The 222,226-nt window shown below is 40.2% G+C and overlaps 4 protein-coding genes and 1 non-coding gene across 5 annotated transcripts; 4 read left to right on the forward strand and 1 right to left on the reverse strand.

The window, feature by feature from the left end:
• The first annotated feature begins 27,994 nt into the window (after positions 1-27,994).
• Positions 27,995-28,525, forward strand: LOC128049888 (male-enhanced antigen 1-like). The gene has a single exon (XM_052642207.1). The coding sequence runs from the start codon at positions 28,001-28,003 to the stop codon at positions 28,523-28,525; it is 525 nt and encodes a 174-aa protein (XP_052498167.1). The 5' UTR covers positions 27,995-28,000.
• Positions 28,526-30,512: 1,987 nt separating this feature from the next.
• On the forward strand, positions 30,513-69,193 carry LOC128049681 (all-trans-retinol dehydrogenase [NAD(+)] ADH4-like). Its single transcript, XM_052641990.1, has 9 exons — positions 30,513-30,530; positions 33,090-33,191; positions 34,148-34,289; positions 36,105-36,192; positions 52,056-52,287; positions 58,668-58,928; positions 63,523-63,658; positions 64,145-64,283; positions 69,169-69,193. The coding sequence occupies exons 1-9, from the start codon at positions 30,513-30,515 to the stop codon at positions 69,191-69,193; spliced, it is 1,143 nt and encodes a 380-aa protein (XP_052497950.1).
• TRNAG-UCC (transfer RNA glycine (anticodon UCC)) lies at positions 30,680-30,751 on the forward strand. Its single transcript has one exon. It is a non-coding gene; the product is annotated as a tRNA-Gly (tRNA).
• Positions 69,194-98,471: 29,278 nt separating the features above from the next.
• On the forward strand, positions 98,472-114,444 carry LOC128049594 (alcohol dehydrogenase class-3). Its single transcript, XM_052641843.1, has 9 exons — positions 98,472-98,555; positions 101,140-101,241; positions 102,805-102,946; positions 103,458-103,545; positions 110,456-110,675; positions 110,826-111,086; positions 111,839-111,974; positions 113,886-114,024; positions 114,162-114,444. The coding sequence occupies exons 1-9, from the start codon at positions 98,544-98,546 to the stop codon at positions 114,184-114,186; spliced, it is 1,125 nt and encodes a 374-aa protein (XP_052497803.1). The 5' UTR covers positions 98,472-98,543; the 3' UTR covers positions 114,187-114,444.
• Positions 114,445-121,196: 6,752 nt separating this feature from the next.
• On the reverse strand, positions 121,197-177,886 carry METAP1 (methionyl aminopeptidase 1). The gene is made up of 11 exons (XM_052641897.1): positions 177,750-177,886; positions 154,685-154,736; positions 148,641-148,753; positions 147,632-147,692; positions 142,437-142,528; positions 141,623-141,706; positions 138,391-138,529; positions 136,757-136,888; positions 133,780-133,923; positions 128,680-128,745; positions 121,197-125,948 (listed from the first exon to the last, which is right to left on the reverse strand). The coding sequence occupies exons 1-11, from the start codon at positions 177,861-177,863 to the stop codon at positions 125,785-125,787; spliced, it is 1,161 nt and encodes a 386-aa protein (XP_052497857.1). The 5' UTR covers positions 177,864-177,886; the 3' UTR covers positions 121,197-125,784.
• Positions 177,887-222,226: the final 44,340 nt, after the last annotated feature.

Here is a 222,226-nt window from a genome sequence, read left to right on the forward strand (position 1 = left end):
GTTTCTTGAGGTAAGCCGGTATTGCTATGAACCCTCCTCTTAGCACTGCTTTTACAGTGTCCCACAGGTTTTGGGTTGTTGTGTTTTCATTTTCATTCGTTTCTATGCATATTTTAATTTCTTGTTTGATTTCTTCTGTGATTTGTTGGTTATTCAGCAGCGTATTGTTCAGCCTCCATATACTGGAATTTTTAATAGTTTTTCTCCTGTAATTGACATCTAATCTTACTGCATTGTGGTCAGAAAAGATGCTTGGAATGATTTAAATTTTTTTGAATTTCCAAGGCTAGATTTATGGCCCAGGATGTGATCTATCATGGAGAAGGTTCTGTGTGCACTTGAGAAAAAGGTGAAATTCATTGTTTTGGAATGAAATGTCCTATAGATATCAATTAGGTCTAACTGGTCTATTGTGTCATTTAAAGTTTGTGTTTCCTTGTTAATTTTCTATTTAGTTAATCTATCCATAGGTGTGAGTGGGCTATTAAAGTCTCCCACTATTATTGTTAATTTCCCCTTTCATACTTGTTAGCATTTGTCTTACATATTGCGGTGCTCCTATGTTGCTGCTGCTGCTAAGTCACTTCAGTCGTGTCCGACTCTGTGCGACCCCATAGACAGCAGCCCACCAGGCTCCCCTGTCCCTGGGACTCTCCAGGCAAGAACACTGGAGTGGGTTGCCATTTCCTTCTCCAATGCATGAAAGTGAAAAGTGAAAGTGAAGTTGCTCAGTCATGTACGACTCTTTGTGACCCCATGGACTGCAGCCTTCCAGGCTCCTCCGTCCATAGGATTTTCCAGGCAAGAGTACTAGAGTGGGGTGCCATTGCCTTCTCCGGCTCCTATGTTGGGTGTATATATATTTATAATTGTTATATCTTCTTCTGGGATTGATCCTTTGATCATTATGTAGTGTCCTTCTTTGTCTCTTTTCACAGCCTTTGTTTTAAAGTATATTTTATCTGATATGAGTATTGCTACTCCTGCTTTCTTTTGGTCTCTATTTGCATGGAATATCTTTTTCCAGCCCTTCACTTTCAGTCTGTATGTGTCACTTGTTTCGAGGTGGGTCTCTTGTAGATGACATATATAGGGGTCTTGTTTTTGTATCCATTCAGCCAGTCTTTGCCTTTTGGTTGGGGCACTCAACCCATTTACATTTAAGGTAATTATTGCTAAGTATGATCCCATTGCCATTTACTTTATTGTTTTGGGTTCGATTTTATACACCCTTTCTGTGTTTCCTGTCTAGAGAAGATCCTTTAGCATTTGTCAGAAAGCTGGTTTGGTGGTGCTGAATTCTCTCAGCTTTTGCTTGTCTGTAAAGCTTTTGATTTCTTCTTCATATTTGAATAAGATCCTTGCTGGGTACAGTAATCTGGGCTGTAGGTTATTTTCTTTCATCACTTTAAGTATATCCTGCCATTCCCTTCTGGCCTGAAGAGTTTCTATTGAAAGATCAGCTATTATCCTTATGGGAATCCCCTTGTGTGTTATTTGTTGTTTTTCCCTTGCTGCTTTTAATATTTGTTCTTTGTGTTTGATCTTTGTTAATTTGATTAATATGTGTCTTTGGGTGTTTTGCCTTGGGTTGATCCTGTTTGGGACTCTCTGGGTTTCTTGGACTTGGGTGATTATTTCCTTCCCCATTTTAAGGAAGTTTTCAACTATTATCTCCTCAGGTATTTTCTCATGTTCTTTCTTTTTGTCTTCTCCTTCTGGGACTCCTATGATTTGAATGTTGGGGCATTTAACATTGTCCCAGAGGTCTCTGAGATTGTCTTCATTTCTTTTAATTCGTTTTTCTTTTTCCCTCTGTTTCATTTATTTCTACCATTCTATCTTCTACCTCACTGGTATCCTATCTTCTGCCTCCATTATTCTACTGTTGGTTCCCTCCAGAGTGTTTCTGATCTCATTTATTGCATTATTCATTATATATTGACTCTTTTGTATTTCTTCTAGGTTCTTGTTAAACTTTTCTTGCATCTTCTCAGTCCTTGTCTCCAGGCTATTTATCTATAACTCCAATTTGTTTTCAAGGTTTTGGATCATTTTCACTATCATTATTTGGAATTCTTTATCAGGTAGATCCCCTATCCCTTCCTCTTTTGTTTGGTTTGATGGGCATTTATCCTGTTCTTTTACTTGCTAGGTATTTCTCTGCCTTTTCATCTTGTTTATATTGCTGTGTTTGGAGTGGCCTTTCTGTATTCTGGCAGTTTGTGGTTCCTTTTTATTGTGAAGGTTCCTCACTGTGGGTGGTGTTGGACAGATGGCTTGTCAAGGTTTCCTGGTTAGGGAATCTTGTGTCGATGTTCTGGTGGGTAGAGCTGGATTTCTTCTCTGGAGTGCAATGAGGTGTCCAGTAATGAGTTTTGAGATGTCAGTGGGTTTGGTGTGACTTCGGGCAGTCTGTATATTGAAGCTCAGGGCTATGTTCCTGTGTTGCTGGAGAATTTGAGTGGTATGTCTTGCTCTGGATCTTGTTGGCCCTTGGGTGGTGCTTGGTTTCAGTGTAGGTATGGAGGTGTTTGATGAGCTCCTATCGATTAACGTTCCCTGGATTCAGGAGTTCTCTGGTGTTGTCAGAATTTGGACTTAAGCCTCCTGCCTCTGGTTTTCAGTCTTATTCTTACAGTGGCTTCAAGACTTCTCCATCTATACAGCACCGATGATAAAACATCTAGGTTAATGATGAAAAGTTTCTCCACAGTGAGGGACACCTGGAGAGGTATACAGTTACATGGAGAAGAGAAGAGGGAGGAGGGAGATAAAGGTGACCAGGAGGAGAAGAGTGTGAATCAAAAGGGGAGAGAGCAAGCTAGCCAGTGATCACTTCCCTATATGCTCTCCACGGTCTGGATCCCTCAGAGATGGTCACGGAGTTACACAGAGAAGAGAAGAGGGAGGAAGGAGACAGAGGTGGCCAGGAGGATGAAAGGGGGAATCAAAAGGAGAGAGACAGATCCAGCCAGTAATCAGTTCCCTAAGTGTTCTCCACAGCCTGGAACACACAAAGAGATTCACAGAGTCGGGGAGAGAAGAAATAGGGGAGGGGGGAGATAGAGGCAACCTGGTGGAGAAAAAGGAGAGTCAAAGGGGGATAGGGCAATCAGGCCAGTGATCTCACTCCCAAGTAAAAATGGGTACTGAAGATTGGGTTCTTAAAGGTACAAAGTTGATAACAAATACCAAAAAGCAAAGATTAAAACTCCAGAGTAAAGATTAGATTCTCAAAAATACAATATTAAAAAAAAGCAAAGTTACAAAAATTATAAAATATATATATATATAGGAAGTTTGCTTTAAAAGTAGGGTCTTTTTTTTTGCAAGGTAATAGGAGGTTATAAAAATGAAAACTAAAGGAGTAATAGGGGACTTAAAAATAACTATTTTTAATTTAAAAAATAATAATAGTAAAAATATATCTAGGACTTTCTCTGGAGCTTTTGTGGACAGTGTGGGGCCAGTTCATTTTCAGATAGTTCCTTGGTCTGGCTTGTACTTCTCAAGGTCTATAGGCCCCTTCCTATGTAGTCGGTGCTAACTACAGGGTTTTAATCTATTGCTCCTGTCACTTCCAAAGCAGTTCCCTCTGTTTATTTTAGCTTCTTCTGTTTGCTGGTCTCTTCAGTGTCTAGTTTCCACCCTGACACAAGAGGAGCGGTGGTGCTCACTTTTTTAAGGCTCATTTGTTCAGTCGTGCTGTGGGGAGGGAGGAACACTCCAAAGAAACATCACTGGCATGTGCTCACAGTGATTCAGCCACACTGGGTTTGCCCCCAACTCACAGCGTATGTGCTTTCCCAGTCTACACTGCTCAGGTTCTAGGTTGCTCTGCCAGGAACTGTCTGATGTGGGCCCTGGGTTGGATGCACTCCCCACATCTAAACCACTCAGGTTCAGGTTCTCAGGTACTCCACAAAGGCGCAGACTTGGTTGGGCCTGCATTTTGTGCCCGTCCCAGGTCCGAGCAGCTCAGGTGACCAGGTGCTTAGTGAGCACCGCCGCCCCCAGTTGAAGGCTGTGACTTATTGCCTCCCCCTTCCCAGCTGCTCAGTTTTCTGGGTGTACAAAGGGTGCACCTTCTTAGGTGTGCCATGTATCTCTTCTGGGGAGCTGATCTCTGGCTGTGACCCTCCCAGCAAATGTCGACTGTCCAGAATCCCAAGAAGTCTTGGTTAGCAACGAAATCATCTTGCAGTTTGGTATAGGATGCTTCTCTGGGTCTGCGATTGCCCCCTTCCAGCTCTGGCTGTCCTTGCCTGCTTGTCTCTGGAGGGGGATGGGCCAGTCTGCAGCTGGCTAGCTCTGCTCAGTCCTTTGTTCTGTGAGCTGGCCTGGCAGTGCCTTGAGTGAGTGAGTGAGTGAGTGAGTGAAGTTGCTCAGTCGTGTCCGACTCTTTGCAACCCCATGGACTGTAGCCTATCAGGCTCCTCTGTTCATGGGATTTTTCCAGGCAAGAGTGCTGGAGTGGATTGCCATTTCCTTCTCCAGGGGATCTTCCCAACCCAGGAATCGAACCCGGGTCTCCCACACTGGGGGCAGACGCTTTACCTTCTGAGCCACCAGGGCAGTGTCTTAGGTTAGGGCTTTTCATGGGTTAGCTATCCCAGTCTGGGTTGCTATCTCAAGCTAGTTTCCTCAGATTGCCCTTGGGGCATTCAGGCCTGGTCCTTACCCTAAGCAATGCAGCCCGCGCCTCCCTGTCCAGCCCCCACTTGCTAGTGGGGGATGCAAGGATCTGGGCTGCTGCTCCACTGGGAGTTGCTGTTAGGCACGTAATCTGTGGGTTTTAACTATTTATTTATTTTTCCTCCCAGTTATTTTGCCCTCTGAGATTCCAAGGCTCGCCACAGATCCACCGGAGAAGAGTGTTTGCTGGTGTTTGGAAACCTCTCTTTTTTAAGACTCCCTTCCTGGGACGGATCTCCATCCCTACCTCTTTTGTCTCTCTTTTTATCATTTATATTTTCCCTACCTCCTTTCAAAGACAATGGGCTGCCTTTCTGGGTGCCTGATGTCCTCCGCCAGCATTCAGAAGTTGTTTTGTGGAATTTGCTCAGCATTCAAATGTTCTTTCGATGAATTTGTGGGGGAGAAAGTGGTCTCCCCATCCTATTCCTCCACTATCTCGAAATTTCTGATTTATAGTGACCCTTACTGATTAAACCAGATCTTGCACAGGTGGTCCCTATTAGATGCAATCCCCATTCTGAGATTTCTAAGTTGATTATTTAGGACTGGTTTATGATCTCCATGCAGGCTTGGGGCTCAGAAACCAGTCCTAAGAAATCAATTTACATGCTACAGCTAAGACACAAATGAAACTAACTCCATAATAGACAACAATGGAGAAAACACAAGGAGAATAAAAATAAGATTTCTAATTAGGGACACTAGTAGTATACATTTAGGGATTTCAAAATAAAATTATAAAATGAATGAAATATAAATATCAAAAATATGCCAAGAGCAGAAAAATTAAAATGAAAAAACCTCCGTAGTTGGATATGTTAACTATATTCAGTTCAGTTCAGTCGCTCAGTTGTGTCCGACTCTTTGCGACCCCATGAATCACAGCACGCCAGGCCTCCCTGTCCATCACCAACTCCCGGAGTTCACTCAGACTCATGTCCATCGAGTAGGTGATGCCATCCAGCCATCTCATCCTCTGTCGTCCCCTTCTCCTACTGCCCACAATCCCTCCCAGCATCAGAGACTTTTCCAATGAGTCAACTCTTTGCATGAGGTGGCCAAAGTATTAGAGTTTCAGCTTCAGCATTAGTCCTTCCAACGAACACCCAGGACTGATCTCCTTTAGAATGGACTGGTTGGATCTCCCTGCAGTCCAAGGGACTCTCAAGAGTCTTCTCCAACACCACAGTTCAAAAGCATCAATTCTTCAGTGCTCAGCTTTCTCAACAGTTAACTATATTAGAATATGCAAATGTTCTTTGCAGCTTCAAATGGTTGAGATAACAAAAGATCAGAAAGTAAGGATTCTTGTAGTATCAACCCAAGAATTTGGGATTTCACTTTGTTGGTCCTACCAAATAAAACATTCCTTCTTCCAACATAGTTTCTTAGAACTGGAAGGAATTTATAAAAGACAAGATCTAGTTCAAGTCTTTCACTTTTAAGATGATGAAATCTAGGCACATGGATAACCATTCACTCTCAAGTTTAAATGGCTGAGTCTGCTCTTGCTCCAAGGTCTCCTGTTTCTTAGTCCAGTCCTTACCCCTACATAGAAAAAGTCATTGGTTTTATGATGGATAGGGAGATCCTATCCACATGTAACTATATGAGTGACAATTTCCTAAGCAATTTACCACAGATGAATGTAAAAGATTGAAAACCTATAAGGTAATCTATCTAGCTCATCTCTTCATAGATTCTGCCTCTTCCTTAAATTTATGAGAAGCTAGGAGTCATCTTTGTTTTTTTTGTTTGTTTGTTTTTTAGGAGTCATCTTTGTTGATGGGACCAGGTATGGTCATTAAACTCCCTGGAAATTTAGAATCTAGACCAAATAAAGTGTGTTGATTCAGCCTCTTCCTAAGAGTCTGGCTTAGGAATATGTGACCTGGGGAAATAGTCATCATAATTTCAACCAAACGAACAGAGATCAAAAGAAGGCCCATCTGCAGCAAGAGGAATGAAGATGCACAGAAAGAAGAGAAATGGAGACGTTCCCATGGAGGCCTACTGCCTAGTTCCAGTTCCTGCCTGAGGCTGATTTGACTCTGCTTTGGGATTCCATGATACATCCCCATATATTAATAAATAAATCTCTGGCCAAAAGCCAGGTCAAGTGAGATGCTGCAACCAAACAATCCCAAGTAATTCTATAACCTTTGCAATACAAAATAAAGTACATTTCAACCAGTCCTTTATTTGTGTAAGGTGATATTCACCAAAATGGACACATCTTTTTTTTTTATTAGCCATAATATATTTATACTGATCCATTAATACTTGCTCATGCAATCCTCTTTGTAATCCTTCAACACAAACATTAGCAATTTAACAATTTGATCTAAAATCCTGGAACAGAGAAAATCTAACTCATAAGAGTTGAACCAATGACACTGACATAGCACACTTAACCTATTGGCTGACAGAGAGAAGCATGAGGTGACTGATACATATGTGAAACACACACAAATGGAACAGGGAAATCATAAAAATAGGTGTCAATATTTTTCCATGTCTCTTCATGGCAGGTATTGTTTTGACTTTGAGCCATTAATTTTCTTTAAGTAAACATATATCTAGAGTAGAGAGTAAAGAGCATTTATCCAGGTTTATTGTGATACTGTTTGATTCCCCAATATTATTCTTCTCCCAGATGATGAAATTAAGCCAAACAGCACTTTTAAATATATTCCCGTGCAATTATTATTTGCCTAGAGATGAGCATGTGATTTGAGTTGGCCTAATTACTTTACAATCTCCCATGAGTTTAACTGGGTTATACCTGGCTTTATTTCTTTGTTTTCCAGAACCCCTCATCCTGGGTGATATAACTTTTTCCCTTTTTTTAAAGATACTTTTTCATGTGGACCATTTTTAAAGTTTTTATTGAATTTCTTATAATATTGCTTCTGTTTTATGTTTTGTTTTTTTGGGGGGGACCTTGAAGCACATGGGATCTTAGCTCCTTGGCCAGGGATCAAACCTTCACCCCCTGCACAGGCAGGTGAAGTCTCAACCACTGGATCTCCAGGGAAGTCCTTGATGTTTTTGTTTTTTGTTTTTGTTTTTCTTTTCTGGAACTATAAATCTAGTCATCAAATTCAAACCAGTTTCTTCGCTCTCCTTCTGTCTTCCCTCTCCCCATCTTTCAATTTCACACAACAAGGAAGCATGTAGTACCAATCAAGGACTGTAATCAAAAAGAAAAAGAGCCTTTGATGAATTCCACAGTGACAGTAAAGCAGAGAAAAAAATAAAGTCAGGGTTCTTATTGACATCACCGAACCACTAAATCAACCAACTCCAGAGCCAGTCCTGCCCCTGGAAATCTAATTAAAGTCATAATGATCTTAGGAAGCTAGCTTGAGTCAGAGATTTCAATCATTTTTTTGCACAAAATATCTTGAATAATTTAAGCCCTCCTTACTCTAAACAAAATAACCCAACTTTCTTTAGATTTCCCAAAAGCCAGCTGACTTGTCTGAACTGTGAATTCTAATTTGAGTTTCATAAATGTATGTACTGATCAGCAAGGATATGGCCTTTGCCGAGATCAGCAATGCATTTCTGACAGGCCCTGTATATCTCCGATTATAAATTAGGACTAACTGGCATCACAGTGTGCAGTCACCTATGAGGTTTTTGTGGGTTTTCTTGGCTGCACTCTGCAGCATTCAGGATCTTAGTTCCCTGACTGTGCCCTCTATATTGGGAGTACAGAGACTTAACCACTGGACTACCAGAGAAGCCCCATCTATGAGTTTAATTTTATGCCCCTTTTCTCAGAACTACCTTATCCCTAGATGAAAAAACATCCTGTTTTTTTAGGACTTTAAAATTAGTAAGATAATCATGGGCCAGATGTTTACTTCATGCAATATGAGTATATTAATCTGTATTCAAAAATATACTTTAAAAAGATGAATCACATAAACTTATTTAAAGTGTAAGAGTAATCATCTCCAAAAATACATAAATAGCTAATTTTCTCTGTAATTTTTACTGACTTCCATTTATTCCATCCCACCACCGCCCTTCCCCTCAATCAAGAAAAAAATGCAAGTTAATATGCATTTTAAAAATACCTCCAAAAGTAACTGTTCTGTCTTAGTCCAAACCATCTCAGATTGGAAATATCTTCCTTTTTATTAAACAGCCTCGACTGTAAGATTACGAGAAAAACTGCAGCAGCGCAGAGCAACAGTGGTCTGGGGCTGGGAGAGTGCTGCCACTCCTGCTGAGGAGTGTCCCAATCTCCTCTTGGGAAAAGAATCAGAGACAAACAGCCACACACCTGCATCTTGCTAGCCAGATTTACTGCCCAAAGACAAAATCACCATTTCACTCAAAACTGCTTTCACCACCAGCAAATGCTCTGTCATTTGGTTATTACTACTTTAGTATCTTCTCACTGGCATAAATTAATCTTTATAAAATCATGACCCATTACCTCAGGCCTGTTTGCTCTATAAAACCCTTATAGGAAAACAAAAATCTCTTAACAACATGAGTCATTGAACTTCTAAGAAACGTAACACATGACGTTAGGAACACAGGTGAAAATAATTAAAATCAACAAACAAGATGTTTGTTAAACCTGAAACTTAAGTTACTAGGTTTGCTGAACAAACTACACCTTTTTTTCTACTGTGCTCCAGCTCTCCCAAATAATACTGTCCTTTATAGTTTCGAGTTAACGTCCAGGAATCTGTCTTATTTCATTCACCACTTTTCCAATTCATCAGCATGATTCCTCCCCTTCAAGCCAGGTTTAAAGTTATTATATTTATGGATACATATTTCTGTAGGTTTCATATGTCAGTCCTATTTCTCTGATTAGATTGAAGACAGGGTGTTTCTCTTTTACTTAATAAATAAGCCAAGTATACAGTATTACAACCAAAAGTGAGGTCTGGTTGCTTGCTGCTCCAAAGCCAACAAACAGGCAAGGTTAGTGGAAAGGAAAGTTTGCTTTATTTTGGATGCTGACAACTGGTGGTGGGGTGGAGAGGGGTGGAAACTCCTCTCCAAAGGCCAACTCCTCCCACCCCAGGCCACTGACAATCAGTTGGCAAGAGCTTTTATAGATGAAGGGAGGGGGCTATATGCAGAAACAGCACTGTCAGCTCTGACATTCATCTTTTCTTTTAATATATGAAAGACTTTTATTTAATATCGGTTTGTAAAATGCCATTAAAGGAAGGATTGAAAATTTTTACGGCATAAAAGTACAAAATAAAATTTTCTTAAAGTGATTTTGAGATTTAGCCATAGGTCATACTTGTGGGTCTAGATCTCCAACAATCATCTTGAAATTGGTCAGAAGTGGTCTGACCAGTGTCATCTTAGTTGTCTTAAATAGAGCTAATCTTCAGTTCCAGGTTGGTTTGTTCCCATTTCCTTAAGGCCAGTTCCTGGAATTGTGACAGTTTATGTCATGGCCACAGTCTGTCAACAGTAGTTAACTTCTACCTGATGGGGATTTCAGTATCTGTAAGACAGCTCACAGGATATGGCTCAGAATATTATCTGTAGCCCTTGAAGAGGGACTAAAGGTCCTTGAAAGTGAAAGTGAAGTAGCTCAGTTGTGTCCAACTCTTTGCGACCCCATGGCTCCTCCATCCATGGGATTTTCTAGGCAAGAGTACTGGAGTGGATTGCCATTTCCTTCTCCAGGGAATCTTCCCGACCCAGAGATCGAACCCAGGTCTCCTGCATTGTAGACAGAAGCTTTACCATCTGAGCCACCAGGTAATTACATCTATTATCATTTAGCCTCCCCCCTCCCTTTTTTTTTTTTTTTCATTTCTTTATTAACTTTTTAAAAATTAATTTATTTTTTATTGAAAGATAATTCTTTACAGAATTTTGTTGTTTTTTGTCAAACCTCAACATGAATCAGCCATAGGTAAACATATATCCCCTCCCTTTTGAACCTCCCTTCCATCTCCCTCCCTATCCCAACCCTCTAGGTTGATACAGAGCCTCTGTTTGAGTTTCCTGGGCCATACAGCAAATTCCCATTGGCTATCAATTTTACATATGGTAATGTAAGTTTCCATGTTACTCTTTCCATACATCTCACCCTCTCTTCCCCTCTCCCTATGTCCATAAGTCTATTCTCTATTTCTCCATTGTTGCCTTGTAAATAAATTCTTCAGTACCACTTTTCTAGATTCTGTACATACGTGTTAGAATACATATTTATCTTTCTCTTTCTGACTCACTTCACTCTGTATAATAGGTTCTAGATTCATCCACCTCATTAGAACTGACTCAAATGTGTTCCTTTTTATGGCTGAGTAATATTCCATTGTGTGTATGTACCATAACTTCTTTATCTATTTATCTGTTGATGGACATCTAGGTTGCTTCCATGTTTTAGCTATTGTAAATAGTGCTGCAATGAACAATGGGATATATGTGCCTTTTTCAATTTTGGTTACCTCAAGGTATATGCCTAGGGAGTGGGATAGCTGGGTCATATGGTGATTTTATTCCTAGTTTTTTAAAGAATCTCGATACCATCTTTCATAGTGGCTGTACCAATTTACATTCCCATCAAAAGTGTAAGAGTGTTCCCTTTTCTCAATACCCTCTCCAGTATTTACTATTTACAGACTTTGATGATGGCCATTCTGACCAGTATGAGGTGATATCATATTGTGGTTTTCATTTGCATTTCTCTAATAATGAGCAATGTTGAGCACCTTTTAACGTGTTTGTTAGCTATCCATATGTCTTTTTTGGAGAAATGTCTGCTTAGGTCTTTTCCCCACTCTTTGATTGGGTTGTTTGTTTATCTGGTATTGAGTTGTATGACATGCTTGTATCTTTTGGAAATTAATCCTTTGTCAGTAGATTCATTTGCTATTATCTTCTCCCATTCTGAGGGTTTTCTTTTCCCTTGCATATAGTTCCCTTTGCTGTGCAAAAGCTTTTAAGTTTAATCAGGTCCCACTTGTTTACTTTTGTTTTTATTTCTATTACTCTAGGAGGTGGGTCTGAGGTTACTGATATTTCTCCTGGCAATCTTGACTCCAGCTTGTGCTTCATCCAGCCCACCATTTCTCATGATGTACTCTGCATATTAGTTAAATAAGCAGGGTGACAATATACAGCCTTGACGCACTCCTTTTCCTATTTGGAACCAGTCTGTTGTTCCATGTCCAGTTCTAACTGTTGCTTCCTGACTTGCGTATAGGTTTCTCAAGAGGTAGGTCAGGTGGTCTGGTATTCCCATCTCTCTCAGAATTTTCCACAGTTTATTGGGATCCACACTGTCAAAGCCTTTGGCATAGTCAATAAAGCAGAAATAGATGTTTTTCTGGAACTCTCTTGCTTTTTCCATGATCCAGTGGATGTTGGCAATTTGATCTCTGGTTCCTCTGACTTTTCTAAAACCAGCTTGAACATCTGGAAGTTCACGGTTCATGTATTGCTGAAGCCTGGCCTGGAGAATTTTGAGCATTACTTTACTAGTGTGTGAGACGAGTGCAATTGTGTGGTAGTTTGGGCATTCTTTGGCATTGCCTTTCCTTAAGATTGCCAGGGAAAATATCAATAACCTCAGATATCCAGATGATACCACCATTATGGCAGAAAGTGAAGAGGAACTAAAAAGCCTCTTGATGAAAGTGAAAGAGGAGAGTGAAAAAGTGGGCTTAAAGCTCAACATTCAGAGGGGCGGTCCTAAGATGATGGAGGAATAGGAAATGGAGACCACTTTCTCCCCCACAAATTCATCAAAAGAACATTTCAACGCTGAGCAAATTCTACAAAACAACTTCTGAATTTGTATGGAAATACAAAAAACCTCGAATAGCCAAAGCAATCTTGAGAAAGAAGAATGGAACTGGAGGAATCAACCTGCCTGACTTCAGGCTTTACTACAAAGCCACAGTCATCAATACAGTATGGTACTGGCACAAAGACAGAAATACAGATCAATGAAAAGCTCAGAGATAAATCCACACACCTATGGACACCGTATCTTCGACAAAGGAGGCAAGAATATACAATGGATTAAAGACAATCTCTTTAACAAGGGAAAACTGGTCAACCACTTGTAAAAGAATGAAACTAGATCACTTTCTAACACCATACACAAAAATAAACTCAAAATGGATTAAAGATCTAAACATAAGACCAGAAACTATAAAACTCCTAGAGGAGAATATAGGCAAAACACTCTCCGACATAAATCACAGCAGGATCCTCTATGATCCACCTCCCAGAGAAATGGAAATAAAAGCAAAAATAAACAAATGGGATCTAATTAAAATTAAAAGCTTCTGCACAACAAAGGAAACTATAAGCAAGGTGAAAAGACAGCCTTCTGAATGGGAGAAAATAATAGCAAATGAAGCAACTGACAAACAACTAATCTCAAAAATATACAAGCAACTTATGCAGCTCAATTCCAGAAAAATAAATGACCCAATCAAAAAATGGGCCAAAGAACTAAATAGACATTTCTCCAAAGAAGACATACAGATGGCTAACAAACACATGAAAAGATGCTCAACATCACTCATTATCAGCGAAATGCAAATCAAAACCACAATGAGGTACCATTTCACATCAGTCAGAATGGCAGCGATCCAAAAGTCTACAAGCAATAAATGCTGGAGTGGGTGTGGAGAAAAGGGAACCCTCTTACACTGTTGGTGGGAATGCAAACTAGTACAGCCACTATGGAGAACAGTGTGGAGATTCCTTAAAAAATTGCAAATAGAACTGCCTTATGACCCAGCAATCCCACTGCTGGGCATATACACCGAGGAATCCAGAATTGAAAGAGACACATGTACCCCAATGTTCATCGCAGCACTGTTTATAATAGCCAGGACATGGAAACAACCTAGATGTCCATCAGCAGATGAATGGATAAGAAAGCTGTGGTACATATACACAATGGAGTATTATTCAGCCATTAAAAAGAATACATTTGAATCAGTTCTAATGAGGTGGATGAAACTGGAGCCTATTATACAGAGTGAAGTAAGCCAGAAAGAAAAACACCAATACAGTATACTAACACATATGTATGGAATTTAGAAAGATGGTAATGATAACCCTGTATGCGAGACAGCAAAAGAGACAGACATGTTTAGAACGGACTTTTGGACTCTGTGGGAGAGGGAAAGGGTGGGATGATTTGGGAGAATGGCATTGAAACATGTATACTATCACGTAAGAAACGAATCGCCAGTCTATGTTCGATGCAGGATACAGGATGCTTGGGGCTGGTGCACAGGGATGATCCAGAGAGATGATATGGGGTGGGAGGTGGGAGGGGGGTTCAGGATTGGGAACTCATGTACACCCGTGGCTGATTCATGTCAATGTATGGCAAAACCAATACAGTATTTTAAAGCAAAATAAAGTAAAAATAAAAATTATGAAAAAAAGAAAAAAGAAAAAGCTCAACATTCAGAAAACTAAGATCATGGCATCTGGTCCCATCACTTCATGGCAAATAGATGGGGAAACAGTGGAAACAGTGTCAGACTTTATTTTGGGGGGCTCCAGAGTCACTGCAAATGGTGATTGCAGCCATGAAATTAAAAGACGCTTACTCCTTGGAAGAAAAGTTATGACCAACCTAAATAGTACATTGAAAAGCAGAGATATTACTTTACCAACAAAGGTCCATCTAGTCAAGGCTATGGTTTTTCCAGTGGTCATGTATGGATGTGAGAGTTGGACTGTGAAGAGAGCTGAGCACTGAAGAATTGATGCTTTTGAACTGTGGTGTTGGAGAAGACTCTTGAGAGTCCCTTGGACGGCAAGGAGATCCAACCAGTCCATCCTAAAGGAGATCAGCCCTGGGATTTCTTTGGAAGGAATGATGCTAAAGCTGAAACTCCAATTCTTTGGCCACCTCATGCGGAGAGTTGACTCATTGGAAAAGACTCTGATGCTGGGAAGGATTGGGGGCAGGAGGAGAAGGGGACGACAGAGGAAGAGATGGCTAGATGGCTTCACTGACTCGATGGACATGAGTTTGAGTGAATTCCAGGAGTTGGTGATGGACAGGGAGGCCTGGCATGCTAGATTCATGGGGTCACAAAGAGTCAGACACAACTGAACTGAACCGAACTGAGGAGTGGGTCATAGAGGATCTAGCTTTGATTTATGTCATTGAGTGTTCCCCCTATGTTTTCCTCCAAGAGTTTTATAGTTTCTGGTCTTACAAGTATGTCTTTAATCCATTTTGAGTTTATCTCTGTGTATGGTGTTTAGGAAGTGTTCTAATTTCATTCTTGTACATGTAGCTGTCCAGTTTTCCCAGCACCATTTATTGAGGAGGCTGTCTTTGCCCCATTGTATATTCTTTCCTCCTTTGTCAAAAATAAGGTACACATAGGTGCATGGGTTTATTTCTGGGCTTTCTATCTTGTTCCATTGGTCTGTATTTCTGTTTTTGTGCCAGTACCATACTGTCTTGATGACTGTAGCTTTGTAGTATAATTGAAGTCAGGATGGTTGATTTCTCCACCTCCATCTTCTTTCTCAGGACTGCTTTGGCTATTCAGGGTCTTTGTGTTTTCATGTGAATTTTTTTGTTCTAGTTCTGTGAAAAATGCCATTGGTAATTTGAGAAGGATCACATTGAATCTGTAGACTGTGTTTGGTAGTATAGACATTTTCACAATATTGATTCTTCCTGCCTGGAAACATAGAATCTCTCTCCATCTGTTTATGTCACCTTTGATTTCTTTCCTTAGTGTCCTATAATTTTCCAGGTACAGTTCTTTTGTCTCCTTAGGTAAGTTCATTCCTAGATATTTAATTCTTTTTGTTGCAGTGGTGAAGGGGATTGATTCCTTACTTTTTCTTTCTGATTTTTCATTGTTAGTATATAGAAATCCAAGTGATTTCTGTGTATTGATTTTGTATCCTGTAACTTTGCTAAATTCACTGATTAGCTCTGGTAATTTTCTGGTACTATCTTTAGGGTTTTCTGTGTAAGGTATCATGTCATCTGCAAACAGTGAGAGCTTTACTTCTTCTTTTCTGATCTTTTATTTCTTTTTCTTCTCTGAATGCTGTAGCTAGGACATCCAGAACTATTTTGAATAAGAGTGGTGAAAGTGGACACCCTTGTCTTGTTCCTGATCTTAGGGGGAATGCTTTCAGTTTTTCACAATTGAGAATAATGTTTGCCATTGGCTATCATATATGGCCTTCACTATGTTGAGATAAGTTCCTTCTATGCCCATTTTTGAAGAGTTTTAATCATAAATGGGTGCTGAATTTTGTCAAAGACTTTTTCTGCATCTATTGAGAGTATCACATGATTTCTATCTTTCAGTTTGTTAATATGGTGTATCACATTGATTGATTTGTGTATATTGGAGAATCCTTGCATCCTTGGAATAAACCTAACTTGATCATGGTGTATGAGCTTTTTGGTGTGTTGCTGAATTCTGTTTGCTAAAATTTTGTTGAGAATTTTTGCATCTATGTTCATCAGTGATATCAGCCTGTAGTTTTCTTTTTGTGTGTTGTCTTTGTCTAGTTTTGATATCAGGGTGATGGTGGCCTCGTAGAATGATTTTGGAAGTGTTCCTTCCTCTGCAATTTTTTGAAAGTTTTAGAAGGATAGGAATTAGCTCTTCTCTAAATGATAGAATTCTCCTATGAAGCCATCTGGTCCTGGGCTTTTGTTTTCTGGGAAATTTTTTATCACAGCTTCAATTTCAGTGCTTGTAATTGGGTTTTTCATAATTTATATTTCTTCCTGGTTCAGTCTTGGAAGGTTGAACTTTTCTAAGAATCTGCACATTTCTTCCAGGTTATCTATTTTATTGCCATATAGTTTTTCATAATAGTCTCTTATAATCCTTTGTATTTCTCCATTGTCTGTTGTGACCTCTCCTTTTTCATTTCCAATATTGTTGATTTGATTCTTCTCTCTTTTTTATTGATGAGTCTGGCTAAAGGTTTGTCGATTTTGTTTATCTTCTCAAAGAAACAGCTTTTAGTTTTATTAATCTTTACTACTGTCTCTTTCATTTCTTTTTCATTTATTTCTGCTCAGATCTTCATGATTTCTTTCCTTATACTAATTTTGGGGTTTTTCTGTTCTTCTTTTTCCAGTTGTTTTTAGTGTAAAGCTAGGTTATCTATTCGATGGTTTTCTGATTTCTCGAGGTACGATTGTATTGCTACAATCTTCACTCTTAGAACTGCTTTTGCTGCATCCCATAGGTTTTGAGTTGTCGTGTTTTCATTGTCATTTGTTTCTAGGAAATTTTTTATTTTCCTTTTGATTTCTTCAGTAACCTGTTGGTTATTCAGAAATGTGTTGTTTAATCTCCATGTGCCTGTGTTTCTTAGTTTTCTTCTTCTTGTAATTGATATCTAGTCTCATAGCACTGTGGTCAGAGGAGATGCTTGATTCAATTTCAATTTTCTTAAATTTACTGAGGTTTGATTTGTGACCCAAGATGTGGTCTATCTGGAGAATATTCCATGTACACGTGAGAAGAAGGTATATTCTTCTGCATTTGGATGGAATGTCCTGAAGATATCAATGAGATCCATCTCATCTAATGTATCATTTAAGACTTGTGTTGCCTTATTAATTTTCTGCTGGGAGCTGCCATGGGAGATCCCCCCCCCCCCCCAAACCCCATGACAAGGTCATGTGGAAAAGAACTGTTAAGCAAGGCTTCAGAACTCAAGGTGCTCCCTAGGCTTTCTCGAGCATCTACCCCAAAACCAGAATCTGTCTGTTTTACTGTTTCATGGCTTTCCCCAACTCCTCTGACATTAACAGGGAGCTAACCCTGTCCACCTTTCTCTGGAGAAAATTAACTTAGGGCTATAGCTAATAAGTCTCCTGGACATGAGAGGAATATTTCAAATCAAACCCCCTCTATTAGCATTCTAGCTTGCTTGGCAGGTTATCCAGACTCCTGCAGCTATGCATACAATTATTTACAGCCTCCCAACTGTGCGAAGCATGGAAAGCCTAAAACATAGAGCCTTTGAAAGAGTTAAAAGTTATTAGAGTAGTGCTAGTGCTGATGTAGGATTTCATTATTGGGCCAATGCTTGTTGCTAAGTTCCCATATCTCTTATCCACTGCGCACCTAGGAATGCATTAGTTAACATAGTGAGAATGCAAGAAAAACAAGTGTAGCCTTGAATTTAACCATACCAGACTTTTGAGCTAATTGGTTCTTTCTTGTAACTCACTGCACCTTTGCTCTGTGAAAAATGTAACTCTGTTTGGCATTTTCCGAGGCTGACATAGATTAGAAATATGAAGAAAAAACACTTTGAGGGAAAATAAGTTTTCTGGTTGAGCAGCCTTTATCAAAAGAGGGTCATAAAATGTTCACAGGGCTCCAAGGCCAGAAGATACTGTACACAACATCTTTTGTGGAAAAGGTATGCAGGAAAATCATGGTTTCAATAAGGACAATACTGCTGGAATGTTGGGCTGACTCTGTATGACCTTGCATCTTTCATTTCCCTCTATGTACAAAAAAGGTATATAAGTATCGTTTAAAAATAAAGCTATGGATCTCGCTCATCAAAGCAGCTTGATCTCCTCGTGTCAATCATTTTCCTCCTCTTGCTCTCTCTTTCAGGCTAGTTCCCATCTGGAGTACAGAAATCCACCGTGTCTACTTATTTGCCTGGGTTTCTAAGACCTGAACGGGAAGGCGCCTTCACTCCCTCAGAAGACCAGGAGGGCACCTGTGGCCTCATGTAGATGGTGCAATCTCTTGTCTTGAGACTTTATTGATTTTCTGTATAAACCAAGGAACACCAGCCTCTTTTCTTCTCTCCTCTATTTTCTTATCTACAACATTCTTAACTATCTCTCTCTCTCTAAATCAATCGCAATTGCCGTCGCCGTTTCTCCTTTGGGTTTCCCTAGATCCTGCGGGGCTTGGACCCCGGCAATTTTCTGTTTTGATGATCTGTCCATTGGTGTGAGTGAGGTGTTAAAATCTCCTACTACTACTGTATTACTGTCAGCTTCTCCTTTTATGTCTGTTAGTGTTTGTCTTATTTATTGAGGTGCTCCTCTGTTGGGTGCATAGATATTTACAATTGTTATGTCTTCCTCTTGGATTAATCCCTTGATCATTATGTAGTGTCCTTCCTTATCTCTTGTAATCTTCTTTATTTTAAGGTCTATTTTGTCTGATATGGAGATTGCTACTCCTGCTTTCTTTTGCTTCCCATTTGCATGGAATATATTTTTCCATCCTCTCACTTTCAGTCTATATGCATCTTTAGGTCTGAAGTGGGTTTCTTGTAGACAGCATGTATATGGGTCTTGTTTTTGTATCTATTCAGCCAGTCTGTGTCTTTTGGTTGGAGCATTTAATCCATTTACATTTAAAGCAATTATTGATATATATGTTCCTATTGCCATTTTATTAATTGTTTGGGGTTGATTTTATAGATCTTTTTTCTTCTCTTGTATTTCTTGACTATATAAGTCCCTTTAACATTTGTTGTAAAGCTGGTTTTGTGGTACTGAATTCTTTTAACTTTTGCTTGTCTGAAAATCTTTTGATTTCTCCATCAATTTTGAATGAGATCCTTGCCAGGTATGGTAATCGTGGTTATAGATTTTTCCTTTTCAGTACTTTAAGTATATCCTGCCATTCCCTTCTGGGCTATAGAGTTTCTGCTGAAAGATCAGCTGTTAAGCATGTGGGATTTCCCTTGTATGTTACTTGTTGCTTCTCCCTGGCTGTGTTTAATATTTTCATTGTGTTTAGTCTTTGTTAGTTTGATTACTGTGCATCTTGGCATGTTTCTCCTTGGATTTATCCTGTATGTGACTCTTGGACTTGATTGACTATTTCCTTTTCCATCTTGGGGAAATTTTCAACTATAACCTCTTCAAAAATTTTCTCATACCCTTTCTTTTTCTCTTCTTCTGGGACACCTATAATTAGAATGTTGGTGTGTTTTATATTGTCCAGAGGTCTCTGAGACTATCCTCCATTCTTTTCATTCTTTTTACTTTATTCTGCTCCTCAGAAGTTATTTCCACCATTTTATCTTCCAGCTCACTGATTTGGTCTTCTGCTTCAGATATTCTGCTATTGACTCCTTCTAGAGTATTTTTTATTTCAGTAATTGTGTTGCTTGTCTCTGTATGTTTATTCTTTAATTCTTCTGTGTTAACTGAGTCTTACATTTTCTCCATTTTATTTTCCAGGTTTTTTATCATCTTTACTATCATTATTCTGAATTATTTTTCAGGTAGTTTGCCTATTTCCTTTTCATTTACTTGGACTTCTGTGTTTCTAGTTTATTCCTTCATTTGTGTAGTATTTCTCTGCCTTTTCATTATTTTTTTTAACTTATTGTGTATAAGGTCTCCTTTTCCCAGGCTTCAAGGAAAGTTCAATTCTTTCCTTGAAGGTTGAATTCTTTCTTTCTTTTGGTTTCTGCCCTCCACTTTGGCCACCTCATGTGAAGAGCTGACTCATTGGAAAAGACTTTGATGCTGGGAGGGATTAGGGGCAGGAGAAGAAGGGGACGACAGAGGATGAGATGGCTGGATGGCATCACTGACTCGATGGATGTGAGTCTGAGTGAACTCAGGGAGTTGGTGATGGACAGGGAGGCCTGGCGTGCTGCGATTCATGGGGTCGCAAAGAGTCGGACATGACTGAACGACTGAACTGAACTGAACTGAAGGTTGGTCTGGTGGTGTGTGTAAGCTTCATATAGGGTGAGATTTGTGCTGAGTTTTTGTTTGTTTGTTTGTTTTGCCTCTGATGGGCAAGGCTGAATGAGGTGGTACTCCTGTCTACTGATGATTGGGTTTGTATTTTTGTTTTGTTTGTTGTGTAGATGAGACTTCCTATACAGGGTGCTACTGGCGGTTGGGTAATATTGGGTCTTGTATTCAAGAAGTTTCCTTTGTGTGAGTTCTCACTATTTGATACACCCTAGGGTTAGTTCTCTGCAGCAGCAGCAGCAGCAGGGTTAGTTCTCTGGTAGTCTAGGGTCTTTGAGTCAGTGCTCCTACTCCAAAGACTCAGGGCTTGATCTCTGGTCAGGAACAAAGATTCCACAAGTGGTTTGTTATGGCATTAAGTGAGATTTAACTAAATATCCAAAAATGAAAAACCAAAGATGAACCCCAGACAAGTGGCAGTTACAAAATAATGAAATAATAATTAAAATAATGGAATATACATATATATATATATACATCCATGAGCAAAGTAAAAACAGTCCAACAAAAATAAAGTACAGTAGACTGACACAATGAACAAAGGAAATTAAAAATTATATTCACCAATTAAGAAAAAAAACTCACTAAAGTACAAACTAGAAAACAAAACTAAAGCAAGGTGCCAAGGGGGAGTAAAGCAATGAAAACAAAACTAACAAATATGTTGAGAGGAAAGGAAAGAAAGAAAGAATAGACAAGCAAAGTTAAACAGAGGTAGATGAAGATTAACTACAAGATTAACTGCAAGGGGAAAAGAGCAGTAGGAGAGGCAAACAAAGAAATAAATGTAGAAAAAAATATAGCAGGTTTAAAAGAATTAAAAATTAAAATTATAAAAAAGAGAAAAGAAAAAAATGGAAGAAGGAAAAAAAAAGAAAACTTCACAGAAGTGCAAAAGCCCCATGTAGAGGCAGAGGTTTATAACAACAAAAAAAGTGTGAGTGAATATACACACATATATATATATATATACCCCCATAAGCAAAATCAAAACAGTCCAAACAAAAATAAAGTACAATAGATTGACCCAGAAGGAAACCAAAAATTATATCTACCAGAACAAAATTAACTAAAGCATAAACTAGAAAACAAAATTAAACCAAGGTGCCAATTGGGGAATAAAGTAATGAAAATAAAACTAACAAATATATTTAGAGGAAAGGAGAGAAAGAAAAGAAGGACAGAATAGATATGAAAAGTTAAATAGAGGTAGATAAAGAATATTTATATACATTAAATATTAACTGCAAGGGAAAAGAACAGTAGGAAAAGAAAACAAAGGAATAAATGTAGAAAAAATAATAATAGATTTTTTTTTAATTAAAATCTAAAAAAGAGAAAAACTCCACAGAACTGCAGAAGCCCAAAACAGAGGCAGAGGTTTATAACAACCATAAAAAATGTGACTGAGGGGGAAAAAAGCTCAAAAGCTTAATTGGATTTCATAGAGCCAATAAAATCGACAACTACAATAGAGGAGAGGGGAAAAAGGAAAAGAAAAAAGAAAAAAAAATCCAAAAGAATCCGCAGAACAAGCCAAAACATAATAATAAGTGCTTTTCTTGAGTCACTGCTGTCAGAGTCCTTTCCCTCGCTGGGAGTCACAGGACACCTTACCTCCCTAGGAGGCCCTCCAACACTGTGCTGAGCTCTGGACCTACTGTGGGGGCAGCTCAGATTCTAATCTGGTCCTACTCCTGTGTATTCTTGCCTCCAATGTCCACAGCTATCAGAACTAGTGCGTTTTCTTCTGTGGGAGTTCTCAATGACCTTTTATATATTCCATAGACACAGAGTCTGCCTAGTTGATCATGTGGATTTAATCTGCAGCTTGTACAGCTGGTGGGAAGGTTTTGGGTCTTCTTCCTTAGCCATACTGCCCCTGGGTTTCAATTGTGGTTTTATTTTCACCTCTACATGTGGGTCATCCACTGGTGTTTGCTCCTGAGGCTGCCCTGGAGGACTTGGGTTTGCCCCTGTGAGGGCCAGGCTTGGAGGTGGTGCAGCTGCTTGGGTCTCAGGGCTACTCAGGGGAGTTGACAGCTAGGGCAACAGGAAATGTAGTGCTCTAGAAGGGTACGGCAACAAGTATTGGCCAGTACGCTCCAGCATTCTTACCTGGAGATACCCTCTCTCTGATAGAGAAGTCTGCCAGGCCACACAGTCTACCAGGTCACAAAGAGTCCAACATGACTGGAGCGACCCTGCACACATCGATGCAAGAATTTTTTTGCCTGTGGCAGCTCTGCCCCAGTGAGAATTGAGCGTGAGGGTGGCACAGCTGCGTGGCTTGTGGGGACCCTGGCGGCGCCTAGTGTGCAGGGACACGGACTGCCTCAGGTGCAGGAGTTATGGCCCTATCAGAGTCTTTTTTTGAGCCTCTTATAGCTGACAAACAGAAGGCCTCTTTGGCCAGTCTTTCTCCATAGCTCTGCCCATTCAGGTACTTAGAGGGCTCCCTTGCCTGGGGTCCTTCTCTATTGATCGGTGCATCAGGCACTTAAAGGGGCACCCTGGGTGGGGTCCTACTCTGTAGTTCAGTGCATCACATGTTTGATGGGCCAGCCTCTCTACCTGCCAATGCTGGTGAGTGGAGAGAGAGAGGCTATGGTGATGGCTCCACCCTCTGCGTGTGACTTAGCAGTACTGCCTTGCTTCCATGGCTGCCTGGCATTCCTCCACCAGCATTTCCGACCATGATCTCCTCCCTCACATCCCCTCAATCTGTCTCTCTGCAGCTGACAGCAGCCCTCACTCTGGGATTGCTCCACAATCCCTAAACTCCAGCTCCCAGCCACTGCACCTTCCAGGGAACCAGGATTCCTGTCCGGGGTATGTATGGCTGTGGCAAGGACTGTCTGATTCTCATCCCACTTAGGCTGCCACAGGTCAGCTGTTTCACTCTCAGCCTTAAATGTTTCCCCTCTGACTCAGACAATTGTCTCAATGTGGGGATTGAACCCCTGCTTCAATTCTCCCACCAGCTGATGGCAGGTCCAGTCATACCAACACTCCTGTTTTTCCCTCTAGTTCCTTGGCCCTACTGAGTTTTGCATGGTTCTATACATTCTTTTCCACTGGTCAGGTACTCCTGTCCACTCTCAGCTGGTGTCCTGCAAGCATTTGTGTGTCTGAAGGTGTATGTATTCTTGATGTGTCCATGGAGAGCGATGTACTCCATGTCCACCTACTCATCTGCCATCTTGTTCCCCCCTACTCTTTTTTTAAAATTAAGATTATTAGTTGGCATTTCAGTATCAAACTCTCAAAAATTAATACAATGAATACACAGAAAAGTAGAAGGATAGTGTATACCTGAAAAGCACCATGAACCAATACAACATAATTTAAGATTTATACAATTTTCACACAACAGCAGGGTACAAATTCTATCCAAGTTCCCATAGACTATAAACCAAGAGACACTGGACAGTATCCAAGGACATAAAACAAGGTGCAAAATTTTCATGATTAGTCTTATCCGACTGTTTTTCTTTGCTTTTGCTTTTTCTCACTTCTGATTAAATTTATCCTTTGGCTAAAGTTTTTCCACAGACAAAAGGCTGGCAGAGGACATGAGGAAGAAGGAGCATAGGGTCCTGCTCCATTTCAGTACCACACAGTACTCTGTACCTCAAAAAGTTCATCTGATATCTGTTAAACCATTGAACAATTTCAAATTAGTTGATCATTGTTCAATATTTTATATGTGTAAGGCACTGCAGGGACACAAGGTGAGTAAGTCTTTGTACTAAGGAGGAAGGTCAAGGAAAGAACTCAGCGTTTCAGATTATAAGGCAGAATAAGATAGATGATGTAAAAAATATACCAATTACTCTGGATGTTCAAAAGAAGGGAAAGAATGGAAGGATCAGAAGAGGCTTCATTTGAAAAATGATTTCTAAGATAAGCCTTGAAGGAAAAGTAATAATTTCACCTACAGAAGTGGAGGTACAAGAAACAAAATTAACAAAGTCAGGTAAAAGGACAGTATTAAGAGATAATCAGGTGACAGCTGAACTTTTCAGCTTTGTTGAAAACTAATGCATTAGCAACCAAAGTGTAGCTCCATACATATTAGTAGATTAAAAATCCTTGAGTTACAGGATAGCAAATTCATATCTAATTTGATAGATCTATTATGCAACCATTTAGATTTTTGAATAGGAAATTAAATGATTTTAATGTCCCTTTGGAAATCTATTCTGAAGAAGTAAGAGACCAGGCGGTCAATGAAGAAGTTGTAAGAGAAATACCACTTAAGAAACAGTGAGGAATACTATTTCACACCTGCTAGGATGGCTACAATGAAAGAGAAAAAAAATAGCAAGTGCTGATGAAGAGTAGAGAAACTGGAAGCCTCACACATTGCTAGTGGAAAAGTTAATGGTGCAACCATGACAAAAACTTTGGCAGTTGCTCAAAAGTTACACACGGAGTTAACTTAGCAATTTCATTTCTAGCTATACACTCAAAAGAATTGAAAAGATAGGTTTTCTACATGAAAAAACTTGTACATGAATATTTTAGCCGAATATTTATTTATAACAGCCAATAAGTGAAAAGTATGTTCATCAGCTGAAAAAATATAAATAAATAGTGGTATATCCATGCAATAAAATATTACTTGGCAATAAAAAAGAAGGACATACTGAGGACATACATGTTACAATATGAATGAAACTTGAAAACATTATGATAAGTGAAAATGCAAAAGGCCATACACTGTAAGATTTCATTTAAATAAAGTTTCCAGGACAGGCAAATTTATAAAGACAGAAAGTGGATTAGTGGTTGCCATAAGGATAGGCAAAGGGATAAATAAACTACTAAGTATGGGGTTTCTTTTCAGGGTGATGAAAATATTCTGGAATTAGTATTCATGATGGCTGCATAATCTTGTAAATATATTTAACAATCACTAAACTGCATACTTTAAAATGGTCAAATGGTGAGTTTTATGCTAAATTTATCCCATTTTTTAAAAACAAAGAAGAAATACTGAAGAAATAAACTACAATGGTAGTCATGTGACTAGAAGGACAAATGAGGGAAATGTTAAGAAATTACAGTCTAGATTTTTTTTTTTAATGTTAGGCTTTCTTTGTTAAAAGTCAGGAGTTTATATTAAGCACAGCCAATAATTTTGAAATTAATATGTTAACAGGAAAGCTGCCATGAAGCACAACATGAATTTCATAATTTGAACTCTACTGAGATATAGAAGCATTATTTTTTTACAGACATTTTCAACTACACAGTCAGTTTAATAATGAAAGGCAAGCTTATATCCCATCTGTCATGCACATTTTGTTACAGTGTATGATATTGGTGATTTCTGAAAAAATTAGTTGTTGGATTAGAAGCAAATTTTTTACTAATTAATTTTTATTGAAGTATACTTGTTTCACAATCTTAGTTTCTGCTGTACAGCAAAGTGAATCAGATATACATGTATACATATGGGAAACAGATGAGGAAATAGTGGAAACAGTGGCTGATTTTATTTCTGGGGGCTCCAAAATCACTGCAGATGGTGATTGCAGCCATGAAATTAAAAGATGCTTACTCCTTAGAAGGAAAGTTTTGACCAACATAGACAGCATATTAAAAAACAGAGACATTACATTGCCAACAAAGGCTATGGTTTTTCCAGGAGTCATATATGGATGTGAGAGTTGGACTATAAAGAAAGCTGAGTACCAAAGAACTGATGCTTTTGAACTGTGGTGTTAGAGAAGACTCTTTTCTTGGACTGCAAGGAGATCCAACCAGTCCATCTTAAAGGAGATCAGTCCTGGATGTTCATTGGTAGGACTGATGCTAAAGCTGAAACTCCAATACTTCGGCCATCTGATGTGAAGAGCTGACTCACTGGAAAAGACCCTGATGCTGGGAAAGATTGAAGGTGGGAGGAGAAGGGGATGACAGAGGTTGAGATGGTTGGATGGCATCACCAACTCAATGGACATGAGTTTGGGTATACTCCGAGAGTTGGTGATGGACAGGGAGGCCTGGCATGCTGCAATCCATGGGGTCACAAAGAGTCAGACATGACTGAGGAACTAAACTCAACTAATATGAGAGATTTTAACTTGTAAAAAAAAAAAAAAGCTAAAATCAAAGAAGCATAATTAGATATAGGAAATAGAGAAAACGTGTATTAAAAAGCAAGAGCTAGTTTGTGTAGAAACACAACAAATTCAGTTTGAACCATCATGGATTCCAAATATGTTGTTTGGGTATTTATACTGAGATTAATGAATTACTATTACAATACTGTATATACTAATTCAATGGGTGAGAGATTATACTTTTAAACATATATGACATTGGAAATTTTGAGAACTACAAGTCTGAAAATCAACTGTTAGAAAAGGTAAAGCCATCCTCATGGAAAGAATCTACAATATTAACTTTAGAATTGGAAGACACCTTCACATTCAAAATCTCAGGGTTCTGCCATTTCAATTTCTCTTATCAAGTTTCCACTCAAAACACTTCTTAGCAGGTTTTTTATGAAAGAATATAAAAGTCCTCATCTTCAAAGAAGTTCATCAAAGTGCAGCACAAAAAGAAAGGCAGAAAGAAGGTAAATACCCAACATTCAGAAAATATGTTAAAACATATTGGGTTTCCAGGGTAAATACTCAATTTGCCCAGCATTTATTAAGTACCTAGTATCTTTCAGGACTCTGAAGTACTCTCTGAAGGGTGTAAAATGTAAGTAAATACAATCATTATAGTTAAGGACACTGGAGATGGAGACGGAGTAGTTTTTCTTCATGTAGCTATCTATTTGTGAGCAATAAGGGGATGGAAACACAATGAATGCTGTAGGGATTCAAAGAGGGAAAAGATCATCCTGAATTTCTAGCTCTATTCAGAGCTAGAAATGGCAAGATAGGTATCAGAAAAGGAACCTTAAGAATATGTTCTTAAGGTCCTGAACAAGTTCAGGGCTTCCCTGGTGGTCCAGAGGTTAAAAATCCACCTACAAATGCAGGGGACACTGGTTCAATGATTCTTGATCTGGAAAGGGATCATGCCCCACTTGCCCCACATGCTGCGGGGCAACTAAGGGCGTGTGCCAGAACTACTGAGCTCAGGTGCCCTAGAGCACATGCTTCACAAGAGAAGTCACCACAATGAGAAGCACACAACTGCAACTAAAGCATAGCTCCCCCACTCCACCACAACTAGAGAAAGCTGGCACACAGCAAGGAAGACCCAGTGCAAGCAAAAATAAATAAATCTTTTAAAAAAAGAATATGTTGGTTTAGGAGGCAGAACTGGCAGCAGTAGGTTGGTTCTAATCAGGGGAACCAGTTTAGATAAAATCATGGAGGCAGGAAGGCAGGCACACAGTACATTGGAGGAAGGCTGGAAGATAAGTTTTGAAACACAGCCTTGGTTGTAGATAAATGGTCTTGAATGCCAGAATGAGAATTCAGTAGGGATTAGAGAGTTCTTGATGGTGTTAGACCAACAGAATGATATAACAAAAATTGTTGAAAATACTCATCTAGGGTTGGGTCATGGGCTCTGAGCGGCCCCTGCCCAATGGCAGCAGTAGTTCTAGGGGGAGACACCGTGGGTCCTGAATGTATCTTCCCCAATCAGACTGAGGAACTGGGGCCACATTGGGGCCCCATGGAAGGCACTGGGGATTGGAGCAGTGAGGAACCAGAGGAAGAACAAGAGGAAAGAGGAGCAGGACCAGCTGGCTACTCCTACCAGCCTCTGAACCAAGATCCTGAACAAGAGAAGGTGGAACTGGTACCAGTGAGGGATGGAGAAGATGTAATTGCTGATATTCAAGATCAGACCCAGGCCCTGGGGCTTCATTTGCCAGACCCACCACTAGAAAATGAGGACGAAGATAAGCAGGGAGCTACAGCATTCAACAACCACAGCTCTATTCCCATGGACCCAGAACATGTAGAGCTGGTGAAAAGGACAATGGCTGGCATAAACCTGCCTGTGCCAGGGGTTCCTGCCTGGGCTCATGAGATATCAGATGCCCAGTGGGAAGATGTGGTACAGAAGGCCCTCCAAGCCCGGCAGGCCACCCCTGCCTGGAAGTGACCACCCTGAGAGCTGCCATAACTCCCTACATTCCAGGCCAGAACCAGCACAGGACTGAACACATCCTGGTTGTCACATCCATCTCCATCCTCCCCAGCTCCCCTCCACATCAAGGCAAATCAGACTTCTTCTCAGACACCCACCTTATTCAGTTCTGTACATATGGGGATATCGGCCCAAGTCCCACCCACCTTAGCATGTGTCACTCTGTGGAGAATAAAGAACCCTATGTACACAGCCAAAAAAAAAAAAAAAAAAAAGACAGAATACCCAACTAACAACATTTTGAAACACATACTGGCAGAGGGAGCTCTGCAGAGGAAAATCAGTTTTTAAAATAAGGCTATTGTGATGACATAAGCAATAAGTAAGATTACTCTTATCTATCTTATCTACATGTGATAATAAAAACAGAAAGAAGGAAATGAAAGGCACGCGAGAGGTAAAATACACAAAGCTTGTAAACAATGCAGAAAGCAAGGTCAAGCGGGGTTTCAGAAGAATGGAGATGCTAGTGCCAAAACAGGCAAGCTAGAGAAAGGTGCGTGGAGTCAAGAGAGAAGATGAAATTATTCTGTGAACACTATTAAAATAGAAACATCTAAAGAAACAGAAACATCTAGGAGCAAACAGAAACTCCTGGCAAAAGTTTGGATTAAAGAGAAAGAAGTCATAAAAATAAAATAAGAAATGCTAGAAAAATCAAACACTAGAAAGAAATTTTTAAATGTCACTTTTTAAAAAATGAGGCCACTGACAATTTTCCAAATGATATGGGGTGGGAGGTGGGAGGGGGGTTCAGGATTGGGAACTCTTGTACACCCGTGGCTGATTCATGTCAATGTATGGCAAAACCAATACAGTATTGTAAAGCAGAATAAAGTAAAAATAAAAATTAAAAAAAAGAAAAGAAAAAAAAATAGAGAGAGACAGAAACCAGACAAGTAGAGAAGTGAAAACATGAGTAGTGAGAAAGTAGAAATGAAGAGTATAAATCATACTTTTAAACATTGTAATAGAAAAACTTAGTCAATAATAAAATATTGGTTAAAGTTTTAACTAATATAAAGATATTTAACTAATGTAAAGATAGTTCTACTATCTCTCTGGAGAAGATAGTAGAATACTATGGCTTTTTACCAACAGGATGAAAAGTATTTCAATATTTTAACAGTTGGCTTTGCCTTAATAGGGTATGTTGGTTGCATAAAAGCCCTGAACTTTCCCTAAGGAAACTCAAGCACAAACACAACAAGAATACATGAAAGGAATTTTTAAGCAATCCTGATTCACTATAAAACAGAAAATCGATGAAAAAAGTTGTGGTCAATTCATATAATGGAATACTCTACAATAATTAAAATAAAGTATAGCTACAGGCAATGTGGATAAAATCTCACAAAAATAGGTGAGAGGGAAAAAAGCCATGAAAGAACACATGCCCTATGACTCTATCCATATAACTTCTAATCTGTTAAACTAAACTATATTGTATAGAGAAGCATAAATCATAAAAGAAATGCAAGAAAATTATTACTAGCATTGTGAAAGAGAAGGATGGATATAGAAGGGATTCTGAGGCACTGGAGATGTTTTTTAATTTCATAATTATTTGATAACTTATCTAATAGGTTTAATGACCTTTATAATTAACTGTTGACTTAACCAATAAGTTTAATGACCTTTTCTATGTTATCTTATATTTTGCAATAAAGGAAAAAAAAACAAGTAAACAAAAATCTCCCAATAACATTTGGAAGAAATGAGGGTTTGCAGCTGAAACAAGACAGCACAAATGATGACGTGAAGAGATGGGCAAAGTTTCAGATTACAGCAAACAAAAAGAAGAGAAAATGATTGGAGAACACAAGAGCCAAAATGGTATTTATTCAAAGTCAATTCATTACAGGACATAGAGCACCCTGGATAGAAGTAGAAGAGCTTCTTAAATCAGAGAGAAACTTCCGAGGCAAATTTCCCAAAGAAAATGGGCACCAAGGGAAAAGTAAGCAAATACACCATTTCTTTGATCAATTCTTTTGGGATTTTGTGTGTGTGCATGTCTCTTTGTACATCTGCTAAAAGAAGTTTCCTTGGGTATTGCTCTCAGAAAGCAGCAATTTAAAGCTGATCAAAAGCTAAGTCCCAGGGAATTCCCTGGAGGTCCAGTGGTTAGGACTCTGCACTTCCACTGCAGAGGCACGGGTTCGATTCCTGGTCAAGGAATTAAGATTCTGCATGCCACATGGCCAGCCAGAAAAAGAAGCTAAGTCCCCATCAAGAGATGTATGGATAAAGAAGATGTGGTATACACACACACACACACACACACATATACATATACACACACACACATACACACACACACACACACACACACACACACACAATGAACGTTCAGTTCAGTTCTGTCGCCCAGTCGTGTCCGACTATTTGTGACCCCATGGACCGCAGCATGCCAGGCTTCCCTGTCCATCACCAGCTCCCAGAGCTTACTCAAACTCATGTCCATTGAGTCGGTGATGCCATCCAACCATCTCAACCTCTGTCATCCCCTTCTCTTCCCACCTTCAATCTTTCCCAGCATCAGGGTCTTTTCCAGTGAGTCAGTTCTGCACATCAGGTGGCCAAAATATTGGAGTTTCAGCTTCAGCATCATTCCTTCCAATGATTTTAAAACTCAACATTCAGAAAACTAAGATCATGGCATCCGATCCCATCATTTCATGCAAATAGATGGGCAAACAATGGAAACAGTGAGAGACTTTATTTTCTTAGGCTCCAAAATTACTGCAGATGGTGACTGCAGCCAAGAAATTAAAAGATGCTTGCTCCTTGGAAGAAAAGCTATGACCAATCTAGACATAATATTTAAAAAGCAGAGACCAATTATACTTCAAAACCAAATAGAAAAAGAGGTCGGGTTTGTGGTTACCAGAAGCAGGGCGGGGGTGAGGGGCATGGGGGTTGAGGGGGGTGTGGAGAGGAAGAATTGCATGAAGTTAGTCAAAAGGTACAAACTTCCAAACCTCCAGTTATAAGACAAATAAGTAGTAGAGATATAATGTACAACATGGTAAATATAATCAACACTGCTATATGTTATACTTAAAAGTTGTTAAGGTAAATCCTAAGAGTTATCACAGGAAAAATTTTATTTCTTCCTTTAATTTTATGTCATATGAGATGATGGAGGTTCACTAACCCCACTGTAGTAATCATTTCATCATGTATGTATGTCAGATCATTATCCTATATACCCCTTGAACTTATACAGGGCTGTATATCAATCATATTTTAACAAATCTGAAGAAAAAAAATAAAGATGATCAAAAGGATATGAGTGACCTCCATGCTAGGAATTTACTCTAGAAAATAATTGAACTTGCCAAAATGCTAACTACAAGGGTGTTCAATCAAATACTATTTATAGTGGCCCAAAAAAGAGAGATTTCAGTACCTGTGCCATAATCATAAAATTTGTATTTGTTAACATTTTAGAAAAGAATATGGAAAATATTCAATGTATATTAATAAGTAGAAAAGAGATTTTAAAAATTACATACAATTTTGTCCCAAGTGAAAAAGCTCAAAGGATCTACCTCAAAATCATAAAGTAGAAGACAAAATTACAGATGGGTTTTGTGGGTTTTTTTTCTTATTTGCATTTCTATGTTTCACTTATAATAAGACTAATGATATTTAAAATACAATTCAAATTGCATAACAAGTATCAAAAATATGTGTTCATGTGAACAAAGACTAGGAATATCATACCAAAAGTAAATATAGTAGCATTAGAATGAAGTATAGGTTTATTTCTTTCTACTTTCCTTCAATACTACCTATATTTAAAATTAAAAATAAAATGTTATGGGGCTAAAATTATAGATTATGGAATCTTTAATGCTTCATTTCTTTTCATATATTTGTATCCAGATTTCAAAGGGACAAATCTTTAATGTACATTTCACTGATAAATTTAATAATTATGTAAGCCTCATTTCTTAAACTTTTTTGTGCATATGAATCACATGGGGATCTTGTTCAAAAGCAGGTTTTGATTCAGTGGATTTTGGACAGGGCTTATAGCTCTAGCAAGTTCCCAGGTGATGTTGCTGGTGTCAAGGAGGTTCACATTTTGAGCAAGTTGTAAAACACATCTGCTCTAGCAATAAGGATTCAGGTAATGCAGAGCTGATAAATCAATCGCTCAATCATAAAATACATATTGGTCATCTACTCTCTCCAAATCCTATAAATTTATCCTCTGTTCTGGAGAGGGAGAAAAATCAAGGCCTTACATTAAGGTAAATTTTAATATACCTGTTCTTTTCAAAAATTAAAAGTGCAATGACTATAATGTAGACTTTAACTTCCTATTGTCAAGTAAGATCCCTTGTCTTTACAATAACTATGTATAACATCCAGCCACAAACCCCAAAACTCTCTTTCATGAAATAATGGTATCAACATGTCCTTTCACTTTTTTCCACGATATTTTTCTTTCTCTTTCTTCCTCCCTTTTGTCCTTTCCCCCTGCCCCTTTCCTCCTTTCTCTCAGATTATTAAATGCAAAGCAGCTATCGCCTGGGAAGCAAACAAGCCCCTCAGCATTGAAGAGGTTGAAGTAGGTCCCCCCAAGGATCATGAAGTTCGAATTCAGGTAAGTATGGGCTTTCCCAGGGCAGGATAAACAAGACACCAAATGCTGACTTGGCTTGGGTCAGGTCAGACCTATGTGGTTTGACTGAGAGTCTCAGGAGTTTCCCACTGTGGGGGATTATGTTTTTAGGTTCACATCAAAAACAGGTATTTATTCCCAGGAAGGATAAATTATAAGAATCAGACACAGGAATTTACATTAGATTAGAATTAGGTAGGTTTTCTTTTTGTTTTCCAGTTGCCAGTTATTGACAGATGTTTTAAAAGGAAGATTGAGAGTTTGGTTCAAAATAAGAAAAGATCTGAAGTGCTAAGGGTCTTGGGTGCTCACAGGAGGGAACAGAAGCGAGAGGGCAGGAAGAAGAGACGGTACTGAGCAGAGAGGCATCATAGATGACAAGGTGGGTCAATTTCTCTATTTTCCCTACAGTTGACCTGGCTTATATTTTTCCTCGGGATCACCCAGTAAGAGTTTTTGCCTGAGAATGAATGAGATATCCTCATGAACAGAATCTTGAAGAATAAAGCAGGGATACTTTCTAATTAATTAAGATAATCCTTTATTTGATATAGCCCTTTTAACTATAAAAGTTTATTACCTCAATTGTATTTCATTTAGTATCAATAAAATCTGAACAAGCCCTGGAAGCCTGTGTTCCCTGCACTCCCTCTAATAGACTTTTATTACCTTTGATTTCTCCTGTCCTAGAGACAGTGACTGCCAATCCTCTGTGTGATTTTTCAGGGACAGTGAAAGGAAGAAAACAAAGATGCATTAAGAGGAAAGAATATATGCTAATATATTTTTAACTGTTCCTTTTATTTTTCAAAATGCAGTTCTTTTATTGACCTCAGTGAGTGTTGTTAAGTTTCAAGGTGTCATTGGCCTAAAATTATCCTAACCACCCTAATGATATAATTACAGAAACAGGACTCAAGTCTGTGATTGCTTTGCAGATAATTGCCACCGCCCTGTGCCATTCTGATGCCCATATCCTCCATCCTCAATTTGAGGGGGGGTTTTTTCCAGTGATCCTTGGCCATGAGGCTGCAGGAATTGTGGAAAGTGTTGGGCCAGGAGTGACCAACTTCAAACCAGGTATTTTAATTTCTGGTTCCAACTAAACAGAAACATCAGGGTATTTCAGGGATAATTTCTGCTACAGTCTTGCCTTTGCATGCTATAATCGATCTCTACTTACATAAGGGGACCATCTTTTCCAAAGCAAAACTAAGACACACAATCTATCACAATCTAGCAATGAGGCAGAATATCTGCAGTCAGAACTGTCTAATGAAATCTGGAAAACACATTCACTTTATTTACATCCAGCACTGAGAAGTTGTCCTACGAAGCAAAGCTACAAAGTGAGCTTACACTGAAGCCTCCATGGGGGCACAGATGACAATTTACAGCAACCTTCTCTAAATAAAACAGAACTATTTTAATATATAAAGACTGAAGACTCTTAGGTAGCTTAAGTGGGAAATATTATGCATATGTCCATGTTAGCTGAAACGTGTTCTTGGGAACTTGTAAGATAAATATATATAAAGCATGCCAATAGCCGAAATTATTTACTTTACATGTTGTAACAGATCCACCAAATACTAGAATATGAGCTAGGCAATTGTCACTTATCTAGGATGAACCATATCCTTCTTTCCTCCTTTAATGATGATGTTCCAAATTGAGAGGTATATTAGTATCTTTCTGTTAGGTAGTTAGAATAGGAAACAGGAGTCCAGAATGGCGGTGGCTAAAAGACAAGGAAAGGGACAAGCCCGCGAAAATAGAAGAAAGGAAGTGCCGAGGACCACAGTGAGGACCTCAGGTAGAACAAACAGCACTCCTGGCTAGCCCAATTTACATAGGGCAGGCCCAGGGGGAGGAAAAAACATGTAAAAAGAGGAGCCAAAGGGCTGGGGTCTCTCTCTCTCCCGCGCACTGGGGTACTCTTCTCTTCGCGTCTTTGGGTCGGCATGCCCTCATGCCTAGAGGATGGATTTTCCTCCTATTTTCGAAATAAAATAGAGCTGTAACACTGATTTGTCTAAGAGCTATAACACAGTCTGTCCAAGACCCAAGAGCTGTGACACGCCGAGGGCTTTAATGTCTCATGACATTTCTATTCCAAACAAGATTATAGAAGCAAATCGCTCTTAATTTGAAATCTATAAAGAAGTCCAGCCAATTAAGGCACAGCTCTGCCACTCACTGGCTGTGTAACCTTAGTCAGCTAAGTCACTTTTCTGTGACTCAATTTAGATTTCCATTTTCTAAAATGGGGATAATAATAGTACCCATCTCAAAGAGTTGTTCTGAGAATTAAAGAGATAATATATGCAAGCAGTTAGAATGGTGACTGACACATACTAAAGGTTGAACAAATGTCAATTATCATTATTAGACTTTAGTCATCAGAGGCTAGACGTCTTTGTTAAATTCAAATTGAATAAAAAGTAGAAAAATGTAGAATTTGAGTGAACTATGGGTGAAACATGGAGATGATATATAACTTACTCTTCATATCAAGCCTATTGCCCACATCTCCTATAATTAAGGTGTTTACAAATGTAATAAATAATAGGCATGATATAGTAAATATTAGTCATGATGCAGAGTGTTGCAAGGACAACAGAGTGTCAGACAGGATTCTGCACCTGATGGTATCAATACAGATGTGTTGCTTGACTGTCCAGCCCAGAAAAAAAGAAAAAAAAAAAGATAACATATGCAGTACTTGGGAGAATCAGCAATCTTGTAGGTTAACAAAGTATTGTAGCTACCTATACTTCCTATCGAATATAAGATATATACGATAAAGAATAGTGTTTTCCACCAATTCACCTGGTGAAAACTATTTATAAGTAACAACCACGCATCATCCAACACATGGCCTTTTTTTTCTAGGTGACAAAGTAATTCCACTCTACGCACCTCAATGTGGAAAATGCAAGTTCTGTCTGAGTCCACGGACAAATTTTTGTGGAAAACTCAAGTAAGCTCTATAAGCTATTAGTAAGATAGCTGGTACAAATATTTTGAGCAGTATATTGGCATACCTAAATGGAGTTGAAAATGTTCATATTCTGTACCCACCAATTCTTGGTGTGTATAAGAAGCCATTGCAAAATCACACAAAAGGACATGTACTAGTGTGATCACTGCCACATTGTAATAACAAGAAATTGAAAATAGGGCAAATGTCTATCAATAGGAGAACATATTAACAATCATTGTGTAGTAACACAATGGAATTACCATATAAAAGTGAGAATGGCTAAACTTGCTCTGAATGTTTCAACCCAGAATAATCTCACACATATAATGGTAAGGGAAAGAAGTGAGTTTATGACATATATTTAGCCATATACAATAACAATACCATATACTGTATTGTTTATGGTTTATCTGAATATAGTAAAGAAAATGATAAGTACCAAATTGAGAATAATAGCTACTCAGGGTTGTTGCTGAGCCATGAAAGACTGGGATTCTTGGCCTCCAGAGGAGAGGAATTCAGTCTGGGGCCAGTGACAAGGCTTGATTACTCAGAGCTTTTATGTAATAAAGTTTTATTAAAGTATAAAAGAGAGAAAGCTTCTGACATAGATATCAGAAGAGGGCAGACAGAATGCCTCCCCCACCACCGCCCACTAGTCTTTAGTGGGATATTATATAGTTTCTAGCAGGCTGCTAATTAGAGTAAGGAAATGTCTCAAAACTCAGAGTGGTACCAGGCCTCTCACCCACAACAAGCATTTTGAGATAACATTGGCACAAGTGAGTCATCCCGGGCCATAAAACTATTGCCATGAATCTTGAAGAAAGGCAGGTTTCCAAGCAAATATATGGTTTCATTAACATAGATTAGGAGAACAATTGTATGAGTAAAATATATTGGGTTCTGAGTCTTAGGTGGAAGCTACTTGAAGACAGACTCTAGGGTAAATACATAGTTCATTAACGTAGCTTAAGAGAAATATTTTCATAAGAAAAATGCATTGGTTTGCTCAAGGTTTGAGAAAAGTCAGGTTCAGGTGGAGCCTGGTGTTGTTGTGTCAACACAGAATTTTAAGAGAAACCTCCTTTTAAGTTTGTATAGAGAAAGGGGGAAAAAATCTGACACTTGTAGTTGTTTCCTTCTGCCACTTAACACAGAGATAAAAAAACGTATGACACTTGCACCCCATTTCCTCCGTTTGGAGACCCCTAGCCTTCCTGCCTTTTACCCTCTCATTCCCGCCTTTTCTTTTAGGAGAATTATGTTGTCTAGGGAAAGGGGAGTCATTCTCATTCTGTAACTGCTTCCAAGCTGATAACGGGCATTGTCCCTAAATTGGTGAGGCAACCTATTCTCCTAACCTTCATATTGAGGGTCTCTGATCCAGGGGCCCCAAGTAGTAGTTGGAGGAAGCTGCGGCAGTCAACAGGAGTTTGAGAAACCATTTGTAACTTAAAAACCTCCATGCAACTAGAAAGAAATCCAGCTACACAGTTACAGATGCAGAGAGCAAACAGCAAAAACAGAACAATAAGCAAAAAGTCACATTATGTCCATAGTTAAGGTACAAAGTGTTGCACCTGTCGATTTTAGGATTGTTAGATGTCATCAGATTAATGAGGTATCACATATGATTATTGTTATCGAAGGTAGTCACAGATTTGGAGAAAGTCCTTTCCCTGAAGTGGAAGGACTCCCACCACGGGAAGCCATCCACTGATGAAGAGGGGGGCACTCCACAGACCCAGTAGTTACATAGATTGTGGAATGCAGTGTGGGAGTGAGCCCAGGACAGGAAGGCATAATCTTCAGGATCAAACAGCAGACTCAGGAATTTTGGAGTCAGCAGAAGCAGGCTCACATAAATTATCAGGCCCATCTGAAAAGTACAGAATAAGAGCATAGAAGGTAAAGGCATAAAATGACATCACTTAGTTCTGGTCAGGGTGCCACTTCTTAACTCAAGTGTGGTGCTCCCATGAATCAATTCCTGGCACTTTGACAGCTGTGGGAGAAGAAAGAATAACCTGGTAAGGGCCTTCCCAGAGGGGCTTGAGGGATTGGCCCCCAGATCCCAATGCTTTTGTCAGGACCTCTGTTCTTGGCTCAAACAGAAGCTTTTTGACTCAGAGGCTGGGTCAGGAGTTACCTCCCAGAGTTCCTTTAACGTCTGTTGAAAAGCTGAGAGCTGAGTTACATAATTGGTTAATTCCCAGGCTTTAGGAAAACTTTTCCATTGAGCATTTTCAGGAATTACTGATCGTCCATCCTCAGACTGTAACCATCCTTTATCAGTAAACTTTGCTCCTCTTTTCTCATGTCTTTCTAATTCTTCCTCAGTGTTTTGTGGTTTTCCTTATCCACAGGACCTCTCCAGATCAAAGTCCTCTGCAGTGAAGGGGTTTCCTTAAGTGCCACCTTTCTGACTTGACAGCCAGCTGATTACCCTTGGCTCCTTTACTCCTGTCCCTGCTGTGCTCTTTGCAATGCATAACAGCTACTTCTTTAGGACAATATATAGCAGTTAAAAGTCTCTCAATCTCTCTGAAATGTTTTTAGTAGGTTCTCCTGTTGCTATTTTAAATGGTCTTTCTTTCCAATTTGCAGCATGAGCATGAAAAGTCAAATAAGCCTACTTAGAATCAGTGTAGATATTTACTCACTGCCCTTTGCTTAACTCAAGAGCCAGAATCACAATCTCCACTAGCTGAGCACTTGTTCCCTGGGAGAGATTTTGCTTCTAAAACCTGTTTAGCCATTACCATGGCATAACCTGCTTTATGCTTCTATCCCGAACAAAAGAACTGCCATCTGTAAATATTTCCATGTTAGGATTGTCTAATGGGGTATCCATCAGATCTTCCCAAGCTGCATAAAGTTAGAAATTGGGAACAATCATGATCAGGTGTCTCATTTTCCTTTTCAGGAAGGAAAGTGGCAGGATTTAAGTTTCCACAAACTTTAAGATTAGTTATTTGTCCTTCTAACAACAATGACTGATATTTAAGAAGCCAACTGTCTGTCATCCAAATATTAACCTTAGAGTTTAAGAATACACTCCTGTAGGCTGCTGGTGAGGCCTTCGAGGTTGTGTCAAAAATCCCAAGGCCATACCTTTTCTTTCAGTGACAAACAAGTTAATTTCTGACCCTGTGGGCAAGCTCAAAGCTAGAGCTTGCAGAAGAACAGTCTGAAGAGCCTTAAAAGCCTTTGAGTATATGGAGACCAAAGCAGTTTGTCAGTTTGGGCTTGTTGAGTTTCAGTTATAAGCTTATACAAAGGCCGGGCAAGTTCCCCATAACTGGGAATCCAAATGCAGCAGTACCCTATGATTCCAAAAAATCCTCTCAATTGTCTTAAAGTCATAGGTAGAGGATGATTTAATATAGGTTTAACTCAGAAAGCAAACTTCAAATAAATGACTGAAAAATATTTGATTCATTCAGGAATTTCAGACAATAGAGTATAAGGATTAGGCACCGTGGGGTGTAAAGGAACTACAGCCTCATTTATTGTTTGTAAATCTTGAACTAGTCTCCATTTATCATTTGACTTCTTTATACCCAGAATAGGAATGTTGCATGGATTGTTACAGGGAATTAATAGCCCCAGCTCCTTTAAATTCTCAATAATAGGTTTTAACTCTCCCTTAACCTCAGGTTTCAGTGGATACTGCTTTTTATGTGAAAATAAGTGTGGGTATTCGAGCTTGACAACTACAGGAATAGCGTTTTGTGCTTGACCCACAGACTTTCCATCAGCCAACACTCTCGGATTTACATTTTGTCCAATTAAAGGGAGAGAAAGGTAGGTCTCTATATTCACAAAAACAGGCATGGACCTTACTCACTATATCCCTCCCCAAAATGGGTAATGGAGACTCTGGTATGATCAGAAACTCGTATGAAAATAGCAGAGTTTGAAACTCGTATGAAAATGCATACTGAAATGATAACATTTGGCTCGTCCAGACAGTCCCATTACAGAAGCAGATCTGGGAGAAAGTGGGCCAGGGGCTTCTGTAAGCACAGAATAAGTTGCCCCAGTGTCCAAAAGGAAATCGACGGATTGGCACCCCTACAGTTATTAATACTCAGAGTTCCTCAGATTTACATTAGGACGGGAGCTTGTGTGGGGACCCCTGGGCACCTTCAATCCTGATTGTCTTGGGAGTCTGACCCCTGAAACCTATGCCTCTGGGGGCAGTCTCTCCTCCAGTGTGGTCCCTTGCAGATCGAACATGGAGCCAAGCGACTTAGATGCCTGAGGGCAATCCTGTTTGAGGTGCCCCTCCTTTCCACAGGAATAGCAAGCCTATCCCTTTTCACCTGGGTCCCTCTGGCAATTTTTCTCGGGCTGTTTAAGAATGGTTCAGACAGCCATTACAAGGGGTTCCGCCTGTTCTTTTGTCATTCTCTGCCTTTCTTTCCTCATATTCCCTGCCAGAATAGACTGTCTGAGCCTGTGGCAACAGATTATCTAGACTGATTTGGCCCATATGCCTGTTTTAATAGCTTACAGCAGATATCTGGAGCCGATTGAGTGAAAAATCTATCTTTTAAGATCACTCTTCCCTCTTCATTTTCGGGATCAGTCTACCTAGGAATTCACCAGGAGCTTCCTTCTCTTCCTGTTCTGTTTTCTGTTTGCCAGTTTGGCATAGTTTAAAGACTTATTTTAAAGTCACGTGTTTGCCTGAGTCCTTTAAAAACACATCTGACAAAATGACTCTGATCCCATCTTTCTTTAGCTGTGTTACAGTCCCAATCTCATTCTGTAGTTGGGACCTCCTGATTCTTAGTGGGAAGGGTGGCTATCTTGTCCTCTATCTTCCCTACTGATTCGTTACCAAGCCATTCATCTCCATAAGCAACCGCTTTCCCCAAAACTCGAGTTTTTGAGGAAGGAGTTAGTGTTTGTCCCAAGACATACATCACACTCTTCCAAGTAAGGTCATAAAGCAGAGTAACACCCTTAAAAGCACTAATATATTTTTCTGGGTGCTCTAAACAGTCTCCTAGATCCTCCTTGATTCTTTGTATTTCTCGATAAGAAAAGGGCTTATTAACTCTCATAGACTAATTATTTCTCCCAGTGGGTGCTTCATGAAGATGCAACAGCTTGTGTGACTGTTCCTCAGCTCCTCTGGCTGCTCTGCGCATATGATCCCAGGGATAGACTGGAGAAACCTACTTTTCTTTATCTCTTTGTCTCCTGTCTTCCATCTCATCCTATATGTTACCCTTAGCTTTTGCTGTTGATAGGGCCCACATTGTATTGGAGAAGGAAATGGCAACCCACTCCAGTGTTCTTGCCTGAGGAATCCCAGGGATGGGGGAGCCTGGTGGGCTGCTGTCTATGGGGTCGCACAGAGTCAAACATGACTGAAGTGACTTAGCAGCAGCAGCAGGTCCCACATTGTAAGGCGAGTACAGAGAAAAAGAGAGCAAGCCGGGCAGTCAGGCAAGAAAAAGGAAATTTATTAGAGGGAAAAGAGAGGGTAACTGACTCTTAAAGAGAACGAGTGTTCTCCCTTTCTGACGGAGTCCTTCTTATACCCCATCAACGAAAAGTTCTCTGAAGGGATGGTCACACACCCGGATGTCTAGAATGTGGTGGTCTCGCAGCTTTGAGAAGTTAGGTGCCAGTGAGATAACCAAATGCCATTTGGGCAATTTGGTCAATCTCACAGATCACTGTGATTTATTCTTTGTTTGCGAGGTCGACATAAGAAGCCATCTTATCAATGAGACCCCACGTGGGCCCTAACACACATGGGGCCTCATTGTCAGAAAACCTGGGAGGGAAGATCCACTGCAACTAGGTGGGCTCCTCTCAAAAGCCCACCTCCGGTGGTCCCATCCATTGGACCTTGCCAAGAAACTGAGATGAGCTCCAGGATGGGACTCTCCACTTGCCTTGCTGGAGTGACATCCATACACCAGCCCACATTTCATCCATCAGTTTCGAGAGTGAGAGAAATCCCATTCCCTCAGACTCTCTCTCTCTCTCCTCTATTCCAAGTCCTAGCGCTAGGCAGGAGGATCCCCACAGCCCTCGGGCCCTGGGCCTCACGCCCCATCTGATTTTGAAATAGGGGACTCCCATTACAAAGCAGACTATTATTACTCCCTGAGAAAGTCCTGAGAATGGGGATGCCTTTTCTCTCAGACTTATCTCCTCGCTCTTACCCTTGTCTAACCTCCTTATTCAGCCACAATGGGAAATTCTCAATCCTAGCCGTCAAAATCTACTCCTCTAAGATGCCTAATAGAGTTTTGCCAAGAAAATGCACTGGTCATAGCAAACACCCTCTCCCAACAACACAAGAGAAGATTCTACACATGGACATCACCAGATGGTCAACACCGGAATCAGATTGACTCTATTCTTTGCAGCCAAACATGGAGAAGCTCTATAAAGTCAGCAAAAACAAGACCGGGAGCTGACTGTGGCTCAGATCATGAACTCCTTATTACCAAATTCAGACTTAAATTGAAGAAAGTAGAGAAAACCGCTAGACCATTTAGGTATGACCTAAATCAAATCCCTTATTATTATACAGTGGAAGTGAGAAATAGATTTAAGGGCCTAGATCTGATTGATAGAGTGCCTGATGAACTATGGAATGAGGTTCATGACATTGTACAGGAGACAGGGATCAAGACCATCCCCATGGAAAAGAAATGCAAAAAAGCTAAATGGCTGTCTGGGGAGGCCTTACAAAACCTGTGAAAAGAAGAGAGGTGAAAAGCAAAGGAGAAAAGGAAAGATATAAGCATCTGAATACAGAGTTCCAAGAATAGCAAGAAGAGATAAGAAAGCCTTCTTCAGAGATCAATGCGAAGAAATAGAGGAAAACAACAGAATGGGAAAGACTAGAGATCTCCTCAAGAAAATTAGAAACACCAAGGGAACATTTCATGCAAAGATGGGCTTGATAAAGGACAGAAGTGGTATGGACCTAACAGAAGCAGAAGATATTAAGAAGAGGTGGCACAAATACACAGAAGAACTGTACAAAAAAGATCTTCATGACCCAGATAATCATGACGATGTGATCACTCATCTAGAGTCAGAAATCCTGGAATGTGAAGTCAAGTGGGCCTTAGGAAGCATCACTACGAACAAAGCTAGTGGAGGTGATGGAATTCCAGTGGAGCTATTTCAAATCCTGAAAGATGATGCTGTGAAAGTGCTGCACTCAATATGCCAGCAAATTTGGAAAACTCAGCAGTGGCCACAGGACTGGAAAAGGTCAGTTTTCATTCCAATCCCAAAGAAAGGCAATGCCAAAGAATGCTCAAACGACTGCACAGTTGCACTCATCTCACACACTAGTAAAGTAATGCTCAAAATTCTCCAAGCCAGGCTTCAGCAATACGTGAACCGTGAACTCCCTGATGTTCAAGCTGGTTTTAGAAAAGGCAGAGGAACCAGAGGTCAAATTGCCAACATCTGCTGGATCATGGAAAAAGCAAGAGAGTTCCTGAAAAACATCTATTTCTGCTTTATTGACTATGCCAAAGCCTTTGACTGTGTAGATCACAATAAACTGTGGAAAATTCGGAGAGAGATGGGAATACCAGACCACCTGACCTGCCTCTGGAGAAACCTATATGCAGGTCAGGAAGCAACAGTTAGAACTGGACATGGAACAACAGACTGGTTCCAAATAGGAAAAGGAGTATGTCAAGGCTGTATATTGTCGCCCTGCTTATTTAACTTATATGCAGAGTACATCATAAGAAATATCAATAACCTCAGATATGCAGATGACACCACCCTTATGGCAGAAAGTGAAGAGGAACTAAAAAGCCTCTTGATGAAAGTGAAAGAGGAGAGTGAAAAAGTGGGCTTAAAGCTCAACATTCAGAAAACGAAGATCATGGCATCTGGTCCCATCACTTCATGGGAAATAGACGGGGAAACAGTGGATACAGTGTCAGACTTTATTTTGGGGGGCTCCAAAATCACTGCAGATGGTGACTAGAGCCATGAAATTAAAAGACATTTACTCCTTGAAGAAAAGTTATGACCAACCTAGATAGCATATTCAAAAGCAGAGACATTACTTTGCCGACTAAGGTCCGTCTAGTCAAGGCTATGGTTTTTCCAGTGGTCATGTATGGATGTGAGAGTTGGACTGTGAAGAAGGCTGAGCGCTGAAGAATTGATGTTTTTGAACTGTGGTGTTGGAGAAGACTCTTGAGAGTCCCTTGGACTGCAAGGAGATCCAACCAGTCCATTCTGAAGGAGATCAGCCCTGGGATTTCTTTGGAAGGAATGATGCTAACGCTGAAACTCCAGTACTTTGGCCACCTCATGCGAAGAGTTGACTCATTGGAAAAGACGCTGATGCTGGGAGGGATTGGGGGCAGGAGGAGAAGGGGGCGACCGAGGATGAGATGGCTGGATGGCATCACGGACTCGATGGATGTGAGTCTGAGTGAACTCCGGGAGATGGTGATGGACTGGGAGGCCTGGCGTGCTGCGATTCATGGGGTCGCAAATAGTCGGACAAGACTGAGCGACTGAACTGAACTGAAGATGCCTTCTCCAAAACCTAAAAGCCTTGGGCTTCCAAGGGGAGATAAGACCAAAAAGGCTTATTTACAATACTAACACTGGCTGGCACAATACAGACTTGATAACAGGCTCCAATGGCCAGAAAACTGAACTCAATTATAATACTCTATGGAACCTTGATCACTGAAGAAGGTTTTCTTATCTTTTCTTGCTATTCTTTGGAACTCTGCATTCAAATGCTGTATCTTTCCATTTCTCCTTTGCTTTTCACCTCTCTTCTTTTCACAGCTATTTGTAAGGACTCCCCAGACAGCCATTTTGCTTTTTTGCATTTCTTTTCCATGGGGATGGTCTTGATCCCTGTCTCCTGTATAATGTCACAAACCTCATTCCATAGTTCATCAGGCACTCTATCTATCAGATCTAGGCCCTTAAATCTATTTCTCACTTCCACTGTATAATAATAAGGGATTTGATTTAGGTCATACCTAAATGGTCTAGCGGTTTTCTCTACTTTCTTCAATTTAAGTCTGAATTTGGTAATAAGGAGTTCATGATCTGAGCCACAGTCAGCTCCCAGTCTTGTTTTTGCTGACTGTATAGAGCTTCCCCATCTTTGGCTGCAAAGAATATAATCAATCTGATTTCAGTGTTGACCATCTGGTGATGTCCATGTGTAGAATCTTCTCTTGTGTTGTTGGGAGAGGGTGTTTGCTATGACCAGTGCAATTTCTTGGCAAAACTCTATTAGTCTTTGCCCTGCTTCATTCCGCATTCCAAGGCCAAATTTGCCTGTTCTCCAGGTGTTTCTTGACTTCCTACTTTTCCATTCCTGTCCCCTATAATGAAAAGGACATCTTTTTTGTGTGTTAGTTCTACAAGGTCTTGTAGGTCTTCATAGAACCGTTCACCTTCAGCTTCTTCAGCATTACTGGTTGGGGCATAGACTTGGATTACGGTGATATTGAATGGTTTGCCTTGGAAATGAACAGTGATAATTCTGTCATTTTTGAGATTGCATTCAAGTACTGCATTTCAGACTCTTTTGCTGACCATAATGACTACTCCATTTCTTCTGAGGGATTCCTGCCCACAGTAGTAGATATAATGGTCATGTGAGTTAAATTCACCCATTCCAGTCCATTTTAGTTCGCTGATTCCTAGTATGTTGACATTCACTCTTGCCATCTCTTGTTTGACCACTTCCAATTTACCTTGATTCATGGACCTGACATTCCAGGTTCCTATGCAATATTGCTCTTTACAGCATCAGACTTTGTTTCTATCACCAGTCACATCCACAGCTGGGTATTGTTTTTGCTTTGGCTCCATCCCTTCTTTCTTTCTGGAGTTATTTCTCTACTGATCTCCAGTAGCATATTGGGCACCTACTGACCTGGGGAATTCCTCATTCAGTATCCTACTATTATGCCTTCTCATACTATTCATGGGGTTCTCAAGGCAAGAATACTGAAGTGTTTTGCCATTCCCTTCTCCAGTGGACCACCTCTCCACCATGACCCGCTCGTCTTGGGTTGCCCTGCGGGCATGGCTTGGTTTCATTGAGTTAGACAAGGCTGTGGTCCTAGTGTGATTAGATTGACTAGTTTTCTGTGAGTATGGTTTCAGTGTGTCTGCCTTCTGATGCCCTCTTGCAACACCTACCATCTTACTTGGGTTTCTCTTACCTTGGGCGTGGGGTATCTCTTCACAGCTGCTCCAGCAAAGCACATCCGCTGCTCCTTACCTTGGACGAAGGGTATCTCCTCACCGCCACCCTTCCTGACCTTCAAAATGGAAGAGCTCCTCTATGGACCTAACAGAAGAAGAAGATATTAAGAAGAGGTGGCAAGAATACACAGAAGAACTATACAAAAAAGATCTTCACAACCTGGATAATCACGATGGTGTAATCACTCATTTAGAGCCAGACAACCTGGAATGTGAAGTCAAGTAGGCCTTAGAAAGCATCACTACAAACAAAGCTAGTGGAGGTGATGGAATTCCAGTGGGGCTATTTCAAATCCTGAAAGATGATGCTGTGAAAGTGCTGCACTCAATATGCCAGCAAATTTGGAAAACTCAGCAGTGGCCACAGGACTGGAAAAGGTCAGTTTTCATTCCCATCCCAAAGAAAGGCAATGCCAAAGAATGCTCAAACTACCACACAATTGCACTCATCTCACACACTAGTAAAGTAATGCTCAAAATTCTCCAAGCCAGGCTTCAGCAATACGTGAACCATGAAATTCCTGATGTTCAACCTGGTTTTAGGAAAGACAGAGGAACCAGAGATCAAATTGCCAACATCCGCTGGATCATGGAAAAAGCAAGAGAGTTCCTGAAAAACATCTATTTCTGCTTTATTGACTATGCCAAAGCCTTTGACTGTGTGGATCACAATAAACTGTGGAAAATTCTGAAAGAGATGGGAATACCAGACCACCTGACCTGCCTCTTGAGAAATCTGTATGCAGGTCAGGAAGCAACAGTTAGAAGTGGACATGAAACAACAGACTGGTTCCAAATAGGAAAAGGAGTATGTCAAGTCTGTATATTATCACCCTGCTTATTTAACTTATATGCAGAGTACATCATGAGAAACCCTGGACTGGAAGAAGCACAAGCTGGAATCAAGATTGTCGGGAGAAATATCAATAACCTCAGATATACAGATACCACCCTTATGGCAGAAAGTGAAGAGGAACTAAAAAGCCTCTTAATGAAAGTGAAAGAGGAGAGTGAAAAAGTGGGCTTAAAGCTCAACATTCAGAAAACAAAGATCATGGCATCTGGTCCCATCACTTCATGGGAAATAGATGGGGAAACAGTGGATACAGTGTCAGACTTTATTTTGAGGGGCTCCAAAATCACTGCAGGTGGTGATTGAAGCCATGAAATTAAAAGACGCTTACTCCTTGGAAGAAAAGTTATGACCAACCTAGATAGCATATTCAAAAGCAGAGACATTACTTTGCCTACTAAGGTCCGTCTAGTCAAGGCTATGGTTTTTCCTGTGGTCATGTATGGATTTGAGAGTTGGACTGTGAAAAAGGCTGAGCACCGAAGAATTGATGCTTTTGAACTGTGGTGTTGGAGAAGACTCTTGAGAGTCCCTTGGACTACAAGGAGATCCAACCAGTCCATTCTGAAGGAGATCAGCCCTGGGATTTCTTTGGAAGGAATGATGCTAAAGCTGAAACTCCAGTACTTTGGCCACCTCATGTGAAGAGTTGACTCACTGGAAAAGACTCTGATGCTGGGAGGTATTGGGGGCAGGAGGAGAAGGGGATGACAGAGGATGAGGTGGCTGGATGGCATCACTGATTCAATGGACGTGAGTCTGCGAGAACTCCAGGAGTTGGTGATGGACAGGGAGGCCTGGCGTCCTGCAATTCATGGGGTTGCAAAGAGTTGGACACAACTGAGCCACTGAACTGATGGGACCTTGATAACATCTGCTGCCACAATGGCAAGTGGTTAGAAATCCCTTATGTTCAGGCTTTCTTTCTCCGCTCTCAACCCTTTCTCTGTGAATCCTGTTCTACTTCTCAAATAATTCTAGCCTTCTCTGGGCCACATCCTCCTAATACAATGTCTCTCGATTCCTGTTCAGACTTTTCTTCTTCTTCCTTGACCCTTCCAACCACAGACTACCCCCTATCACTCCCAATCCCCTTGCAGTCGCTCCAGACCCAGTTCCACAGCCTCCACCTTACATCCCCTCTTCTCTCCCTCTTTCTGAAGGCAGCTCCCAACTCCCCTCCCCAGGCTTTGCCTGTAATAAGCTCTGTTCTCAGCCCCACCCTCTACCCTGAGGGTCCCAAGGCTTTACCCAGACCTCCCTAGATCTCCTCCCCACAGCCAGTCCTGAACAACTTTAAAACGGGAAACTTCACTGCAGGACCCCACTCCTTCCCCTGCTCCAGTCCTCCCTTCAGGGGAAGTAGCTGGAGCAGAAGGCATTGTTAGGGTTCATGTCCCATTCTCCCTCACGATCTGTCTCAGACTGAAAAGCATCTTGGCTCCTTCTCCTCATACCTGGATAATTATCTAAAAGAATTCAAGTGTCTTACCCAGTCTTATGACTTAACCTGGCATGATATTTACATCATACTTTCCTCCACTCTTCTCCCAGAAGAGAAAGAATGAGTATGGCAAGCCTTTCAAGTGCATGCTGATGAGATACATAGGACAGATGACCCTAAGCCCGCAGGGGCAACAGCTGTCACCCAAGAAGATCCCAACTGGGATTATCAGGCAGGGAGACCTGGATGAGTAGCCTGTAATCACATGGTTGCTTGTCTCACTGTGGGCCTTCAAAAGGCAGGGCATTAAAAAAAAAAAAAAAGGGCAGGGCATAGAGCCGTCAACTTTGATAAGCTCTGGGAAATAACTCAAGGGCTAGATGAAAACCCAGTACAATTTCTAGCCAGGTTAACAAAAATATACAAAATTAGACCCCACTTCAGCAGAGGGCACCATTGTCCTTAACACCAATTTTATCTCCCAGTTGTCCCCAGATATCCAAAAGAAACTAAAAAAGGCAGAAGGCCCTCAAACCCCTCAATGAGACCTTTTAAATTTAGCCTTTAAGAGTTTCAATAACCAGGAAGAATAGTCAAAGCTAGAGAAGGCCCAAAGAGATCAGGCGAAATACCACCTTTTAGCCCTTGCCTTACGTGGCTCCAAGCCACCATCAACCAACAAAGAAAGGAAGCCACCTGGACCCTGCTTCAAATGCGGCAAAGAAGGCCACTGGACCCGCTCCTGGCTAAAGCCAAGGCCCCCTCCAGGTTCATGTCCCAGCTGTGGCATAACGGGACATTGGAAGGTCAACTGCCCAAGTCCACCTCCAGGGATCCGGACATTCCCCTCCTGGTTCCGAGCAGGAGTCCTCCGACCAGCTCTGCCCAGCTCCCACAGACTTGCCACTGAAGACTGAAGGTGCCCAGGGCCCCAGGCCCCGACTCTCATTACCTCTATGGAGACCAGGGTAACTCTTACAGTGGCAAGACTGCTTACAAGCCTTCACCAACTGAACTATCCATCAGCTACTTCTAACTCACTCAGATTATCAAACACTTTGACCCCACACAAATCCCCTTGACCCACATTCCAGCCTTTTCTTATCTAACCCCTACAATGTCTTATCTTACCCCCATGATGCCCCTGTCCTGCAGGAAGTAGTTACAGAAGATTGACCTTTGGCCCTTATCCTAAATCAAAAAGGCTGGAATGATAGGACCCACATGGGGTCTCATTGATAAGATGGCTCATTATGTCGACCTTGCAAATGAAGAATAAAATCACAGTGATCTGTGAGACTGACCAAATTGCCCAAATGGCATCCTGTTATCTCACTGGCACTTATCTTCTCAAAGCTGCAAGACCACCAGATTCCAGACCTCTGGCTATGTGACCATCTCTTCACAAAATTTTTCATTGGTGGGGTATAAGAAGGACTCCATCAGAGAGAACACTGGTTCTCCTTAAGAGCCAGTCACTCTCTCTTTTCCCTCTAATAAATTTCCTTTTTCTTGCCTGACTGCCCAGCTCACTGTTTTTTCCACTCACCTTACAGCTGTCTGAGCTTCTCTTACTTCAACTGTCTGAATTTCTTTGAAACCAGCATAGTCTGAGGTCATAACAAGACAGGGGTTGTTTGGACCTCTACTTGGGCAGTTTGAATCTCAGTTTGGGTTTTTACTGAGGCAACCCTTCTGGGCGGGGGCCGGGGAGGGGGCCTGACTTTCAGTTTGGAGCCCTGGGTACAGGGGCAAAGTAGGAGGACAGGAGGGAGCTGAGGGTTTCATAGCCAAATCTATACCCTTAGGACATTAGTCTGGCATGTCTTGCAGAGAAAAAGGTCAACACATATGCTACTTCTACCCATTTCCCTTGTTTTCTACAGAACTGGTCTAATTGTAAAATAGTATTATAATTAAGAGACCCTCCAACTGGCCACCGTTTGCCTTCCTCCAATGGATACTGTGGCCATGCAGTATCACATAGGATGATCAGGCATACCATCTTTAAGCTCTAAGGATCAAATCTATCCCAGTTTTTCAGGATACAGTTCAAAGGAGTGAGGCTGGAATTGTTACCTCCCGTCTGTAAGAGAGGAAAAAGTGACCAGTGCCATCTTTCTACCGGAGGCATCCCTCCCTGCTCTAGATGGGGATGTAGACAGACTTTCCACCGAAGCTTTCCTTCCCTGGTCTGACTTAGTCTGTCCCTTACTGACTCAGGCACCATACTCATACCTCCCGGTTCTACCACCGAGGCGGGGCGGAGATGCATCAGGGGTATACCTGATGGCATCCCAGACTGATTTTCAGTTCCTTATCTGCCTGTTACCCTCTCACTTCTCCAGAGGATGAGAGAGAAATGCAATGCATCACAGTAATTTATTCCAAGGCCACCCAGATTGGAGCTAGATTTTGAACCTAGGCAGTCTGGATCCGGAGTCAAAAATCTTAATTGCCTTATTTTTTACTTAGACAATAGAAACGAAATATTTATCTTTAATGCTAACTGAAACTAGTTATTTCAGAAGCTAAAATTTTACTACTCATATCTATGCATGCATGCGTGCTCAGTGGCTACAGCCATGTTGGACTCTTTGCGACTCAATGGACCATAGCCCTCCAGGCTCTTCTGCCCATACTGTGCCTCAAGTTACTCATCTATAAAAAGGAGACAATAATAATACCTACTTCACAGGGTTGTTGCAGATATTCAAAACATGAATAGACCCTTTTGCAAACCTCTAATGAAATAACAGATTTTGACAATGACCATCAGTTCTTTCCAGCATCACAAAGAGATAAGCTATTACATGCCTCCAGGTGAAAATACACTACACTGTTTTAGCAATATTCCTACAAAAACATAAAATTCAAATCAGATCAAACATTTAAATCAAAAATACTAGTTTAGGGGAAATACAGCAATGGAGAAATATGTTAAACCAGATTATAGGAACATAATCAGAAAAATCTAGATTGAAGAAAATTATGTAGGACAAATAACTATTTATTCAACAAAAAAAACTGCAGGGGAACAAACAAGGGATAGGGTGAGAACCTATAAATCAAAAGACATAAGAGACATACCAACCAAATGAAACCTGTAGAATTAAAAGCATCTTTTAGAGACACATACTGAAATACTTACAGATGAAACAGTGATGTCTGAGATTTACTTGAAAATAGCCCAAAGTGGGGAGGGTAGGTGCTTGCATCAGGGAGCAGGTAGGTACTTTTTTTCAGGAAAGTTATCAGTTGTCCATCAATTTTCCCTTTTTTGTATCTTTTTTTCCCTAGGAATTTTAAAAATCCTATTGGTGATCAAAAATTAATGGAAGATGGAACTAGCAGGTTTACCTGCAAAGGAAAACCAATTTACCATTTCATGGGGACCAGTACCTTCAGTCAATACACTGTGGTCTCAGAGGTCAACCTTGCCAAACTAGAGGACGATGCCAATTTAGAGAGAGTTTGTCTGCTTGGATGTGCATTTTCAACTGGCTATGGAGCTGTCATCAACAACGCCAAGGTAAAATGGTTAATCACCGGGCTGTGTAAGATAGATGTCACTGGGAGGCAGCATGATAAAGCAGCCAGATTTATCTTCAAAAACTGGCCCTGTCATTTATTACCTTGGTGACTCTAGCCAAGATATTGTCCCTCTCCACTCCTCTCTCTACTGTAATATCTACCACAAATAGTTGTGGGGATAATTAAATCATATTACATATGCAAGGCATCTGGCCCAGAGGCCAGCATATAGCTGGCACCCAGTTCACGTTCATTTCCTTTCCTTTACTACTATGTGAGATTATTGGCTATCCCTGATTTAAGTACAGTCTGCTTAAACATGTCCCCTAAATATGTCCCTTGTCCTGGGACAGCAGATCCAGTCAAGAGACAACAGAAACTACACCCATATAGCCACCAAGTTTCTCCTTGATGTGGCAGATTAGAAAGCGAAAGTGAAAGAAAGTGAAGTCGCTCAGTCCTGTCCAACCCCGTGGACTGTAGCCAGGCTCCTCTGTCCATGGGATTCTCCAGGCAAGAATACTGGAGTGGGTTGCCATTTCATCTCTCTCAAGTGTAGTAATTCATCTCTATGTCTCACTTTACCCCTTTGTGGCTTCAAGGGAGGGTCTCAGATGGCAGTCCTGATGGTGGAAAGATGCGTCCCTGAAATTCCATGTTAGAATTTAGAAGCTTTTAAAAGCTCTTCAACTGACAGACTAGAGAGATCTCACTATCACTTGGATGCTTCAAACGACCTCCCTTTTTTTTTTTTTTTTTAAATTTGTACTGCCTGCCTGCAAGCAAAGGCTCCCCTTCCATCCACTCCCACTTCCTCCTCCCTCTGGTGCCACCTGAGAAGCTCATCCCCAGGCTGCCCTCACTGTCCCCATGCAGCACCCCGGATAGGTGAACCCACACCCTTGCCTCCAAGCGCACCCCCACGGGCAGATCTGAGCACACTATCCATCTTTCTTGTCATCCTCTCCTTAGTTACCCTTTCTCCTTCTCTCCATCCGTCCACTAGCGCTCGCTCTCTGCCTATTTCAAGGGCCTCATTCTGAGCTTCAGGAGGCTGAGAGAAAGCACAGAGCTGCCAGGGTCAGGCACATGTAGGTTCAAACCCCACTCTACCACTTCTGCAGGATTTTGCATGCTCAGTTGCTAAGTTGTGTCCAACTGTTTGCAACCCCATGGATTGTAGCCCACAGGCTCCTCTGTCCGTGCGATTTCCCAGGCAAGAATACTGGTGACCTCCTTATTTGAACTTCCTTGACATCAATCGTTATCCCTTAACTCTAAACTGCAAAATGCAACCAGAGTGGTCTTCCTAAACAACAAAATCTGGAGATTTCATTCCCCTTTAAGTAGTCCCCTTTTCCTTCAATATGCTAGTCATCCTTTCTATTTCCTTTCATGACTCCCTGTTCCCCTGGGCCTGACCCGCAGGCTCTGGGTTCTAAATGTGGCCTCTAGACTTTTCACACCTGGCTCCCACCAACACTGCCTGGAAAGCTCCCCCACTTCTTCTGTCTGACTCCAGTTATTTGTCACTTCCCATTGGAAACCTACTCCATCCTCCCAGGCATGCATTGGGCATCCCTCACAGTTTCCCCTAAAGTATCTGTATTTATCCCTTTCTTCCTTCTTATCACATTATGGAGATATTTCCCACTTATTTCTCCTTCATATTAGATGATTTGCTCCACAAGGACAAGAATTCTCTCTTGTTCATTGTGATGGCTCTGGAGCCTAGCCTTGTGCCTGGCACATAGTATGGGCTTGGAAAGTTTTCAGCAAGTGAATGAATAAAGCCAGGTTCATATGTAATCCCTAAAACATCTTGGTGAGGCTTGGTCCTCAGCTTTGCAATCCAACTGTTCTATTTTATAAGATTACATAGAGTTGTTCAGTGTCAAGAAAATGAAGTCAGCCTAACCAAAATAAAAGGCTGATCTAGTAGCCAAAATATCAAGATACAACTTTTTGTTGAGAGTTGTATCAGTCAAGCAGATAGGGATGCTATTCTTGGCTCTCAGTATATTATCTCTTTCTAAAAATTGATTCACTCATTTACTCATTAGCAAAAATTTAAGACTATATGGGAAGTCAAACTATAATCTGAAGGCTCCTATAGGAAGGGCATTGTTAGCTGGGAGGAGTTAAAAGCTGATGTGACCCTGGCAGTCCAGGCATATTTTCCTCTAGATAACACTGGAGACATGGGAAAGAATTACTGTTCTTTGCTACACTCACCAGCACCACCAACACCACAGTCACCTTTTCACCCTGCTCTTTTCTGGACTCCATGTCGACTATCACCTTCTACCACTGGAGTCTTTCTTCAGGGATATTAAGCCTTGCAATTCAGCCATAATTTTCTTTTAAATTTAGTCAAAGCTTACCAAAATTCCCAGAATCTATTCTTCCTGATGCTGAAGAACAGCTAATCCACCTCATGACATACTCAAAAAAGAGAAATAAATTTGATAGGAGCAAGTAAAAAGAAGTGAATTGTCAGTAATCAAGAAAAAGGCAAGAGCTTTAGTAATTTTTAATTTACCTCTGAGAAGAATAGTGATGCAATAACTATGATTAATTATTAAGGACCATTCCTCCAGCATCACCAGAACTCCTTGTTCTTTTCAATCTGTTTGCATCTTTTATTGCCAAATTAATTACATTTCATAGAGATCTCTGAAAGCATAAAAATGTCCTAAGAGTGTTGTCTGTAGATAGATAAACATACACTATTTAAAGCTCTGTTTTTAACTGGGATTAAAAAGATCAAATTGCCAACATCCGCTGGATCATGGCAAAAGCAAGAGAGTTCCTGAAAAACATCTATTTCTGCTTTATTGACTATGCCAAAGCCTTTGACTGTGTGGATCACAATAAACTGTGGAAAATTCTGAAAGAGATGGGAATAACAGGCCACCTGACCTGCTTCTTGAGAAATCTGTATGCAGGTCAGGAAGCAACAGTCAGAACTGGATATGGAACAACAGACTGGTTCCAAATAGGAAAAGGAGTACGTCAAGGCTGTATATTGTCATCCTGCTTATTTAACTTACATGCAGAGTACACCATGAGAAACCCTGGACTGGAAGAAGCACAAGCTGGAATCAGGATTGTCGGGAGAAATATCAATAACCTCAGATATACAGATACCACCCTTATGGCAGAAAGTGAAGAGGAACTAAAAAGCCTCTTGATGAAAGTAAAAGAGGAGAGTGAAAAAGTGGGCTTAAAGCTCAACATTCAGAAAACGAAGGTCATAGCATCCGGTCCCATCACTTCATGGCAAATAGATGAGAAAACAGTGGAAACAGTGTCAGACTTTATTTTGGGGGGCTCCAAAATCACTGCAGATGGTGACTGCAGCCATGAAATTAAAAGACGCTCACTCCTTGGAAGAAAAGTTATGACCAACCTAGATAGCATATTCAAAAGCAGAGACATTACTTTGCCGACTAAGGTCTGTCTAGTCAAGGCTATGGTTTTTCCAGTAGTCATGTATGGATGTGAGAGTTGGACTGTGAAGAAAGCTGAGCGCCGAAGAATTGATGCTTTTGAACTGTGGTGTTGGAGAAGACTCTTGAGAGTCCCTTGGACTCCAAGGAGATCCAACCAGTCCATTCTGAAGGAGATCAGCCCTGGGATTTCTTTGGAAGGAATGATGCTAAAGCTGAAACTCCAGTACTTTGGCCACCTCACGCAAAGAGTTGACTCACTGGAAAAGACTCTGATCCTGGGAGGGATTGGGGCCAGGAGGAGAAGGGGACGACAGAGGATTAGGTGCCTGGATGGCATCACGGACTCAATGGACGTGAGTCTGAGTGAACTCCGGGAGTTGGTGATGGACAGGGAGGCCTGGCGTGCTGCGATTCATGGGGTCGCAAAGAGTCGGACACAACTGATTGACTGAACTGACGGACTGATTGACTGATACCTGATAACCTTCCCTTGTAGCTCAGATGGTAAAGAGTTCACCTGCAATGCAGGAGACTGGGCTTCAATCCCTGGGTCAGGAAGATCTCTGGGAGAAGGGCATGGCAATCCACTCCAGTATTCTTGCCTGGAGAATCCCATGGATAGAGAAGCCTGGTGGGCTACAGTTGATGGGGTTGTATAGAGTCAGACACGACTAAGCAACTAACACAAACAAAAAAACAAACAATACTTAATAATGACCCCCCCACCCCAAACTGCAATTAAAGACACTTTTACACTCAAGTGTCCAGTTGTATAACACAATTGGTACAGTGTATTCAGTTTATGCACTGTTGTAAGCTACGCACAACAACTGTGTACAACATTGCTTCAATGAGAAAAATGCATGTCTACTTCCAGTTAGACTTACTGGTGAAATTTATAACAGTCTCTGGAGAAATATATTTGGAAATATACTAAACTCATGCCACAGTATCATAGTAAAGATTACATAGTATGTATAGAACAGTGTTCTGAATATTCGCAAAATATATATATTCTTTTTCCCTGAGTGGCAAACGCCAGTGTATGCATGTCTGCTGCTGCTGCTGTGGCTGCTAAGTCGCTTCAGTCGTGTCCTGCTCTGTGTGACCCCATAGACAGCAGCCCACCAGGCTCCCCCATTCCTGGGATCCTCAAGGCAAGAACACTGGAGTGGGTTCCCATTTCCTTCTCCAATGCATGAAAGTGAAAAGCGAAAGTGAAGTCACTCAGTCGTGTCCAACTCTTAGTGACCCCATGGACTGCAGCCTACCAGGCTCCTCCATCCAGGGATTTTCCAGGCAAGAGTACTGGAGTGGGGTGCCATTGCCTTCTCCAGAGTATGACACATAAACTAAAGTAAAAAAGTCTCTCTTTCCTTAACGGTTTTGTTTTCAAATTAGAATATATCAAGGATTTTCCTGGACACGTTTTCTCTTTCTCTTGTGTTTATGCTTTTAATTCTAACAGGTTCTTATCACCACTGGAAAATATTAATTGAACACATCTCTGTATAGTATTTTTCCCACTATACCACTCTACAAAATAGCATATTCCAGTTACAGCAGCTTTCCTTGTCATCTCACATATTATGTTTCTGTTGAATTCAATGTAACAAACATTTACTAAAGACAAAACATACAGAAGACTCCTTGATATCAATATTAAAGATTATATGCCCTCAAAGACTTTAGTCCATGTGCACACACACAAAATCATTCAAAACTAATTTCGAATTAAATGATATAGAAAATGCAAAAAGATGGGTACTAATTTCTAATTGTAGAATCAAGAAACATTTCAAGGGATTAGAGTGTGATTTAAGTTAGGTCTAGACATACAGGTTATATTTTGACTAAAGGAAATAAGGTGAAAAGCACATCAAGCTGAGGGAACAGCATGAACTAAAACATGGGGAAAGAAAACTGCAGCATTTGGCTGTAGTTGTAATACTGGGATTATTATGGAGAAGTTGAACGATATAGGACCAAGATAATAAAAATCTTTCAATACCATGCAAAAACATACCTTCTTTGTTCCATTTGAATGAAGTGATGATTTGGGATGATAACATTAATTCATATTTAGAGGCATATTATTGGTCATTCAAAACCAATCACAACATTAATACCAAAAAAACAAAAAAGACCTATTAGAAATACAGATGTCAAATTACTTGACTTTTTTTGATCTATATCTTATTTAAATTTAATTTTTTATTTTATAATGCAATATAGTTGATTTACAATGTTGTTAGTTTCAGGTGTACAGTGAAATGATTCAGTTATACATATACGTATATTCATATGTAAATAGTCCTGCAATGAACACTGGGGCTTGTGATCTATTTAAAGTGAAGTTGCTCAGTCATGTCCAACTCTTTGCAACCCCACGGGCTGTAGCCTACCAGGCTCCTCCGTCCATGGGATTTTCCAGGCAAGAATACTGGAATAGGTTGCCATTTCCTTCTCCAGGAGATATTCCTGACCCAGGGATTGAACCCAGGTCTCCTGCATTGTAGGCAGACGCTTTACCGTCTGAGCCACCAGGGAAGATCTATTTAAAAAAGAAACCAATAAGCCCTTTAAAATGTCTGGGCTTCAGTTTTTGTTCTCATAACACTAAAGGGAAAAGGAAGATAAGAGAATGATTTTTACTTGGGTTTGTAGAATTATGAGCTGATAATTCTCATTCTAATAGCCTTCAAATGTTTCTTCAAATTTAGCCAGTGATTCATACATTTTCACATTGGCAAATTTCCTCCATTTAGCTATATCATTTAGCTTTACAACAGACAGGCTTTTATATATCTGTTCCTGCCCCCACTTAACTCTGTCCCTTTTTTTTCTCCCACTTCACTCTGTCCTTTTTTCAAAAATGGGACCAGCTGCCTGAAAAGTTAATTTATAATGTTCTTGCCTGCAGGTCACACCTGGTTCTACCTGTGCCATCTTTGGCCTAGGAGGTGTTGGTCTCTCTGCTGTAATGGGTTGTAAAGCATCAGGAGCTTCCCGAATCATAGTTATTGACATCAATAGTGAGAAGTTTACAAAGGCCAAAGCCCTTGGAGCCACTGACTGCCTCAATCCTAAAGACCTAGACAAACCCATTCAAGAGGTCATCGTTGAAATGACCAATGGAGGTGTGGACTTTGCCTTTGAGTGTGTAGGAGGAGCTAAAATCATGGTATGTATTTTTTATAATAAGATATAATAAACATTGCTTATTGACATAATTAACATTGAAAATATATTAATATGCTTATATTTAATATTTATATTTATGTATATATGTTAAGTTTATATAAACAATACTTATTAATATATTAGATTCATTATACATTATATAACATGTAATTAATTTTTGTTATATTGCTAATTACTACTTAATATTAATGTGTTATTAACATGTGTTTATTCTTTCACATGAAATTCAGCAAAAACATTAAGAGAAAACTTACAAATTAAAAGAATTATGCCTATGAGAAGTGAGGGAAAAAGAAAAGGCAGTCCTAGAAGAGGGAATAGACAGGGTGACTGGTGTCCCTCCTAACAGCCAAAGGTATCCACTCTCACATTAAAGTACAGCCAGGAGAGGGTAGCAACCTGCAAACAAGCCAGTTCTGTCCATCAGATCTAAATAAACGGGCTGCAGAATTAGGTCCAAATTATGTGTGAAATTTTCAATTAAAAAATCAACAAGCTGCAAAATTAAATCTAAATCCTTTTTTCCTAAACACTACAATTTTGATTCATTCAGATTTCTTCTCCTCTCAGGACAGGAAAGGAGGGCCCTTCTAAGTGTAGGGTCCTGAGCAACTGCATGATTGCAAATCCACACCTCTAGTCCTGTCTGTTCTGCTCCAAAAGATGGGATAAAGAACCAACAGGCAACGTAAGGATTAGTTAGCCTCCAGAGTGCACAGCCTCAGTCTCCAGCAAATACTCGCCTAATGCATATTTGCTCAAAGACACCATTAGGAAGAGTTTGTTTTGTTTTTTTAACAAGATGACTAGAGAAATTATCAACTAAATTTTCTGCCTATGGAGAAATTAGAGAGAACTTTTCTTTCATTAGTGAGAACTATGAAGTATTAATAGTTATGACACTATTCCTTTTTATTTACACCTTCACTCAGCCTGGCTCCTAAAACTCTCCTCTAAGGAGAGGCTTTCCAGGTGGCACTAGTGGTAAAGAACCCACCTACCAATGCAGGAGACACAATAGGCGAGGGTGTAATCCCCGGAGAAGGAAATGGCAACCCACTCCAGTATTCTTGCCTGGCAATTCCATGGACAGAGGAGCCTGGTGGGCTACAGTCAACAGGATTGCAAAGTGTGTGTGTATCTTAGTCACTCAGTCATGTTTGACTCTTTATGACCCCATGGACTGTAGCCCACTAGGCTCCTCTGTTCATGGAATTTCCCAGGCAAGAATACTGGAGTGGGTCACCTTTCCCTTCTCCAGGGGATCGTCCCAACCCAGGGATTGAACCTGGGTCTCCACACTGCAGGCAGACTCTTTGCAATCCAAACACCAGGGGTCGCAAAGAGGCGGACACAACTGGGCACTGGGAGGCCATAAAGAATGCAATTCTGTACTTCAGTCTCCCAGGAGCAGGTTTTGCTAATTCTTCTCCTCAGTTCTCACCTGACATGTCTTCCCCAGGAGAGAATGGAAATTGGGAAGAGCTGCTGAGAGCAATAGGCTGCCCTTCCTGGGTCTTGCCTCTCAGAATGGTTTCACTGCAAATGGGGCGACTGCTTAACAGGTGGATTCATGTCAATGTATGGCAAAACCAATACAGTATTGTAAAGTAAAATAAAGTAAAAATAAAAATTAAAAAAAATGAATAAATAAAGACCTCAGAAGAGGGCAGAAAAAAAAAGAGAGAGAGAGAGAGAGGATCTGGCCGGTAACAAGCATATGCGCATATGTGCTCAGTTGCTCAGTCCTGTCTGACTCTTTGTGACCCCACAGACTGTAGCCCACCAGGCTCCTCTGTCCATGTGATTTCCTAGGCAAGAATACTGGAGTGGGTTGCAACTTTCTCATCTAGGAGATCTTCCCGACCCGTGTCTTCTGCATTGGCAGACAGATTCTTCACCACTGCACCACCTGGGAAGGACTCAATAAATGCTATTACTGAAATTCATGCAGGGAGGGCTCCTCGTCCTGCACTGCTCCCCTGCATCCAAAGCTTCAGGCCCTACTTTTTAAATTGTCCTTGGAACCTGAGGACTGCAATGTGCCACATCCACTCCTCCACTTCCCACAGCTCACATGTTTCACAAACACTGAAATTCAGCCCATTTAACCTTATTTTTCTAGTACAGAGAGTCTCAAAACTGGCTATACTTTAGAAGTATCAAGGGAGTTGTTTTTCAGTGTCAACGAATAGACCCATACCTAGGATATTCTCATGCACTGGGGACCAAGGTACTAATATTCTTTACAAGTTTCTCAAGCTGAGAACCACTGATCTAAATCTTTCAGGTTCCATTATTATCTTATTTATTACACCAAGAAATGTATTTTAAATCATGGAACAGAATCACACTAGAGAATCCAAATAAAAAGAGATGGGTTTATTTAACCACAAAAAATGAGCTGCCTACCCTTCCACAAAGGGAAAGGAAAGCTAAATTGCTAGGTTGTGGAAGACATTCCAGTAATGGGTATGAACTTCATTCTGATGATTTCTAATGCTCTAAAGCAGCCTAAGAAATCCAACAAAACAATTAGAAGTTTACAGTAATGGACAATTTTATAAGATTTTGAAAATTAAAAATAATTCTCATCAAAACTTATCAGAGGCTACTAAATAAAACCATCTATTTGCATATAATACCCATTTAACTAAGTCATATTTATGGAGGTCAATTCCCTGCTTGGAGAAAAGCTCAGAAATGGAGAAAAGGGCAATAGGAAAGACATTAAATTTAAAAATAAAGAGGAGGGTTCCTTGGCAGTCCAGTGGTTAAGACTCCACACTGTCACTGCAGAAGGCACAGGTTCAATCCCTGGCCAGCGAACTAAGATCCCTAAGCCACATGGCACAGCCAAACCCAAAATGGGAATAATCTAAGCAGCCCCCTTAAGGTAACAAGCAGTGCCTGTGTGGTTTTCCTCTCTTTGTGGGTTCTTCTGTACAATATGCATTAAACAAAAATGCTTCTGCCATACAAGAAGTAGAAAGTAAAAGAGTTGCTATTTAGAAATGTTAGAAATTTTCAAAACTATAAATAAACACATATTCAAATAAAGATTTCAAAACACATTCTAAAAGTTCTAGGTCATTTTCCATCCCTAGTAAGACAGACAGAGACAGCGAGAGAAGAGGGAGAGAATATACCATACTTCAGACTGCTCTTTCATATAGTGATCAGTGATGAAAAGGAACAGTATTTCTGGTGGAACTTCTGTAGAAGTAAAAGTCACCTTGACACGTGAGAATCAAGTTGACTACGTACTATGGCAAAGGAGAAGAAAATGGCAACCCACTCCAGTACTCTTGCCTGGAAAATCCCATGGACAGAGGAGCCTGGTAGGCTACAATCCATGGGGTCACAAAGAGTAGGACACGACTGAGCGACTTTACTTTATTCACTTCACTCACTTCATACTTTATCACTGGAGAAGGAAATGGCAACCCACTCCAGTATTCTTCCCTGGAGAATCCCATGGACAGAGGAGCCTGGCGGGCCACGGTCCATGGGGTCACAGAGAGTCGGACACAACTGAAGTGACTAAGCATGCATGGCAAAGGATATGGGGTAAATTATACTTTTCTTCTATAATATTAGTCTCAAAAGATTTTTAAATGTTCAACTATACCACAGGGCTTCTATGTGGAATGGCCATCCACAAGTTTATATTTTTCTTAAGCTTATTTATGTTTTCAATCTAGGCATTTCATATTCACTCCAAACCTGCAGTGGGTTAAGATAACAATATTTTTTCTTCTATCATGCAAAGATCAGTGCAAATCCTCTGGGTCCCTGTTTTCCATGCGGTGACTTAGCAATGAAGGAAGTTCTAATTTATGGCTTTACAATCTTAACACGAGGTTCTTGTGGTTGTTAGAGCAGAAGGGATAGCTGGCAGGTTGCCCACTGGCTTTTCCATTTTGGCCAGGAAATGGCACACATCACTCTGGCCTGTAGCCCAGAACTAGTCATGGGACTCTATGTAACCGCAGGAGAGCTCAGAACTATAGGGAAGCAGATAAAATGTTTGATGAGCAGCAGCCACTATCATTTTCTGTTTAATTGTTCTGTCTTCTGTTTTAAATAGCATTTCTTTTCATTTATTCTACATTGAGATCTATTAAGTTACAGTATATGCCTCATATTTACTTATTCACTCTCTCTTCATGACTTAATTTGGATCCTAAGCCTGTGGAATTGCAAATATCTTTGCACATTCCATTGTAGATGGTCAAAAACTAGTTGATTCGAGTTTACAATATCATCTAAAGATCTATGTGTATTTTTCTTGACATACAATGAAATACACTATAGGTCCAGCATTACTGTGGTATTAAACAGAGTAAACTATGTTTTGTTTCGTTTAAATGCCATTTTTGGCGATGTTCAGAATTTTATTGGATGTGCTATCTGGAACAGAGCGTAAGTGCAAGTCTCAATCTATATTATGGCCATAAGGTCATAATGCAGAGTTGTGTACATTTTCCCTGAAGCATTGAACACACCCACATTGCAGTTCATGTTCTACTTTTCTACCTACTCAGCTAATCTTTTTTTGTTTGACCTTCCAGAGAGCAGCCCTGGATAGTGTAACAGTAGGCTGGGGAGTATGCACTATCATTGGAGTAAACGTTGGTGACAATGGATTGAATGTTTCTGCAGTGGAGCTATTAATGGGCCGTACTCTAACTGGAACAAGCTTTGGTGGTCAGTTTTTATTTTCTTTTTTCTTCACAGTAGTACTCAAATTATCATAATGAAGGTTACTGAAAGGAAAGAAAAATTATTTTTTAAAAATATTGAGTGCCTAGAACATATCTGAAGACTACATGAAAGCTATTTATTCTATTGGTTACTTGAAAGTAAACAGGATTTTTATAGAAGGATCAATGTAATTTGCAAATTGAAATTCAATTTACATTAAAATAGACCAACATAAGGGAACAAAAGGTAGACTTGGATCAAACTGAGATAATTTCTTATCTAGAAATAGAAAATAATCTTGAATTTTTCTCTTGAAGAAAAAATTTAATAGATTAAAAATACAAAAAAAAAATTAAAGATGGCAGGAGGATAATCTATTTGAAACAACCCATATCTGACCTAAAAATTTTGTTCATTTGACAAACACTGGTTAAACTATCCCTTCATGTCAAGACCCATGTGTTTATTTGACATTTTGGGCAATTACAGGTTGGAAAGGTGTCACTTCTGTTCCAAAGCTGGCTGCTGACTACAAGAATAAAAAATTGGATTTGGATGCATTGGTCTCCCATACCCTACGTTTTGACAAAGTCAATGAGGCATTTGACCTAATGTACCAAGGAAAAAGGTAAATTACCAGATGAGTAAGCAGTCTGAAAAATCTTTACAATGATTCTAATTTCATTTGATGTTGAAAACTAACCAGTTTTTCTTTTCTGACACTTCCACATTATCAGAAGTACTCAAAACCCTTAAAAGATTAAATAGTGGCCATTTGGAAAAAAGAAAAGCTTCCTACTCTATCTCCCAAATATACATGGAGTATATTAAGTCATGTCTGATTATTTGCGACTCCATGGACTGCACCACACTAGGCTTCCCTTGTCTTTCACTATCTCCCAGACAGTCCTTCACTGTCTCTATCTTCTCTCTCTTTCACTAACTCACTCTCTCTTTGCTCAAAGTTATGTCCACTGAGTCAGGGATGCCATCTAACCATCTCATCCTCTGTCGCCTACTTCTCTTCCTGCCCTCAATCTTTCCCAGCATCAGGGTTTTTCCAGTGAGTCAGCTCTTCACATCAGGTAGCCAAAGTATTGGAGCTTCAGCTTCAGCATCAGTCCTTCCAATGAATATTCAGAGTTGATTTCCATACACTGTTCCAAAATAGAGTGATGGTATAAACTGACACACATTTTCCCCTTTGTAAACAATTTTTAACTCAGTTGGGGCTACTCTGGAGAGAGAGTGATTTCTAGATTATAATGTCAGGTTCCTTTGGTACATTATTGCCCTGGCTCTGGAATCACTGTGGTCTGCAATTGACATAGAAGGCCCACTCCGGGCCCTTCATTATCAGATTCAAATGAAAACCATGAAAATGTGAGCAGTGGGGGGCAGATGTCCCATACTTCAAGGATGTCCCAACTTTCTCATTTTCTAGGTTTGTCATGGGTATCCTGTAAGTAATTCAAGTCCTCAATTTCAGATATGTTGTTCTCTCTTGGCATAGACCCTAAGAACTGATTTATAAAAGTGTCCCAATTATGGGATCCCTAGTAACTGGGGAACAAGACTAGGATCAATGATTTTGGTTAAAATAACCACAGCATTGGTCAATGGGAGCAAAGGACAAAACACCAGGAACAGTACTGAATAGAGAAAATGCAAAAAGGCAACAAAAAGAAAATATATCACAAAAGAGGCAGGGGGAAACCACACAGTTAAATGACAGGAATCTGAAGCAGAGAATAAATGTTGCAAAAGAAGAAAATAGGTCCACAGTGAGACCCAGGATATTTCCTGAGGAAGAAACCTGAGAAAATATCTCTACTATATGAACTTCCTGATTTGCAAATGTGTTCACTGCAACATATCAAAAGGAATGTCAATAAAAAGAAAGGAAATCATCCCTGCTGAGTGAGGTGAAGATAATTTTCTTTGCAGTTTGAGAGCCGACTCCCTGTGCTTTCAGATAGCTTAACAGAAAAGGAATGTGTGAAGAAGAAACTGAATCTCTTCCATGAATTTCTGCAAACAGAAATAAAGAAGCAGTTATGTGACTATGTAAATTACATAAAGAAGAATTATCAGTGGCGGGCTACTTGGGTAAAATCAAATCCTTTTTATATAAAGATCTGTCCTTGGAGAACAGAGCTCAGGCTTTCAGTTGAGAAGTGAATGGATGTCTAGGAAACAAGTGGTAAAGACTGCAGAATGAGAACAGCAGAGGAAAATGAGTCCCCCAAACTTGTTTCTAAACTTTGTATACCTAGAAAAAGCAAGTCTGATGAGAAACAAAGTTTAGGCCCACCCAGGATTATAAGGCAAACTAGCAGGCAAACCACCATCACATCTCGTTTCACAAGGAGACCTAAGGAAGAAATTGAAAGACCAAAATTGGACAATTTTGTCAATGAGAAGAAAAGGACCAAGAGGAAAAAAGACATAAAGTCACATCCAGAGAACCAGTTGCTAGACCACTCGCTGCAGAAGAACCAGAGAGAGTAAAACCTGTAAACACACTTGGAAATGGAAGAACAAAGAGATGAAGAGATTTAGAAGTCAAGCAAAGAACCAATACCTAAACAGAAATCTAAGGAGGAGCCACACAGAACCAGAAATTCAGGCTGAAATGGGTAAAGGAGATGAGAAAGATGGAAAGAAACACAAAAGACAGCCCAAAGACTCTAGCTGCCAGAGACATGAAGAAAAATAACCTGAAAGAGAAAAATCACAAGTTTCTCATTACAAAGATAAGGATGAAAAATTCTGGAAACTGGAAGTCCAAGATTAAAGTGCCAGCAGAGAGGAGAAGAGATGGAAACCTACATCCAAAGACCCAACTGAGAAAAAGAAAAAACAGCTCAAACTAAAACAGTGGTGTCCTCCAAGACCCACCCTCTGAAGTGCATTCAATGCAGACAGTACCTGGATGATATCACATCAGACCTCTTGGAGCTGTTCCTAGTAGGCAAATGTGAGGACATGTAGCTTTTCACACATTCACAGCAAAGTAAAGGTCTAGAAAGTTCTGTCAGAAAACTAGGCCTTGGAGGGGGCGTGGATTCTGATGCCCTGATGGCAGAGGATGATAGGGAGACCTATATCCACAAGCAGTGGTATGATCAAGACTATGAGAGATTCGAGTTCCCTCCAAAAACTCAGCTGATGGAGGAAAAGCAAAAAGTCTACACAAGCTGTGCTTATCTGACTGAAATGAGGCAACAAGAAATTCCCAAGATCACAGAGCAGCTTGAGCACCTGGATGGCCGAGTTCCCTACGGTTCAGTTACCAAGCATGTCATTCAATATCAAGTGGGTGAAAGTGTATATACCTCTACCCTGAGGCCTTCACGGTGGACACGCAGCTGTCCAGTCCTGTAAAACACTCACAGAAGGAGCCTATGGATATAGATCTGAATCCAGAATACTACCAGAAATACATCAAACTACATCAAAGGCAGAGACCTGGACACCCCTGAGCTATACTGAATTGGCCACATAAGACATCTTCTGTATCAAAAGTAATGGCAAGCCCAATGAGAGAGACATCAAGGTCAGACAAGTTCTACAGGTGGGCAAAGGCCTCTGCTCTTCCAGGAGGCAGTAGATTCTGCCAGAAAATCATGCCTACAATGGAGCTGTAACATTGCACACATGGTTGTGTTTTAAGAGTTAGGTAGAGGTAGTTTTTTCCCCAAATGTTTCTAATTATCTGTGGGCACTGACAATGACCATAACTTTCTGTCATAGCCCTTGCTTTTAGACCTCTATTTTAAAGTTGCAGAGCTCTTTCTGCAAAAGAAAGAAGTCCAGTGAATGACAAAAGCACAGGGGTGGAATGTGTGGGCTCTGTCTGAGCCACCCCCCAGGGATCCTTGAGTTCGGTTTATGACTATCTGCATTCTGTCCCTTCTCATGAGTCCCTTCCCACTCGCTGCTCTTTCTGGGCTCTCCTTCCTTCCTTGTCACAAGGTCTCTCCCTGTCCACACTTTTCCTAATATCTTGACTTCACTCAGTCTTTTTCTGGGATCCTAACAGTGGTTAGGAGCTAACCTGAAACTAATCCATACAGATATAAAGTTGCTTTACTTCCTAGCTATTGCAAAGTGAAGATTTTCTAGAGAAAAAAAAAAAAAGAGGAAAAATAAGCATTATTCTTTAAGCTACACAGAGTAATTTAGTGTGTAAGCCCCACAATATCTTGTACAATCTCAATAACCCTGTAAGCAGTATTCATCACATTAGGAGTTGGATTAGGATTTAGGGCCTTACTGGGTTTCTCTAGTGACTCAGATGGTAAAGAATCTGCCTGCAATGTGGGAGACCTGGGTTTGATCCCTGGGTTGGGAAGATCCCCTGGAGAAGAGAACAGTTATCCACTCCAATATTGTGGCCTGGAGAATTCCATGGACAGAGGAGACTGGCAGGCTGCAGTCCATGGGGTTGCAAAGCCTTGGACATGACTGAGCAACTTTCACTTTCACTTTAGAGCCTTACTGGCATTCATAGCTCCTCCAGCACTCTTTTTCTCAGTCATGGCATATATCCACAAGGACTACTACGTAGCAGCCAAACGGAAATGTTGCACTACTTTACCAATACCTGGGCAAGACTCCCACACTATACCATGTAGGCCTGATAATCAGTGGAGAATGGAGCCCAAGAGGTAGGCCATCTGAATGAGGTCTCCGGCTTCCCCCTGGCTCACCAAGAAAACCAGTTGACTGCCCACACAGCTAGAAAGGTGGCAAAAGAGAAGGCAGAGGATGGGCCTCCCCAGGGATGCCTATACATCCAGGTATGCTGATACCACACAGGAACAGGAAGTACAATTGAGGTTAGACCCTCCTGCCATACTAACTGCATAGTAGCAAGGTAGTGGAGGGAACACAGCACCCAGTTGGCCTCTTAAGGTGCAGTGACCCTGACTTATGGTGCAGAAAGGCCACAGAAGTTCTCCTTCCATCGGAAGGTGCAGCTCCAGGTCCTGGGTGAAAACAGTATGTATGCTGGCAACGTGCTGATGCCAGGGATTTCACAGCTCCAACAGTAAGGTCCAGAAGAAGATTGCATATATTGAAGGAGTAGAAATCTTTGAATTCTCCAAAAGCAGCATTCCAACACATCAACCACTAATTTTTTTGATGCCCAGTTTCCTCTAAGCTACAGGAGAGCCAAGAACAATTACCCCAAGACAAAAATCACACTACAGTCTCCACTGTAGTGGAGTGCTCTACTTCTCTATAACACCAGTGGGCAACAAGAACGTTGCCAGAGTCAAGTGAGGGTCTCCAATTTTTCCCCAGGTTACTAACACCATATGAAACATTAGCAATGTCATGAATGGAAGTGGGTGACAAGATAAAAGAAATTAGGCTTAGCGAAGTAGGTATCTATACAGAAATATTAAACCCAATCTTGAAACAAACAAAAAAAAATTATTTGTGGATTTTGGTGAAATTTACCATGAAAATTATACTGATTGTTGTTTTATTATTATTAACAGCATTCGGACAGTCCTGCTCTTTTGACAACACCAGGAACAATTTGGAATACTAGCTGACTAAATCTGAACCTGTCTGGTTAATCCATTACCTGATATGATGAATAATGATAGCCATGAGTTTAAACAGATGTTTACAGTTAATACTCAATATTAAATAGCTATAAAATACATCAATATTTCCTATGTTGAATAACCTTGATAGTTGATATGTTTATGAAGAGAGTCATATGATGTTTGGACATTGTTTAAAACTAGTTCTGAGAGCTGGAAGTGGGGAATGAAGGGGTCATAAATTAAACTAGATTGTCTATATGTTTATAATTTTTAAGGTGGGGTGAGAGATATATGGGATTTCATTATACTGCTCTCTCTACTGTTGTATATGTTTTAATTTTTCCATAATAAAAACCTTTTTACCAGAAAAAAATCATTATTGATATGTAGACTGTAATAAGATACATATATCTTTAAAACACACATCATCTATGTAACACAATTTAAAATAAGTAACAAGCTATTCTTCCTTAATTAGCTGCTAAATAATTTTAATACCTGTTAATTTCTCTTAGCTCCACTTCACCACTGTGAACTATAATCACAAGTAGTGGGATATCAGAAACTATATAAATGAGTGTATATATATATTTTTTAAGAAAATATATTTATACTCTCTAATTTCTGTTTTTATTAAATAAGTCCCCTTTTTATTTCAGAATTATCACAATGTACAATGTGAACATCTATTTACTAAAGTTGTGCTAAATAATCTATTAATAACTCAATTAATCTATTTTCTTTTTTTTGACAAATATATATTGCTTTTATGTGGAATCTAAATAACTATTACAAATAAATTTATTTATAAAACAGAGATAGAGTTACAGATGTATACTAGAAATGACAAAGAACAATGTACTTATAAATGTAAATAAAGCTATTAATAGTTGCAGGACATAATAGACAATAAGATTTATATGAAAAGCAAAATGAGAGTTTTCAAACTATTATACTAACAGATTTTACGATGGACAGTTTAAGATAGATAATAATTCAGATCAGAGTAACAAAGACTATTTCTCAGTTTAGCATAATTTCTGGAATCTACCAGTTTGGGGTTTTGCTTGTTTGTTTTTAATGTTTACAACACACTGAACTCTGAGAGAAGATAAACTTCTCTGAAGTTTTGGCTGAGGAAGGTGGCAGTATCTCGAAGTAGAAACTTATATTTCTGTTTATGTAAATTCTCTCCTTAGAAATAGCAGCCAGTCGATCCATCGGCAAAGGCTCCCTTTGCTGGCATTGTGGGGGAAAGGACGCACCCCGCGTGTGGCGGCCCTTCTCATGCCATTCCCTACGGCAGTTCTCTTGCTTCTCCTCATGCCCTGCCCCCCTCTCCTTGGCTTCCTCAGTCCTTCCCAGGTCTAGCTTGAGACCCACCTCCTCTCGGATCTTGGCAGCCACGAAGCTGTGTTTATTCCCTGATCGCCTTTGGCTCTTTGTGTCTTTAGTGAAACCTTACCGCATGCAGCTTCTTCCATTGTTATTTTCAAGTCTATGTTGGTAAGCTCCTTAAAGGTAGAGCAATCCTTGAATCCACCCTTCTATTAGAAATGCTCAGTGGATACATGGTGTCTGATACCAAAATTTATCCTCACAATGTTGTAGCCATGCGTTCCAGGAAACAAACTCACTCAGAAGGACAATGCAGATAGCAGAGTGCAGTTTATTACACCGGCGGGCCCAAGGCAGAGTCTCCTCTTAGCCAACGACCCCAACCAGTTTTTGTGAAAACCTTATATATAATGGCAATCCACTCCAGTACTACTGCCTGGAAAATCCCATGGACAGAGGAGCCTGGTAGGCTACAGTCCATGGGGTCGCAAAGAGCTGGACACGACTGAGCGACTTCACTTCACTATATACCCTAAGTGTACCCACCCAAACCTGTCTTCCTAAATTCCCTGAAACTAGTCTGAACAAATGAAAAGAAAGATACAATCAAAGTTAACCTGTGATTCATATGCCTTAAGCCTAGGTAGTTAACAGTGGACAATTAACAATAGGCCTGTGGTCATATCCCAATAAGCATAATAGAATTTATGATTCTATTTGGTTACACAGATAATTAGGGTATTCTTTTAGGTGATGGAGAGTCTAGGTATGAGCCTTGGGGCTCTTCTATGGAGGGGGTGGGGGTCTGGTTTTCCAGTTGGTATGTCGTCTCCATAGATACTGGGCATACAGCTCAAAGTCCACAGTCCAGCCCAAGATGGAGTCCCGCTTTCAAGATGGAGCCTGTTCTGTCTGTTTCCTCCTTCAACAAGTCTCTGAATAGTTTGTATTAGACCTTTTGAATGAAAATTTTTCCAAAACATTTCTATAGCCCTCTTTTTTTCCTATATAGAGAAATGCAAATCTAACCCTAATAACTTAGAATAGCCATTAGGAATATTATTTTTAATTAATATTAATTAATTAAAACTATTAACTGCTAAAGTTAATTAGTAAAATTAATAACTAGGTTAATAACAGTTAACTAAGCTGTGAAGCAGTAGTTTCCCTCTCTCTCTCCAAACACTCATGCTCAGCATCCCTGCCTCTATCAGTCTTCTACTTTTCCATGTCTGCTTCTCTGATTTGAAAAACAAAAGAAGTCTCATTATTCTTTTTTTTTTTTTTTACTTTATTTTACTTTACAATACTGTATTGGTTTTGCCATACATTGACATGAATCCACCACGAGTGTACATGCGTTCCCAAACATGAACCCCCCTCCCACCTCCCTCCCCATAATGCTAGGAATATTTATGAAATCAGTGAAAACTCAGGGTGATATATATGGGGTTTAAGGCTTAACCATTATCATTCCTTTAGCAGCAAAGGCCTTTTTTCTCATTCAGGTCCCCAGTTGATATTACTAGTGAATTTAAATAGTATAGTTCTCCAAAATGTACATCTAATGTCGAAGTTATCCAAATAGCTCCCTCTTAAGGTAAGAAATAATGCTGAGTTTTTACAGAATACTCCAGAAACAATAAAAATCATGCAACAATAATTCATTTGCTAATATGCAGAAAACTTCCATTTAAAACCTGCACTTTAGAGACATAAAAAATAATCTGCAAACTACTGACAACTGTATGGTTTTCTTGAGGGCTCTAATAGTCATCTGTTACTTTGTAAATGTTACTTTAAAAATTTTTGCTTTTTCATTATGGTTTATTATAGGATATTGAATATATTTCCCTGTGCTATCCAGTAGGACCTTGTTGTTTATCCATTCTACATACAATAGTTTGCATCTGCTAGCCCCAAACTCTCAATTCATCCCTCTCCAAAGTGTTACCAGGTTTTTTTTGGCTGTGCCTCTTGGCTTGTGGGATCTAACCAGCAGTGGGAGCTCCAAGTCCTAATCATTGGACCAACCACCGGAAAATTCCCTAAAGTGTTACTTTTTGAAATACTAGGATCAATACAAGTTATAGTATTTCTAGGGCACAAAGCCACTGAAACAAAACTGAAATGGAATTTGACCCCTCCAAAATAAAAATATGAGACGAAAAATCCACCAGGTAAAGGTTTGTATTCTCTAACATAGTAAGATACACAGGTGTGTTTTTTAAGGATATTGTGACCTGCAATTATTAGAAATCTTTAAGAATGCCAGTTAACAGGGTGTATAATACCTGGATAAAAGCAATGCCATCACTTCTCCTTAGAAGGAAAAAAAATGATTTTTTTAACATGTATTAACTGTCTTCAAACTGTCTTGGACTGTCATTGTTTTCTAAACGCTACCACAATGCCCTCTGGTGTTTGTTTCTTTAATATCTTTCCATCTATTTCCTTTGAGAAAATGGGCTTCCCTGGTGGCTTAGATGGTAAAGAATCTGCCTGCAATGTGGGAGACTGGGGTTCAATCCCTGGGTTGGGAAGATTCCCCAGAGTAGGAAATGGCAACCCACTCCAGTATACTTGCCTAGAGAATTGTGTGGACAGAGGAGCCTGGCCGGCTACAGTCCATGGGGTCACAGAGTTGGACACTACTGAGCAACTAACACTTTCACACACTTCCTTTGAGAAAAAGAATTCAGGGAGACAACAGCAACTTTAACATATATCATAGTTGACATTTTTAAAAGTACTTTCATGTGCATTATTTAATCTGATTCTTCAAAATTATCACTGGACCACAGCTTTTTGAAGGCAAGGCCATTTTTAAAATTCTTTAGGTGCTTTGCAAAGAGGTCAAGTTTTTCTTTATGGCTAAAACTAAAGTTTGCCTCCCTAGTTCTGTTCTCTCAGTTTAGTTCAGTCGCTCAGTTGTGTCCGACTCTTTGTGACCCCATGAATTGCAGCACACCAGGCCTCCCTGTCCATCACCAACTCCCGGAGTTCAGTCAAACTCATGTCCATCAAGACAGTGATGCCATCCAGCCATCTCATCCTCTGTCGTCCCCTTTTCCTTCTGCCCCCAATCCCTCCCAGCATCAGGGTCTTTTCCAATGAGCCAACTCTTCGCATGAGGTGGCCAAAGTATTGGAGTTTCAGCTTCAGCATCAGTCCCTCCAATGAACACCCAGGACTGATCTCCTTCAGGTGCACTGGTTGGATCTCCTTGCAGTCCAAGGGACTCTCAACAGTCTTCTCCGACACCACACTTCAAAAGCATCAATTCTTCGGCTCTCAGCTTTCTTCACAGTCCAACTCTCACATCCATACATGACCACTGGAAAAGCCATAGCCTTGACTAGACGGACCTTTGTTGGCAAAGTAATGTCTCTGCTTTTGAATATGCTATCTAGGTTGGTCATAACTTTCCTTCCAAGGAGTGTCTTTAATTTCATGGCTGCAATCACCATCTACAGTGATTTTGGAGCCCAAAATACAAACTCTGACACTGTTTCCACTGTTCCCCATCTATTTCCCATGAAGTGATGGGACTAGATGCCATGATCTTAGTTTTCTGAATGTTGAGCTTTAAGACAACTTTTTTACTCTCCTCTTTCACTTTCATCAAGAGGCTTTTTAGTTCCTCTTCACTTTCTGCCATAAGGGTGGTGTCATCTGCATATCTGAGGTGATTGATATTTCTCCCAGCAATCTTGATTCCACCTTGTGCTTCTTCCAGCCCAGCGTTTCTCATGATGTACTCTGCATGTAAGTTAAATAAGCAGGATGACAATATACAGCCTTGATGTACTCCTTTTCCTATTTAGCATCACAAAATTCAGTCCCTCTGCTAGCTGAAGCTGCCTAACACAATTCTTTCTCCCTTACCACCATGTCCTCTTTATTCCTAAGTACATATTGTTAAGTATTATTAAACTCAATATTCCATATGCAGTCTGAGAAACACCTATTCTGAATAATATACCTTTAAATGCAGGTCACATTTGTATATTCTTTAGTCAATCATCTCCATTGTTGACAAATATTGAACTGTGTAAAAGCCGTAAATATTTCCTCTCTGGAATGCTATTAAACCAGAATGCACATATTCTATAACTTAAACCCAAGGATAGACCATTTTTCTTCTCTGAAGTTTCAAGGTCTTTTTAGAAAGAATTTGTAAGTATATTAGGCATTTAATTTAAAAAAAAAGGAGAGACTTTCTTGGTGGTCCAGTAGTTAAGACTCCATGTATCCACTGCAGGGCGATGCAAGTTCTATTCCTGGTCAGGGAATTAAGATCCTGCAGGCCACACAATATGGCCAAAAAGTAAAATAAAAATAGAAGAAGGAAAACAATAGCCTCTTTATTTTACTGTTATTAAATAACATTTTTATCCCTTTCTCATTTCCTTTCTCCATTTCCATCATTAAAATTCTTTTTATAGGCCTGCTTATACTATAATAAAATTTCAGAACCTGACCTTAAAAATAAAAGTCTTCATGACCTAAATGGACATTTCTCCAAAGAAAAAAATACAGATGGTCAATAGGCACAAGAAAAGATGCTCAACACTGCTAATTATTAGAGAAATGCAAATCAAAACTACAAAGAGGTACCACCTCACACCATACAGAATCAGTTCAGTTCAGTCGCTCAGTCGTGTCTGACTCTTTGCGACCCCATGAATTGCAGCACGCCAGGCCTCCCTGTCCGTCACCAATTCCCGGAGTTCACTCAGACTCATGTCCATCGAGTCAGTGATGCCATCCAGCCATCTCATCCTCTGTCGTCCCCTTCTTCTCCTGCCCCCAATCCCTCCCAGCATCAGAGACTTTTCCAATGAGTCAACTCTTCGCATAAGGTGGCCAAAGTACTGGAGTTTCAGCTTTAGCATCATTCCTTCCAAAGAAATCCCAGGGCTGATCTCCTTCAGAATGGACTGGTTGGATCTCCTTGGAGTCCAAGGGACTCTCAAGAGTCTTCTCCAACACCACAGTTCAAAAGCAACAATTCTTTGGTGCTCAGCTTTCTTCACAGTCCAACTCTCACATCCATACATGACCACAGGAAAAACCATAGCCTTGACTAGATGGACCTTAGTCGGCAAAGTAATGTCTCTGCTTTTGAATATGCTATCTAGGTTGGTCATAACTTTTCTTCCAAGGAGTGAGCGTCTTTTAATTTCATGGCTGCAGTCACCATCTGCAGTGATTTTGGAGCCCAGAAAAATAAAATCTGACACTGTTTCCACTGTGTCCCCATCTATTTGCCATGAAGTGATGGGACCGGATGTTGAGCTTTAAGACAACTTTTTCACTCTCCTCTTTCACTTTCATCAAGAGGCTTTTTAGTTCCTCTTCACTTTCTGCCATAAGGGTGGTGTCATCTGCATATCTGAGGCTACTGATCTTTCTCCCGGCAATCTAGATTCCAGCTTGTGCTTCTTCCAGCCCAGAGTTTCTCATGATGTACTCTGCATGTAAGTTAAATAAGCAGGATGACAATATACAGCCTTGACGTACTCCTTTTCCTATTTGGAACCAGTCTGTTGTTCCATGTCCAGTTCTGACTGTTGCTTCCTGACCTGCATACAGGTTTCTCAAGAGGCAGGTCAGGTGGTCTGTTATTCCCATCTCTTTCAGAATTTTCCACAGTTTATTGTGATCCACACAGTCAAAGGATTTGGCATAGTCAATAAAGCAGAAATAGATGTTTTTCTGGAACTCTCTTGCTTTCTTGATGATCCAGCAGATGTTGGCAATTTGATCTCTGGTTCCTCTGCCTTTTCTAAATCCAGGTTGAACATCTGGAAGTTCCCGGTTCACGTATTGCTGAAGCCTGGCTTGGAGAATTTTGAGCATTACATTACTAGCATGTGAGATGAGTGCAATTGTGCAGTAGGTTGAGCATTCTTTGGCATTGCCTTTCTTTGGGATTGGAATGAAAACTGACCTTTTCCAGTCCTGTGGCCACTGCTGAGTTTTCCAAATTAGCTGGCATATTGAGTGCAGCACTTTCACAGCATCATCTTTCAGGATTTGAAACAGCTCAACTGGAATCCCATCACCTCCACTAGCTTTGTTCGTAGTGATGCTTCCTAAGGCCCACTTGACTTCACATTTCAGGATGTCTGACTCTAGATGAGTGATCACACCATTGTGATTATCTGGGTCATGAAGATCTTTTTTGTACAGTTCTTCTGTGTATTCTTGCCACCTCTTCTTAATATCTTCTGCTTCTGTTAGGTCCATACCATTTCTGTCCTTTATCGAGCCCATCTTTGCATGAAATATTCCCTTGGTATCTCTAATTTTCTTGAAGAGATCTCTAGTCTTTCCCATTCTGTTGTTTTCCTCTATTTCTTTGCATTGATCACTGAAGAAGGCTTTCTTATCTCTTCTTGTTATTCTTTGGAACTCTGCATTCAGATGCTTATATCTTTCCTTTTCTCCTTTGCTTTTCACCTCTCTTCTTTTCACAGCTTTTTGTAAGGCCTCCCCAGACAGCCATTTTGCTTTTTTGCATTTCTTTTCCATGGGGATGGTCTTGATCCCTGTCTCCTGTACAATGTCACAAACCTCATTCCATAGTTCATCAGGCATTCTATCTATCAAATCATTAAAAAACAGTACAGTATATTAATGCACATGTATGGAATTTAGAAAGATGGTAACGATGACCCTATATGCTAGATAGCAAAAGAGACACAGATATAAAGAACAGGCTTTTGGACTCTGAGGGAGAAGGCAAGAGTGGGATGATTTGAGAGAATAGCATTAAAACATGTACATTACCATATGTGAAATAGATGACCAGTCTAAGTTTGATGCATGAAACAGGGCACTCAAAGCCGGTGCACTGGGACAACCCAGAGGGATGGGATTGGGAGGGAGGGGGAAGTGGGGTTCAGGATGGGGGACACATGTGCACCCATGGCTGATTCGTGTTAATGTATTGCAAAAACCACTACAATACTGTAATCAGCCTCCAATGAAAATAAATTAATTATTTTTTTAAGTCTACAAATAACAAATGCTAGAGTGTGTGTGTGTGGAGAAAAAGAACTCTCCTGTACTGTTGGTGGGAATATAAGCTGGTGCAGCCACTGGGGAAAACAGTATGGGAGTTCCTCAGAAAACTAAAAATTGTACTGTGATTTCAAATGGTTTGCCCTGGAAATGAACAAACATCATTCTGTCATTGTTGACACTGCACCCAAATACTGCATTTCAGACTCTTTTGTTGATTATGAGGGATACCCCATTTCTTCTAAGGGATCCTTGCCCACAGGAGTAGATATAATTGTCATCCAAATTAAACTCACCCATTCTTGTCGATTTTAGTTCACTGATTCCTAAGATGTTGATGTTCAATCTTGCCATCTCCTGCTTGACCACTTCCAATTTGCCTTGATTCATGGACCTAATATTCCCAGTTCCTATGCAATGTTCTTTACAGCATTGGACTTTACTTTCACCACCAGACACATAAAAACTGAGTTCTGTTTCTGCTTTGGCCCAATCATTTCTTTCTTTCCAAAGCTACTAGTAACTGCCCTCCACTCTTCCCCAGTAGCATACCAAACGCCTTCTGACCTGAGAGGCTCATCTTCCAGGATCATATTTTTTGTTTTTTCATACTGTCCATGGGGTTCTCTAGGCAAGAATACTGGAGTGGGTTGCCATTTCCTTCTCCAGTGGACCACGTTTTGTCAGAACTCCTCACTATGACCCGTCTGTCTTGGGTGGCCCTGCACAGCACGGCTCATAGCTTCATTGAGTTATGCAAGCCCCTTTGCCATGACAAGGCAGTGATCCATGAAGAGGAAAAGCAGAATTACCATATGATCTAGCAATCCCACTCCTGGGCATATATCCTGACAAAACTATTAATTCAAAACAATACATGCACCCTTAGGTTAACAGCAGCAATATTCATAATAGACAAGACAGAAAAACAACCTAAATGCAGTATACATACACAATGGAATATTACTCAGCCAAAAAATAAATAAATAAATAAAAGTATGTCTCTGCAGCAACATGAATGCAACTAGAAATTATCATACTAAATGAAGTAAGTCAGAAAAAGACATACCATCTGATATCACTTATATATGTAATCTGAAATATGGCACAAATGCACTTATTTATGAAACATACATTCAGACATAGAAAACAAACTTATGGCTACCAAAGGGGAAAGAAGGTAGGAGAGAGATAAAGTAGGAGTTTGGAACTAGCAGATACACACTACTATATATAACAAAGATAAATAACAAGGTCCTACTGTATAGCACAGGGAACTCTGCTCAATGTTCTATAATAACCAAAATCAGAAAAGAATTTGAAATAGATACTTGCATAACTGAATCACTTTGCTATATACCTGAAACTAACACTACAATGTTAATCAACCATACTCCAATATAAAAGAAAATTTTGTATAAATAAATAAAATAGATAATAAGGTCTTACTGTATAGCACAGGGAGTTATATTCAATATCCTGAAACAAACCATAATAGAAAATGAAAAAGAATATGTATATATTGGTGCAAATATATTGGTATATTGGTATATAAAATATATGGGGCTTCCAAGGTGGTGCTAGTGGTAAAGAACCTGCCTGCAAATGTAGGAGACGTGGGCTCAGTTCCTGGGTCGGGAAGATCCCCTGGAGGAAGGCATGGCAATCTACTCTTGTATTCCTGCCTGGAGAATCCCCATGGACAGAGGAGACTGGATGGCTACAGTCCATAGGGTTGCAAAGAGTTGGACAAGACTGAGGTGACTTAGTGCATGCACATAAGCACACACATACACACACACACACACATCCCAAAGAAAGGCAATGTCAAAGAATGTCCCAACTACTGCAAAATTGCACTTATTTCACATGTTATCAAAGTAATGCTCAAAATTCTCCAAGCTAGGCTTCAACAGTACATGAACAGAGAACTCACTGATGTTCAAGATGGATTTAGAAAGACAGAGGAACCAAAGACCAAATTGCCAACATCTGTTGGATCATAGAAAAAGCAAGAGAATCTATTGGATCATAGAAAAAGCAAGAGAAAAACACCTACTTCTGTTTCACTGACTATGCTAAAGCCTTTGACTGTGTGGATCACAATAAACTGTGGAAAATTCTGAAAGAGATGGGAATACCAGATTCCCTTACCTGCTTCCTGAGAAACCTGTATGCAGGTCAAGAAGCAATAGTTAGAATTGGACATGGAACAATGGACTGGTTCCAAATTGGGGAAGGAGTATATTAAGAGTGTATATTGTCACCCTGCTTACTTAACTTATATGCAGAGTACATCAAGAGAAACACTGGGCTGAATGAAGCACAAGCTGGAATCAAGACTGCAAGGAGAAATATCAATAACCTCAGATATGCAGAAGACACCAATTTAATGGCAGAAAACCAAAGAGGAACTGAAGAACCTCTTGATGAAGGTGAAAGAGGAGAATGAAAAAGCTGGCTTAAAACTCAACATTCAAAAAAGGAAGATCATGGCATCCAGTCCCATCACTTTATGGAAAATAGAAAGGGAAACAATGGAAACAGTGACAGATTTTTTTTTCTTGGGCCCCAAACTCAATGCAGATGGTGGCTGCAGCCATGAAATTAAAAGACGCTTGCTCCTTGGAAGAAAAGCTATGACAAAACTAGATAGAGTATTAAAAAGTAGATGTTACTTTGCTGACAAAGATCTGTATAGTTAAAGCTATGAGTTTTTCCGTAGTCATGTATGGATGTGAGAGCTGGACAATAAAGAAGGCTGAGCACTGAAGAACTGATGCTTTTGAACCGTCGTGTTGGAGAAGACTCTTGAGAGTCCCTTGGGCTGCAAGGAGATCAAACCAGTCCATCCTAAAGGAAATCAGTCCTGAATATTCATTGGAAGGACTGATGCTGAAGCTTAAGCTCCAATACTTTGGCCACCTATTGTGAAGAGCTGACTCACTGGAAAAGACCCTGATGCTGGAAAAGATTGAGGGCAGGAGAGAAGGGGACAACAGAGGATGAGATGGATGGATGGCATCACTGACTCAATGGACATGAGTTTGAGCAAGCTCCAGGAGATGGTGAAGGACAAGGAAGCCTGGTGTGCTGCAGTCCATGGGGTCACAAAGAGTTGGATACTACTGAGCAATTAAAAAACAGCAACTATATATATATATATGTATGTATGTACACATATATATATGTATATACACATATATATAGATAGTAATCGAATCACTTTGCTATATACCAGAAACTAACACAGCATTGCAAATCAACTGTACTTCTTTCTTTCCTACCTTTGGATACTATGTTAGGGCACAACAGGCTGGAGCTGCAGTAGCCCTCTCACAACCATGATGAGAAAGAGGAGAATGTCAGAGAAGTTGAACTAGATACTGAACATCACTAAGTAGCAGAATTTACCATTCTGTTTCATTAAAATGTCCAGAACTTTCAGAAGAAATCATCTACGCCCACAGGCTTTGAATGATCATCTATTTTAATACTCTTCTATGGCAAAAATCTTCTAATCCCCAAGGCTTTGCCTTCAATACTTCCTTCCAAGAAATCAGAGTTAATTTTTTATTAACTGTTGCACCCTTGCATACTTAATCTACTCCTTAGACTCAACTGGGTTTTCATTTGCTTTCAGCCCCATTAGGTCAGATTTTTCATCCCCAGATTGACCCACTTCCCTGATAGTCTCTTTTCTTGCAGACTCCTGATACAAATTGACTGATTTCATTGCAAGTCATAGAAATCAATTCTGATTAATTTATAATGATAAAGAATTTATTAAAAGGATATAACCCTGTATGCAAGACAGCAAAAGAGACGCAGATGTATAGAACATTCTTTTGGGCTCTGTGGGAGAGGGAGAGGGTGGGATGGTTTGCGAGAATGGCATTGAAACATGTATAATATCATATATGAAATGAATCGCTAGTCCAGGTTTGATCCATGATACTGGATGCTTAGGGCTGGTGCACTGGGACGACCCAGAGGGATGGTACGGGGAGGGAGGAGGGAGGGGGGTTCATGATGGGGAACACGTGTATACCTGTGGCAGATTCATGTTGATGTATGGCAAAACCAATACAATATTGTAAAGTAATTAACCTCCAATTAAAATAAATAAACTTAAAAAAATAAAATAAAATAACAAATAAACATAAAAAAAGAAAATGGAGAAAAGAATAAAAAGTCTTTCAGTTGTGGTTTGCCTTATTTCTTTTAAACTTTCTTTTAGTAAAAATAAAAAATACTTTGACTTTAAAAAAAGGATATTAGGTCAGAAAACTATTAATATCAAGAACTAATAATATCAAGAAAACTAGAAAACACTTTCAGAGATTTATGGTTTGAAATTATGTCCAAATCCATGCAGCAGAACTGATCTGATCACCATTTTCCTTGTCTCAGGTTCAGGATGCTACAGGCTAAACCATCAAACCCAACCCTAGACAGAGGCCATCACCACGGCTTGACTGCCATTATTACCAGAGGAATTTAGATCTGCAGTAGGGAAGGAATGAGGGGCTTCCTTCTTCTCCCTTCCATCTTCCATCTCTTCTCATTGCATACTAGCTACTGTTTCAAGTTCCTTCAACTGTCCAGCCTAGAAAAGAGGAGACATTTGGAAGAAAAGACTACGTTTTATACAACCAGAACTATTGCAACTGATGTCTAACACTGGTGTCCTTTGGGTATAGCATCCTTTAGAATCTGAGTTCCTTCTTGAGTGGGGAATTTCTATAGATTTCACAAAGAATCCTCTGACCTAATAGGGATATCTTATCTGCAGTTCCTTTAAAGGAATGATTCTTTCTACAACTGACCAATTAAGACAGCCCTTGGCTTCCACCAGGGTCATCTTACTTCTCCAGATGGATCTCTTTGGTTAAACTCCTTTGAAGAGTTTGGTAAAACTCTCTTTACTCTCTTTGGTAAAACTCTTCAAAGGATCAACAAACTTCAAGGGATTAATAACTGTATCCCTTTGCACTTTCCACCTTTGGTCCATGGAAACACATTAGCATCCCTCTCGCCATTAAACTGCTCTATTTCATTCTGCCACGAGACTGGCTGTTCTAGCCAGCCTCTAGCCACAATTTTTTAAAAAATTTATTTCAGATAACAGACCTTGAGTCTTCCAAGTTCCAGAGAAAATATTTAAAGCTTTTTGACTGTTGTTCTTCTCTTGACTTCAGATGAGGGCCAAGTGTTTCCATCATTCTTACCAGGAAGTAGGAAAGGCATATACAGCACACTGACAACTCCAAAGAAATTCTCCTTTCAAACCACTTTTGCCCTTCCCCATGAATTCTTTGCTCTCCCTTATATGGCTGAGAGACAATAAATGAGCTAATGCTGATGAAAGAAATGTTCTGTCTCTTAGCATGTTGTACAAAGCTACTCCAGCACCCTGCCTTAAAATATGGGAGTAATTTTGACACCTATATTGCCTAACCTTGGAACTTCTTAGCCAAAACTGAGACATTCTGAAGAAGTCTCATTTTAATTTCATGTTATATTTAATCATGAAACTATCCCTTGTACAAGCATAGCTCAGAGATATTGCAGGTTTGGTTCCAGACCACCAGTATAATGCGAATATAGTAATAAAGTCAGTCACATGAACTTTTTGTTTCCCAGTGCATATAAAAGTTATGTTTACACCATACTGCAGCCTATTAAGTTTGCAATAGGATTATGGCTAAAAAATGTACATAGCTAACTTTGTCATTTAAAAGTGGTAATTATCATCTGACAACACAAGGTTGCCATAAACCTTCGATTTTTTAAAATGCCATATCTGTATAGTGCAATAAAGTGAAGCAAAATAAAATGAGGTATGCCTGTACTTCTTCAGCCTGTCAAGTTTTCCATGGTCTCTATAGTTCTAGTCAGGAAAAATAGATGCTCATGCTTCTTACAACAATCGATAACTTACAATATATAACTTACAAAAAATACAAAGAAAATGTACTTCTTTGGGATCACAGAGCCACCCTAAGAAGTGTCTGACCTCCCAATTCTGTTATACGTGTTATTCTTGAAAAGCAACAGGAAAAACTGCACAATTTTCAGATTTTCAAACTATTAATAGATGCCTACCTTCTCTGTATGCTATGCATATGTATGTTTTCCCAATAGAAAGGGTTTGGTAGGTAGCTTTTGGACCACAGTATTTAAAAGACTTGCTACCAACCATGTCTGTCTCCCTCATGTTTAACCCATCTGTGGCTTCCTTCAGTTCAGATAGTTTCCTGTTCCAATTCATAGGGGCTATAGTAAGGGCTGTCTCTACACCTGTGATGGAATATGTACCCAAGCAATGGCAACTGAAGCTGGAAAAACAAAAAAGTTCCCCTCAAGATGTAGCAGACATTTATGGCTTCATGAACTGTTCCTTCAATGCATTCAGTACTTTTCTTTCTTATAAGCTCTATGAAATATGCTTCAACTTTTTGAATTCTGTTTGACTATGTCTAGTGAACACTTACTTGCATGTCACAGTCCAGAATGACAGGTCATTTTCATCTAATAAGCCCTTCCTTTTAAAATATGCTGAATTATTTTCTTAAGAGTCAGAATTAAGTACAAGTTAGCACTGTCACTCACTGTTTCTTCTCTTCTACTAAGTGAACTGGAGAGCATAGTAGGTCAAGAATTTAACAAAAAGCGTGCTTCCATATGCCACCAGGAGGGTGATGTTCCCAAATACTTCTATATTTTTCTGCTACACCCATTTTGTTATCTGTATTTGGAAAATATCACCTGTTATCTCCTACCTGGTCAGGCTATTTCTAATTTAGTCCTCCAAAATCACCGCAGATGGTGACTGCAGCCATGAAATTAAAAGACGCTTACTCCTTGGAAGAAAAGTGATGACCAACCTAGATAGCATATTCAAAAGCAGAGACATTACTTTGCCAACTAAGGTCCGTCTAGTCAAGGCTATGGTTTTTCCTGTGGTCATGTATGGATGTGAGAGTTGGACTGTGAAGAAGGCTGAGCGCTGAAGAATTGATGCTTTTGAACTGTAGTGTTGGAGAAGACTCGAGAGTCCCTTGGACTGCAAGGAGATCAACCCTGGGATTTCTTTGGAGGGAATGATGCTGAAGCTGAAACTCCAGTACTTTGGCCACCTCATGCGAAGAGTTGACTCATTGGAAAAGACTCTGATGCTGGGAAGCATTGGGCGCAGTAGGAGAAAGGGACGACCGAGGATGAGATGGCTGGATGGCATCACGGACTCAATGGACAAGAGTCTGAGTGAACTCCGGGAGATGGTGATGAACAGGGTCACAAAGAGTCGGACACAACTGAGCGACTGAACTGACTGAACTGAGCAAATTCTCTGGAGAAGGCAATGGCACCCCACTCCAGTACTCTTGCCTGGAAAATCCCACAGACGAAGGAGCCTGGTAGGCTGCAGTCCATGGGGTCGCTAAGAGTCGGGCACGACTGAGCAACTTCACTTTCACTTTTCACTTTAATGCATTGGAGAAGGAAATGGCAACCCACTCCAGTGTTCTTACCTGGAGAATCCCAGGGACGGGGGAGCCTGGTGGGCTGCCCTCTATGGGGTCGCACAGAGTCAGACACTACTGAAGCGACTTAGCAGTAGCAGCAGCAGCAAATTCTCTAATGAGACTGAGGGCCTCTGATTTCACCTTGTATCAATTTTTCCTTCTCATAGAAAGTAAATGTGACTTACACATCTACTTATGACTTATTATTTTTTCATACAGTTTTTTTTTTTGAACAGTTTTGGGTTCACAGCAAAACTGAGCAGAAAGTACAGCATTCCCACATACCTCTTGCTCCCTACCACACACACAACTTCTCCCACTATCAATATTCCCCACCATACTGGTATTTTGCCACATGAACTACACTGACATATCATTATCACCCAAAGTCTATACTTCCATGCTAAGGTTCACTCTGGTGGTGCACACTCTATGGGTTCTGACAAAAGTATGATACATACCCACTGTGTAGTATCATACAGAATATTTTCACTGCCTCAAAAACTCTCTGTTCCTCCCTCTCTCCCCACTAACCAGAATATTATATACAGTAGGTAACCATGTAGGCTTTTCAAATTGTCTTCTTTCACTTAATAATACACATCTAAGATTCTTCCATGACTTTTCAGGGTTTAATAGCTCATTCTTTATTAACGCTCAATAATACTGCATTGTCTGGAGTGAGCGGTGGCTGCGTGCGCTGGAGTGGCCATGAGGTGATACCCCACGTACAAGGGTTAAAGAGAAGCCCCACCAAGACAGTAGGAGGGGCAAATTCACATTTAAAATCAAACCCCATTCCTGCCAGAGATGCTCAGAGGGCTCAAGCAAACCTTGTGCACAGCAGGACCCAGGGACCCCACAGAGACTGAGACAGAACTGTGTTTGAGTGTCTCCTGTGGAGGTACAGGTCAGCAGTGGACTGCCACAGGGACAGGGGCTCTGGACACAGACTTGGGTATGGCATAAGCCCTCTTGGAGGAGGTCGTAATTAACCCCACTATAGAGCTATCAGAACTTACACAGGACTGGGAAATAGTCCTGTGGAGAGCACAGGAGGGCACAAACAGAACCTTGTATGCACCAGGACCCAGGATAAAGGAGCAGTGACCCCAGAAGAGACTGACCCAGACTTGCCTGTGAGTGTCCAGGTGTCTCCAGCAGAGGCGTGGGTCGGTGGTGGCCTGCTGCAGGGTTGGGGGCACTGAGTATAGTATAGTATAGGATAGGATACATGCATGGGACCTTTTGAAGGAGGTCACCATTATCTTCATTACCTCAGCCATAGTTGGCTTCCCTTGTAGCTCAGTTGGTAAAGAATCTTCCTGCAGTGCAGGAGACCCAGGTTCAATCCCTGAGTTGGGAAGATCCCCTGGAGAAGGAAATGGCAACCCACTCCAGTATCCTTGCCTGGAAAATCTCACGGACAGAGGAGCCTGGTGGGCTGCACTCCATGGGGTCACAAAGAGTCAGGCACTACTGAGCGACTAACTTACTTACAAATAACAGGGAGGGAACACAACTCCACCCATCAACAGAAAATTGGATTAAAGATTTACTGAGCTTGGCCCCGCCCATCAAAACAAGACTCAGGTTCCCCCTCAGTCAATCTCTCCAATCAGGAAACTTCCATAAGCCTCTTATCCTTCTCCAGAGGGCAGACAGATTAAAAACCACAATCACAGAAAACTAACCAATCTAACCACATGGACCACAGCCTTGTCTAACTCAGTGAAACCATGAGCCATGCCTTGTAGGTCCACCCAAGATGGACACGTCATGGTGGAGAGTTCTGACAAAATGCAGACCACTGGAGAAGGGAGCGGCAAACCACCTCAGTATTCTTATCTTGAGAACCCCATGAACAGTATGAAAAGGCAAAAATATAGGACATTGAAAGATGAACTCCCCAGGTCAGTAGGTGCCCAATATGCTAGTGGAGATCAGTGAAGAAATAACTCCAGAAAGAAGGAAGAGATGGAGCCAAAGCAAAAACAACACCCAATTGTGGATGCAATGGGTGATGAAAGCAAAGTCCGATGCTTTAAAGAATATTGCATATGAACCTGGAATGTTAAGTCCATGAATCAAGGTAAATCGGAAGTGGTTAAATAGGAGATGCCGAGAATGAACATCAAGATTTTAGGAATCAGCGAACTAAAATGGACTGGAAAGGGTGAATTTAACTCAGATGACTATCATATCTACTACTGTGGACAAGAATACCTTAGAAGAAATGGAGTAGCCATCATGGTCAACAAAAGAGTCCAAAATGCAGTACTTGGATGCCATCTCAAAAATGACAGAATAATCTCTGTTCGTTTCCAAGGCAAACCATTCAGTATCACAGTAATCCAACTCTATGGCCCACCAGTAACGCTGAGGAAGCTAAAATTGAATGGTTCTATGAAGACCTATAAGACCTTCTAGAACTAACACCCAAAAAAGATGTCCTTTTCATTATAGGGGACTGGAATGCAAAAGCAGAAAGTCAAGGAACACCTGGAGTAACAGGCAAATTTGGCCTTGGAGTACAAAATGAAGCAGGTCAAAGGCTAACAGAGTTTTTTCAAGAGAATGCACTGGTCATAGCAAACACCCTCTTCCAACAACACAAGAGAAGACTCAACACAAGGACATCACCAGATGGTCAACACAGAAATCAGATAGGTTATGTTCTTTGCAGCCAAAGGTGGAGAAGTTCTATACAGTCAGCAAAAACAAGACTAGGAGCTGACTGTGGCTCAGATAATGAACTCCTTATTGCCAACTTCAGGCCTAAATTGAAAAAAGTAGTGAAAACCACTAGACCACTCATGTATGACCTAAATCAAATCCCTTAAAATTATACAGTGGAAGTGAGAAATAGATTTCGAGGACTAGATCTGATAGAGTGCCTGAGGAACTATGGATGGAGGTTCATGACATTGTACAGGAGACAAGGATCAAAACCATCCCTAAGAAAAAGAATGCGAAAAAGCAAAATGGCTGTCTGATGAGGCCTTAGAAATAGCTGTGAAAAAAAGAGAAGCAAAAAGCAAAGGAGAAAAGGAAAGATATACCCATTTGAATACAGAGTTCCAAAGAACAGCAGGAAAGATAAGAAAGCCTTCCTCAGTGATAAGTACAAAGAATTAGAGGAAAACAATAGAATGGGAAGACTAGAGATCTCTTCAAGAAAATTAGAGACACCAAGGGAACATTTCATGCAAAGATGGGCTCAATAAAGGGCAGAAATTGTATGGACCTAACATAAGATTAGGTCCATACCTAATTAGAAGATATTAACAGGAGGTAGCAAGAATACACAGGAGAACTGTACAAAAAAGATCTTCATGACCCAGATAATCATGATGGTGTGATCACTCACCTAGAGCTAGACAGCCTGGAATGTGAAGTCAAGTGGGCCTTAGGAAGCATCACTATGAACAAAGCTACAGGAGGTGATGGAATTCCAGTGGAGCTGTTTCAAATCCTGAAAGATGATGCTGTGAAAGTGCTGCACTCAATATGCCAGCTAATTTGGAAAACTCAGCAGTGGCCACAGGACTGGAAAAGGTCAGTTTTCATTCCCATCCCAAAGAAAGGCAATGCCAAAGAATGCTCAAACTACTGCACAATTGCACTCATCTCACACGCTAGTAAAGTAATGCACAAAATTCTCCAAGCCAGGCTTCAACAATATGAGAACCATGAACTTCCAAATGTTCAACCTGGATTTAGAAAAGGCAGAGGAACCAGAGATCAAATTGCCAACATCTGCTGGATCCTCGAAAAAGCAAGAGAGTTCCAGAAAAACATCTATTTCTGCTTTATTGACTATGCCAAATCCTTTGACTGTGTGGATCCCAATAAACCGTGGAAAATTCTTCAAGAGATCGGAATACCAGACCACCTGACCTGCCTCTTGAGAAATCTGTATGCAGGTCAGGAAGCAACAATTAGAACTGAACATGGAACAACAGACTGGTTCCAAATAGGAAAAGGAGTACAACAAGGCTGTATATTGTCACCCTGCTTACTTAACTTATATGCAGAGTGCATCATGAGAAACACTGGGCTGGAAGAAGCACAAGGTGGAATCAAGATTGCCAGGAGAAATATCAATAACCTCAGATATGCAGATGACACCACCTTTATGGCAGAAAGTGAAGAGGAGCTAAAAAGCCTCTTGATGAAAGTGAAAGAGGAGAGTGAAAAAGTTGGCTTAAAGCTCAACATTCAGAAAACTAAGATCACGGCATCTGGTCCCATCACTTCATGGGAAATAGATAGGGAAACAGTATATACAGTGACAGACTTTATTTTGGGGGGCTCCAAAATCACTGCAGATGGTGACTGCAGCCATGAAATTAAAAGACGCTTACTCCTTGGAAGAAAAGTTATGACCAACCTAGACAGCATAGACAGCAAAGCAGAGAGATTACTTTGCTGACAAAGGTCCACTAGTCAAGGCTAGGGTTTTTCCAGTAGTCACGTATGGATGTGGGAGTTGGACTATGAAGAAAGGTGAGTGCCAAAGAATTGATGCTTTTTAACTGTTGTGTTGGAGAAGACTCTTGAGAGTCCTTTGGACTCCAAGGAGATCCAACCAGTCCATCCTAAAGGAAATCATTCCTGAATATTCATTAGAAGGGCTGATGCTGAAGCTGAAACTCCAATACTTTGGCCACCTGATGTGAAGAACTGACTCATTGGAAAAGATCCTGATGCTGGGAATGATTGAAGGCAGGAGGAGAAGGGGACAACAGAGGATGGGATGGTTGGATGGCATCACCAAGTCAATGGACATGAGTTTGAGTAAACTCTGGAAGTTGGTGATGGACAGGGAGGCCTGGCGTGCTGCAGTCCATGGGGTTGCAAAGAGTTGGACATGACTGAGCGACTAAACTGAACTGAATACTGCATTGTCTAGATGAGCCACAACTTATCCATTCACTTGCTGAAGAACATCTTGGTTGCTTCCAAGTTTTGACAACTATGAGTAAAGCTGCTATAAATCTTTGTGGGCGTTAGTTTTCAACCTCTGGGTAAATATCAAGGAACAGGATTGCTGGATAGTATAGTAAGAAAATGTTTAGTTTTATAGGAAATCAACAAACTGTCTTCCAAAGTGGCTGTACCCTTACACATTCCTACCAACAATGAATGAGAATTCCTGTTGCATTCGGTGATTTTGGATTTGGGCCATTCTAATAAGTGAGTAGTAGTATCTTATTCTTTTAATTTGCAATTCCCAAATAACATATGATGTTGAATACCTTTTTATATGCTTAGTTGCAACATGGTGTGACTTTAAGGAAGAATTTGTTCAGATCTTTGCCCATTTGAGTTTTTAGTTTTCTTATTCAGAGTTCTTTGTATATTTTGGGAAATGGTCCCGTATCAGATATGCCTTGCCAATATTATCTCTGTCTGTAGCTTGTCCTATTCTCTTGACAGTGTACTTCAGAGAGCAGAATTTTTTTATATTAGTGATGTCCAGCTTATTAATTGTTCTTTTTATGGATCATGCCTTTGATATTTTAAAAGTCATCACAATAGCCAAGGTCATCTAGATGTTCTCCTATGTTATCTTCTAGAACTTTTATAGTTTTGCATTTTACATTCAGGTCTATGATCCATTACGGGTTTTAATTTTTGTGAAGTTTGCGTCTAGTTTCTTTTTTTTTTTTTTTTTTTCTGGCATGTGAATGGCCAGTTGTTCCAGTTACCTTTTTTTTTTTTTTTTTTACCAAAAAGACTACATTTTCTCCATTGCATTTTCTTAGATTTGCTGCCAAAGATCATTGACTGTATTTATGTGGGTCTGTGTCTGGGCTCTCTATTCTGTTCCACTGATCTATTTGCCTATGCTTTTCCCAATAACCACACTGTCTTATTATCACTTTATAGTAGGTCTTGAGGTTGGGTAGTGTCAGTCCTCCAACTTTCCTCTTTTCCTTCAATATTGAGTTGACTATTCTGGGTCTTTTGCCTCTTCATATAAACTTTAGAGTCAGTTTGTCAACAGTACAAAAATAACTGCTGACACTTTCTAACACCATACACACACAAAAAAAAAAAACTCAAAATGGATTAAATTTCTAAATGTAAGACCAGAAGCTATACAATTCCTAGAGGAAAACATAGGCAAAGTACTCTCTTACATAACTCACAGCAAGATCCTCTATGACCCACCTCCTAGAGTAATGGAAATAAAAGCAAAAATAAACAAATGGGACCTAATTAAACGTAAAAGATTTGGCACAATGATGGAAACTATAAGCAAACTATAAGCCTTTAGAATGGGAGAAAATAATAGCAAATGAAACAACTGACAAAGAATTAATCTCCAAAATATACAAGCAGCTCATGCAGCTCAATACCAGAAGAATAAATGATCCAATCAAAAAATGGGCCAAAGAACTAAACAGACAGTTCTCCAAAGAAGACATACAAACACACGAAAAGATGCTCAGCATCACAATATCAGAGAAATGCGAATCAAAACCACAATGAGGTATGCCGGTTCAGACTGGCTGCCATCAAAAAGTCTACAAACAATAAAAGTTGGAGAGGGTGTGGAGCAAAGGGAACCCTCTTATACTTTTGTTGGGAATGCAAACTAGTACAGCCACTATGGAAAACAGTGTGGAGATTCCTTAAAAAACTGGAAATAGAACTGCCATAAGACCCAGCTATCCCACTGCTATACACACTGAGGGAACCAGACTGAGAGGGATAGGTGTACCTAAATGTTCATTGCAGCACTGTTTACAATAGCTACAACATGGAAGCAACCTAGATGTCCATCAGCAGACAAATGGATAAGAAAGTTGTGGTACATATATACAATGAAATATTATTATTCAGCTATAAAAAAGAATGCATTTGAGTCAGTTCTAATGAGATGGATGAAACTGGAGCCTATTATACAGAGCGAAGTCAGAAAGAAAAACACCAAAACAATATATTAATGCACATACATGGAATTTAGAAAGATGGTAACAATGACCCTATATGCAAGACAGGAAAAGAGACACAGATGTAAAGAACAAACTTTTGGACTCTGAGGGAGAAGGCGAGGGTGAAGTGATTTGAGAGAATAGCACTGAAACATGTATATTATCATATGTGAAAGAGATGACCAGTCCAAGTTCAATGCATGAAACAGGGCACTCAAAGCTGTTGCACTGGGACAATCCAGAGGAATGGGATGGGGAGGGAAGTGGAGGGGGGCTGGGGGCAGGGGGACACATATATACCCATGGCTGATTCATGTCAATGTATGGCAAAAACCACCACAATATTGTAAAATAATTAGCCTCCAATTAAAATTAATTTAAAAAAATACTAACTTGCTGAGATTTTTATTGGAATTGTGTTTAATCTATAAATCAAGAGAGGGAGAAATGGCATCTTGACAGTATCAAGTCTTCCTATCTGTGATCATGGAATATCTCTCCATTTATTTCATTCTTGCTTCTTTCTTCAGATTTTTGCAGTTTTTCTTCACAGATCTTATACATACCTTACTAAACTTAAACCCAAGTATTTCGTTTTCCCCATACTAATGTAAATTGTATCGTTTTCAATTTCCAATTCCACTTGTTCGTTGCTGGTATATAGGAAAGTCCGGTATATAGGAAAGTCTGGTTTATAGGAAGGCAATGGACTCTTGCATACCACCTATATCCTTCAACTTTGCTATAGTCATTAATTAGTTCCACGAGTTTTTTGAGAATTCTTACAAATTAGGTCACAAAGAGTCGGATACAACTTAGTGACTGAAGAACAACAACAGATTTTCTATACAGTCATATCATCTGTGAACAAAGACAACTTTATTTCTTCCTTGCCTATCACTATATCTTTTATTGTCTTGTCTTACTGCATTAACTAGGATTTCCAGTGTAATATTGAGAAGGAGTGTCAGAGAGGATATCCTTGCCTGGTGCCTGATTTTAGTAGGAAAGCTTCTACTTTCTCATCATTAAGTATGCTGTTATCTGTAGATTTGTGGTAGATATTCTTTATCAAGTTGAGAATGTTCCCCTCTACTCCTAGAGTTGTCATCATGAATGGCTGTTGGATTTTGTCAAATGCTTTTTCTGCATCTATTAATATGATCACAGGGGTTTTCTTCTTTAGCCTCTTAATGACTGTGGATCACAATAAACTAAAATTCTGAAAGAGATGGGAATCCCAGACCACCTGACCTGCCTCTTGAGAAACCTATATGCAGGTCAGGAAGCAACAGTTAGAGCTGGGGCATGGAACAACAGACTGGTTCCAAATAGGAAAAGGAGTACTTTAAGGCTGTGTATTGTCACCCTGCTCATTTGACTTTTATGCAGAGTGCATCGTGAGAATGCTGGGCTGGAAGAAGCACAAGCTGCAATCAAGATTGCCGGGAGAAATATCAATCACCTCAGATATGCAGATGACACCACCCTTATGGCAGAAAGTGAAGAGGAACAAAAAAGCCTCTTGATGAAAGTGAAAGAGGAGAGTGAAAAAGTTGGCTTAAAGCTCAACATTCAGAAAACTAAGATCACGGTCCCATCATTTCATGGCAAACAGAGGGGGAAACAGTGGAAACAGTGGCTGACTTTATTTTTGGGGGTTCCAAAATCACTGCAGATGGTGACTGCAGCCATGAAATTAAAAGACACTTATTCCTTGGAAGGAAAGTTATGACCAACCTAGACAGCATATTAAAAAGCGGAGACATTACTTTGTTGACATGACTTTGTCAGCAAAGGTCCATCTAGTCAAGGCTACAGTTTTTCCAGTGGTCATGTATGGATGTGAGAGTTGGACTGTGAAGAAAGCTGAGTGCCGAAGAATTGATGCTTTTGAACTGTGGTGCTGGAGAAGACTCTTGAGAGTCCCCTGGACTGCAAGGAGATCCAGCCAGTCCATCCTAAAGGAAATCAGTCCTGGGTGTACACTGGAAGGTCTGATGTTGAAGCTAAAACTCCAATACTTTGGCCACCTGATGCAAAGAGCTGACTCATTTGAAAAGACCCTGATGCTGGGAAAGATTGAGGGCAGGAGAAGGGGATGACAGAGGATGAGATGGTTGGATGGCATTACCGACTCAATGGACATGAGTTTGGGTGAACTCTGGGAGTTGGTGATGGACAGGGAGGCCTGGCGTGCTGCGATTCATGGGGATGCAAAGAGTCAGACACGACTGAGTGACTGAACTGAACTGTTAATGAAATGAATTACATTAGTTGATTTTCAAATGTTTAACAAAGCTGCATACCTGAGATAAATCCCACTTGGTTGTGCCATTTAAGTTTTTTATTAATTACTGGATTCAATATGATAATATTTTGCTAAGGAGTTTTACATGTAGGTTCATGAGAGATATTGGTCTCTAGTTTTCTTGTAATGGCTATGTCTGGTTTGGGTATTAAAGTAATGTCGGCTTCACAGAATGAATTAGTAAGTATCTATCTTCCTCTGTGTGTCTCTCTCTCTGGAAAAAGACTATAGACAATTGGTATACTTTCTTTGTTAAATAGTTGGTAGAATTCACCAGTGAACCCCTCTGAGCCTGGTGCTGTTTGGGAAGGTTATTAATTATTGATTTGATTTCTTTAAGATCTAGGCCTATCCAAATGTTCTATTCCTTCTTGTGTGAGTTTTGGACAGATTGCCTTTCAAGGAATTGCCCATTTAATCTAGGTTATAAAATTTGTGGGCATAGAGTTATTCACAGTATTATTTATTATCTTTTGGATGTCCATAGAGATTTATCATGATGTCCCTTTTTTGTTTCTGAAATTGGTAATTTGTGTGCCTCCCTTTCATTCTTTTTATAAATTTAATGTTTTGACTGTGCCATGCAGCTTGCAAGATATTAGTTCTCTAACCAGGGATTGAACCTGGAATCATGTCAGTGAAAAGTACTGAGCTGTAACCACTGCATTGCCAGGGAACTCCCCTCTACTCTAAATTTTACTATTTGTTTTCTTCTGCTTACTTTGAATTTAAAGTGATCTTTTTACTTTCCTAAGATAGGTTAAATGATTAATTTTAGATTTTTTGTTTTCCAGTACCTGCATTCAATGTCATAAATTTTCCCATAAGCACTGCTTTCATTACATTCCACAAATTTTAAGTTGTGTTTTCATTTTCATTAAGTTTAAAATATTTTTTAATTACTCTTAAGAGTTCTTCTTTGACCCATGTATTATTTAGAAGTGTATGGTTTAATCTCATGTATTTGTAGATTTTCTAGCTATCTTTGATTCCATTGCGGTCAAAGAATATACTTTGCAAGATTTTTATTCTTTTAAACTTATTAAGATGTGTTTTATGGCCCAGAAGGTAGTTGATCTCAGTGAATGTTCACTGATGTCAATTATGTCCAGGTGATTGATGGTGTTGTTGAGTTCAACCATGTCCCTACTGATTTTCTGCATGCTGGGTCTATCCATAGAGGGGTGTTGAAGCCTCCAACTGTACTAGTGGATTTATGTATTTCTCCTTAAAGTTCTATCAGTTTTTGCCTCATGTACTATGAAGCTCTGTTGTTGACACATACACATTAAGGATTGTTATGCCTTCTTGAATAACTGACCTCTTGATCATGCAATACCTCTCTTTATACCTCATACTTACTGCTTTGAATCTGCCATCTGAAATTAATAAAGCTATCTTAACTTTATTTCAAGTAGTGTTAGCTTATCTTTCTCCATTCTTTTACTTTTAATTTATATGTACCTCTCTATTTAAAGTGGGTTTTTTCGGGAATTCTCTGGCAGTCCAATGGTTAAGACTCCATGTTTTCACTGCTGAGGGCCTAGGTTCAATTCTTGTTCAGGGAACTAAGATCCCACACTTTGTGCAGCACGGCCAAAAGAAATTTTTTTAATTTAAAAAACTAAAGCAGATTTTTAAAAATAAAACATATATTTGATACTTGATTCATATTGACAATTTCTTTCAGTTGGTGCATTTAGACCATTGACATTTTAAATGATTATTGATACAGTCAGATTACTATCTATTGTATTTGTTACTGTTTTCCATTAACATTGGTTGCCCTTCTTTGTTACCATTTTTGTCTTTTCTTCCTTTTTGGTGTCATCCCAATACTTGATTCCATTTTCCCTTCTTTTTTAGTATATCAATTGTACTTTAAAAAAAATTATAGTGTTTGCCCTAGAATTTGCAATATATATTTATTACAACCAATCCAAGTTCACTTTCAAACAGCACTATATTGCTTCACTGGCAGTACTAACACCTTACAAAATCAATATAATCCTAATTCCTCTCTCTAATCCCTTGTGTCATTGCTGTCATCCATTTCAATTATACATACTTCATAATCATGAAGTAGTTTTCTATTATTATTTTTGAATAATACTGTTTTGAATATTTTTATTTTGAATAAAACTGTTATCTGCTATGTTCTCTGCTAAACCAATAAAGAAAAATAAAAGTTTTTATTTTACTATCACTTATGCATTCCCTATTGCCCTTCTTTTATTTGGATGAGTTTCTGACCTGACTCACTTTCCTTCTCTCTGGAGAATTTTTTTAACATTTCTTCCAAGGCATGTCTTCTGGCAACAAATTTCATCAATGTTTATCTAAGAAAGTCTTTGTCTCTCATTCACTTCTAAAGGATAAAGTTACAGAACACAGAATTCTATATTGGAAGGTTCTTTTCTCCTCAACACTTATGTTTCATTCCACTATATTTTTGTTTAGATGATTTCTGAGGGGAAACTGGATGTAATTTTTACCTTTGCTCCTCTTTTCATAAGATGTTTTCTTTCCTTCTGGCTTCTTTCAAGATTTTTTTCCTTTGATTTTCTGTAGTTTGAATATATTATGCCTAAGTGTATTTTTGTTTGGTTGGTTTGGTTTTGTGTTTTGGCATTAGGCTCCCTGGTGTTCCCTGAGCTTCTTTAATCTGTGGTTTAGTATTTAACATTGACTTGAGGAACTTCTCAAGTCTTGAGTTTACCAGAAGCCATCCTGATTCACAATCTAGAAGTTGTCTCTATATAAATAAAAGTTAAAGCCACAGTAAAGATAAATGGGTGACGTGAAACATTTTGGACATACTTGTGAGAGCACCAACCCTTAAGGTATATACTGAGAAGGAGTCACTAAAATGCTGTTTAAAACAAAAAAAAATGAGCAGCGAGAAGAGAGTGGTCTGTCCAATAAAGGCATTTTAATAAAATCCAGCATCCCTAACAAAGTTTAAGAGTAAACTAGCAAATAATCCATCCTCTCTCTCTCTACACTGTGCTCCACTCAAAAAACACATCAACTGCATCCATGTCCCCGAGATTTTTCACTGCCCCGTTCACCTCCTTGCATAGTTCTCTCCCCATGTCCTATGAACCACCACCATAAATCCTACTTACCCTTCAGCAGCAGCTGGAATAGGAGCCTGGCTTAAACTGAAGAATGTTGCCCACCATTCAGTTCTACAAGGCCTGAGTTAATTAGCCACAGCAATCACTGACCTGCAGTACACACTGAGAGGAATTCTGGGAAAAGATCAAGAAAGAGGTACTTTGTGCTCTGGCAAAATAGGCTTAATAGGCCCTTAGATAGTTAGAAATATTTCAGGAGAAACATTTTTAGAACCTAGATTCTCACATCCTCCTATATTTAGGAAAAAAAACCACAAAAATCATTTAGATATCTGTTCCTCAGGACTAGCAGTAATCCTCCAGGAGATGTATGCTTGATTACAACCTGGCACCCCAAAATCACACGTACACTAGGCCTTCCCCCACCTTTTCAGAATAGTTCCTCAGGATATCTGAGAGGTTGTCTCCAGGCCACAGTCCTCAGTAAGACACTGAAGAAACTCAACTCACAGGTCTTCCTTTGTGCTTTTTTTTTTTAAGTTGATACTGGGACTTTTCCCAATAAGCCCCCGTTTTGGGGGTGCCCTTTATCCTCCTTCTCAAAGCTCAGCTGATGGAGACTCTTCTGCAGAGCTGTATCTCACTCATCTTGAGCCCTCAAGACATGCCCACAAGGCGCGTAGAAGGTGCAGTCCCCGTACGGTTTCTCACGTACTTCCAGTGAAATTCCTGGTTCCTCGCCCTCCACATATCTCCTTTATAAGCTTTATCTACGCTGCCTGGGCTACAGTTACACGGGGAAACCCTCATCTGACAGACACTTTACAGACTGTTACGTTGCTCACTGAGCGGCCGCCGCCGCTGCTTTCCAGCCGACTGGAAACTCCAACTTCTCGCGAGACCACCTGGTATCAACTAGAGCTCCGGCCTTGCCAGGCCTCAAGCCCCACCCGCCACGTTCCAGCCCCCGCAACCCCCGCCTCCACGCTCGCCCAGGCGCTGGCGGACGCATGCCCCGCCCACATCCCCGACCCTGCGCGGCTGTTCTCAGTTATCTGCTTCACGCTCACTGCGGTCTGAGGAAATGGCGAACCAGGTATAATCAGCTGTTACACTGGCTGAGTCCAAGAAAGGGAGAGAGGGAGGGAAAGCATGGAGCTGAACCTGGCCGCTGGCTTGAGAGGAGTGGGGGGCGCGTGGGGCTTGGCCCGGAGCCTGACTCTGGCTGGTGGAGCTGAAACGCAGCCGTGGGGAGCTAGCAGCTCAGCAGGGAGGAAGGGAGGAAGCTTTGATTCGGCTCTTTTCCTGGCCGGGTTCTGCTGCTTCGGGGGCAGCCGAAGCGGGATGGGGGTGGGGAGAACCGGAGAGTGGGGGCGGGGTGGGATCGGTATCCTGGTATTTTGGAGGTGGTTTAAGAGTCCCCACGCTTTGCGTACATAAAGTTACATCACTTGCTGTGGATCATACTTTCAGGTAGCAAAGCTGCAGCTAGAGCCCGTGCTCCTAACCGCTAGGTTGTGTTTCACCATAGTAGTTCATAATTGAGCTATTTTTCTGCCTCCAAGGACTGTACTTTTGGAAGGCTCCGTAAAGTTTTGGAGCTCCTGGGCACCAGAGCTTTATACACACCCTACTTTAATCCTTTTGTAACACCTATGCAAGATAGTACCCCATTTTAGATTAAAAAAAACTTGAGAGTTACAGGTTAGTCGCGATTAGTGGTCACACTAAGGATAGTGAGCCGGGGTTGCACCCTGTGCAACAAACTATTAAAAATTCCTGAAATACACATTAGCCAGTAAAGGCAGAAATGCGCGAGTAACAGGATTAACCTAACGTCGCTGTTTGTTTTAATGCTTTACAAGGTTAAGAAATTTTCTTGAAAGATTTGAACTTGAATAGAAATGATAAAGTCTAAACGACCTTTAAGATTTAACAAGTTTGCAGCTGTTTTTCCTGTGATAGTTCAGATGTTGAAGCAGGGCCCGTTGCCTGCGGATTTAGAGTGAGGCTTTGTTTTGTTTAGAATCGTTATTGAAAGGAAGACGTTAAACTTTCAGATATGCTTTAAAAGGGGGGAGGAGGGATTTAAAGATTAGATTGTGAATGAATTATTTATTCTTGTTGGTTTAGATCTGTAGAATATGTGATTTCATTGTTAGTATTTTGAATTTTACCTTTGGAGTTTGGGATTTATGGTACACTGAGGTGAAAAAAGTTTCTAATGCAGTGTATCAATTTTTTATCAGCATTTAATATCTACATTTTAATTTTAAAAGTGATTATTTCCAGCCTCATAAGTTTATGCAAGCCACTCATCCCTCTGCATAGGTCAGCTCTTCTTTTCCTCCACTCTTTGTTCTCTTGCTACTAATGGCTACTGACTTATTTCTGCAAAGCTGCACTTTGTTAAGGACTGTATTAGGGCCTTCATTTTCATATCCACAGCTCACAATCGTTCTATATGTAGATATTTTATCTTTCTGTAACTGTTGCTCATCTTTCATCCCAGTTAAAAGTGACACTTCCCCAAACCCACCAACCATAGTTACACTGTTACACTCTTTCTCCACATTTTGCATTCTGTAGCACTTTGTGCCTCTCCCTTTAAATCACACATTTTGTAATTATTGGCTTTCAAGTCTACTATGAACTCAGCACGACCTTTATTCCATAACATGTTTCATAATCATTCTGTGAACTAATCAAAACCTTCCTCATTACACTTGATTCTCTAGTAAAGGAGAAGTATACCAACTGGAGTCTCTAAAGTGCAGTATACTATAGAAATATAGTATGAGTCATGTATATAATTTTAATTTTTCTATTAGCCACATTAAAATGGTATTAAGTTGGATTAAAATTTAACCCAATATATTCAAAATACCATCTCAATATATAATCAGCCTTTTTTAAATAGTGAGTCTTCAAAACCTGGGATTATTTTACAGGTATAGCTTATCAGTTCAAACTGGCCATTTTTCAAGTGTTCAAAAGCTACATGTGGCAGGTGGCTGCTGTATTGCATAGCACAATTGAAAGGGATAGGTTTTTTTTGTTTTTTTTTTTTAGATTCCCCATTCTGATTCTCTTCCTTATACCACTTCCCGCTGCAGTTTTACAGTAAACCAGTGTTACTTATACCAGCCTGAGCAAAAAAATTTCATAGGGCACATCTTAAGCATTCAGAGCCCTTGGGCCCTATACCAGACTACTGAATCAGATTCTCTTGGAACCTGTATTCTTTTTTTTTTTTTTTTTTTTTGAACCTGTATTCTTAACCTTCTCCTGCTTATGCGTTGTAGAGGGTCATTAAATATTTGATGAATGAAACTTTTTTTTGGTCATGCAGCTTGCAGGGATCTGAGTTTTCCCCTCCCTTGCTTCCCCAACAGGGACCCAAGCCCCAGCAGTGAAAGTGCTGAGTCCTAACCACTGACTGCCAGGGAATTCCTGAATGAAACTTCAACATGTGATCATCTCAATGAAAAATTTTTAATGAGTACTACTTATATAAAGTATAAACACATGCCAGGAGATTCTCAATATCACTTGGAGTTGTGTCATTGTGAATTGGTGATATACTCTCTAAGATTAGCATTCATCATCATCTAAATTAACTAAGTAGTTGTGATTAGTTCAGGAGGATAAGCATCGTGCTCTGTTTTCCCCCACTGCAGGTTATCAAGTGCAAGGCTGCAGTTGCCTGGGAGGCTGGGAAGCCTCTTTCTATAGAGGAGGTAGAGGTGGCACCCCCAAAGGCCCATGAAGTTCGAATTAAGGTAATGAAACATCTAAGGCACTGGAAAAGAAGGCCTACAGTTAGGTCTCTAGATAGATGAGTCCTCTGAGGTCTACAGAGGAGAAATCCCCAAGGGCAGGGTCAAGGAGAAGGGACTGAGAGTCATCCAGCCTTGGAATCCCAGCTGTCAGTCCATCCCTCCCAGTTTTGCAGTGCTCCTCTCCTCTTTTCAGCTTTGGTGCTGCACTGAGCAGCCTTCTCCAAGGATCAGTGGACGAGTGCAATTGATCTTCTGTAGCCTGGGTTTAGGGTGACTTTATAGGATGTTCCCCTTTCTGCTGATCCTGTAACTTAAGATGTATTCTTAAGATTCTTTGGATTATTGGAAGAAACTTCAAATAAGATTTGGGAACAGGTTCCTAACTGACGGGATCAACAAGCAAGTGAAGCAGGGTTGCTTAGAGAGCTTTAAAATGTACTGACCTTTGCAGACAAGTCCAAGGTTCAGGGGATTCATTATTCCAGCACCTCTTAATCTCTGCTGTGGCAGAGAAAGTGAAGTTACCCCTGGAGAGAGGCATATTGCACAAGGCAGCCAGCTGGATACTCTGGCATTCTACTCTGTACTTGTGATGTAAAATCAGTGCTTTAAACTAATGACCATTGAGTAAAATGAACCTTCTAGAAAAAATAACCATTTTTTGCTGTGAATTGGAGTATACTTCCCCCATCCCACCTCCAGTTCTCATGCTTCCGGGGATCACATTTAACAAGTCGAGAAGCCAGGGCCAAATAACTTTTTCAGATTCTTTTAACCCAGGCTCAGGAATCTGAAATCTTTACAGAAATCAACCTGATTGTGATTTTGCTGCTAAAGAAAAAGTTGATCTTGGATGTGCTAATATGAGCTGTACAGGGCTACCAGTCTTCCCCGGGAAACTGCTAACAAACAGCTAAGAATGTTACATTGTAATCAGGTTTAAATGTGAGAAGCAGAAAAAGGGACACCCCCAAGACTTTTCCTTTCTGTGCTTTTGGCAGTTTGAAAAGAAAAGAGATACTTGAAAGCCAGAAAAATTGGGATAAAAGGCTTATTTAAGCAGAAATTCTGTGTGGCTGCTGAAGAGGGAGTTGTTTCCAATAAAAGCTCTTGAGTTTTGCCGCAGACCAAGCAAGCTGGCATATGTCTTTTTAGAAATCTCATTCCCCAACAGTCAGGAGAAGGCCAGCAGTGAGATGGGCTGTACCTGCTTTTGCACACAGGTGGTGTTCCTCTCCACAGCTACATAAAGCACCGTGCCCATAACATGCCTTGGTTTACCTTCTCCTGCTAACGTATTGAAAAGGAGAATAGATACACTATGTTTCATTGCCTATAAATGTACCATTACTTTTATGTACCACTAAGAAAATGCTGCCAATTCCAATTGTTAAGATGCCATCGGTGATGAGCACGTGCTGATTTTAGAGAGGTTAAAATATGAAAGAAGTGTATGTTCTAATCAGTAAAATATGCTGTTAAGTAAAAATGTCTCTGCTTTGCCCTATGTGTCACTCTGAATTGCATGTGCATACACTCAGACGCTATTTAACATCCTGTTAGATTATTGCCACTGCAGTTTGCCACACTGACGCCTATACACTGAGTGGGGCTGATCCTGAAGGGAATTATCCAGTGATCTTGGGACATGAAGGTGCTGGAATTGTGGAGAGTGTTGGTGAAGGAGTTACTAAGCTGAAGGCAGGTAAGGAGGGTATTAGAACCACTTATTTTACAATTTTGGCTTATTTTTATACAAAATTATATTTCTGATAAACTATACATTGTTTATTTGTGAATAAGTTACAGCCTAAGTAAGTTGTCAAGATTGATTTTATTCCTCATCTGGAAAACACAAATATTTGAGAGCTTCTTCTTTCTGATTATGAGACTGCTACTTATATGACATGGTTTTTGCCCAATTAAGCAAGAATTTTTGAAGATGCATCAAATCAGTATATTGAAGCACATGACTTCCCTGTTCTCCACTTGTTTGGAAAGTTTCATTTAGATAAAAAATTTGAAGCTTGTTTTTTGTTTCTTTTTTTGCATAGTCAGGCAGTGTCTGATGTTATGTACGTAAAATTCTAGGCCTTAAAGTTGTTAACCTGCAAAGCTGTGTGAGTTGACAAGAATGGGAATTTGTAGGGGCTGAAGTATTTGTTTAGAATCAGGTGCTACCAATTCAGGATAGTGTCCTTGCGTTTGTTTTCTAGGTGATACTGTCATCCCACTTTACATCCCCCAGTGTGGAGAATGCAAATTTTGTCTGAATCCTAAAACAAACCTTTGCCAGAAGATAAGGTTAGTATCTTTTTATTTTATTCTTAAAACAAGAGGTAATATTAATCATGATAAGTAATTACATGGCAATTTATACAGAGCATTCTAGGTGCATTGTTTCATTCTGTCTTTATGGCAACCTGTCATTATTACTGGCATCACTGTATTTTCATAGATGAGAAAATTTAGACTTGGAAATTAAGTGGTGTGCTCAGCATCATCAGCTGTTGGGAGAGAGAATGCAATTTTCTGAACCCATTCTCTTTCCATAATACTAGGCTAAATTTGCCAAAATAGGTAGTAAGGAGGGACATGGTTATGAAATTGAATGAAGGAATTTTTATGAGCCATTTTATTGTCCATGACACTGAAGTAATAAAACTTAGCTCATAAGGTTTTGGTAAGACTCCAAGAGATAACATAACCCTTTGACAAAGAAAAGGTGGTTATTTTATTGTAGCAAGGTTACACACTTAAAGAACTTCTTTGAGGCATTTAAGATCTTGTGTCTATTTTCCCCCTTTTGCCTCTTTTTTGTCACTGAAGTAGAACATACATATAATGAACTAATTAAAGTGCACAAATACTAAGTGTACAGCTCAATAGATTTTTATGCCTAAAGACACCTAATAGTTATAACCTTCACTCAGATCAAGATAGGAAACCCTTCCAGCTGCCCACAGAGTTCTTCATGTCCCTTACAGGTAAACACCTACCTCCCTCAAAGGTAACCACTACTATTATTTTTCACTGTAAAACTTCATATAAACAGAATTATGCAGAATGTGCTCTTTTGCCTGGTTTCTTTCATTCATAATGTCTGTTGAGGTGGCCACGCTGCTATATGCCTCTGATTCTCTTTTGTTTCATTCCAAATATCTCTGTTTACCCTTTCTCCTGTTCATGGATATTAACATTGCTCCCCACTTTGACCCTGCTATGGTTAGTGCCACTGGGAGCATCTGTGTGTGACTCTTGATAGATATCTTGATGGACATTTATGCAACTTTCTCTTGGGTATTTCCCTAGGATTGAAGTTGCTGAGTCATGGGATATACTCCCACCCAGCAATATTTGGGAGATCTGTTTGTTTTTGCATTGTTTTCTAAAGCCATTGACAAAATTAGTTTCTTTTTTTGGAAGACAAAATTGCATTTATTTTATCACATAAACACAGTTACAAAACTAGAACCAAAAAAATGAAACTATAGTCATTTTGAAAGGGAATTCCAAACACTATCTGAAAGACTTGTGACATACCAAGTAGAATAATGGTTGTAGGCTTTTTTGTGGCTGTCTGTAAGCTTTTAGAAGGACAAGTTCTTTCAAAGCTTAAAATATATCCCTTACCACCTTTTGTTCATGAGCCTCTTCTGAGAGCAGAGCAGTTTCTGACATTGAGAGCTAAGCAAATTTAACTTGCTCTCATAAAGATATGAATGTTATTGGGGTAGAGCTTTGTCACCTGTTTGTTTGTTTCTGGTCATATTTACGTTTCTCTCAAAGGAAATGTTCTTGAATCCATAGGCAGTTGACTTTTTCTTCATCTGTATATATTTTATTTATTCATATATATTCCAAAGGTTTATCCAAGACTGTACATCAAGTTCTAGTGTTTATTTTTATTAAAAGTAACCTATTTATTTATTAAGCACTCTGTGCCAGGTACAATGCTAATTTACATAACCTCTGATTTGATTTTTTAGCAATCTCTAAGAAAGATCATTTCTCTGATTTTCTAGTGATAGAATGAAGGCAGAGAAGTTAATTCACTTGACAAGGGCCACATGGGATTTGAACACAAGTGTGTGTGACCCTCTCGAACTAACACCAACAAAAGATGTCCTTTTCACTATAGGGGACTGGAATGCAAAAGTAGGGAGTCAAGAAATACCTGGATTAACAGGCAGATTTGGCCTTGGAGTACAGAATGAAACAGTCAGCAAAAACAAGACCAGCAGTTGACTGTGGCACAGACCATGAACTCCTTATTGCCAAATTCAGGCTTAAATTGAAGAAAGTACGGAAAACCAATAGACCATTCAGATATGACCTAAATCAAATCCCTTAGAATTGTACAGGGGAAGTGAGAAATAGACTCAAGGGATTAGATCTGATAGGGTGCCTGAAGAACTATAGACGGAGGTTCGTGACACTGTACAGGAGACAGGGATCAAGACCATCCCCAAGGAAAAGAAATGCAAAAAGGCAAAATGTTGTCTGAGGAGGCCTTACAAATAGCTATGAATAAAAGAGAAGCGAGCGTGTTTGCTATGACCAGTGCATTTTCTTGGCAGAACTCTATTAGCCTTTCCCTGCCTCATTCCATATTCCAAGGCCAAATTTGCCTGTTACTCCAGGTGTTTCTTGACTTCCTACTTTTGCATTCCAGTCCCCTATAATGAAAAAGACATATTTTTCGGGTGTTAGTTCTAAAAGGTCTTGTAGGTCTTCATCGAACCATTCAACTTCAGCTTCTTCAGTGTTAATGGTTGGGGCATAGACTTGGATTACTGTGATACTGAATGGTTTGCCTTGGAAACGAACAGAGATCATTCTGTCATTTTTGAGATTGCACCCAAGTACTGCATTTCAGACTCTTTTGTTGACCATGATGGCTACTCCATTTCTTCTTAGGGATTCCTGCCCACAGTAGTAAATATGATGGTCATCTGAGTTAAATTCACCCATTCCAGTGCATTTTAGTTCGCTGATTCCTAGATTGTCGACGTTCACTCTTGCCATCTCCTGCTTGACCACTTCCAATTTGCCTTGATTCATGGACCTAACATTCCAAGTTCCTATGCAATGTTGCTCTTTACAGCATTGGACCTTGCTTCTATCACCAGTCACATCCACAACTGGGTATTGTTTTTGCTTTGGCTCCATCCCTTCATTCTTTCTGGAGTTATTTCTTCACTGATCTCCAGTAGCATATTGGGCACTTACTGACCTGGGGAGTTCCTGTTTCAGTATCCTATCATTACCTTTTCATACTGTTAATGGGGTTCTCAAGGCAAGAATACTGAAGTGGTTTGCCATTCCCTTCTCCAGTGGGCCACATTCTGTCAGACCTCTCCACCATGACCCACCTCTACACATAGACATCACCAGATGGTCAACACCGAAATCAGATTAATTTTATTCTTTGCAGCCAAAGATGGAAAAGCTCTATATAGTCAACAAAAGCAAGACCAGGAGCTGACTGTGGCTCAGATCATGAACTCCTTATTGCCAAATTCAGGCTTAAATTGAAGAAAGTAGGGAAAACCACTACACCATTAGGTATGACCTAAATCAAATCCCTTATGATTATACAGTGGAATTGAGAAATAGATTTAAGGGACTAGATCTGATAGATAGAGTGCCTGATGAGCTATGGAATGAGGTTTGTGACATTGTACAGGAGACAGGGATCAAGACCATCCCCATGGAAAAGAAATGCAAGAAAGCAAAATGGCTGTCCGAGGAGGCCTTACAAATAGCTGTGAAAAGAAGAGAAGCAAAAAGCAAAGGAGAAAAGGAAAGATATAAGCATCTGAATGCAGAATTCCAAAGAATACCAAGAAGAGATAAGAAAGCCTTCCTCAGTGATCAATGCAAAGAAAGAGACGAAAAGAACAGAATGGGAAAGACTAGAGATCTCTTCAAGAAAATTAGAGATACCAAGGGAACATTTCATGCACAGATGGGCTCGATAAAGGACAGAAATGGTATGGACCTAACAGAAGCAGACGATATTAAGAAGAGGCAGCAAGAATACACAGAACTGTACAAAAAAGATCTTCACGACCAAGATAATCACTATGGTGTGATCACTCTCCTAGAGCCAGACATCCTGGAATGTGAAGTCAAGTGGGCCTTAGAAAGCATCACTATGAACAAAGCTAGTAGAGGTGATGGAATTCAGTTGAGCTATTTCAGATCCTGAAAGATGATGCTGTGAAAGTGCTGTACTCAATATGCCAGCAAATTTGGAAAACTCAGCAGTGGCCACAGGACTGGAAAAGGTCAGTTTTCATTCCCGTCCCAAAGAAAGGCAATGCCAAAGAATGCTCAAACTACCACACAATTGCACTCATCTCACATGCTAGTAAAGTAATGCTCAAAATTCTCTAAGCCGGGCTTCAGCAATACGTGAACTGTGAACTTCCAGATGTTCAAGCTGGTTTTAGAAAAGGCAGAGGAACCAGAGATCAAATTGCCAACATCCGCTGGATCATGGAAAAAGCAAGAGAGTTCCAGAAAAACATCTATTTCTGCTTTATTGACTATGCCAAATCCTTTGACTGTGTGGATCACAATAAACTGTGGAAAATTCTTCAAGAGATGGGAATACCAGACCACCTGACCTGCCTCTTGAGAAACTTATATGCAGGTCAGGAAGCAACAGTTAGAACTGGACATGGAACAACAGACTGGTTCCAAATAGGAAAAGGAGTACATCAAGGCTGTATATTGTCACCCTGCTTATTTAACTTATATGCAGAGTACATCATGAGAAACGCTGGGCTGGAAGAAGCACAAGCTGGAATCAAGATTGCCAGGAGAAATATCAATAACCTCAGATATGCAGATGACACCACCCTTATGGCAGAAAGTGAAGAACGAAAAAGCCTCTTGATGAAAGTGAAAGTGGAGAGTGAAAAAGTTGGCTTAAAGCTCAACATTCAGAAAACGAAGATCATGGCATCTGGTCCCATCACTTCATGGCAAGATGGAGAAACAGTGAGAGACTATTTTGGGGGGCTCCAAAATCACTGCAGATGGTGACTGTAGCCATGAAATTAAAAGACGCTTGTTTCTTGGAAGGAAAGTTATGACCAACCTAGACAACATATTAAGAAGCTGAGACATTACTTGCCAAAAAAGGTCCATCTAGTCAAGGCTATGGTTTTTCCAGTAATAATGTATGGATGTGAGAGTTGGGCTATAAAAAAAGGTGAGCACTAAAGAATTGATGCTTTTGATCTGTGTTGTTGGAGAAGACTCTTGAGAGTCCCTTGTACTGCAAAAAGATCTAAGCAGTCCATCCTAAAGGAAATCAGTCCTGAATATTCATTGGAAGGACTGATTGCTGAAGGTGAAACTCCAATATTTTGGCCCCCTGATGCAAAGAACAGACTCATTTGAAAAGACCCTGGTGCTGGGAAAGATTGAAAGCAGAAGAAGGGGACAACAGAGGATGAGATGGTTGGATGGCATCACCGACTCAATGGACATGAGTTTGAGTAATCTCCTGGAGTTGTCTATGGCCAGGGAGGCCTGGCATGTTGCAGTCCATGGGGTCTCAAAGAGTTGGACATGACTGACTGACTGAACTGATTGACTGTGTCTGTTTTTATGACCTATATTCCTAAGCAAGATGTTACAACAACCATTTAGACTATCAAAAATAATTTTGAAACCATTGCAAGAGAGAAGATAACTTGAATCCATGGGGACTATTACACTTTTGAAATAGGCCTCCTAAGAAAACTGAATTAACCAGTTTGGACATCTGCTTTTATCTGCTGATCTGGATCAGTTCAGTTCAGTCACTCGTTCGTGTCTGATTCTTTGCGACCCCATGAACCGCAGCACACCAGACCAACTCCCTGAGTCCACCCAAACCCGTGTCCATTGTGTCAGTGATACCATCCAACCATCTTATCCTCTGTTGTCCCCTTCTCCTTCTGCCCTCAATCTTTCCCATCATCAGGGTCTTTTCCAGTGAGTCAGCTCTTCGCATCAGGTGGCCAAAGTATTGCAGTTTCAGCTCAACATCAGTCCTTCCAATGAACACCCAGGACTGATTTCCTTTAGGATGGACTGGTTGGATCTCCTTGCAGTCCAAGGGACCTTCAAGAGTCTTCTCCAAGACCACAGTTCAAAAGCATCAATTCTTCTGCGCTCAGCTTTCTTTATAGTCCAACTTGCACATCCATACATGACCACTGGAAAAACCATAGCCTTGACTAGACGGACCTTTGTTGGCAAAGTAATATCTCTGCTTTTTAATATGCTGTCCTGGTTGGTCATAACTTTCCTTCCAAGGAGTAAGCGTCTTTTAATTTCATGGCTGCAGTCACCATCTGCAGTGATTTTGGAGCCCAGAAAAATAAAGTCAGCCACTGTTTCTACTGTTTCCCCATCTATTTAGTTGCTTGTAATCTCTGCTGTGTGGATGCTATTTTGGCTTAATGCTTTAAAGTTATATTTGCTCACAGTTTCATGATGGAACTTTTTTTCTTTTTTAAAAAATTTATTTAACTCATGTACACCTGTCGTGGATTCATGTCAATGTATGGAAAACCAATATAGTATTGTAAAGTAAAAAAATAAAAAAATTTTTTAAAAATTAATTGGAGGCTAATTATTTTACAGTATTGTAGTGGTTTTTGCCATACATCAACATGAATCAGCCATGGGCACACATGCGTTCCCCATTCAGAACCTCTCTCCCACCTCCCTCCCCATCCCATCCCCCAGGGTCATCCCAGTACACCAGCTCTGAGCACGGTGTCTCATGCATGGAATCTGGACTGGCGATCCCCTTCACATATGATAATATACACATTTCAATGCTACCGTCTCAAATCATCCCACCCTCACCTTCTCTCACAGTCCAAAACACTGTTTTTTACATCTGTGTGTCTTTTGCTGTCTCGCATATAGGGTCACATGATGGAATTTTAAAATCATTTCATGTGATCCATAAGTTGTACCTGTTAAAATTATTTCAGTACCCTTGACAGGTAATCTAGAAGGATATTGAATGTTGGAAAAGATTCATAAGATTATAATTCTTTTAAAAGTTTTCCTAATCAGGCATTGGTGAGAGGTGCTAAATTGATTAATGAATACTTTAGAAATTAGAGTTTTGGTCTTAGCACAGTCTTCTAACTATTTACTGGTCATCATTTTTAAAAGTTGATTTCTTTTTCTTTAGAGTCACTCAAGGAAAAGGATTAATGCCAGATGGCACTAGCAGATTTACTTGTAAAGGAAAGACAATTTTACATTACATGGGAACCAGCACATTTTCTGAATACACGGTTGTGGCTGACATTTCTGTTGCTAAAATTGATCCTTTAGCACCTTTGGATAAAGTTTGCCTTCTGGGTTGTGGCATTTCAACTGGCTATGGTGCTGCTTTGAATGCTGCCAAGGTAAGTGTTAGCCTGGGTTTTAGCTTCCACCTTCTAACTTCATACAGCAAAGCTTTGCTGAAATAGTGAACTTGGCCCAACCTGTAAGAAACCTAATGATTTCGCTGACTCTTACGGAATGAGTACCTTATAGGCTGTCTTTAATGTTAGGTGGAGCCTGGCTCTACTTGTGCTGTCTTTGGCCTGGGAGGAGTTGGACTGGCAGTTATCATGGGCTGTAAGGTGGCTGGTGCAACCCGGATCATTGGTGTGGACATCAATAAGGATAAATTCGCAAGAGCCAAGGAGTTTGGGGCCTCTGAGTGTATTAACCCCCAGGACTTCAGTAAACCGATCCAGGAAGTGCTCATTGAGATGACGGATGGGGGAGTCGACTATTCCTTTGAGTGTATTGGTAATGTGAAAATCATGGTGAGTATGCCTGGTTTCATTCCGTGTGCTTGTGTGTGTGTGTGTGTGTAACTGCATTTTAAAATGTAATTTCCTTTATTAAGATAAAAAAATTGTTTTGTTTTGCAAAGGAGAAGTCTTAAATTCTCGGGTAAGAATGGTTGCTGAAAGAAGGGGAAAATAACTATTGAACTGTACAAGGGAAAGATGAAAGAAAATGTTTCTTTGCCTTTCAGTCTATGCTAAATCTTGGAAAGTGCATTTCATTAAATGAAAAGGCAAAACGATGCAGTTATAGAGAACATGGGCTTTGAAATTAGATACATATCCCCTTAGTAACTCAGTAACCTTGAGCAACTACGTAACTTCTCTAAATCTGTTTCCCCAAGTGTAAAATGCAGATAACAATCAGGTATAGGTATTGTAGGTATGTACTTGACAGAATAGACACTCAGCAGAAGTATTACTGTTACTTCTCTCCTGCTGCCTTTATTAAGGTCTTTAGAATTTTGTGCTAAGACTTACTTTTTAAAGTAGACAACAAATAAAAGCTTTAAATTCTTTCAATTTGTGTTAATATTTAGCCAAGTTAGCAAATTCTTTTAAAAGTACCTGTTAAAATTGTTCAATAAAATTAAACAACTTAATAAATACTTTGATCATTTTGTTGCCATTTTTCTAAAAAAGCTCTCTGTACCACTACCCTGTCCCCCAGCAGTTGCTGGGGCAGTAGATCTTAGCAAAATGCACTGACTTCTGTGGTTCGCCTGCAGAGAGCAGCGCTGGAGGCCTGCCACAAAGGCTGGGGCACCAGCGTGGTAGTGGGCGTAGCTGCCTCTGGTGAAGAAATCGCCACTCGTCCATTCCAGCTAGTCACGGGCCGCACGTGGAAAGGCACTGCCTTTGGAGGTAATTTGATGGATGAGGACATTTTCTTCTATTATTTCCTTTAGCAGAATTGTAATCCCAATGAGTACTAACCCTGGGGACTGGGGAGGTGCTCAGCTTCTGAAACACAAGGCTACTTTTTATACACTGAAAAAAAATACTAATATTCCATTAATGAAATAGCTGGGACTAGGTCAGAAGCTGGATACAGGATAAACCAGGACAGCCACCTTGTGTCATCTGGTAGACTTATATAGGTTATTGGCATTTTTTTTTTTTTTTACAAATTTTCCCAGAGAGTGCAGTGATCCCTGGATGTGATCATGCTTCTCTCTAAATAGTACTGATTTCAGAAGTAACCAGTCTGAATAAAACTTTAAGTTAGACAGAGCCTTATAACAAAATGGAAAAGCTGCCAGACTGATCATTTTTCCCTTGAGTGATCCTAAAAGTATGTGGTTACCTGGGGTTGCCAACTACCAGGAGAATGCTAAGAAACAGTTTCTCTTTCTTAGGGTTGCTCACCTAGGGAAGAGAAAAGACATCAAAACATGTTTATATGTCCCAACTATTGTGAATGAAGGAAATCTTAAGTTTTTAATCGATTTTAAAAAAATATATTTGTCTCCTAAGGAAAAAGTATTACATAGCATGAGTTTCAAATGAAATGACCTGCGTCTAACAAAGTGTCTCATTCCCGGCCTCATATCATGCCACATTTTTTTCTCAAGGCCAGAAAATTGGGAAAGTATGAAAAATGAGGGGTTTGGCCTAAGTTTTCCTCTTTATACTACACAATTTGTCCAGGAAAATGTCAAGCTGACTAAACCCTCTTTTCAAAGCCCTAGACACTAGTATGCCCCACTTGAGTGTATTAGAACAGACTTGCAGAGCCATACATGCAGCTCAGGGGCATCAGCTGAGGTTCCAGAGCTATATTTGAGAATGTTTTAAAAATGTCTGGGAGACGGAGCCGGGGGGTTGGAAGTCACTTCTAACTGAAGCCTTGGGAAATAAGCCGGGGCCTTGGGGCCCCATGGGTGTTGCTAACCCATGACTCACAATGTAAATAGAAGTTTTGGTGTAGGGAATAGCAATAGCTGTAGTTGTCTGTTACCCGGAGATGAGGGGAAAGAAAAAAAAGGCACCGGTTTGGAATAAAAAGGTAATCTGTTGAGGATGTAGGGAGGGCGATTTGGAAAAGGGTCAGAAAGATCCCCTGGAGAAGGAAATGGCAACCCACTCCAGTATTCTTGCCTAGAGAACCCCATGAAGAGAGGAGGCTGGTGGGCGGCAGTCCATGGGTTCGCAGAGTTGGACACAACTGAAGCGACTTAGCACACACACAAAAGAAGCTTGAGATATAGTCCAAAGAAACCCTAGTTTAAAAAGGGGGAAGGCTTATTTGTACATATACTGCTTCTTTTAATAATACAAGTGAAACACTGAAGGATCTGACTTTAAAATCTCAACATATAAGTAAAGGTCTTCTACTTTGCTTTTCAGTTCAGTTTTTTTATTCTGAGATGTCATCTTTATTGTTGAAATTAAAAGCATAGAAATAAAGTCATGTATCACATCAATTTTGTTCTTCCTTGAATTTCATGTTTATAGAAATTTTGCTGTTTTGGACTTAAATAATCTTGTTCTGAGACTTCTAGAGTTCTGTCCTGTATAGTTTTAAAATCTCCATTAAGGTTTAATGAGATTTTAGTAAATCTTAACACAGAAAAAAGAAAAGTGCTCAAAAGGCATCTGCTTTTTTCTTAACTAAAGATGTGTGTTAAATTCTTGCTCCTCTCTAGTTTGATTCTGAAGTTTTTCATTCCTCATTATGAAAAAATTAATTCTAGATGTCTTTGTCACCTACTAATAAGCATACTATAGAGATTTGTTTGGAAAAATAATGAATAAATGTATGATTTCCTTTAGGATGGAAGAGTGTAGAAAGTGTCCCAAAGTTGGTGTCTGAATATATGTCCAAAAAGATAAAAGTTGATGAGTTTGTGACTCACAGTCTGCCTTTTGACCAAATTAATGAAGCCTTTGATCTGATGCATGCCGGAAAGAGGTAAGCTTTCTCTTTAGCTGTGTAGTATAGACTGTGGTAATGATTTAGGGCTTACAGAGGAAGAAGTATTAAAAAAAAAAAGTTCTAGTGGTGTTAAATGACTCTGAACTTTTGTTTATTGTTTTCTTCTCTTACAGCATCCGAACTGTTGTAAAGTTTTAAGTTCAAAAGAGGAGAATTCTTCCATCCTTGTAACTAAGTCTTGGGGTCTGATTGGAGCAGCCACAAAAGCAGAAAGGAGCTCTTTCAAGTTCACAGCTTGTTAGATCTTCACTAACCTACTCTAAGCAATAATGTTTTGTATGTAAATTGCTACATGTCTAATCAAGGATAAGGCTAATACTGTCATAAATCTGTTTTCTGGTCTCTTCTTCACATAAATAATTGCTAGCTCATTAAAGAATATTCCTAACATAATAAAAGGAATGCCTGTATATGTGTGGGGGTTGTCAGCTGTTTCATGCTGAATTCATTCTCATGATTTCTCTGCCTGTTATCTTCATTCTTTAAAGGAAAGACGGAGACGGCACGGCAGTGGTGAGTGTATGCCATTGTCTTCCCTGTCATTGGTAACATTCTTGTAACTTTTAAGGATCTCAGACCCATTATTAAAGAACAGATTTCTCCAGCCAACCGAAATCTGTTTAGGTGAGACTATCTTTTTTTTTTTTTTTTTGGCTGCACTGGGTCTTTGTTGCTGCGCCAGTGCTCTCTAGCTGCAGTGCACGGGCTTCTCACTGTTTTGGCTTCTCTTGTTGCAGAGCACAGGCTCTAGGGTGCTTGGGCTCAGGAGTTGCCACACGTAGGCTCTATAGAGTGTGCGGGCTTAGTTGCCCCAAGGCATGTGGAATCTTCCCGGACCAGGGGTAGAACCCGTGTCCCCTGCATTGGCAGGTGGATTCTTAACCACTAGACCACCAGGGACATTGAAGATTATCTTCTTGAGGGCAGGTACCGTGCATTGTTCAAACTTAAAGATTCCCAGTTCCTGGTATAGCATCTGGCCCATATAGAGCACTAGAATTCATTACTGAAACTACCTGTTAAGTAGATAGTTTTGTGTTGTTGATCACTCTGTGAACTTACTTCAGGTATATGGAAAATATTTACTTACTGAATATCCAAACTGAAGCACTTATTTTGTCAAATCTTAACATTTTACTCTTCCAGACCACATTGCCTTTCCTCTGCTGTGGTATAGTCAGCATCCAGAATCGTGCTTGTCACTCTCACCCAGGTCGCCATACTTGTACTATACATACCCGTAAACCTGCCAGTCTACAGTGCTGTCATGCATGCGCTAAGCTGGATGCTATCTTACTCTGCAGCTTTTTCACTCATTACTGTGTGAGTAATTCCTGTTGTATATGATGCTCCCATTCATTGACTACTGTGCAGTAGTAGTCACCTGACATCACCTATTCATCATTTATCTGTCTCCAACTGTGGCATATAGTTGTTTCCCAAATTGTTTCTGTATTGCTAACAACACTGGTGGAATATCCTTGTACATCGTGCTCAATGTCAATCACGTAGGATGTGTATCACAGGATAACATTTTAAACCTTACTAGAAATTGTCAAATTGCTCTTCAAGTTCAGTTCAGTTCAGTCGCTCAGTCGTCTCCGACTCTTTGCAACCCCATGAATTGCAGCACGCCAGGCGTCCCTGTCCATCAGCAACTCTGGGAGTTCACTCAAATTCATGTCCATTGAGTTGGTGATGCCATTCAGCCATCTCATCCTCTGTCGTCCCCTTTTCCTCCTGCCCCCAATCCCTCCCAGCATCAGACTCTTTTCCAATGAGTCAACTCTTCACATGAGGTGGCCAAAGTACTGGAGTTTCAGCTTTAGCATCAGTCCTTCCAATGAATACCCAGGACTGATCTCCTTGGGTCCAATGGACTCTCAAGAGTCTTCTCCAACACCACAGTTCAAAAGCAACAATTCTTTGGTGCTCAGCTTTCTTCACAGGCCAACTCACATCCATACATGACCACTGGAAAAACCATAGCCTTGACTGGACGGACCTTTGTTGGCCAAGTAATGTCTCTGTTTTGAATATGCTATCTAGGTTGGTCGTAACTTTTCTTCCAAGGAGTAAGCGTCTTTTAATTTCATGGCTGCAGTCACCATCTACAGTGATTTTTTGGAGCCCCCAAAAATAAAGTCTGACACTGTTTCCCCATCTGTTTGCCATGAAGTGATGGGACCAGATGCCATGATCTTCGTTTTCTGAATGTTGAGCTTTAAGCCAACTTTTTCACTCTCCTCTTTCACTTTCATCAAGAGGCTTTTTAGTTCCTCTTCACTTTCTGCCATAAGGGTGGTGTCATCTGCATATCTGAGGTGATTGATATACCTCCTGGCAATCTTGATTCCAGCTTGTGCTTCTTCCAGCCCAACGTTTCTCATGATGTACTCTGCATATAAGTTAAATAAGCAGGGTGACAATATACAGCCTTGATGTACTCCTTTTCCTATTTGACACCAGTCTGTTGTTCAATATCCAGTTCTAACTGTTGCTTCCTGATCTGCATACAGGTTTCTCAAGAGGCGGGTCAGGTGGTCTGGTATTCCAATCTCTTTCAGAATTTTCCAGTTTATTGTGATCCACACAGTCAAAGGCTTTGGCATAGTGCATAAAGCAGAAATAGATGTTTTTCTGGAACTCTCTTGCTTTTTCGATGATCCAGCGGATGTTGGCAATTTGATCTCTGGTTCCTCTGCCTTTTCTAAAATCAGCTTGAACATCTGGAAGTTCACGGTTCACGTATTGCTGAAGCCTAGCTTGGAGAATTTTGAGCATTACTTTACTAGCGTGTGAGATGAGTGCAATTGTGCTCTTTAAAGTGGTTGTCAATTTTTACAAATCACATGGGTATGAAATGACTTTAATTTGCATTTCCCTTAATTACTGAAGTCTTTCATTCTTTTGGTCATTTGTATTTTTTTTTTTCTTCTGAGCTTCATTAGTCCTGAAACCAGGTACCGTGGGTTTTTACTGGGTTTCAGTTCCAGCCACGCAGGTTCAAGTCCCAAGCAAGGTTTTGGTGGGGTTCAGGTCCCAAGCAGGGTTTTGGTTGGGTTCAAGTCCCAATCTGAGGTAAATGGTTTCAGTACCTTTATTCATCTACTCTGAAAAGACAAGATTATGTGGTCAAAGTGAAAAAAGAAATCTAAGTGTATTGACAGCATTCTTCTCCCCTCCCCTCTAACCTGAAGATTCTCTGTTCCTTGCCTGCCAGGCTTGGGAACACAGAGTGGAGGTGCCAGACTGAAGAAACCCAGGTAGAGGATGGATCTGTTTCTGTAGAAGGCACACAGAGGAAAATCCAGGAGGGGAGGGGGTTGGAAGGAAGTGAAGACATCAAGCATGAGAAGACATTTGTCTTTCTCTGACTTAGATTATATTCCACTAAAAGTTATTACAAGACAATGGCTATATTTCCCTGTGCTGTACAAAATATCTGCAATCGTGCAATTCTGACTGGGACTTGACTCCCCAGTCATTTAGGTGAGATCACACACCCACCTAGTCTCAGGACTTAATGTAGCTCAGGTTCTTTTTTCAATTGATTAAACATATTTTTAAATTTTGTATTGTGGTATAGCCGGTTAACAATGTTGTGAGAGTTTCAGGTGAAGTTCAGGTTCTTGATGTCTTTTTGCAGAAAGAACACACTGAGAGACAAAGTGATAGATAAGAAATGGGTTTATCTAGAGAGTAGCACATCCACAGACAGGGTGTGGGCCATCTCAGGTGACAGCTCATCTATTTCCTTTTTTGTAAGGTATCTCTTTACATCCTTTGCCCATTTTTCTACTGGATCAATTCTTTTCTGATTGATTTTTTAAGATTTCTTTATTCTAGATGCCAATCCTTTGTAAGTTTTATATTTTAAATATATTTTATTATTTTTAAATTTTTATTTTAGTATGGTCAAGCTTATCAGCGTTCTCCTGGTGCTATTGTTAAGTAGCATTTAGGCTTCTTTACCTTGAGCAGAATAAAGCAGCAAGCAAAAATGGTGCAGTCTTAAATCCCGGTAATCCATTAACACAAAAATAAATACATAAGAGCAATACATGCAAGAGTTAGAACATTCAAATAGTAGACAAAATTACATGGGAAAGAAAAGTTAAACTTCCCTCTCCCCCCCAAAACTGGTGACTGCCGGTAAGTTTATGTATCTTTCCAGAAGTTTCTATGAATGAAATAACATGTATACATATATCTTAATTTATACAAATGAATACTAATTAATACTCTTCTGTGCATTTTTACTTTTTCCACATTATATCTTAAGACTGTTTTTGTATCAGGACACTGATATATATATCTTTGGTTGAATTGAAAGCATGTGCTTTTTCTTGATGTGGTTTAACTGCTCCCATAATGAAAATAGAAAATGGCAGTTATGGTCAGGACTTATTTTTGGATCTTCGGTGCATCTGAAGGACAAAGCAGTATAATCTAGCTTCTCTCATTTTATCTAGAGGGCTAGAGACTCAGTAGGGGCCCAGAGGGCTCCAACCTATTGTCCTGTGTAAACTGGAAGAAGAAATTAAAACTAGCTTCCACCCCAGCTATAAGAAATGTACTTTAATCTGGTTTGTTTTAGCTCAGCCTTCCAGGAACAAAGTATATTTTACTGCCTTAAGCAACTGCAGTAACAAAGAACATATGAGGGTAATAATGGAGAAGAGCTAACAGTTCTTTTAAAATATTTCTTCCACTCATTCATGTATAGTTATACATGAATGTATAGTTATACATGAATGAGAATGGCAAACATTTTATGTTCACCAATATGAGAAAGTAAAGCAATTTTAAGATAGTAAAACAATGTAACCCCAATTCTTGTAGCTGGTCAATTAGGAAGTTTACTTTTCATTTCTGTCACAGTGAAGTGTACATAGTCTTGAGCCAGCTAATTCAGTTTAACAGGTATGAGCATTTCCTGGATGAAAGCACAGTTGCCTCTTTGAAGGAACCAGTATCACCACGAAGATTCTTGGATCATGGGACTATATATAGGTTTAAAGTATTTCTTGTTAAGATCCTTTCAGTATATCCTCTTGGATAGCATCTAGGCTGTTATGTATATTGTAGAACCAAATAGTTTTTGGAAGAACATAGACAACACAGGGCTAAAAAACATTAACTATGTGCATGTAAGCAGATCTGTCCTGGCTGTTTAGAATTCTGCCACCTTAGAAGTATTATTGGGAATTTTTTGAAGTTTAAACTGCTTTATTGGATAAATGGTATATAAGTTTAACAAATGGCTAATCTCTCCACTGTATATTTTATGAAAGCTAGTGAAAAAAAATTTTTAAGGATCTAAAATTTTACAATACTACCAACTTTTAACAGCTTTTTGGTTCTCATTGAAAATGTTCATATACTTGGCATTTTTCAAATCTTGCCAGCTTTTCCATTTTCAGCATGTTGGGCTATTTTGCTTTCTATTTAACCCACCTAGTGATGTTCACTGTAAAAAATAGGGCATAAAATATATTTATAGGCATGTCTGACTTGGAACAAGTTCTTTATTACGTGCACAGGGGACTAATATAAAGTAGAATGTGTGGAATGATGAGGTTTTTGAGGTGAGGGGACAAAGTTGCATTATATCCAAACTTTGTTACAGTGGAGCCAGTTAATGTGTGTACAACTTAAAAATGGCTATACATACATAATGCTACTTCCATTTCTCTCATTTCAAAGCAAATGTAGGTGGTGATTCTCAAACGTTTTGCTGACCTGGGGAAAAGGGAGAATATTTTACATGTGCAGAATGCTTCACAACATCTGCTTGGCTACCAGTCTCCCAAGTAGGCTGATCAAAGCCTTCAAGTAACTAACAATTCTTTGGCCCTAGAGATACTGTGTGACCCAGGAAAAATGATGATCTCAACCAATTTTGTTTCAATTAACATGCAGGATCAGATTCTTTGTCAGCAAATACCCTTTAGAAAAAATACACCACAAACCATATTTGGAAAACATTTAGGTATATTTAAACAGTTACTCAGATAATAAGTGCATAGAACTATAACAAGAAAATCATATCTTTAAAGAAACAATTTATGAAGTGAACTGGCACAGTGAACCAGTACATACAAAGTCCTCTATTATACAGATTTCTTTTGGTGGAACTTTGTAAGAACAAAGCGGATGGGATGGGCTTTTTACTTGGGGCCAGGGCACGGCAGGGAAGATGGGCTTTTTACTTGGGGTCGGGGGGGGGTGAGGGGTGGGGTGGGTGGGGTGGGGGATAGGCTTTTAAAGCACACAGATTTTTATCAAGCCGGACATCATAAAAGAATTCACTGAGATGAGCAAATAGGCACATGCTCCCTTCAGGAAAGGAGTTCACCACAGAACTAGCCTGACTGCTGCTGCTGCTAAGTCGCTTCAGTCGTGTCTGACTCTGTGCGACCCCACAGATGGCAGCCCACCAGGCTCCTCTGTCCCTGGGATTCTCCAGGCAAGAACACTGGAGTGGGCTGCCATTTCCTTCTCCAATGCATGAAAGTGAAAGTGAAGTTGCTCAGTCGTGTCCGACTCTTAGCGACCCCATGGACTGCAGCCTACCAGGCTCCTCTGTCCATGGGATTTTCAGATCTAGATGGAAGAGTGGAAATTTGCTTTCAAATACCTGTTGCTTTTTTTTGCAAATCTACATCTTAATACTAACAGTTCTTATCCTTGTCTATTTTGTTTCCTCAGAACCACCCAGGGCTCAGATGTACTAGTAAAGTTTGAAAAAATTCTAGTCTAAATTTTCTGTTCACCTCTGACCCAAGTACTGAAATAAAGTGAATTTGACTTAGTCACATTATATATAGAATAAAACAGTTGCTAAGCTCTGTGTCACTGCACAAATAGGATACCTCCTTAAAGAGATGGAAATTTGTCCAAGCCATGCAACTAGTTTAAAAAATTAGAGAACTCAGCCCTGGTGTCCTGCTTGTTGATCTTGTGATCTTCTGACACCACGATGCAAATGTGCCTGCAAGTGTGTGGGAGTAAACACTGCCATGTGTTTGTTGTTGGAAGTGGTATGAGGAGGCTGGAGTACTACTAAAAGGGCCAAGAGCACCCAGGAGTCAGAAACAATTATAAAAGCTCTGCAACAGTAAAAAGGCTGGACACGCACAAGAGAGATTATTTAAAACTTTACTTTGAACTCTTAACATAAGTGGTAAGTGAAAATCTTTCCAGGAAGCCCTTCTTGAGTGCTCCACATAAAGTGATTTTTGGCATATTTTTTGGCAATATTGACACATATTTTAATATAATAACAGAATTACCATATACAGACAGCTCTGCTGTTGCTCACTTAAGTCCCCAGAATGAAAAGCAGCAGGTAACAGGTCACCAAGGCCACCTTACTCCTGCCTTTCCTTTGTAAGATGACCAAATGCAAGCCATTTTTTTTTTAATACTTGGCACCAAAAGGAAAAAGATGTAAGGAGAAGGCTGCCTACCCCTCTAAGTTGAGACTAAGTGGGGCCACAGAATTTCAATGCATGGACCCTGTGCTGCCTTTCTTTAGATGTTCATTTTTCTAAATAAAGCAAAACATGTTAATAACTTCTAGAATATCAGCATAATGCAGCCTGTATTGTAAAACCATATCCTTAAACCATATCCACATGTTTTTTCCCAGTCTATTAGAAAATGGGCTATACATCCACATTACAAGTGGTACAATTTGCTCCTCTGGTAGCTAGAGAACACACACCATCAGATGTAGACAAAATCGTAGTATCACACTATCTCAATCAATTCCAGTGTTTCCAACTCTGAGGCCACTAAAATATCTCCACCATCTCTAAAGCATGCTTTAGCCCTCAAGATCACTGCATTTATTATTAAAAAATAGCTCATGGGTTTATGGGCTTCCCAGGGGCCTCAGTGGTAAAGAATCTGCCTGCCAAGCAGGAGATGCAGGTTCGATCCCTGGGTCAGGAAGATCCCTGGAGAAGGAAATGGCTACCCACTCCAATATCTTGCCTGGAAAAGCCCATGGGCAGAGGAGCCTGAGGAGCCTGAGGAGCCTGGCGAGCTGCAGTCCATGGGGTTGCAAAAGAGTTAGACACAACTTAGCAACAAGCAGCACACACATGATTTATGAAATTTAGAATACAGCAGAATCAAAACAAATTACTTCAATTAACTTTTAAACCAGTACCCTCCTAGTGAGATATATTCCAAGAACAGGAGCAACCACAAATTTGGCACTTAGGTTTATTGTTGGTAGTGATTTTGGTGGTGTAATTCTGAAATTATTTTACATGTCATGTAGAATCAAGCAAATAAGTAAATATTAGTGTTGTTCAGAACCAAAATTCTCACCATGGGAGAAGGAAAATACAAATATGAAACAGGGAAGGGTGAGGAAGGCTAGTATTAAATATGAAATCAAAGTATCAGAATGAATTCATGATTTATTTTTTAATTAATTTTTTAATTGGAGGATAATTACTTTACAATAGTGATGGTTTTTGCCATACATCAACATGAATTTATAAAAAATGCAGTTCCTGGCTCTGTTCCCTGAAAGGGCCAAGGAGCAATTAAAACCCCAGCAGTACCCAGATCTTGATTTCCAAATACCATTCCTCATGAAGAGAAACCAGGGCTCCTTGGAGAAGTAGCCAGTTCCCAATCTGGGGCAGGAAAAGTATATGACAAACTGAGAACATATGGTGAAAATCAAGAACATGCCCCAAGATTGATAGGCATACAGCAAAATGACCCATAAATAAGCTTAAACTGGCCAAACTGCTTCCACTGGCCAAACATGGAACATTTAGAGTGACCAACACTTTTAGAAACAATCAATAAGCTAATGCTGATTCTCAAAAAGAAGTGGGCAGAGTGAGAGGGAGCCTACTTTTTCAAGCGTCAGTTTCCTAAGAGATCAAAAAATGGTGGAAAAGGGTTGTTCTACAGTTTTAAAAAAAAAACCTACCAATGACAACTGAATGCCATGGGTTTGGACTCTGCATTTAAAAAAAAGAACACTCTGGAGAAAGCTGACTCAGGTGTGAACGTGTACTATACATTAGACAACTCTGAATATTCAGTTCCTTGGGTGTGACAACTGTACAATGATCGTGTAGGAAATGTCCTTTTGTTTTAAAAGAGATGTGCGACAGTAGCAGATAAAGTACGATGCCATTCCTCGCAAAAGAAAAATGCTTATTTTATCGAGAGATGAGGCACGGTAACAACTGCTGAATACAGGAAAGGGTATGTGGGTATTTCACTGCACTATCAACTTTCTATAAATTCGAAAAATCTTCAAAATTAAAAGCTGGAAGTTAAAAAAAAAATGGGGTGGGGGAAGGGGGCAGAAATAGCTTAGACACAATTCGGGGGCTTCAGCAAAGTGGAATATCCGTCTCTCGAATTTAATCAGACTCAGTGAAAAGCCAGAGCGATGACAGGACAAACTGAGAAGTCAAGCTAAGATGGCAAATTGCTACACATCTTCTTCCTATCAATTTAGACACGAGGGTGACAAGTAACATAAAAGTGTTGGTGAATGGGTTCTAATTCGCCTTTACACACTTTGTCACCAAAAGCCATAAACTGAAGATAAAATGCAAACATGTTTCCCTTCTAAATTATCATTAAAAGGGGGCTGAACAACTGGCAGGGGGAAAAAATATTTTAAAAGTTAATACAAAAAATAAAAAGTTAACACACTGACATTTCTGAGAAGTTGGCAGAATGATAAAACTACCCTAGATGTTTTCCCATCTAAATCTAATAAACATCTGTAATTAGACATATGCAATTAGACTAGCGTCCCATGCTGTTTTCACATCTCCCAAACCGAGAAAAGCATCATCACCAGTGTGGTGTTTTAACAACAACAAAAAAACCATCCCACCAAGATTTTTTTCCTTGAGCTTGTTTTCTAAAAGTAGACACTGAATAAGCCCACACCGCTAATTCCATGATCAGTACATAAAATGCTGCACTACCTGTGTGGCAATCTTTGTCTTAAACAACTCTCAGAAACATGGTTACATCTCAAATACTACACAGGTACTCCTGAACTAAACACAGGACTGGAATTTTTACACAGTCATTCAACATTAAAAAGTATTTTTACTCAAATCGTCATGAGTTTATTTCAGATGGTGAAATCAGCCACTCCATTCCCATCACTTCTTTCTAAAATCTCAAACAAAATGCAGCAAAGTTAACGACCACATGGCAGAATAATCATTCACACTTTTTAATCTTCCTTTACACATTATATTAACATTTATATTGCGAGGCATTCCATTCACAAATATTACAGTTTGATAAAAAACTTCACACACATACCCCCAAGAGTCTATACCAGATTCAGCCACATTACTAAATCACCAAAATAATAAAAAGTAATGAAAACATTATCGTGATTCCTTTAAAGCAATAAAGGTCTGAGGCACTCAGGGAAAGATGTTCTCTTACAAGTGTGACATGTCAGTGGAATCCAATTATCTTCGCATACAGTTTCCAGATACCCGGTAATCAAGTATTCTCCAATGACAATGACTTTGATCTGTCTTCACTGCATACTCTTCCATTTGGGACTGAACTACTGAAAGGAGCACAGATGCTGGGCAGCAGAGGTCATTTCTAATGAGGTTCCCAACTGTATAAAGGAGAAGTGTGATTTCAGCACACCCAGGACAGCGCATCCCTACTCCTAGGGAACTGTCCAACCTCCAGAGACGTCCTTCTGCCCCACCACCAGCTTTACCAGATGTTAGCACTTCCAGACTCTGCTCCCTGCTGGAGAGGCTTCAGAACTGTCTCTTCCCCAACTTCCACAGTGCAACCTCCAGCCTTCTCTGAGTATCTCTCCAAGGTATGCCCTTGAAGTAGGACAGAGAGGGGAAGGGAGCATTTTTCCTCCCATTATGACCAAAGAGAGGTCTGAAATAGCAATGTATTACAAAAACATCATTCTCTACAACAGCCAGCTTCCGCTTGGAGCACTGCTGTTTCTGCCATAAACTCGATTTTTAAAAACCTGATAACCTTTGTCCAAAGTGGATTTTGCCACATACATTCACTCACACAGAGCCCACATTGGAGGGTCTCACTGACCGAGTGCTTTCTTATGCACAATTATAAGCGTAAATCATTAGCAAGGGAAGGAGGGAAGCCAATTTCGAGCTGGGAATTAAATCACCGCGAACGATGGGTCCGTTTATGACAGCACAGAACGCCATCAGGGCAGAATCAGTACAAACCCCAGGTCACATAGTATTCAGTAATTACATACATGGAATCTAAAATGTATACATGTATACTTCCACACATACATAATAATAAAAAAAATTGGGAGCAACGTATGTCACAGGTCTCAAGGATTCTCTTCTCCAGCACTCACCTGGAAAGCAGCTGGTGGTGCTGGCCCAGCAGTGGCAGTGACAGAAGCAACTAGAAGCAGGTTTAAGTAAAAGTGCTCAAAGGGCAAGGAAGAAAAACAGGGGTGCAGAGATTTGTGTGGGGGGCGGGGGTGGGCAGAGGGGAGTTGAGAAATGCTTCCTTTCTTCTTGACCTTTTCAGACCCAAGACAAGTTCTTGAGGACACATGTCAGATGTTGTAGTCCTTCCTTATCGATAGTCGAAACAAAACAAGTAATAAAAAAATTTCCTCTTCCATCCTGTACTCTCAATAAAATGCGGAGTACAGCCACAAAGTATAACTGAGATGTGCCGTCTTGGGGGAAATTAAAACTGGGACATGAAGTGAGGCTGCGCGCTATCAAGCCGCCGGGTCAGGATCTCACAGCCAGTGTCCGTGACCAGCAGAGTGTGCTCGAACTGGGCAGACCGCTTCCCGTCTCTCGTCACCGCCGTCCAGCCATCCGGCCAGGTTTCGTCCTGCCATCCGCCTTAAACAAACAAACAGCATCTCTCAATTCTACCACTCAGTCCGTTTTCTAAGTACACTCTAGGGAAGTGTACTTGCCCGTGCCCCTCGATCCTTGGGTAGCTCAGAAAACTAATTTTACAATTCATTATTAAGATTCCTGTGTACATGTCATCTGTTAAAGCTAAAGCCTTTACAACTTCATTTTGGTCTTTAGTTCAATGAAGCAATAATAACGTTTAAATTTTATAACTTCACGTTTTGTATACTTCTCAACTATTGAATGAAGATGCTGTTTCCAAAAATAATGGCACTCAGCTTCCTTTTTGTAAATGTACTGATTACCACTCATCCCAGGACTACATTAAAGAATTTAGCTCTCTCCTGATATAACTTTGGCATCTGACTAAACCATAGCCAGTGTATATTGTGAAGGAAATAAGGTAACTTTTTATACTTTTATTATAACATTTAATTCCTGTGTAACTTTTAAATGGTAGGCACAGAGATGGTGAGAACAGAGTATACTGTGAAATTTTTGTAGGCCACACCCCTGTAACCAGAAAGAGGGCAAAGGGAAAGAAACAGGAGTTTGGCAAGAGAATTTAAAAATTACGATGAGGCAGAATGGGTTAGAAAGGAAATGACAATGAAAGAAGCTGGGAGACAATGAAGGAAAATGAGAGAAAATGGGCGTGAGATGTAGGGCAGGGAAGACAGCAGCAGAATTACAAGGTTCTACAACTCCAGACACTACCAAAAAAGCGTACAGAGATGTTCCTGTCTCCAAATTAGACGTTAAAAAATAATAGTAATAGTCTTTATTTTGAATACTCTTTACCAAACATTAGATCTTACTGCCTCAGACAAATCCCAGAGTATAAAGTCGTGAGGTAACCTACTTCTGCAACATTAAATCCCAGTCTAAGAAGAAAATATGAGGCGGCTTAAAGAAAGTTAACTCATGCTTTGTCAACCATCTAACGATGACTGAATAGATAGTTTTCAATGTAATGAATGATCTTTTCATAAATGGATTTAAGACATTAATACTTCTTTAATTTTACTGTTATCTACTGAAACAGATTCTTTACTAAATGTCAAGTCAAATATATTTGACTACTGTTCTGAGGAAATTCCTCTTCAAATTAGACACTTTCCACTATGGAGCTGGGATTTAGCCTAGCTTAGTTACACTGAAGTATATCTGGTATAATTTGATGATTATCTGAACCAGCTCAACATAATGTTATTTGCTTACTCCAGGAAACACCACTTGGAAGTTAAGAAGTAAAGTCACTCAGTCATGTCCGACTCTTTGTGACCCCATGGACTGTAGCCTACCAGCCTCCTCCATCCATGGGGTTTTCCAGGCAAGAATACTGGAGTGGGTTGCCATTTCCTTCTCCAGGAGACCTTCCTGACCCAGGAACTGAACCTGGGCCTCCCGAATTGTAGGCAGACGACTTACCGTCTGAGCCACCAGGCAAGTCAAGTGCCTATTAATGAAAATAGGTACATAACCAAAATACACTTTCCTCTTGTCCTTGCCTTTCTCTGCCATCATACTCACTTCTCTTTCAACTGCTTATACAGGGTCATTGTTCTTCTGGGGAGTGACAAAAACAGTATCTTACATTTGTAGAGCCCTTTAAAGGTACTTTGTGTTAATACGAATCATCTCACTTAATTCTTACCACAGCCCTGGGCATTCAGATAAAAGATAAAGGTTGTAACTTTCATCTTACAGAAAAGGGAACAAAGGATCAGGTTAAGAAGGCAGCCTCTAAAACAACCTCCAGTGCTTCCCTTCAGTGTGGACTGGGTTTAGTGACTCACTTCTAAGGAAGAAAATCTGGTAGAAGTGATGGGGTATCACTCTCAAGATCAGGTTATAAAAAAGACTGGAAGGATCCTGAGGGGACCCCATTACCACAGGGGACGGGGCGTAAGCGCCCTACGACCGCTGCATCACTCTGCATCCCCTAATCCAACAGAGAACTGGCAAAGGAGGCCCCGTTATCGCTCCAACAGCCTCGGTGAGGGCTCGAGTCGTGACACTGATCACGGCTGTCACGCGCCTGTCACAGCGACCCACAACGGCAGGGACAGAGAACTGCCAGTGCAAAGCACGTCCGGGCTGGGCCTTCTCCACGGCAGTTGTCTGATGACAGCGCCTGACGATCAAAGTGCAGGCCCTGAAGAGGCAGGACAGCTCATGACTTTAGAGTCCCACAAATTCTGCGACATAACTAGCTAAGTGACTCTGGGCAAGTTATTGAACACTTAACCTCTTCAAAATTCAGTTTGTTCTCATGGATAATGGGGACAGCACCTCCACCTCATAGGCTGTGGACAATTAAACGACTGTGTCTGCCTCAAAAAAAATGGCTCTAATTTCCTTTTCGCCCCTCTTTCTCACCCACACGAAGGCACGCAACAATTTCCACACTGCCTTGATTGATGGAGGCAACTAGTTATTACAACACACCCTTTGACAGAAGTTTTATGAAAAGGGACCAGGACTCAAGTACTTCAGCATCTACTCACATCAGACGAATTACCATGGAGAAAGTACCGCTTTCTTGCCAACCATTACAATTTTCGGTTCTCTACATGATACTGAATCGAGTTCTAGAGGGCACAGGGAGGGGAAATGAAGCAAAATCGAGCAGACTACTAATCTGATCATGAGTAACCAAATGTAAATAAAAATTCAATTACAGAATGTTACTGCATCCCTTTTTCCTCACCTTCACAAATCATTGGCTCAATCGTAAATACATGACCAGCCTTCATCACTCCAACTGCTTTATTTTCTGAAATTAAAGAAAAAAAAATCTCAGAACACAGCAAATAACCTATAGCATTGTTAAACACTTCCCTGGAAAAAGTACACAACTTACATTCCCATGAGTGATTCTTATATTAGTAAATTTCTCCTCTCCTGACTCCTCTTTCTTAAAGTAGATCATTCAGCAAACAGAGGTGCTCTGAAAACCACTTACTCTGGGACAGATATTCTCCTAGGCATACTTCATTTTGCTTGTTTTCTCTAGGAAAATACAGAGATGCCCTAGACTGGATTTCAGATGTAGTTAGCACTTCTATGAAAGCAAAAATACCTCCATTTATGTTATAGCAGGGTTAGAATAGCAATTATGTAACCAACAAAGTTCCATACTTATCCAAATATAAAGGAGAACAAGATATTTCAGTCTATGCCAGAAGTTGCGAATCTCCTGGCTGGGACAGGAGTGGGTGTGGATGTCGGGGTGGAGGTAGGGGCACAGCCCACGGAAACAACTGTACCATTTTTAGGAAGTTTTGTAAACTATCTTATCTTGGAAAGGGAAAAAAAGCCCCTGCACACTAACCTACTTTTTTTTTTAATGCTGGCAGGATTATTCCCTTTTTTACTGAAAATTTCCATTTCTCCCTCCTATTTTGTCCAAATTTGCCAATACATATTTTTCAGGATCACCATGAGAAACTCAACTGTTGGTGTCCAGATTTGCCATCTCCCCAAAAAGGCCAAAAATTTGAAAGAGGTATAGGTCTTTTAGGACAATCTCAAAAATGGAGAACAGGTTAACTTTCAGAATAAAAATCAAGAGCTGGTAAGAGCATCAGTAAACGGGTGACTGCACTTTCTCGGCCTGACCACCAGGTGGCGAGAGCATCGGCTTTCAGGCTTCCGTGATAAGATTGCTGTGCTTCCAGATGGTGACCCATGTGTCCACTGGGTCTATTCAACAGGCTGATTCTATTTAACAGCTCTGCCTAGGTTTGTTCTAACTTCACGCGCACGTTTATACTCCTGCACATCTTTCCTCCTGAACAGCAATCATGCTGCTTTCCACTATCTTAGGTATTGCCAAAATAAACAACCTACAGATTCCAAATCAGGAGTTTCTAAATTATTATAAAAATCTGAGGGGCAAAAACAATTTTGACTTTTTATCTCTAATTGCATGAACTTTCCCTCCAAATGACATGCAATTTACTACATATATAGACTTGGTCATATGCCCTTGGGGATATCAGAAGAGTCAGTGCAGTATCACAGAAATAAAAATGGATAAAGGAATCGAGAACTGTACTGGCAGATACAGCAGCACCTGGGTGCATGAGGCTAAACACTTGGAAAGTGGCAAGTCAGAATGTACATGTAAAACATGCTGATTTCAAAGACAAAAAAAGCATGTACTATATCTCAATGATAGTTTTACACTGATTAAACGTTGAAATGCTAATATTTTAACGTAATAGATTAAATTAAATGTAAGATTAACTGTTTCTTACTTTTGAATATGACAACTAGAAGTTTTAGTATTACATGAAAGTGAAAAAGAAAATGAAGTCACTCAGTTGTGTCCGACTCTTTGCGACCCCATGGACTGTAGGCTACCAGGCTCCTCCGTCCGCACTGTAGGCAGATGCTTTCCTGTTTGAGCTACCAGAGAAGTCCTTAGTAGTATATACATGCCTCATATATGACTTCACTAGACAGCGCTGAAGACGAGAATCCAAGTTCCACTCCTGTTCCTGCCACTGATTCACTGTTCAAGAAGTTACAATTCCCAGCTCACTCTGGCTCATGGTTTCAGTTTCTCAACACAGCTCACTCAACAAAAACACACCCTCCGAGTGTCTACACCATAGCAGATGATACTGCTGAGTCATGCAACTGCTCTGCTCTCTGCCTCACAGCATGAGGGTGATCTATATTCTCAAGGTAGGGCAGTATCACCTTTACTTCCAAACCATTATGGTAAGGAAGCACATAAGCGCTCATCTCAACAAAGACCTCTTTTATACAGGACATGGAGGGAAGTTACACAATTTCCTGGTTTCACACTCAGTTGCTTAGGAATACAGAGTTACAAGTTAAAGAAGGGATCATTTACATTCAAAAGCCTCTGCTGAACAAAGACTCCAGTAGCTTCCTTTAATGCTTCCCTAAAGAGACCACAACATATTTTATTTTAACCCGATTAACACTTGACTTTTCATAAATACAGCAAAGTGGATGAAATGAAGAATACATGGGTCCTTGTTTCTTTTTTCAGAATTGTTTATCTCTAATTAAGCAGCTTAACATGAAACTCAAGAGGCATATCTTATATATCAGTGGGCTCATACTGTGCTGACACTATCATCACTGACCCGTATCTCCTTCTCCCATGAATTTTATTTCCTTCAAAAAATCTCTCTTCACGACATATACCCACTACTACACATAAAACAGACAACTAGTAAGAATCTACTGCACAGCACAGGGAACTCTACTCAACGCTCTGTAATGACCTACATGGGAAAAGAATCTTAAAAATGAGTGGATATATGTATATGTATAACCGATTCACTTTACTGTTTCCTTGGGGGCTCAATGGTAAAGAATCTGCCTGCCAAGCAGGAGATGCCAGTTTGATCCCTGGGTCAGGAAGATCCCCTGGAGAAGGAGATGGCAACCCACTCCAGTACTCTTGCCTAGGAAATCTCATGGACAGAGGAGCCTGGCAGACTGCAGTCCATGGGCTTGGAAGAGAGTCAGACACGACTTAGCGACTAAACAACATTAACTGAGTCCCTTTGCTGTACACCAGCAACTTGCACAACACTATAAACCTACCATATCCCAATAAAAACTAGCATCAGTAAGTAAAGCCTCTCTTCATACAATCCATCCCTAAATCTGAGTGATACCTCTGCAAGTAAGGGTGCTTTTCTCATTCTCTCCCTTGCCCACACTTTTTCCACATGCAAAACACACGCATGCACACGTGTGGCACACAGCAGTGTCATCCGAATAGCCACTGACACCCTGTTAAAGAGAATGCACAATAGGTGACCAGGGCTGAGCAGGAAGGAACAAAGTCAGCTGCTTATTATCTATTGCTAGCTTTTACTTTGCACACAATTCCAGCTGAAATAAAAAGGACCCTGTGGTCTGCTAATAAATGCTTATTGATTCATGTCAAATGCTGTGCTTAACTGACTTCTCTAGCTTCTCCTGTTGAGAGGTTTCTCACTCATTTCCCCTTCTCATCGCAACTATCGTTATCTTGGATTTTACCACCTCACACCTGGATTTACGGAAACAACTGCCCATTAGGCTGACAAGCCTGGCTGGCTCACACCTGCAATACATCCCAGACACCACTGGTAAATTTATCTTCTCAAAATAACGATTTCACCTTGCCATTCTCCTGCCAAAAAATCTTCTGCAATTCCTTAAAAATGAAGTCAGATATCTTCCATCTGGCACTTCCCATTTCTAGCTCACATGTAACTCTTAGCCTAAGTTTGTCTCTGTTCAGTCTGTCAACCTGAAGCACCTATTCATATTTCCCCACCTGCCTGGAAAATCCCATGGATGGAAGAGCCTGGTGGGCTGCAGTCCACAGGGTCGCTAAGAGTCAGACACGACTAAGCGACTTCACTTTCACTTTTCACTTTTGTGCATTGGAGAAGGAAACGGCAACCCACTCCAGTGTTCTTGCCTGGAGAATCTCAGGGACAGAGGAGCCTGGTGGGCTGCCGTCTATGGGGTAGCACAGAGTTGGACACGACTGAAGCGACTTAGCAGCAGCAGCAGCAGCAGCAGCAGCAGCACCATATGGAATGCTCTTTCTCATCTTCTCCAGCAAACCAAAATCTCATTCTTTATTTCTCCCACAAGACTCAGCGCCAAACTGCTTACATCCTTACTAGGCACCAAGGGAAAGACTGACTCTAAAAAGGCAGACAGAACCCAGGTACCAATCCTACCCCTGACATTTATTCACTAGTTTGTGTGGACCTAAGTAAAACAGACTCTGCTTTTTAAAAATAGAGCTAAGAAATTATTCATAGAGTCGTGATGCCCAAACAAGATAACACAAATCATCACCATCATCTTCATTCTAAAAGTTAACTTTAAGTGCTTTCCAAGCAAGATTTCCCTTAATTGCAGGAACAGTTCTAGAGTAGGTACCATTCCCTGATACTGTATGTATGAGCAAACCTAAGCCCAAGAAGGTACATGAAAGTCTCTACATAGCAGTGGCTCCTCTATATTTATTAAATTCCTTATGTTACCTAATGTGGATAGCTTTCATTTCCAGCACTAAATAACAAACTTACTCCTGTGTGTCTTATCTCTTCAAGAGAAAAGGTTCTGTAAGACTAATCATCCAACACTTCCTTGTTAATCTATCAGACAGCACTCAATTTGAGGAAAGGATACTTTGTCTATTCTCCTCTATTTATACCAACAAAGAACACTGTATCTGACATGTATTAAGAACTCAAATCAAACTTAGTGGAATCAGTTTAATCTAGAGTCAGAATATATATGGCAGGAAGTGTTGGCTGTTCACCAAAATTACTGTTTTCCTTTTCTTCCAGAGTACTCAGCTAGATCACATTTCCCTACCTGCCTTGCAGTTAGTGTAGCCATATGACTGAATTCCTGCCAATGAAAAGTAAATGTAAGTGATCTGTGCCAAGTCCATGTTGGCCCACTAAAACCTCCCAAGCATACCCCTCCATGCTTCTCCCCTCCTCCCCAATGTCTTTAAGATCAGAAAAGGAACCCCCAAAGTGACCCTGAAAGCTATGTGTTGAAAGTGACAAGCATCTGCATCAAACAATAACTGTTCCACCCACGCCTCACAGTGACCAAACACACAGGCTCTAGACTATTGTGAGCAAGATATGTGCAGAGTATACACATTTTGGGGAGCTATTTATAACAGCTAATAGATTATTTTGACAGATACAAAACAGTGGGTCCTATTAAATGTTTGGGGAAAAAATATCTGCTAAATAAACAGTCAGCCAATACAAACTCTTTGGACAGTACTTACTGGCGTAGTGGGGTACATTGGGGGCTGTATGAAAAAGCTTGTGGATTCCATGCCCACAGTAACTTCGAACAACTGAAAATCCATTTGCTTGTGCGTGCTTCTGGATAATGTTTCCCAATTCTCTGTATCGAACACCAGGCTTTACTGAAAGGAAAAGAGAAGACTCGTGGCAAAGAGAAATAACTGATAATTACTAAGCAATCACTATCTATGCCAGGAACCATTCTGAAGGTTTTACACACCTACACGTAAGACTTTCAAGATGAGGAAACCAAAGCTCAGACAGGTTAGACTGCCGGGAAACAATGAAACTGAGAGTCAAGCCAGCAGCACCTGGTTCCTCCTTTGCTGCAGAAGAGGAGGGTCTGTGCAGCAGTCAGGGGCTGGGAGTGGCACCACCTGCTCTCTGAACAAACAAAGAGATTGGAAAACACACTTCTCTTCTTCACCTTCTCTAAGGTCAGTGGGCTTTCCATTAAAGCGAGCAGGAGAGATAAGAGAATAAAGAGCATCAGGAGAAAAAGGAACACTCATAAAGGAAACTGACTTGTCTTTAGTTGCAGTCTGGTCAACTTTTCAAAGAATTGCTTCCCCTGGACATCTTTATCCCCATATAAGTGGTTCTGAAATTGTTCATTTGTCTCTCAAGAAAATCTTGGGAGTAGGATGTAGAAACGTACTTCTCACTATATACTTCCTGCCCTGTTTACTTTTTATGACTTTTACCATTGTTCAAATAAAAACCAGAAGCAATGGTTCTTATTGCTGCTATGGCTCTCCTAGCACTGAGACCCCAGGATTTGGGTTCTGCTGGATTCGTGGGGGGTCCAGCCACAGTACTGGGGGTCACCCCTCCCTACAGTCTCTTTCTCTGCTGGCTGAGAAAGAGGTTTCAACCTGTGTTCAGACACACCATATCCTCTCCAGCCAATCACATTTCTGAGCAAATGGCTTAAGGAATCATTTTCGTAACATATACTTGCTCTTAACCATATGGACCAGCTTGGTTGTTTTTTTATTGGGAGGTGGGCGGGGGAGATTAACGATTTCTGAGGAACATGCTGACTTGCATAATGATTTTCTTGCATTCCCACCCAAGCCTTCTTACCAGCCCCAGTCAGCAGGGAGGAAAGCAAAATTTTAACCCATGCTGCACATACAATAAAGGAATTACCTGTTCAACAATAATGATGCAGTGTGAGAATGGAGGCTTCTCCCTAATTCTCAAGCCAGAGGCAATTCTGGTCCCAGGGGTACACTTCATAGAATCTGGAGACATGTTTTTGGCTGTCACAACCTGGAGAGGTGGTGCAACCGGCCTCCAAAGAAGAGAGACCAGGCATGCTACTAAGCATCCTATGATACACAGGACAGGCCCCCACGACAGGGTGTCATCACACTCAAAATGCCACAAACGTGCAGGCTGAGGAGCCCTATTCTGGAAAGCTAATTTCACAGTTGGTCCAACTCTCCACAGCTCTGAACCAGGGTGGGCCAATTATCAGAAAACAGCAGGCAGGAATGATCCATACATAGGAGTTAACAGCACTTTGCAGACATTAGGCAACCTCTACTTTTGGTTGTCTACTGTTCTAAAGATTTTAGTTCCTTAGCAAGTTTCATTCCTGTGACTTTGTAAAACAACATTCCAGCTATCTGGTTATTTCGATCAACTCATAGAGAAGCAAAAGGAATACAAATATTGAACACAGAAACTCTAAAAATTATTTAAACCTAAAGCTTCCAAAATAAGATAGTAAATATTAAAGTTCTCATCTCACAGTAGCACCGTGAATATCAAAGTTTTCAAGTATAATCTACAGTGAAATAAAAGGAAAGGAAAATCTCACATACTGATATATAAAAATAATCACATGCTTTCACTTTTCATTCCTCTGACTTTATTAAATTAGTAAAAACTTACACCATCTCCTCTATTTGCCTAAGAACGCTGTCCTGTATACAGTGATGTATATACAGTGTAGATGACACATCAGATCTATTTAATGGTGGGGCAAGGCTAGATAATACACTGACCAATAATGCTGCAATGCTGTGGGTTCCACCTGAAGAGTTGTTGGCCCTCAAGCTGTCCTTCTAATAGTCTGTTTACATCTGCAACAAGCCTTTCTTTCTCTTTCCTCACAAGATATTGCATAAATTTTTAAAAACCATGGATGAACTGTTTGTATGAACAAAGACAGACACAGTCTGAGAAAAACCCCACAGAAATACACCTCACCAAAGACATTATTCACGATAATAGCAAGACATCTGGAAAACACCAAAATCCAGCAGGGGAATAGTTGTAGACATTTTTATACTGTGGAATAAAATATAAAGCAATGAAAAGGATGGGTAGATCTATGCATGCAGGTATGTACATATTCTAATATGGAAAGATCTCGAAGATATTATTAGTTGAAAAAGTACTAAATTACAGAATACTACAGATATTATGATTCCATTTAACCTAACTAAACACATACATACAGTTATGTGTAATAATGTACTATGGAGAAAAAAAACCTAAATGTTAAAAATGGACACCTCTAGAAAAAAGAGATTTAAAAAAAAAAAAGGAAAGGCAAGTATAAAGGAAAATCACTCATGTTTTCCTCTCATAATCTGATGCAGTCTTATAGTTTTTTTTATAATAAGAGAACAGAACACTTATGAAAGAATTAAAAAGTAGAAGAAAAATTACAGTCGAGAACTATCCACACATTCTTCCCCATTTATCAGCGAATGAAAAGGAAGATAAATCATAGAGGAACAAAGGAATAAGCCATAATCCAGTCCATCTTCATCAAGGGATTCTCAAGTCATCTTTAAACCTACTGCTGCCAAACCCAAAGCTAACTCAGGTAGGGCAGAAGCACAGCTGGAAGGGACAAGGCATGCACGGTGTAATGACAGGTCACTCGAGGCCCACACTACTCAGCAGCTTCAGTGGGTGCCCAGCCCTGAGCCTCACCTGCGTCAATGGCTTGCATCAGGCACTCATATGTGGTCTGAACCAGTTTCCGAGCTCCCTCATCCACGTCACCAACAAAAAATGTCTCATTCAGGTCCCCATGATAACCATTCCGATAAAGAGTGATGTCCACTGCAAAAGAATATGCAAATAGAAAGACCGCATTTGTTTTTATCTCAAAATTCAAATTCTGCCGACACGACAGAATCAAGCAGGTTCATGAAAAAGATAACTTCTAAGCAACACCAATGAACAAGTAACACCCAACAGATATTTCTTGTCTATAACACACAGAAACTCACTGGAGAGGACAGGTCCATGGTCACATAGCACAAGCCAGACGGTGGGCTTCAATGCTCTTACAGCAGTGATTAGATCGTTTATGGCAAAAGAATAATGCATCCCCCAGGATACATTCCAGCAAGATCAATAACCCAAGTTAATAACATTAAACAAAGGACTCTGCCACACTGTGACATCAAACAGAAAGTACTGCTTTCTCTCATTATCTTTAACAAGTTTTTCCTCATCCTAGTCAACCAATAAACAGAAACATTTACACTGTTTTACAATTATTTTTCAAAAACTCATTTGCCTTTCACTTATTTGCGACTATTCATGCTTCTCTTTGTCTTCATGTTTAAAAATACAGATTACTACTACACCACTAAGCTACACTAAGCTAAACGTGCCCTCAAGAGCACACTGAATTAGTATTTTTAAACCATAAATCTTCAATCAAGTTATAATATCACAGTATAGGTGTACTGGCTCTAGCACAACACACACATTCCTGAAAAACCTCACATAATAAGCATGCAAAAAAAAATAGAGCTTATATGTAAATTAGCATTGGGCAGACCCCTCAAAATCTAGGGAGTTTTATAAACTGATAGTCCAACTGCAGCAAAAACAACTCATATAAAAACAGTGTCAGTCAAGTCTCCACTACCATTCACAGCCAGCATCACAGTTGGTCCACTCTCTAAAGCCTTTAACACTTGGGCTCATGCTTCCTTGTTTAACACATAGATTCTTAAAGGTATCTGATTATTAAAGAAACCAACTTTATCAATATTAAAAATATCATCGAGGGGAGCCTAACTCATCAATTTATTTTTTAATTACAGAGGGAACCCACTTGGCAGCTTCTTTCTCTGCACTCACAGTTTCCCAAAACAGCTGAACACAGTGGTCCCTAAAGCCACTTTCGAAACTTCTTAACATCAAGGACAGTACTTCTGCAGAATTTTGAGGCTTTTTTCTTAAGGTCTTCACATATTACTATTCTCTTCACATATTACATATTCTCTTTATCTGTAATAGTGGACTAAAAGGAGTAAGAAAACAATCCCACTTGAATCAGTTATTAGTTCCACATTTCATTGACATCCTCCACTTACCAGTCACATAGTAAAGTTCTGCATTAAAGAACCTGCAACAAACACATTATACTAGAAGTATCTTGAAAACAGTTAACAGAAAACCACAAAATAGGTTTCCAGAGATTTTAAATTTAAGATTTAAATATGAAAAAAAATAAGGTAAAGACAAGTGAAGAAGATGCAAGTCACTATCAGACTCCCAAAACCTTGTTTCTTAGCTCACAGCAACAAAAGCCACACATTTCTTACCATTAACAATATCACCTTCTTGCAAGGGCCGTCTGTCTGGAATTCCATGGCAAATCACTTCATTCACTGAAGTACAACAAGACTTCGGGAAATTATAATAATTCAGGGGTGAAGGATAGCAATTTCTTGCAATGCATGCCTATAATAAATTAAAAGCAGAGTAATTTGGAATGTGCAAAAGGAAAAGCTAGTATGCATGCAATTAATCAGATTTCTAAATCTGAAAAATGTGGAAAAACTTGTTGTACACATGTTCCTAATGAAAAACCCATTTAATATTTTATATTAGAAATAAAAATAGATACTACCTTTAATATCAAACAGTAGGGTTTTTAACAGTAAGCAAACCAGTTTACTGATAATTGCAAAAGCAAATTCATGCATTAAAATATTTACAAACATATACAAATGTCACTATATGAAGATTTTAGAATTACCAACTCCTTATGAAAAATATATTAAAATAAATATTAATGTGCACAGTTAATTTTAATTGCTTATATAAATGCCTCTATCCCTATGACCAAAAAATGAATACTAGTAAGAACCTGCCAATCTGCCTGCAACATGGGATATCAGTGTTCAATTCCTGATTCAGGAGATCCCATGGAGAGGGGAATGGCAACCCACTCCAGGATTCTTGCCTGGAAAATTCCATGGATAGGGAATTCCATGTGTACTGGAATTCCTGGTATACTACAGTCCATGGGGTCTCAAAGAGTCAGACATGACGGAGGAACTAATGCTTTCACTTTCAAAGTATTTCCAGAGACATTGATGTAGAACATTCATATGAACACTCATGCGGAACAACAAAGCAATCACTAAGAAAATGATCCAGTTCTCCATAAACGAGTCTTACGTTACTCGGATGTTTTTATACAGTGGTAGTCACAGCACACATGATTTCTCTTTCCATACTGCTGCAGTCTTGAGACTAGTAATTTTTAAACAGCTGCCTAAAATACAGTTTGTGAAATGTACTATAATTTTATTGGTAATTCTATTACTGAAAATTTAGTTTTCTCAACTACAAATATTATAACCAGTAACTACATGCCTATCATTTTTCCTTTAGCAACCTGCTTCTATAGTTCTCACAGCAGTACACATAGTAGTTAAGAACACACAGAAGCAGACTGCATTGACTGAAAATGCCAGCTCCATTACTTTTAAGTTGAATAGCCCTGGGCAACTTAACCTCTCACTGCCTCAGTTTCCTAATCTATAAAACAGAGATGAGAGTAGTGCCTACCTCAGAGTTGTTAGGAGATGAGATGAGTTGGTAAAAGAACCACAGAAGAGTGCCTGGCCTATAGGAAGCATTCAAACTGCTACTGGTACATAACCATATACAACCCTGGGCCATGGTGGGTGGGGAGGGCGGGGGCAGTGAGTGAACACAATGATCCCCTCCCTGCCTAGTCCAAAATCCACATAAAACTTGACTGCCCCCCAAATTTTACTAATATACTACGGCTGATCTTACCAAAAACAGAAATTAACACATACTTTGTATGTTATATGTATTATATACTGTATTCTTACAATAAAGTAAGCTAGAGAAAATATTATTTTAAAAATCATTAAGAGAAAATATATTTACAGTACATATATATATTTACTGAAAAAAAATTCACATATAAGACCCATGTTGTTCATGGAATTTATAATATATTGAATACCCCCAAATTGGGATTTATAATTTCAAATAAAAAAAATGTTACATACATTTTTATAGCTCAAGACACATTGTCAAATATCTTTCCAAAAGGATAGTCCCGATTTAAATACCATCACCATGAAAAAGAGTACCAGTTTCACCATCTTCACAGAGGTAATGGACATAAATATCTTTAAAATGCTTCCTAATTTAGAAGGTTTTATGACTTGCATTTGTTTGGTTATGACAGCAGCTTTAATTAGCCTTCCATGTAATTTAGTAACTAGTTCCTGCTCTTCTGTTATGAACAACCTAACCATATCATGTATGCATTCATCTACTACAGGGTTTTTAAGGTCTCTCCTTGGTAGATAAGCAATCTTTCTTTTAAAGTATACCTGGACTTCCCTGGTGGTTTAGCGGTTAGGAATCCACCTGCCAATGCAGGGGACATGAGTTCAATCACTGGTCCGGGAGGATTCCACATGCCATGAGACAACTGAACCCATGTGCCACAACTACTGAGCCTGCATGCCTAGAGTCTGAGCCCCACAACAGGAGAAGCACCGCAGCAGGAAGCCCGTGCACTGCACAGAGTAGCCTCCTGCTCGCCAGAACTGAAGGCAGCCTGTGCTCAGCACCAGAGACCCAGCACAGTCAAAAAAACTACATTAAAAAAAATTTTTTAATATCCCTATACTATATTTCCAGTGGTCATGTATGCATGTGAGAGTTGGACTGTGAAGAAAACTGAGCACCAAAGAATTGATGCTTTTGAACTATGGTGTTGAAGAAGACTCTTGAGAGTCCCTTGGACTGCAAGGAGATCCAACCAGTCCATCCTAAAGGAGATCAGTCCTGGGTGTTCATAGGAAGGACTGATGCTAAAGCTGAAACTCCAGTACTCTGGCCACCTCATGCGGAGTTGGAAAAGACCCTGATGCTGGGAGGGATTGGGGGCAGGAGGAGAAGGGCACAACAGAGGATGAGAGGGCTGGATGACATTGCTGACTCGACAGACATGAGTCTGAGTGAACTCCGGGAGTTGGTGATGGACAGGGAGGCCTGGCGTGCTGCAATTCATGGGGTCGCAAAGAGTCGGACACGACTGAGCGACTAAACTGAACTGATACTATATTTACCACAAACATGTATCTGGTCTCTTTGTAGCCTTGTTATTGTAAATAGATTAAAAAAGGGAACACTTTTTACCACTAGTTTCAGAAGTTATATTCTTTTTGACTTCAGAATATTTGACACACGCGGTAGCACGATTTACCTAAAGCAGTAATAAAATTAATCATCTTGTAAAAGCTAAACTAAAATGTTATAAAATATGAGGTTTCAGAAACAAGGTACTTCGGGCTTACCTCAGACCCCAATATCGGATACTTACAGATGGGATAATGTCTGTTGAATACTTTTTATATTTGAAACAAAGTGAAAAATTTGCTTTCAATTAGTTTTTAGCCAAGTGTAGATATTCAGAACTTAGGTTTACTTTATTTATAAGTCTAAGACATCTAACAGTATAAAAAATTTCTCAAAGCATAAAAGTAAAATTCTTACTAAGTGTACAGCATGATCTATTTCTTCAGTAGTTACACCTGGTTTAATCATCCCAGCGGCAATGTCCAATACTTCTCTAGCAAGCTGTAAAAGAGAAACACTTCATACATTAGAGAAGAAGTGAAGTAGCATTAGAAACTGTACCCTCTGCACTTAGATTTTCGGGATACTGACAAAATGAATCTCACCTTGAATATTATAATCCTGAATTTTTATAACTATTTACATGTATTTCTAACATATTTTTAATACTCATTAATAAATGTGTATGTATGTCTGTGTAAACATATAAATAAAATTGAGCTAGCTAGCAAATAGTTTAATTCGTACACTTGACTGATTTCTATGTGAAAATGTACATCTTAAGTAATCTAAACAATAATCAAGTGATGAAGTTTGAGGCTTCTCACAATTCTACAGTGGAGAAGGAAAGGGAGGGAAATAAAAGAACAGATAAATGATTTTCATCAAAGAACCATAGCAAATAACTATTACATAAAGAATGGATGAAGAACAGGGTCCTACTGCAGAGTACAGGAAACTATATTCAATATCCTGGAACCAACATAATGGAAAAGAATATAAAAAAGAATGTATACATAACTGAATCACTTAGATGTAGAGCAGAAATTAATACAACATTGTAAATCAACTATATCTTAATAAAAACTTTTTTTCCAAAAAAAATAAAATAAAATGGCCAGTCAGTCTTACTGTGTAACATTTGCCACCTTTGTACAAGCGCAAATCATTGACTTCATGTGTTGTAACTACTTAAACAAGTCCTATCCTAGGAGGAGGGGAAAACTCTTACCCTACATACGAGCCGCATCCCTTCTATATCTTCAGATGAGAGTAACTTAATTTGAGAAGTACCTTTAAGAGCTTGCTCAGATTCGGACATTCCTGGAAAAGAAAATCACTAAGTAAAACCAAAATGAACAAAAAGATGTAGTATATAAAAGCGTAATTACTCCCCAATGATAAAATAATAGTCAAGTCTATTTCACACAATGGTTTCTCATAATACGGGAGGGTCCAGGCCAGGGTTTCTGAAAAAATACTTTCAACATGAAATTTGCTAAACAAACTGAAGGAAGAATTCTAAAGAACAAATTTTCAGATTTATTAGAAATCAGTCAAGATGGCCTATTTATTCTCTGACAGGCAGTGTGTTAATAAGGTCAATAAATGATCTACATTTGAATAGCACCATATAATTAATTTCTATCTGTTTTCATGATCATCTCCTATGTAGCAAGCATATACAACACCTGATGAATTAATTACACTCATTTATTTTTTAAAACTGGAACCTAAGTCAGTGTTTTTCAAACTGCAACTTGTGATCATTTAGTGGCTATTAGAGGGCTATGACTTAACTTTTTTTTTTTTTAAGTAAATAAACTGAATAGAAAATAGACTATATATAGGCTGTTGTGAAATGTTTGGCTATTAATTTATACACACACATATATACAGATTATGTTATAAAATACAGTTCTCACTCTGGTTCACAATCAAAAAAAGTTTGAAAAATATTGCCCTAAGAATTTTCACTAATAAAATCAGCTTAATTTATTCATATACTGAAAAGCATTAAAGCTAGTACAATAATAATTTCAAAATCTGACAAAAAGACTATAACCATAAACTACTTTTTATAAATGCTGATATAAAAATCCCAAATAAAATATTATCTAACAAAATCCAAAAAACACAGTACACCATGAACTGAGTGAAATTCATATTGGAAAGACAGGTATAATTCAATATTAACTATCAATATAACTTGTCAGAGTCATAGATTAAAGAATGGAAAATAAATGATCATCTACAAAGATAGCTCTGATAACACAGCCAGCTACCACCTTTACATGATAAATACAAATCTCAAGCCAAGAACCAACATCATGGAATGCCCACTATCAGCGCTAGTATTGTTAGCACTGTTCTGACAATACTGCAGATATACTTAACTAGAGAAAGAAATAAGACATATAAACTTAGAAAGAAAAGGACAAAATCTTTACGAATTTCAGATATGATTATATATCCCTAAAACAAGGGAATACCTGGAAAATAACTAGAAATAAAAATTCAGCAAGTTGGCAGATTATAATATATAAAAATCAATAACTCTGCCATACACAAAGTGAAAGTGAAAGTTGCTCAGTCGTGTCTAACTCTTTGCGATCCCATGCACTATACAGCCCATGGAATTCTCCAGGCCAGAATATTCGAGTGGGGAGCTGTTCCCTTCTCCAGGAGATCTTCCCAACTCAGGGATCAAACCCAGGTATCCCCCACCGCAGGCAGATTCTTTACCAGCTGAGCCACAAGGGAAGCCCAAGAATACTGGACTGGGCTGGGTAGCCTATCCCTTCTCCAGGGGATCTTCCCAACCCAGGAATTGAACCAGGGTCTCCTGCATTGCAGGCAGATTCTTTACCAACTGAGCTATGAAAACAACAAATCAAAAAATACAGAAGATACTATATTCACAAGAATAACTTAAAAAGATAAAATATCCAGGAATAACTTAATGTTAAAAGACCTAATGAAGAAAATTTAAAAATACCATTGAAAGACATAAAGGAGACAAATAAAATAGAAAAACATACCCTGTTCTTGGATAGGAAGACTCAATATTGTAAAAGTGTCTATTCTTCCAAAGTTAGTCTATAAATTTAATACTATCCCCATAAAAAATGGTAATAGGACATTTTTAGAAACCAGACAAGCTGATCCTAAATTTCACATGGAAAAACAAACATGTAAGAAGAGTCAGGAAAATTCTGAAGAAGAGGAAAGATGGGCGCAACAAGGCCTGCTACTGCTAAGTCACTTCAGTCATGTCCGACTCTGTGCGACCCCAGAGACGGCAGCCCACCAGGCTCCCCCGTCCCTGGGATTCTCCAGGTAAGAACACTGGAGTGGGTTGCCATTTCCTTCTCCAATGCATGAAACTGAAAGGTGAAAGTGAAGTTGCTCAGTCGTGTCCAACTCTTAGCAACCCCATGGACTGCAGCCTACCAGGCTCCTCCATCCATGGGATTTGCCAGGCAAGAGCACTGGAGTCGGGTGCCATTGCCTTCTCTGCAACAAGGCCTACCAAATATTAAAACACTCTATGCTGCTGCTGCTGCTGCTGCTGCTGCTGCTAAGCCGCTTCAGTCATGTCCGACTCTGTGCAACCCTATAGACAGCAGCCCACCAGGCTCCCCCGTCCCTGGGATTCTCCAGGCAAGAACACTGGAGCGAGTAAAACACTCTATAGCTATAATAATTAAGAGTTTGGTGATGGCATATGATTAGACAAATAAGTTAGTGAAACAGAACAGAATCCAGAAATAGACCCAAACATATATGAAAATATAATACAGTGATATAGGTTACATCTTAAATCAGTAAGAAAAAGACTGATTTTTAAAAACAATCAGTGACGTGACAACCAGATATTCTTCTGGGAAAAAATTAAGTTGCAGCCCTACTTCACTCCTAATAATAAATAAGTTTCATATGGGCCCAAAATTTTATCACACACACAAAGAGTAAAATCACAGAAACAGTAGAAGAAATCATAGGAAAATATTTTTATTATCTTTGAACCAAAAAGGTCTTTCTAGGTTGTAAAGCCATAAATACTTTAAAAGAAAACAGACAAATTTTACTACAAATTATTGTTGAAAGTTTGTCATAAATGTAATGTTATAAACAAAGACAAAAATGTAACTATCTGCTTGGGAGAAAACATTTTATAGTACATCAATATTTTCCTCAATATAGAGATTATTTTCCTCAATATAGAAAGAAAGTTTATAAGTCAGTATGGAAAAAACTAAGTAATCTGAGAGGGGGGAAAAAAGGCTAAGGATATGAATAGACAGTTCAAAAGGAAAAATACAAATGATTTTTAAAAGTAAAGAGAGGGGGACTTCCCTGCTGGTCCAGTGGCTAAGACTTTGAGTTCCCAATACAGGGGGCCGAGGTTCAATTCCTGGCCAGGGAACTAGATCCCACATGCTGCAACTAAGACCTGGCACAGCCCAATAAATAAATAAAATAATAAATAATAATAAAAGTAAAGAGATGCTCAACCTTACTCATAACTTAAAAATGCAAATTAAAATAAATGCAAAGTATCATCTTTCATCTTTCAGATCAGCACAGATCATAAAACTTGATAACATACTAAGCTGAGGAAGACAGAAGAAAATAGAGTCTCACATGTTTTTAACTGAAGAATCACTGAGATTTGTAATTATCTCTCAAAATTTTTTAAATGCATGTATCCTGTGATGTAGCTGTTTTACTTTAGACAATTCGCTTATAGAAAAAAGATGCACATGAACAGGGTGCACAAGAACAGTTCCTGTGGTCAAACTAGCAGAAATAAAACCTGGAAATAATCTAGAAATAAATTGGAAAAAAAACCTAGAAATAAATTAATAGGAGTCTGGTTTAATAAATTATAACACGTACACACAGTGGAATATTTCACTCATTAAAAACAAATGGTTTTATGTGAACTTATATGGAATATTTACAACATAAAATACAGTAACACAAGGTGAAAAGCTGTATATGCGTGTTCATTTTTTGTATAATTGGATGGAGAGGGTGCTAATGTGTGTATCCACAACAAAGACTGCTGAAAAGTTCTGCAAGAAATCATTAACAGTGATTATTTCTGGGGAAACGTACTCACTTTTCCCCTCATAACATTTTATCCCACCAGAATTTACCGTATCTATGTTCTTTTTTGTTGCTGTATTGTGGGGGGTGGGGGGGAACGCAGGCTCTTTCGTTGCAGCATGTGGGATCTAGTTCCCTGACCAGGGATTGAACCCTGTCACTCTACACTGGGGGCATAGAGTCTTAGCCACTGGACCACCAGAGAAGGCCTTATCTGCATACTTTTTAAAGATGCGATTTAAAACTATACTCTAGAATATGAAATACACTGTAACAAAATTAACAGTATTCTATCATTCAGACTCTTTCCCTTCAATTTATCTGAAACAATGGAGTTTAATTACATTTTCAAATTAGATTCGTAAGAACTTAATACAGTTCCTTTTTGTCTTAGAGAAGAAAAGCAACAGTAGCTTAGTTTGGTAGATTGAACCACATGAAAATGCTGACATGCAACCATTTTTGACATGCAAACTCAGTAATTTCACAGAACCTATGCTGCAAATTGGGCACCCCTGGTGGCTCAGTGTTAAGAATCTGCCTACAATGCAGGAGACTGAGGTTCAATTCCTGGGGAGGGAAGATCCCCTGGAGCAGGAAATGGCAACCCATTCCAGTATTCTCACCTGGGGAAGTTCCATGGACAGAGGAGCCTGGTAGGCTACAGTCCATGGGGTTGCAAGAGATGGACACGACTTCTCGACTAAACCACCACCATGCTGCAAATTACCTATCTTCTCTATGTCTCATTATAATTAACTATAAAATGGAGAAGACAATAGAACACACCAGAGGAGTGCTCAAAGTATAAAATGGAGTAATACACGTAAAGAAGTTGACACACAGTTATGACAAAATAAGTATCAATTATAAAATCATCAGCATCACTATTACTATTATTATCATCCCATTACTGCTATTTCTATTACTGCTACAATACAGAATCTTTAGTTAGGCATGCACTCAGAGCCTCCACCATCTGCTTTTATCTAAACAGGTATTATTTAATTAACGCAGGAGAACATGTTAAAATAACTTTTTTTAAAAGCTAGACTTTGATATAACAACACAAAATACAGTATTATGTTGGAGGTAGCCTTTAACAGCTATATAAACAATGTCTTTAGAATTGATTAGATTTCTAGTGTGAGGAAAGAATTTTTAATTCAAATATTCTAGTTTATCTTGAAAAAAAATATATCAGAAATGCAGCAATGAAAGTTTTCTACTAAAAAAGGACTCTTTTTTTTTTTGTAGCAGTCATCAAGCTCATAAACTGAAAATACGAAGAAACAGCACAGCAGAATTTACCTAAAGGGTGATCAGCATAATCTGGTCTTTGAATATAACTTGGCACTGGCCTTGTTGGCATCTGAAAACAACAAAGAGGTTAGCTGGATCCGGTTCAAATGTGAAGGTAACTTTCATTATTAAAATCTACTAACAACACAAATAAAAGTGGGGTGATAAATACCAAATAAAAAATTCATTCATCTCATTTAAATGAAAAAAAAAAAAAGTTTTACAGGACATCTTAAATATCACAACATATCTATTTCGTGAGGATTGAGCTTTACTTTCCTGGTGCTACTGTCATGCCCCTTCCCAGAATATGTAAGCGACAGAGAGTGCCAGAGGGCACTGAAGATCTGCGATTACACACAGACAAGGGAGGCGCCTGTGTTGTTCCAAACAAATCGGTGAACCAAAGCAATAATGAAATGTTGTCTCGAAGTAAATGTACACCATTATGTTCCTGGTTATTATCTCTGGAAACTATAATTAAAGAGACTTTCTTATATTTTTCCAAATTTTAAAAATTAAGGATGTACTTCTTTAATAAAAAGAAAACAGTAAGAAGAATTTAAATATTTCAGAATGACAAATTTCAACTTAAATCAATTCCGAGGTTAAGACTCTGAAGTCAGTCTGCCGAAAACAGAGGAAGGAGCAAGGGGGGCAGAAAAGTCTTATCTAAATTAAAGTAGAACTATATCACAGTAAAAAAATTTTAGAAAAGTAGTAATATATACTCCCATTATGCTGGCCTAAAAATATCTATTCTACCTCATTTTTTAAAAAAAATTAAGGAAGTCTTGATCCTTAATCTAAAATTTCTTCTGCTTCACCCATGACTGGCAATTATCCCTACTAACTTGTAAACAACATACCATGAAAGCTAAAAAGCTAGACTGTAACCTTAATCCTGATCACATGATTCATAATCGGAATACAAGTTATAAGAACTATTTTTAGGAAACTGAAAATTATGAAGACTGGTTTAAAAAAATATTAAATTTTTATTACCTTATTTACTCACCAGTGGATAATGGGGTCTGAGTTTTCCGGTATACCGATAACCTGCCCATGGGTCAGTGTTGATATCACCTTCTACAGTCCAGGAAGACACTTCTCGCTTGGCCTTTTCATCTTCTGGGAGATGGATAGATGAATGAGAGAAAGAAATGCCTGAGCGCTCAAGCTACCAAGCATCATCATACTTTTAACAATCACATACTTGAAAGCCAAGCCAAAGAGCCCAGGCACAAAATCAAGCAAACTTCCACCTTAACCTGAATCCCCAAAATACTATGTTCTTGCTCTATCCACAACCCTCTGACTCCTGAAAGATCTAAGTGTCTTGCGAGAAAAACCCCAAACTAAACATATCATCAGTTTTTATACAATGTTGAATAGGAATAGCACGTGGTCAAACTCCTTTTCTCAAATAAATGCTAAATGCATTCTCTCTACAATGTCAATTTATAGGACGCCTGTTTTTTGCAATGGGTTCCATGTTTTTACTAAAAGAACAGATTCTAAATAATCCCCAAGCAAATTTAAAGTTTAAAAAATAAAAAACTTCTCACTCAGCTGATGACAGACTGTCAAGGAAACATTTTAAGTTGCTTTGAAAACTTAATGAGTATCGTCTGCTTTTTTTTGCAGGAAGAAGGTAACAGAAGGAAGCAGGTAATAGAAGGGAGTAGGAAAAGGCAAAGATAAGGGGAGGGAATAATCAATCAAAAGTTACTGAAAATTCATTAGAAACATAAGAACCAAAGACCCCACTACCAGGTTAGTTAATAATGTATAATGCTGCATTAACTGAAATGCACCTAAAATCTTTTCACACAGAACATACCCTCAATGGTATCTGAGCACACTGCTCTATCTACAAACTAAAATAGAACTGTTAACCCAAAACTTTAAACAGCAGGAATTCAAATCCCTCCCACAGCCAAGTAAGAGCCTACATACTTCTCAATGCATACCGATCTTTTCCTGATTACTGTGGTGCTATCACAGGTTTTAAAAGTCAGTCTTCAAATAATTTTAGAAAAAAACAAAAAATACTCCCCTTTAAGTGATCTATTTAAAATACAAAATGGGAGAATAGACATTTTAAGCCAAAGAGGAATGGTGAAATGAGTGAAGGTGGTCAAAAGGTACAAAAATCCAGTCATGTGATAACTAAGTCCTGGGGATATAATGTACAGCATGGTGACTAAAGTTATCAATAACAACAGAGAAAGATAATCTAGTCTCATTTTCTCATTTTACAGATGAGGGAACAGGGGAAGTTTGGTTCACATGGGCAGAGAAATGTGGAAATGCTGGTTACTAGTAGAGTATTCTCTCCACAAAGCACGTGGTCAACTTAGGAGTGAAAGACCCTTGACGTGCAATTGACAAGAATGCAAAAATACAACCAATCCATTCACATTATTTTGGAAGAAAATGTATTTATAATAGTACATATGAAGTAGAATAATAGAAAAGAATAAGAAGAGAAAAGAGAAAGAAAAGCTCTACTATGCTACTGAATTTTAGGTATTTTTCTCCCCTATGAAGCTCAAGAAAGCCTCTGTGAATGCCAATGTCAATAGGAAAGCTGTTTTTCATTCCAGGACAAAAATGGACTCTATTCATTGCCACTGGGGTTAAACATTATAGTGAAGTGAAAGTGAAGTTGTTCAGCTGCATCTGACTCTTTGCGACCCCATGGACTGTAGTCCACCAGACTCCTCCATCCATGGAATTTTCTAGACAAGAGTAATGCAGTGAGTTGCCATTTCCTTCTCCAGAGGATGTTCCTGACCCAGGGATTGAACCCGGGTCTCCTGCACTGCAGACAGACACTTTACTGTCTGAGCCACCAGGGAAGCCCCCAAACATTATAGAAACTAGTTTTAAATGCAGGCCTGATAACCTGCTTTGGCTGTGATAGCACCAAGTGCTTCTGTCTGAATTATGAAACTCAAGAATAATTTTCACCAGAAATATAGCACAGAATAGCAATGAAGATGTAGGCTTTTTGCTTTAACATACTCCAAGGGAGAGTGCAGGGAAAAGGAAGGATGTACAACCTTTCAAAGCTTCCTACTGATCTGGATTCTGAACTGTCCACAATCAATTTTCAAGAGAATTCAAAGCAGACCTCAAACAAGCATTATAACCCAAAAGCTAGCTAGACAAGAATGAAATATAGCAAGTTCTTTTCTAATCTCTAGGTATAATTTACTTAGGGAAAGTCATTCTTCCAAAATAAATTAAACTATTTAAGGATAAATTTGATCTAAGCCCCTAAGTCCTAAGCACATAACAGAAATCCAATAAACAGGAATTGGACAGGGGGTTGGTAACAAAATTGCACACTAACTGCTCCTTTCACAAAGACTGTGAAAGCATAGGCCAGCAGAAAGAAACACCTGTAAGTTATCTTTCACACATCACCATGCAACAGGGCCAGGTAAGCTGCAGGTGGTGTCAGAGAGCACCCGATACGTACAAGGTCAGATCTCAAGTATTACACATCGTATTCTTCTTCTCTAAAACACGTGGCCTCCTCCAGTCAGCTTTCACAAAAAACTGCATGTATCTAAGCTCTGCCTGGGACAGAATTTTCTGACCACAATCCTGACTCAGTTCTCCCGATAAATGGCTGCTGAGCACTTACTAATTACTGCCCATTTAACCCTCACAACAAACCCATGATTTCGGTAGTTTGGAGGTAAGGCTTAGAGTAACCCATGCTCACAAAGCTTGCTGCAACCAGTTCTGAAATATTACCTAACCTCTTCCCTGTACAGTCTAAAACTCAAGCACACTAGCTTGGAAGGGCAGTAGAGTAGAAGAAAAAGTGTTATTTAGAGGTGGTTGGTTTGTTCCGGCTGCGCCACGTGGCTTGTGGGGATCTTAGTTCCCCAGCCAGGGACTGAACCACGGCAGCAAAAGCACTGTGTCCGGCTGGACCGCCAGAGAATTCCCATAGAGAGTCTCTTTTTTTAAGTGAGTTTTTATATCACATTTTTGGCTATCCGAAAGACACTTGTCAAACACATCCACCTTTTTACTTTAGGAAAATCAGCGACAAAGAAACTGAGTGTGTCAGTGCTAAGTGTAAAAGTGTACACTAATACAGTATTGAGATATGAAGTGCTACAACTTACACAGATCAGACCAAAGCCAAATGCTAATACTATGTAAACTCTGGCAGTAGGTATGCATAGGAAAAATACACCCAAGCATCAGCATTACAGGCTTTTCAAGATGTTACAGCCAAGTGGTCTTCTTCCCTAGGACACATGAAAAATAAATGTTGCTCTTTAACTCACACTTGGAACTTTCCTAAGGCCTCATTAACTTCTGCAACCAAGAAAACTCCTGCAAGTGCAAACTATTTCATTAGCAAACTCTAGCAAACATTTTCTGGAGAAGGCAATGGCACCCCACTCCAGCACTCTTGCCTGGAAAATCCCATGGGCGGAGGAGCCTGGTAAGCTGCAGTCCATGGGGTCGTGAAGAGTCGGACACGACTGAGCGACTTCCCTTTCACTTTCATGCACTGGAGAAGAAAATGGCAACCCACTCCAGTGTTCTTGCCTGGAGAATCCCAGGGACAGGGGAGCCTGGTAGGCTACCGTCTATGGGGTCGCACAGAGTCGGACACAACTGAAGCGACTCAGCAGCAGCAGCAAACATTTTCAGAAGAAATAATATCAATACTACACAACCTCTTCCAGAAAAAAGAAGGGGAGGAGACATTTCCCATTTTATGAGTCCAGGATTACTCTAACGCCAGATCCAGTCAAAGATATAAAAGCAAACTACAAACCAATACACCACATGAACATAAATACAAATCAGTCATCTTTAATTAGAGATCAGTACACATAACTATTTGCTACGTTATCTCACTATAATTTCTTGGACTAAGGAGCTATCTTTTAAGCCACCCTGGTTGCTTCCCAGCCCAACCCTACCTCTTATTTCTTTTTTTCCCCTATTCCCTTTCTCAATACTCTTCTTAGCTCTGGAGATCATCTTTCCCCACACCATCCCCTCCTCTTAGACTGTCACCCACTATGGTTATTAGGGTGTGAAAAACACAGGACTGGCCAGCTGAGGGCTGACTCTACCCAACACCACCCAAAGGGATTAAGACTATTAGGCTCACCCAGTGAACCTAATCCCATCAGATCCAAGAGGGCACAATCTGAAACATGGCATCATACTAAACTCCAGAGATATACATAAAATACAAGTAGTTTCAGTCCAATACAGTAAAAATCACTTAGGGAACACCAGCTGTTTAACTGTCTTGTAGCATAAGTCATAATAAAATAGTTCTATCTTCAGAAACCCAATATTGAAGAAACAGGCACACTTCAATGAGCTGGCAAACACCTGAAGAAGAGACTCATTTCAAGTCCTTTCAGTAGCATACTCTTCCACCTTGATCCTTCAGTTCCCTATGCTTTACGCTCCCGGGTGCCTGCGTGCACGCTAAGTTGCTCACTCACGTCCGACTCTCTGTGACCCCAGGGACTGCAGCCCGCCAGGCTTCTCTGTCCGTGGGATTCTTAAGGCAAGAATACTGGAGTGGGTTGCCATGCCTTCCTCCAGAAGTTCCTGGGTAATAAAATGTTAGTAATTGGCTCAAAGAGCTCTAAAATTACCTAACACATCTGATGCACAGTATTTAAAGAATGAGTAAATAAAATAAAGTGGCATATTTAAACCTATCTCTATCCTTTGAGGTAACAAATCCTGTCATTTATGTTTTTTTAAACTCATTTACTCACAATCACTTTTCCTCATCTTTAACCAGATTTCCTCCCACAATAGCCTTAGCACTTGCACTAAATGCAGACTTCACTTTATATAACCACAGAATGTCTTTTTAAATTTTTATTTCCTTTTCCTTCAAATGGTGGTTAAATTGATCTCAATGAGATTTTGAAGGTATATAAATATAAAACAATCTACCAAACTTTACTAAATCAGCAAACTCCTTAAAAATATAAAGTAGATGAACTAAAAATACTGCAAAATCAGTTAATTTGAAAAAGAAACCTTATACCAAGAACCATGTACTGTCTGCCAGTCCTTCATCCATGAGGATGGCAATGCTATAAGAACAAAAAGCCCTTGTCAATGTTCAAGTAACTGTGATGAGTTGTCTTGAGCTAGCCACCCTAAAGGCTTAAATTTATAGGATGAGTCGCCAAGGCAGGAAAGATGACTTGAATCAGTGATAGATCAGTGTGGCTGACAGCAATAGCTAAAAAAGTAGCCAATAGTTTCAATTTGTGGTGTTTCACAAAGGAACTTCAAAAAAGAAAATTAAACATCAGGCTACAAGTAACAACATTAAAACACCAAAAAAACAAAGTGATACAATTCTGAGTTAGACAAAGCTATTGAAATTGACACTGCTGCTGCTGCTGCTAAGTCGCTTCAGTCGTGTCCGACTCTGTGTGACTGCATAGACGGCAGCCCACCAGGCTCCTCTGTCCCTGGGATTCTCCAGGCAAGAATACTGGAGTGGGTTGCCATTTCCTTCTCCAATGCATGAAAGTGAAAAGTGAAAGTGAAGTCGCTCAGTCGTGTCTGACTCCTAGGGACCCCACGGACTACAGCCCACCAGGCTCCTCCATCCATGGGATTTTCCAGGCAAGAGTACTGGAGTGACACTAGGCAACAACAAAAACAATCTGATTAAATGGAGCTCCTGTGCCCCTGCCTGCAACACGCAAATGCTTTACGCACAGGAGAGAGATGGCGCCAGACGCCAAATCAGGACATTCTTTGGTACTGCTCAAGCCAATCCAACTATCGTAGCAACCATCTCATGTTTCCATGGTACATATGCAATACAAGATTAACAAAGGTATTACTCAGTCACATTTTACTTACAGGATTGAATACCGCAAAGCACAAAATTGTCCTAATTCTAGCCTCTGGGATTATATACTGTCAGAACATTCAAATACACACTTACAGAGCTGGGAGAATTTCTGTCTTCTGCAAGAAGTCACTTCTATGAAAAATAGTATAGAGATGCGTAACTTTACTTACTTGCTTTCTTATGCAGTAACTTGTGAGTTGCCCAACTTCCTTTAAAACACTCCTAAAAAGAACAAACATGAAAATCTGTGTCACTTTCTTTAATTGGAAACATTTTAGTCATAGTTATATTTCAATTTTATGTTATCAAATTATTTTGAAGTATTTGAAAAGAATCCTGAACCAGTGGAACAATCACACACTAGGAGGAAAAACAAAATAAGGAAAAATTTGCAGATTCCTCCATGATTTATAGTAGTTTGATTCCCAGTTCATCATATATCACCACTATGTTAGTATATCCCAACACAGATAACCATTTTTAAAATGAATTTTATGTTCTACAGACAATGCAGTAATTTTAAATGTTTGTTCAGGGCTATATATAATACCTTATATGTCCAAATATTCAAATGCAGTTTGAGACTGGAAAGTGAACATCTTTAATGTTTAATGATACCATCTAGGCTGAGTATTCATTTCACTGTATCAATTCCTATAGTGCAATATTCTACTTTTTCAGACCACTGAATTCTTTGAGAATCTTGGGAAAGTAACCATTCTTCTCCACAGGAAAAAATATATCTATGCACATATAATGTACAGAGTGCCCTGCGGGTATAACATGCACTGTATATTGATATGAATGAATGGACATGTATGCATATGTTTATATGTACCCAGGTGCTGGGCATTTGGTAGTAAACAATATAGGTCCATTGGACACAAATATTACATGGCTAATTACACAATTAAATACATCGTTTGATCCTATGGAAGCCTTCCTTGGTGGCACGGATGGTAAAGAATCTGTCTGCAACACAGGAAACCCAGGTTCAATCCCTGGGTCCAGAAGATCTCCTGGAGGAGGAAATGGCAACCCACTCCAGTATTCTATTCCAGACACTTCTGTGGAAAGAGGAGCCTGGTGGGCTACAGTCCATGGGGTCACAGAGAGTCAGACACAACTGGGCAACTAACACTTTCATTTTCTTAAGTCCTAAGGGCTAAAAAGGAAAATACACAGTGCTAGCACACAAGAACTAAAGACAGAGGCAGGGATCGGATCACGTTGAAGAGTCTGCTCTATTCTAATGATAACGAAAGCCATTGAAGGGTTTTAAACAAAGAACAACCTGATGACAGCTTGGTTATGCATCCCTGATCTCCATCAACAAAACCAAAATTAAAACTCCTGTTAGTACACAGAATGGTTCTGAAAAACTCCAAAACACTGGCTTTTAATAGAGGCAATCCTTGCTATGCACAGTAGTGTAGAACCATTAAAAACCATTGTACAATCTGTAAACGTAAAAACCAATCTTCAAAATCAACAGGAAAATTTTAAATTGTTCCATGACCTTCAAAACTTTTTGCCAAAATATTAAAAACTCTCTTACTCTAGGTTATAAATATACAGGAAACTGAAAATTTTGTTTAGTATACTGTAACTTAAAATATTAGATATGTTGATAATTAGAGTATTTTACTTTATTCAAAAACATCAGATGTACAGCAGAAAACAACACAATACCGTAAAACATTATCTTTCAATTAAAAATAAATAAGATGTTGAAAAGAAAACTGATAAGGACTAATCTGAATCTGTGTGCCTTCTCACTGAATAACTCAGCAGATGGAGTGAGCATCTTTTTCATGCTTGGTATACTTTCGAGGTTTGCAATACCTTCCAAATTTTTTCCTTTGCACTTTCAATATCTCTGCGAGTTCCTTTAATGTAAAGTTCTTATTGATGTTCCTTCCCCGAAGATATCATTGATTCTTTTCATCACAACCATTTTCCTCATTTATAATAACCAGCCTGTTTCTGAGTTCCTCTGACTGCATGTCTAGAGTCTCTAGAATGGTGGGTATTGATTGGTGGGCATTCATTCAGTGTCAACATCCCCACAGCCAGCTATTTCTTCTACAATTCCATTTATATTCCACTTAGGTTTCACATCCAGCACTAACACCTAACGTTTCCTTGTTGCATTTTCTTCTTAGCCAACTCCCTCTTTCAATGGTTCATTTTTGTAAAGTGTCATGTAAGTTTATCACTGGAGAACAAGAAAGCTAGGCAACTACAAGGCCCTGCTGTCTACAAGAGAACCACGTGACAGATGCCCAGGGACCAATCACTGGCAGGCTTGAAAAAATGAGAGGGGCTGGCCACTCACTAATCAAGATGCAGGGCTGTGATTTCCGAGGTCATCTGAGGAATGAATCAGTTCAGTTCAGTTCAGTTCAGTCGCTCAGTCGTGTCCGACTCTTTGCGACCCCATGAATCACAGCACGCCAGGCCTCCCTGTCCATCACCATCTCCCGGAGTTCACTCAGACTCATGTCCATCGAGTCAGTGATGCCATCCAGCCATCTCATCCTCGGTCGTCCCCTTCTCCTCCTGCCCTCAATCCCTCCCAGCATCAGACTCTTTTCCAATGAATCAACTCTTCGCATGAGGTGGACAAAGTACTGGAGTTTCAGCTTTAGCATCATTCCTTCCAAAGAAATCCCAGGGCTGATCTCCTTCAGAATGGACTGGTTGGATCTCCTTGAAGTCCAAGGGACTCTCAAGAGTCTTCTCCAACACCACACTTCAAAAGCATCAATTCTTCGGTGCTCAGCTTTCTTCACAGTCCAATTCTCACATCCATACATGACTACTGGAAAAACCATAGCCTTGACTAGATGGACCTTTGTTGGCAAAGTAATGTCTCTTCATTTGAGTATACTATCTAGGTTGGTCATAACTTTCCTTCCAAGGAGTAAGTGTCTTTTAATTTCATGGCTGCAATCACCATCTGCAGTGATTTTGGAGCCCCAAAAAATAAAGTCTGACACTGTTTCCACTCTTTCCCCATCTATTTCCCATGAAGTAATGGGACCAGATGCCATGATCTTCGTTTTCTGAATGTTGAGCTTTAAACCAACTTTTTCACTCTCCTCTTTCACTTTCATCAAGAGGCTTTTTAGTTCCTCTTAACTTTCTGCCATTAAGGGTGGTGTCATCTGCATATCTGAGGTTATTGATATTTCTCCCGGCAATCTTGATTCCAGCTTGTGCTTCTTCCAGTCCAGCGTTTCTCATGATGTACTCTGCATATAACTTAAATAAGCAGGGTGACAATATACAGCCTTGACGTACTCCTTTTCCTATTTGGAACCAGTCTGTTGTTTCATGTCCAGTTCTAACTGTTGCTTCCTGACCTGCATACAGATTTCTCAACAGGCAGGTCAGGTGGAATGAACAGCTAGCGGTAAAGTCTCATTTACTTCATGTCATTACCCGTGTGGTTGGGAGACTAGTTTTAACTAATCTGTGGTAACTAAATTTATGCATATCAAAATTACAAAATAAGATCTTCCTTTATATAATTGGCAACCTGATACAACCTATTTATAAAGCTTTTCTAAATAGGTTATGTGAACAAAATACTTTTGCCTCACCCAGCATCTTTTTTTACTCTCACAGAAGCTGACGCATATTTCCTTAAATAAAATAACATCTCTATCTCAACTGATTCAATTTAGAGAACACAGAAGTTTACATACCAATTTAAATCAAGAAAGGGAGGGGGAAAGAACATCAGAGAGAAGAGGTAAAAGCAGCATTTAAAATGTTACAAAAATCCACTGCCACCGCCTACTTATTACTAAGGATAATACATACTTCATAAAGGGCTTATAAGTAGGAACAACTTAAAACACATGATTTTCTAAACTAAGTTTCAGGCAGTGGCAAAAATCATGCACTCTGAGGTCAGAACTGTACCCTAGCTTGATCACTTATAAGCTGTACAACATAGAGGGAAAAAAACCTTAATATCTCTAAGTCCCACTTTCCTCAACTATATCGTAGGGAAAACTGTGTAAAAATGTGTGGTCAATAACAAATGCTCAATTCTAATTATTATCCATTTTATTATTTTTAAAAGCAATTTAAGTTTGGAATTTGAAAAGACGGTACACCTATATACCTTCAATGTGTCCATCAACGCTGCCCTGAATTCTTAGCTGATGAAAACTTATGGCCATTAGGCAGCTAGTGATGACCGTGGGTTTTGTAGCTAATGAGCATCACCGTTCCGGCTTCCCTCATGGCTCAGTCGGTAAAGAATCCGCTCACAGTGTAGGAGACCTGGGTTTGACCCTGGGTTGGGAAGATTCCCTGGAGGAGGGCATGGCAACCCACTCCAGTCTTCCTGCATGGAGAATCCCAGGAGGAGGCTGGTGGGCTACAGTCCACGGGGTCGCAGAGTCGGAAACAACTGAGCGACTAGGCACAGCCCAGCATCACTGTTCAGGGAACCTGCACATCATGGAAGGGGATCCAAGAGCGGGAACAACCTCAAGTTTGAACAGGCTTTCCAGCCAAAACAGCAAAGAACACCAAAACAACAAACAGCCTGCCAGTTCAAGGGGTGTGAGCACAACCTGTGACTAACCTTCGGCGGAGTTATAGGCTGTGCAGACACAAAAGCAAATAGGAAGGCAGGTTTGGGTTTTTTTTTTTTAACTTAAAAAACACTGAGCTTGGGAACTCCGTAGTGGTCCAGTGGTTGGGACTCAGCGCGTTCACGGCCGTGGGTCAGGTTCCATTCCTGGCCAGGGGTCTAAGATCCCGCCAGCCAGGCGCATGGCCACAGAAAAGCACTGAGCAGAGACAGCAGGAGCCATGCTGCAAAGGAGACAAAAGCCAGACTCACGGACTTCGTGGAGCTCCAGAGCCCAGGCAGAACGTGTGGCACGGCTGTCTGAGGAGCCGCTGAGCTGGCGATGAGTTTACCGTCCTCCCCCACCAAAATCACCAGGAGCATCACAGAGGCGACCACCAGGGCACACAGAGTGGTCCAGACGCCCTCCAATTCTGGCTCAAGGAGCAAAAAAGGGAACCCCTAGTGCTCGGAGTACAGCCCACCTTCTCTTCTCATCCCTGTCCTCTCACACCCCAAACCCCAAGGGACCCTGGGGCAACCCACAACAGGAGCATGCAGGAGCCAAAGCGCTGAGCAGCAGGCGTCTCTTCTCTTCTCTCATCAGTGAAGCTGCAGCCCAGACAGCATGGGGCCAGACCCTCCACTTCCTTCTGTCTGTCCTGCCATCCAGACAGCATGGGGCCAGACCCTCCACTTCCTTCTGTCTGTCCTGCCATCCAGACAGCATGGGGCCAGACCCTCCACTTCCTTCTGTCTGTCCTGCCATCCAGACAGCATGGGGCCAGACCCTCCACTTCCTTCTGTCTGTGTCCTCCTGCCATTCGGCCCAGACAAAGCCACAGTCGTGACGGACAGCAAAGGTAGGTCCCTACAACCCCAGCTTTCTGGCCAGGGGACCAAAAACGAGCATTCCCAAGGAAGGAGCTCCCTAAAGTGACCCCATCACGTTGTTCATAATACAAACTACTGATGTGTGAGAGAGCAGAACTAACAGAGACCATCATGCAGGCCTCAGGGACAGATGTGAACGGCGCTGCAAAGGCTTTGAAAACTGAACTGACACTGGAACCAAAGAAGGCAGGTTAGGACTTGCAGGCTGAATCTAACCAGATTAGTTAGTAGCCAGCTAAAACTTAAAATATCAACATTCTCCACACGATTTAAACAAGACTCAAGATTTCATAATATGCAAAACTTTCCACAGGATACAACCTAAAATTATCCAGCATATGAAGAACCAAGACAATCTCAATTTATAAGGGAAGTGAGTCAACAGACACCAGTGCTAAGCTGACACCAATGTTGGCATTAACTGACAGAATTTAAAGCAGCTATTATTAAAACGCTCCAACAATCAACCAGAAACACTCATATCAATGGGAAAAAAGAAAATATTCGCAAAGATATACAGAAAAGCCAAATGAAAATTTTAAAACCAAAAAATACAATAGCTAAAATAAAAAATTAACTGGATATATTCAGTGGCATGGACTTTCCTGGTGGCTCAGCTGATGAAGAATCTGCCTGCAATGCGGGAGACCTGGGTTCCGTCCCTCGGTTGGGAAGATACCCTCGAGGAGGGAAAGGCTACCCACTCCAGTATTCTTGCCTGAAGAATTCCATGGATAGAGGAGCCTGGCGAGCTTCAGCCCAAGGGGTTACAAAGAAGGAGTCAGACCCGACTGACGGACTAAGCACAGCAGCAGCACCCAGCAGCATGATGGAGATGACAGAGGAAAACTCAGTGAGCTTCAGAGACCAAAGAAACGATCCCATGTGAACACAGAAAAGGTTTAAAAGGTAAGTAAATAAAAAACAGAGCCTCAGGACCAGTATGACAACAACAAAGAAAATTACTAAGGATAAAGAGGAAAATTACATAATGATTTTTTTTAAAAGGCCGAATAACTAAGATGATATAACAGTTTAAATTGTATATATCAACAGAGCTTCAAAATACATAAAGCAGAAGGTAACATAAGTGCAAGATGAAACAAAAATCCACAATATAGGTGGAAACAAAAATCAACCACCACTCATAATAAAAACTCTCAGTAAACTAGAAGAGAATTTCCTCAGCTTGATAAAGATTATCTACAAAACGTCTACAGATTACAGCAAGTCCCCTATATACAAACAAGTTCCGTTCCAAGAGCATGTTTGTGAGTACAATAGTTAGCCCAAGCACCCAACTAACACAATCGGCTATGCAGTACCGTACTGTAACAGGATTATAATACTTTTCACATAAATAATACATAAAAAACAAACACAAAAAATTTTAAAAAAATCATTTTAAATCTTATAGCACAGTACCTTGAAAAGTACAGTAGTACAGTACAACAGCTGGCACACAGGGGCGGGCACTGAGCAAACGGACAAGAGGTACTGACTGGAGGAGGGAGAGGCGGTGGGAGAAGGCAGAGGGGAAGGGTCGCCAGCACAGCACGGAGGGAAGCTGCAATTTCACACATGCTTGACATGGATGGCACAGGTGCTGGCTCCTTGATGTTTTCAGTTCTATCTACTCTCTTAAAACTACAATCCAGCGATGTCTAGGCAGTAGCTCTTTCTGTTTATCATCACAGATAATCCGAAGCACTGGATGGCAGTCTGCAACCTTCATGTACCCTTCTTCGTTTGGCTCCTATGCCTCAAAAACTAACAGCGCCTCATCAAATAAAGAAAATCCCCTTGCCATTTCCCACGTTGTGAATCTCTTTGGTTCTGCAGTTTCCTCTTCATCTTGTCTCTCCTGGTCCTTTCTCTGGGCCTCCGACTCCATCAGGTCTTCATTAGTAATCTGCTCATGTCGCATGGCAACAGTACTTTACAGTAAAGTAAACCAAACCATAGCCTCCTGTAGAGGATGCACATGACAATGTACACCAGACACATGAATGTAAACACAGCTGGACATGCAAACACACGTTCCCATCTTTGAAAGTTTGCAACTTTCCAAGGTTCATATGTAGGGGGACTCACGACATAGAAAGCTAAGTGAATGGAGTTGTACAAAGAGGAAAAGTAATTATACCATATTAATAATTCATAACACTTATGTAGAGCCTACTATGTGCTAGTCACTATTCCAACTACTTTACATGTGTTAAGTCCTAATCCTATGAAGTAGATACTATTTACACAGTACTCATTTTACTGATGAGAAAAGTTGAGCCACACTGAATGACCTGCCCAAGGTCACGCACCTATGAAGTGGCAAGTAGACTATATGAGCTTCCCTGGCGGTTCAGAGGTTAAAGCTCTGCCTGGGATGCAGGAGACCCGGGTTTGATCCCTGGGTCGGAAAGATCCCCCTGGAGAAGACCACATGACTCAAAACCACTTTACAAGTCAGAAGAGAGCCACATGGCAGGTGAGGAGCGTAACTGCCAAACTCTCTTCTTCCATCGCAGGAAACCTAGTGACAAGGCCTAAAACCAAATAATCAAGACAGAGGAAGATAACCGTGTGTTTCAGAGATATGGAACTGAATGCCAAAATAATCAGTTTAAAGTGGTGGAAAGAAAACCAAATTCTGGGGATATAACATACAACATGATGAGTGTAGTAACAATATTGCATATTTGACAGTTGTTTAAAAAGTTCTCATCACAAGGGAAAAAAACTGAAACTGTGAGGTGATGAACGATAACTGAACTTACTGTTTCACAAAATATACAATGTCTAATTATGATGCTGTATACCTTAGTGGGCTCCCCCAGTGCCGCCTGCCAAAGCAGAGGACCTGGGTTCAATCCCTGGGTTGGGAAGATCCCCTGGAGAAGGGTATGGCAACCCACACAGTCAGAATCCCACGGACAGAGGAGTCTGGCGGGTTACAGTCCATGGGCTCACAAAGAGTCGGACGCGACACAGTGACTGTACAACAACGCCTTAAACTTACTCAGTGTTCTGTCGATTATTCCTCAGTAAGACTGGAAAAATAAAAATGGAAAAACTAACCCTAGGTTAAGAGACACCTGGAATTAGAATATTTGTTTCTAAGCCATATGCATGTTTTCAAGAATCAAAGCCATATTGAATACATAGTAACTGGCATAATCTCTACAATGTCCAGTGCACATATATTTAGGTTCCTTTTCTACAGCCAGTATTTTAAGTTGAATGAATGCCGTTTTCCAGCTGCAGGAAGATTCTATCTAAAAGACAAATTGTTTTCTGAGTTAAGGCATCTTGTCACTTAAAGTAGATTTAAACCAATTAATACAGCATTAAGGCAATGTGTTTATACTTTCTGCTCACAGTGTGACCAACTGGACAGCCTACTCTTGGCTCCACAACTGGGTATCCCCCCCAGTGGCCAAAATACACAGCTCGCCTCTTTCAACCTCTTCCTGGGGGATGTCACCTTATGGTGAACAAGGCTTCTCAGGCAGGCATCAGCAAAGACAATCACGTTATTCTTTCTTTTCACATCCGTCTCACATCCTTCCTAACGTTGTCGTTCTGTGACTCACCTCTTACAGTGGGCACATCTACACATTCACCATTATTTGTTGACTGTTCCAAGTTTCTCCCCTCAGAAGGTAATGTTATTTACAACATGACAACATCCAAAAATTCAATCATCAAATCTTCTTGAATTTTAAATAAACAAAGAATTTTTTATTCTAACTGCAAATGCATGCCATCTGGAGTGTATCCGAGTCGGTGCCAAGTTTTGCTTTTTACCCCTACTGATCACAGAACTCCTGTAAAAAGAAATCTAGAACTCTTCAGTGTTTTCTTTAAACAGAAAAAGAGGGGCTCTGACTGGGACAGGAGCAGGGAGGTGGTACCACTCTGACCTATGCCCAATTTCATACATATCTTATCTTTCAGAGCAATTAAGCTTCAATAATCAGATGCCCTCCTCCCCTCCATTCAAACCATACTTTCCTTCAAGAGTTCAGAAGATAACAACAAATGATTCTAAATGCAACTTTTTCTGTAAAACTCTTCCTGTCCCCCAGTGAGAAATGACACATCCTCTAAACCCTTTGGCATTTACTGCCTCTACAATTCAATTAATAGTCTATTTCATGGTGATCACTCTTAATTTGATTCTCTAGTAAACTGTGAACAACCTGAAAGCAATGCAAGTTTTTTAAAGGAACCATATTTCAAAATGCTTCTCCTTGATTGTCACTTCATACTGGGGAAAGTAAAAAGCCCAAGATGATGTGCAAAGAACAACACATTACGTTTTGGTTCCCACCTTAAGTATTCATGGTAAACTAGTTTCTTTTCATATCTATTCTAAAAAGTCATAGCTATGGAAAAACTGCCAAGATTTAGAAATAACCCTCCTTGATTCTATTTCGGGGAGAAAAAAATAAACCTAACAAGATTATCAACTTACTCCTAAAAAAGCACAACATGTTTTACATTTTTCAGACTACCTGGTGTTCTAAAGCAGCTTACAGTGCACTGGATCAATGCCAAACCATGTCAATTTCTCTCCCAATTAAAATTTCAATGTCGCGATCATCAACTATTAATAAACATGCTGAAATCCATCACATTCACTGAAAAGCAGCTATTCAAATAAATAGCCCTGTATTTTCTTAGAGGATTTCAGAGTGTTTTGTACTTGGTTTGTGAGACCTACATCAAATCTCACCTTTTAAATAAGAGGACTAATAGGATTATTCTCATTAAATAAACTAGGAACTGTCTCACAAAACAGCTTACCTAGCTAAAGACTTGTATTTCAAAATATATGAATATTTGAGGAAATGAAGGAACCAAAGTATTCATAATAAATACCTCTCAAGACAGCCGCCGTCCTCTTACTTGCTGAGGCCATGAAGTAACAAGGGCACAGTCTTCAAAACCCCTGACAGCATCAAGTACATTCTGTACCTCCTAGTAACTCCTGAAGACTGAACAGTGTTCCTTCCTTAGACCACAGTCTCATTCTTCTCCCATTTCTTTACCTGACTGCTGCTGCTAAGTCACTTCAGTCGTGCCCGACTCTGTGCGAGCCCACAGATGGCAGCCCACCAGGCTCCCCTGTCCCTGGGATTCTCCAGGCAAGAACACTGGAGTGGGTTGCCATTTCCTTCTCCAATGCATGAAAGTAAAAAGTGAAAGTGAAGTCGCTCAGTTGTATCCAACTCTTAGCGACCCCATGGACTGCAGCCTACCAGGCTCCTCCGTCCATGGGATTTTCCAGGCAAGATCACTGGAGTGGGGTGCCACTGCCTTCTCCGTCTTTACCTGACTAGGACCACTCAAAACCCTTGAGTGAGTTATTCTCCACACCATGAAGAACCAACCTCTGACTCTTACCTGAGCAACCTTTCCTTCCTTATCTCTGAAAAATGTACCAACAACCTAACTAAACTAGGGTGAGAGTTCCCCCAGAGAATACCACACTGTCCTTTCCCTTGCCCGACCTCGTCTATCTGTTCCTGACACTCACATTCACATCTTGTCCTCACAAGCTTTAACCTATCCCTTCAGTGTGTTACAAATGTTGCCTTCATAAAGCGTCCCCACCGCACCCATCCCAGCCAATGCCTAACAGGGCACATGCAGTTTCTCAGCACTCCTGACAGCGCTTGTCTCACCACCCTGCTTTCCACCTATTTCACTGCACCAAAGCCCTGGCTGCAGAGTACCTACTGAAACTAGAATGGTAAAGTTTTTATCCCACTTTTTCTTTAACACCAAGAGATGTCTACCAAGTTTTAGGAGCTGATATGGGGTAGTACGGTCTTCAGTACTGAATAGGCCCTCAAATCACCTGGAAAATGTTTCTTTTAAAATACTCATGCTGTTCTCCACAAGTACAGCAGAACGGTGGTTATCAGGGCTGGGTGGAGCAAGCAAAAGAGAGCTGTTTAATGAGCTGTTTCAGTTCTGCAAGATTAAAGAAGTTCTTGAGATATGTTCTACAGCAATGCAAATATAACAAATACCACTGAAAAGTACCCATAAAAATGGTTAGGATGGTAATGTCTCTATGTGTTCTTTACCTGTAGAAAAAAGAAATTCATTTTTAAATAAGTTAAGTTACAAAGCTGTATGTCATACAGAACAATGATTCTGTTTTGTTTCAAAAACATAAAAACAAGTAACACATGAATGCTGACCATATGCCAAACACTGATTTAGGCAGTACTATATGCGCCAACCGTTAATCCTCACAACTCTGCAGGGTACATTCTATTATTTCCTATTTAACAGATGAGAAAACTGAAGCACAGAAAAATTAACACGTTAAAAAAAACCCACACAGCTAATTAACAGCAAAGCCCGGTTTTAAATGCATGCTTTCTTGAGACAGTTTCCATGCTCTTAACCTCTATGTAATAAATATATAAAAGTCTGAAAAGATAATAAACCAAACTGTAACATACTCTTAGGATACGATCATGACACAGCTTTCACTTTAAACACTTCTGTTTTAAATTTATGCAAAGATCATGCACTGCTTTTTATAACAAAAAAACAAATGGAGGTATTTACATTCAAAAAAAATATACTCAGTGGAACACAAAGTCTCTGGCCCTGCTAACAATCATTTTATTTCCTTATATTTCTGTACTCAGACTCTTCACCACTGCAAGGCTGTGGTTACTTGCTGTAACACACATGCCTCGGCTTGCTCCTACTTCCATAAACATCCTTGCCCTGGAGAGAATGTTCTCTCCTCCTCACTAACAGACACCTTTTTACTTACCTTTTTATTTATTTTCTTCAGTGTACTCAAATCCATTTCTTAACCCCTCCTTCAGGAGGCCTTCTAGGACCTTAACTATACTGTTTTGCACCTTTTTACTATGCTGCTTTGAAAAACTGCCCATCAGCAGTTTTATTTGTGTCCTCCAGAGCCATCAGCAAACTTCCTTGAAGATGTCAGTACCCTTCTTCTCGAGGCAGGGACTCCAGTCAGTGGCTCAGTATGGAGCGTACTGAGCAGGCAGAACTAGATTTCTAAAGACCTTCCTACCAGAAACAAGGGCTCCTTGGAGACAGGCTGGACTCCAGATTTGGGACAGGGAAGCTACAAGGTAAACTTTGTTTGTCTTGGGCCAGAGAGCTAGGGAACAATCAGAGACTACTGGAGGAAGGTCAAAAGGACACAGAACCCACTGTCCTTCAAAGGCGCTACAGTAGGTAGTTAATTACAAAGTGAGAAATGTACAGCGAGCGAGCAGCACCTCCTAAGCACGTGATCACATTTAGGAGCGCCTCCTGATGTGATAGAATATGAAGCACGCAGCATCACTCACGAGTCCTGTCAAGTGAATCCTGACAGAACAGACAGGGGATAAAAGAACAGCTTAAAGACACTACAAGGAAATAATCAGATAACCAAGAATGTGTGCACTCAGCAAGTGACTAGTCTCCTCAAAAAGCCAGCATCATGAACATAAAGATGAAAGGACTGTTCTACACTAAGACTAAGAAATGTAACAACCACACGCTGCTTGTCAGCTTTGAAAGGATCTTGGTTCCAAAAATTAACCAAAAACACAACTACTGAAGACGTTTAGGAGATAATTGATAAATGCAAATAGCATTGGCTACTAGAAGATATTAGGGAATTCTTGGCAATATTCTTACATGTAATCATGATACTGTATTAATAAGTAAGAAAGAATATCCCTGTCATTAGAAAATACATGCTGAAGATGATCACATGTAACCATGTAATGAATGGGTAACGTGTCACGTTGTCTGTGACTCAAAAATTTTCAACGAATACATATACAAACGCAATGCACATAAAAACTCATAAATAGAGCAATTAGAGCAAAGTATGTGGGTGACTGCTAGGCTGCTGCTAAGTCACCTCAGTCGTGTCTGACTCGGTGCGACCCCACAGACGGCACCCACCAGGCTACTCTGTCCCTGGGATTCTCCAGGCAAGAATACTGGAGTGGGTTGCCACTTCCTTCTGCAATGTAAGTGATGGTATACTGCAATTCGTTATAAGACTTTTCTTTAAACTTTTCTATGTTTGAAAATCATCACAATAAAAAGCTAAGGAGATTCAATCAAGTTATAAAATAATTAAAAGAAAAAATTCCTTGTCTATAACTTTCACTTAGCATCTCCAGGTCAATTAACTTTTTTTTTTTAAGAGGAAAACAACAGAATAGGAAAGACTAGAGATCTCTTCAAGAAAATTAAGAGATACCAAGGGAACATTTCATGCACAGATGCGCTCAATAAAGGACAGAAATGGTATGGACCTAACAGAAGCAGAAGATATCATTAAGAAGAGGTGGCAAGAATACACAGAACTGTACAAAAAAGATCTTCACGACCAAGATAATCATGATGGTGTGTTCATTCACCTAGAGCCAGACATCCTGGAACATGAAGTCAAGTGGGCCTTAGAAAGCATCACTATGAACAAAGCTAGTGGAGGTGATGGAATTCCAGCTGAGCTGTTTCAAATCCTGAAAGATGATGCTGTGAAAGTGCTGCACTCAAGATGTCAGCAAATTTGGAAAACTCAGCAGTGGCCACAGGACTGGAAAAGGTCAGTTGTCATTCCAACCCCAAAGAAAGGCAATGCCAAAGAATGCTCAAAGTACCGCACAATTGCACTCATCTCACACGCTAGTAAAGAAATGCTCAAAATTCTCCAAGCCAGGCTTCAGCAATACATGAACCGTGAACTTCCAGATGTTCAAGCTGGTTTTCGAAAAGGCAGAGGAACCAGAGATCAAATTGCCAACATCTGCTGGATCATCAAGAAAGCAAGAGAGTTCCAGAAAAACTTCTATTTCTGCTTTATTGACTATGCCAAAGCCTTTGACTGTGTGGATCACAATAAGCTGTGGAAAATTCTAAGAGATGGGAATACCAGACCACCTGACCCGCCTCTTGAGAAATCTGTATGCAGGTCAGGAAGCAACAGTTAGAACTGGATATGGAACAACATACTGGTTCCAAATAGGAAAAGGAGTACGCCAAGGCTGTATATTGTCACCCTGCTTATTTAACTTCTATGCAGACTACCTCATGAGAAACGCTGGGCTGGAAGAAGCACAAGCTGGAATCAAGATTGCCGGGAGAAACAGCAATAACCTCAGATATGCAAATGACACCACCCTTATAGCAGAAAGTGAAGAGGAACTAAAAAGCCTTTTGATGAAAGTGAAAGAGGAGAGTGAAAAAGTTGGCTTAAAGCTCAACATTCAGAAAACTAAGATCATGGCATCTGGTTCCACCACTTCATGGCAAATAGATGGGGAAAGAGTGGAAACAGTGGCAGACTTTATTTTCTGGGGCTCCAAAATCACTGCAGATGGTGACTGCAGCCATGAAATTAAAAGACACTTACTCCTTGGAAGAAAAGTTATGACCAACCTAGATAGTATATTGAAAAGCAGAGACATTACTTTGCCAACAAAGGTCTGTCTAGTCAAGGCTATGGTTTTTCCAGTGGTCATGTATGGATGTGAGAGTTGGACTGTGAAGAAAGCTGAGCGCCAAAGAATTAACGCTTTTGAACTGTGGTGTTGGAGAAGACTCTTGAGAGTCCCTTGGACTTCAAGGAGATCCAACCAGTCCATTCTAAAGGAGATCAGGCCTGGGATTTCTTTGGAAGGAATGATGCTAAAGCTGAAACTCCAATACTTTGGCCACCTCATGAGAAGAGCTGACACATTGGAAAAGACTCTGATGCTGGGAAAGATTGAAAGCAGGAGATGGAGACGACAGAAGATGAGATGGCTGCATGGCATCGCCGACTTAAGTGAACTCCGGGAGTTGGTGATGGACAGGGAGGCCTGGCGTGCTGCAATTCATGGGGTTGCAAAGAGTCAGACACAACTGAGCGACTGAACTGAACTGTCCATACAAGTTACCGTAAGCCTCCTGAGAATAGTAAATTTTAGCAGGTTTGCACATGCAAAAATAGCCCAACAAACATTATTATTCATAAGTAACACAACAGGCAAAAACCAAAATGTCTATTAAGGTAAAGTCCCAGCTAGGATATGGAACAATATAAAGTTTCTCCTGATGGGAGAAAAAACACAATCACACTGGAAAAAAATCTGGCTCAGTCAAAACAGAGCTGAACACATACATATCCCATGACCCAAGAACTTGTCTCCTGGTGGTATACCCAAGAGAAACTCTTGCACATAGGCATCAGGAGCCAGGTACAAGAATGTCTAGAGCAGTACTGTTTATAATAGTAAAAACCTAGAACCCAAATTCCCATCAACAAAGGAATGAATAAACTGATACATTAATTCACAAATACTATACAGCAATGAAAATGAAGAACTAGAGTGAGACGCAACAAGGGTGAATCTCAAGAACAGAATATAAAGAAAGCAAGTTGCAGAAGAATACGTGCAGTGATTTATAAAACCTTCAAAAACACCAAAACGAAACAAGGCATTATCTAAGGAATCAAATACATGGAAAAGCAAATGAATGATAAAGGCAGCTCAGAACAGGGAGTATCTCTAGGGTGAGGGACACATAAGTGCTTTCTGGTTTTACTTGCTTCATTAATATATTCTTTTTAATAATTCAAGTGGTTAAGTACAGAGGCATTTACTGTACCATGTTTCTTTAGATACTATGGTTGACTTACTGTTAGTTTTCTAGTCTATTCAACATCTAATAAAAACAAATGAGTTTTCTAAAAAAAGTACAGATCCTGACTTTAAGGTACTTAAAAACCTCAATTCAAAAGCAGTACTAAATCACATAACACCTCCATTTATATTTTCCTCTACATTTTAGTAGTGAACTATGCAAGGTTATCAGTATTCAAATAGTTAAAGCCCATCACTAGTACCAGTTAGTGAAATAATCAGTAAGAAAATAAATGCCCAGTCAGAGAGGGGGGGAAAAAAAAATTATGTCACATCTAAAACCTACTGGCACTTACAATTTATCTATTTTACTGAATGATTTGAGCTCGTGGCTCGATTGATAAGGCAGGGCAACCTTCAGAATCTGATGCAAAGGGTTGCCCTTTTGCACCTTTTATCAAGGCAGGACCAATTAATACAAGTCTCAACAGAGATGGAGACATCTCTGTTGCCTGCCACTTTGTGATAAGAAAATTGCTAAAGTCACAAAATCTCACTTATACCCTACCCACTCTTTAGAGGCCTGAGCCTATGGCCTAGAAAATGGCCACAATAGCAGACCCCATGACAGGGATTTTAGGAATGCCTTCCAAAAGACACCACAGAGCTCTGGTATATCAGAAAGAAGTCCCCACTGAACCTGGCTATAAAACAGACAGGTTACTGGAAAAAAAAAAAAAAATAGCCAGAACACCTTAACATGAGACCTATCCTCTTAATAATTTTAAGTGTCAATACAGGTCTGATGGTAAAGAACAGATCCCTAGAGCTTCTCCATCTGCAGGACTGAACTTAAATGCCTGTTGATTACTAACTCCCTATTTCCCCCTTCACCCATTCCACTCTTTGAGCCTATGAATTTAACAATTTCAGGTACCTCGTGTTAAGTGGAATCACTTTTGATGATTGGCTAATTTCTCTCAGCACAAAGTCCTCCAGAATCATTCATGTTGTGGCACACTGCAAAATTTCCTTCTTTGTTAAAACTGCCTAGTATTCCATTATACGTTTATGCCACATTTTATTTATCCATTTATCTATCCATGTTGTTTCCACAACTTAGCTACTGTGAACAGTGCACAAAAAGAAAAATCATTTGCAATGAATAGTTGAGAGGACGTTTCGGAAGTCCCTGTCCCACGTTCAACTATTGCAGCTAAATACACACACTGAGAAAGGCGGACCTAGCTTACAGAGTGTGTTAAACTGTTCTTTATTCAAAATAAGACCCAAGGCTGATACCAATCAAAAGAAGAAAAAAAAAAAAGACTTATAATTATTGAGCTGCCAAAGCATGAATAAGCACATGCTTCATGTTAAAACTGAGTCAAGAAAGGTTCAGGATCCAGCAGAGAGGATGGCTATATCTATATTTTGTTTCATTAGAACTTTAACATGGAGAGAATCTCAACGGTTGCTCTATAGCATGTTCCTGCCCATGTTGCATCTACTAAGTGGATTTCCTATTAATGCCAGAGACAACTCCTCATTTATACAGGAGGAGCCACCCACGCTACTGCTTCTCCCTCCTGTCTAGAGCTGCATATGTGTTTAGCCACGGGCTTATGTGTCTGTCATCCCCACCAAATTAACTAAGACCAAACTAAAAATTGTGCAAGTATGCCAAACCTGGAAAAGACTCACCAAAAAAAAGGAAGAAAAAAATAAGTGACTAACACTTCTGTCACAAACTATATGAACAGTATAAGCTCATATCTACTTCCAATAGCCCTTCAATCTCTAAAACAGTAACTAGGAGTTAAAGATTGGTTAAACTTTTGATTACCTACCAACCAAATGATGTTTGCTTTTTACAAGTTCTACAATAAAAATATAATTCATGCCAAAACTCCTACATAAGCATTTATAATACAAGCATGTCAGTAAAAGGAGATCTCCATCCACCACCAGGTTCTCAAACTAGTTCTCAAACTAGTAATAATCCATTAACTACACTGTGAGAACTACCAGCACCTCAAGGTGGGTTCACTCCTTGGTTTATATACCAGCCCCACCATTACTCTATACTCTCAAGTAATCAAAATGATTTAAAATTTCACAAGAACGTTTACTGAAAAGCAGTTAAACGGCAGCTAAAAAATTAAAAAGAAAGTAAACTCAACCATACATGAGTAAATACAGGACAATACATCTATCACATTAAATATTAGTCAGCCATTACAAAGGATAATGTAAATAGAGCCATTACACACATTCCAAATGTATTACTTAAGACATAAAAGAGAGCAAATTCCCTAAGATTATGTATATGATTAGCCATTTTGATAAAAATGCATACAAGTATATGCACATGAGTATATATAGGAATACATAAATGTTTGTAAGACTACCCATCAAAAGACTTACAGAAATGATCACCAAGCAACCTTTCACCTGTATTTTCTAATTTTTCTACAATAAAAGTTATTTTTAAGAAAAAAAAAATTACAACTAGATATTGCTATCTTACAGCAATATCTAGAAATAGTGTGAGGTAATATAAGGAATTTTAAGAAAATCCCTAGAAATGTCAGGAACTTTGTTATCCAAGGAGAAAGCGTTTTAGAGGACAGGGCTACATTTCAAAGACCTACATACTCGAAGTGCGAATCCTTCCTCACTTTTCGACTCCAACATACGAGATGCTCACCCACGCATTTTCTTACTGAAGACTCAGGCAGTCACTTTACATGGCCACTACGTCTTTGAAAGAACCTATTCCAAGAATGTTCAAAATGTTCATAACAAATAAGGCTCCTCCTCAAACATTTTAAACCTTCCTTATGGCTAGCTGCAATGGTAGTAGACACAGGGCATGTGCAACAACACTATTCACTAAACACAGTGTTGAGGCGCTTTGCACGCTCTCACTCACCGTCACCTCAACTCTAGGGAGGGTGCATCATTAGCCCTCTCTTCTAAAACAGGACACAACCTACCCAAGGACACGGTCGCAAAAAACCCAGGTAAGACTCCAAACCCAGGCTTCTTCCCTTTAAGTGCTTATGCCTTATGAAGGGCTGCAAATCACTCAGGTCCTTCTCTGCAGATCCTTTAAACTACAGTCAAGATAGCATCTGCCCTGGGGTGTTCACTAAGGGCTTGACTGCTCTTTGCCTTTCCTTCTCAGGCCTAATGACCTTTTTTCTTTCATTTAGTGAACTGAGTGCTTACTGTGTACAAGGTACTTACGAGAAATACAAAAATGAGTACAGCACAGCCTCCTTCCTCAAAAAACTCTTACAAACTCTTTGGGACTATGAGTAAACTACCAAGCTACTATTAAACCTCGTCAACTACTACTGAATAAGACGGATAGAGCTACAAAGAAATACCATGAAACATCACAAACTCCTGTAAAGCTCAATTTCAAGTGAAATAGACCAAAATGTGTCTTAAAATTTAGCATCTTAAGTAAAAGCATTTCTATCTTCTTAAGCATAAATACAGTACAACGATAAAAAGAGCTAACATTGATTAAATGTATTGCTATGCCTAGTGTTTTATTAATACATACAAACCCTGAGGTTGGTCCTATTCAAAGCCCCATTTTAAAAGGCTGAAACAGGACCTCCCTGGTGGTACAGTGGACGAGAATCCAACTGCCAATGCACGAGAAATGGGTTCGATCCCTGGTCCAGGAAGATTCCAAAAGCCACAGAGCAGCTAAGCCCAGCGCATAACTACTGAGTCTGTGCTCTAGAGCCCGGGAGCCGCAACTCCTGAGCCTGCATGCCGCAACTACCAAAGCCTGGGTGCCCTAAACCCAGTGCTCTGCAACTAGAGAAGCCACTGCAATGAGATGCCCACTTGCCCTAACTACAAAAAGCTGTTGTGTGGCAACAAAGACTCAGCAAACAAAAATAATATAATTAATGTTAAAAAATAAAAGGCTATAACAAAAAACAAAGGTTGCCTGCCTAAAGCACACAGCTAGTAAGTAACAGAATTGCGATTCAGTTGTGGCAGTTTACCTCTTTATTCTGGCTTCCCCGGTGGCTCAGTGGTAAAGAATCTACCTGCCAATACATGAGATGAGGGTTCCATCCCTGGGTTGGGAAGATCCCCTGGAGGAGGAAATGGCAACCTACTTCAGTTTTCTTGCCTGGAAAATTCCATGGACAGAGGAGCCTGGAGGGTTGCTCCTCTATGGGGTCCCAGAGTCGGACACAACTGCACATGCATGAATGCACCTCTTTATTCTGCCTTTTGACTCAAGCATTTATTGACCACCTATTACATGCAGAGCATTGTGTTGAGAAATGAGCAGAGGGCAGTGAGTTTATTCGTGATGCTCACCTTCTGACTGAAAGACAGATAAACAAAAATCAAATGATCAGACTGTATAAAATGTTATAAAGGAAATAAGGTGGTGTGACAGGATAACCGGAAAAGGCTTATTTCTGTTCTCTTGTAGTTCTGTTCACAGTTTATTCCCAAAGACAAGCTGGTCAGACAATCAGCCTGGGGACCACAAAAGCAAGGAGAAGAGAAAAGACTGACCACTGCTAGTGAAGATGATCAGAGAAGTGGCAAGGAGAAGCCCCAGTTTCATCATAAATGTGGAAATTGGCTTAGTGATTGAGCAAGGTCTCAAGCTGGGACTGAAAGAACATCTGTGATTTTAGAAGACAGGTGATACTCTGTGTTAAAGGAACAAGTATAAATACAGACTCTGGTTAAAGCAAGAGAAGCTGGACTCAGAAGAGATGCCCTGACTATGGGCTAGAATCCTGCAAGCAATGGCAATTCTATTCATTATAGGTGGGGGAGAAACACAGTCAGACTGCTATCAGTTCAGTTCAGTCGCTCGGTCTAGTCCGATTCTTTGCGACCCCATGAATCGCTGCACGCCAGGCCTCCCTGTCAGACCGCTACGCTAGGGGAAAAATAACTTTTGCACGAAAGGTTTTGTTCCTTTGATTTGTGTGTGAGTGTGAGTGTGTGTGTGAGTGTTTACTTGCAAAGTGGGAAACTACAGTAGAGAAATGAACTAAGAGAAACTGGTGAGAAATTTTAAAAACTGACTAAAGGAAGCAACAGGAATGAAGAGAGAGAGCTTGAAGCATCAGTCAGGATATATTTGACTACAGGCATAACAATGGAACAAGAAATACCTGCAGAATCTAACATGAAATACCTACTGTACTAAATATACCCTGCGTGTTTTCACAAATGTGTTGGCATGTTCCCAAAAACCCCAATGAGCCAATGTCCTTTCTACTAAATAATACATGCCTAGGAGAGTATCACCTATCCTTGATGACTATAGTTTCACAGCATCTTTTCAGAATTTCAACAAGTGTCTATACATATTATTTCATTTAACATTACAAAACGACAACTAAATTTAAGCAAAACATAAAACACCACATTATTCTACTCAGAGTACATGATTTTCAAAAACAAACTACTGGACTTTTTTAAGTCCCACACAGGCCTCAACAAATCACAGAATTTGAAAATTATTTTAAAGAAACAAAAGGACTCAGATCAGGTTCAGCATGTTGAGAAGTCCCAGTGCTATTTTTAGAAATAGCAACACTTCTCCAAGTGTAACTTTTTCCAAATGATACTAACAAGGTCAAGGATCATATCCTATCTGAAAACAAGACCTATACAACATTGCTAGGATCTTTTACAATGGCTTATCTTACAAGTGCTGGATCTCCGGGATTTTATTTACATCTTCATTTCACATACAGCTTTATGTTTACACATTTTATATCTGAAAGTTATATTTGTGTTTATTGCTCATATGTTTTCCTTCTATTCATTTGTGTATATATACACATATATATGTGTTACGCCCTACTGCCAACCTTAAAAAATACTACCTTTGTTTTATTAAGATTTCACATTCATTGGATAATTTGGGTCTCAGAACAACCTTGGGAAATACATTAGTAAAAACTTCATCTTCCCGTCTGTACAGCGGTGGGACTGAAGCTCAGAAAGATAAACTTGACCAGTTCAAGATCTCAGTCAATGGCAAGGACAGGGCCCTGTCGGTGCCTTTAGACTCTCTGTGCATGCTCTCCTCCCCTCAGGACACTACCAATTTCGTACCTGAATATTCCCGTACCTCTCTTCAACAAAACTGGATTGTAACTAAAAGCCATACAAATGCTGCCAGGCCAAAACTCTGAGCGTCTAAATGCAGCCGGAACACTAGGGCTCTTCAGTAAACAAACACCAGCACACGTTTCAGTCCGGACACCATTCAATGCTGGCTTTGCTCCACTGCACAAAACTTGTTAAAATACGGCCTTAAAGCATAATCCTTAATGGAACTGTCTTTTTCGCTCAGTGGGAAGTTCAGTTAATCTGCGGTGACTCATACTGTTACCTTACGGTTTTGTAAATCAATAATTCTGAGTGCCAAAGGAAAAGAATGAATTACACAGCTCCCTCTCCATCCGCAACTCCAAAGTTGCTTAAGTGTCAATGTGCGGTAGTAAAACCTAGGGACAGAGGTGGGTGGGGCTGGAGCTAGCATTGCCCCTCTCAGAGTCCCCACCGTCCCAGGTAACCCTTCCCCAAGCCCAGCGGGTCTCTTCCGACGCCCAATCCCGTAGGACCAGAGTGACTACAGCCCCCACCGACCAAGACCAGAGCCCCGCCAGGAGCTGCAGCTGTGGCGACTCGCACAACCGGGGCTGGCCCTTTCCCCGGCGATCCCACCTGTCCCGCGTAGCCAGCACACCTGGCAGCCCCAGCCCGGCCAGAAGATGAGCGTTGAGAACTGGCTCCTAAACGCGGCGCCCTAGGGGCGGTCGGGTAGACCCGGGGCAAGTTCGCTTCCGCCCCCAGCCCACAAGGCAGCGCGCCCGCGCCCCCACCCCCGCGGGCGCCCCAAGCGGCCGGGGTCCGGAGGGGCCTCAGATCCCCGGGAGGAGAGAGGGGCCGGCGGCGCGGCAGACTAGGCGGAGGAGGAAGAGCGGCCGGCGAGCCCGCCCGGGGAAGAGGAGGAGCGTGTCCCGACCGGCCGCGAGGGCAAAGCGGAGAGGGGAGGGAGGCGGCGGCGGGGCCGCGGGGGAAGCGGGAGTCTACCTGCGAGCAGAAGTACGAGCCCTGGATGCCCAGCTTGATGCAGGTGGGGCACTGGAGCTTGGCCTCGCTGCTGCAACCGTCCGTCTCGCACACACGCGTCTCCACCGCCGCCATGCTGCCTGGCTACTGGAGGAGCGCCTCGCCGAGGAAGAAGGGGAGGAGGGAGGGAGGAACGGCTGGGCAGAGGGAGGGCCGGGGAGGGGAGAGAGGCCGAGCCGGGGGAGGAGCTCGGACCGCCGGGCCTGGGCGCGGGAGGAGGAGGAGGAGCGCCGGGCCTGCCCAGAACACGCTGCGCGCCCCGCCCCCGCCCCGCGCGAGCAGCTGGCCCCGCCCCGTGGCCTTCGCCCCGCCCCTCATCCGAGGCCCCCAGCCTCTCGGCCGCCAGTGGGCACGTGGTAGCCGCAAGGGTACCTGGCCTAGCCCTCGGCCTCTCTGTGCGTTCGCGCTGCTACCTGCCGCGAGCCAGCGCCCGGAGGAGGAGGCCATGCTCGGCCGACTAGGAAAGGCCCTCTCGGTGCCTAATGAGAAATCCCCAGTTGTCGCCTACTGACTGGATCCCAGGGTCTTGAACGTCTGCCATACTCAGGCCGTTGGAAAGGACGCTCCACTCTTCTGTGTTGGTCCACCCGGCAGCTCCTTGGAAAAGGAAAGTAACTCCATTTTTAAGTTCTGTTTCTCGCGGATGGTGTCTGCTTTGAGGCCTAAGGACCGCCGCTCATTCACAAAGAAAGGAAGCCCAGAATCTGTTAATGAAGAAGTGTGCTGGGTTTTGTGTCAGTTTTCCCTCGTGCCCTCTTATTTTTCACACCACTCCCTCTCCATTAGCAAAGTACAGGCTAGTGATAGTAACACAACTCCTGAATATTCAATACATTTTTTTGTATTATACCAGTTGATTGTTTAAGAGGTAAATAGGGGAAGATTGTGTTGATCATGAAATGTCAGAATTCAAAGAAGCTTTAGAGGTCACCCGTTAAGACTTCCCTGGTGGCTCAGCCAGTAAAGCGTCTATCTACAATGCGGGAGACCCGGGTTCGAGCCCTGGGTTGGGAAGATCCACTGGAGAAGGAAATGGCAGTCCACTCCAGTACTATTGCCAATCCCATGGACAGCGGAGCCTGGTAGGCTACAGTCTATGGGACCGCAAAGAGTCGGACACGACTGAGTGACTTCACTTTCACTTAGAGGACATCTAATGCAAACCTAAGTCTCTTCGGCTACATCCCAGGTCTGCCGTTTTCTAATTGGTACTTGAGTATGGTTCTCTCACGAGAGAGGAGAGAGGGACTAGTATTTACTGATCATCAACTTGGTAGTGCAAGTTCATGTGCCCAACTGCACAGTTGAGAGCAAAGAAACATTGTAGACAGACGCTTTACCGTCTAAGCCACCAGGGAAGTCTTGGAGTTTGGAGCAGAGAAAGGATTATTGTAGGACTGTGTAAGGAGATGGATGACTCCTTGCTCTAAACCGCAACCCCCCCAAACCACCCCCACCTCCATCCCCCGCCCCCAACCCTGGCTCCCTGAAGGGTTTTGGCAACACATTTTTTTAAAGCCTGGTGAAGGATGGAGGGAGTTGCAAGGTGTACAATCAGCTGGTTTACAATTTTCTGATTGACTGAAAGTGAGGTATCTCAGGTAAACTGCAGCCCTAGGTGACAGAAGGCCTGGGGCTCTGTGCTCAGAGTTATCAAGTAACATCTTCCATTCTGTGAAGGATTTTCACATCTGTAAAACAATTCAGGCAGTGTGCATTAAATACTATTATCTGGGTATTTCAGAGAGGAGCTAAAGCAGAGGATTTAGGGAAAGGCCACATGGAAGGCCCTAAATCTTTCCAAATTTGATAGATGAGAAAAGCACATACTTATTTTTAATAGTTTTGTTATATAAGTACATATAAATAATAAAATCAAATAATAAGTTGTCAAATATATACATTAAAAAAATCAAGCACCAAATATATATATATACATAGATGTACATGTATATGCACATATAGGCTTTCTTGGTGGCTCAGAGGTAAAGAATCCACCTGCCAATATAGTAGATGTGGGTTCAATCCCTGGGTCGGAAAGATCCACTGGAGAAGGAAATGGCAACCCACTCCAGTATTCTTGCCTGGGAAATCCCATGGACAGAGGAGCGTGGTGGGCTATAGTCCATGGGGTTGAAAAGAGGCAGACACGACTTAGTGACTAAACAACAGTAAGAACAATATGCACATATAGCACATGTATATAGAATATTTTTAAACAAAAACTGGATCATACTATGCAGAGTATTTAGTTACCTGTTTTGTTCAAGTTGTGAACTATATTGCCATCAAATATACTTTTTCCAGGAAATTCCTTTGTGGCCCAGTGGTTAGGACTCTGCACTTCCACTGCAGGGGGTACAAGTTTGATCTCTACTTGGTGAGCTAAGATCCCATATGCTGTGTGGTGCAGTAAAAAATATATCATATATATAATGCATATTGAGCTTCCCTTGTGGCTTAGCTGGTAAAGAATCAGCCTGCAATGTGGGAGACTTGGGTTGGATCCCTGGGTTGGGAAGATCCCCTGGAGAAGGGAAAGACTGCCCACTCCAGTATTCTGGCCTGGAGAATTACATGGACTGTATAGTCTGTGGGATTGCAGAGAGTCAGACATGATTGAGCAACTTTCGCATCATGCATATATATGTATATTTTATAAATATGTATATGTACTTTTTCCACATAATTTTGATGTCTGTATAATATTCTGTTATATAATTTACTGAGCCAAATTCGCTAATAATAGACATTTAGTTCATTGTTAATTGTTACAGATTATAAACAATGCTTCCGTGAGTATCTTTTTAGTTCTAACTTCACATAAATCCTTATTTATTTAGGTTATATTCTTAAAAGTAGGATTGCTGCATCAGAGGATTGTCACTGCTGTTTATTCTTTTTTATATAGTTTGCTAGGTTCTTCCTCAGAGAGTGTATAAAATTTACACTCTGGTCAGAACTATATTAGAGATCTTATTTCCTGAGACCTTACTAGTGCTAGATATTATCTATTTTTAATGTTTTTCATTGGGATAAATAGATAAATCTGTTATCAGAATATAGTAAGTCTGAACATTTTTCTCTGATTATACCTTTTTTATTTCTAATTTTACGTGTTTGCTTTTATTTGTTAAAATTTCTTTCTTCAAGAACAATGCTTAAAAAAGTCAAGACACAAATTGGCCGTGGTACCATCACCTAAACTCATCAGTATTTCATCTATCCTCAGTTCAGTTCAGTCACTCAGTCGTGTCCGACTCTTTGTGACCCCATGAATTGCAGCACGCCAGGCCTCCCTGTCCATCACCAACTCCCAGAGTTCTCTCAGACTCATGTCCATGGAGTCAGTGATGCCATCCAGCCGTCTCATCCTCGGTCGTCTCCTTCTTCTCCTGCCCCCAATCCCTCCCAGCATCAAAGTCTTTTTCCAATGAGTCAACTCTTCGCATGAGGTGGCCAGAGTACTGGAGTTTCATCTATCCTAGTTACCTTCAATACCTTTTTCACATGCGTATTAAATGTTTACATATTTGCTGTTATTGATGGAATATTTTGTTCTGCGTTTTCACATAGCACTATGCCATGGATTATTCTTAGATTTATAGAAAACTGGACGTCCCATTCCCTTTCTATACGCTAACTCTTTGTGTATTTGTACTATCGTGTTTTATGGTTTGTAAGTTCTTACTGTATTCCCTTGTATTTTATTGTATGTTTATATCTCTTGTCATCTTTGTCCATCTACTCTGGAGGAATTCCAGTTTGCTGGCTTCTGACAGGTTGTGTGCAAGATTGAGCAAATCAGATAGAAGAACAGGAATTTCTGAAAATTCTAGTTAAAAAGACCCTCAGGGTTCTTCTCAGGCACAGGGAGACTGGAAACTCCTGCTGGCCATCTCCTCTGGAGGCTGCTGTTTCCTTGATCTTTACTGAAGCCATACTGTAGGCCAATTAAGAGCACAGATGTTGCATTAAGATAGGCACTGTTCAGTCGCTCAGTCATGTCCAACTCTTTGCAACCCGATGGAGTGCAGCATGCCAGGCTTTCCTGTCCATCACTGATTCCCGGAGCTTTCTCAAACTCATGTCCATAGAGTCTGTGATGCCATCCAACCATCTTATCCTCTGTTGTCCCCTTCTCCTCCCACCTTCAATTTTTCCCAACATCACGGTCTTTTCAAATGAGTTAGTTCTTCGCATCAGGTGGCCAAAGTATTGGAGTTTTAGCTTCATCAGAAGTCCTTCCAGTGAGTATTCAGGACTGATTTCCTTTTGGATCTCCTTGCAGTCCAAGGGACTCTCAAGAGTCTTCTTCAACACCACAGTTCAAAAGCATCAATTCTTCGGTGCTCAGCATTCTTTATAGTCCAACTCTCACATCCATACATGATTACTGGCAAAACCATGGCTTTGAATAGATGGGCCATTGTCGGCAGAGTAATGTTTCTGCTTTTTAATATACTGTCTAGGTTGGTCATAGCTTTTCATCCAAGGACCAAGTGTCTTTTAATTTCATGGCTGCAGTCACCATCTGCAGTGATTTTGGTGCCCCCAAAATAAAGTCTCTCCGTGTTTCCATTGTTTCCCCATCCATTTGCCATGAAGTGATGGGACCAGATGCCATGATCTTGGTTTTCCAAATGTTGAGTTTTAAGCCAACTTTTAAACTCTCCTCTTTCACTTTCATCAAGAGGCTCTTTAGTTCTTCTTCACTTTCTGCCATAAGGGTGGTGTCATCAGCTTACCTGAAGTCATTGATATTTCTCCCAGCAATCTTGATTCCAGGTTGTGCTTCATCCAGCCCAGCATTTCTCATGATGTACTCTGCATATAAGTTAAATAAGCAGGGTGACAATGTACAGCCTTGACGGACTCCTTTCCTGATTTGGAACCAGTCTGTTGTTCCGTGTCTACCTCTAGCAGTTGTTTCTTGCCCTACATACAGATTTCTCTGGAGGCAGGTAAGGTGCTCTGGTATTCCCATCTCTTTAAGAGTTTTCCACAATTTGTTGTGATCCACATAGTCAAAGGCTTTGGCGTAGTCAACAAAGCAGAAGTGGATGTTTTTTCTGGAATTCTCTTGCTTTGTCAATGATCCAACAGATATTGGCTGTTTGATCACTGGTTCCTCTGCCTTTTCTAAATCCAACTTGAGTTGAAACCTCTGCCTGCAAACCCCTTTCCTTAGTCATATTTCCATATCAGAAAAATACAAATTAGAGTACCTACTTTATAGAGTTCTGTCATAATTAATTTGGATCAACTTTTTAAAGTGCTTAAGAGACAGATAAGTTATAGTTATCATCAATATTATTTCGCCTGCTATAAGTTTCTCTTTGGTCCCCTTCACCCCCACAAGACAAGCTATTGAGTGACATAAACTTCCTTGACCACCATTCTGGCTGTTCTTAAGACAGTCGATTTTATGCTTTTGTTTAATTGTGAAAAAGTAACAAAACAGATTTTTATGAAATTATGTGAGACATAGTCCCTACTTTATTCTTTTCTTCCTCCTGGTATTTTTAACTCAAAATCCCTATTGGACATCAATTTCTGTTTTAATTCCTGTGGGCAAAGTTCAGGTAGCCCACTTAGAGCCAAAAGAATGGACTTCAGAGTCTCAGATAAGAATTTGGTGTTTCTCAGAGTCCTTTGGCCCTAGAGGCACTTGTTTCTCTGAACTTTTACACACAGAAAAGCATTTTTCAGGTAATGTCTAAGCACATGCCCAAAGCTATCTCCAACTAGCTACTCTGCTTCAAGTATCCACAGACAGTTCATGTTCAATCTGATCAAAAGGAAACAATTATCCTCTATTGGACACTTTTGTTGCCCCCTTTAAATCTGCTTTTCCTCATGAGCTCACTATTTTGTTCAATGACATCCTTCCTACTGTTGTCTCCCAAGTTAGAAATTAGGCTCTCTCAGGACTTCCCTGGTGGCCCAATGGTTAGGGTTCAGCACTCTGACGCCATGGCCCGAGTTCGGTCCCTGGTCAGGGAACTGAGATGTTGCAAGCCATGTGGCGCAGCCAAAAACAAAATTAGTATCTCTCTTCTTCCCCATGCTCCAGCATCAAATTAATTACTCAATCCTATAGGTTTTATCTTCTAAATATTTGTTTTCTGTATTCTCTCTATTCTTTGACTGCATTTTTAGTTTAGGCCATTTTAAGCCTAAGCTTTACAGTGGCCTCTTAACGACTTCTAATTCCATTGAATCTAATCCCTGCCATCAAACTGATTGTTCTAAGAGACAAATCTGATCATACCTTTCCCATGCTTAACATCCTTTGCTAATATGGGGCCTGTGGAGCTGGAGCCAAGATCCAAGAGGTAACCAGAGCTCGCAGAATTGGGGCCAGTGAAACAGTCAGAGCTAAGGGGATCTGTGGGAACACCAGGCCAAAGCAAAGGAGATAATCAAGGATCAGGAGCTTGGTACATAAAAGGAAAATGAGAAAATAAGTAGCTAAGGATATTGAAAGCCAAATTTTCACTGTCTAAGCAGAAAGTTTTAAATACGGGAAGGCTGAAGGCTAGAAAGAATTGTGTAGGATTATACTGGAAATAGAAGTATCAGTGTGAACTCAAACTTTAGATAGATAATACAGTTGTATGTGTATATGTTTGAGTAACACTTCGCCCACTAAGAGAACCTAGTAGCAATGAACACATCTAATTTCCAGATCTTGGTTCTAAAAACCATTCCCCACTGAAAGGAATCAGAGCTTCTTGGAGAATTAGTACATTACAGGAGCAGGGAAAGTACAAGGTAAGTCTATAAAGTCCCACTGTACCAAAACATAAAGTAAAGCGCAAAGGTGATGGAGAGTATAAAAAGGACATTGGAGCCAGTTTGAAGGAGCTCCCACTGGCCAAACTGGAGGTAATCTGAGCATTAGAATAAATAATGATACTATCAGGTTATAAGCCATTTTAAAAAATGGTCATCCATGAACTCATACTGATAAAAACACACAAACACACAAATGAGAAACAAAAGTAAGCACTTCTTTATAACAGAATGTCAGATAATAAATGTGGAAGAAATAAAGTTGTTAGAAAATTACCTTTTGGTGACCATTATAGTAATACTTGAGCTTCCCTTGTGGCTCAGCTGGTAAAGAATCTGCCTGCAATGGAGACCTGGATTTGACTCCTGGGTTGGGAAGATCCCTTGGAGAAGGGAAAGGCTCCCCACTCCAGTATTCTGGCCTGGAGAATTCCATGGACTTCCGTGGGATCCAAAGAGTCCAACACAACTAAGGGACTTTCACTTTCATAGTAATACTTGGGCTGCCAACAAGCAGGAGACACTGGTTCAATCTCTGGGTCAGAATGATCCCCTGGAGGAGAGCACAGCAACCCACTCCAGTATTCTTGCCTGGAGAATCCCATGGACAGAGGAGCCTGGTGGGCTACAGTCCATAGCATCACAAAGAGTTGGACACGACTAAATCGACTTAGCACAGGTGCACGCGTAGTAATACTTTACTCAGGCAAGTGCTAAATTGATTGGGAGAAAATTTGTTAAGGGACAGAATAGTTACATAACCTCAGTGTAACTCCCTACAAAATATATACCATTTAAAAAGGCAAAATAGAAACTTCACAGCTGAGAAACCTTGCAGATGCTTTCCTAACTATGTTATCAAAGTTAAAATCACCAGTAATAGGACAAATCAACTTTGTGCATCTCCTAATATGAAACACCAAGAACATAGTATATCTTTTGTGGTGTTCCTGCCAAAAATGCATAATCGACTCTAATCACGAGGAAACATCAGACAAATCCAAACAGAAGACAGTCTATAACATAATTAACCTGTACTCTTCAAAATGCCAGTGTCCCAACAGGGAAAGATTTGAGGAACTATTCCAGATCTGAAGAAACATAGCAGTTAAATACAACACTTGAAACTGGATTGAATCTTGGACCAAAAGAAAAAAAAGATGTTTTTGCCACCATGGAAATTGGTTGTATTTGATCCCTATTTGATCCCTTGGTGAAATTACTGTTTCTTCAAGATCCAACTCAGGTATCACTTCACCTATTAAATTTATGTTGACCCATATGACTCTGACTTCCCTGTGGCTCAGACAATAAAGAATCTGCCTGCAATGCAGGAGACCCAGGTTAGATCCCTGGGTTGGTAAGATTCCCCTAGAGAAGGGAATGGCTACCCATTCCAGTATTCTTGCCTGGAGAATCCCAGGGACTGAGAAGCCTGGCAGGCTGCAGTCCATGGAGTTGCAAAGAGTTGGACACGACTGAGCAAGTGACACTTTCACTTTCACTTCATGCAACTCTGGGGCTTCCGAGGTGGCGCTAGTGGTAAAGAACCTGCCTGCCAATGCAGGTAGATGTAAGAGACACAGTTTCAATCCCTGGCTCCGGAAGATCCCCACGAGGAGAGCGTGGCAACCCACTCCAGTATTCTATCGGCTTTCCTGGTGACTCACTCAGATGGTAAAGAATCTACCTGTAATACAGGAGACCCAGGTTTGATTCCTGGGTCGGGAAGATCCCCTGGAAAAGGGAATGGCAATCCCCCCTAGTATTCTTGCCTGGGGAATCCCATGGACAGAGGAACCTGGCAGGCTAGAGTCGATGGGGTACCGAAGAGTAGGACACGGCTGAGCGACTAACACATGCAACTCTCCTCCGTCAGTGCCTTCCATTGTGCTGCCTCTAAACCAGCTGCAAGGTGTTACTATTGCAATTAACAGTAATTTTAAGTAACATTTATTAAGAACTTACCATATGATAAGATACGGTCATGTGTAGAAGTACGTACTACTACATAAGTATAAGTAAGATGCTAATGCAGTTACTTTTAATCCTCACAAGGACTCTGTGAGGTAGGTCCTAGTTGTTGTTCAGTTGCTCGGTCATGCCCCACTCTGCCACCCCATGGACTGTAGCACACCAGGCTTCTCTGTCCTTCACTATCTCCCAGAGTTTTCTTAAACTCATGTCCGTTGTGTTGGTGTGCCATCCAACCATTTTATTCTCTGTCACCCCCTTCTCCTCTTGCCCTCAATCTTTCTCAGCATCAGGGTCTTTTCCAATGAGTTGGCTCTCCACATCAGGTGGCCAGAATATTGGAGCTTTAGCTTCAGCATCAGTCCTTCCAAAAATAGGGCTGATTTCCTTTAGGATTAACTGGTTTGATCTTGCAGTCCAAGGGACTCTCAAGAGTATTCTCCAGCACCACAGTTCAAAAGCATTAATTATTCGGCACTCAGCCTTCTTTATGGTCCAACTCTTACATGACTACTGGAAAAACCATAGCTTTGACTATACAGACCTTTGTCAACAAAGTGATGTCTCTGCTTTTTAATACACTAAATTGTCATAGCCTTTCTTCCAAGGAGCAAGTGTCTTTTAATTTCATGGCTGCAGTCACCATCTGCAGTAATTTTGGAGCCCAAGAAAATAAAGTCTGTCATGGTTTCCATTTTTTCTCCATCTATATGGCATGAAGTGATGGGACCGGATGCCATGATATTAGTTTTTGAAATGTTGAGTTTTAAGCCAGCTGTTTCATTCTCCTCCTTCTCCTTCATTAAGAGGCTCTTTAGTCCCTCTTTACTTTCTGCCACTGGGATGGTGTCATCTGGATATCTGCAGTTATTAATGTTTCTCCCACCAATCTTGATTCTAGCTTGTGCTTCATCCAGCTCGGCATTTTGCATGATGTACTCTACATATAAGTTAAATCAGCAGGGTGACAATATACAGCCTTAACATACTCCTTTCCCAGTTTTGAACCAGTCTGTTGTTCCATGTCTGGTTCTAACTGTTTCTTCTTGACCTGCATGCAGGTTTCTCAGGATGCAGGCCTGGTATTCCCATCTCTTTAAGAATTTCCCACAGTTTGTTGTAATCCACACAGGCAAAGGCTTTAGCTTAGTCAATGAAGCATAAATAGATGTTTTTCTGGAATTCCCTTCCTTTTTCTATGATCCAATAAATGTTGGCAATTTGATCTCTGGTTCCTTTGCCTTTTCTAAATCCAGTTTATACATCTGAAAATTCTTAGTTCATGTACTGTTGAAGCCTAGCTTGAAGGATTTTGAGGATTACCTTTCTAGAATGTGAAATGAGCTCAATTGTGTAGTAATTTGAACATTCTTTGGCATTGCCCTGCTTCGGGATTTGAAAGCCCAAGTCCTAGTACTAATCCCATTTTTTGCCCAAGTTGACATAAACAGGAGGTGGCTGAGCCTGGGCTTGTGTTCAAGTCTGTCTGACTACAAATCCCATGTTCTTAACCACTGTATCCATTGCCTTTAATCTTTCACCTGTCTCTCCTACTAGTCTGTAACTTCCTTGTGACCGGAGAATTTATATCTTATTTTTTTTCTATTCCCAACCCTTAACCTTATCACAATTCTTGATGTGTAATAAGTGCTCAGTCAATATTTTTTCTCCTTAAGTTTTATGTAATGTAACTATGAATTATCTCAAATGTTCAAAAGAGAAAAAAGGTATGTGTGTGTGGTGATTAAAAGAGAGTCAGGAGTGGAAGGGAGAACACTGGTTTTATCAGAACCCTAAAAGAAGCAGATGATACTCTCAAGCTGGGTGATTTGAGAAAAGTAAAGAATTTGACAAAAGGACTAGGAACTTCCTGGTGGTGCAGTGGTTAGGTCTCCATGCTTCCACTGCCGGGGGCACAGGTTCTGTCCCTGCTCAGGGAAGTTCTACAAGTCTCACACTGGGGAAAAAAAAAAAAGGACTATATACTAAGGATTGGACAGGGCCTTGGAAAAGCAAAAGAAATGGTACAGTAACTGAGAGTTAACAATGGGAAAATATTTACATTTCTCAATCTGAAGGAGTAAGAGGACAGGGCAGTAAGTTGCAACTGTCCTGGAAAATCAAAGCCAGAAGGTTTGGTATTCAGATGCAGTGGAAAATGGATCAATTTAGTTTTCTCTTTCCAGAGTAGCATTTTTATTGATGGATGCTAAAGAATGTTTTGTGTCTGCCAAAGAAATATTTGTAGCCAAAACTGAGAAGTTTATTAACATTCACCAAAATTTAGTTTTTTGTTTCTGTCTGCTCCCCTTCATGGGCCCACAATATGGAAACTGATGTTCAGGATTCAGCAGATTCATGCATGGTGACTTACTGGATATTTCCAGTACTCGACACAATAAATGCAAACACCAAAATCCAGAGTGAGCTGGGAGGAGAAGGCCTCATAGCAGGAGTTACGACTTTTGGTGAAGACACATAGCCAGCCCAGAGCCACCCCAAAGTCAGTAATCTAGGACCTCATTCTCTTCCTTCCCTTCAGTCCTTTAAAACTACAAGGATAAGGAGCCTGTAGTCTACAGTGGACCATACAAGTCGACCTCAAAGGGTAGAGGGCTAGATTGAGAAGGAATTGCGAAACAGTCAGACATGACTTAGCAACTAGACAACAGCAACCACCAAGCCTCTTAAGAAATGAAATACTGGCCAATACAGTTGAGGTCCTCAGTGTACCCCTCCCCAGTCACATCTCTCCACTACCTCTCCTGCAGTGCTGCCACAAAGGCTCTTATACTTCTCCATAATGTATCTTTTAATTGAAATTGAGTAACAGGAGTTTATGACAAGGACTAACGCTTTCCCTGCTCTGTCATGTTTTTATAGCTGAGAAGCATCATGGAGTAAACAATGGCTTGGGAGTCAGAAAACTGATCCATGTGGCTAGTTCCAAACCCTTTGTCTTGTGCAACGCACTTCAGATCTTTCAGCTTTTTTCTCCTCATCTGTAGAATGTTGTTAAGAAAATCAAATGAATTTGTACCTATGAAATCATTTTGTAAACCATAAAGTGCCATATGAACGTAAATGATCACTGCTTATGCCTGCCTCCCTTCTCTATATGACATATCCTGTGAGAGCAGGAACCTTGTCTCTCTTGTTTTTTTGCTGTTATGTCCCTAGTACCCAGAATAGGGGCTGGCACAGTATAGGCCTGGCATTAGTGTTAGTCAGGAAAGGCTAACTGCTGTAATAGACAATCCCAAAACACTTAGTGACTTAAGAAAATCAAGAGTTTATATCTCCGTATGTCAGAGTCAGTTATAGATCAGTCGGGGAAGCCCTGCTTTCTCAGTCAATCTGATCTCAGATACCAGATCAGTCTTTTATGTATACCACATCCTGGGTCCTTGGAATCCTTACCTGAGAATAGGCTGCCTAGTCTTCTATTCATGAGAACTCTCCTATGCATGAGATTTCACAGGTCACCGCTGGAGTGGTGTAGTTCACTCTAGCGCATTCCACTGTCCAGAAGTCAGTCCCCAGCCACATACAAGGGATCCTAGAAAACATAGTTTATCTGTAGCCTCAATATAAGAGAAAATGAGTTTGATCAGCATCCTACCAATCATTACTATGACTTTCACAATATCTGTAGAATGAACACATGAAGAAATGGAAGTATACACATATGAACGCAGCCTAGGATGCACTTTCATTTATCAGCTTCTCAGTAATGACATATTTTTTTAACTTGAAGTACAGTTGATTTGGGAGCTTCCCTGGTGGCTCAGTGGTAAAGAATTCACCTGCTGATGCAGGAGATGAGGGTTCGATCCCTGGGTCGGGAAGATCCCCTGGAGAAGGAAATGGTAACCCACTCCAGTGTTCTTGCCTGGGAAATCCCATGGACAGAGGAGGCTAGTTTACTCAGGAGTTGTAAAAGAGTTGGACATGGCTTAGTGACTAAACAACAACAAAAACAACAATAGGTAATTTACAGTGTTGTGTTAATCTGGGTACGCAGCAAAGTGATTCAAATATACATATATTCTTTTTCATTATGTTATTACAAGGTATTGAATATAGTTCCATGTGCTATACAGTAGGTCCTTTTTTAAAATCTATTTTACAGGTAGTAGTGTATATCCCAAGCTTCTAGTTTACCTCTCTCCCCCCCACTTTCATAACCATAAGTTTGGTTTCTATGTCTATGAGTCTGTTTCTGTTTGGTAAATAAGTTCATTTGTATCACTTTTTTAGATTCCACATACAAGTGATATCATTTGTTTGTCTTTCTCTGACTGACTTTACTTAGTATGACAATCTCTAGGTCCATGCATGTTGCACCAAATGGTATTATTTCATTATTTTTATAGATGCATAGTATTCCATTATGTGTGTGTGGGGGGGTGTTTGCAATATCTTCTTTATCCATTCGTCTGTAGATGGATGTTTATAGGTTGCTTCGATGTCTTGGCAATTGTAAATAGTGCCACTATTGAACACTGGGGTGCATGTATCTTTTCAAATTAGAGTTTTCATCCTTTTTTCATCTATGCCAGGAATGGGACTGCTGGTTCATATGGTAAGTCTGCTTATAGTTTTTTAAAGAAACCTCCATACTTTCTCCCTAGTGGCTGTACCAATTTACAATCCCACCCTCTCCAGCATGTTATTCGTAGATTTTTTTGATGATGGATGGCCACTCTGACAGATGTGATGTGATACTGCATTGTGGGCTATTTTTAATTTTTTTAATTTATTTATTTTCAACTGCACTGAGTCTTCATTGCTGCATGCAGGCTTTCTTCAGTTGTGGTGAATGGGGGCTACTCTTCGTTATGATGCATGGGCTTCTTATTGTGGTGGATTCTCTTGTTGGGGAGCATGGGCTCTAGAGCTCAGCCTTAGTAGTTGTGAAGCACAGGCTTAGTTGCTCTGCGGAATATGGAATCTTCCCAGGCTAGGGATCAAACCAGTGTTGCCTGCGTTGGCAGGCAAATTCTTAACCACTTAACCACCAGGGAAGCCCCTCACTGTGATTTTGACTTCCATTTCCCTAATGTTTAGAGATGTTGAACATCTTTTCATGTGATTGTTGGCCATCTGAATTTCCTCTTTGGAAAAATATCTACTTAGGTATTCTGCCCATTTTTTGATTGGGTTATTTGTTTGTTTATTTGTTTGTTTTTGAAACTGAGCTCTATGAGCTGTTTGCATATTTTGGAAATTACTCCTTTCTCAGTTTCATTGTTTGCAAATAATTTCTCCCAGTATGTAAGTTGTCTTTTGCTTTGTTTATGGTTTCTTTTGCTGTGCAAAAGCTTTTGCGTTTAATTAGCTCTCATTTGTGTCTTTTTGCTTTTATTTCCATTACTCTAGGAGACAGATCAAAAGAAATATTGCTGCAATTTATGTCAAAGAGTGTTCTGCCTATGTTTTTCTCTAGGAGTTTTCTAATATCCTGTCTTATATTTAGGTCTTTAATCCATTTTAACTTTATTTTTGTATATGATGTTAGAGAATGTTCTAATCTCATTCTTTTCCATGTAGCTGTCCAGTTTTCCCAGCACCACATATTGAAGAAACTGGGTTTTTTATATTCTTACCCCTTTGCTGTAGGTTATCCGTGAGTTTATGGGGTTTCTAAGTGGGCTTTCTGTCCTGTTCTGCTGCTCTGTATGCCTGTTTTTGTCCCTGTGCCACACTGTTTTGATTACTATAGCTTTGCTAGTTAACTTTTCTAACGCATAGTATGATGAACTTCTTTCTTTTTTTAGCTGTAATCAGGGCCAGTGCTTGACCTACAGGTATTGGAAAAATTGCCTTACCTGTTTTGAGGAGTTCAGTTCAGTTCAGTCATTCAGTTGTGTCCGACTCTTTGCAACCCCATGAATCGCAGCACGCCAGGCCTCCCTGTCCATCACCAACTCCCGGAGTTCACTCAGACTCACACCCATCGAGTCAGTGATGCCATCCAACCATCTCATCCTCTGTCGTCCCCTTCTCCTCCTGCCCCCAATCCCTCCCAGCATCAGAGTCTTTTCCAATGAGTCAGCTCTTCACATGAGGTGGCCAGTTTGAGGAGTTAGCTTGACCTTAATTAAAATACTTTAATTTTAACATGTACATATTTTAATTCTACTAAAAAGTGGCTTTTACAATGAATATTAACATTGTATACACTCTCTTTAGGTTTATGTGTCTGTGTACATAGCTGATGCTGCTGCTAAGTCACCATCAGTCGTGTCCGACTCTGTGCAACCCCATGGACGGCAGCCCACCAGGCTCTCCCGTCCCTGGGATTCTCCAGGCAAGAACACTGGAGTGGGTTGCCATTTCCTTCTCCAATGCATGAAAGTGAAAAGTGAAAGTGAAGTCACTCAGTCATGTCCAACTCTTCGCGACCCCATGGACTACAGCCTACCAGGCTCCTCCGTCCATGGGATTTTCCATGCAAGAGTACTGGAGTGGGGTGCCATTGCCTTCTCCCTGTGTACATAGAGTAGCAAACTAACAGAACAGGATTACAGAAATACACATTTCAGCCATGAATGACATAAAACATATCCCTGTGTCCTTCTGTACAATATGTATGTGTTCATCAGACAATAGATATTGTAAATTACATCTCCAATAATGATTTTATTCATGAAATGAAATAGAATTAGCATGTTTTGCTGAAAACCTCTCTAGAAGCCAGTATTTCCTTTACTGTGTTGCCATAGATAGCTTTTATGCAATATTCTTTTTCAATTTTTAAATAACTAGATTTTAACAGGCTGTTTAAGATTCTAAGCAATGACATCTTTTCCTTCTTATTAAATTATAAGGCACTCAATGCATTTTAATAAATGCTTTGATAAATTGTTAGTATGAATAACAAAAGTTCTGTTGGTCTTAATTTGCCTACATATATGTGGAATCTTGATGGGGGAACAATTCCCACACTTAGCGTGTACGTAAATACAGAGGCTCTTAAAATATTTTAAATAAGACACATACTTAAAGCTATATTTTAAATAGACGCAGTAAATATTATTTGATAAATACTTGTAAATACTTCTAAGAGAAGAATTTTCTCATTTGATACATAACATCTACTAGAGATAACAAGGGGAGCCTGGTGGGCTGCCGTCTATGGGGTCGCACAGAGTCAGACACGACTGAAGCAACTTAGTAGCAGTAGCAGCAGCAGCAGAGATAACAAACTAGAAAATATAACAAATTTCTTTTATAAAACCAGTTTTAAAAAATACCAACAAGTAGCTTATCATGAAATGTATTAATATCAAGAAGAAGAAATTTAGAAAACCTTATTGAAAGACTTAAATAAATATAAAGACTAGTATCGTTGACTTCTTACAATGTCATGCTAGTTCCAGGTGTACATTTTTTCTGATTCAGTTTATCCCAAGATAACATATAGGTTAGTTATAATTAACAGTTAAAATCAGTGATATATGTTATTATTGTTTTGTTGATTGTTGAAATGATTTTTAATTTTATTTATTTTTAATAACAGTAAAAGATAGTCACAAAATTATGGAAGGGAAGTAATAATTAAAAGAGAAGTCTAATTTTACCATGTATAATATATCCCATAGGACAAAGTAGTCTAGAAAGCAGAATGATAGAGTCCAAAAAATAAGAATATCTGAATTCAAATTCTGAATCTCCTTTATAGTTAGTTTCTCCTTGTCTCCCTTCTATGTTAACGGTTTAGTCACTAAGTTGTGTCCCACTCTTGCGACCCCATTGACTGTAGCCTGCCAGGCTCCTCTGTCCATGGGATTCTGTAGGCAAGAATCCTGGAGTGGGTTGCCATTTCTTTCTCCAGGAAAAAGTGAAGTGAAAGTTGCTCAGTTGTGTCTGACTCTTTGCAACCCCATGGACTATACGGTCCCTCGAATTTTCCAGGCCACAATACTAGAGTGGGTAGCCTTTCCCTCCTCCAGGGGATCTTCCCAACACCGGGATCAAACCCAGGTCTCCCACATTGCAGCCGGATTCTTTCCCAGTTGAGCCACGAAGCCCAAGAATAATGGAGTGGATAGCCTATCCCTTCTCCAGGGGATCTTACCAACCCAGGAATCTAACCAGGGTCTCCCACATTGCAGGTGGATTCTTTACCAACTGAACTATGAGGGAAGCCCCTCCTATATAAGAGGATTTACTCACATGTGATGTATGATGTATATGTGCTAAGTCATTTCAGTCATGTCCAACTCTTTGCAACCCTGTGTACAAATCAATATAAAGGCGAGGAATGATTGAATAAATAACCTTGGGAAAACTAGGTAGAAATTTTGGAAAAAATAAATTGAAAAATGGTGAATTAAGAACAAATGTAGGGCTTCCCTGTTGACTCGGTGATAAAGAATCCACTTGTCAAAGCAGAAGATACAGGTTCAGTCCCTGGTCTGGGAAGATCCCACATGCTGCAGAGCAATTAACCCCACCACCACAAGCACTGAGCCTGAGCGCTATAGCCCAGGGGCCACAACTGCTGAGCCCATGCACCATAACTACTGAAGCCTGTGTGCCCTAGAGCCCGTACTCCGCAACAGCAGAAGCCGCTGCAATGAGAAGCCCTTGCACTGCAGTGAAGAGTAAGCCACCACTCAGCGCAACCACAGAAAAGCCCAGACAGCAGTGAAGATCCAGCACAGCCATAAATAAATAAATAAAATTACATATAAAAAAGAACAAAAGTAAAAAACTAAAAGTAATAAAATTAGCCAAAGAATAACTGAAAGAAATAAAATTGGATATTTAGAAAACCTCTGAAAGATTTTCTAAAATTATGTTCAGAATTATTTCAAACAGAAGACTAAGTCCAAATTCAACTTTATCATGTATTTATTGAGTACCTACCACATCATAAGCATTATTATAGAATCTCAGGTTAGGTCAGTGAACAACTGACAACACAAGAGTTTGTAACCCTGAAGGTTCCAGTAAGAATCAAATATCAAGGATAGATAACTGTTCTCAAGAAAAATAAAGAACTGTGTGGTAATGGTTTATAGACAGACATATAAATAAGTGAAACAGAATTCAGAGTCCAAAAATAAACCCATGCATTTATTTTCCAAAAAGTTGAAAACCACACAAATGTCCATCTTAAATGTCTACTGCTTAATGAATTTTTTAATGTATCTGTATAATGGAATAGTATTCAACCATAAAAAGAATGAAGTACATGTTACAACATGGGTAAGCCTCAAAAGTATTATGCTAAGTGAAAGAAGTCAAACACAAAAAGCCACATATTGCATAATTTCATTTATATGAAATGTCCAAAATAGGCAAAACCATAGAAATAGAAATTAAATTAGTAGTTTCCTGGGGACAGGGAAAAGAGAGACTGGGAAATGACTGAGGGTTTCTTTTTAATTGATGGAAATGCCCTGGAACTAGTGGGGATAGTCTTATTGTTGTTCTTTGTCCCAGAGGTGATCTTCTTTGTATTTAACCTCCCAAGTCTAGAGTTCATTAGCTCAATGGCTTGATATCTCTTGTCAGATTGTGATAATTCTTAGTCAATATCTCTCATTTCACATATGTTAAAAGTAAATTTCAGTTACATATATATTGTTTCTTATCAGTGTCCCATATGATTCTTAATATTTTCATTAAGAATTTTTAATATTTAAAAAAATATTTTCTATTCATTCTCTTCTCCAACTTTCTGTCTGAATGCTGGGAACTCCAAATGTAATTATTTGGTGGTGTTTTTCTCCTGATCTTAAATCATTCAAGAAAATAGTTCTCCTGTCTCCTGCCAAGGAGGTATGCTTATCTGACTGCCTCAACCCCCAGGAATGAGTGTGCATATTTTCACTTTATTCTCCCAGTCAGCTCCTGGACTCACAACTTCCTCTTGTCCAAATCTCATGTTTTCATTCCCATTTTCTTTGACCTTGTGGGTTTTAATATATATTTTATTATTTTACTGCCCCTTTCAGGAAGCCTTGAGTAGAAGAAAAAATAAATGATTATTCTGCCATGCATATGTACAGTACTATTCAATGTTGGTAACAGTGTCATGAGGCTTAAAGCTCAACATTCAGAAAATGAAGATCATGGCATCTGGTCCCATCACTTCATGGGAAATAGATGGGGAAACAGGGGAAACAGTGTCAGACTTTGTTTTTGGGGCCTCCAAAATCGCTGCAGATGGTAATTGCAGCCATGAAATTAAAAGACGCTTACTCCTTGGAAGGAAAGTATGACCAACCTAGATAGCATATTGAAAAGCAGAAACATTACTTTGCCAACAAAGGTCCGTCTAGTCAAGGCTATGGCTTTTCCTGTGGTCATGTATGGATGTGAGAGTTGGACTGTGAGGAAAGCTGAGCACCAAAGAATTGATGCTTTTGAACTGTGGTGTTGGGGAAGACCCTTGAGAGTCGCTTGGACTGCAAGGAGATCCAACCAGTCCATTCTGAAGGAGATCAGGCCTGGGATTTCTTTGGAAGGGATGATGCTAAAGCTGAAACTCCAGTACTTTGGCCACCTCACACGAAGAGTTGACTGATTGGAAAAGACTCTGATGCTGGGAGGGATTGGGGGCAGGAGGAGAAGGGGACAACAGAGGATGAGATGGCTGGATGGCATCAGTGACTCGACAAACGTGAGTCTGAGTGAACTCCGGGAGTTGGTGATGGACAGGGAGGCCTGGCGTGCTGCGATTCATGGGGTCGCAAAGAGTCGGACATGACTGAGCAACTGAACTGAACTGAACTGAAGAGTGTCATGAAACAGCATTCTCATAGATTTCTGATGGTGGTGGCCTTTTTATAAAAGATCTTTAAATCTGATTTCTCTTCTGAGAAGAAAGCCTAAATAAATAATCTAAGATTCAAAATTTAGAATATTTTCTAGGGACCTCCCTGGTAGTCCAGTGCCTAAGACTCCACACTCCAAATGCAGGGGGCCTGGGATTCAGTCCCTGGTCAGGGAACTAGATCCCACATGCTGCAACTAAAGAGCACATGTGCAGCAACTAAGACCTAATTCAGCCAAATAAATAATTTTTTTTTTAAAAAAGAATGGTTTCTATTCAGAAGGATATTCACAGTAGCATACTTAATGATAAAGTTCAGATTAACCTAAATACCTAATGATTTGATAATAGATAAATAAATTTTAGAGCCTACATCTAATAGAAAATTGTACAGCCCTTAAAAATTCTTTGTCAAGATATGTATTAACATAGATAAATACTATTACATTATGTTAACTGAAAAGGACACAATTTTTAAAAATTTTCTGGAAACAAACACAACTCAAAACAGAAGCATATAAAAGTATGTTTCAGTATGGAAGTAACTTATCCAAATATGGATAAGAACAATACTTACCTTAGGATGGTGGAACAGTGACAAATGGGTTTTTTTTTTTTTAATATATATATACTTTTCTATGTTTTCCATTATGCCTAATGAATGTGTACTTTCTTACAATAGTGAAGATAGGGGAAACACCATTTTTAAAAGAAGAAATATTATTTCTTAAATTTACGCACAATGCTATTTATAATATTAATAATATGAAGCCCACATTATTTGTTCAAAATATCATATTTCTTTTTAATTCATTACAAGTCCTGGTTTAAGTTCAGTTATAAAGATGGAGAGTTTTCAACATGCATTTCTTAAATATAATGTTTGAGAAAGAATTCTGGACTCACAAACCTAACAAACCCCTAGATCATATTCTCTACATTTCATAGAAAACATGTTTCACTTACAATTCAGCCTCAAAATTAATTAATTCAATTTCTGTTCTACTACAACTCTAAAATGCAGTGCCTTAGATAAATATCAACCAAGCACTACAGAGTTTAATTTGAAATATGTATTCCACGTTACTATCTGATCTCCCTCAATACTGTTTAACAAATTAAAATGGCAAATGGCATCATCTGCTAACCCTTTGAGGCAGCAAGAGATACTGAAGAGTTGCTTGAGTTTATCTCTGCTGACATATTCTACAATGTGTTGCAAGACTGTTCTAAGATTGATTTATACAAGTTGAACCAGAAGTGATTTTTTTAAAGTGGATTTAGAAATGTGGTGTAAAATAAGCATTATTCTGGTTTTCTGTTTTGAGTGCTTGAGATAAATCTAAAAGAAGCAAAATCTTTGAGTAATTAGAATTAGACAACTACCACATTGTCAATTGGCTATACCCCAATACAAAATAAAAAGTGTTTAAGAAAATAGAATTAGACAACTATCCATAAGTTGTGGAACATTTGAAATATACATTAACTCAAACGCCGCATTGCAGATTCTGAACTTAATTTCTCATTTGAACTATGAAAATAATGCATCATCTACAGGCTAGCAGGATCTAAAAGATGGAAACTTCATTACCAAGGAACATAACATTTATAGGCAAGAAAAGAGCCTTTTGTATTCTGTGTATGTTCACAGCAACCCTCTTAGCAAAGAGAGAAGCCCAGAAAGGAAGCAAAGTATAATTCTTAATGTCTTTCCATTTGGGCTCAAATTACACAGAATGGTTTGTTCTGCCTTCCAGTAGATGGCTGGAAAGACAACTACTACACCAAGCCAGTTTGGAAATGAAAGACAAGCATCTATTTGTTTTACAGATTTTTATCAGCTTCTTCTCTGATAGCTCACCCAAGCTTATTGGGAGGCCCTCTACATCTGCTATTTTGCAGTGCTCAGTGGGACACTCATTCACATGATATGAGCTTACAGATTTCTGTTGCTTCCTTTCTTAGCAAAAAGGTCCTTTCCTATCAGTGCTTTCCAAGTTACCCTGTTTGCATAGCTTCATGACTCTCAAAGGAACACACACCATGTAGCATATAAATTAGGGAATTTATAGTATCCATTCATAGAGCTTGATTGATGGCAGGACTCCCATTTCAGCTCTGTTCTGGGCATGTCTGAAAGCAGTGAAAGAAGTGAGATTCTACAGGGGCTAGCAGAGAAACCTCAAAGGAGAGGTCAGATGGGCTACCAAGGTCAGAATGTCTTTGTGAGAAAGCGACTTCATCTAGCTGTGAGTTCAGCAGCTCTTATGAGAATAATCAGTGTAACCGTGTGATACTGTAATACTTGTCTCCTGATAATTTAAGAAGTGTCAATATGCAACCTGGATTGCATAATCTGTCTACTTTGCTTTTCCCAGTGTCATCAGCATCGAAATGAATAATGCAACTGAATAATGCAGTTCACTCATTTCTTATCTTACTGTTAAGCCATATGTCTTCTCAAATACTTGGTATATTTCGGCAAATTTTTTTTCAATAATAGTTTTTACAGCAAGAATATTAGTTCTCTAATAGTAAACACCCTCTTCCAACAACATGAGAAGACTCTACACATGGACATCACCAGATGGTCAACACCGAAATCAGATTGATTCTATTCTTTGCAGCCAAAGATGGAGAAGCTCTATACAGTCAACAAAAACAAAACCAGGAGCTGACTGTGGCTCAGATCATGAACTCCTTATTGCCAAATTCAGACTTAAATTGAAGAAAGTAGGGAAAACCACTGGACCATTCAGGTATGACCTAAATCAAATCCCTTATGATTATACTGTAGAAGTGAGAAATAGATTTAAAGGACTAGATCTGATAGATAGAGTGCCTGATGAACTATGGACTGAAGTTCGTGACATTGTACAGGAGACAGGGATCAAGACCATCCCCATGGAAAAGAAATGCAAAAAAGCAAAATGGCTGTCTGGGGAGGCCTTACAAATAGCTGTGAAAAGAAGAGAAGTGAAAAGCAAAGGAGAAAAGGAAAGATATAGCATCTGAATGCAGAGTTCCAAAGAATAGCAAGAAGAGATAAGAAAGCCTTCTTCAGCAATCAATGCAAAGAAATAGAGGAAAACAACAGAATGGGAAAGACTAGAAATTTCTTCAAGAAAATTAGAGATACCAAGGGACCATTTCATGCAAAGATGGGCTTGATAAAGGACAGAAATGGTATGGACCTAAGAGAAGCAGAAGATATTAAGAAGAGGTGGCAAGAATACACAGAAGAACTGTACAAAAAAGATCTTCAAGACCAAGATAATCACGATGGTGTGATCACTCACCTTGAGCCAGACATCCTGGAATGTGAAGTCAAGTGGGCCTTAGAAAGCATCACTATGAATAAAGCTAGTGGAGGTGATGGAATTCCAGCTGAGCTGTTTCAAATCCTGAAAGATGATGCTGTGAAAGTGCTGCACTCAATATGTCAGCAAATTTGGAAAACTCAGCAGTGGCCGCAGGACTGGAAAAGGTCAGTTTTCATTCCAATCCCAAAGAAAGGCAATGCCAAAGAATGCTCAAACTACAACCCAGTTGCACTCATCTCACATGCTAGCAAAGTAATGCTCAAAATTCTCCAAGCCAGACTTCAGCAATACGTGAACTGTGAACTTCCAGATGTTCAAGCTGGTTTTCGAAAAGGCAGAGGAACCAGAGATCAAATTGCCAACATCTGCTGGATCCTCGAAAAAGCAAGAGAGTTCCAGAAAAACATCTATTTCTGCTTTATTGACTATGCCAAAGCCTTTGACTGTGTGGACCACGATAAACTGTGGAAAATTCTGAAAGAAATGGGAATACTAAACCACCTGACCTGCCTCTTGAGAAATTTGTATGCAGGTCAGGAAGCAGCAGTTAGAACTGGCCATGGAAAAACAGACTGGTTCCAAATAGGAAAAGGGGTACATCAAAGCTGTATATTGTCACCCTGCTTATTTAACTTCTATGCAGAGTACATCATGAGAAACGCGGGGCTGAAAGAAGCACAAGCTGGAATCAAGATTGCCGGGAGACATATCAATAACCTCAGATATGCAGATGACACAACCCTTATAGCAGAAAGTGAAGAGGAACTAAAAAGCCTCTTGATGAAAGTGAAAGTGGAAAGTGAAAATGTGGGCTTAAAGCTCAACATTCAGAAAACGAAGATCAAGACATCTGGTCCCATCACTTCATGGGAAATAGATGGGGAAACAGTGGAAACAGTGTCAGACTTTATTTTTTGGGGCTCCAAAATCACTGCAGATGGTGATTGCAGCCATGAAATCAAAAGACGATTACTCCTTGCAAGAAAAGTTATGACCAACCTAGATAGCATATTCAAAAGCAGAGACATTACTTTGCTGACTAAGGTCCCTCTAGTCAAGGCTATGGTTTTTCCAATGGTCATGTGTGGATGTGAGAATTGGACTGTGAAGAAAGCTGAGCGCTGAAGAATTGATGCTTTTGAAGTGTGGTGTTGGAGAGGACTCTTGAGAGTCCCTTGGACTGCAAGGAGATCCAACCAGTCCATTCTGAAGGAGATCAGGCCTGGGATTTCTTTGGAAGGAATGATGCTAAAGCTGAAACTCCAGTACTTTGGCCACCTCATGCGAAGAGTTGACTCATTGGAAAAGACCTTGATGCTGGGAGGGATTGGGGGCAGGAGGAAAAGGGGACAACGAGAATGAGATGGCTGGATGGCATCACTGACTCGATGGACTTGAATTCCGGGAGTGGGTGATGGACAGGGAGGCCTGGCGTGCTGCAATTCATGGGGTCACAAAGAGTCGGACATGACTGAGCGACTGAACTGAATTGAACTGAAGGTATCTCAAGTAATTTTGTAATCATAACTGTTTTATCTATGTATTCTGATATATTTTACAGAGATGAAGAGGATATGTTTTCAATGTCTCATGTCATCTCTTCTTATTTAAAGCATTGATATGATATATAAGTACTTGATTCTATAATGTATAAAAACTGAATTAAGGCATGACCATAAGATGCAAAAAACTGACTCATTAGAAAAGACCCTCATGCTAAGAAAGATTGAAGGCAGGAAGAGAAGGGGCTGACAGAGGATGAGATGGTTGGATGGCATCACGACTCAATGGACATGAGTTTGAGTAAGCTCTGGGCATTGGTGATGGACAGGGAAGCCTGGTGTGCTGCAGTTCATGGGGTCACAAATAGTCAGACATGACCGAGCAGATGAACTGAATTGAACTGTAAGGTACTTTTGGAGGGTTCACTGAAAAGTCTGATATTAGTGAACCTGCACTTTAAAGACTTCTAAAAATAGAGATCACCTACAAAATCATGTTATATTCCTGAGAGTCTCAAGTATTGAAAGAAACTATTTGCCATAAGATCTCTCTCTTCAGTTTCACTTAGAATGAAAGCCTTTGATGAACTCAAGAGGTTGTCAAAAGAATGTTTCTAACACTTCTAGTTATATTCAAAGATTGAAATGCAATCAACAGCTTAGTGGGGATATTCCTACTTATTTGACGAGTTGGATTGTTTGTCTCAACTCAGAAAATAAAATATCAGCTTCTAATATACAAGGGTTTCATAGGATGCAAGAATAGAACTCTTGCCTATGGGATTAGTAAAGTAATAATATTTGCTGTACAAATTTAGAGATTGACTCATGTATAAAGAATCCTGCCCACACTGTAAAAGATTATACTTGCCATGACTTAAGAGATTTGAAGAAGCAGAATGCTGATTCTGAGGTCATAGGGTCTTTGGGGATGTATTTATTTGCTTTATTTGCTTACTGAGATAACAAAATACCATGAACTCGGTGGCTTAAACAACAGTTTCTTTTCTCATGGTTTTGGAGACTAGAAGCCCACGATCAAGTTGTTGACATATTTGGTTTCTTCTGCATCCACTCTCCTTGGCTTGTAGATGTCCAAATTCTTGCTGTATCCACACATGATCATCCCATGGCCTGTGTTGTCTGTGTCCTAATCTCTTATGAAGATACCATGTCATATTGGATTAGGGCCCATCCAACATGGTCTCATTTTATTGCCTGCGAAGTTGCTTCATTCATGCCCGACTCTTTGTGACCCTGTGGACTGCAGCCCACCAGACTCCTCTGTCCATGGGATTCTCCAGGCAAGGATACTGGAGTGGGTTGCCAGGCCCTCCTCCAGGGGTTCTTCCAGACCCAGGGACTGATCCTGGGTCTCTTATGGCTCCTGCACTGGCAGGCAGGTTCTTTACCACTAGCGCTACCTGGGAAGCCCATTTCATCTTAATTACCTCTTTAAAGGCCCTGTCTCCAAATACAGTCACATTCTGAGGTGCTGGGGGTTCAAATTTCAATAAATGAATTTGAGGGGGACACAGTTCACTCCATCATATTGGGAAATATGCTATCCTGGATCTCTCAATATAGATCCAGGAAATGTGGAGGTAGTTCGCAGTATTTCCCAATATAGGATCTTGATTATTCGCATGGTAATGCTAGATGATCCAGGAGAAGATGCCTGAGCTTACAACAATATTTGCACATATTGTCACACATTCAGAATAGAAGTCAGTTACTGCTGTTACTGGTTCATATATCTATAATTTTATTGACATTTATTTTTGGCTATGCCGGGTCTTCACTGATGCATGGGCTTCTCTCCGTTTGTGGCAAGCGGGGGCTACTGTGTAGCTGGACTGCAGTTACATCTCTTGTGGAGCACTGGCTCTAGGGCCTTCGGGCTTCAGTAGTTGCAGTGTGTGGGCTCGGCAGGTTGCGCTTCCTGGGCTCTAGAGCACGGGCTCGATAACCGTGGCGCAGGGGCTTATTTGCTCCGATGCATGTGGGATCCTCCGGGACCAGGGATAGGAGCCACAGCTCCCGCGGTGGCAGGTGGATTCTCCACCACTGAGCTACCAGAGAAGGCCTTGTTATGGGTTTTTAAATTAATTTTTTAGAAACTTTTTGTTTTATATTGGAGTATAGCTGATTAGGGCTTCCCACGTGACTCAGTGGTAAAGAATCCACCTGCTAGTGCAAGAGATGTGGGCTCAATCCCTGGGTCAGGAAGATTCCCTAGAGAAGGAAATGGCAACCCACTCCAGTATTCTTGCCTGGGAGATCTCACAGACAGAGGAGCCTGGCAGACTACAGTTCACGGAGTTGCAAAAAAGTCAGACACAACTAAGCAACTAAATAACAACAATAGCTGATTGATGATGTTTTGATAGTTTCCAGTGGCCAGTAAAGGGATTCAGCGATACGTATACATGTATCCATTCTCCCCCAAACTACTCTCCCATCAAGGCTGCCACATAACATTGAGCAGAGTTCCTTGTGCTCCTGTTGGGGGTTTTTTAAGTTAACCTTTATTGGAGTATAGTTTTTAAAATATTTATTTATTTATTTGACTGTGCCAGGTCTTAGTTGCAGCATGTGAACTTACTGAAGTAAGTGAAGCCAAATGAATCAGTCATACCTATACATATATCCACTCTTTCTAAGATTCTATTCCCATATAGGTCATTACAGAGTATTGAGTAGAATTTCCTGTGCTATATAGTAGGTCCATATTAGTTACCTATTCTATATATAGTAGTATGTATACATCAATCCCAATCTCCCAATTTATCTCTACCCCTTTCCCCTTGAGACTCTTTGCAACCCCATGGACTATACAGTCCATGGAATTCTCTAGGCCAGAATACTGGAGTGGGTAGGCTTTTCCCTTCTCCAGGGGATTTTCCAAACCCAGGAATTGAACCCAGGTCTCCTGCATTGCAGGTGGAGCCTTTACCAGCTAAGCCACAAGGGAAGCCCAAGAATACTGGAGTAGGTAGTCTATCCCTTCTCGAGGGAATCATCCCGACCCAGGAATTGAACTGGGGTCTCCTGCATTGCAGGTGGATTCTTTACCAACTGAGCTATCAGGGAAGCCCTTTCTTCCCAGAGCCTTTGTCAAAATTGTTTACATCATCTCACTTAATATCAGTTTCCAAGACATTTGTTTGGTTAGAACATCTCAACCACATATGTATCAATAAATTTGCAAGTTTTATTCAAGAAGTGGGTGTTTACATGATGCATTTGTCAGAGCAGGCTCACTGCTGTAATAAATAAACCCCACATCTCAGCACTCTAAGGTTTATTTCTACTTTCTATAAAGTCTAGTCAATATTCCTGATCATGTAGCTCTCATAGGCAATTTTTCTCCAAGTGGTTGCTCAGAGAACTAGGCTCTTTCCATCTAATAGCACTACCATCTTAAATAGGTAGGTTCCAGGGTTTTCTGGAAGGGAAATAGAACATGCAGAAGGCACTCCAGATGTTTACCTCCGTGACCCAAATGCGAAAGAACATCACTTCTGTTCATGTTGGCTAGAACCAGTCCTTAGTTTCAGAGAGACTAGAAAACATAGTCCTTGGCTGGACAGCTGCTTTCCAGTAATAGCTCTCCACTGTGAACACAGAACTTGGATCTTTGGTGGTCAGCTGGCCCCCTCTGCTATGTATAGCAACTCCAGCATAGGTTTCTTTAAATACAGTTGCACTGAAAATTAAGTGACTAAAAGCCAAACTGCCCAGCTAGAACCCTGTCTCTGCTGTTTATTGGCTGTGTGACCTTGGAAATACTGCTCACCTCTACCTCAGCTTTCTCATTTATAAAATAGGAATTTTATTCAGAGGTTTGAACAGACTACTGTAAAGCATTTGAAATATTGCCTAGCCCACGGTCAACACTCAGTAAATGTTAGCTATTATCATTATTCTCATGAGTATGTCCCCACCACACTCCTTGTGAAGTAGGCTGTAAAAGTTTCAAGAGCCCATAGCCCTCAGTGCAGTAAAGATGACCCAAGTGGGAGAACTTTGCCCAACAAAAGTGGCCATGACTGAATGAATGGACCAGTATTCTCTCATGTAACAGCTGAGTGTTTAACACACAAAGTAAGTCAGCAGTTTATTACCAGGGTAGAATTCAAAAAATGAAAAGAACAAAACCAAACAAACACCCAGAGAAAAGACAATGATCAGAAGCCATGAGACAATAAATGCCAAGAGTTGTCAGACACCATGAATGGGAAAAGCTAAGAAAGACAATGGGGAGAATGGAATAGCAGGAATAGGGGGCTGCAAAAAGTAGCTGAGTTGCCAGAATGGTATAGGACTGCAATAGGGACCCATGGCATCATGAGAACACAATGACACAAATGGCTAACATCCCAAATGACCTTCCTGCTTCATTCCAGTGGGAGGAGGGTCTGACTGTAAAACAGATACTTGTCTTCCTTACTTTAAAGCCCCATCACTTAAGATTTCCTACCTTGTCATTTTGGCTTGTGATTTGAAAGAGCCTGTCATCATAGCCACTGTGATTAACTTGAAACTTATAAGTGATCTTGGTACTTTCTTCTGATAATATGAATATCAGTTCAGTTCAGTCGCTCAGTCATTTCTGACTCTGCAACCCCATGAATTGCAGCATGCCAGGCCTCCCTGTCCATCACCAATTCCTGGAGTTCACTCAAACTCACGTCCTTCAAGTCGGTGATGCCATCCAGCCATCTCATCCTCTGTCATCCCCTTTTCCTCCTGCCCCCAATCCCTCCCAGCATCAGGGTCTTTTCCAATGAGTCAGCTCTTCGCATGAGGTGGCCAAAGTACTGGAGTTTCAGCTTTAGCATCATTCCTTCCAAAGAAATCCCAGGCCTGATCTCCTTCAGAATGGACTGGTTGGATCTCCTTGCAGTCCAAGGGACTCTCAAGAGTCTTCTCCAACACCACACTTCAAAAGCATCAATTCTTCAGCACTCAGCTTTCTTCACAGTCCAATTCTCACATCCACACATGACCACTGGAAAAACCATAGCCTTGACTAGACGGACCTTTGTTGGCAAAGTAATGTCTCTGCTTTTGAATATACTATCTAGGTTGGTCATAACTTTTCTTGCAAGGAGTAATCGTCTTTTGATTTCATGGCTGCAATCACCATCTGCAGTGATTTTGGAGCCCCAAAAAATAAAGTCTGACACTGTTTCCTCTGTGTCCCCAGCTATTTGCCATGAAGTGATGGGACCAGATGCCATGATCTTTGTTTTCTGAATGCTGAGCTTTAAACCCACTTTTTCACTTTCCTCTTTCACTTTCATCAAGAGGCTTTTTAGTTCGTCTTCACTTTCTGCCATAAGGGTGGTGTCATCTGCATATCTGAGGTTATTGATATTTCTCCCAGCAATCTTGATTCCAGCTTGTGCTTCTTCCAGCCCATAGTGGCTGTGATTTCAGTTCACAGATACAGGTGTAAAAGAAATGTTCTACAACAAGGGACTTCCTGATTCTGAGCACCACCAGCACCCTTCCTCCAGCGTGTTGAAATTTAACCTTGTTCATACTTGGAGCTTGACCCCAACATACCCAGGATGGCTCACAGTTCTGGAATCTTATGTAGTGCCACAGCATCCAGCAGGTGGAATACAGCCCACGGGTTGTTGGTCACCTCTGCACAGCCCTGACCACGCTCTGTCCACAGCATCCCCTCAAGTCCAGCAGCTCTGAGCTGCTTTTGCATCAGGTTTGATGCATGGATATTTTTACCAAGGCTGTGAACTCCGTGCACCCTGGGGTCTCAAGCACCGTGTGATTGTGCCTTTCTGGGGTCTATCTTGCTCCCTACCTTGCAATACTACCCAAAAGTATGGTCCAGGTTCCCATGTCCAAACCCACACCTCTGGCCCTCATTGAACCTAAAGAGTCTTTTTAACATTATTATTAACAGAGAGAAGCTCTTTTACTTCAACTTTTCCAAGTCATTTTGTCCCTACCTGTACTTTCTTCTGCTGAGGTTTAAACTTTTGAAGTACAAACCAGAAAGTTTTCCAGCTGACTTCCATGCCCATCCTTACTACACACACTTCATCTTGATGAAAATAGCAAAGACCTTCCCACCTACATATATGAGAGAAAAGGAAAGGGGAAAATAAAGAGAAAAAAGTTAGATATTTTTGGGAATTCACTAGCAGTCCAGTGGTTAGGACTCTGTGCTAACTCCATGCTTCCACTTTAGGGAACTAAATGGGAACTAAGATTCTTCAAGCCACTCAGCACAGCTGAAAAAAAAAAAAGTTAAACATTCCAAAATACTTTTTGTTCTTTTTTTTTTCTTTTTGCTATAGATACCTGGAAGCTCACGTTCAAACTTTATGCTCAGTACAATTACAGACCCTTGGAATGAAGATATTTACAAGTTTTTTTTTTTCCTTTCCTTTTTTTCTGATTTCAGGTTGTCATTCTCATTTTATTAACTTTATTTGGTATACCTTGTAAACAAATACATTTTCCTACCTATTCAAATCCATATTGATTTTTTAAAAAAATTATTGTAGCAGTGTGGAGGATAGCTGGGGTTTACCAATGGAGACATACTCGTCAGGACTCAGAACTGGAAGATCTGTCCTGATGTCCATCAGTTCTAGTGACTCTGAGCTTCCATTGACCTCTGTTGTATGCTCAGCCATAGCAGAGACTTAGTTACTGTCTGTTTCTGATTGTCCTGCTCTAGGTCCCACCAGTAAACTGACCATCTTTCTTTCATCATAATGGCATCTGTTTATTTTAGCTTCTTATTCTTGACTTCTCCTACTTATAGGCTTGTACTAGTTACTTTTTTTCAATCTTTGTCTTTCAGTTTTTGCTTTTGCTACCTTTTGGACACCTCCCAAAGAAAGAAAATATTCATCAGAATAATTAACTGCAATTATTCCCAATTGAGTTTTCCTGATAGATCAACTTATAGGTTCATTTTTTTCTCACTAGACTACTGATTTGTTTTAAAATGATATTAAAGGATATAAATCAACAGCCAGATGAAGAGATATATAGGGCAAGGTCCCGAACAAAAGAGCATCTTCCTCGAGGATCTTGGGGCCCAGCATGGTGGCCTGAGGAACCCATGTAGAAACCAGTTCTCCCACATGGAAACTCCAAAAAAGGGCCTCAACTCATATGTCATTGACTAAATGGGTTATTGACTTTTCTTGGATCTGGTAACTGCCTTTATTTGTGACAATGAATAAGGTGTCAGAGTCCTTTCATACAAGAGAATTGTATGCAGAAGTAAAACTCAAGAAGAGGATAACAGGGAAGAACCTCTTAGAAGGCACTGTGGGCAAACAGGTATCCTAAAGCTTAGCTTATTCAATATTACCATTAATTAAAGATAGGGTAAATAAAACAAATATTGCTCTCAGAATATAAATATATCCTTCCCCTTTGAGGCTTCCCTGGTGGCTCAGATGGTAAAGTGTCTGCCTGCAATGTGGGAGACCCAGGTTTAATCCCTGGGTTGGGAAGATCCCCTGGAGAAGGAAACGGCAACCCACTCCAGTACCCCTGCCTGGAAAATCCCATAGACAGAGGAGCCTGGTAGGCTACAGTCCATGGGGTCACAAAGAGTCGGACACAACTGAGAGACTTCACTTTCCTTTCACTTTTGAGGATAAAACCCCACCCTGACCCATTCAGACATTGTTTGGTTCCATGACCTTTTTGATACAGTGACCAGAGTCCAGATTTGTACATTTGCCATAGTCTGGGTTATCAGGTCTGAAGTAAGACCTTAAGCAATGTGGTAGCCTGTGACTACAAAATGAGATTATACTTTCTAGTGGAAGTGAAAGTCGCTCAATTGTGTCCTACTATTTGTGACCCCATGGACTATGCAGTCCATGAAATTCTCCAGAATACCGGAGTGGGTAGCCGTTCACTTCTCCAGGGGATCTTCCCAACCCAGGGATCGAACCGAGGTCTCCTGCATTGCAGACAGACGCTTTAACCTCTGAGCCACCAGGGAAGATGACTTATATATATTCATTTGTCCAGATTCCACTAGCTTGTAGATGCAAATAAAGTCATGTTAAGAGAAATAATCAACTAGTGATCAACTGACGTCATCACCTACATAATGCAGGACTTCAGTCTCCGTTTGAAATCTCACTTTCTTGAAGTGTTTTAGGCATCTTCACTAGGTGTCTCACATATGCTCACAAACCCACCCCACCAGGTACCACATTCACTTGCTGGAACCTGGAGCTCTTCCACCGAAAACATGTTTCCCTGGCAGGATTTGGCCCTGCTCTGCCGGCATGGTAATTCCTGCCGGGTTTCGCTGGTGTTCAGGAATGCCTCTGAATTACGTGATGAGGACTACAGGTACCAAGTTCCCTGCGGACACTGCGATGGTTCCGCACGCATCTCAGCTTCTGCTTTGCTCCAGCGTGCATGGCCGTTCTTGCTCTGCCTGGCAGTGTCTCTGACCAAGTACCACCCAAAGGCACTAAAGAAAAATGCTCCTCCCCTGTCTCTTCTCATTGGGGGAATCCAAACCAGCAGTGTCCGGGTCTCAACAGATTTTGGTGAAACAGCACTTTCAATTTTTACTTAGCACCCTTCTTCTCCCCAGGTCTCAGACAGCCACTCAGGAGACTTGTAAATGAGAATGTGCTTAATGATAGCCACCAGGCTGCCAAGATCACTATTTTCTTAAAACTCAAGTCCATTGTTTCTGACTTGACTTTCTTCAAGATGATTTCTCCCAAGAGGCAACTTTGTCCTCATCCAAATGGTTCCATGTGGGCCCACCTTACCAGTTTGCCAGACACTCCTGCTCTTGCCTGAAATTCACCTAATTACAACTTTCTCCCCCAATTCTATCTGCCAGATTAAAATGAAATCTCAAGTAATTGTGCATAAATAAGTATGCTCTTTCCACCTCTAAAAGAAAACCAAAGCAGCTCTATAGACATTAGCAAGTGCTAACACAGTGACAGAAAATACTGTAGAGATGAGAAGAACAAACCCACTTCATGTCAGAGCCAACTGCTTAGGCCAATATATATAATTAATTATAGACTTGCCAGCTTTCAGCAACTTTGCAGAAATTATTGCATAAATAATAAATCATTGAAATCCAGAATCTCAGAATCATTAAGAAAGCTGTCAGTAATTCATGGGACTGAAGAACAAAGAAAATAAAGACTTGAATCTATCTTGCTAACCTGTTTTAGCTTTGCTTAGAGCAAATTTTTATGTAAATTAAACAGATTAAATAAAATGTAATTTTGAGCTAGTTTTGTTGAGAAATGTCAAAAGCATTCATTACAGATTCAAGAACAATTTACCATAAACTCAAAAGTTAATTACAAATCTGATTATAATAAATCACTAACATAATTGATTAAACTATTTCATCCTTAGTTTAAACATTTTTCTATTTCGATAGCACTTGTTGGGTTTGTTTATTTGGGGTTTCTTTTGCCTGTGCTGGGTTTTAGTTGCAGCATGCAGGATCTAGTTCCTTGATCAGGAATTAAACCTGGGTCCCCTGCATTGGGAATGTGGAGTCTTAACCTCTAAACCACCAGGTAAGTCCCAGTGGTTGATTATTTGTTTGGTTTTTAATGTCTATACCATTCCCAGAAGACCATTTTCTTTTTTTCCGTAGTATGTTCTCCAAATAGTATGATAAATGAAAAAGCAAATGAATGACTGTCATGTATAAAAGAAGGACTATTTCCCTCAAATATTCTGGGCTGCCTTCTTGCAGCATCATGTCAAAGCGACTAGGACCCACACCAGAGCCAAATAGTTTAGATTCTGGTTCTGACTCTGCATCTGTTACCACGGTGAACCTGGAAATGCACTTAACATCTCTGCCTCAGTTTCCTCATTTGAAAATGGGAATAATAATAGTGCCCATCTCAGAGAATGTGATGAGGATTAGATGCAATTTCATGTGTAAGTCCTTGGAACAATGTGTGACACATGATAAAGCATAATTGATTTCCATCATTATTCTCCCAACTTACATGTGAATACTCCATTTTAAGTAAAAAAGAAACTAAAGAATTTTGAAATTTCAAAACTATAACTAGTTTTAGATAAAGTGATGACTAAACCTTAAGAACTTTGCAGGGACTTCCACCGTGGTCCAGTGGTTAAGACTCCATGCTTCCAGTGTAATGGGCACAGGTTCAATCCCTGGTCAGGAAACTAAGATCCCACATGCCACATTGCATGGCCAAAAAAAATAAAATAATTTTGCAGGTTACAAAATGTCATGCTTGCCAAAGAGGAAGAAGATACCCAGGAGATGCGCCCATGAAGTAAGAGAATTCAGAGGTTTAGGGGGAAATCCTGATGCAAGAGATAATACAGCAAACCAGAAGCAGAGGCGAGAGGTCCCAAATCACAAGGGGACTAAAGAAAACCAAAACAAATATTGCCAGTAGACATACCACAGGTCTGGTCACCATGTGAACGTGACCTTAAAAGATTTCAGTTCAATCTTTGAGGAATTTCTTACCTAAGGAATGATTTCTTCTATTTCATATATGACCAGTGTTTACAGATACCTATGATCAGTCACATCCTTGAGACCCACCTCTGATTCGTTCCACAGATGGGGTTCACCATGATATGCAAGTTAAGACTCAGACTAACACAGTCCCATCTCCAGCTCATCTTATGTATATGTTTTTCTGCTCCTCCCTGAGCATCGTGCCTGAAAATCAGGCACTTGCTCATCTGGCAACTACCCACATAGTTGGGTCAATGCAGGAGAAACGAATTCAGTCGATGGATCAGGAAGATCCCCTGGAGTAAGAAATGGCAACCCACTCCAATATTCTTGCCTGGAAAATCACATCAATAGAGGAACCTAGCAGTTTGCAGTCCATGGGCTGCAAAGCGACATGACTGAGCACGCACTCATGCACACAGTACTTTGCCCATCTTCTCAAGTTCTGTTGTTGCTATTGTGTTTAGCTATGGCTCTTCTTAGCTAAATTCTTTGATTTTTTTTTTTTTTTTTGGCAGTAAGTTGTATATAACATGTTCATGTAATTTTAAAAAAATCTCTTCCAGATTTTTGGTTACATTCCCTTTCTCATTTCTAATATAGGTATTTGTTTTTTCTCTCTTTTGTTATAACTTAAGGTCATCGGCTGCATTTGAGTTCTTGAGATACCCATCTACCCAACAGGAATGGTCTTGTCAATAAAGCCTCTCCACTGGCCATGATTCTCCCTCTCTTGGACAGAGCTTGGATGGGTACTGCCTAAATTTGTTTCTCTGATTCTTCTCATTCAGCACTTCAATAACTGACCAGACTTCTGCTCTCCTACACATTCTTTCTTTAGATATGTTAAAGACTTCCCTAGTGGCTCAGTAGTAAAGAATCTGCCTGCAATGCAGGAGACCTGGGTTCAATTCCTAGGTTGGGAAGATCCCCTGGAGAAGGGAATGGCAACCCACTCCAGTATTCCTGCCTGGATCATCCCGTGGACAGAGGAGCCTGGTGACCTACAGTCTGTGGGGTCGCAAAGAGTTGGACACAACTGAGTAACTAACACACACATTGTCCACTTAGGTTGATCTGGAAGCCACTCTATTTAAGGTGACTTTACCTATTATTGGTTTTTGCTTTTGGTATGAAAAATAACGTTTATTTTCTGATTTTAAAAATAATACAAGCAAGGTTACAAAGCAATTAAATACTCCAGAACAGCTTAAAGAATGTGAAATTGACCAGAGGAACTGCTAACCAGTTAAAGCCATTGTTGACATTTTGGTAAACATCCTTCCAGATCACCCTCAATTAAAATGAAAAAAGTATATTATACATGCCTTTTTATAACCTAATTTTTTACTCTACAATATACTATAGACATTTTTCCACATCAATAACTATAAATGTTTGTCATCATTTTCAGTTCAGTTCAGTCACTTAGTCATGTCTGACTCTATGTGAACCCATGGACTGCAGCACACCAGGCTTCTCTGTCCATCACCAACTCCCAGAGCCGGTGGTCATCATTTTAGCCATCATTTTAGCAGATATATATTGTTACCTTGTATGAAATGTCCCACAATTTATTGTTTTTAGTTTTACCTGCTTTGGTTATGCTGCACATCTTGCAGGATCTTAGTTCCTCTTCTAGGGGTTGAATCTGGACCACGTCAATGAAAGTACCAAGTCCTACCACTGGAATTCACCAGGGATTTCCCTATTTGTTTAAAACTTTCATGTTAAAATATCAGAGGAACGTCTTACTTTGAAATTTCTTGAAAGTTACTTCACTATCATGTCCCTAGAGCAAATGCCCACTTTTCTTTGTTTACCATGGGCTGGTTCTCTGCTAAGACTCTATATGCATGAACTTAATTCATTCTTCTTAGAAAAGCAGAGAGACTTGAGGGAAAACCCAGTTCATCAACTGGTTTCCAGCTGACAAGGTACTATAGATTTTCCACAAAAAGGTAGTTTTTTTCCCCCCACTTATTTTTTTGTTTGTTTGTTTTTGTATCCAAAATGTGTTTATTGGGATGGTTTCCCATTCATCTTGATACAGGGTACTTTTGGTGCTGCTTCCATCTGAAGGAGCATCCTTCTGTAAGCCTTGCTTTTCCTCCTGTAGGCTGACAGAGGACGGTAGAGCAGCCAACACACAAAACTACTGTTGTGCCTGGCTAAAGGTGGTGGTGATTTTATAGCATCCTGGGCATTTTACACCCATGAAATAGGAACTGGGGCTCGGCACCAGGCGCTTCTTCTTGTTTCCTCTTTCCCTCTTCTGGAGAGGGATGAAGAAGATCCTTTGCGAGAGGCATGTTCTCATGAGGAGGTCATCACCACCAGAAGGACACTTGTTTTGAAAGTGCTCTTGAAGGCACCATTGACTTTTTTGGCTGAATCTTCACTTTCATTTCAACTAGCTTTTATTGTGCTCCTTCCAACACTGATTTTGAGATCCAGTTTCTTCACTGATAAAGTAGATGGATGAGTTGTTTCTAGGAGTTTTTTTGTTCTAGCTCTGACATATTTGATTCTAGGTAGAAGACAGTGTGATGGGTGGGTTTGTGCATTTTCAGTGGAAGGCATAAGACAAAATGATTAAAAACTTTCCCTTACCATCAAAATGTTTATATCAGAGAAGATAAATATATGGACCATGCTTAAGATATAAAAATTAAATCTTTTAAAGGGAATTTTATGAGCACATATAGGAAAACAAATTGACTAAAGAAGGCAAAGAAGGCTTCATGGAAAAGAAAATTAATCTGGACTTGAAGATTAGATGACAGCTAAATGTGCAAATCTACAGATGTATGGAGATATAATCTGTAATTTAAGAGTTAAAGTAGATGGGATGGAAGGTGTATCAGATAACTTGTATTTGCTCTTTTCGGTCCCTTCTTCACTGTGCTCCACTTTAAATATTCGTGCTCTTGAGAAGAGTCCTTATGCCTGGGGAAGTTTACCTGCACTGGTAGACTTGCTTTTCCTCTGGCTTCTAGATGGGTCCAGCTAATTTGAAAATATGAGAGTGAGGGAAGACTGAAGTAGGAATATCTGTTCCCTGACCCCTCCCTGCCATGTCTCCATGGCTTGCTTCCTCTACTGAAGGCACAGCTCTTATTTAGAATCCAGCTTAATACTGGGCCCTCTATCCTATTTCACTGCTTTGTTTATCTGTTTTTCTGCCAGTATCATACTGCTTTGATTACCGTAGCTTTGTAGTATAGTCTGACATCAAGGTGCATGATTCTTCAAGCTCTGTTCTTCTTTCTCAAGATTGTTTTGGCCATCTGAGGTCTTTTGTGTTTCTATGCAAATTTTAAAATTATTTTTTCTAGTTCTGTGAAAAATACCATTGGTATTTTGATAGGGATTAAATTGAATCTGTAGATTGACTTGGGTAGTATGGTTATTTTAGCACTATTGATTCTTCCAACCAAGAAATGTGTAGATCTTTCCATCTATTTGTGTCTTCAGTTGCTTTCATCAGTATCTTATATTTTTCTGAGTACAGGTCCTTTCCCTGCTTAGGTAGATATATTTCTAGGTATTTTATTCTTTTTGATGTGATGATAAAGGGAACTATTTCATAAATTTCTTTTTCTGATAGTTTGTTATTAGTATATAGAAATGCAACAAATTTCTGTATATTAATTTTGTGTCCTACCACTTTACTGAATTCATTGATGAACTCTAGTAGTTTTCTAATAACATCTTTAAGATTTTCTATTGTGTAGTATCATGCCTCTTGAGAAACCTATATGCAGGTCAGGAAGCAACAGTTAGAACTGGACATGGAACAACAGACTGGTTCCAAATAGGAAAAGGAGTACGTCAAGGCTGTATATTGTCACCCTGCTTATTTAAGTTATATGCAGAGTACATCATGAGAAACACTGGGCTGGAAGAAACACAAGCTGGAATCAAGGTTGCCGGGAGAAATGAGAAATGCTGGGCTAGAAGAAGCACAAGCTAGAATCAAGGTTGCCGGGAGAAATATCAATAACCTCAGATATGTAGATGACACCACCCTTATGGCAGAAAGTGAAGAGGAACTAAAAAGCCTCTTGATGAAAGTGAAAGAGGAGAGTGAAAAAGTTGGCTTAAAGCTCAACATTCAGAAAATGAAGATCATGGCATCTGGTCCCATCACTTCATGAGAAATAGATGGGGAAGCAGTGGAAACAGTGTCAGACTTTACTTTTGAGCCCCAAAATCACTGCAGATGGTGATTGCAGCCATGACATTAAAAGACGCTTGCTCCTTGGAAGGAAAGTTATGACCAACCTAGATAGCGTATTCAAAAGCAGAGACATTACTTTGCCAACAAAGGTCCATCTAGTCAAGGCTGTGGCTTTTCCAGTGGTCATGTATGGATGTGAGAGTTGGACTGTGAAGAAAGCTGAGCGCCGAAGAATTGATGCTTTTAAACTGTGGTGTTGGAGAAGACTCTTGAGAGTCCCTTGGACTGCAAGAAAATTCAACCAGTCCATCCTAAAGAAGAGCAGTCCTGGGTGTTCATAGGAAGGACTGATGCTGAAGTTGAAACTCCATTACTTTGGCCACCTCATGCGAAGAGTTGACTCATTGGGAAAGACCCTGATGCTGGGAGGGATTGGGGGCAGGAGGAGAAGGGGACGACAGAAGATGAGATGGTTGGATGGCACCACCAACTCGATGGACATGAGTCTGTTTGAACTCCGGGAGTTGGTGATGGACAGGGAGGCCTGGCGTGCTGCAATTCATGGGGTCGCAAAGAGGCGGACACGACTGAGCGACTGAACTGAACTGAGTATCATTTCATATGTAAACAGCAACAGTTTTAATTTTTCCTTTCCAATTTAGATTCATTTCAGTTCTTTTTCTTCTGTGATTGATATGTCTGGGACTTTCAAAACTATGTTGAATAAAAGTGTATGCCATTCAGTTTTTGCTGTTGTCCTGATATGGTATCTGTGATAATTGTGAAATCATTATATCTTATCCATGATGTATAGGGGCCACCTTGCCATCTGGACTCATACCCCAAAGCTGTATTACATCAATGATGTGTCATAAAATCAGTGTGTATCTTAGGATGGAAGAACTCTAGTATATTGTTCTATAGTATAGTATATTGTATATATTGTTCTATAGTATAGTGTATTGCCTGACCTATTCTTAGGTAAGGCTAAAAAGGTCCACTTCAGATTCTTGTGGAAAAAAAAGACAGCTTGAATTTTATTCTGTAGGCAAATGAGGGCAATTCTTGGGCTTCTAAACAGACTGTCATATTAGGCTTATGATATAAAAATGATCTTTGAACAATATGAAGGGTGGACTGAAAATAGATGTTTGAATATGGGAAGACCAATTGGGCTGCCATTGCAATAATTTAGGGGAAAAAAGTTATGATGGCCCAAAGTAGAGTAATTAGAGTGAAAACAAAAAAAAATGGGACAGATGTGACAGCCAGGCTGTTATTGTTGCAGGAAAAAGCAGTTAAATCAGAATAGCACAAGTTTTTGATTTAAGACTTTCAGAAAATCTAAAAAGATAGGTACAGACCCATGGATCCTCCCTTTCCTAATAGTTTTCTCCCTTGCTAGAACAATATTCTCATTTGTGTGGAAACCAGGGAAAGGTTCATACCAAGAATTTTGAAAGCCATAAATTGATAACAGTTGAAGCTGGGTTATAGGCAAATGAGATTTGTTATTATTCTTACTACTTTTGTGTATGTTTGGGATTTTCCACATTAAAAAATTAAAACACACACACAAAAATTAAAGTAGCCATCCCTCAGTATCCACAGGGAGTTGGTTCCAGGACCCCTCACAGATACCAAAATCTAATTATGTTCAAGTTCTTTATATATAAGGCATAGATTTTGCATATTCTATATCTGTGCATACCCTCTTTTATATAACTTTATTTTGCTGTGTCAGGTCTTCATTGCTGCTAGGCTTTTCCTCTAGTTTCCGTGAGCAGGGGCTGCCCTCTAGTCACACCGAGCAGGCTTCTCTTGTTGCAGCGCACAGACTGGTACTCCGGCTTTGGCAGGTGCGGCACATGGGCTCAGTATCTGGCGCTCATAGGCTCTAGAGAGCAGGCTCAGCAGCTGTGGGGCACAGGCTTAGTTGTTACGCGGCATGTGGGATCTTCCCCAACCAGGAATGCAACCCATGTCTCCTGCGTGAGCAGGTGGATTCTCTACCACTGAGTCACCAGGGAAGCCCTCCTCTTGTATACTTTAAATCATCTCTAGATCGCTTAAAGTGTTTAATACAATGTAAACACTATGTAAATAGTTACAGGCATTCAGCCATGGGTCAAATTCAAGTTTTGTCTTCTGGAACTTTCTGTAATCTATCCCATATGCATACTTACATGTGAAATGACTTATATATGAGGAAGTTTATTGAACCATTCTTTACATTAGAAAAATGTTTTTCAAAAAAACAAGCAAAAGCCTCTAGGATACTGGTTAAATAAGTTTTATTTTATCTTTAAGATGGAATAATTTTCAGTCAATGGAAAGAATGAAACTGTTCTATATACAGTATATTTATATGGAGGCATCTCCTACAAATAGTATGTGAAAAAATACACAAACCCAAGTGAGAGTAAATTGGTGTATTATATATATACTGCTGTTTATTAGATGTATTCAAAATATATACACATACCTAAATATACTTAAAAATAACTGGCAGCCCAGAGATAAGATTGTGGTAGGTGGCACTGAAAGAGATACATGTACCCCAGTGTTCATTGCAGCACTATTTTACAGTAGCTAGCACGTGGAAGCAAACTAGGTGTCCATCAGCAGATGAATGGGTAAGGAAGTTATGGTACATATACACAATGGAATATTACTCAGCTCTAAAAAGGGATGCATTTGAGTCAATTCTAATGAGGTGGGTGAAACTGGAGCCTATTATACAGACTGAAGTAAGTTAGAAAGAGAAACACAAATACTGTATATTAATGGATATATATGGGATTCTGAAACATGGTAGTGACAATCCTACATGCAGAGCAGCAAAAGAGACACAGATGTAAAGAACAGACTTTTGGACTCTAGGAGAAGGCGAGGGTGAGATGATCTAAGGGAATAGCATTGAAACATGTATATTACCATATGTAAAATAGATGACCACAGCAAATTTGATGCATGAAGCAGGGTACCCTAAGCCAGTACTCTGGGACAACTTGGAGGGATAGGGTGGGAAGGGAAGTGGAAGAGGGGTTCAGGAAAGGGGGGACACATGTATATCCATGGCTGATTCATGTTGATGTGTGGCAAAAACCATCACAATATTGTAATTATCCTCCAATTGAAATAAATAAAATAACTTTTTTTTAAAGATGGCTGTAGGTGCATGCAGGGAAATCATCCGCTCAATACTAAAGGGTGCACGTTTCTTGCAGTTCTCTACATTCCTACATTTCTCCCTCCAAATTGGCTTTATCCTAAAACTCGTTCCCTTGTGGTCACGAGATGGCTGCAACCATTTAAGTGTTTACATGAAGACACAACTTCCAGCAAGAATGTCTCTTTTGGGGTTCACTTTCCTGTGCTGTGTTGTGCTTAGTCGCTCAGTTGTGTCCAACTCTTTGCGACCCCATGAACTGTAGCCCACCAGGCTCCTTTGTCCATGGGATTCTCCAGGCAAGAACAGTGGAGTGGGTTGCTATGCCCTCCTCCAGGGGATCTTCCCAACCCAGGGATCAAACCCAGGTCTCCTGCATTGCAGGGGGAGCCTTTACCATCTGAGCCACCACTTTCCTCCTGCTGCTGAGTCACTTCAGTCGTGTCCAACTCTGTGCGACCCCATAGAGAGCCCACCAGGCTCCCCCATCCCTGGGATTCTCCAGGCAAGAACACTGGAGTAGGTTGCCATTTCCTTCTCCAACGCATAAAAGTGAAAGTGAAGTCGCTCAGTAGTGTCCAACTCTTAGCAACTCCATGGACTGCAGCTTACCAGGCTCCTCTGTCCAGGGGATTTTCCAGGCAAGAGTACTGGAGTGGGTTGCCATTGCCTTCTCCACTTTCCTGCTGCTGCTGCTGCTAAGTCGCTTCAGTTGTGTCCGACTCCATGCGACCCCAGAGACGACAGCCCACCAGGCTCCCCCGTCCCTGGGATTCTCCAGGCAAGAACACTGGAGTGGGTTGCCATTTCCTTCTCCAATGCATGAAAGTGAAAAGTGAAAGTGAAGTCGCTCAGTCGTGTCTGACTCTTAGCAACCCCATAGACTGCAGCCCACCAGGCTCCTCTGTCCATGGGATTTTCCAGGCAAGAGTACTGGAGTGGGGTGCCATTGCCTTCTCCGTCTCCACTTTTCTAGGAGGGAGGAAATCTTCCTAGAAGCCCTCTAGTGGACAAGCCTTAATGTTACATTGACCAAGTTTGGTAAACCTTCCCAGTCTGAAACCTAACACTGGAAAATGAATAGCTTAGACCAGTGGTTCTCAGGCTTCCCAGGTGGCTCAGCAGTGAAGAATCCACCTGCCAGTGCAGGAGACACAGGAGACAAGGGTTTGATCTCTGGGTTGGGAAGATCACCAGGAGTTAGAAATGGCAACCCATTCCAGTATGCTTGCTTGAAGCGTTCTGTGGACAGAGGAGCCTGGCGAGCTACAGTCCATGGGGTCACACAGAGTTGGACATGACTGAGCGCACACGCACCACCCCTGTTTCTCAACCCAGGGTAATTTTGCCTTCCAGGGGGCATTCAGCAATATCTGGAGATATTCTAGTCACACCTGGAGAACGGGTGCTACTCACATCGTTAGGGTAGAAGCAAACGACACTGCTAAACATCCTAGAACACACTCGAACAGTCCACCATGACCAAAAATTACGTGACCCCAATGCTTGTGCACTGTTGGTGGGAATGTAGATTGATGCAGTCACTGTGGAAAACAGTATTAAGTCACCTCAAAAAATTAAAAATAGGTCCAGCAATTCCAGTTTTGAATATATGCCCAAAGGAAAAGAAATCACCATGTCTTTTGGAAGATATCTGCACCCCCTTATCTGTGTATATATCTTCCGACAGAGATAGACCCGTATATGTGGTCGTAAATGGCAGGATTTCCTTCTTTTTCTTCTTTTTGTGACTAAATAGTATTCCACTATATATAGAAGAGGACAGAAGAGCCTGGTGCACTTCAGTCCATGGGGTCACAAAGAGTTGGACACAACTTTGTGACTGAAAAACAACATATATATATATATATATGTGGAGGATATACTGTCGGAAGATATCTGCACCCCCGCACCTCTATTTGTGTGTGTATGTGTGTGTATCCTTATGTGTGTGCATATATGTATATTTGTTGCATCTAGCTTTGTATACACACATAGGAGTGCAGATACCTTCCGACAGTATATCTTCTCTGTATATATACACGTATATGGGTGTATGTCTGTGTCTGCTCCACAGCAAGAGAAGCCGTTGCAATGAGAAGCCCACACTCAGCAGTTAGAGAGTGGCTCCTGCTCACCACAATTGACGAAAAGTCAGAGCAGCAGTGAAGACCCAAT

Source organism: Budorcas taxicolor, chromosome 6, assembly GCF_023091745.1.
Source record: "Budorcas taxicolor isolate Tak-1 chromosome 6, Takin1.1, whole genome shotgun sequence".
NCBI lineage: Eukaryota > Metazoa > Chordata > Mammalia > Artiodactyla > Bovidae > Budorcas > Budorcas taxicolor.

Excerpts from the sequence above, each read along its gene's own strand:
- LOC128049681 (XM_052641990.1), top strand. Across the intron at positions 34,290-36,104 it reads AGTGACCAACTTCAAACCAG|GTGACAAAGTAATTCCACTC; the intron begins GTATTTTAATTT and ends TTTTTTTTCTAG. Across the intron at positions 64,284-69,168 it reads CTAATGTACCAAGGAAAAAG|CATTCGGACAGTCCTGCTCT; the intron begins GTAAATTACCAG and ends TATTATTAACAG.
- METAP1 (XM_052641897.1), bottom strand. The coding sequence starts at position 177,863 with ATGGCGGCGGTGGAGACGCGTGTGTGCGAGACGGACGGTTGCAGCAGC. Across the intron at positions 141,707-142,436 it reads GGATGCGGCTCGTATGTAGG|CTTGCTAGAGAAGTATTGGA; the intron begins GTAAGAGTTTTC and ends TCTCTTTTACAG. Across the intron at positions 138,530-141,622 it reads TAGATCATGCTGTACACTTA|GCATGCATTGCAAGAAATTG; the intron begins GTAAGAATTTTA and ends AATTTATTATAG.
- LOC128049888 (XM_052642207.1), top strand. The coding sequence starts at position 28,001 with ATGGCAGCAGTAGTTCTAGGGGGAGACACCGTGGGTCCTGAATGTATC.
- LOC128049594 (XM_052641843.1), top strand. Across the intron at positions 103,546-110,455 it reads AACCTTTGCCAGAAGATAAG|AGTCACTCAAGGAAAAGGAT; the intron begins GTTAGTATCTTT and ends CTTTTTCTTTAG. Across the intron at positions 111,087-111,838 it reads TTGGTAATGTGAAAATCATG|AGAGCAGCGCTGGAGGCCTG; the intron begins GTGAGTATGCCT and ends GTTCGCCTGCAG.